Genomic DNA, 243,990 nt, shown 5'->3' with positions numbered 1-243,990 from the left:
GCAGAAACAGTGCAATTACCACATTCGGACACTTGAGAGGTGGAAAGTGTCAGGACCCGGTGTGAGAAACAGTCACTGATAGTCGGCAGAACCCAGAAGATGAGGCAGACACAGCAGTACTAGAGACGGTGGTTTAATCAAGGTAAAAGATCTTCAGGCTAAAATAAAAATCCACAACGTCAAAAGTAAAGCCAAGAGAAAAAAATAAATATCCTCCAAAATACAATGAAAATCCACAAAGTGGTAAGAACAGCAGGGAAAAAACAAACCTTAAAAAGAATAATCAAAAATAAACAAGAACAAAAACCAGAGTACCTCAGGAAAATCCAACTAGAGAAATAAATGTTCACAGCATGGCTGGGGCTGGGTGCTAACATACAAACACAGAGCAAAGAACTGAGGAACACTAAGGGTTTAAATACCTACAAGGAAATGAGGCACAGGTGCAATTAATAACTATAACAAGGGAAAAACAAAAGGTTCAAAAAGGCGCAATGGGGGCATCTAGTGACCAAAACCTGAATAGTCCTGGCCAAAACCTGACAGAAAGGACACTTGAATGTACCCTGGACACCCCATAACACCATCACAATGTTAGAGTGAGGTTGATATGGTAGACATTGTGTTTTTATACTGAACATATAGCATTTAGGGATTGCACATATGTAATAGCACTGGAACTATCTAATTTACAGACATACAGTATGTCACTTTGGAGAGGTTTAGGGACACTTGGAAATGTCCCGTGACCACACCTGACACCACTTACTAAACTATCTGCCCATTTCTAGTTGTTAGGTCTATCAATCCCATTTTTTGGTGATATTGTTCACATGTTGTTGAAGCCATCTGATGTGTTTCCAGCTCTAGTCATCAATAATTAACTTACAGCTTGTCAATGAAAGATTACTTTCAAAATAAAAATCTATTTTTAAAAAGTTATTTTGTGTGTGCTTGATCTTGTGTATTCTGAACTATGTACCTCCTATCTATTTTCTGATCGCTTCCCCATAATCTCCCAGATGTCTTCTTTCCAAATATATATATATATAATACGTTTTTGCATGTCAGAATCATGTAATTACACATGAATAGTAGTTACTTATGGGTATGTCTACTTAGGCAGAAATCTACTTTTTGCAATTACATTTAAGAGGTTTTTAATTCACTTGCAACCTGCATTCAGAATGACTGCAAGGGTATGGCAAATGAAATACTGAGACTACCTCAATCATGTAACTGGAACAGCCATCTCAGTAACGGGTGCAATAAATTCAATTACTAACAGATTTGACTCGTTTGAAAGAAAACTGTATGCTAATTATCTTTGTGTACCATTAAATGAATCAACCAAGCAAGGTACATGCAAAAACACAGATAATACAGTAAAACAAACAATTCTGAAAATCTCCCTGCAATAAAGCATGCTGAGAAATGTAGAACCCTTCTTGCCTCCCAAATAATCCTTCCTGACTTCCAAAGAATCATAAAATAACCCTTCCTCCAAAATAGTTTCTTAGGATGGTAAAGGTTCCCTTTGCCTTACAAAGAGCCCCTTTGGAACACTTTTTTCTAATATTGTACACCTGTAGAAATGTCAAGTTACTTATTTCTTGGATGAGAGATTTGCTGGTGCCTCTGAGGAGGTCGATCTCTTGGATACGGCTCTCCATGCTCTACCTCTTGGACTCCAGCCACTGTGTGATATACAGGACCAGTCACAAGTTTGGACACACTCATTCAAGGATTTTTCTTTATTTTTATTATTTTCTACATTGTAGAAAAATAGTGAAGACATCAAAACTATAAAATAACACAGACGGAATCATGTAGTAACCAACAAAGTGTTAAACAAATCAAAATGTATTTTATATTTGAGATTCTTCAAAGTAGCCACCCTTTGCCTTGATGAGAGCTTTGCACACTCTTGGCATTCTCTCAACCAGCTTCACCTGGAATGCTTTTCCAACAGTCTTGAAGGAGTTCCCACATATGCTGAGCACTTGTTGGCTGCTTTTCCTTCACTCTGCGGTCCAACTCATCCCAAACCATCTCAATTGGGTTGAGGTCGGGTGATTGTGGAGGCCAGGTCATCTGATGCAGCACTCCCTCACTTTCCTTCTCGGTCAAATAGCCCTTACACAGCCTGGAGGTGTGTTGGGTCATTGTCCTGTTGAAAAACAAATGATAGTCCCACTAAGCGCAAACCAGATGGGATGGCGTATCGCTGCAGAATGCTGTGGTAGTCATGCTGGTTAAGTGTGCCTTGAATTCTAAATAAATCACCGACAGTGTCACCAGCAAAGCACCCCCCACACCATCACACCTCCTCCTCCATGCTTCACGGTGAGAACCACACATGCGGAGATCATCCGTTCACCTACTCTGTCTCACAAAGACACGGCAGTTGGAACCAAAAATCTCAAATTTGGACTCATAAGACAAAAGGACAGATTTCCATCGGTCTAATTGTCACATCTGCTCCTGCTACGCCCTCTAGTGTTCACCCGGTGTCTTCTTGACCTGCAGTTACTCCCCTGTACACTCTCTCTCTCTTCCTCTTCCTCTCTGTGTGATTGTGTGGTTGGAGACAGGTGTGCTGGAGTCAGAGCAGATTCCTATCAGCTGCAACTCGTTCCATAATCAAGACCTCTACAAATACTCAGTCCTGCCACTTCCACTCTACCAGATCGTAATCTCTGCACAGTCAGTTCATGATTCTAGCCATTTATGATTATTCAAGATCCTGTTACTCTGCTGTGCCTGTTTTCCTGCCTGACACTGTTTATCCTCTCATTGCAGTTACCGCTCTGTCTCTGGCTCCTGTCTCCTGTTCCACATCTCACCACCCAACCACCTTACTCTGGATTTTCTCACCACCACTACCTTGGATTCCCCTCAGGACCTGTTTACCCTGTTCTACTCAGCTAACTCCAACCTCAGTCTCCACATCTGTTTTTTCTGCAAATCATCCAAACTTCCCCAGATCTGCACTCCATATCTCCCTGTGTAACAATAAATATGTTGGTTCATTTATCCCTGTTTCCTGATCTGTCTGCTCTTGGGTTCCCGTGTCGCTCTGCTTAACACTAATTTCCATTGCTTGTTTCTTGGCCCAAACAAGTATTTTCTTCTTATTGGTGTCCTTTAGTAGTGGTTTCTTTGCAGCAATTCGACCATAAAGGACTGATTCACGCAGTCTCCTCTGAACAGTTGACGTTGAGATGTCTCTGCTACTTGAACATTGTGAAGCATTTATTTGGAATGCAATTTCTGAGGCTTGTGACTCTAATGAACATCCTTTGCAGCAGAGGTAACTCTGGGTATTCCTTTCCTGTGGCAGTCGTCATGAGAGACAGTTTCGTCATAGCACTTGATGGTTTTTGCGACTGCACTTGAAGAAACTTTCAAAGTTCTTGACATTTTCCGTATTGACTGACCTTTGTCTTAAAGTAATGATGGATTGTTTCTCTTTGCTTATTTTAGTTGTTCTTGCCATAATGTGGACTTGGTCTTTTACCAAATAGGGACATCTTCTGTATACCACCCCTACCTTGTCACAACACAACTGATTGGCTCAAACGCAGTAAGGAGGAAAGAAATTCCACATTAACAAGGCACACCTCTTAATTTAAATGCATTCCAGGTGACTACCTCATGAAGCTGGTTGAGAAAATGCCAAGTGTGCAAAGCTGTCGTCAAGGCAAAGGTTGACTACTTTGAAGAATCTCAAATATAAAATATATTTTGATTTGTTTAACACTTTTTTGGTTACTACATGATTCCATATGTGTTATTTCATAATTTTGATGTCTTCACTATTATTCTGCAATGTAGAAAATAATTAAAAATAAAGAAAAATCCTGGAATGAGTAGGTGTCCAAACTTTTGACTTTACTGTACATCTCCTCTGTTTCCAGTATCTCCATTATCAGCCACTCATCTTCCTCAATCCCAGCCCTAATCCAGCAGTACTTCTCCGAGATTCAATCCCTGTAGGCTTTAGCAGAGTGCTACAAGAGTGTGACAACAATATGAGAGACTGTGAGAACGTACTGTATTGTATAATATCAAGCTGTGATATTGAAAATGAGAAGGGTTGTGATTATGCATTTACTTCACAGTAATTACAACTGGAGATAGCCATCTTAAGAGGATATTTATTGAAATGGATGCATTGCCATATCTTCATCATGAAGGGGTTTGTCCACAGTATTTACCATAGTCTTTGTGTACAGTCACTCCAAGTCCTTAATTGCATATTTTGCAACTCTCCTCCTCTTCAGCAGCTGGCTCATATTGGCCTCCAACATGTTCTACAGATAGAGATACAACAGACCCATTCAAGAAGGATAGGCCATAGGTACATAACAAAAAAAAACAGATGGTAAGGTTAAAGGTAATATTTTCATGGAGCAAATTCTATTATTGAATGACATCTTTGATAAGCCTGGTCCCAAGTCTGTTGGTGAGGTCTTGCTAACTCCTATGATAATTGTCATGTTTGGCTATAGGCTACTACAGCATGAACAGATCTGAGACCAGGCTAGTCTTTAGGTCTACATCACAGTGTGTTTTCACCTTGTGTTCTGGGTAGGCTTCCTGCAGCTGAACAGCCTGGTGGTTCTTTTACAGGCCGACCAGAACACAGAGGAACACGCAGGCACCCGCTCCTCCATACAGAACAGCTTCAGCTCCAGGGATGGGCAAAAATGACAAAATATAATTACAAAATGCCATAAAGATCAATGTATCAAAATAAAAAATACATGTATTTTTGTATTTTAAAGTACTTCAATACATTTGCAGGTAGCCGGGCTGAACAGCAACAACATTCTCAGTACGACTGTGATATGTTGTTGTTTATCTACCTTATGTAACGGCTGTCTTCGGGTGAAAGAGAGGAGGACCAAAATGCAGCGTGATGATAATCCATATTTTAATTAGGATAATTAAATGACGAACAAAAACAACAAACTGACAGAAGGAACCGAAAACGCTACAGTCCTGAACAGATGAACACACGATGAACACACGAACAGGAACAATCACCCACAAACAAACAGTGTAAACAGGCTACCTTAATATGGTTCCCAATCAGAGACAATGACAAACACCTGCCTCTGATTGAGAACCATATTAGGCCAAACAACAAACACAACATAGAAACACAAAACATAGAATGCCCACCCAGCTCACGTCCTGACCAACTAAACAAAGACTTAACAAAGGAAATAAGGTCAGGAACGTGACAACTTAGTTGAATGCACTGACTTTATGTCACTGGATAAGTGACTGCTAAATTACCTAAATGTAAATGTGAAAATTAACATACAAAAATAAACTGCAAAGCACACTGGGTATTATTATTGGCCTTGTTCTGGGGCGGCGCGTATTAGAATACTACTCAGCATGTTTTGCAATTGTTCATTTTTACATATACATTTAGTTAATTTAGCAGACACTTTTATCACACCATAGTGCCATCATAGTTTTGATACCAATGCAGGTTGAAAGGGGGCCACACAATTTTGAACCAAAAAAGAATTTAAAAAAAATATTGAAAGTATTTTGAAAATACAAAATACATTGGAGTGTAGTTCAGCCCAGTGTAATACAAATTAGAAAATATTCAGAAGTAATTGAAATACATATCTGAAATACATGTTACAAAAATACTGCCCATCTCCGCTCGCAGTGCTCCCAGCCCTTCAGGGAGAGGGGGTCCTCAGTCACCTCCACCAGGTTGTGTCCCCTCAGTGCTGCCCTCTGCTGGTGGAGAAGGGCATGTGCCTCGCACAGGTATGCAGAAGTAAGACAGCCACACTGCCAGTAAGACAGCCACACTGCCATGGCCTTGCTGCTATGCAGTGAACACAGAAGCTGATGATGGCGATTGTGATGTCCCTGCTGGGTTAAAAACAACTAAATTTGGGTAAATATTGGACAGAACTCATGTTGGATTATTTTGACCCAGCTGGGCTGGGTTGTTGATGTTGGGCTATTGAGCTATGATCCACTGGGTCAGACCAGAAGACTTGAGGTGTGGCTTAGTAAGGGCGAGGCATTCAGATAGTTATTCTTTGCCACCCATGAGAGTAAATGTAATTCCGGTTGAACGCTGAGACTTTTGTATCTTAATCCCCTTGTTGGGATAGTTACTACTTTGTTATAACATGTAAATAACATTATTAACTTCTTACGGCTGAGATCCCGTTAACGGGATCGACTTGACAACAGCCAGTGAATGGGGCATGGCGCCAAATTCAAACAGAAATCTCATAATTAAAATTCCTCAAACATACAAGTATTTTACACCATTTTAAAGATAAACTTGTTGTTAATCCCACCACAGTGTCCGATTTCAAAAAGGCTTTACGACGAAAGCAAACCATCTGATTATGTTAGGTCAGTACCTAGTCACAGAAAAACACAGAGGAGTCACAAAAAGCTGAAATAGAGATAAAATGAATCACTTCATGTTACACAATACATGTATGTTTTGTTCGATAAAGTTCATATTTATATCCAAAAATCTTAGTTTACATTGGCACGTAATGTTTTGCCTCCAAAACATCCGGTGATTTTGCAGAGAGCCACATCAATTTACAGAAATACTCATAATACACATTGATAAAAGATACAAGTGTTTTACATGGAACTTTAGATAAACTTCTCCTTAATACAACCGCTGTGTCAGATTTCAAAAAAACTTTACGGAGAAAGCACACTATGCAATAATCTGAGTACAGTGCTCAGACACAAAAACAAGCCATACAGGTACCCGCCATGTTGTGGAGTCAACAGAAGTCAGAAATAGCATTATAAATATTCACTTACCTTTGATGATCTTCATCAGAATGCACTCCCAGGAATCCCAGTTTCACAATAAATGTTTGCTTTGTTCGATAAAGTCCATAATTTATGTCCAAATACCTCCTTTTTGTTAGCGTGTTTAGTTCAAAAATCCAAATTCATGACGCGCAGGCCAGACGAAAAGTCAAAAGATTCCATTACAGTTCGTAGAAACATGTCAAACGATGTATAGAATCAATCTTTAGGATGTTTTTAACATAAATCTTCAATAATGTTTCAACCGAAGAATTCCTTTGTCTTTAGAAACGAAAAGGAACGCAGCTACCTCTCACGGGGGTGCGCCTGAGTGAGCTCATGGCAATCTGCCAGACACCTGGTTGAAACAGCTCTCATTCCCTCATCCTTCACAGTAGAAGCCTGAAACAAGGTTCTAAAGACTGTTGACATTTAGTGGAAGCCTTAGGAAGTGCAATATGACCCCATAGACACTGTATATTGGATAGACAAACCTCAGATTTCCCACTTCCTGGTTGGATTTTTTCTCAGGTTTTTGCCTGCCATATGAGTTCTGTTATACTCACAGACATAATTCAAACAGTTTTAGAAACTTCAGAGTGTTTTCTATCCAAATCTACTAATAATATGCATATCTTAGCTTCTGGGCCTGAGTAGCAGGCAGTTTACTCTGGGCACCTTATTCATCCAAGCTACTCAATACTGCCCCCAGCCGTAAGAAGTTAATTTTATATTAAAATGGGTCATGTGCAAAAATATAGAAGAAAAATCAAAAAATGCAGCGTAAAAATTTAACATGATGAACATGAATTATATTTACTCTCACGGGTGGCCAAAAATAACAATCTGAAAGCCACACCCCCAATAGGCCACGCCTTTGGATTAACCAAACATTAGTTAAATGAACCATCAATTGGGTTTTTATTAATTTTCATGGTGGGTTGACCCAGCAGATGGGTCTTTTTTAAAGGTTTTGAACAGTCATTCTGATTACCATGTAAAATAGCCTTTTGAGTGACTAAAATATCATCCATAATACATTTTGTTGTGTTACAGCTCGAAATTCAAAATAGATAAAAAATCATCTCTCACCATAATGACATGGTGAAAACGTTTTTAGAAATGTTTGAACATTTATTTAAATACAGAAACATTTACATAAGTAAGTATTCACACCCCTGAGTCAATACATGTTAGAATCACCTAAACAGAGATTACAGCTGTAAGTCTTTCTGGGTGTCTCTAAGAGTTTTGCACACATGGATTGTACAATATTTGGACATTATTCTTAAAAAGATTCTTCAAGCTCTGTCAAGTTGATCAGTGCTAGACAGCCATTTTCAAGTCTTGCCATAGATTTTCAAGTCGATAAAGGCAACAAAAATATTCAATGTTGTCATGGTAAGCAACTCCAGGGGTATATTTGGCCTTGTGTTTTAGGTTATTGTCCTGCTGAAAGGTGAATTTGACTCCCAGTGTCTGTTGGAAAGCAGACTGAACCAGGTTTTCCTTTAGGAACGCTTTGTATTCACGACATAAATGTAAATTCTTTGCCACGTAGTTTTACTTTAGTGCCTTATTGCAAACAGGATCCATGTTTAGGAATATTTTTTATCTGTACAGGCTTCTTTCTTTTCACTCTGTCGTTTAGCTTATTATTGTGGAGTCACCACAATGTTGTTGATCCATCCTCAGTTCTCCTATCACAGACATTAAACCCTGTAACTATTTTAATGTCACCATTGACCTCATGGTGAAATCCCCGAGCGGTTTCCTTCCTCTCTGGCAACTGAGCTAGGAAAGACACCTCTATCTTTGTTGTCAGGTGTGCTCCCTCTCCGGCCTCTAGGTCACCAGGCTGCTCGTTAAGGCGCACACCTGTCACCATCGGTACGCGCAATATGACACTCACCTGGACTCCATCACCTCCTTGATTACCTGCCCTATATATATATGTCACTCCCCTTGGTTCCTTCCCCAGGCTTCATTATCTCTATTTCTGTTTCATGTCTGTGCGTCTTTCGTGTTTGGATTGTGGTGCGTTTTTCCATTAAAACACTCACTCCCTGAACTTGCTTCCCGATTCTCAGCGCACAACGTTACATTTGTAGTGACTGGGTGTATTGATACACCATCCGAAAGTGTCATTAATAACTTCACCATGCTCAAAGAGATATTTAATGTCTGCTTTTTTACCCATCTACCAATATGTGCCCTTCTTTGCGAGGCATTGGAAAACCTCCCTGGTCTTTGTGGCTGATTCTGTGTTTGAAATTCACTGCTCGACTGAGGGACCATACAGATAATTGTATATATGTGGGGTACAGAAATGAGGTAAAAAAGGTCATTAAAAAATCATGTTAAACACTATTATTGCAAACAGAGTGAGTCCATGTCACTTATTATGTGACTTGTTAAGCATATTTTAATTCCTGAACTTATTTAGGCTTGCGATAACAAAGGGGTTGAATACTTATTGACTCAAGACATTTCAGCTTTTCATTTTTAATTCATTTGTAAAAATGTCTGGAAACATATGGGGTATTGTGTGTAGGCCAGTTGTCACGTTCCTGACCTGTTTTCTGTTAGTTTTGTATGTGTTAGTTGGTCAGGACGTGAGTTTGGGTGGGCAGTCTATGTTTTCTGTTTCTATGTTGGTTTAAAGGGTGACCTAATATGGCTCTCAATTAGAGGCAGGTGTTTTTCATTTCCTCTGATTGAGAGTCATATTAAGGTAGGTGTTTTCACACTGTTTGTTGTGGGTGGTTGTCTCCTGTGTTAGTGTATGTCTATGTTGCACCATACGGGACTGTTTCGGTTTGTTTGTTCATTTTGTTCGTTCTGTATTTTATGTAGTCATTTCCCTGTTCGTGCGTTCTTCGTGTTTCATGTAAGTTCTTACGTCCAGGTTTGTCTACATTCGTTTTGTTATTTTGTTAGTTAATTCAAGTATAGTTCGTTTTTTGTCTTCGTTGTTTTGTTGTGTCTAAATAAATATCACGTCGAAGTATCACGCTGCGTCTTGGTTCAATCCATGCTCCTCCTCTTCGGATGAAGAGGAAGAGGAGAACCGTTACACCAGTGACATACAATCTCAATTTAATACATTTTAGATTCAGCCTGTAACACAACAAAATGTGGAAAAAGTCAAGGGGTGTGAAGGCTTTATATTTAAATTAGGTCAGAGAATATCTTGTTCCCATTGGTGTACTAAAATGAGCGTTAGAGTGATGTCACCCTATCCTCTTAATAATCCCGCCTCCTGAATCAAAATGTTTGACATGGTGGAGGGGACAAGTAACTTTATGATTCAACTTTATCAATGTAGAAACAACAGCCATTTTTCATACTTTGGTCGTCATACTTTGATCTGGTTTCATCCAAATACTGTATCATCAAATTTCATGAAAAATTATTTTGACTATACCTGAACTTTAACTTAATCCATAGGTTATTTTCAGGAGGCTTGGCTTTCATATAGGTATTTGTTTGACCACCCGTGAGACTAAATTACATTACTATTCATACTGTTATGTTTGTACCCTGCAAATTTAAATTACCCTTCTATATTTTTGCACATTATATTTATTTATATACAAGATGGCCGCCTCGCTTGGCGTTCCTAGGAAACTGTAGTATTTAGTTTTTTTGTGTGTTATTTCTTACATTGTTACCCCAGGAAATCTTAAGTTTTATTACATGCAGTCGGGAGGAACCATTGGATATAAGAGCAACGTCAACTCACCAACATTACGACCAGGAATACGACTTTCCCCAAGCAGATCCTCTGTTTGGCCCACCAACCAGGACAATGGATCGGATCCCAGTAGGCACCCAAAACAACTGCGCCGCAGAAGGGGCAGACGGAGCGGTCTTCTGGTCAGGCTCCGTAGATGCGCACATCGCGCACCGCTCCTGAGCATACTACAATGTCTAGTCTCTTGACAACAAGGTAGACGAAATCCGAGCAAGAGTTGCCTTCCAGAGAGACAGAGACTGTAACGTTCTTTGTTTCACGGAAACATGGCTCACTCGAGACACGCTATCGGAGTCGGTACAGCCACCTGGTTTCTTCACGCATCGCGCCGACAGAAACAAGCATCTCTCTGGTAAGAAGAAGGGCGGGGGTGTATGCCTTATGACTAACGAGACATGGTGTGATCATAACAACATACAGGAACTCAAGTCCTTTTCTTCACCTGACTTAGAATTCCTCACAATCAAATGCCGACCGCATTATCTACCAAGAGAATTCTCTTCGATCATAATCACAGTCGTGTATATTCCCCCCCAAGCAGACACATCAACGGCCCTGAAATAACTTAATTCGACTCTATGTCAACTGGAAACCACATATCCTGAGGCTGCATTTATTGTAGCTGGGGATTTTAACAAGGCTAATCTGAAAACAAGGCTCCCTAAATTCTATCAGCATATGGATTGCGCGACCCGGGCTGGCAAAACCCTAGATCATTGTTATTCCAACTTCCGCGACGAATATAAGGCCCTCCCCCGCCCTCCTTTCGGAAAAGCTGACCACTACTCCATTTTGTTGCTCCCAGCCTATAGACAGAAACTAAAACAGGAAGCACCCGCACTCAGGTCTGTTCAACGCTGGCCCGACCAATCGGATTCCACGCTTCAAGATTGCTTCGATCACGTGGACTGGGATATGTTCCGCATAGCGCGAACAACAACATTGATGAATACGCTGATTCGGTGAGTGAGTTTATTAGCAAGTGCATCGGTGATGTTGTACCCACAGCATCTATTAAAACATTCCCCAACCAGAAACCGTGGAATGATGGCAGCATTCGAGCAAAACTGAAAGCGTGAACCACTGCTTTTAATCAGGGCAAGGTGACCGGAAACATGACTGAATACAAACAGTGTAGCTATTCCCTCTGCAAGGCAATCAAACAAGCTAAGCGTCAGTATAGAGACAAAGTAGAGTCGTAATTCAATGGCTCAGACACGAGAGGTATGTGGCAGGGTCTACAGTCAATCACGGACTACAAAAGAAAAACCAGCCCGTCGCGGACCACGATGTCTTGCTCCCAGACAGACTAAACAAATTCTTTGCTCGCTTTGAGGACAATACAGTGCCATTGACACCGCCCGCTACCAAAACCTGTGGGCTCTCCTTCACTGCAGCCAAGTAAAAGTAAAACATTTAAACGTGTTAACCCTCGCAAGGCTGCAGGCCCAGACGGCATCCCCAGCCGCGTCCTCAGAGCATGCACAGACCAGCTGGCTGGTGTGTTTACGGACATATTCAATCAATCCTTATCCCAGTCTGCTGTTCCCACATGCTTCAAGAGGGCCACCGTTGTTCCTGTTCCCAAGAAAGCTATGGTAACTGAGCTAAATAACTACCGCCCCGTAGCACTCACGTCCGTCATCATGAACTGCTGTGAGAGACTAGTCAAGAACCATATCACCTCCACCCTACCTGACACCCACTCCAATTTGCTTACCGCCCCAATATGTCCACAGACAATGCAATCACACTGCACACTGCCCAAACCCATCTGGACAAGAGGAATACCTATGTAAGAATGCTGTTCATCAACTACAGCTCAGCATTTAACACCATAGACCCTCCAAACTCGTCATTAAGCTCGAGACTCTGGGTCTCGACACCGCTCTGTGCAACTGGGTCCTGGACTTCCTGACGGGCCGCACCCAGGTGGTGAGGGTAGGTAACATCATCTCCACCCCGCTGATCCTCACCACAGGAGCCCCACAAGGGTGCTTCTACACCTGCATTGCTTGCTGTTTGGGGTTTTAGGCTGGGTTTCTGTACAGCACTTCGAGATATTAGCTGATGTACGAAGGGCTATATAAAATAAACTTGATTTGATTTGCGTTCTCAGCCCTCTCCTGTACTCCCTGTTCACCCACGACTGCGTGGCCATGCACACCTCCAACTCAATCATCAAGTTTGCAGACGACACTACAGTGGTAGGCATGATTACCAACAACGACGAGACGGCCTACAGGGAGGAGGTGAGGGCCCTCGGAGTGTGGTGTTAGGAAAGTAACCTCACACTCAATGTCAACAAAACAAAGGAGATGATCGTGGACTTCAGGAAACAGCAGAGGGAGCAGCCCCCTATCCACATCGACGGGACAGTAGTGGAGAGGGTGGAAAGTTTTAAGTTCCTCGGCGTACACATCACGGACAAACTGAAATGGTCCACCCACACAGACAGCGTGGTGAAGAAGGCGCAGCAGCGCCTCTTCAACCTCAGGAGGCTAAAGAAATTCGGCTTGTCACCAAAAACACTCAAACTTTTACAGATGCACAATCGAGAGCATGCTGTCGGGCTGTATCACCGCCTGGTACGGCAACTGCTCTGCCCATAACGGTAAGGCTCTCCAGAGGGTAGTGAGGTCTGCACAACGCATCACCGGGGGCAAACTACCTGCCATCCAAGACACCTACACCACCCGATGTCACAGGAAGGCCAACAAGATCATCAAGGACAACAACCGCCACTGCCTGTTCACCCCGCTATCATCCAGAAGGTGAGGTCAGTACAGGTGCATCAAAGCGGGGACCGAGAGACTGAAAAACAGCTTCTATCTCAAAGCCATCAGACTGTTAAACAGCCATCACTAACATTGAGTGGCTGCTGCCAACATACTGACTCAACTCTAGCCAACACATGCCAGCATAGCTGACCTAAGTTGTAAATATAGAAAAAAGGTTATGCCTGGAAATGTGTGTCTTTCAAATCTTGGAATATTCTCAAAACATTACTGTCCATGATATCGGCAATTTTATGGATCCACATTTGGACCATTGGGGGATGCAAAACGCTGCACTCCAGATCGTAGGGCGTTATTATGAAATATTGGAGTATGGGCATGCCATTTGAATTGCAAGTTACATTGTTTAAAATGTTTGCACCAAATAGAAATAGTGTGAGCAATAATGGGACCAAAGCGTAGTTGACATTGTTTAAGGGATATATCAGTGAAAACCACCTTTTCCAGGGCAATAGGAGACACCATATTTCTCTATACTCAGCCAGGGGGCGGAAGAATCAAATCATGTGTAAACCAATTCAGGATGGGACGAAATGCTAATGCCTGGAAATACAATTAATATTTTGGTACGAATAGTCCTCCTATGTATTTGCCTCTTTGCAAGTTTGTTAATTTTATCCGGGCTCACTTACCTTGCCATATACATTTTTAAACCGTACTATGGATTTTTATCCCAATAGCCAGAAGTAGGATACAAGGGAAGCATTGAACTACAGAAATTCAGCCTTGGCAATATATTCATTTTGACAATACATATTGTGCCAGTTCTAGAAACTGGGATATTAAACCATCTATTGATGTCTGACTGAATTGATTTGAGTGTTCTGTTCAAGTTTCTGGCATAGGTTTTATCTAAGAAAGGAAACATGTATATCCCAAATATTTAAGATGAGAAACAATTGGGATTCCATAAGTCCTCCACCGGTGTCTTGAGATGCAGTAGGACAGATTTGGTTCGATTTATTGGCATATAGTATTTTAATCATATTCATGAAATTGGAGCCAAGTCCCATATGTTCCAAAACTGACCAAAGATATGATCATTCTAGTCTATCAAAAGCTTTTTCCTGCATCGAGAGATAGAACTTCCCAAGCTTCCCAAAACTTCCCAGTTAATTTTAACAATATGCTGTTCAGAGAATCAAAAATATGTACAATCATAAAGCGAGAGACGTTCCAGAGGGGATCATATTCATTTTCTTTCAATTAACGATACATTTAAGGAACGTGATTCTGCCTTCTTGGTCTTCGCCTTTACCAAGGATGGTGTTTGAGTTTCTTATGCATCATTATTATTACACCTTTAGTTCTGTTTGGGGCTGATTAAAAAGAAGCCCGTTTGTACAAATGGTTCTCTATTCTGTGTGTCCTTTTGGAGCAGGTGTGTTTTTTAAGCATTGCTATATCAATATGGTTTCTTGCTAAAATACCAAGACAGCTGGAACGTGTGATAGGAATATTAAGGCTTTTCAAATTACAGAAGATATTGGCTAGTGTTGCCATTGTTTTCCTAAAGTGTAATCTTAAAAAAATAACATCTTTACTGTTGATAAGCCAATGGATGTAGAATAAAAGTAGGGCCCACAGGGAAACCCACACATTGGTCGCTCCCCACTCAGAAGACTCTCTCTATAAATGAATTCCCCCTTCCCTGCTCCCCCTTCCCAAGCCTCCTTCCTCTCTAGCTCCCTATTGTTTACAAATATACATAGACCGTCACCCCTCGTCTTACCACAGGCCGCTGTTCTATTCTGCCGAAAAAGCTTAAAACCCAGCAGCTGTATGGGCTGTATTTTGTCGTTCAGCCACGAATCGGTGAAACATAAGTTATTACAGTTTTTAATATCCCGTTGGTAGGATATACGTGATCGTAGTTCGTCTATTTTATTATCGATTGATTGTACGTTGGCTAATAGGACCGATGGTAAAAGTAGATTACCCTCTCCTTACAAGGCACCCGGACCTTAGTCCCCGATACCTCCGTCTCTTTCTCCTGCGAATGACGGGGATGAGGGCCTTGTCGGGCGTCTGAAGTAAATCCTTCCCTCCCGACTTGAAGAAAAAGTATTCCTCCAGTACGGGGTGAGTAATCACTGTCCCGATATCTTTTTAGGGATAGGGGGCAGTATTCGGAAGTTTGGATGACTGAGGTGCCCAAAGTAAACTGCCTGTTACTCAGGCCCAGAAGCTGTGATATGCATATAATTGGTAGATTCGGATAGAAAACACTCTAACGTTTCCAAAACTGTTACAGTATTGTCTGTGAGTATAACAGAACCGATATGGCAGGCAAAAAGCTGAGGAAAATCCATCCAGGAAGTGGGATATTTTTGATGTGGGTACTTTTCAATGGAATGCCTATACAGTATGTAATGGGTTAGGACCCAGATTGCAGTTCCTGTGGCTTCCACTAGATGTCAACAGTCTTTAGACATTGTTTCAGGCTTGTATTCTGAAAAATGAGGAAGAATGAGACCATTTTGTAAGTGGACTGTAGAATGAAACAGAGCTGGTTTGCGTGCGTGACCGATTGCGCGCCCTTTGTTGTTTTCCTTTCTATAGAATACGCTATTGTCCGGTTGAAATATTATCAATTATTATTTAGAGACTCGTGTGACTGCAAACAGATGAAGATCATCAAAGGTAAGTGATACATTTTATCGCTATTTCTGACTTTCGAGACTCCTCTACTTGGCTTGAAAATGTTTGTATGCTTTTGTAAGCGGGGCGCTGTCCTCAGATAATCGCATGGTATGCTTTCGGCGTCAAGCCTTTTTGAAATCTGACACAGCGGCTGGATTAACAAGAAGTTAATCTTTAAGCTGATGTATAACACTTGTATCTTTTATGATGCTTATTATGAGTATTTCTGTATTTTGAATTTGGCGCTCTGCAATTTCACCGGATGTTGTCGAGGTGGGTTGCTAGCGGAACGCCTATCCCAGACAGGATATCCAGAAGCTCTTTTCAGTCATAAGACACGGTGGCAGAAACATTATGTACAAAATAAGTTACAAATAACGCGAAAAAACATACACAATAGCACAATTGGTTACGGGATCGTAAAACGGCAGCCATCTTCTTCGGCGCCATGTTGGCAGAACTGGAACACGCCGTCGTACAGATCAATACAGAGCATCCCAAACATGCTCAATGGGTGACATGTCTTGTGAGTATGCAGGCCATGGAAGAACTGGGACATTTTCAGCTTCCAGGATTTGTGTACAGATCCTTACGACGTGGGGCGGTGCATTATCATATTGAAACATCATGATGAATGGCACAACAATGGGCCTCAGGATCTCGCCATGGTATCTCTGTACATTCAAATTGCCATCGATTAAATTATGGTTTTGTTCATTGTCCGTAGCTTATGCCTGCCCATACCATAACCCCACCGCCGCCATGGGGCACTCTGTTCACAACATTGACATCAGCTAACTGCTCGCCCACACAACGCCATACACGTACAGTTGAAACTGGGATTCATCCGTGAAGAACGCACTTCTCCAGCGTGCCGGTGGCCATCAAAGGTGAACGTTTGCCAACTGAAGTCGGTTATGACGACGAACTGCAGTCAAGTCAAGATCCTGGTGAAGATGACGAGCACGCAGATGAGCTTCCCTGAGACGGTTTCTGACAGTTTGTGCAGAAATTATTTGGTTGTACAAACCCACAGTTTCATCACCTGTCCGGTTGGCTGGTCTCTGGTGAAGAAGCCGGATGTGGAAGTCATAGGCTGGGCCGTTCAATGATGATCAAAACGTAGACCAATACTCTCTAGAAGATCTGTTAATTAAGAGAAGTACAAAAGCGGCAAAAATTTGACAGCAGAAAAAGATAAGTCGCCATGACTAGGCGTGGATTTGCCAGAGAACAGCTCCGGCGAAATTAACACCATTAGCGAGGACGTAATTACCCCCGCTCTCACTCGAAACCCTGTCCAGGGCCTGCCCGATCAAAAAACAAGCCCCTATTTGACTATAGACCCAGTTACAAATGTTGCGACACACAAGGTAAACCACATCACAATTGCCCATTCCACTCAAACTCCGATAAGTCGATCTCTTTTCACCATGAACACAAATCACACATCACAATGCCGCAAACAATTACTCCACTTTGTGGGGAATATGACTACAAAACACAACTCTGAAAGTCGCTACCTGGAAAGAGTTCTGGAAGACTGCTTAACCTGTGACGCGCTAACTGATTTGGGCTTGACAATATTGCTAATCTCTAAAACATAATTTTTATGATCTCAAAAGTGCTGTGAAACCAGCTAAAAGTTGGTTAAAAACGGAACGACGCAACACTAAACTTCGAGGTTTCACTCAGACTACCTCACCTCTCACAATGCGATTCAGGCTGAAACTACACTTCCAAGACGTATCGCTTCTTCACCCTGTGTATGTTACCAGCCTCGAAACTGAACACCTGCTACTCAGAGCAGACTTGGATCGTTTGGTCCTACTGATGGATTGGGAAAAACAACCAATTGTGGTCACAAGTAACCATGCCGTCTCCACTGACCACACTGTCTTTTCCTAAATCAAATCAAATCAAATCAAATTTTATGCGCCAAATACAACAAGTGCAGACCTTACAGTGAAATGCTTACTTACCGACAGTGCAGTTTCAAAAAATACGGATAAGAATAAGAGATGAAAGTAACAAGTAATTAAAGAGCAGCAGTAAAAAATAACAATAAAGCTGGCTGCAACACAGTTATCCACAAGGAGTATCTGTCAACAGGACCCCTTGGGAAAAAGACGTTTCGATACCTCTTGGTGCAAAATCTGACTCAAGCAGACATTACGATATCTCGTCACAATTCAATCAGCAAACTTGATAGAATATTATTTCCATGATTTCGAGCCAGCAGTCCCTGTGAGTGAGCAAAAGACTCATCCTTGGAGTCATGTCATACTGTACCTAAGATGAACTTCTCTTGTCCTTCAGATACTTCTGCAAGCACCGCGGCCGTATGAGGAAACAAAGCATCACCATTCAGAGTGGACTCTGCTTCCAATGATACATGTTCCGCTTTGAGTGGGACTAAAACACCTTACAATGAAACTAACTTTCCACCTCCACCCCAATAATCATTCCTTGCCATGTGTAGTCTCAACTACAATTCAACTAGTAAAATGCTCTAATCATGTGTTCTGGTAGGATAACATTACGAAAGCAATTGGTAGGGTAGCTGGTCCCCTTGGGTACCAGTACCAATGCCAGCAACAGTCAGTCCAGCCACAGTCAGTAAGAAGGTTAGAGACCTAACAATTCGAATTGCCCTTGATAACAGCAACAGATGAGGTAGTAGTAACTCAGATTGCAACACGTGGAAAGGAATCTCCAAAACACTCTTCTGAAGGTCAACACACATGCTGCTAATAACTAGAACCAACCCTCCATTCAGGAGGAAAATTTCATGAACCATGATCACACCGCGTAACGACTGGTTCAGTGCTTATGGAGTACTTTTGTCGTGAGGTTAGCTCCTCCGTGGATAACATGGCTATGAATAAGAGTCCTTCATACCTATCGCCACTACAATGGTGAAGACACATTGACTTGAAGTAAAACCACCACAGGTCCCCTTGGCATATGACTTGAGGTCGGCACTGACTCTTACTGACACACGGTCATTGACATGGAAATGATCTGATGACGTCAGACTCGTTCTGCCCAGGTTGCAGCCTCACAGGATACTTGGTTTTCTTGCCCTTGGCATGTGCGCTTGTGCAAGCATAAACGCACATGCACAACGGAACATTTAATAAGGATTTATACTAGGATCACTTAACTAAGGGTCCGAGCAAAATACCAGCCTTGGTAAAGTTGTAAATATACCCTGAAGCCCCTTTGACTCTACAGCTACATTTATCACCAGTTTCTCCCCAGAGGTCCGTAGGTCATCCCTGTAGACTGTCCGAAGCTAGTGCCTTACAGCTGTAGCCTTATCATGTAGTTATCAACTTAGGATAGTGCCCTTAGCAACACACCACTAAGTAGGATCACCCTAGATATGACATCAGACAAAATGCCATGATAGAGTCATTTAGCCAAAACCATGGACATATATAGAATAGGGAAAACTGCAAAATATTTTTTTAATACATTTTAGAATAAGGCTGTAGCATAATACAATGTGGAAAAAGTCAAATGGTCTGAATACTTTCCGAATGCACTGTATCTGTAAGGTCCTTCAGTCAAGTAACACATTTCAAACACAGATTCAACCACAAATACCAGGGGTGTTATCCAAAGCCTCGCAAAGAAGGGCACCTATTAGTAGAAGGGGGAAAAAAACAAAAAAAAGCACACATTGAATATGAATTGATAGTTCACCTCTCTGTGTTCTTTTATTTTGTAAAAGGGTATGTTGTAACCATGTGTTCAAGCTAATCAAAGCAACGTTTATTTATGATACAGCGTAGTGTAAGCTACACAACGCAATGAAATGCCTACTCGCAACTAAAGCTCTCTTCGCAAGCAGTGCAATGATACATAATGTATATGTATTTGTATTTACAATAGGCCACTTAGTCGTAGGCCTGTTAGACTACAATGCAAATTGTTGTTTTTTCCTAAACTGGCTGAATGGTTGAGCTATCATTAAGCTATCCTTCAGCATCACAAGTTGGTTCAACTTCTTTCACATTATTGCACGATCCTGGCACTGTCCTTTTATAACCACGAAGAGTGCTCCAATCGTTTAAAATAACACTCACCAAGATCTGTTGCCTACGCCTAATTGTCCTCCTACTCCTCACTTATTATTATTATTATTATTATTATTATTGTTATCATTACAAATAGAAGACGATCACTTCTCACAGTGGTGCTCGTTTAGTAAAGTTAGATCAAAGCTGAATCAATGTCTCGCAAGATGACATAACGATTCATTTGTATTTTACCGAACAGAATATAATAGCATAGCATAGTAGGCCTATAACGTTACTGTCACGTCAAAAACACCTAATTTCTAATGAGATTTTAGGATGGTTAGTTGAAGCTGAATAGTAATAAAAATATATATATATTGGTGTTTGAGCGTATTACCAATATAACATTTTCTTGAGACAATATGTGTGGGCATAGGCAGACATTGCAATTGAAGGATGCATTTTATGCATATTCTATAAGAGGGCTCTCCAACCTTGTTCCTGGAGAGCTACCATCCTGTAGGTTTTCATTCCAACCCTAATCTAGCGCATCTGTTTCTAATAATGAGTTGGTTTATAAAATGAATTAGATTAGTTACAACTGGGGTTGGAGTGGAAACCTACAGGAATTATATAATGATAGTCTATTCAATAGGCTACATCTGTCGGTACAAACTTTGATTGAGGAGATTATGACGTCATTTGCATCGTAATAAAGTATGTTAGTAAATGTGTGTGTTGAAGGTGAATACCCGTTAGGATGTGGAGGACCTGTGTAGACTAGATAAGATGGTAGACCTGATCATCCCTCGAGGGTCGTCCCAGCTGGTCAGAGACATTCAGAGAACTGCCAAGGGCATCCCTGTGCCGGGACACAGTGAGGGCATCTGCCATGTCTGCATCGACTCTGAGGCCTGCATCAAAAAGGCTATCGACATTATTACTCCATTGTTTACAAACAACAACAACATTAACAAACAATGTATAGCTTCACCATATGTGTAAAACTATCTTGTGGATGTCATGAACTGTCAGTCCTTGCATTTAGAGTTTCCATCTATCTGAAAAACGAATCCCAGATTGTAGCTTTTGTTGACATTAGATCATGTACTCATTCATACACCCAGTCCTCAAAGTGAAGGGTAGTCTGATAAATGTTCTCTCTCTGCAGTCAATTGTTGTAAGGACAGACACTTGGAGACGAGAAGCAAGTACACGGAGTGAACATTTAATTAATAAACAGACATGAAACAGGACAGGACAGTGTCTGGACATGAAAAACATAACGACATTAATGCTGACACGGGGAAAACTGAGGAACAGACAGATATAGAGGGGGCAATCAACCAAGTGAAGGAGTCCAGGGGAGTCCAATATTGCTCTGATGTGCGTAATGATGGTGACAGGTGTGTGTAATGATGGGCAGCCTGGCGTCCTCGAGTGCCAGGGAGGGGGAGCGGGAGCAGGCGTGACAATTGTGGGAAACAGCTTACTGTATGTCTTATTTATTTCAATTGGTAAAGCATCTCACTGGCCAATTCAATGGGATATTTCACTTCAAAATGTAAGTTTGTCAGATGTTTTCAGACCTTATGTTGTAGACAACAAAAGAGAAAGTATTCTAATGTTGAGATATGTGCACATCCCTCTTTGATTTTAAATGTAATGTACCTTTAACTATACAGTAGAGCTACAGGTAACTCACAAAATAAAGTAAACACCAACATTAATTATCTTAATAGGGCATTGGGCCACCACGAGCCGGAACGGCGTCAATGCGCATTGGCATAGATTCTACAAGTGTCTGGAACTCTATTTGAGGGATGTGACACCATTCTTCCACAAGAAATTCCATCATTTGATGTTTTGTTGAAAGCCTTCTAAATGCTCTTTGTACAACTACACCAGGATTCCAAGACACTGCTTTCTTACTTCTGCCCAGTCATATTATCATCCAGTGATACTAATTCTTAAAGGACAATCTCCCTATTCCCTGACACCAACCATATGTTGAGATTGGCTCATTTAGTCAACCCCTGTACAGAATTATACAGGCTTTTAGAGAGATCTAGCCTGGCTGGAGAGAGATCTAGAGACTCTGCTTTATTGGTTGGTTTGCTTCAGCTCTATGACGCGACGCACTGAGCCACTGGTGGAGCTCATGCTGCCCCAGTCGCTGTGCTTGTTGTACTCGCCAGGGCGTAGGAAGTACTGACGACCCCTGTAGTTGGGGTGCTCGTGGAGGATCCAGTAGCCCTCCATGACATTGCAGGATGAGATGTCTCTCAGGTGGAAGCGGTCCTGCAGGTTGGGACAGTCGTCGCTCAGCTCCATCATCTTGCCCCCGAAGTCTGATCTCTCAAAGATCTTCATCCTGTAGTTTCCGTTATACTGCGCGAGGAGAAAATGGATTCACTTTACCGAACTGAAATAATGGTTTTCTATATCAGACTTTTAGGTCTGAACACTCAGTATGAAGGCTCCCTAGGTACACACAATATTGTCATAACAATTATGTAAGGTGTTCTAATCAGTCATGACAGCTGATGTACATTTATAGGAATCTTGAATCTGAATCTGACAACAATCTGACAGTTACATTTAAGCCTGTATTGATTCAAACAAAATCGTTGTTTTGGTCAATTTCAATTGGCAAGGCATACCTCGTACAAACATTCCTAAATAATAGTTTGTATTTGTATTTATTATGGATCCCCATCCCCATGCCAAGGCAGCAGCTACTCTTCCTGGGGTCCAGCAAAATTAAGGCAATTTGGAAAACATTACAATACGTTCATAAAAGATTTCCCAATATATTAATTGTGTGCCCTCAGGCCTTTACTCTACTACCACATATGTATAACACAGAATCCATGTGTACATGTGTGTATAGTACATATGTTATCGTATGTTTGTATGCATGTGTCTATTTTTTTGTGTTGCTTCACAGTCCCCGCTGTTCCATAAGGTGTATTTTTATCTGTTTTTTAAATCTTCATGTAGTCATGGCTCTATGTAGTACTGTGCGCCTCCCATAGTCTGTTCTGGACTTGGGGACTGTGAAGAGACCTCTGGTGGTATGTCTTGTGGGGTACGCATGGGTGTTCGAGTTCAAAACAGACAGCTCGGTGCATTCAACATGTCAACACCTCTCATAAATACAAGTTTTTTGTCAAGTCAATTGCCTATGCACCCATGTCTAACTTGTGTCAGCTGTCATAACTGTTTATGAAGGTATAACAGATGCAAGAGCATTTGCTTGTGCTATGTCGTGTCATGTCAGTCAAGGTGAAGTTGTTCTCACAGCAGGGATGACGCGACAGGAGCGGATGCAGTCGTTGAAGCCGGACCAGCGGTGGTGGTCGGGGTACTTCCCCCTTGTCAGCATATACTGGTACCCAGAATAGTTAGACTTCTCATAGGCCACCCAGCACCCACTGTCCACCCGGATGGAGTTACACCGGGAGAAGTGGGAGTGCATGTCAGCGCAGTCCCCACTGCACTCATAGTGGCGTCCCTCAAAGTTCCTGCCCTCGTAGAAGATGATCTGAACAGAGAGCCTCTAAAGTTAATGGGAATACAGGCAGAAGCACATCTCTAGATTTGAATGAAAGCCTCTAAAGTAATGGGAATACAAGCACAAACACATCTCTACATCAAACTAGCTTAGAACCTTCTTTCTGGGTGAAAAACACCTCTTTATGTGGATGTACACATGAAATTGACATTGCAAGTATTTTTGAGAGTGGCACAAAGGATAGGAGAACCCCTCAAGTACTATTTTCCTAGCCTGGTCCCAGATCTGTATGTGCTGACCTATTGCCATGGTCATTGTCAATGCCATGCCAAACAACTGCTACAGGAGTTGGGTATTCAGCACAATCATATCTGGAACCAGGCAACAATTTTCCTGGGATCGTACAACAATTATGATTTCACACAAAACCCTTATGACTAAACCTGAACTTGAATTGCGATAGACTTGAAAGGCAGTCTTGTAATGTTTTTTTTTTAGGTCAATGATATGTTCTGCTTACCTTACCCATCATGACTGTGTAGGTCAACAGGACAGGCCTGTCCTCGTCCCAGAGCCTTTTATGTGTCCGAAAAAAAGGACAGAGCATTGTTAGTAAAATCAGGTGAGTTATCATGTCAGCACAAACTGTTCTATATATCTGCCCCCATGACACTAAGCACATGTCAACCTCATGCTCCCTTTAGATTGAATTCCATTGTCATATAAATCCAGTCAGACTCTTTTCTAGGCCCAGACAATAGAGTTGCACACTGGTTTGGTCCTGAGAAAAACATGACTCGGGAACAGGTTTGAAAAAGGTTAGTTGCAAAACTGGACTTCAATCACAAACATCTTCATCTCACAAACATCTGCCCCCTACCTGCCCTACTCTAACAGCCATATTTAAATCATTCTGAATGATGACTTTGGTGTATAATAATCTTTGTTCATCTATATATTCTCATATAGACTGTAGTGTATTTACATATTTCTATGTGCCTGTACATATCCAACAAACCACTGTACATTCTTCCTCTGTGTGGCAAATGGAAGACTTGAACTTGAACTTCTCTTGACTTAGAACATCTAACAAAAGTAGAGACAGAGTACGATAATTTCTCCATATTGTAATATGTTTATTGTAGTCTTAGCATGCGTCAAAAAGAGGACAGATGTGGTGCATTCCCACTTTAGGAGACAGGGGGAGCCATAGGCCTTTTCCATCTTTGTATTCATATTTTGGTCTTATTCTATGGTGTTCACTCACTGCTCCCTCATAACCTAACGTAGCAGGTGTAAAGGAAACGCCTGAAACTAAATGGTAGAAATAGGCGGGGTTTCTGAGGTTTTATTGCCAGGACCTGCCGGGGGAGTGGGCAGCGTTCGTGCCCTGGGCAGAGATGGCCTAGAACTTGCTCCGCTACTCCTCCACTAACCTCTCTCCTTTCCAGTGTGTATTGGGGTATCAGCCAAATACACACAGCCATAATTATGACTTTGTGGCTCTCGTAACTAGTGACGACTCTTGTTAAAGTCCAAAAGTGGAAGTCCGGGGCCCACAACGATGGCGCCCAGTCCGGGGCCCGCAACGAGGGTCCCCAGTCTGGGGCCCGCTATGAGGGTACCCAGTCCGGGGTCCGCTACGAGGGTCCTCAGTCCGGGGCCCGCAACGAGGGTCCCCAGTCCAGGGTCGGCGACGAGGGTCCCCGCACCAGAGGTGCCACCAAAGTGGGGTGAGCCAGTGGTGGAGCGGGGTCTGCGTCCCGCACCTGAGCCGCCACCGCGGATAGATGCCCACCCAGACCCTCCTCTATAGGTTAAGGTTTTGCGGCTGGAGTCCGCACCTTTGGGGGGAGGGGGGGGGGGGGGGGGGGGGGTACTGTCACGCCCTGACCTTAGAGATCCTTTTTATGTCTCTATTTGGTTTGGTCAGGGTGTGATTTGGGGTGGGTATTCTATGTTCTATTATTTGTATTTCTATGTTTTGGCCGGGTAGGGTTCTCAATCAGGGACAGCTGTCTATTGTTGTCTCTCATTGAGAACCATACTTAGGTATCCCTTTTTCCCACCTGTCTTTGTGGGAAGTTGACTGTGTTTATGGCACATAGCCTTTAGCTTCACTGTTTGTTTTTTGTAGTGTTTATTGTTTTGTCGGCGTATTCACTTAAATAAAGGAATATGTACGCTCACCGCGCTGCACCTTGGTCTACTTCATTCAACAGCCGTGACACATACATTTTAATGACTATCTGTCTGTGTGTATCCCCACCAAGAAGAACAGTGATGGTAACATGTCTTTGAACATGGTGAAGGAGGGAGACATGAACATCCAGGACCACGGGGCTGACGACAACGCTCAGGTCAAAGGAGGCCTCAAAGGAGGCCTCATCTCCCTGCACAACGCAGCCTCATACGGGAGGAAGATGAAAGATTACATTAGGCCTTTGAAGACGTTTCACATGCTGTATGGATTGCCATAAGATTTTTACATAGACATAGACAATGCTTACAAAACACATTGTGTGGCCTATGTAACAGCTTGGATGTCATTAGGCTTTAGAAGGCATTGTATGCATTGTTTAATTTACAAAGCCTTACAGAAAACCTTACATCACATAAAATAACATCACCCACAGTGTGATGAAAGATGCCTGGTGGAAAGTCTACATATGTATTAGCGTGGATGTCATCAGTCTTCTCATTAGGATTTTAAATAATGTTCTCGGTCTCTCTCGCTCCTCTCCTCTCTGTCACTCCTCTCCTGTCTCTTCTGTCCTCTGTCACTTCTCTCTGTCTCTCCTCTACAGCCCTCCTGATAAAGTTCAATGCCATGTGAACGCCACAGACAAGTGAGCCTTCAACCATCTCCACAAGGCAGCTCAGAAGATAAACATAGTGAATGTATACATGTGTTATGCTGTATCTCTCTAATTGCACAAGTGTTTGACTTACAATGACATAGTCTGGTCACAATAATTCCCATCCAATATATTTTGACACACATTGCTAGGGAAACCCCTTATCACCCAGTAACTCTCCCTCGATATTCTCCTCCTTCCTCAGGCTGATGATATCTGTGCCCCGTTGATGGACACCCCAGGCACAGAGAAGAAGGATCACCAGCTCAGTTCATCAAACTGTCCAATCTCTGGAGGGGACAACAGACATTGCTCAATCTGCGCTTCATTTGACCCATGTCCCAGCCAGCCGAACGGACGTTTTAATGCATACATCCTTTAGCTATTGCATTTGAACATTTTCTGTGTATTTCATACAAGCTTTGCAGGTTGTTATGATATTATTGCTTTGTAATTCTCAGCAACGCCAGCACCTTGTGGTTAAAGTTTGGGCTTTAGGGGGTTGAGCTTGACCAGGTGTGGCTGGGGCTTGACGAGACACTCATAAAGGGCCTGGAGACTCCTGATGGTTAACAGAGCTCCCTCATCTGGCTGGAGGTGAGTGGTGCACCGCCCTTCTCTCTCAGGTAAGACACATAACCATACGCTTTCGGACAGGGAGCCCATCATGGAGCTCTCGTTGGCGGGCGTCAACAACGATTTGTAGCTCTACATGTGCACATTTTGGAGACATAGCAGTGTAGCATAATCTATTGTGTGGTGAGAGGTCTTCCTGTAATGCAACGCACACCAAAAAGACCATAAAACAAATATAACATTTAACCCCTGTAAGTCTAAGCGGTTGGATGGGGGGGTGCTAAGCTGAAATATGGAATTGTTTTAAGATGGTCATACTATGGATCATTTAGCTTTGAATTTTAGGACCCCTTTAGGTATCAAAACAAAATATATATTTGTTTTTAATTATAAAATATTGAATTTGGCATTTACTACTATATGAATGTGTTATATGAATAAAAAAAGACAGTCCAAAAATGTATCATAAGAAACAAGGCTTTTAAGTGTCTGAGAGATTCAAGAAAGCTCAACAAATATCTATAAATATTTTACACATATTTAACCCGTTTGTTGGGATAGGCACAAAACTACCTTCATACTTCCATTAATTTTTTTAACAGGTACCGGTAACCTTCAGATGAGTCCTGTGACACGTCTGGTTGTCGACCATCGTGTTTGTGAGAATCTCCCCTTTCCGCAGTGGGGTCACATTTGTTTGTAGACCAAACGGTTTGAACGCTACAAACAGACGGCACTGACTTCAGACGAGTCCCCTGACACTTGTGGGGGGTCGTGGAGCAAAATGGAGAACACCATCATGTTCTTGAGAATCTCCCCTTTCCACCGAGATGTTAGATCAAACTGTTTGGAGGCTACAGGCATTTTCATGAGAAGCCCAATTTTCGGGATGTCTCATGGTCTGACAAACACCGCTCTAGCTCTGCCACCTTTCACCGCAGATGCGGAAGTGCGACACTGGCGGATGCGGTGGATTGAGACGCATCCAATGCGTTGTTATGTAATTTAGATTGACTCACCAGTATGTCAATCGACTCTAGTTTCTTTTAAATGTAACAGGCACAAACTATTATGTAAGACCAACAGCTCCTAAAGATTCAGCCTATATAGTCATGACCATAACTATATAAGCTATTTGCATTGCACACTTCCCTCACTTATGTAAAGAGAAATGTACACTTACTACATGTATTGTAAAGATAAAAGAGTAGTGTAAAGAATATGGTGGAGATTCCTTCTTGGAAAGGTCTACTCACTTTAATCTTTTCATCCTTCCCCAAGGTCCTGTGTTGGGAATGATTGATTCCAGAGATTGACAGTGTGGAAGAGGGACAGCAGTTTGGAAGAAAGAGTAAGTATTAACATATTAACGCAAATAATGTCATAACCTTGATAACTTTATTTTTGATATATTATGAGAAAAACGGCAAGACAGTGTTGTGACAAACAGCTGTCTCAATTTTGTTTGTAAATCTATCTATCTCATGTCTTATTCTCCTGCATCACCCCAAGGTGCCGGTGGATGGGCTGGCAGGCCATCCAAAATAGACAAAGCAAGGACATTTGCAAACAATGTGTTATCACATTTGCTCAGGGTTTGGGAAGGCACTGGGTAAACCATCCTCACATAAAACATAATAGCCCCACCTATTTCTTTGTGACAGAGTTCATTTCACCCCTTGAGGCAATTGCATTTTTTTACATGCCATCCACCATAGCCTTAAAGAGTTCATACAGTATATATAGAGAAGCACATAATAGACTAGGGCTATATGTTTTATGTGAGGATGCTGGATGTTTAGAGATGTTTTTATTTTTTGTATTGAATCATTTCTTACATAGTTGACTTTTAAGATTCATTTTTACATAAATAAATATTATTTGGATAATTCTTACTTTGATTAGGCTAAGCAATAAGTTGATTGTTTTGAATGGCAGGACATAAATAAATTACCTTATGCTGTAGTCGTATTGAAAATAGTGTTTAAAGAGATCCTGCTAGATCTCTAGATCCTAGATGCTAGATCCTGTTAGAGAGAATGGTCCCCCTGTAGTCACAGAATACCGAATATCAGATATCACTCCTAATATTGGTTTGACATCACTCACAATATCAGTGGCTATATATAATGTTATTGTGAACGTGAGTTGATAAACTAATAGTACAAAAAGCTTTCATAAAATAATGCATATATATATACAGTTGAAGTCGGAAGTTTACATACACCTTAGCCAATGTCACGCCCTGGCCTTAGTTATCTTTGTTTTCTTTATTATTTTAGTTAGGTCAGGGTGTGACATGGGGGATGTTTGTGGTTTTTGTCTAGTCTAGGGTGTGTGTATTGTCTAGGGGGTTTTGGTAGAGTTCATGGGGTTGTGTTCAGTGTAGGTGTTTATGTAAGTCTATGGTTGCCTGGATTGGTTCTCAATTAGAGACAGCTGTCTATCGTTGTCTCTGATTGAGAGTCATATTTAGGCAGCCATAGGCATTAGGTAGGATGTGGGTAATTGTCTATGTTTGACGTTAGTAGCTTGTGTCTGCACTTTCGTTTGTTAGCGTCACGGTTGTTTTGTCTAGTTTGTATTAGTGTTCGTTTCATCTTCAAATAAATAGAAGATGTATTTATATCCCGCTGCGCCTTGGTCCTCTCTTTCACCTAAAGACGATCGTGACAGCCAAATACATTTAAACTCAGTTTTTCACAATTCCTGACATTTAATCCTTGTAAAAATTCCCTGTTTTAGGTCAGCGAGGATCACCACTTTATTTTTAAAATGTGAAATGTCAGAATAATAGTAGAGAGAATGATTTATTTCAGCTTTTATTTATTTCATCACATTCCCAGTCGGTCAGAAGTTTACATACACTCAGTTAGTATTTGGTAGCATTGCCTTTCAATTGTTTAACTTGGGTCAAACGTTTCAGTTAACCTTCCACAAGCTTCCCACAATAATTTGGGTGAATTTTGTCCCATTCCTCCTGACAGAGCTGGTGTAACTGAATGAGGTTTGTAAGCCTCCTTGTTCGCACATGCTTTTTCAGTTCTGGCCACACATGTTCCATAAGATTGAGGTCAGGGCTTTGTGATGGCCATTCCAACACCTTGACTTTGTTGTCCTTAAGCCATTTTGCCACAACTTTGGAAGTATGCTTGGGGTCATTGTCCATTTGGAAGACCCATTTGCAACCAAGCTTTAACTTCCTAACTGATGTCTTGAGATGTTGCTTCAATATATCCACATCATTTTCCTGCCTCATGATGCCATCTATTTTGTGAAGTGCACCAGTCCCTCCTGCAGCAAAGCACCCCCCCCCCCCCCCCACAACATGATGCTGCCACCCCCGAGCTTCACGGTTTGGATGGTGTTCTTCGGCTTGTAAATCCCCCTTTTTCCTCCAAACATAACAATGGTCATTATGGCCAAACAGTTCTATTTTTGTTTCATCAGACCAGAGGACATTTCTCCAAAAAGTACGATCTTTGTACCCATGTGCAGTTGCAAACCGTAGTCTGGCTTTTTTATGGCGATTTTGGGGCAGTGGCTTCTTCCTTGCTGAGCGGCCTTTCAGGTTATGTTGATATAGGACTCGATTAGATATAGATACTTTTGTACCTGTTTCCTCCAGCATCTTCACAAGGTCCTTTGCTTTTGTTCTGGGATTGATTTGCACTTTTTGCACCAAAGTACGTTCAGCTCTAGGAGACAGAACGCGTCTCCTTCCTGAGCGGTATGACGGCTGCGTGGTTCCATGGTGTTTATACTTGTGTATTATTGTGTGTACAGATGAACGTGGTACCTTCAGACATTTGGAAATTGCTCCCAAGGATGAACCAGACTTGTGGATGTCTACAATTTTTTTCTGAGGTCTTGGCTGATTTCTTTTCATTTTCCCATGATGTCAAGCAAAGAGGCACTGAGTTTGAAGGTAGACCTTGAAATACATCCACAGGTACACCTCCAATTGACTTATATTATGTCAATTAGCCTATCAGAAGCTTCTAAAGCCATGACATCCTTTTCTGGAATTTTCCAAGCTGTTTAAAGGCACAGTCAACTTAGTGTATGTAAACGTCTGACCCACTGGAGTTGTGATACAGTGAAATAATCTGTCTGTAAACAATTTTTGGAAAAAGTACTTGTGTCATGCACAAAGTAGATGTCCTAACCGACTTGCCAGAAGTATAATTTGTTAACGAGAAATTTGTGGAGCGGTTGAAAAACAAAATTTAATGACTCCAACCTAAGTGTATGTAAACCTATGTAAACTTCCGACTTCAACTCTGCATACATATGTGTGTATATATATATATATATATATATATATATATATATACAGTACTGTCAGAAAGTTTGGACACACCTACTCATTCAAGGGTTTTTCTTTATTTTTACTATTTTCTACATCAAAACTGTGAAATAACACATATGGAATCATGTAATAATCCAAAAAGTGTTAAACAAATCTAAATATATTTGAGGTTCTTTCCATGTAGCCACCCTTTGCCTTGATGACAGTTTTGCACACTCTTGGCATTCTCTCTCCAAAGACTCTCACATTGGATTGTGGACACTTACAACTGCAAATTGGCTGGCCAGCCGGCCTCTGCCGTCTGCTGTAGTGGCGCATTCTACTAGAGTAGTACCTACATCGTGGGCACTGATCCGAGGAGTTCCCCTCAATGACATTTGCACCTCAGCTAGCACCTTTTTCTAGGTACTATTAAGTCATTGTTGCCCCCGCCAATGCGGTCGGAATGGCTGCATTGGGTGTTGCCTCCACTTCCCTGAGTGGGGACAGGGGAACATAGCAACTATGACTGCCCTGAGCTCAGTCCTATGGGACATTGCTCTCTGTCTGGCCTTTACCTAGTTCACCGATTAATCTGGTATTGTGATACCATATTGGAGTGATCCAATATAGTGCTACATAACAAAGGTTATGTATGTAACCACGGTTATTTGAGCTATTGGATCACTCCAATCCTCTTTGTTGGTGATCTACGGGTCCTCGAAAAGGACACGAGATGGAAGTAGTTTGGTGGCAGCTATTTAAGCGGTACACCAGACTAATCTGAAATTCTTACTCGGAATATAACCTTCCACGCGGAAGGATACCATATTGGAGTGATCCAATAGCTCACATAACCGTGGTTACATAGGTAACCTTCTTTCGCATACGCCGATTCATGGACCGTCTATTTCCGGGTTGCATCCGGTTTATATGGACCAACATCATGTGCACTAGCAGTGACGACAGCATCACATCATCCAAAAACTTGGCAGACATTGGATCTTCGGGGCTGTGAGTGTTGTAAATATTATTGGGCCCCATTGACAATTATTAGAATAATTCAATGGATGTTTTGTGCACAGAGGTGATGACTAAAGGGTCTTATTAGGAATGTTCTATTCTGACTTCTCTATATGGCCGTATATGGAAGTTGTCTTTCTGGGCCAGGCATCAGTTAAACTGCAGTACCGAAGCAAAGCTGTTGGCGCAGTCGAAACCGTTCTTCTAGACCAAGTCCCCGCTCCTGCACGCGTTGGCCTCGGCTGGGCTCAAGTGCTAATGTGCTTGTACTAATGGGCTCCTGAAATGGAACTGTGTAGGCCTCCCGGGTGGCGCAGTGGTCTAGGGCACTGCATCGCAGCGCTAGCTGTGCCACCAGAGACTCTGGGTTTGCGCTCTGTCGCAACCGGCCGCGACCGGGAGGTCCGTGGGGCGACGCACAATTGGCCTAGTGTCGTCCGGGTTAGGGAGGGTTTGGCCGGTAGGGATATCCTTGTCTCATCGCGCACCAGCGACTCCTGTGGCGGGCCGGGCGCAGTGCGTGCTAGCCAAGGGGGCCAGGTGCACGGTGTTTCCTCCGACACATTGGTGCGGCTGGCTTCCGGGTTGGAGGCGCACTGTGTTAAGAAGCAGTGCGGCTTGGTTGGGTTGTGCTTCGGAGGACGCATGGCTTTCGACCTTCGTGTCTCCCGAGTCCGTACGGGAGTTGTAGCGATGAGACAAGATAGTAATTAATAGCAATTGGATACCACAAAATTGGGGAGAAAAAAAAATTTAAAGAAAGAAAAAAAAGAAAAGAAATGCAACTGTGTACATTGCGTTCAAAACAATGGTCTGACATCTTGGAGGCTTTCTCTTGTTCTTATTATAGTGGTTTCACCCAGCTTTGCAGCTTGAACCACTAAAAAAAGAGGCTAGCTCGCTCATAACTCATTGTCGAAGATGGCGACGGAGGAAACGGACGTATTGTTTGAAACTGCTGGTGAGTAGGGTGAAGATGAGAGCACAGAGAGTGAGAATGAGTGGGTTAGAGTGTTGAAAAATTAAGTTGTGGTGGAAAATAGGAAACCTGTGGACTAGTTTTTAGTTGGAGTGAGGGTTTTGGACCCTGGGAGATCCTTTTTGAAGTCTCAATAAAAGTCATGGATCCGTTAGGTGAGGTGGCGTCAGTGAGGGTCACAAGAAGTGGGCTTATTTACATTTTTTGTGTGTCCGCAGAAGAAGCGTGCATTGGGCCTCAAGAAGATATATGAGTGGAATGTTTTGTGTATGGATCTTCAAAGCAGAGCACCTATCAAGGGGGTTTTCTCTGGCGTAGCGCATAAAGTGCATGCAGATGTAATACCTGAGGAAGTAGGTGAAGTGGTTGGTCACTTCATTCGTACTTTTGTTCTTTGATGAAGAGTCTCTCCCTTCTCATGTAAAGTTGGGCTATATGAAATACCCTGTAAGAGCCTTCTTGCACAAACCCTTTCAATGCCATAAATGCTGAAGATTTGAACATGTGTCAAGTGTATGCAGATGGGAAGAGTATCAAATGACAGTGGAGGTTAGATGTTGCAATTGTGATGGCGAACATGTGCCCTAATTCCCGGATTGCCCTGTTAGGGTGAAGGAGACAGAGATGACAAGAGTAAGGGCTGTCCAGCATGTTTCCTACCTGGAGGCGGTGAGCGAGCAGAGATGAAGAAGCAATGGTACACCAGTGTATGTTTCTCGGCAACCGAGGCATCATGATAAAGTATATTGCATGTTAAAAAGGTGGCCTTCTAGCATTTACTGCAATGGTCATAAACTGCACAGCACAAACAGAGAATAAATTGATAATTGGAATTATTGGGAGTGCAGCAGAACGCTTTCTGTGACTCAGTGAGTTAACAGCTGAGGCATTGCAAGAAATCCTGTCAAATTATATTTAGCCCTCACAGGCGCCTGAACCTGTGTAGGGATGTGACTTAAATTGGAATGTGACTGAAGTAGTGGGATGTATTTTTTAAGTACATTTTTATTTAACTTTCCTATAATGGATTTAAAATATATATATATAGTTTACCACCCGCACAGTAGGTGGTGGCATGTGTAACAGTTTAGCTTCTGTCCCTCTCCTCGCCCCGAACTCTGCACACATCGACAACAGACACCCACGAAGCATCGTTACCCATCGCGCCACAAAAGCCACGGCCCTTGCAGAGCAAGGGGAACAACTACTTCAAGGTCTCAGAGCGAGTGACGTCACCGATTGAAACGCTATTAGCGCGCACCACCGCTAACTAGCTAGCCATTTCACATCGGTTACACTCACCCCCCTTTTGACCTCCTCCTTTTCCGCAGCAACCAGTGATCCGGGTCAACAGCATCAATGTAACAGTTTAGCTTCCGTCCCTCTCCTCATCCCTACCTGGGCTCGAACCAGGGACCCTCTGCACACATTGACAACAGACACCCACGAAGCATCGTTACCCATCGCGCCACAAAAGCCACGGCCCTTGCAGAGCAAGGGGAACAACTACTTCAAGGTCTCAGAGCGAGTGACGTCACCGATTGAAACGCTATTAGCACGCACCACCGCTAACTAGCTAGCCATTTCACATTGGTTACACATGCACCTCTAACAATTGTTTGCAGACCGCCATAATACCATGGAAGAAGAGGTAGATTCTGTCAGTGACGCCATCCGTTTGGTGCGAAGCAGGCCCGGTGGAGAGCGGGGTGAAAAATATCCACATTATGTCCTGTTGAGTTTTGATGCAGAGACATAACTCGACAAAGTCAAGTTAGTATGTGTCAGTTATGCCTTGAGAACTTCTGTCCCGAACCCATTACGGTGTTTTAAGTGCCAAGCTGATGGTCATGTTGCAGCAGTGTGTAGGTGGGAGATTCCTAGATGTGAGAAGTGTGCAGGAGGGCATAAGACAAAGGAATGTGTAGTATCGGTGGGAAAAGTTATGTGTGTTATCTGTAGGGGTACCCATGCTGCTGTAGATCAGAACTGTCTGGTGAGAGAAAGGCAGGTTGATGTTGCCAGGATCAAAATAGTACAGAAGGTGACGTTTGCGGAGGCAGTGAAGAGAGTATTTCGCTACACCCGCAATAACATCTGCTAAATATGCGTATGCGACCAATACAATTTTATTTGATTTTCTGATTTGATTTGAGTAATAGAGGAAGATGGGTCCAGGGCGAGAGATCCTAAGAGGCTCCATGTGTGCAGGCCGAGGCCAATAGAGAGTGATAGGAATTAACGTTCTCCAGTAAGGTTGGTTTCATAGTGTTCATAGTCATGCTTATCAACTGTACAGCAGAAATTTTACGTAAATCACAGAAAATATAAACTACCGGTCCAAAGTTTTAGAACACCGACTCATTCAAGGATTTTTCTTTATTTGTACAATTTTCTACATTGTAGAATAATAGTGAAGACATCAAAACTATGAAATAACACATATGGAATCATGTAGTAACCAAAAAACTTTTAAACAAATTAAAATATATGTTATATTTGAGATTCTTCAAATAGCCACCCTTTGCCTTGATGACAGCTTTACACACTCTTGGCATTCTCTCAACCAGCTTCATGGGGTAGTCACCTGGAATGCATTTCATTTAACATGTGTGCCTTGTTAAAAGTACATTTGTGGAATTTCTTTCCTTAATGCTTTTGAGCCAATCAGTTGTGTTGTGACAAGGTAGGTGGGATACAGAAGCTAGCCCTATTTGGTAAAAGACCAAGTCCATATTATGGCAAGAACAGCTCAAATAAGCAAAGAGAAAAAACAGTCCATCATTACTTTAAGACATGAAGGTCAGTCAATACGGAAAATGTCAAGAACTTTGAATGTTTTTTCAAGTGCAGTCGCAAAAACCATCAAGTGCTATGATGAAACTGGCTATCACGAGGACCACCACAGGAATGGAGGACCCAGAGTTATCTCTGCTGCAGAGGATAAGTTAATTAGAGTTACCAGCCTCAGAAATTGCAGCCCAAATAAATGCTTCACAAAGTTCAAGTAACAGAGACATCTCAACATCAACTGTTCAGAGGAGACTGTGTGAATCAGTCCTTCATGGTCGAATTGCTGCAAAGAAACCACTACTAAAAGACACCAATAAGAAGAAGAGATTTGCTTGGGCCAAGAAACATGAGCAATGGACATTAGACCGGTGGAAATTTGTCCTTTGGTCTGGAGTCCAAATAGGAGATTTTTGGTTCCAACCGCCATGTCTTTGTGAGACGCGGTGTGGGTGAGCTGATGATCGCCACATGTGTATTACCCACCATAAAGCATGGAGTAGGAGGTGTTATGGTCTGGGTGCTTTGCTGGTGACACTGTCTGTGATTTATTTAGAATTCAAGGCACACTTAACCAGCATGGCTACCACAGCAATCTGCAGTGATACGCCATCCCATCGGGTTTGGGCTTAGTGGGACTATCATTGGTTTTTCAACAGGACAATGACCCAACACACCTCCAGGCGGTGTAAGAGCTATTTTTACAAGAAGAAGATTGATGAAGTGCTGCATCAGATGACCTGGCCTCAACCAACTTGAGATGGTTTGGGATGAGTCGGACCACAGAGTTAAGGAAAAGCAGCCAACAATTGCTCAGCATATGTGGGAACTCCTTCAAGACTGTTGGAAAAGCATTCCATGTGAAGCTGGTTGAGAGAATGCCAAGAGTGTGCAAAGCTGTCATCAAGGCAAAGGGTGGCTATTTGAAGAATCTCAAATATAAAATATATTTGATTTATTTAACACTTTTTTTGGTTACTACATGATTCCATATGTGTTATTTCATAATGTTGATGTCTTCACTATTATTCTACAATGTAGAAAATAGTAAAAATAAAGAAAAACCCCTGAATGAGTCGGTGTTCTAAAACTTTTGACTGGTAGTGTATGTTGTGGTGGCAGCTATAGAAATGTACTTGGGTGTACTAGATTTTACTACAGAAGTGTTACAAGGTGTGTTGAACGATAGTGTCCCGTCTTCCCAGGCTGCAGGACTGGTGTAGGAGAAGATAGGACCAGGTAGTGGAATAGTGGTGAGGTTTTAATAGGTGTAGGGTCAGTTGATAGGGCAATTTTTCTTCCCTTTTCCCCATCTTTTTCTCTTTCCTTTTGGTGTCACAAAGTGTAAGGAATTTACACTCCAGAACAGTAGGCATAAACAAAGGGCTAGATGAGAGAAATAGATGTATAGGGACAGAATGTGGGGGTGTATGCACCTTTAGTTGGTTGCAATCCGCCAATACAAATGTATAGAAAAGTAGTAGTGATGGCCTTATATAGTATTTTTTTGTGGATCCGGCTACTTTGGCTCTGTTCACGTAAAAGAGCCGGTCCATTTGGCTCCCAAACGGCTCTTTGTTGAAAATACTTAAAGGTCGACCTATAACCATAAACAATTATGATCTTCAATGTAAAGGCCGAAATGAATGTAAACGTGAAATCGATATTAAAATAAATTTGTACCTAGGCAAATTATTAGATGGCCTGCAAATTTTGTTTTTTTTTCCCAAAAAAAGTGGACCAGATTGACGCGCTCTTCCCACTATGTATTGTTCACCATCTTTATATACTTATTTAGCAATTTATCTGCAGAAAAACAGCTTTGAGCTCAAAAAGCCGCAGTATGCAAATCAAGGAGCCAGCTCTTTCACGATTCGGTTCCCAACGTTCACCAAAAAGATCCATTCATAAAGAGCCGTTCGTTCGCGAATAATCCATCACTAGGAAGAAGAAAATTAATATGGCAGCAGGTAGCTCCTGCACAATAGTGGAATATTTCGGGGGAGATGACGGCTACCGCTGTGGTTATTGTAAAAATGAGAAGGGGAACTTCTCTCATGGTAAGATTTGATTTGTAAATTCGCTGGGTCAACTTTATTGTGCTGTCCTTCGCTTCGTAAAGGCCTTGTCGTTGACGCTGGCTAACGTTAGCCAGCCATTTTCCAACAGCAGACAGTTTGCTAGTTAGCAAGCCGTCAAATAATTGTTTCTAGCCATACATAGCTAACGTTACCGAGGTTAAATATTTTTGCATGTTATTTGATATCATATTTAATAAACACGTTGTTAACGTTAGCTAGGTAGTCAAGCACACCAAGCTAACCTTGCTAGCTAACCTTGCTAGCTAGCATTAGCTCGCTAGCTAACGGTAACACTGTGATGACTTGGCTGCTTTGACAGCTGACCACTCTTCAACATTATAGCCTATTCGTTAGTTAGGCCTAACTAACGATGTGAAGTCAATGTCTGTATCCAAAAATGAGGAAAAAAAATACATGAGTGGGACTGCACCAGTCCTTAAACGTTATAAACACCACTGCAGCTAACTAGCTAGCTTTAACAGCTTTTCATACAGGTTGCTAACTTGTTAGGCCTAGGTTAGGGAGCCTGTGTTTTTAGTTAATTCTCTATAATCTGAATTTGCCGAACAAGATTGAGGATTTGCTGCTCCTGCCTTTCATGTGTACAGTACAGCATGCAGTTGCTCCATCACATGGCCTGTCAACGCTGCCAGGAAGGAGAGGCGTAGCTAGGTGCCAAATCAGTGGGTGAGCTCTGAGCTGGAAGTGTTTTTAAATCAGGGAGGGTTCAACGGAGTTTTTTCTTTTCTTCCACAGACAGGAATGTTGTGTTGACACCACAAGGGGGGTCTAATATAAGTGTATCTGTTTGTGTCATTTAAATCAGCCGTTTTGCACTTGAGCAAGGCAGCTAACACCCAACAATAACGGCGCCCTGTACCAGATGAGTTCGATGTCAATTAAGGCAGCCCCCCCCCCCCCTCACACACACACACACACACACACACACACACACACACACACACATATTTCAGTTAAATGCATTCAGTTGTGCAATTTACTAGTTATCCCCCTTTCCATTAGTGCCGTGGTGGCACACAACACATTGGGTTACACAAAGGATTCTGAGTTAAAGAGATTTTAGAGGTTTCTCTAAGTATAGCAGGCCGGATCACTAGACAGCGAGCACAAACTGAGATTGTAATAGCAAATTATGTGATTTAACCCCCAAAACGTGGTATCCATTATACTGGGACTAACAGGGTAGGTACTGTTTGGTACGGCACAGAAGATTTTTGACCAACCGTGTCCAGTTGGATTGTGTGTTGAATTTACAAAATGCTCCGTTATAAAAAAAAAAAAGTTTGCTTCATGATGTAATCCAACAATGTGTATGCTGCCATGTGCTTAAAGCTGCAATAAGTAACTTTTTGGACGCCCCAACCAAATTCACATAGAAATGTTAGTTATATTTCTCATTGGAAGCAAGTCTAAGAAGTGGTAGATTAGTTCTATGTGTGCTATTTCGATGCATCCTGTTAAGTTTCGTTTTTGCGTTTTGGTTTTGTACACCAGTGGAAAATACAATATTTTTGGTTGTGGAAAATGTATTTCAGAGCTGTTAAATGGTGCACTGATTCGCTACACCAGTGGTTCCCAAACTTTTTATAGTCCCGTACTCCTTCAAACATTCAACCTCCAGCTGCGTACCCCCTCTAGCACCAAGGTCAGTGCACTCTCAAATGTTGTTTTTTGCCATCATTTTAAGCCTGCTACACACACCCACTATACGATACATTTATTAAACATAAGAATGAGTGTGAGTTTTTGTCACAACTGGGAAGTCACAAAGAGCTCTTACAGAACCAGGGCATAATAATAATAAATAATTTTGCTCTTTATTTAATGATCTTACATATAAAACCTTATTTGTTCATAACTGACCACCAGGTTTAACGAGGAGGGTGTGCTTGAAAGGATGCACATAACTCTGCAATGTTGTATTGGAGAGAGTCTGTCTTAAATCATTTTACACACAGTCTATGCCTGTATTTAATTTATGCTAGTGAGGGCTGAGAATCCACTCTCAAATAGGTACGTGGTTGCAAAGGGCATCAGTGTCATAACAGCTCGATTTGCCAAGGCAGGATACTCTGAGCGCAGCCCAATCCAGAAATCTGGCAGTGGCTTCTGATTTAAATTAAATTTTCACAGAACTGCTTGTTGCAAATTCGACGAGGCTCTCTTGTTCAGATATCGGTAAGTGGACTGGAGGCAGGGCTAAGGGATAACGAATCCAGTTGTTTGTGCGTCCGTTTCAGGAAAGTACCTGCATAATTGCGAACCCAGCTCACTCAGGTGCTTCACTATATCACATTTGACATTGTCCGTAAGTTTGAGTTAATTTGCACACAAAATTATACAATGAAGGAAAGACCTGTCTGTCCTTGTTAATGCAGACATAGAAAAGCTCCATCTTAATCATAGCCTCAATTTTGTCCCGCACATTGAATATAGTTGCGGAGAGTCCCTGTAATCCTAGATTCAGATCATTCAGGCGAAGAAAAAAACATCACCCAGATAGGCCAGTCGTGTGAGAAACTCGTCATCATGCAAGCGGCAGACAAGTGAAAATTATGGTCAGTAAAGAGAATTTTAAGCTCGTCTCTCAATAAAAAAAAAAAAAGTCAATACTTTGCCCCTTAATAACCAGCACACTTCTGTATGTTGTAAAAGTGTTACATGGTCACTGCCCATATCATTGCATAATGCAGAAAATATGAGAGATCAGGGGCCTTGCAGTAGCAAAGTTAACCATTTTCACTGTTTTCACTTTCAAGCTGTCAGACATTCCCTTGGCAGCAAGAGCCTCTTGGTGGATGCTGCAGTGTACCCAAGTAGCCCCCACCCATCTTTTTAAGGGTTGATCGCTCTGGTCAATAGGGTTGTTCCGAAAGCTCTGATCTCACAACGACAGTCAAGCACCAAAGCTAACTAGCTAACATTGGCTAGCTACTCATTATGTGTCTGGAAGAACACCCTGCTCTGACCATTTTACTCGCCCTAGCAGAGTTGGTTAGGCAGTTTTCATGTTATCCAGAGCGTTGGTGACTAAATGTGCTTCTGGCAACAATTGAATTACACTTTGTTGCCAACGTTTACTGACACCGTACATATTCAACGGGGGTTGAGCATTCAAAAATTGTTATTCTGCGCTCTGGCACACTAAGATGAGAATCTTTTGTTAAGAAATGTAGCTAGGTAAATAATGAATCCCAATGAATGACGTTACAGTAATTTGAAATAAAAATACTTTGTCTAATTTAGGAGTCTTTTGTTGAGACAACTAGCTAGCTAAACAATGGACCATAATCACAACTCATGACGTTACTACCCTGCATGAATCTGTAGGTAGCTAACCAACCAGGTTCTATGGCTATAACTAGTCAAGCAAATGTGTCTGAGATATGAAGAATAAGATCATACACAGACTCTCAGTTACACAACAAATTTTATTTTTGTTCGATAAATATTACTTTTATCACAAAAAAACGCCATTTGTGTTGCGCATTATGTTCAGAAAACCAAAGCCGTGTTCCGTTCGACAAATTCCAAAAAGTATCCGTAATGGTCGTAGAAACATGTCAAATGTTTTTTATAATCAATCCTCAGGTTGTTTTTAACAAACATAATCGATAATATTTCAACCGGACCATAACCTATTCATTAAGAGACAAAAGGAAAATGGGGTGCCCCTCTCTCGCGCGCAGGAAACATTCAGAGGACACCGGACTACTTTTGAAAATTCTCGTTCATTTTTCAAAATAAAAGCCTGAAACTATGTCTAAAGCCTGGTCACAGCCTGAGGAGGCCATTGGAAAAGGAATCTGGTTGATACCCCTTTAAATGGAGGATAGACGGGACAGGAAACACAGATAAATAAATATATATATATATATCACTCCCGGGTTACATCTTCTCAGGTTTTCAAATGCAGAATAAGTATTGTTATACTCACAGACAATATTTTGACAGTTTTGGAAACGTTGGAGTGTTTTCTATCATAATCTGTAAATTATATGCATATTCTACAATCTGGGCCAGAGAAAATGTCCGTTTAAGTTGGTCACGTTATTAAAAAAAAAACAAAAAAAAAAACAAGGTTGGAGTCATTAAAACTAAGTTTATGTAAACTTCCGACTTCAACTGTAAATCGGAGATTAAACCTCTCCAAACAGTTAGGATTCGTAAATAGTTTTTTTAACTTCAGTAATTTGAAATCTTAGTTTATCGACTTTCTTCTGACCCTCCATGAAGTGTCTAAATTGTAGGTACTTAAAACCTCTTTGTTGGCTAAATCAAACTCAGTTTTTCTGTTGGAATGATTTAAGTGTCCTGAGTAAATAAAGGCGTAAGGTCAGTAATACCTGAGTTGCGCACCGGTCTAATGCACTGCATCTCTGTGTAAGAGGCGTCACTAAAGTCCCTGGTTCGTATCCAGGCTGTATCACATCCGCCTGTGATTGGGAGTCCCATAGGGCGGCACACAATTTGCCCGGTGTCGTCTGGGTTTGGGCGTCATTGTAACTAAGAATTTGTTTTTATCTGACTTGTCTAGTTAAATAAAGTTTACATAATTTTTAAATACCCAGTCCAGAAGTCCAATACTTGTTTTTCGGGAGGGAAATTCTGGATTAAGTGCAATCGGTGATCAGAGTGATATATGGTCTGGAATCTGCAAGTACCTCCTTGCATCTTATGTACTGTATAATAGTCAGATAAGGTCTGGATCTTTTCAAAGCTATTCTTAAATGGTTAGGAAGCTATTGCTCTTGGATGACATGCTATTGATTTCATCCCAACCCAAATTTGAGTGGCGTCTTTTAGGCACCAACTAATCATATGCTTGATCTGAGAAGACCAGTAATATAGTTGCAGATTTGCAAAGAGCCCTCCTAAACTCTTAGGCTTAATTCATTTTGTAGATTTGGTTCTCGGTTTTCTTATTGTTCCAGATATATTTAGGTTGGCATTAATTTTCGAAAAAAGAACAGATGGCAGGGGATCTTTTGGAATAGCTATTTTAGCAGAGGAAGGATATTCATCCTGATGACATTAATCCTGTCAAAAAGTGTTTGGTAGGGTAGACCAGTTAAAAATAAAGGAGAGCCGCACACTCTAGGAGCTCAGATGCAAAAATGTAATTACCAACGTTTTTCGACAGCCAAGCTGTCTTCATCAGGGTATAATCACAAATTTTATATAGTGTCAAAAGACACAGGTGTCTGTAATCAATATTAAAATGGCATACAAAGAGCAGCATACAAAGGATAGCATACGATCATAGATTCATTTTAGACTACACAAGCTTACAAACAATTACAATGGCAAAGTCACAAGAATGGCTTCAGATCAAAGTCTACGTTGAGACCGAAGGGAGCAAGGGTCTTTAATTCAACCGCTGTGTCAGATTTCAAAAAAGCTTTACGGAAAAAGCAAATCTTGCAATAATCTGAGACGGAGCTCAGAACAATAGCCAAATTAGCCGCCATGTTGGGGTCAACAGAAACCAGAAAATACATGATAAATGTTTCCTTACCTTTGATGAACTTCATCAGAATGCAGTCCTAGGAATCCCAGGTCCACAATAAATGCTTGATTTGTTCGATAATGTCCGTTATTTATGTCCAATTAGCTACTTTGGTAAACAATTCCAAAGTCACAAAGCGCCTCCACTATAACGTGATGAAATGTCCAAAAGTTCCGTACCAGTCAGTAGAAACATGTCAAACGATGTACTGAATCAATCTTTAGAATGTTGTTAACATACATCTTGAATAACGTTCCAACCGGAGAATTAGATTGACTTCAGAAGAGCGATGGAAAGGACGTCCTCATGTGAAGGTGCATGGTGAATGCGTGATCAGCTCGTGGCAGTGATTACTCATTCCTGTCTCCTTTGGCCCCCCTTCACATTAGTCATCAGACAAAGTTCTGTTGACATCTAGTGGAAGCTGTAGGAACTGAAAACTCATCCATATCTCGCTGTAATTTCATTGAGAGCTTGGTTGAAAATCTGCCACCTCAGAAACAATTCAAAATGGAAGTGGAACTTCTCAGGTTTTTGCCTGCCATATGAGTTCTGTTATACTCACAGACGTCATTCAAACAGTTTTAGAAACGTCAGAGTGTTTTCTATCCAATATGAATAATATGCATATATTAGCAACTGGGACTGAGGAGCAGGCTGTTTAAATGGGCACCTCTGTGCACCTTTCATCCAAGCTACTCAATACTGCCCCTGCATCCATAAGAAGTTAAGTTAACCAAGTCTTGTTTAATCTTTGTGAGCAAAGGCATATAATTTGCAGTGAACATGTCTTTATGATTTGGAGTAACATACAGTGCATTCGGTAAAGCATTCAGGTCCCTTGACTTTTTTCACCTTTTGTTACGTTACAGCCTTATTCTAAAATGGATTTAATACTTTTTTTCACCACTCTAATGACAATAACCCATAATGACATAAAGCAAAAAAACTGTTTTTATAATTATTTCAAATGTATTAATAGTAAGAAACAGATCTCTGGAGAGACCTGAAAGTAGCTTTGCAGCAACGCTTCCAACCTGATAGAGCTTGAAAGGATCTGCAGAGAAGAATGGGAGAAATTCCCCAAATACAGGTGTGTCAAGTGTGTAGCAACATAACCAAGAAGACTCGGGGCTGTAATCGCTGCCAAAGGTGCTTCAACAAAGTACTGAGTAAAGGGTCTCAATACTTATGTAAATGTGATATTAAAGTTTTATTTTATTTTTTATTTTGGAAAAAATCTAAACTGTTTTTTGCTTTGTCATTATGGGGTATTGTGTATAGATTGAGCGGGGGGGAAAAACAACATTTTAATCCAAGTCTGTCACGTAATAAAATTTGGAAAAAGTCAAGGGGTTTGAATACTTTTTTTGCGCTGTGTGTGTGTGTGTACAGTACCAGTCAAAGGTTTGGACACACCTACACCATTTTCAGGGTTTTTCTTTCTTTTTTACATTGGTTGTCTTCACTATTATTCTACAAACTAAGAAATAACACATGGAATCATTTGTAGTAACCCAAAAAGTGTTAAACAAATCAATATATATATTTGAGATTCTTCTAAGTACCCACCCTTTGCCTTGATGACAGCTTTGTACACTCTTGGCTTTCTCTCAACACAGCATTTCTCATGAAGCTGCGTAATCTGTAGGCCAGTTATGTAACCTCAGCCTGGGCCAGGCCAGGGTGTGGGGAGGAAAGACATCTGCAGCCTGGGATAATTCCACAGGGAGGTCAGTGTGGAGGAGATGGGACATGCCTCAGGAACTGGGGTTACAGGCCAAGCACTAACGCCACCATAACACTAGTTGCTTCACTCACTGAAAGGACATGACTACAGTAGTAGCCTACCTGCTCCAAATGGTAGCTGGTCCTAGACTACTATATCGTCGCTTTCTGATGAAATCCTCTAACTCCAATTTTCATTTGGAAGCAGTAACTCCCATCCATGTACTCTGAACATTTCAAGACTAGGCAAAGGTATTTAAAAAAGCTTCTGAACTTTCATAATTGTTTATTCATTAATGTGGAAAAATATTATGTTTTGTGACGATATGCACCAGTGGTCTCAAACTGTTGCTGCACATAGAATGGTTTTAACCAGCCCTGTTCTTCTTGATAGGCCTAAACAAACAAGTCTATTTCAATCAGCCGTGATTGATATCTGACTGCGACACAATACACAGCCTATGTGCAAAAACACTCACGTCCTCCGCCTCTGAACATCTCTCTCATAGAAAGCCTTTTGTTACTGTCACACCTGAATAGTGTTGGTGATCATGTGTGCCTGTTGGGTAGGTGATGCTTTCCATGACGACAGTAGCGCTATGACTACTCAGGATAATCTAGCCTAGTCCTTCCAGCTATCAGTTGCAGTGTTTCCCTTAGGATCTCTTTCAGCAGCGTTTTAATAGTTTATGAAAACTAATATGATGAGGTCACTTCTGTTAAGAAAATATTTACTAAATGAAGTACATTTAAAAAATGAACACAATAATATATACAGCTACTGAGTCAATGTGCGGGGGTACAGGTTAGTTGAGGTAATTTATACATGTTGGTAGGGTTAAAATGACTATGCGTAGAGGCAGTGTAAAAACAAATGGAGGGGGGGGTCAATGCAAATATTCCGGGTGGTCATTCTATTAATTGTTCAGTAGTCTTATGGCTTGGGGGTAGAAGCTGTTAAGAAGCCTTTTGGACCTAGACTTAGCTCTCTGGTACAGCTACGACCACTAGGGTGGCTGGACTTTTACAATTTTTAGGGCCTTCGTCTGACACCGCCTGGTGTAGAGGTCCTGGATGGCAGGAAGCTTTGCCCCAGTGATGTACTGGGCCGTACGCACTACCCTCTATACTTTACTGTCGGATGCCGAGCAGCTGACATAATGGGCGGTGATGCAACCAATCAGGATGCTCTTGACGGTGCAACTAACTTTTTGAGGATCTGGGGACCCATGCCAAGTCTTTTCAGTCTTCTTAGGGGGAAGGGTGGTGTCGTGCCCTCTTCACGACTGTCTTGGTGTGTTTCGACCAAGATCCTTCTCCCCAGATTTGCTCAGGCGGCCAGCTCTAGGAAGAGTCTTGGTGGTTTCTAACTTCTTCCATTTAAGAATCATGGAGGCCACTGTGTTCTGGTACCCTTCCCCAGATCTGAGCTCTACGGGCAAGTCCTTTGACCTCGTGGCTTGGTTTTTGCTCTGACATGCTTGGTCAACTGTGGGACCTTTTTATATGACTAGAGGTTGACTGATTTATGATTTTTCAACACCGATACCGATTTATTAGAGGGGCCAATAAAAGCCGATAGCGATTAATCGGCCGAGTGTGTGTGTGTGTGTGTGTGTAATAATTACAACAATACTCAATTAACACTTTTTTAAAAATTTTAACTTAATATAATACATAAAATCTATTTAGTCTCAAATAAATAATGAAAATGCTCAATTTGGTTTAAATAATGCAAAAAGAGTGTTGGAGAAGAAATTAAAAGTACAATATGTGCCATGTAAAAAAAGAACGTTTAAGTTCCTTGCTCAGAACATATGAAAGCTGGTGGTTCAATATTCCCAGTTAAGAAGTTTTAGGTGGTAGTTTATAGTAGGAATTAACGTCGACTTTCTCTCTACCATTTGTATTTGATATACCTTTGACTATTGGATGTTCTAATAGGCACTTTAGGCTGGCAGTACTAATCTCAGGAGTTGATAGGCTTGAAGTCATAAACAGCGCTGTGATTCAAGCATTGCTAAGAGCTGCTGGCAAACGCAGTAAAGTTTGAATGAATGCTTACGAGCCTGCTGCTGCCTACCACCGCTCAGTCAGACTGCTCTATCAAATCATAGACTTAATTATAATATAATAAACACAAATGTGAGCCTTTGGTCATTAATATGGTCAAATCCGGAAACTATAATTGAAATATGGAACCGCTCTGTGTTTTATCGAACGGGTGGCAACCCTAAGTCTAAATATTGCTGTAACATTGCACAACCTTCAATGTTATGTCATAATTATGTAAAAATCTGGCAAATTAGTTTGCAACGAGCCAGGCTGCCCAAACTGTTGCATATACCCTGACTGCATTAGAGAAGTGACACAATTTCTCTAGTTAATATAGCCTGCTATCATGAATTTCTTAACTAAATATGCAGATAAAAAAATATATACTTCTGTGTATTGATTTTAAGAAAGGCATTGATGTTCATGGTTAGGTACATTCGTACAACGATTGTGCTTTTTTCCCGAATGAGCTTCTGTTAAATCATCCCCCGTTTGGCGAACTAGGCTGTGATTCGATGATAAATTGACAGGCACCACATTGATTATATGCAACGCAGGACAAGCTAGGTAACTACATATGGTTGACATTACTAGGTTAACTAGTGTTTATGTAAAGATAGTTTTTTATAAGATAAGTTTAATGCTAGCTAACAATTTACCTTCGCTCCTTGCTGCACTCGCGTAACAGGTGGTCAGCCTGTCAGTTTCCTCGTGGAATGCAATGTAATGTAATACTCACAATACATGTCACCCATTGAGCATGTTTGGGATGCTCTGGATCGAGGTGTACGACTGCGTGTTCGGGTTCCCGCTAATATCCAGCAACTTCGCACAGCCATTGAATACTGGGACAACATTCCACAGGCCACAATGAACAGCCTGATCAACTCTATGCGAAGTAGATGTCACGCTGCATGAGGCAAATGGTAGTCACAACAGATTCCTGACTGGTTTTCTGATCCACGCCACTACCTTTTTTTAAGGTATCTGTGACCAACTGATGCATATCTGTATTCCCAGTCATGTGAAACCCATAGATTTAGGGTGTAATGAATTTATTTCAATTGACTGATTTCTTTATGAGCTGTATGTCCGTAAAGGATTTGAAATTGTTGCATGTTGCGTTTTTATTTTTGTTCAGTAGACGTAGGAAAATAATGATTGATAAATGAATTAATTGAAATGTACCACTAATGTATACGTGTGTGTGTGTGTAGTTTAATATCAGTGTTTGAATAATTGTACTTATTTTCATCATTGGTTTCTATTACAATTATTTGTTTTTCCTACGTTTCTTGTGCTTTGGATTTGTCTGCTCTTTCCCTGTCCATATGGGAGGGTGGGGTTTTGGGTGAGAGGGTAGATGGGGAAATTGGGTGAGCGGTGGCGTTAAGTGGGTGGGTGGGCAAGAAATAACAATTCCTTTAGGATGAATTACTGTTCAATTGTGCAGGAATAATTGTGAACGCGTAATAAACATTATTCCAAGTTATTCCGTGACCGTGAATCCCCTTCCCACTGTAGTTCAATAACCAACATATGTTTCTTCAAACTGAAGGTGTCATGTCATAGCTCAGACCACATTCTTTCTGCAGACATCTTTGAATCTTAATTCGGAGCAGATCTTTTTGGGAGAAAACGTGGTCGTGTTAAGTTTTTTGACCCTAATTCTGTTACCAAACTTTGCATCTGCACAGTTCTTCCAGTAAATGTGTCTTTATGAAATTTGTGTGAATTGTTCAAAGTATGGTTCTTTTTCTGAAATCAATGGTTTTTGTTTGGAAGACATTTTATCATTTTAAAGTGAAAAGTCAGGTCAAAGCGTAAATCCGCTATTGTGGATTTGCCCCATTTCATGTCCGCTCCTCCTGCCTGTGTTTTTATGCAGGGATGTGGTCCCACGCCATGACAGTACAAGACTACCAGGATCTCATAGACAGAGGATGGAGACGGTAAGTCAGACTCAGCTTTATAATCCCACACACACACTTGTCCTCCAGGCCAGTAGTCTCTCTACACGTTTTGACACAGCAGCATAGCCCTCCATGCTTAACATATTTATGGGTGTACAACATTGTCACATTGCTTATCTGTAGTTGTGTATATACATTCCTTATCTGTAGTAGTGTATATACATTCCTTATCTGTAGTAGTCTAAATGCCCACTGCATGTGCTCGTTTGTTATACTTCCTTGTCTGTTACTTCTACAGAAGCGGGAAGTATGTTTACAAGCCCATCATGAACAAGACCTGCTGTCCACAGTACACCATCAGGTAAAGATAGCCTGTTATCAAAAAGACTCACATCAACCTAGCTCAAACTGGTGTCGTATTCATTAGTGCTGATGGCTTCTGACGTGTAAACTTGAAATATCCGTATTCATCTTACCGAGGGAGCGGGAGAGGGGGGAATGCAGAACATGTTATTGTAAGACATCCAGTATCCTATGGATGGAGAAGTGCCACAGTCTGGTTTCAGTTGTTGGGTTGTGATTTTGAAATACTTGCTACACCAGAAGTGAATGGTTATCTGTAGGTATATGGTGAGCCAGCGGCTTGAAATGTTACAAAGTAAGGGAAAGGCAGTCACATGGTTGCGGTTACTGATAAGGGTCGATAGCTGTGGATTAGTGAAGAGTGGGTGCTGAGGTCCGGTCACATTAAGGGAGAAGGAACAGTTTACTCGCATCACTTAACTTCCTGCCTAGCAATAAAGATGTAATGTTTAGAGAAAAGGAGGAGACTCCGCCTAAAGTCGGGTGTAAATGCTTGTGCTAGGGGGAACATGTCTTTGTCTGTTCAGCTGTCTGGCCCACTGGGTGAATAAACGTTGAACTTTTCCTCGTTGTCCATTTTTATTTTTTTCTCTATTTAGAACCTAACAGTGCACACCGTAGCAAAATGCAAAAAAAAATTCCAATGAAAAACGAAAGCAAGTGTTTCTTATTTGACACGTTTGGGTAGTCCCAACCTATTTCAATCTGTTTTCTGTTTGATGCCTAATGAACATGACCCAGATGACCCTTTACTCAGTTGTAAGCCATATACTAATGGTTCACTAACGCACTAATACATGGTTTGTAGGTGTCACGCCTTGAACTTTCAGCCATCTAAAACCCACAAGAAGATCCTGAAGAAGATGAGCAAGTTTCTGTCTAAAGGGGAGATGCCAACGGAACAGGGCGATGGTGAGGAAATTTGCTTTCGTAAAATAATTATGCGAAGCTGTCTTTAGTAAACGACACATCAATTACATGTGGTAGGCTGCTCTGTTCTAGGGATGGGCATGAGCACTCGAACCAAGTACTCCTCAGTGCAGATCGTGGGCAGGGGTCAATGTGTGCAAAGTTAAATGTTTAGATCCTCCCATTGACGTCAGTATTCATTCACTTGCGAGTAATACTTTTTTTTTCAAGTCTAATTTATGCGTTTTGTCTACATTTCTGTAAGAAAAGTGGCGATAATGACTTGTGAAGATATGAAAATATTTGATAAAATATGTGAAAAGTCAACTCGTCTTAATGGGTACTGAGCCTATGAGTCTTCCAAATAAATTAATTTCCAAATGTTCAAAACTGACATTTTATATAAAATTCAATCTCCCTTAAAGTTAAAATAAACTGATCATTACTATTCATCATGAAAATAGCGCTCATAATAGGGGGGGGGGGGGTCCAACCGTATCCACAGATCAATGTGGACTTAGGCTTTAGTACTTGCCAATCAGTACACACCTGATTAAATTAACAAACTTATAGACTTCCTTCAAGACATGATTAGTTGAATCAGGTGTGTTATTGCTTGGTTAGAACGAAAACCTCAACCCACATCGGCCCTCTGTGTATAAGATGCCTAGCACAAAGACCATAAAAAAAAGCTGAATCACATTTGCTGTACTGCTATTCTTGTTAATTAGTTTAACTTGTCTTCCTAAAGCGTTTCTGCAGACTGTTTCAAATCTCCCCCTCTACTGTTGTATTAATAAAGTATAGGTGGTGGACAAAAAACGGAATCGCCTGGATGAAAGAAAGACAAGGGCTGGGTGACATGACATAAATTAATTCAAATGTATGTTTTTGCGCAACATTCCCCAATGTCTGCATCGCAAGAATTGAGGTTTTGCCATTTTGAGTTTTTTGGAGGTTTTGTCTGTTTTTATTCTTGTATTTTTGGTCTTGTCTCTTTCTCTCCTTCTGTACACCGCCCCATTTACACCAGAGATCTGTATATAATGAAAAGATGAATGTCTTCGCCCTAATGGTGGGAGTCGTTGTCCCAAAGGCAGGCGACAAGCTTAGGTCCAAAATAAGCCTGTATAAATGTATTGACCTTATTTTGGACATTTTTGCTTTCGCCTCTTCCTCTATTGTTTACGCACACCAAGTCCTTCTCACGTCAACAAAGTTGATCACATCTTCCTCTCTGACAAGTGATTTCAACTCGCTATTTGAGATTAGGTCCAATGGATTCGGTCATATGGACACAAACACATTGAGACATTATTTTACTGTAATAGAGGAGAAGCTAACTTTTCTCAAGATGGCCTTTTTATTCCTCACCTACTCAAACTGCACTCAGAGCAGACACTACTCAAACGAGACTATCAATGAACATAGATTTTGGAAAATGAATTTTGTCACGCTCTGCATTGGGATACCATGTACCACTAGCAGCATTTTAGCTAAAGACTTATGCTAGCTGTCTAATCTGTGTTTTATAAATGTGCAATAAGCATAAAACACAATTATATGGAACTGGCAATTAGTTCTAATTCTGAGAAATAAAGTAGGCCGCTTGATTTCAACATCTGAACAAAGTTGACAGGCTAACATGCTTTTCAAACAGTTGGAGACAGACAGAAGGGTGTGTTCCTAACAATTCAACTGTTCAACTTTTAACTAGCAAATAGATCCATGTTGGCTAAACTTGAAATATAAATATTAGCTGGGCCATCACTAGCATGTGGGCTTTTTATTAATTTCCCAACTTCGTCATATCCAAATGGTAGTTAGTCTTGTCCCATCTAACTACCGCGCCAAGCCACAATGCTTCTTGACACAATGCGCACTTAACCTGGAAGCCAGCCGCACCAATGTCGGAGGAAACACCGTACACCTGGTGACTGTGTCAGTGATCATTCGCTTGGCCCGCCACAGGAGTCGGTAGAGCGCGATGGGACAAGGACATCCCGGCTGGCCAAACCCTCCCCTAACCCGTACGTCGTTGGGCCAATTGTGCATCGCCTCATGGTTCTCCCGGTCGTAGCTGGCTGCGACACAGCCCGGTATCAAACCAGGATCTATAGTAGTAACGCAGCTAGCACTACGATGCAGTGACTTAGACCGCAGCGCCACTCGAGAGGCCACTAGCACGTGGGCTTGAGATGTTTCTATAGCCTAATGCCTGCTACAAGAAGTTAGTAATTATTTGTGAATGTGCATTATGCATGGTTCCAGGTCCTTTTTTTTTTTAAAGGGAATTTTCATAGACTTGAAAGCCAGGTCAGTGGCTATTGCAAAAATACAATTATTAGTGGGTCTTATGGTTGTGGAAGGCTTATATTTAGCCTATGTATAACATCAAACTCAAATTTTATTGGTCACATACACATTCGGCAGATGTTATTGCGGGTGTAGTGAAACGCTTGTGTTTCTAGCTTCAACAGTGCAGTAATATCTAACAAGTGGTTGTTGTCCTTGATGATCTTTTTGAACTTCCTGTGACATCGGGTGCTCTAGGTGTCCTGGAGGGCAGGTAGTTTGCCCCCGGTGATGCATTGAGCAGACCGCACCACCCTCTGGAGATCCCTGCGGTTGCGGGCGGTGCAGTTGCCATACCAGTCGGTGATACAGCCCGACAGGATGCTCTCAATTGTGCACCTGTAAGGGTTTTAGGTGACACGACACATTTCTTCAGCCTCCTGAGGTTGAAGAGGTGCTGTTGCACCTTCTTCACCACACTGTCTGTGTGGGTGGACTATTTCAGTTTCTCCGTGATGTGTACGCCGAGGAACTTAACTTTCACTGCGGTCTTGTGGATAGTGGGGTGCTCCCTCTGCTGTGTCCTGAAGTCCACGATCAGCTCATTTTGTTTTGTTGAAGTTGAGTGAGGTTAATTTCCTTGTACCACACTTCCAGGGCCCTCACCTCCTCCCTGTAGGCTGTCTCGTCATTTTTGCTAATCAGGCCTACTACTGTTGTCGTCTGCAAACTTGATGGTTTGAGTTGGAGGCGTGCGTGGTCATACAGTCATGGGTGAACAGGGAGTACAGGAGAGGGCTGAGCACGCACCCTTGTGGGGCCCCTGTGTTAAGGATCAGCGACGCGAAGGTGTTTCTTATCTTCACCACCTGGGGACGGCCCATTAGGAAATCCAGGACCCAGTTTTAGACCCAGGGTCCCATGTTTAATGATGAGCTTGGATGGTATTTTGGTGTTGAATGCTGAGCTATAGTCAATGAACAGCGTTCTTACATAGGTATTCCTCTTGTCCATATGGGATAGGGCAGTGCAATTGCATTGTCTGGATCTATTGGGGCTGTAAGTAAATTGAAGTGGATCTAGGGTGTAAGGTAGAGGTGACATGATCCTTGACTAGTCTCTCAAAGCACTTCATGATGACAGAAGTGAGTGCTACGGGGCAATAGTTACCTTTGTTCCTGTACCCAAGAAAGCAATGGTTGCCATCTTGAAGCATGTGGGGACAGCAGACTGGGATAGGGAGAGATTGAATATGTCCGTAAACACACTGGTCTTAGTATGCGGCTAGGGATGACATCTGGGCCGGCAGCCTTGCGATGGTTAACACGCTTAATAAATGTCTTACTCATGTCGGTCACGGAGAATGAGAGCCCACAGTCCTTTGTAGCTGTTAGGTGACACTGTTGTCCTCAAAGCAGGCGAAAAAGGTGTTTAGCTTATCCGGAAGCAAGACATCGGTGTCCGACGTGGCTGGTTTTCCCTTTGTAGTCCTTGATTGTCTGTAGACCCTGCCACAAGTCTTGTCTGAGCCGTAGAATTGCCTGTTTGATTGCCTTGCGGAGGGAATAACTACACTGTTTGTATTTGGCCATATTCCCAGTCACCTTGCCATGGTAAAATGCAGTGGTTCGCGCTTTCAGTTTTGTGCAAATGCTGCCATTTATCCACGGTTTCTGGTTTTGGTAGGTTTTAATAGTCACAGTGGGTACAACATCTCCTATACATTTCCTTATGAACTCAGTCACCATATCCGTGTATTCGGCGATATTATTTTGAGGCTGTCCGGAACATATCCCATTCCGCGTGATCAAAACATTCTTGAAGCATGGATTCTGATTGGTCAGACCAGTGTTGAGTAGTCACTAGCATGGGTACTTCCGGTGTCAGTTTTTGCCTATAGGAAGGGAGGAGCAAAATTGACTCGTGATCACGTTTGCCGAAGGGAGGGTTGGGGTGGGCCTTGTAGGCATTTCGAAAAGTTGAGTAGCTGTGGTCCAATTTTTTTGCCGATATTGCCCAGCCATACATAACAACAATGACAATGTGCATGAGTAGTCACTCAATAGTAATCTTCTTGTCCCTCATTTGTTTGCATTTCTGTCCAGCACTTGGTCTTCTATCCCTCAACCGTGATCCATTATTCTCTGTGCATCGATGCCTACCTGTCCACTCAAAACGTCTTGGAGAGAGTACAGAGGTTTCTAATCTTGGTAAAGACACCATGGCTAGATGCATAATATGCATAGCTGTAACTTGTTTTAATTAACTTAAATCTGAACAAAAAAAGTGTATGCTCGTGTTCATTGAATATCAGGGATACATCAACACTATCCACATGTTTCAATGCAAACCAGGCTTAATAGGAGCCTACTGCGCTTAATTGGAACAACAGTGATTTATGGTGAAAAATAAATATTTTGTGTATAAATATACGCTATAGACTACAATATTATGGAAAGTTAACATTGAACCATATTTATTTATTCCCATTCTGTAGAGTTAGTGATATTTGTGCTGCTGTACCCTTTAAGCTTACGAGAGATGCTATTTTTGTAAATTTGACATTTATGTAACAATATAACAGTAAAATAAGAAAATGCATTTAAACATGTTCCTCAGCTGTCTAACTTTAATAATTAAACATCTGATTGGCTTAGAGTAAAAACTTATCACAACATAACAACCAGATTAATTGTTTGAAACATTTAACCGCAGAAAAGGTTAATTTTTTTTATTTGAATCTAAAGATGGAATTGGGCTTAATGGGTACGTGGGCTTAAAAGGTATGCTTATCCTATTTAATCAAGATATGGCATTATTATTATTTTTCTTCAAATGTTACATTCTTTTACTTTGACATTAGAATATTTTTGTAGATTGTTGTCAAAAAAAGATCATCCATTTTAGTCCCACTTTGTAACACAACAAAATGTGGAAAAAGTCAAGGGATGTGAAGGTTTTCTGAAGGCAAATTGGACTTGTTTTCGTAATTGAAATCATAATGAAATGTAATGATAACAATGGTTTAGAATTGAACATTCTGGCATTTATTCTTTACTCTAACATTATTTAACTGGACTACTCGAACAGTGAAATCATTTCACATGCCCATCCCTACTCTGTATTAGCCTGGTTAAACCAGACTGAACCCTCAGAACAAGTGAAAATGGTGAGTGTTCTGTCTGGTTTAACCAGGCTAACCTTTTACATTCAGACCTCACTGTAGTACAGTATTAATACCTACTGATTGTGTATCAGTACTATCTGACTGGCTTTGTGCTGTTCAGGGGAGCCCATGGACTCGCTGTGTGAGGAGGGAGGACTGCACGGCCCTGCTAAAGTCTGTCACCCTGAGGTGGCGAGTCCTGTGGTCACAGCCATTCTGACTGAGGAGGGAGACACCACCCCAGTCGAGTTTGAAACCGCTAGAAAAGACCCAGTGTCTGTTCCAGACGGGAGAGGACCAGAATCAACCCCCAAACCGGGTAAGTCTAAAGGCAGGAAATTAAGAGGGCATTCAGTGGAGAATGATCTTTGATTGGTTAAATAAGCTGGAATCTCATGTCAGCTGGGTCATTTGCTTGCTTACAATGTGCAAGAATATTGTGTATATTAGGCTACATCTTCACCCCTCAGGATCTAGGTTGCATATGTGTAAGGATGCACAACCTCTGCTCCCAGTCCTTTTCATGAAAGATGATTTATCTAGAAATAATGAATAAATGAAGTTCCCCATATGGGCAGCAGGTGGGAGTAGTCACCTATGAATATAGTCGTTCTCTGTCCTGCTTCTGAATCGTATGAATGGAGCTGACGTTTTTGCTGTAATTTTCATGAATGAGGCTGAATGGAGCCAATTTATCACAAGCTCTCCCTTCAGTTCCACTCAGTTCAATTGCAGGATATCCTGAGACACACCACAGTGATACATGGTAATGAATGAACAACATTGAGTGAGTGGATTAATACATATAAATACTGATCAGGTGAGGGAAGCGCTACGTATAACTGCTCATATTTCAGCTTCTGACGGTCCTTTCTCTCTGGGTATGTCCAAAATGTCTAGCCCCTACATATCAAAATGTATTAAATATATTTCTCACCCATCTATACACAATAACCCATAATGACAGTGAAAACATGTTTTTAGACATTTTGGCTAATTTATTGAAAATTAAATGCATATCTAATTTACATAAGTATTTACACCCCTGAGTCAACTTTGTATAAGCACCTATTGCATTGATTACAGCTGTTTGATTATCTGGGTAAGCCTCTAAGAGCTTTCCACACCTGGATTTTACAACATTTGCCCATTTTTAAATGTTTTTTTTTTTTTTTCAAAGTTCTTCAACCTGAAATTGGTTGTTGATCATTGCTAGACTTCCATTTTCAGGTCTTGCCATATGTTTTCAAATAGACTGAAGTCAAAACTGTAACTCGGCCACTCAGGAACATTCACTGTCTTGGTAAGCAACGCCAGTGTAGATTTGGCCTTGGTTTTTAGGTTATTGTCTCGCTGAAAGGTGAATTAATCTCCTAGTGTCTGGTGAAATGCAGACTGAACCAGGTTTATCTCTAGGATTTTGCCTGTGCTTAGCTCTATTTAATTTTTTTTTTTTTGTCCTGAAAAACTCCTCAGTCCTCAACGATTACATGCATGCATACCCAAAACATGATGAAGCCACTACTATGCTTGAAAATATGGAGAGTGGTACTTAGTAATATGGTGGTTTGCTTTTGCCCCAAACATAACACTTTCTTTTAAGGACAAAAAGTTAATTGCTTTGCCACATTTTTTACAGTATTACTTTAGTGCCTTGTTGCAAACAGGATGCATGTTTTGGAATATTTGTATTCTGTACAGGCTTCCTCCTTTTCCTTCTCAATTCTGTTACTATTGTGGAGTAACTACAATGTTGATCCATCCTCAGTTTTATCCTATCACAGCCATTAAACTCTTAACAGTCATAGTCCTTCCTCTCCGGTAACTTGAGTTAGGAAGGACGCCTGTATCTTCGTAGTGGCTGGGTGTACCATCTAAAGTGGAATTAATAACTTCACCATGCTCAAAGGGATATTCAATGTCTACTTATTTATTTTTACCATCTACCAATAGGTGCCCTTTGCAAGGCACTGGAAAACCTCCCAGGTCTTTGGTTGGATCTGTTTTGAAATTCACTGCTTGAACGAGGGACCTTACAATTATCTGTATGTGTGGGCTGCAGAGATGAGGTAGTCAACATTTTTTAAACCAGGTGAGTCCATGCAACTTTAATATGTGACTTGTTAAGCATTACTCCTGAACTTATTTAGGCTTGCCATAAAGGGTTTGAATGCTTTAATTAATTTGCAAAATGTTCTAAAAGCATAAATCCCCTTTGACGTTATGGGGTATTGTGTGTATGCCTGTGACACAACATAGATTTTAATATTTTTTTTATTCAGGCTGAAACAAAGTCAATAGGTGTTAATAATTTCTGAAGACACTGTACATATATGTACTTTAATGGTACCCTGTGGATATAGCCAATTTGTTACTTATTGTGTATTTATTCCTTGTGCTATTATTTGTATATTTTCTTCCACTCTGCATTGTTGGGAAGGGCCCATAAGTAAACATGCCACTGTTAGTTTACACCTGTTTACGAAGCATGTGACAAATAACATTTGATTTGAAATGGCATCCTGTTCCCTATGTAGTGCACTACTTTTGACCAGGGGCCATAGCTCTGGGCAAAAGAAGTGCACTATATAGGGTGCCATTTGGGACGCAGAAAATAGGCCCACACCCTTGTTCATATAAGCCCGTGGATACACAGTGAACCAGGAAAGCCTGGTAGGGTACTATAAACCTAAACACAGATATACGCACAGACAGGGCATACCTGTTTACAACACCTCTATGTAACGGATACAGTAGAGATGAAGACTTATGCCATGTTCCACTCCGCCTCTCAGAAAAAGCCCCCACTGGAAGTCATGTCGGGGCTGCTTGTGAAATGGCTCCCTATTCCTTACTTAGTGCACTACTTTTGACCAGGGCCCATAGGGTTCTGGTTAGAAAGTAGTGCACTATATAAGGAATAGGGTGACATTTGGGGTGCACGCCCAGGTCTTCTCCATCTCCTCTCCCTCGTCCCGCTGGCCCACCTCTCTGAAATGTTTTCCATCATCGGAGAGGACTCACTTCCTCTGTATGATAGGTGCAGTTTGAGTTAGGCTAGATGGAGAGAGGTGCAGAAGTGTGTGGGAGAGATGGTAAAGCTGTAATTATTTCTAACATGGCTCCCTAAAGTTAGGAGTTGCCACTGTAGGCCTACCTAACTTTTTGTGTGTTAGTGAGCCAGTTCATTCCTGTCTTGATTCCTGTCTTGATAAAATGTGAAATGGTTAAATGCTACATTTAGTTATATATCCAGTGCATTCAGAAAGTATTAAGACCCCTTGATTCCCCCCCCCACATTTTATGTTACAACATTATTCTAAAATTGATTGTTTGTTCCCCTTGTCAATCTACACACACTACCCCATAATGATAAAGAAAAAACAGGTTTTTAGAAATGTTTGCAAATTTGATAAAAACTGAAATAAGTATTCAGTGCCTTTTCTGAGTACTTTGTTGAAGCACCTTTGGCAGCGATTACATTCTTCTTGGGTATGACGATACCAGCTTGGTACACCTGTATTTGGGGAGTTTCTCCCATTCTAATCTGCAGATCCTCTCAAGCTCTGTCCGGTTGGATGGGGAGCGTCTCTGCACAACTATGTTCAGGTCTCTCCAGAGATGTTCGATCGGGTTCAAGTCTGGGCTCTGGCTGGGCCACTCAAGGACATTCTGAGACTAGTCTTGAATGCACTGGAGCAGGTTTTCATCAAGGATCTCAGTACTTTGCTCCGTTCATCTTTCCCTCGATCCTAACTAGTCTCCTGGTCGCTGAAAAACATCATCCCCACAGCACGATGCTGCCACCACCATGCTTCACTGTAGGGATGGTGCCAGTTTCCTCCAGATGTGATGCTTGGAATTCAGTCCAGAGTTCAATCTTGGTTTCATCAGACAAGAGAATCTTGTTTCTCATGGTCTGAGAGTCTTTAGGTGCCTTTTGGCAAACTCCAAGCGGGCTGTCATGTGCCTTTGGCCAGACGGAAGCCACTCCTCAGTAAATCTACCATAAAGGCCTGATTGGTGGAGTGCTGCAGAGATGGTTGTCCTTCTGGAAGGTTCTCCCATCTCCACAGAGGAACTCTGGAGCTCTGTCAGATTGACCACCTCCCTGACCAAGGCCCTTCTCCCCCGATTGCCTAGTTTGGCCAGGCGGCCAGCTCTTGGAAGAGTCTTGGTGGTTACAAAGTTCCATTTAAGAATGATGGAGGTCACTGTGTTCTTGGGGACCTTCAAGGCTGCATAAATGTTTTGGTACCCTTCCCCAGATCTGTGCCTCGACACAATCCTGTCTCTGAGCTCTAGACAATTCCTTTGACCTCATGGCTTTGTTTTTGCTTCGACATGCACTGTCAACTGTGGGACCTTATATAGACAGGTGTGTGCCTTTTCTAAATCATGTCCAATCAATTAATTTGACCACAGGTGGACTCCAATCAAGTTGTGGAAACCTCTAAAGCATGATCAATGGAAACAGGATGCACCTGAGCTCAATTTCGAGTCTCATAGCAAAGGGCCTGAATACTTACGTAAATGTAATATTTTTTATTTTTTTACATTGGCCAAAATTTCTATACCTGTTTTTGCTTTGTCATTGTGGGGTATTGTGTGTAGATTGAGATTTTTATTTATTTAACCCATTTTAGAGTAAGGCTGTAACGTAACAAAATGTGGAAAAAGTCAAGGCGTCTGAATGCACTGTGTGGAGGTGACTTTTTAAAATGTTTTATTCGGATTCCCATTAGCTTTTGCGGAAGCAGCATCTACTCTTCCTGGGGTCCACAAAAAGGTAACAACATGCTGATGGACATGGACAGCCACACATTTTTAAATGTAATAATACAAGTGTTTTTTATTTTATTTTAATTTTTGTAGTGTGCTTGTGTGTCCCCTTACAGTCCCTGCCGGTCCATTAGTTGTTAAGTCCGCTTTGTAAAGGTAATTTTGCTGATTGCTTGAGTAATTGGAGATGGGAGTAACATGCAATCATGGCTCTGTATAGAACTGTGCGTTGCCATGAATTTGTTTTGGACTTGGATTTGCAAGATGGTGCCGACAGAGGGTCACCTTGCTTCTAGTCCTTGGGAAGCTATGCAGTATTTTATTTTATGTATTATTTAATTGTTAGCTCAGTAAACCTTGAAGTGTTATTACATACAGCCGGGAAGAACTATTGGATATCAGAGCGACGCCAACTTACCAACATTACGGCCAGGAATACGACTTTCCTGAAGCGGATCCTTTGTTCGCACCACCACCCAGGGCATTTGATTTGATTCCAGAGGCCGACCCAAAACAACGTCGCCGCAGAAGAGGTAGATGGAGTGGCCTCAAGGTCAGGCTTCGAAGGCATGCACACCACCCACCGCTTTAGAGTATATTACTCGCCAATGTTCAGTCTCTAGACAACAAGGTAGACGAAATGGGGGCAAGGGTTGCTTTCCAGAGCGACATCAGAGATTGTAACAGTCTGTTTCATGGAAACATGGCTCTCTTGGGATATGTTGTCGTGGTCGGTACAGCCACCTGGGTTTATGCGTCGCGTCGACAGAAATAAAAATCTCTCTGGGAAGGAGGAGGGTGGGGGTGTATGCTTCATGATTAATGACTCATGGTGTAATCATAACAACATACAGGAACTCAACTCCTTTTGTTCACCTGACCTAGAATTCCACAATCAAATGCCGACCATATTATCTCCCCAGAGTATTCTCGTCGGTTATTGTCACAGCCGTGTATACCCCCCCCCCCCCCCCCCCCCCCCCCCCCCCCCCCCCTCAAGCCGATACCACAATGGCCCTCAAGGAACTTCACTGGACTTTATGCAAACTGGAAACCATATCCTGAGGCTGCATTTATTGTAGCTGGTGATTTTAACAAGGGGAATTTGTTAGCATATTCAGCATATTGATTGTAGCAGTCGTGCGGGTAATACACTCGATCACTGCTACTCTAACTTCCGCGATGCATACAAGGCCCTCCCCCGCACCCCTTCGGCAAATCTGACCACGACTCCATTTTCCTCATCCTGTCCTATAGGCAGGAACTCAAACAGGATGTACCCGTGATAAGAACTATGGTCAGACCAGCGTTGAAATCTGAATTCACGCTTCAAGATTTTTCTGTTCACGCGAAATATTCCGGGTAGCCTTAGAGAATAATATCGATTTATATGCTGATTCTGTGAGTGAGTTTATAAGGAAGTGCATTGGAGATGTTGTACCCACTGTGACTATTAAAACCTACCCTAATCAGAAACTGTGGATAGATGGTGGCATTATCGCCAAACTGAAAGTGCGAACCACCGCATTTAACCATGGAAAGATGACCGGGAATATGGCTGAATACAAACAGTGTAGTTATTCCCTCCAAGGCAATCAAACAAGTGAAATGTCGGTATAGGGACAAAGTGGATTCGCAATTCAACGGCTATGACACAAGGTGTATGACCCATTCGGCATCCCTAGCAGTGTCCTCAGAGCATGCGCAGTCCAGCTGGTTGGTGTGTTTACGGACATATTCAATCTCTCCCTATATCAGTCCCCACAAGCTTCACCATTGTTCCTGTACCCAAGAAGGCCAAGGTAACGGACGACTATCGCCCCATAGCACTCACTTCTGTCATCATGAAGTGCTTTGAGAGACTAGTCAAGGATCCATACACCACCCTAGACCCACTTCATTTTGCATACTGCCCCAATAGGTCCACAGACGATGCAATCCCCTACACACTGCCCTATCCCATCTGGACAAGAGGAATACCTATGTGAGAATGCTGTTCGTTGACGACAGCTCAGCATTCAACACCATAGTACCATCCAAGCTCATCAATCAAACTTGAGGCCCTGGGTCTCAACCCCGCCCTGTGCAATTGGGTCCTGGACTTCCTGACGTGCAGCCCCCAGGTGGTGAAGGTAGGAAACATCACCCCTTTGCTGATCCTCAACACAGGGGTCCCACAAGGGTGCATGCTCAGCCCCCTCTTGTTCTCCCTGTTTTCCCATGACTGCGTGGCCATGCACACCTCTAACTCAATCAAGTTTGCAGATGACACAACAGTAGTAGGCTTGGTCACCAACAATGACGAGACGGCCTACAGAGAGGAGGTGAGGAGTGTGGTGTCAGGGAAACAACGCCAACAAAACAGATCGTTGACTTCAGGAAACCACAGAGGGAGCACCCCCTTATCCACATCGACGGGACAGCAGTGGGGAAGGTGGAAAGCTTCAAGTTCCTTAGTGTACACATCACGGACAAACTGAAATAGTTCTCCCACACAGACAGTGTGGTGAAGGTGGCGCAATAGCGCCTCTTCAACCTCAGGAGGGTGAAGAACTTTGGCTTGTCACCTAAAACCCTCACACACTTTTACAGATGCACAATTGAGAGAATCCTGTCGAGCTGTATCACCGCCTGGTACGGCAACTGTACTGCCCACAACGGCAGGGCTCTCCAGAGGGTGGTGTGGTCTGCACAACGCATCACTGGGGGCAAACTACCTGCCCTCCAGGACACCTACAGCACCCAATGTCACAGGAAGTTCAAGAACAACAACCACCCGAGCCACTGCCTGTTCACCTCGCTACCATCCAGAAGGCGAGGTCAGTACAGGTGCATCAAAGCTGGGACCGCTATCTCAAGGACATCAGACTGTTAAACAGCCATCACTAGCACAGAGAGGCTGCTGCCTACATACAGACTTGAAATAATTGGCCACTTTATTAAAGTGACTAGTGATCCATTTATTAATGTTTACATATCTTGCCTACCTCATCCCATACCTATATACTAGGGGTGAAACGTACATGTATTCGTATTGAAGCATTCGGTACAGGGTGCACGGTTCGGTACACACTGCGAACCGAACAATACATTAATCATACACTGCTCAAAAAAATAAAGGGAACACAATGTAACTCCAAGTCAATCACACTTCTGGGAAATCAAACTGTCCACTTAGGAAGCAACACTGATTGACAATACATTTCACATGCTGTTGTGCAAATGGAATAGACAACAGGTGGAAATTATAGGCAATTAGCAAGACACCCCCAATAAAGGAGTGGTTCTGTAGGTGGTGACCACAGGCCACTTCTCAGTTCCTATGCTTCCTGGCTGATGTTTTGGTCACTTTTGAATGCTGGCGGTGCTTTCACTCTAGTGGTAGCATGAGACGGAGTCTACAACCCACACAAGTGGCTCAGGTAGTGCAGCTCATCCAGGATGGCACATCAATGCGAGCTGTGAGAAGAAGGTTTGCTGTGTCTGTCAGCGTAGTGTCCAGAGCATGGTGGCGCTACCAGGAGACAGGCCAGTACATCAGGAGACGTGGAGGAGGCCGTAGGAGGGCAACAACCCAGCAGCAGGACCGCTACCTCCGCCTTTGTGCAAGGAGGAGCACTGCCAGAGCCCTGCAAAATGACCTCCAGCAGGCCACAAATGTGCATGTGTATTGCACAAGATTTTCCCAACTCAGGAGCTCATGCTTTCTGAGGATGTAACAGTGATGCTGGCTATTGGGCTTCCTATCAAGCACTTTGAGAGCCTGTTTTGTAGACAGACTGAATAGGTTTTAATGTTGTACAGCAAGCTTGGGCCCAACTAGTCAAGCAGTATGTTAAGTGGGGGAGTATTATAGATTTGAAATACAGTTAGAGGTAGAGAATGAAACATGTTTAGTGGTCGAGCCGCGCTTCACTATTCCTTCCCGTACACAAAACCTTCCTTATACCAAAAAACCTAAAGAACAACTTGAGCGCGAGTTGTCAGAAACGCCGTCTGTTGTCCAACTGTCTGTTAGAGCGTCTAGAGCTACCTTACTGTAACGGCTCATTTCCTTACGGCAGAGTGGGAGATGAAAAGCAATGCCATTCAAACACGTCCCCTTGAGTAGTCACACCAGTGTAAACTTGGGATGAGAGAAGTAGTTGCAGTGTGGAAGTTGGAGAGGGATAACGTAACGATTCCTGTGACCACTGACAACGCTAGAAATATTGTAAATGCAGTTGCACTAGCTGGACTGGGACACCAGATGGGATGCTTTTGCTCACGTTATTAATCTAGCATCTCAAAAAGCAATGTCAGTGAATCCAGTCTCTCGCCTCCTAGCAAAGATCAGGAAGGTGGTATCCTTTCATTAAAGCACAACTGCTGCACATGTTTTCAAGACACAACAGGAGATGTAGGGGCTGCCAAACCACAAACCAATCCAAGATGTCCCTACTAGATAGAATTCAAGCCATGACATGGTTGAGCGATACCTTGAGCAGAAAGTTGTGCGTATTCTACACTGACTGATCAAGCTGTGAGGAAGAATGGCAAAGATATTGTGTCTGTCTGAAAATGACATAAGACTAGCAGAAGAAGTTATCAAAGTGTGCAAACCTCTCAAAACAGTCACAACACTGATATGCACTGAGAGCATTCCATCAGTTTTCATGGTCTTGCTTATGAAAACAATGATCCTGAAATAAATGGTGGCATCTGATGAAGATGAACCCGCAGTAAGGGAGGTCAAGACTGTTATCAGAGTTAACCTGGAGCCTAGATATGCTGACCCTGGTGTCAAAGACTGCTTACACAAGAGCACCGCTTTGGACCCCTGCTACAAGTCCCTGCTGCACCTGGATGCTGCTGCTCGGTTGAGAATCTACAATGAATTCACAGCAGAGATTGTGACCAATATACAACAGGTATTGTATTTTAATTAGTGATTTAACAATTAATTATAAAGTTGAAATTGTCATAGTGTCTGATATATATTTCTAACAAATCATATTTTTAAAGCCTCTTCAGAGATAGTAATTTTAATCTAATTTAATTCTGCAGTGTCAAGCCACAGATGCCACAGGAGCCAACCCCTCTCCAGAGATGGCAGACGACAGGGGTTCTCCTCCAGAAAAGAAGTCTGCCATGGCTGAGCTTTTTGGGGAGTTGTTTCACGACCCAGGAGCAGGGAACCAAGTCAAAGGTCAAGGTCATAGAGGAGGAGGTGGACTGTATTCCCCTGGATGCTGATCCACTTACATGGTGGAAGACCAAAGAGTTAATATACCCTCATGTTGCCATGTTAGCAAGGCGCTACCTGGCTGTGCCTGGGACCTCTGTCCCTAGCGAGAGGGTATTCTCCACAGCGGCTGACATTTTCACAGCAAGCCGATCTGTGCTCACTGCAGATGATGTGGATAGACTAATCTTCTTGAAGGAAACTTAAATCTGATCATGTCTCAAGTGGTGCTATGTGCCTTTAATTTTGATATGCTGCTGGACTATGCACTCTTGTTGAAGTTCTGTTTTAAATGACTATTTTATTTAATGTTATCAGGCAGGCACTGCTGTTTTTTGTTGTCCCTTTGTTTCCATATGTCCTGGGAATTCAAGCTACCTATGTTTACTATTATAATAAATGGAAAATCTATATACAAATTACGTATTTATCAGGCATTTATTTTGTTGATGTACCGAACCATGAGTTTTGTGAACCGTTTCACCCCTAGTATACACTGTATTTTTATACCATCTATTGCCCCTTGGCTATGCTGCTCGGTCATCACTCATCCATATTTTTATATGTATATATTCTTATTCCATCCTTTTAGTTAGATTTGTGTGTATTAGGTAGTTGTTGTGGAATTGTTAGATTACTTGTTAGCTATTACTGCACTGTCGGAACTAGAAGCACAAGCATTTCGCTACACTCGCAATAACAGCTGCTAACCATGTGTATGTGACCAATACTATTTGATTTGAAGAGACCCCTGGTTGCATGTCTTGTAGTAGGGTATGTATGGTGTCTGAGTGAATGTTTTGATTATACAGACAATCTGTAATTTGTTACTTATAATATTTCTCATTACTAGAAGAGAAGCAGTTAATCCCTCGTCAACCCTTAACCAGGAAAGACTGGCATACGTGTTAGTTCTGTATGTGCAGTTAAGGGCATGGCGCGCTGCTCTGTTTTGCTGCACTTGACCATTTTACCGGTCACACCCTTTATGTACAACTCCAGTTGAGGTGGAGGCCTTAGAGGAAGTTTTTAACCAAATACAATGCTTTTAATGTACATGTATTTAAGACCAGTTTGTTAATAATCACCCATTCTGACAAGGGTGCGTGCTCAGCCCCCTCCTGTACTCCCTGTTCACGCATGACTGCGTGGCCATGCACGCCTTCAACTCAATCAAGTTTGCAGACGACAACAGTAGTGGCCTTGATTACCAACAAGGACGAGAGGGAGGAGGTGAGGGCCCTGGGAGAGTGGTGCCAGGAACTGAACCTCAATCAACAAAACAAAGGAGCTGATTGTGGATTTCAGGAAACAGCAGAGGGAGCACAACCCTATCCACATCGACGGGGCCGCAGTGAAGGTGGAAAGCTCCATGTTCCTTGGCGTAAACATCGCTGGCGATTTGAAATGGTCCACCCCACACAGTGTGGTGAAGAAGGCGCAACAGAGCCTTTTCAACCTCAGGAGGCTGAAGAAATTTGTCTCAGCCCCCAAACCCTCAAACTTTTACAGATGCACAATTGAGCGCATCCTGTTGGGCTGTATCACCACCTGGTATGGCAACTGCACCGCTCACAACCGCAGGTCTCCAGAGGGTGGTCCCAATGCATCACTGGGGGCAAGCTACCTGCCCTCCAGGACACCTACAGCACCCAATGACCCAGGAAGGCCAAAAAGAAAAAGGACATCAACCACCCGAGCCACTGCCTGTTCACCTCGCTATCATCCAGAAGGCGAGGTCAGTACAGATGTATCAAAGCTGGAACCGAAAGACTGGAAAACAGCTTCTATCAAGGCCAGCAGACTGTTCAATAGCCATCACTAGCCGGCTTCCACCCGGTTACGCAACCCTGCACCTTAGAGGATGCTGCCCTGTATACATAGACATGGAATCACTGGCCACTTTAATAATGTTTACATACTACTTTACTCATCTCAAATGTGTATATACTGTATTCTGTTTTAGTCAATGCCACTCAGAGCAATGTCAATCTAATATTTCTTAATTGCTTTCTTTTAGATTTGTGTGTATTGTTGTGAATTGTTTTTAGATACTACTACACTGTTGGAGCTAAGATAACAAGCATTTCGCTACACTTGCAATAACATCTGCTAAATATGTGTATGTGACCAATACAATTATATTTGAGACTCTCTCCTTATTCAGTGAGCTCACTGGCTTTGGGTGCTGACATGTAGATTGTGGAACATGCCCTGAGGGACACCGCACTGTACATATCTGATGTTAGAGAAGCTTCCATTTGAAGAACACTGGGTTGTATTGGATAAATAACTCCAACCATGGGATGGCAGGTGACGTAAAGCCATAGCAAGTCACTTTTTTTCAATAGCAATTTATGATCAGGTTGTGATGGTAAGGACAGGTTGTTAAACCCCCAGTGCTCTCTCTGCTTCCTACGCCCCTGCCATAAATATACATGCCAACACCGCTGCAAGGCTAGAGGCTAGCACAGAGGGATGACGCAGCAACAAAACGACCTCTTCTACTGGGAAACATTAAATTGTGTGTGGGTGGTACGAGAGAAAATCAGTATCAGTTTTCCTGTGCTTGTATTACTAGGCTACTTAATGAAAAGTGTTTGTGTGGCAGGGGGGGCAGGGCGAGTGCTCTAGATTTGATGAAGTGTTAACTGCTGGAGTGGGAGACTCGGTCTTCCACAGGAATAGATCTGTCATTTTCTTTACCAAGGCTGCGTGCTCTGTCCTCGTACCTCTTTTGTGTGTGTGACAGAGAGAATGCCCGTGTGTGTGTTTGCTAAAGAGAAGGGGTAAATTGTCTAGCAACATGTCATGTGACAGAGGGAAAGTACAGTTGAAATTGGAAGTTTACATACGCCTTAGCCAAATACATTTAAACTCAGTTTTTCACAATTCCTGACATTTAATCCTAGTAAAAATTCCCTGTCAGTCAGGATCACCACTTTTATTTTAAGAATGTGAAATGTCAGAATAATAGTAGAGATTTATTTCAGCTTTTTTTTCATCACATTCCCAGTGGGTAGGAAGTTTACATACACTCAATTAGTATTTGGTAGCATTGCCTTTCAATTGTTTAACTTGGGTCAAAAGTTTCGGGTAGGCTTCCACAAGCTTCCCACAATAAGTTGGGTGAATTTTTTTCCCATTCCTCCTGACAGAGCTGGTGTAACTGAGTCAGTTTTGTAGGCCTCCTTGCTCGCACACGCTTTTTCAGTTCTGCCCACACATTTTCTACAGGATTGAGGTCAGGGCTTTGTGATGGCCACTCCAATATCTTGACTTTGATGTCCTTAAGCCATTTTGCCACAACTTTGGAAGTATGCTTGGGGTCATTGTCCATTTGGAAGACCCGTTTGCGACCAAGCTTTAACTTCCTGACTCATGTCTTGAGGTGTTGCTTCAATATATCCACATACATTTCCTGCCTCATGATGTCTTCTATTTTGTGAAGTGCACCAGTCCCTCCTGCAGCAAAGCACCCCCCCCACAACATGATGCTGCCACCACCGTGCTTCACAGTTGGGATGGTGTTCTTCAGCTTGCAAGCGTCCCCCTTTTTCCTCCAAACATAATGATGGTCATTATGGCCAAACAGTTCCATTTTTGTTTCATCAGACCAGAGGACATTTCTCTAAAAAGTACGATATTTGTCCCCATGTGCAGTTGCAAACCGTAGTCTGGCTTTTTATGGCGGTTTTGGAGCAATGGCTTCTTCCTTGCTGAGCGGCCTTTCAGGTTATGTCAATATAGGACTTGTTTTACTGTGGATATAGATACTTTTGTACCTGTTTCCTCCAGTATCTTCACAAGGTCCTTTTGCTTTTGTTCTGGGATTGATTTGCACTTTTCTCACCAAAGTACGTTCATCTCCAGGAGACAGAACGCGTCTCCTTCCTGAGCGGTATAACGGCTGCGTGGTCCCATGGTGTTTATACTTGCGTACTATTGTTTGTACAGATGAACATGGTACCTTCAGACATTTGGAAATTGCTCCCAAGGATGAACCAGACTTGTGGAGGTCTACCATTTTTTTTCTTGAGGTCTTGGCTAATTTCTTTTGATTTTGCTTTGATGTCAAGCAAAGAGGCACTGAGTTTGAAGGTAGGCCTTGAAATACATCCACAGGTACACCTCCAATTGACTCATGATGTCAATTAACCTATCAGAAGCTTCTAAAGCCATGACATCATTCATTTTCTGGAATTTTCCAAGCTGTTTAACTTCTCTAGGATAGGGGGCAGCATTTTCACGTTTGGAAGAAAAGCATACCCAAATTCAACTGCCAGCTACTCATCCCCAGAAGATAAGATATGCATATTATTAGTAGATTTGTAGAGAAAACACTCTGAAGTTTCTAGAACTGTTTGAATCATGTCTGAGTATAACAACTTATTTAGCAGGCGAAACCCCGAGGACAAACCATTCAGAGTTTTTTTTTGAGGTCACTCTTTTCAATGGGGTTCATTGGGAATCCAGATTTCTAATTGACCTTCTTGCAGTCCCTGCCGCTTCCACTGGATGGCAACAGTCTTTAGAAATTGTTTGAGGTTTTTTCCTTTGTGTAATGAAGTACGGCCATTTTGAACGAGGGTCACTCGAAGTGTCCTGTTTGTTAGAGGCGCGTGACCAGAAAGCTAGCTACAGTTTGGTTTAATCCTGTATTGAACACAGATCATCCCGTCTTCAATTTTATCGATTATTTACGTAAAAAAATACCTAAAGTTGTATTACAAAAGTAGTTTGAAATGTTTTGGCAAAGTTTACAGGTAACTTTTGAGATTTTGTAGTCACGTTGCACAAGTTGGAAGCGGTGTTTTTCTGGATCAAACGCGCCAAATGAATGGACATATTGGATATATCGACGGAATTAATCGAACAAAAGGGCCATTTGTGACGTTTATGGGACATATTGGAGTGCCAACAACAGAAGCTCGTCAAAGGTAAGGCATGAATTATATTTTTATTTCTGCGTTTTGTGTCGCGCCTGCAGGGTTGAAATATGCTTCTCTCTCTTTGTTTACTCTGTTGCTATCCTCAGAGAATAGCATCGTTTGCTTTCGCCGAAAAGCCTATTTGAATTCTGACATGTTGGCTGGATTCACAACCAGTGTAGTTTTTAATTTGGTATCTTTCATGTGTGATTTCATGAGAGTTTGATTTTTATAGTAATTTGTTTGAATTTGGCGCTCTGCATTTTTACTGGCTTTGGGCCAAGTGGGACGTTAGTGTCCCACATATCCCAGAGAAGTTAAAGGCACAGTCAACTTAGTGTATGTAAAGTTCTGACCCACTGGAATTGTGATACAGTGAAATAATCTGTAAACAATTGTTGGAAAAATGACTTGTCATGCGCAAAGTAAATGTCCTAACGGACTCCTCAAAACTACAGTTTGTTAACAAGAAATTTGTGGAGTAGTTGAAAAACGAGTTTTAATGACTCCAATCTAAGTGTATGTAAACTTTCGACTTCAACTGTAGGTCCTTGAAATAAAAATGTAAGTTAAGTCTGAGTTTGACTTGCCAATGTCTGTATGAACCCTGTATAGGCTACTTGCTCGGTTCGCAAATGAAAGATAAAATCACCAGATATTGAAATTATGCACGCGTCATTCGCTTTCCTGTCAGATCTTGTCCCAGGCTGGTATTTTTTTTCATTTGGACCAGTAGCTTTCAGTTGGCTCTGGCAAATTTACCTGAATGTCATGCCCTGCGGTGCTCTTAGGGCCTATATGTCTACCACGTTGTGTAGCCGTTAGCGACTCTAATGATGACCTATCGGGTAGAATCTACCCGGTAGATGGAAAGGCAATTAAAAATTAACTACAAAGCTGCCTATGCCTTCCTGGAAGAATCATGCTTATTTGCAGTAATCCAGTGGCCATTAGTTTTGAAAACTATCACAAGTTCGGTACAGAAACACCGCTAGCCAAACACAACTGAATAAAGGGTAACCAAAACATTTTTTTTTTTTTAAATGGGGAAATTCAGTCCAAGAATTTGTTTTTTTCAGATTCTCCCCTCTAGAGGATTTTGCCGAAATTAAAACCATGGTAATTTGAAATCTGCAACAAATAGATTTTGTACTTTTGAAGTCTCTTGTCTTTGCTGATACAGTAAATCTATCCAAATCATATATATAAATTATTAAAAAATGTAATGGAGTGCCTTTGTTACAACTATGAAACAGAAAGCATATGGGTTGGAACATGGTAACAGCTTATTTTTATAACACTAACATAAAAAAATACCCCAACCACTATGACACAAAGTCAGAAGACGAGCGGTCAAATGATAAAAACAAAAGTATCATAAACATAAGCGACAAGTGGCCTTGATAAGTAGTGAAACTGCACAAAAGCAATAATGGTATTATAATGAATATAAGTGCTGATATGACAGCAGTCAGTCAATTATTGTCAGCTCGTGCTTGTGTGCATCGTCATGCAATGGCATCAGTTGGATTTCCTTCAGCTGTTATCCCTTGACAAAACTTTCAGAACTTTCACTTGCTTTACACACTACATACCTTTTTGTTTGTTGTGCTTAATAGTATCAGGTTTTCTTTTGTCCCTGTGTTTTGTCATTTTTCAACACCGTTGCTGTGCAGGTGCCTTATTTTGGGCAGAGGGTGGGAGCTCCCGTCTCACTTTGTTCATGGTGCCGGTCAGACTTGTTTTCTTTGCAACCAACTTGTTCGCCAATGACGGTGAAGTGAAGAAATTGTCCATGGTGACATTGCTCCCCTTGCCAACATAAGGTTCCACAAGCCTCATCACCTCATTCTCAGACACTCGCACCTGCTGCCTGATGTGGGTATTTTCCCAGATATTGAAAGCCTTTCAGCATGTAAGATTATGCACGCTCTCGCTGTGAAGCCTACTCCAAGTAGGACGGAGTACTCCAAGTAGAGTAGAGCTGATAAGACTGCTTTGATTCGGTGAACTGATTTAGGGTGCAAACCATTTTAAGATTAGGCCTATAATTAGAATGGATAAATACAGTTATGGCCAAAAGTTGAGAATGACACAAATATTAATTTTCACAAAGTCTGAAACAGCAGTTTGTATGATGGCAATTTGCATATACTCTAGAATGTTATGAAGAGTGATCAGATGAATTGCAATTAATTGCAAACTCTCTCTTTGCCATGCAAATGAACTGAATCCCCAAAAAACATTTCCACTGCATTTCAGCCCTGCCACAAAAGGAACAGCTGACATCAAGTCAGTGATTCTCTAGTTAACACAGGTGTGAGTGTTGACGAGGACAAGGCTGGAGATCACTCTGTCATGCTAACAGACTGAAAGCTTCAAAAGGAGGGTGGTGCTTGGAATCATTGTTCTTCCTCTGTCAACCACGTTTACCTGCAAGGAAACACGTGCCGTCATCATTGCTTTGCACAAAAAGGGCTTCACAGGCAAGGATATTGCAGCCAGTAAGATTGCACCTAAATCAACCATTTATCTGATCTTCAAGGAGAGTGGTTCAATTGTTGTGAAGAAGGCTTCAGGGCGCCCAAGAAAGTCCAGCAAGCGCCAGGACCGTCTCCTAAAGTTGATTCAGCTGCGGGATCGGGGCACCACCAGTACAGAGCTTGCTCAGGAATGGCAGCAGGCAGGTGTGAGTGCATCTACACGCACAGTGAGGTGAAGACTTTTGGAGGATGGCCTGGTGTCAAGAAGGGCAGCAAAGAAGCCACTTCTCTCCAGGAAAAACATCAGGGACAGACTGATCTTCTGCAAAAGGTACAGGGATTGGACTGCTGAGGACTGGGGTAAAGTCATTTTCTCTGAATCCCCTTCCCAATTTGTTCGGAGAAGACAAGGTGAGCGCTAACATTTGTCCTGTGTCATGCCAACAGTAAAGCATCATCAGACCATTCATGTGTGGGGTTGCTTCTCAGCCAAGGGAGTGGGCTCACTCACAATTTTGCCTAAGATCACATCCATGAATAAAGAATGGTACCAACACATCCTCCGATAGCAACTTCTCCCAACCATACAGGAACAGTTTGGTGACAAACAATGCCTTTTCCAGCATGATGGAGCACCTTGCCATAAGGCAACAGTGATAACTAAGTGGCTCGGGGAACAAAACATTGATATTTTGGGTCCATGGCCAGGAAACTCCCCAGACCTTAATCCCATTGAGAACTTGTGGTCAATCCTCAAGAGGCGGTTGGACAACCAAAAACCCACAAACTCTGACAAACTCCAAGCATTGATTATGCAAGAATGGGCTGCCATCAGTCAGGATGTGGCCCAGAAGTTAATTGACAGCATGCCAGGGAGGATTGCAGAGGTCTTGAAAAAGAAGGGTCAACACTGCAAATATTGACTCTTTGCATCAACTTCATGTAATTGTCAATAAAAGCCTTTGACACTTATGAAATGCTTGTAATTATACTTCAGTATTCCATAGTAACATCTGACAAATATCTAAAGACACTGAAGCAGCAAACTTTGTGGAAATTAATATTTGTCATTCTCAATTTTTGGCCACGACTACAATGGAATGACTCGCCTTGTTCTTGATTCATAATTGGTGAACATAATTATGCATTCTTCCCTCCCCCGCGCTCAATTCTCCCCATCATACTTTACTTATTTATTTAATCTAACGTGTGAAATTAGTTCCGTACGGTTTGAGGCAATTGTCTGGGTAATTATCAACTGGGCACTGCACTCTCATCTGTCGGAAGAGGGAGCAGTGTAGGCCTTACTGTTTCGGAGGAGAGGCAATGGGAAAACCATTCAAGATGATCACATGCCCTCCTTAAACTGGTTATTACTCCAGTTCTGTGTGTGATATTAAGATTCTAACAACGGCAGTGTGTTACATAGTCGTATTTAGGAAAAGTCAAGGAAAGCATTACTGGTTCTAGTTTTGTTTTAATTATTTTTATTTCTTTATCTTTGTACTTTTATTTAATACTAGAACCGTCATAGGCCAACGGCCACTGACGCTTCATTTTCCCCCCCCAAACGAATAAACGATGTCCTGCTCATTCCCTGGCTTTTCCTAAATGGTTGTATTTTACATTGCTCATTTGTCAGAATTTTGAAATCACAAACAGTGAAGTATTTTGAACATTTTACCAGTGTTTTTTTTTTCTTTTCTTTTTTTTCTCACACATATTCCTAACTTAACCCACCAAGACAATATGCTGTAGGACGTTGGTACCCAGCCGGGCGCTAATTCGTCCCTCTCTCTCCTCACTGAATGAATGACAAATAGATGAATGGGCAACAATCATTCACCTTCACAATTTCATTTAAAGATAGGCTGTTATGGGACTGTTTTATTTACTGTAATTCTATTACTAATCAACTTTATTTTAAGGGAAATTAAAATATGCTAAATGTTGCACTAGGCCTTTAATGCAAAACATATCCTTGACTCTATCGAACTTTATGAGCAGGGAGAAAAAATTATGCCTGCCCATCAACTATATCCAAACTAATTTCACGCATAATAAGAGTTAGCCTATAGACAAGATTTAAGTTGTAAATAATCTGACGGACAATATTGTCAGTTGTAAAATTGTATATGAAGAGATCATCTTCAAGAGGGCTCATTTTGTAATTTACAGGGAAAGGATAATCACTTTATCAAACCCTCCCTCAGTCACATGCAGGTAAACATTTTGAACTCTATATACAATGTATTTGGAAAGTATTCAGACCCCTTGATTTCCATTTATTTATTTTTTTACGCTACAGGCTTTTTCTAAAATGTATAAAAAAAACAATCCTCAATCTACACACAATACCCCGTATTGACAAAGCAGAAACTGATTTTTTTTAAATGTTTGCAAATGTATTAATAAAAAATATACCTTATTTACCTAAGTATTCAGACCCTTTGCTATGAGACTTGAAATTGAGCACACAAAACACACATCTGTCTATATAAGTTCCCACAGTTGACAGTGCGTGTCAGAGCAAAACCCAAGCCATGAGGTCTAAGGATTTGCTGCAGCATTGAAGTGGCCTCCATCCTTCTTTAATTGGAAGCAGTTTGGAACCACCAAGACTCTTCCTAGAGCTGTCCGCCCAGCCAAACTGAGCAATCGGGGGAGAAGGGCCTTGGTCAGGGAGGTGATCAAGAACCCGATGGTCACTCTGACAGAGCTCCAGAGTTCCTCTGGAGATGGGAGAACCTTCCAGATAGGTGGAGTGCTGCAGAGATAGTTGTATATCGGGCCTTTATGGTAGTGGCCAGACGGAAGCCACTCCTCAGACAGCCGATTTGGAGTTTGCCAAAGGCACCTAAAGGACTCTCAGACCATGAGAAACAAGATTCTCTGGTCTGATGAAACTAAGATTGAACTCTTTGGCCTGAATACCAATCATCACGTCTGGAGGAAACCAGTCACCATCCCTTCCAACAGGGCAACGACCCTAAGCACACAGCCAAGACAACGCAAGAGTGGCTTCGGGACAAGTCTCTAAATGTCCTTGAGTGGCCCAGCCAGAGCCCGGACTTTAACTCGATTGAACATCTCTGGAGAGACCTGAAAATAGCTGTGCAGCGACACTTCCCATCCAACCTGACAGAGCTTGAGAGGATCTGCAGAGAAGAATGGGAAAAACTCCCCAAATACAGGTGTCAAGCTTGTAGCGTCATACCCAAGAAGACTGTATTCACGACCAATTGTGCTTCAACAAAGTTGAGTAAAGGGTCTGAGTACTTATGTAAATGTCTTTCGTTTTATTTGAATACATTTGCTAAATAAAAAAGTTGTGTAGATTGATCTTTTATTTAACCCATTTTAGAATAAGGTTGTGACGTAACAAAATGTGGAAAAAGTCAAGGGGTCTGAATACTTTCCTTTATGCACTGTAGTATCAGAAGGCACATATTCTGCCGTTTCTATTACCTTTTGTCAAATAACACTCATAATTCAAGAGGTGCAGCTCTATTTTCACTTTTTCCAAGAATATCCGTGCTGTCCATGCATTCGGCACATGACACCTCCCGCGGCAGCATTGCTCTGGCTACTAAGCAAAAACTAACATATTACAAGATGCTATTTATTTATGCAATTCATGCACTGGTGCTTTTGTTTAAGAATGCAGCAAATAATTTCACCTGTGCACCTGGCTGACTTATCTTTTTCATTTCTACTTTGTCAAAAGCTGTAACTGGACTTTATTCATGACTAGAACTCTATTACTAATCTAATTCTAAAAATAAAGGTGATCAAATGAATTAGACTGTTTTTATTGTAAGGGAAACAAAACTAGGCTATGGACCTACATTTTTTTTCCTAGGAATTTGTAGGATTATACAAAACATATCCTTTACTCTATCTAAACAAATAACTATACTTTAAAAAATATATAATTACACAGTTATTCATGCAATCCTTTAAAATTGTTTATGCACTATTTATCAAGCGATGGTGCTTATGTTTGCTGGACCTTGCATGTTGATATGCATATGCTTAATACGATTCTTCAAAAATCAAGTTATTTGATTTCTTGGAAATGTTCTTAATTCCAACATGGCTCAACCCTCGTCTTAAACTCAAGGAAGTGAGGAAAATAAGCTAATGAAAGCAATTAAACTTCATCTCAAAGTTTCAGTATTGATTGTTTTTAATCCAAGTATATTTGTTAGATCAGTAAGAAATATGCTAACAGGATTGCCCTTACTAGCTAGCTCATTGCTTAGCAACAATCATGATCTTAAAAATATAGTTAAGAAGTTCATAAGAAAATCCTGCTTTAAGAAGAAATGTTTTAGGAATTGCACTTACAAATTATCTTAAACTTATTTAAAAAAAAATATTTTAAGCTTTTTTTGTGAGTGGGCCCAGGTCATGATCAATTATATATTTATTTTTCATTAATCATTGCTGCGACAAAATCATGTGAACAAATTTGTAGCAGTAAAAAAAAGTGTAGAACCCTGCTATGTGTTTGGATCAGTCAGTGTTCAGTCTGAACAGAGGCCAGAACCTGTTATGTGACCGCTCCATCTTGCCCTGACTGTTTAGTTTATACTTATTTGGAGGGAAACCATTTGACCGTGCTGTCACTCCTGCTCGGGAACATTCTCTCTTTAGTCACAGGATATGGAGAGAATGTGAAGATATACAAGGGAAGGAGGTAATGCTCTCTCCTCAGTCCTCTGACTGAGACACATGTCCTTTTCTGTTTGTCTCTGTGGGAGAATGTGAATTGGATTGGCTACACCATGGTGCTACCCTACAGAGTTCTGTTGAAGCTATTGTAGACTTTCATTGCAAAAGTGTTTTAATCAATTATTTGGTGACGTGAATATATTTAGTATAGTTTCATCTAAAAACTATACATTTGTAAATGTTTTACAATTTGTATGAAATTCACAGTGGATGGTCCTTCCATTCCTCCTCTGAGGAGCCTCCACTGCCTCGCGTCCTCTCGCCACTATCTCCGCCTCCTTCTCAAAACCCATTAGAGGAGAAGGTCAGATGGGATGGACCTCTAGCTTTCTCATCCAATGGGATTTTGAGGAGAGAGGATACGAGGAGTATGCAATTCAGATCTTCCCTCCCTCTTTTTCTTGCTTGCTAGCTTTCTCACGCTCTCTCTCCGTCTCACTTTGTCTATCTATCTCGTAACTTGGTGTCTATTGTCTAGAGTCTAGACACAGAATCACTCAACCTGACCCGTAGCATTAGCACCCAGACAACTGCAAAATCAACCGTGACAAGGATTTATCTATGGTCTCTTGGGGCCCTGATTCAGAGTTCAGATAAGCTCACAACTCTTACCGCAATGAGTGATTTACAGAAAAGTGTGTAGCCCTCATGTCAAAATACCACCCATATAGATATTGACAGGAGTGTACAGTTCATAGTATGTAGAGACATTAGTTAGTATGTGTAGGTCTATGCTGAAGGCTGAGGATCGTTCCGCCCAGTTTTGATACAGGGCCATATTAGTTAGTAAAATGCTTTGCAACAGAAAATAAACTATTTTTCTGATTGGACACGTTTTTAGGTAGTCCTTGTTTGTTGTTTTTCTTCCGTTTGATGACTAGTGAATATGACCCTGGTTCTGGTTCCTGACACTACTCCTTGCCCTCTCCTCCTGCGGGTCTCCGATATGACGTTCGCCAATCAAGAGGGTGGTTTTGGTGGACGCTTGCAGAAGGCCAGGTGGGGAGGGATGGAGTTACTGGAGCTGCATTGCGCAATATATGCGTGCGTCAAGTCAACAGAGTAGTCCGTCTGTTTGTCTCGGTCCTCTGTCATGTAGATGCAACAGACTCCTCTGTAAAGAATGAGGTTTGTGTGTGTATCACCTTTAGTAGTAGGTCTGGAAGAAGATCCATTTTCCTTACAGTACTATGTTCTCCTATCATGTTTAAGCTGTATCAGCCTGGTTTGTATGTTTGTCTCTAAAGACACTGCTCTTGTGATTGTAGTGTGCTCCCTCTGATGTCAGCAACAGACACACACCTCTGCCTAAGGTCCAGTACTCTGATGTGTGGAGCAGCTACTGACATGCTGGAACGCTGACCACTGTTTCCCATCAGAACCTGCAGCTCTGTCCAAACCATCCAGCACATACACACAGTCATATACGGTCATGATCTTCGTCATTCGATTGGGAACTCCCCAGAGGCAGAGGACCTTCCATCTCCTAAGTTGATACGCCTTCATTTGAAACCAAAGGTGTCCACAAAAAGCCAAGAAATCACTTGCAGTCAACAAACACAACCCATGCTGTTTTATAGGTTCTCGTGCGGTGATGTCATGTAAAGAGTATTGAGGAAGGGGGAAAAAATAGAAAACAACATCCATGTAGATCTGTTTTTTTTGTGTGCGTGTGGGCGCATGCGTGTGGAGGCTATGCTAAAGCAAACAAGGCAATCCGACTTCCCCTGACGGGAGCAAAGCCACTGGAAACATGGCCTCTCACCCACAAAATATCCCCAAATGTGGGACTCCTCATCAATGGCAACATCGTTTAAAAGTAACCACATCTTTCTCACTCCCACACTACTGTGTTAATAAACCTCATGCAGAAGTCTTGCACAAAGGGGAAACTTGTTCTCCTGTTCCATAAGGCTGTAATTTAGTACTCTTCCCCCCCCCCCCCCCTCAAGCTCTTTTTCGCATTTCTTTTACATTGAACAGTTTTGGAAATGCCATACCCCAAGGTTGTTTTTGGAGTGAAAAAGGGTTCCGATGTGGTGTCTTAACATCCTGAAGTTCTTGCACCCTTGGAAAGGAAACTTGCGCTCCCATCCATACCATTCTAATTTCTAACAATAGTATTTATTCTCTCCCTCCCACCCTCTCGTTCTCTTCCTATTTTTCTCCCTCTCTCCATCCCCCTCTTCTCCATCTCTCTCCTCCCATTCAGGGGTAGGAGCGGACCCCGGTAGGCCGTTGTGTAGGAAAGCCAAAGAACTGAGGAAGGCGCGCCGGCTGCAGAAGGAGCAGAAGAGACAGGTGGGGGGTGGAGTCCCGGCCTCTGTGACCTCTAACCCCGCCACGCCCGTCCAGCTCAACCAACCCAAAGCCCTGGAGGAGTTCATCAACGAATCTCTGCCCGATAGTCCTCTGCACCACCTCGAGGTAAGCAAGAGAGGGGTTCAGGTTTACAACTACTTCCTAGCCCCTACTCATTCAATGTCTACAGATCTGAAGGAACCGGATGGGTGTAAGTAATACAGTGATGGCGCCACCTAGCCTTCCAGTGGCTTTAGGTGAGTTTCCTCTATTTGCTTTACATCTATCCACTTCCAAAGGATCTATCTTCAGACCCGGCCAGAGAGCGGCCTCTATCTGCTTCCCTAACCCAGTGACTTCACCATGCGTGCCTGTGGGGAGAATGGTACGGCCAGAACTCAAGTGGAAAATCCAGCACTTCACGGCACAAACTCAACCAAATGGTAGCCTGACTACACACACTGGGTCAGGTTACCCCAAGTAATCACATTCAAATGACTGTGCAGAGCTCTGCATTGTTTAAGAGATGTAAATCTACTTTTGGCTCTGGGATGTACTGCAGGCAGGGCTTCATCCCAAATGGCACCCTATTCCCCATAACCTATAGTGTATTACTTTTGACCAAAGCTCTATGGGCCCTGGTCAAAAGTAGTGCACTATGAAGGGAATATAGTGCCATTTGGAGCACAAGCCCAGAGAAAAAAATGTCCCTTTCCAGTATAAGGTGAAGTTTTGGTCCATCCTCTTGACTTTCGCTGAGGTTGGTAGTCTAGAGTGATGTCAGCTTTTGATTAAGCCAGACCTTGAGACGAGCTATTCATTCCCTGACTGGCACTGAGCACCCATCAGACTCCTCTCCCAATCAGCTCATCTTAGCTGATTAGATTACTTCCATTGGCTGTGATGTTTACTCATTCAATTTCCTTAAGTGGATGTACACAAGGTCGAGCCACCCAATTTGAAGGTTAATTTATTGTTTGGCAAGTTAAGATGATTGAATGGCGCATGTGTTTGAAACACGAGTTTGTAGGCCTAAAGCATGCCGATGGGCTGCAATCAATGCTAGGAATTGGGATGTTTAGGATTCTGATGATATGGAGATAATTGAATCTGTTTTTTGCCATCCACACCACTCTTTATGACTTTGGGAGTCTTAGTCTTCAGCAGGACTCTAAGACAGCAGGAGCCTGTTCAGGATGATCAAATATACCAGAACATTCAGAATTAGAAGTGAATTGAGTCGAGCAGATCTGACTGCCTGTCATGTAGAATAGGGATCGTGCAAGTCTGCTCTATTTATTCTATTTCTATCGACAACTTTCTATCAGAACGTTTCATATCACCAAATACACCCCCGTTCAGATTTGTTGAGTAAGCTGTGGAGCTACAGGGGGAAAACTGAAGGTCTTGGACCGCAAGGATATTTTGGGTGTTTACACGAATGCAATTAACAACACTCCAGCTCCACTTCATCACCAGCACAACTGTTAAACATGTCAGACCGCCTGAGTGATGGAGTCAGACGATCATTAGGAAAGGACCGGGAGGAGGAGAGAACCATGTACATATGCCCCCAATGAAAGAGACATTGAGAGGAGAGGTGATCGAGGGTAAGGGGCCCCTGACTATAGGTAAGGCCCCTTTCCTTGTATTGATAGATACATTGAGACTGTGGGAATCGTAGTAAAGCCTTTTCCTTTAACCACAACCCTGTTCTCATCCACAACCCTTAGTGTTTTACAGTAAAACTAGTGGCTTTTAGTGAATGACATAGATGAGATGTCTGGAGGGTCAGGTTGGAACACATGCTTGTGCCCTTGCCACCACCAGGGGTCAGTGTGGCCACACGATTGACAGCCCCCCCTTCCCCAAAGGGAAGCGTATAACACCAACCTGTTTTTCTGTCTCGCTCAATATGCCTTCCTATTATTTATTATCTTTTAGTTAAAACCCACTCTCCTCTCACACGTTGCTCTTGTTTAGCCATTGGCCTTCTCTGTTTATCAGACACATTCTTTAGTCGGCGAGTATCTCTTCTGCTCGTTTTTTTATCAAAGAGAACAGGATTTGGGCTCACACAGAGTTCCACATGTGGGACAGCGTATCGTCTTACAGGGGCTTTTGAAGGCCAATATCTCTCCATTTTAATTAAGTGGCATTATTGGAATGGTTTGGTGTTAGTCTGTCGGTGCCATCTCATTCGATTGTTATGAGAGCGTTGCGTTTTCACCAAACTATCCATTGTGGTGTTGGCTCAATAAAACTATTTCGGCGTATCAAAAGATCTGGAGTTTTAAAAGTAAATTAAAGAGGCCTTACTTACTATTATCTTTTACGTAAAAGGCCCAACATCTTTGTTTGAATATACAATGCGTGTACCAAGCAGTCATATGAGAGCCCTGTGCATGTCCAACTCAAACAAACCTTGGGTTAAATTCCCTCGCAGGCTACTATTCAAATGGCAGGGGCATGTTGGCCAACAAAAGCTTAAAAACAAAGATATTTAATTAAAATGAAGCCGGGGGGATTATGAAAGTTGAATTCTCACATTCTCAACACTAGTGGTTATGCTTTATCCAACGCTCTAAGGCCTGGCTGCCTGACTTTTGGGCCAGTTTAAAACTGGTTCTAATCCTCCCCTACTGTAGCTTGACATGACATGGTGAAGCACTGGAAATGGGGTTTATAAGAGGTACACACACACACACACACACACAGGTCATGTTTGAGTGATCTCTTTGGTTTTTCAGGAGATCAACCCAGGTAAGGTCTTTAAATGATGTTTCTGTTAAACATGATGACAAACACTTGTGGTATTTACCCTATTTGTTCTCTTTTGTCATGCTCTCACCTGTCACTCTGCTTGTCTCCATGGAGATGGACACAAACACGTCCTCCTCCTTAATCAACCTCACTGCTTGGGTGTAGCACCAACACCTGTGGTTGTGGTAATAGAAAACTGCATTGTAAATAACTCCCACCCAATATGACTTCTCAATGCTGTTTTACTGTGTTAATCATTCAGGCAAATACCTTTTTTCAAGATGTATAATAAAGGCTCACCTTGGCGTATCCTGTCCCCACACACGTGGAATATAGAATGCTTAATACAAAACATCTTCTTAAAAGTGTTCACAAGGGCCTACCTTAAAGGAGGAAAACGGCTTAGATGGTTTAAAGCCTGATGTGGCATGCTTGAAAATGAGAAATGTAACACTCAAAGGATTTGCCTTAGTTTGCTAGTACCCGTAAGTGACGGACAGAGTTAGTAGAGGAAGAGACATTCCGTTTACCCTCCATTCTGTTTCTTTCATACTTTTTTTAAATACATTTTTTTCTCCCCCTGATTTACTATGTGAATGTGATGTGTACCCTCTGTGTGGATTTGTCTCCACTTATCGTTCTGTGTCCTATTGAAATGCCTGTCTCTTTATTTTTGTCTTAACCCTTCTCTGCCCGTCCCTCTTTTGAAGGTGAGGCTAGTGCGCTCCAACCCCCCCAGTTCTCAGTTCAAAGCCTCTTTCGACGCCTCCTACCAGGTGTACAAACTCTACCAGATGGCCATTCACCACGACCCTCCAGACAAGCCCACCGAGAGCCAGGTCAGGGGTCAGCAGGTCAACCTGCTCAAGGGGCACAGGGGGAAGTGAGGGTTAAGAGGTGCTTTTGATATCAAAACAGAGTGAACAGTGTTGAGAGTAAATTCAATTGTCTTTATTATAAAACACGATGTGGAAATTTGTCTTTGGCTTCATAACATGATTTCTATGAAAACAAACAACATTAAAACATCATCAGGAGCATCTTGTCAACATTGGGTGAACATCTTGAACCGACAGATGTAATTGTTATCTGGAGTTTGCCAAATAGTATAATCAGTCTCTCTCCAATGTGAGCGAAGTATCTCTGACCAATGTTTGTGTGAAATCTGTCATCAGGCAACTAAGATGATACAGATGAAAGTGAATGGGGTGCTAAGTGAAAGAGAATGGAGACATTTGATAGAGTAGTGGCGGGAAATGGCGAGAACGTGGAATTACGTGACATGAAAGAGCAAGTTACATAATCACTATCTGGCTATGGAAGTGGTTAGTATGGAGAGAAGAAAAAATTGAAAGTGTGACTGTGGGTCAGTGGAGGCTGCTGAGGGGAGGACGGCTCATAATAATGGCTGGAAAGGGGCTAGTGGAAGGGCATCAAACACATGGAATCCATTTATTTAGTATCATTCCACTAATAATGCTCCAGCCATTACCACGAGTCTATCCTACCCAATTAAGGCTTCACCAACCTCCTGTGGTATGGGTATGCATGAAAGGGAGAAAGTGAATGAAGGACTCAGGATTAGGGGAGTGTGTGTGTCTGTGTGCGCACGCTTACATGTTTGTGGATGTCTGAATGTGTGTGCATGTGATCTGTTGTTCGCTCGCAGGGGGAAATGTTCCCATACACGGAGGAGGTTGAAGGCAGTGTTTCTACAGGTGCCTCAGTCTAATTGGGTCTTTAGTTTCTGGTTGTGTCCTAAATAGCACCCTATTCTGTACCTAGTGCACTACTTTTGACCAGAACCAAGTAGTGCACTATGTAGGGAATAGGGTGCCATTTGGGATGCTACCTCTAGCTGTTTGAATACGGTGGCAGTCAGGTATTCATTCCCATCCTCTTCCTCTTTCCTTCATCAGTCTTCCACTCCCTCTGTGCCCATCACTCCTGCTCGTTTGTTTTTATTCCATTCCCCAACCAGTCGCAGTTGTTGAACTGAAGCATCCCCTTAAAATTCAGTGTTAGCATTCGTTTGTCGTTTTTGCCCATGCTGGCACTTGACACACTTGGAGGATTGTCTCCGCTCTGCGGTTCTCACCAGACATTCTGTCTCGAAGGCTGGAGCTATACTATACCTCAGCCTGATTTTTATCTGTGTAAATCTCACACCACTTGGGACATTGCTATTTTCTCATATCTGGATGTATACAAGAGTAAAAGTGAGTGTGTAGATCCCTATCTGAATGTGAGTGTGTGTGGAATGTGGATGCCTGTTGGTCCTTGAATCTCATATCTTAGATCTCCATTCAACCTCTAGTGCCCTGTCTTTCTCGTTGAGGGTTCGTCGTCAACCGTGACGTGGGGGTGGTACACTAGCCTCATCTTCAGGGTCCCTGGATCCCTCATCTCCAGGCAGTAACCACCACTGGACTCACTCTCCCAGAATTCTTAGTTATGGTTTGTTGTTAATTCTATGGTTGGAATCTTGATTGGCCTGACTCATCTCAATTCAGAACCCGAGCAGCAAAAAAAAAAAAAAAAGAATCAAAAAAACTTTGAACTGGGAGTCTGAATTGCTTCAGTAGAACCTTTTTATAGTGCTAAACTGCTTATGCGGCATTGTCTAAACCCTCCCCACTTATTGCTTGGTTCCCCTATTGTCTGTCCACCCCCCCTGCAAACCACTACCATGCCTTCCTCCTCTTCATTCTCCCTCCTAAACCCCAACTCCATTCTGTATGTCCTCATTCTTCTTCGCCGTTTGTCTTTCCCCCTTCGCTGTCCCCACTCTCGACAAACAATGTTGACTTTATCCATCCCTCCACTTCTTCTTTCACCATCCTCTCCGAAGGTGAGGCTAGTGCCCGTCAATGATGATGATCCTCAGTTCATGGCGACCTATGAGCAGTCGGCAGCGCTGTACGCACGCTACCAGATGGCCGTTCACGGCGACACCCCTTCCGAGTGTAACGAGAGTGAGGTACGGTAACGTTTCTGACATCGCACCTACTGTAATGCACCGGGCACAGTGACTGCCACAATGCTACCATGCGCTGTGCTGTACACGTCACCCTGCCACATTTTGCTCCTCCATCACAAACACAGTACCTTCCATAGAAGGTTTGAAGTTATTTTTTGTTACCAATTAACTTGAAATAAATATGAGTATTCATTTAATGTCAGCAGAAAATATGCCTAGATATGAATATTCATGTATTTACATTCTATCTGTCAGCAATCTGTCCTGTTAAGAATTTTCTGCCGGTTTTCTTTTCCATTTTTGAGTACAATGTCAATGTCCTTAACATCACATGATTGCTCTGACCGCCTCGCATGGTGACACAGCAAATCTCCTGCATGCTTGTTTGCAGATAACCTCATACACATACCCATTGTGGTGTGTTAGTTTAACGGTTAGATTACCCTGCATGCCATTATGTAAGTTGATTCCATTGTGTTTGATGGTGATTTATGACTAGGGGAACTCAATGCATGTCATTGCCTGCGTGTTTCATGGGCTGTGTCTCAAGGCATCCTATTCCCTATATAGTGCACTACTTTTTAGCAGAGCCCAGAGCAATTACAGGGAATAGGGTGCCATGTGTGATTCAACCAGGGTTAGATAAGACACACACATGGAACCCCATTGTTATTAATGCCTCTTTTTAAAATCATTTTTATTTCACCTTTATTTAACCAGGTAGGCCAGTTGAGAACAAGTTCTCATTTACAACTGCGACCTGGCCAAGATAACGCAAAGCAGTGCGGCAAAAACAACAGCACAGTTGCACATGGATAAACAAAAGTACAGTCAATAACACAATAGAAAAATCTATATACAGTGTGTGCAAATGGAGTAAGGGAATAAATAGGCCATGGTAGCGAAGTACTTACAATTTAGCAAATTAACACTGGAGTGATAGATGTGCAGATGATGATGTGCAAGTAAAAATATGGTGAGCAAAAAAGTTAATAAAAACAATATGGGGATGAGGTAGGTAGTTGGATGGGCTATTTACAGATGGGCTATGTACAGCTGCAGCGTTCGGTAAGCTGCTCAGATAGCTGATGATTAAAGTTAGTGAGGGAGATATAAGTCTTCAACTTCAGCGATTTTTGCAATTTGTTCCAGTCATTAGCAGCAGAAAACTGGAAGGAAAGGCGGCCAAAGGAGGTGTTGGCTTTGGGGATGACCAGAGAGATATACCTGCTGGAGTGCGTGCTACGGGTGGGTGTTATGGTGACCAGTGAGCTAAGGCGGAGCTTTACCTAGAAAATACTTATAGATGGTGGTCGTCGGGGTAATGTTATAGATTCAAGTTGAATGACTGCAGTGCGATCAGGGAGTTAGTTTCACTCTAATGAACAGGAAGAGGCTGGCCTGAATACTGGATACTCCTCTCAATCAACAACTATTAATCACAACACTAGACTCTAATGAGCCAGTGTGGATCATATGGGTCATTCCACAAATAGTGCATTTTGGGTAGTAGTAAAAAAAAACGGATTTTCAATTAATTTTAAAATTCTGTCATAGTTTGACTTCATAAAAAACATGTTTTCCCATCTCAAGGGGAAAAACAAGACCTATAGTAAGTGCCAATAATGTAACAGAGATTGACTGTAACAGGGTTGAGGTTTTATCTTAAATGAAACATAAATCCCCTTGTGATGGGGAATGGAAACGGAAACCTTTTCTGTGGCAACTATGGCAAATCCAACTAGATGAGGTCCATTCACAGCTGAAATTGAGACCTAGGCTATTGAATGAATACTGCTACACAGGAAATAAAGAAGTGCACTCTTGGAGTCTCGCGCAAGGTTCGGCGTGTGTTTTTACCATCTCGCCATAAATCTTCACCCGCAGTTGAAATATTTTGCTGTGAAACAGGGATGTTTTCAGTGTCTGGGAGCACATATAAACTCACAATTGACTTTTGCAGATGATTGGGGTGGAGGAGGAGACGAGGTTGTTTAGTTAGAATGCGGTTCCTGGACATTCTCTTTTGAAGTGCACTATCTAGGGAATTGGGTGCCATTTGGGACGCAGCGTCTCAAATCAAATTGTATTTGTCACAAGCTTTGTAAACACCAGGCGTAGACTAACAGTGAAATGCTTACTTACGTGCCCTTCCCAACAATGCAGAGAAATATAGAATAATAATATGAGGCATAAATAACACAAGGAATAGTCTCACTCGTACACACCTGTGAGGACCCTTTGTCCCAGAGCTGAAAAAACCTCCACCTGCCTAGCTATCTGCCAACGGCGCACAGCAAATTACCTAATTCTCCAGCTTGTAAAAATTAGTGAAGTCAGTCAAGAGTCCGTCAGTGGTGACGGATTCTTTCCTGGTGCCATAACAACACCAGGACTGTTAATTGTGAAGGTGTGAGTGCATGTATATTTGTGTTCTGCCCAGTTTCACTGCTGTGTTGTGAGACTGGGACAGTAGAGCCTCCCAGGGACAGAAAGGAGGACTAGAGAGGTGTGGACCACAACACTGACATCTGTCTGTTTCGTGCAAGATTTTAGTATACATTTTTTTGTGGATGGGGTTGCCAGGTTTGATGGGGTTGCCAGTTTGGGTTATTGATGGTGGTATGCATGAGGCTACGGGTGAATGTAAGGCTGGTTAGTTATTGTACCATCTGGGTTGTACCAGTTACCCTGTTTCACCTTCATACCAATGGGATTGGGAAGAAAGAGGTTTGTAGGACTATGAACCCTCGATTCGTGTGCTAACAGTAGTATTTTTGATACACAGAAATTGGACATGAGTTTTATGTTTATTTTAGGACTTGTTTGTGTTTCATGACAGGGAAAGTATTCGTGTTTATGTATGTGTGCTTTATAGATCCATTGTAATATAGTGCCTTCGGAAAGTATTCAGACCCCTTGACTTTTTCCACATTTTCTTACATTACAGCAATTTTTCCAAAATGGATTAATTTGTATTTTTTTCCTCATCACTATACACACACAATACCCCATAATGACAAAGCAACAGCAGGTTTTTAGAAATCTTTGCTAGCTTAGTTAAAAAAAATAAGTACTGTATTCAGACCCTTTACTCAGTACTTTGTTGAAGCACCTTTGGCAGCGATTACAGCATAGAATCTTCTTGGGTATGACGGTACAAGCTTGGCAAACCTGTATTTGGGGCGTTTTTCTCATCTCTGCAGATCCTCTCAAGCTCTTGTCAGGTTGGATGGGGAGCGTTGCAACACAGCTATTTTCAGGTCTCTCCAGAGATGTTCAATTGAGTTCAAGTTCGGGCTCTGGCTGGGCACTCAAGGACATTCAGAGACTTGTTCTGAAGCCACTCCTGCATTGTTTTGGCTGTGTGCTTAGGGTTTTTGTCCTGTTGGAAGGTGAACCTTTGCCCCAGCCTGAGGTCTTGAGCGCTCTGGAGCATGTTTTCATCAAGGAACTCTCTGTACTTTGCTCTGTTCATCTTTCCCTCAATCCTGACTAGTCTCCTTGTCCCTGCTGTTGAAAAACATCCCCACAGCATGATGCTGCCACCACCATGCTTCACCGTAGGGATGGTGCCAGGTTTCCTCCAGGTGTGACACTTGGCATTCAGGCCAAAGAGTTCAATATTGGTTACATCAGACCAGAGAATGTTAGTTATCATGGTCTGAGTTTTTAGGTGCCTTTTGACAAACTGGAAGTGGGCTGCCATGTGCTTTTTACTAAGGAGTGACTTCCATCTGGCCACGACCGTAAAGGCCTGATTGGTGGAGTGCTGCATAGATGGTTGTCCTTCTTGAAGGTTCTCCCATCTCCACAGAGGAACTCTAGAGCTCTGTCAGATTGACCATCGGTTTCTTTGTCACCTCCCTGACCAAGGCCCTTCTCCCTCGATTGCTCAGTTTGGCCGGGCAGCCAGCTCTAGGAAGAGTCTCGGTGTAAGAATGATGGAGGTCACTGTGTTCTTGGGGACCTTCAGTTCTGCATAAATTGTTTGGTACCCTTCTACAGATCTGTGCCTTGACACAATCCTGTCTCGTAGCTCTACGGACAATTCCTTCGACCTCGTGGCTTTGGTTTTTGCTCTGACATGACCTGTCAACTGTGGGACTTTTTTTTTTATATAGACAGGTGTGTACCTTTCCAAATCATGTCCAAACAATTGAATTTAACGCAGGTGGACTCCAATCAAGTTGTAGAAACATCTCAAGGATGATCAATGGAAACAGGATGCACCTGAGCTCCATTTCGAGTCTCATAACAAAAGGGCTGAAATACTTATGTAAATAATGTATTTCTGTTGTATTTTTAATACATATAATGTTTTCATTTCGTCATGAGGTAGTGTGTAGATTGCTTCGAGAAAATACATATATAATCCATTTTAGAATAAGGCTGTAACGTAACAAACTGTGGAAAAAGTTAAGGGCTCTGAATACTTGCCAAAGGCATTGTAGTTGTCCAGGGGAAGGGGCTTGACATTTTGGAGTAAATTATTTGGAACTCCAGCCTGCATGGTCTTAAAGCCTGCTTTGACAGACACACACAAGCACCACACCTGCCCCTATGACACTGCTAATTACAACTTCCCCTATTCTACTGGACCTAAGCCACCCACCTCGAATTGATAAATTCTTCCCACCCTTCCTGTTTGACCTTCTGTACACATTAGTTTAGACATGGCCCCCTCTCACTCCTGCTATTCTGTGGCACCATATTCTTTGCTGCTACTGGGTTACTGTCCTTTACACTTAGTCAGTCCAAATTCGCTCCGTACAATATGGTGGACCGTGCAAGCTCCTTCACTACTTATAGGCCCTTCAGATCAGCAAAACTGGAAGGTTTAGTAATAAAGGAAACGGGAAGGAGCACATTGGGACCCTCTCAACCAATTTGACCCTACAGTATATCTTCTCTCTATAGCTAACTCTATCTAGCACTATATCCTCCTCTCCCATTCTCCATCCATTCCCTATTCATTTACAGTTGAAGTCGGAATTTTGCATACACCTTAGCCAAATACATTTAAACTCAGTTTTTCACAATTCCTGACATTTAATCCTAGTAAAAATGCTCTGTCTTAGGTCAGTTAGGATCACCACTTCATTTAAAAAATGTGAAATGTCAGAATAATAGTAGAAAGAATAATTTATTTCAGCTTTTATTTCTTTCATCACATTCCCATTGGGTCAGAAGTTTACATGCACTCAATTAGTATTTGGTACTTGGGTCAAATGTTTCGGGTAGCCTTCCACAAGCTTCCCACAATAAGTTGGGTGAATTTTGGCCCATTCCTCCTGACAGAGCTGGTGTAACCTAGTCAGGTTTGTAGGCCTCCTTGCTCGCACACGCTTTTTCAGTTCTGCCCCCAAATGTTCTATGCGATTGAGGTCAGGGCTTTGTGATGGCCACTCCAATACCTTGACTTTGTTGTCCTTAAGCCATTTTGCCACAACTTTGGAAGTATGCTTGGGGTCATTGTCCATTTGGAAGACCCATTTGCGACCAAGTATATCATCCTGACTGATGTCTTGAGATGCTGCTTCAATATATCCACATAATTTTCCTGCCTCATGACGCCATCTATTTTGTTGGCACCCTCCTGCAGCAAAGCACCCCCACAACATGATGCTGCCACTCTGTGCTTCACGGTTGGGATGGTGTTCTTCGGCTTGCAAGCCTCCCCCTTTTATGGCCAAACAGTTCTATTTCAGTTTTATCAGACCAGAGGACATTTCTCCAAAAAGTACGATCTTTGTCCCCATGTGCAGTTGCAATCCGTAGTCTGGCTTTTTTATGGCGGTTTTGGAGCAGTGGCTTCTTCCTTACTGAGCGGCCTTTCAGGTTATGTTGATATAGGACTCGTTTTATTGTGGATATAGATACTTTTGTACCTGTTTCTTCCAGCATCTTCACAAGGTCCTTTGCTGCTGTTCTGGGATAGATTTGCACCTTTCTAACCAATGTTTGCACATGGTGGTACCTTCAGGTGTTTGGAAATTGCTCCCAAGGATGAACCAGACTTGTGGAGGTCTACAATCTTTTTTCTGAGGTCTTGTCTGATTTCTTTTGATTTTCCCATGATGTCAAGCAAAGAGGCACCGAGTTTGAAGGTAGGCCTTGAAATACATCCACAGGTAGACCTACAATTGACTCATGATGTCAGTTAGCCTATCAGAAGCTTCTAAAGCCACATCATTTTCTGGAATTTTCCAAGCTGTTTAAAGGCACAGTGAACTTAGTGTATGTAAACTTCTGACCCACTGGAATTGTGATACAGTGAAATAATCTGTCTGTAAACAATTGTTGAAAAAATTACTTGTCATGCGCAGAGTAGATGTCCTAACTGACAAAACTATAGTTTATTAACAAGAAATTTGTGGAGTGGTTGACAAACAAGTTTTAATGACTCCAACCTAAGTGTATGTAAACTTCCGACTTCAACTGTACCTACCCCCCCCCCCCGTCTTCCAAAAACTCTCCTTCCCCATTCTTCCTCCTTTCCCCTCCAGGTGAAGTTATTGAGCAATGGAAAGTGTTGTGCATCGTTAAAGTGGTGAGGGCTCGTTAGGGTTGTTGGTGACCTGCCATGCCCGGTGCTGCGTAGGGGGAAGTTGGGTCATATGATGTTTTGGAGGTATTTATTAATCTATTAAGGTATTACCTAGGGACACACTCTGGTAGACTATAAAACAGTGCTGCTTTCTGAGACAGCAGGTTTGGGCAATGTGTGTTCCCGGGTTTCCTCAACTCTGGTGTGGATTTGTTATCCATGAGGGGCCCTTTTCCTCAGGAATGGAGTCTACACCCTTGGGTGGCGTCCCAGATATGGGAGAGGTTCGGTAGGGACGATGTAGATCTTTACTACGGCTGTCTCCCACCCCAAATAATAAATCTTAATTTGACAAATCGATTGGTCAACATTTTTAAGTGTCTTTTTCCATATTTAGACACATCCTATGTGTTTTAATCAGACCAGCTATTTGCACTGAGATTGTCTAATGCTTTAAGCGCGCTGTTTGATTAAATAATTAAGACACACTAGAGGGAGTCCGACCGCAATTGATTTGATTGTGCTGGACCGGGCTCAAACTTAATGGGCTGTGTACAAAAATGACAGCGAGTGCGTGACTAGTACCCATTGTCTCTCTCCTCCCTGCTGCTGCGACCACCACAGAACATCAAGTGTTTATCGCGATGTCCGTGTTGCTGACGCTGAAACATAATTACAGCCATTTCTGACTGAGAAGTTCTGTTTCTCCGAAATCCCTCATTTGTTTAGGAAAAACATTCCTTATTCCCTCAACCATTCCTCTCGTTCGTGACACATTAATGCATCGCATGCACATGACCAATAGAGCCTGACCTATAGCATATCATAATCGTATCAATAAATTGGTTATAACAACCTCCCAACACCATAACACGTGACAGCAAAATGGATGCAGTTGACGTGACAAACTTGAAACAAGGTAATGTTTACTGGGTGGTCTGGAAGTAAAGGGGAAGTCAATAAATTTGATAAAGAAAAATAAGGATAAGGTGCTATTATGTGAGTCGATCGTTGTTTTGTTTTTGTGAAGCCAAAGACTAAGTGGCATGCATTCGTGAATACAATTGCTGAAATAGAATGGTGGATTTGTTTACGCTAATCTTCAAGGGTCGCTTTATTTTATTTTGAAGCTAAAATGTTTGATTTGCATTGCAAATCATGAATGACTCGTATGCTCTGTGATGACATGAACAAATTAATGATTGATTGATTCAGTAGCGTATAGTATATTGAAATATAGGCCTACGGTATTAAGACTGAACAGGATGCGCTCATACAATGTGGACAGCGACCGCTATCAAACTTGGGAGAAAGCGCATTATAAAATGATATCATTTTTATTGTTGCACCATTGTCTTTAACCATGTACAATTTTAGTATAACTTTTTTTGAGTGGAATGTGCCATCCCCACGGCCTCCACAATGGATTTGTCCACTCGGACCCGTGTGGGCATTTAGAATTCAGGCTGTAACACAAATTGTGGAATAAATTAAGGGGTATGAGGGCTTTCTAAAGGCACTGTATGGCTCGGTACATGGGCAGACTGCCCTTGCTCGAATCAGTTGGTTTGCGAGACTAGGGAATGGCAGGCACTGCTCCACCAATAGTCTGCGGTGCAGGTTCACTTGACAATTGTTTAGCGTTCTTTAGGAGGCTTGGTGTTTCTGATAGTCACTTCCTCTCCCGGGTGCTTGTACCTCGGCTGGATCTGAATTGCAGGACGTGGAGATGGATTGGGTTGCTGGTCGAGTTGAATGTCTTCCGGCTCCTGTGCACTCTGTTGCCGGTTACGGGAGGCTATTCGAAAAGAGAGGGCGACCAGGTTCTGTAGGTATCCCCCTGCCGCCTGTGTCTGCCTTGGTTAAGCACCGATTTCCTCTCTTCCCAGAAGGGTCCTGGTCCCACCTCGGTGATCCGGTCCTATGTGAACTTTCGAGACCAGGCTAGCTAAAAAGTAATGCATCACATGCTTGCCACGTTAGCTAACTTGCAGAGGCAAGCTAGCTACTGCTAGTTTTTCCAGCTTCATAATGGTGGAATTTCTTGCCTAACTCTCTTGTTTAGTATACGTAGCGAGCATAAAGTCGCTTGGTTATTCTAAATGGACGTGCTGCAGTCAGAGGCTAGCTAGCTTAGACTAGAAGCCTCATGGCTAACGTCATGCATTACTTCTGGCAAATTAGCTTACTAGCTTTCCCCTGGCGTTATGGCAATCACATTCCCATTTCCAGTTCTTGGAGCTTGAGGGCACCTCTGAGGGCGCAGTCATCGGGCACTTGGCTCAGGAGTGAAGGACCTTAGCACGGGCCTGAGCAACCTGTGAGCCCCTCCCAAAAAACATTACTGTGACTTCAGTACTCCCACGTTTGGTTACGTCCAAACGGAGTGCTACGTCAGCCATTGCCGGAGCCCCCTGTGTCCATAATGGGCCTTGATTCATCCAGGCTACACAGTCTCACAGAAACACAACTTAATTTGGACGCTTGTCCATGTTTAAAGCCCCCTCTGTTACCCTGCGTTCCATAGTGTTCACAGGGTTAAAGGGGTATACACAGTACTACACCGGCTTCGACGCTCTTCGGATGTGGCAGGGCTTGCAACTAGACTACAAAGTGAAGCACAGCCGCGAGCTGCCCAGCTCGCTTCGAGGCAAGCAACACTGAAGCATGCATGAGAGCATCAGCTGTTACGGACGACTGTAATCACGCTCTCCGTAGCTAATGTGAGTAAGACCTTTAAACAGGTCAACATTCACAAGGCCAGATGGATTATCAGGACGTGTACTCCGTGCATGCGCTGACCAACTGGCAAGTGTCTTCACTGACATTTTCAACCTGTCGCAGTCTGTAATACCAACATCTGTCTAGCAGACCACCAAAAGTCCCTAAGGTAACCTGCCTAATTGACTACCGACCCGTAGCACTCACATCTGTAGCCATGTACTGCTTTGCAATGTTGGTCATGGCTCACATCAACACCATTATCCCAGAAACCCTAGACCCACTCCAATTTGCATACCGCCCCAACATATCCACAGATGATGCATCTTCATTGCATTCCACACTGCCCTTTCCCACCTGGACAAAAGGAACACCTACATGAGAATGCTATTCATTGACACAGCGTTCAACACCATAGTGCCCTCAAAGCTCAACACTAAGCTAAGGACCTTGGGACTAAACAACTCCCTCTGCAACTGGATCCTGGACTTCCTGATGGGCCGCCCTCAGGTGGTAAGGGTAGGAAACACATATGCCACGCTGATCCTCAACACGGGGGCCCCTCAGGGGTGCATGCTCAGTCCCCTCCTGTGCTCCCTGTTCACCATCATTAAGTTTGCTGACGACACAACAGTGGTAGGCCTGATCGCTGACAACGATGAGGAGGTCAGAGACCTGGCCGTGTGGTACCAGGATAACAACCTCACCCTCAACATGATCATGACAAAGGAGATGATCGTGGACTACAGGAAAAGGAGCACAGAGCACGCCCCCATTCTCATTGACGGGGCTGTAGGGGATCAGGTTGAGAGCTTCAAGTTTCTTGGTGTCCACATCACCAACAAACGATCATTGTCCAAACACACCAAGACAGTCATGAAAGGGCACAAAAGCACTTTCCCCCTCAGGAGACTGAAACGATTTGGAATGGGTCCTCAGTTCTACAGCTGCGCCATCGAGATTATGCTGACTAGTTGCATCACTGCCTGGTATGGCAACTGCTCGGCCTCCGACCGCAAGACACTACAGAGGGTTCCTACCATCCAGGACCTCTATACCAGGCGGTGTCAGAGGCCCCCAAAAATTGTCAGACTCCAGCCACCCTAGTCATAGACTGTTCTCTCTGCTACCGCATGGCAATCGGTTCCAGACTGCCAAGTCTAGGTCCAAAAGGCATCTTAACAGCTTCTACCCGCAAAATATAAGACTCCTGAACTGCTATCAAGTGGCTACCCAGACTATTTGCACCCCCTCTTTTACGCTGCTGCTACTCTCTGGTTATTATCTATACATTGTCACTTTAACTCTACCCTAAATGTACATATTACCTCAATTACCTCAACTAATCTGTACCCCCGCACATTGACTCTGTACCGGTACACCCTGTATATAGCCCTCGCTACTGTTATTTTACTGCTGCTCTTTTAACCCTGTTAATTTTTTTTGCTTAGCTTCTTAAGGCTGAAATCCCGTTAATGGGATCGATATGACAACAGCCAGTGAAAGTGCAGGGTGCCAAATTCAAACAGAAGTCTAATAATTAAAATTTCTCAAACATACAGTATTATACACCATTTAACGATAAACTTGTTGTTAATCCCACCACAGTGTCCGATTTCAAAAAGGCTTTACGGCGAAAGCATACCATGCGATTATGTTAGGTCAGAACCTAGTCACAGAAAACACAGCCATTTTTCCAGCCAAAGAGAGGAGTCAGAAAAAAAAAATTGTTCGATAAAGTTCATATTTATATCCAAAAATCTCAGTTTACATTGACGCGTTATGTTCAGTAATGTTTTGCTTCCAAAACATCTGGTGATTTTGCAGAGAGCCACATCAATTTACAGAAATACTCATAATAAACATTGATAAAAGATACAAGTGTTACACATGGAACTTTAGATAAACTTCTCCTTAATGCAACCGCTGTGTCAGATTTCAAAAAAGCGTTACGGAAAAAGCACACCATGCAATAATTTGAGTACAGCGCTCAGAGACCAAAACAAGCCATACAGATACCCGCCATGTTGTGATTAAATATTCACTTACCTGTGATCTTCATCAGAATGCACTCCCAGGAATCCCAGTTCCACAATAAATGTTTGTTTTGCTCGATAAAGTCCATAATTTATGTCCAAATACCTCCTTTTTGTTCGCGCGTTTAGTTCACAAATCCAAATTCACACGGCGCAGGCACTTAGTTCAGACGACAGTTCCATTACAGTTCGTAGGAACGCAGTTATCTCTCACGGCTGCGCGCGAGACTGAGCTCATGGCATTCTGCCAGACACCTGACTCAATCAGCTCTTATTCTCTCCCCCTTCACAGTAGAAGCCTGAAACAAGGTTCTAAAGACTGTTGGCATCTAGTGGAAGCCTTAGGAAGTGCAATCAGACCAAATTTTACACTGTATATTGGATAGGCAAAGACTTGAAAACCTACAAACCTCAGATCTCCCTCTTCCTGGTTGGATTTTTTTCTCAGGTCTTTGCTTGCCATATTTGTTCTGTTATACTCACAGACATCATTCAAACAGTTTTAGAAACTTCAGAGTGTTTTCTATCCAAATATACTATTAATATGCACATCTTAGCTTCTGGGCCTGAGTTGCAGGCAGTTTGCTCTGGGCACCTTATTCATCCAAGCTACTCAATACTGCCCCCCAGCCATAATAAATTTACTTACTTTTCTAGACTGCATTGTTGGTTATTGGTTTGTAAGTAAGCATTTCACTAAAGTCTACACCTGTTGTATTCTGTGATTGTGACAAATAACATTTGATTTGGTATATCAGTCTCCTCAGGGTGAGACTAATAAGTTGGGCGATTCACTCTCTGTCCACAAGGGGATACTCCTCTCGCATAGGTGGCTCATTACAGTGATTCATTGCAGATTCCTGCCTATAGCACACTCGTCCCTCTGAATCACTTAGTGATGCAGGTTATGGGTTCTATAGGCGATTGGTTTCATTCCTGTGAATTAGATTAAATTATGAATAGCCCCTGTCAGTTCCCATTGAAGGGGTACGTTTTTTCAGAGCTGTCTGTCCCTGTTTCAGCCTGGTTACAAATTGTGGCACTGGTACCTATGACTGGATGGTATGACAACCTTCATGAGGGTGTTTTTCGCATGGGTTTATTTTTAATCTGTGGGGTCCAGCGCTGAGTACCAGCGTAAACCGAGTGAGGCTCATTGTGACAGAATAACCTTCAAGGGGCACTGCCAATTGGGGTGCGTTACCGATTGCCGGAACCACCGAACCCAGAGTGAACCGGGCTTCAGGCAAACCATGCTGAATAAACACAGTTGTGTCAACCCAAAGTTCCACAGGGTTCAGTTTGGATCCTGCAACGTGGTTGGCATCAGTTGCTAGGACCGATACTATCTGTCCAGGGATCCTGCTGGGTCTGAGGAGTTGTTTTGCATTACAGCTAGCCACCTATCAAGCTAGCTGGGTTTTCTTGAGAGCTTGAACGCTGTTAGTCATTGTGACTGGGAACGTGCATTGTCCCGAGCTTGTGGCTGTCTGGATCCCTGCTGTTTGTTGTTTTCAATCTTCCCTGTGACCTGCCCTGTCTGGAACTGCGAGGAGTAACAGCGTAACCTGCGTTTCTACCATTACAAAGACCAAAGCCGGGGGGAGTACCGTTGAGGACAGTGGTTTATCTCTATCACAGGTGAAGGATCTTTTAAAGAAACAAAAATAGTTCTACAAGCAGTTGTTACAACAACAAGAAAATAGTTAATTGTTTTGTCCAAATACTGGAATCAACTAATAAAAGAATGGACAACCTGACCAGAGAGGTCCAGGACCTGAAGAACAGTGCAGTTCTCCCAGGGTCAGCTTAATGAGTTTAAACAGGTGAATGGGAAGATAACAGTAATCTGTAAGTCATTGAGAGAGGACACCAGTTCTGTATGTGAATCCATGATAACAATGACGGAGAAATCAGATTATCTCGAGGGACTATCAAGGTGGAACAACATGGTTGTGGACTGAATTGCAGAGTCTGAGGACAAAGTGAGAGAAATGATTGAGGTGGAGCGTGCCCACAGGGCTGGGAAAAAACACCACCGGCCCAGGCCGATAGTGGTCAAGTTCCTGAGTTTCATGGACAAGGTAGCAGTTCTAGAAAGAGACAAAAAATGAATTTGAATTTAACCTTTATTTAATTAGGCAAGTCAGTTAAGAACAAATTCTTATTTACAATGACGGCCACACCCGGACGACGCTGGGCCAATTGTGCGCCTCCCTATGGGACTCCCAATCACGGCCGGTTGTGATACAGCCTGGATTCGAATACAGCCTGGATTCAAACCAGGGTGTCTGTAGTGACGCCTCCAGCCCTGAGATGCAGTGCCTTAGACCGCTGCGCCATTCGGGAGCCCTAATGAGGACTATCCTAAAGCTGTGTGCCAGAAGAGGAAAGAACTTATCCCAGCCATTAAAGCGGCCAGAGTGCGTGGAGACATTGCTTACATTCACTATGACGGGCTCATTGTCCACCCTCCCTGCCCAAAGCCTGGAAGGGAAGAGTGAGTGAAGCCAATGGTTCAACCACGCAGCACACACATACTTACACACACACATACTTACACACACACCAACTGATTTAATGGACTGCTGTCGGTATATATATTTTCTCTTGCTTTGTTTGCTTTTGGGGGAGGTGTTGCTGTATATATTCAGAGCCATATCCCTGTAATGCTTAGAGAATACCTTATGTCAAGTGGTATTGAAGTGTTGTGGTTGCAGGTTCACCTGGCACATCTAAAGCCATTTCTTTTGGGGTCTTGCTAAAGGCCACCAAGAGCTATCAGTCAGTATCTAAATAATATGTGGGCAATGCTTGATAGTGTATGTGACGTAAACAGAGGTCTACTTTCTTGGGGACCTGAATATTGACTGGTTTTCATCAAGCTGTCCAATCAAGAGGTACAGTGGAAAGAAAAGGTATGGGAACATTTTGGAAATACCTGGATATCTGCATAAATTGGTCATATAATTCTTCATCTAGGTCACAATAGACAAACATAGTCTCCTTAAACGAATAAAACACAAACAATTATGTTTTCATGTCTTTATTGAACACACCGTGTAAACATTCACAGTGCAGGGTGGGAAAAGTATGTGAACCCTTGGTTTTAATAACTGGTTGACCCTACTTTGGCAGCAATAACCTAAACCAAATGTTTTCTGTAGTTGTGCATCAGACCTGCAGGAGGAATTTTGGACCGTTCCTCTATACAAAACTGTTTCAGTTCAGTTATATTATTGGGATGTCTGGTGTGAACTGCTCTCTTGAGGTCATGCCACAGCATCTCAATCGGGTTGAGGTCAGGACTCTGACCGGGCCACTTCAGAAGGGGTGTTTTCTTATGTTGAAGCCACTCTGTTGATTTACTTCTGTGTTTTGGGTCATTGTACTGTTGCATCACCCAACTTCTGTTGAGCTTCAATTGGCGGACAGATAGCCTAACGTTCTCCTGCAAAATGTCTTAATAAACTTAAGAATGTATTTTTCCGTCGACGATAGCAAGCTGTCCAGGACCTGAGGCAGCAAAGCAGCCCCAAACATGACGCTCCCTCCACCATACTTTACAGTAGGGGTGCGGTTTTGATGTTCCGTGCCATTGTGTTCCTTCCAAACCACTCAACTGTAGTTTCATCTGTCCACAGAATATTTTCCAGTAGTGCTGTGGAACATCTAGTTGGACTTTTGCAAACTTCAGACGTGCAGCAATGGTTACTTCTGTGGTGTCCTCCCATGAACACCATTCTTGTTTGTTTTACGTATCGTAGGCTTGTCAACAGAGATGTTAGCATGTTCCAAAGATTTCTGTAAGTCTTTAGCTGACACTAGGATTGAGCATTCTGCTCTTGCAGTCATCTTTGTTGGACAGCCACTCATAGGGAGAGTAGCAACAGTGCTGAACTTTCTCCATTTATAGACAACTTGTCTTACCGTGGACTGATGAACATCAAGGCTTTTCGAGATACTTTTGTAACCCTTTCCAGCTTTATGCAAGTCAACAAATCTTAATCTTGGGTGTTCTGAGATCTCTTTTGTTCGAGGCATGGTTCACATCAGGCAATGCTTCTTGTGATTAGCGAACTCAAATTTTGTGATTTTATTATAGGGCAAGGCTGCTCTAACCAACATCTCATCTCATTGGACTCCAGGTTAGCTAACTCCTGATTCCAATTAGCTTTTTTATTTATCTGTTATTTTACCAGGCAAGTTGACTGAGAGCACGTTCTCATTTACAGCAAGGACCTGGGGAATAGTTACAGGGAAGAGGAGGATGAATGAGCCAATTGTAAACTGGGGATTATTAGGTGATCGTGATGGTTTGAGGGCCAGATTGGGAATTTAGCCAGGACACCGGGTTTAACACCCCTACTCTTACAATAAGTGCCATGGGATCTTTAATGTCCTCGGAGAGTCAGGACACCCGTTTCACGTCCCATCCGAAAGACAGCACCCTACACAGGGCAGTGTCCCCAATCACTGCCCTGGGGCATTGGAATATTTTTTAGACCAGAGGAAAGAGTGCTTCCTTCTGGCCCTCCAACACCACTTCCAGCAGCATCTGGTCTCCCATCCAGGACCAACCCTGCTTAGCTTCAGAAACAAGCCAGCAGTGTTATGCATGGTGGTATGCTGCTGGCTTGGAGAAGTCATTAGCCTAGGGGTTCACATACTTTTTCCAACCTACACTGTGAATGTTTAAAATATATATTCAATATACACAAGAAAAATACAATAATTTGTGTGTTATTAGTTTAAGCGCAATGTCTATTGTTGTGACTTAGATGAAGAGCAGATCAACTTTGATGACCAATTTATGCGGAAATACAGGTATTTCCAAAGGGTTCACATACTTTTTCTTGCCACTAAGTTATCGCTGTAACCAGTGCCTGTAATCTGGTTCAGGTTATTAATCAACCTGCCAGGGTGTTTACAAACACTACAGGAACAAGGTCACCCACATGTACTGATCACATTTTTACTAATACTGGAGAACTTTGTTCTAAAGTTGTATCTGTACCCATTGGATGCAGTATAGTGGCTATATCCAGGAAAGTCAAAGTTCTAAAATAGTGTGTGAGATCATACAAAATATTTTGATGTGGATGTAAAAAAATATTTGTTCGACTGATGTGATTAAGGAGCATCCGATGCTGCACTTGTTGCAATTATTGATAACCATGCACCTGCTAAGAAACTGACTGTTAGAACTGTTAAGGCTCCGTGGATTGATGGGGAATTGAAAAACTGTATGGTTGAAACAGATGGTCATGAACTTGTCAGCTGTTTGCATGATGCGACTCTAATGATGATTTGAAAAAAGTTGCATGAAAGGCATGAGCTCTGCTTTGTTTTTTTGTGCAGGCTCTACACACTTCATCACTCTCATTCACAATTTGACAAGCACTTTATACTGCCTTGAATTTCCCAGCGGCATCCCCTTTGTTTGGCTGTAATGCCCCCTGAAAAATCCCTGCCTTTTGCGGCCAGTGGCTGTTGTGCCCTTCTCCCGGCTGCATGCTCAATAGTGCCTCTCACTCAAATGGCTCTCTGTCACATGATCGTGTCTTTCTCACAGACTACAAGTAAAGACCAACACGTCGGGGACGCAACTGCACGTCCTTATCCAATTCCGAGGCGCATATTGAAGATATTGGGAAAATGGTCCATTTACTTTTCGTCAGCCAACAAGATTTTTTAATTTTACCTTTATTTTACCAGTTAGGCTAGTTGAGAAAAAGTTCTAATTTACAACTGCGACCTGGCCAAGATAAAGCAAAGCAGTGCAACACAAACAACAACACAGAGTTACACATGGAATAAACAAACATAGTCAATAATACAATAGAAAATGTCTGTGTGCAAATGAGGTAGGATAAGAGAGGTAAGGCAATAAATTGGCCATAGTGGTGAAATAATTACAATATAGCAATTAAACACTGGAGTGATAGATGTGCAGAAGATGAGTGTGCAAGTAGAGATACTGGGGTGCAAAGGAGCAAAATAAATAACAGTATGGGGATAAGGTAGTTGGATGGGCTATTTACAGATGGGCTATGTACAGGTGGAGTGATCTGTGAGCTGCTCTGTCAGCTGGTGCTTAAAGCTAGTGAGGGAGATATGAGTCTCCAGCTTCAGTGATTTTTGCAGTTCGTTCCAGTCGTTGGCAGCAGAGAACTGGAAGGAAAGGCGGCCGAAGGAGGTATTGGCTTTGGGGATGACCAGTGAAATATACCTGCTGGAGCGCGTGCTACGGATGGGTGCCGCTATGGTGACCAGTGAGCTGAGATAAGGCGGGGCTTTACCTAGCAGAGACTTATAGATGACCTGGAGCCAGTGGGTTTGGCGACGAATATGAAGCGAGGGCCAGCCAACGAGAGCATTCAGGTCGCAGTGGTGAGTAATATGTGGGGCTTTGGTGACAAAACGGATGGCACTGTGATAGACTGCATCCAATTTGTTGAGTAGAGTGTTGGAGGCTATTTTGTAAATGACATCGCCGAAGTCAAGGATCGGTAGGATAGTCAGTTTTACGAGGGTATGTTTGGCAGCATGAGTGAAGGATGCTTTGTTGCGAAATAGGAAGCCGATTCTAAATTTAATTTTGGATTGGAGATGCTTAATGTGTTTCTGTTCTCACAGAAAGAGAACTGCTCCTTACGGTAACTTACTTTGGCCTTCCGGATAGCTTGAGTGCACTTATTTCTCATTTGCCTGAACGATAGTCAGTCAGCCGAGCCTTTCTACCAATTGCAATTCTTGAGGTGGAATATCTCTGCAAGATCACGGTCAAACCAGGGGCTGAACCTGTTTTTAATTCTCATTTTCTTTATGGGAACGTATTAACAATAACAGTGATTTTTTTTTGTTCTTCGACAGAGGGGATCAAGCTGATTCTGTACCATTTTACAGAGGCCAGTTCATGAAGGAAGGCTTGCTCATTAAAGTTTTTTAGCAAGTGTCTATGACAAATCAGGACAGGTTGTTTCCCTGAGCAGCCTTTACGAACACAGGCTGGAAAACAGTTATCACTAAGGTCATTACAGAAAACACCAGACTGATACCTGTCAGGATTATTTGTGAGGATAACATCGAGGAGAGTAGCCTTTTCTGGGTGTTTGGAGTCATGCCTTGTGGGATTGGTAATAACCTGAGAAAGATTTAGGGAGTCCTATTGCTATTGTCAAGTGGTTTAGGCATGTCCCAGTTTAGGTCACCTAGCAAGACAAATTCAGACTTAGTGTAAGGGGCCAGGAGAGAGTTTAGGGCAGGTAGGGTACAGGCCGGTGCTGATGGAGGACAATAACACCCAGCAACAGTCAACAAAGAGCTATTTGAAAGTGTAATGCTTAAAACCTGCAAATCAAATTGTTTGGGGACAGAATTGGTGGAGACACCTGAGCACTGAAGATGATCCTTAGTAAAGATTGCCACTCCCCCACCTTTGGAAGATCAGTCGTGCCGAAGAAGGTTATAACCAGAAAGGTTAACATCAGTATTCAAAACACTCTTCCTTAACCACATCTCAGTAATGACCAACACATCTGAATTGGAGCTGTTAACCCACACTTAAAATGTATCCATTTTAGGTAATACACTTCTAGTGTTAACGTGCATAAAACCCAGGCTTTTACGAGAACCAAAATCAGTGAAGCAGATATCAGAGCACAAGTCAGAATTGGGGCTAGCAACAGTAGATGGGCCAGGGTGTACATGCAGGTTTCCAGATATCATCAACAGTAATACAATCAAGGCACGGCATAGGACAGGGAGAGCTCTGCAGTGCTGATTTATGACATCTGAATGTGCATCAGATGGCAACAATATCATATTGTACAGTAATTTCATCAGGTAACATGAATACAAAGCCGGCGAGAGGTGGTTAGAATAGGATGGGAGCCCAAAAGTACATGTAACCAATGGAGTCAGTCCCGAGTGTGGGAACAAACACAGTCTGTCCCACAGTTTGGTAAAGAAAGTTTGTAGTCAACAAAGCATGCAGGAGTCATGAGGAAAAATGCACAATGAAAAAATTTGTTGATAACGACTTTGGGTTAGCCATTGTAAGTTCAGAGTCACTCGCCCCAGCAGTGCATGTGTGCTGGAAGCGAGCGAAAGCTCGGGAGACAGGGGTGAGTGTGGTGGGGGTACCTGTACCAGACGGGGAGACAGGCCAGGGTTGACGGTGAACATATCACCAGATGGAATCCAAGCACACCCCTCCTAAGACAAGCTGGTGGTCCGGGGCTCCACCAGGAACACCATATCGATACCGAACTTAGCGTGGACACCCGTTCGACATAGCGTGCTGCAGCCCAGAGCTCCTCAGCTCACTCGATCCGACAGATTACCTCAACTAGCCTGTACCCCTGCACACTGACTGGGTACCGGTGCCCCCTGTATATAGCCTCGTTTCTCTGATTGTGTTACTTTTTATTATTACTTTTTATTTTTAGCCTACTTGGTAAATATTTTCTTCTTCTTGAACTGCACTGTTGGTTAAGGGCTTGTAAGTAAGCATTTCACGGTAAAGTCTACACTTGTATTTGGCGCATGTGGCAAATAAAGTTTGATTTGAAGCAGCAGGCAACGGGAGTAGGTGTCACACCCACTTGGGAGAAGCTTTTATTTCTGGAAGCAGGTTTCTTGTAGAAAATGCCAGTTAATGGTCTTGGAACTTCAGGAGGGGGCTTCAGAGGATGCTTCAAAGACTCCCGCCACTTGTTGGGCCCAAAGACCTCGACACTTAACTTCACACCTTAGTTCTAATTGAAGTTGTATCTGGTCTGTCCTTGCAAGCCTGGGACCCTTAACTCAGCATTCAGTCCCCATAAAGTAAAATATATCATTGTAATTAAAAAAAAATCTTCTTGGCTTTCAAAATAGCGTCAGACCAAACACTACTCACTCAGTTCCAGGTTGGAATGGTGTCCTCAGGTCTCTGCTGTTTGTTTGCTAGAGCATCCTCTGTATAGCTTGGAAAAAGGATCCCTTGGAAGAAGTAATCTCTCCGGTTAATTTTGGTTTAAAATGAGGTTGTAGGTTTTCAGTTTTGATCTGGAACGAAGGCCATGCTGTGGAGAGTAGCATCCTGCATATGTACCTGCTGAAAAATCCAAGTTTATCTAACTCCAAATCTATCCTTTTGTAAAGAACATGGTGAAAAATGTGAGATCTCCCATGCAGCTGTCTGTCTCTCTCTGAATGGGGCGTGATGTTCGTGTGTGTGTGTGTTTATACAGTTGAAGTCGGAAGTTTACATACACCTTAGCCAAATACATTTAAACTCAGTTTTTCACAACTCCTGACATTTAATCCTAGTATAAATTCCCTGTCTTAGGTCAATTAGGATCACCACTTTATTGTAAATGTGAAATATCAGAATAATAGTAGAGATAATGATTTATTTCAGCTTTTATTTCTTTCATCACATTCCCAGTGGGTCAGAAGTTTACATACACTCAATTAGTATTTGGTACCTTTGCCTTTAAATTGTTTAACTTGGGTCAAATGTTTCGGGTAGCCTTCCACAAGCTTCCCACTAAGTTGGGGGAATTTTGTCCCATTCCTCCTGACAGAGCTGGTGTAACTGAGTCAGGTTTGTAGGCCTCCTTGCTCACACACGCTTTTTCAGTTCTGCCCACACATTTTCTACAGGATTGAGGTCAGGGCTTTGTGATGGCCACTCCAATACCTTGACTTTGTTGTCCTTAAGCCATTTTGCCACAACGTTGGAAGTATGATTGGGGTCATTGTCCATTTGGAAGACCCATTTGCGACCAAGCTTTAACTTCCAGCTGATATCTTGAGATTTCATTTAAATTAATTTTCCTGCCTCATGCCATCTATTTTGTGAAGTGCACCAGTCCCTCCTGCAGCAAAGCACCCCGACAACATGATGCTGCCACCCCCGTGCTTTACGGTTGGGATGGTGTTCTTCGGCTTGCAAGTCTGCCCCTTTTTCCTCCAAAGATAACGATGGTCATTATGGCCAAACAGTTCTATTTTTGTTTCATCAGACCAGAGGACATTTCTCTCAAAAGTACGATCTTTGTCCCCATGTGCAGTTGCAAACCGTAGTCTGGCTTTTTTTATGGCGGTTTTGGAGCAGTGGCTTCTTCCTTGCTGAGCGGCCTTTCAGGTTATGTCGATATAGGGCTCGTTTTACTGTGGCTATAGATATTTTTGTACCTGTTTCCTCCAGCATCTTCACAAGGTCCTTTGCTGTTGTTCTGGGATTGATTTGCACATTTCTCACAAGTTTGTTCATCTCTAGGAGACAGAACGCAACTCCTTCCTGAGCGGTATGACGGCTGTGTGGTCCCATGGTGTTTATACTTGCATACTATTGTTTGTACAGATGAACGTGGTACCTTCAGGCATTTGGAAATTGCTCCCAATGATGAACCAGACTTTTGGAGGTCTTGGTTGATTACTTTTTATTTTCCCACGATGTCAAGCAAAGAGGCACTGAGTAGGGCCCCCCAGAGACAACTGCAGGTCTTGACAGGTGGTCTTGCAGTCAGCAACCATCTTCTGGTAGACAGACCGCTCATTCTGAACAAGCAGGAGATGCTGCTCTTGCTTCTTCAGCTTCTGAAATAATGTGAGATCAATAAAAGTAGTGCCAACCACTGCTGTCACCATTACCTATAGTCTTCCTCAAGAGCACGAGAAAAGCCCAATACACTTTGGTATGGCTGCGTAACTCTGAGATTTGCACTGCTTTTAGAATAATATAAGTTGTGATATGGAAGTTGTTTTCTGTTGGTTGTGAGCAAACTTGTTCAACAAAAATATGGAATATATTTGTGGTCTTACAGGCTTTGGTTATTCTATGTATATTTCAAGGTTGGACGTTAGCAGGTTGGGTGCACCGATTTGGTGCCACCTCGTTAGCCAGTAATTGTTACACCTGTGCTGGCTTGTCATCTTGTTAGTCAGAAGGTGTTTCACCTATGCTGGCACATGTGATATTTAAGAGCGTCTGGCCCAGTGCTCCAGTTGCCCTGAGCGATATGGAGGGTTAACGTCTTTTAGTTGTCTCTCCCTATTTTGATTTCTAATAAACAATCGTTTGTCTGGTTGTTTTGGGTGCTCATGTTGGGTGTCTTTTAGGGCCTAATGAGTGTCTTTCAGAACCAGGGAGTTGGCATCGCCACACACTCTGCTTGGGGCATGATTATATTTCCTCATGGTGTGTTGTACTGAAGTTGGCTGACGAGAAGGGAATGGAACGTAATGACTATAACTACTGTTTCCTGAAGGGGGAAACAAGGTACAACACCTGTTATTAAATTGAAGGAATGAATCCGAGCCTCACGCTTATCACCTGTGGAAGGCGGGACTTCCAGCTAGGCGCGGATTTCATTGGACTTGTCAGGTGTGATTGTAAATCCTTCAACTGAAGTTGTGAGATTGCGACTCCACATAGTGTGTTGTACCTCGTTTCCCTCCTTCAGGGAACAGTAGTCATAGTCATACATTTACGATTTGCAACTCAATAAATCCTGTTTAAATAGTATTTACTCTACCTGACAGCAGACCATGGCACGTGACAGGGGTTCACAGTGGAAAATGAAGGGGAGAAACAGAAAAAAAGGACATACAGTGCCTTCAGAAAGTATTCACAACCCTTTACTTTTTCCACATATTGTGTTACTGCGTGAATGGAATTGGAAAAGTGGAATTATGTTTTTAGAAATGTTTAACAATTTGCTTAACAAGTCACATAAGTTGCATGGACTCACTCTGTGCAATAATAGTGTTTTAACATGATATTTGAAATACTACCTCATCTCTGTACCCCACACATACAATTATCTGTAAGGTCCCTCACTCAAGCAGTGAATTTCAAACACAGATTCAACCGCAAAGATCAGGGAGGTTTTCCAATGCCTCGCAAAGAAGGGTGGCCTAGTTAAAGTTTTGACTTAAATCGTTTTGAAAATATTGTACAATCCAAGTTGTACAAGAAAGACACACAGCTGTAATCGCTGCCAAAGGTGATTCTAACATGCATAGACTCAGGGGTGTGAATACTTATGTAAATTACTATTTCTGTATTTCATTTTCAACAAATTCTCAAATTTCTAAAAACATGTTTTCACTTTGTCGTTATGGGGAATTGTGTGTAGAAAAATAATAAATTATACATTTAGGCTGTAACACAACATGTGGAATAAGTTGAGGGGTATGAATATTTTCTGGAAGGGACTTTCTTTATTCAAAAGAAAGGGAAAGACTTGCTGAAAAAAATAGCTTACGGCCTTGGTTTTACACATTTTCTTAAATGTTTTTCAAAGAGTAACTAGTTGCATCATAGATGCACTCAATTCCGTAAGGTTCATTAAATGCTGCGTCACGTTTCAAAGCTTTCTAGTAGCCGAACTCCATTGAAGTTCTAGGTCCCTACAGAGCCCCTATAACTTCCTTTAAGGCCAGAGGTCAACTCACTCTGTTTGTATTCTCCCAGGCAACCATTTTCACCAGCCTCAACAAACATTTTAGTTTTCCCCAGTTTTTGCCCCAGTCCTTAAAGTAAAATGAAGTGGTCATTGATTTCGAATCGCCAAATGATAGTAGGATGAGGCTCCATGAAAAATAGTGTGGTGAGGGAGGAAAGGAAAGTCTGGGATTCTTTACACCAGAGATCGCATGCCATGTCTCGCAATGCAACAGTGCTGACAAATGAGCAGGCCAACACACTGTGATTGAGTGAGCTCGCTAATGTGGAGAAGAGAGCTTAGTGGCCATTAGACTTTATCGAGACCGGTGACTTTGGTGTGTGTGTGTGAGGGAGAACGTGTCTGTGATAACTATTGTGTGTGTTTGATTGAGAAATATCGTGTATGTCTGAGACGGCTGCTTGCCTTCCTAATGGTACACAGATGAGCGTTTTGTTATAGGAGAGGGAGAGCTGTAGAGGAACTGATGGGCGCCATGTGTGAGAGTGAGGAGGACTAGGAAGTTACTAAATGGAGCAGTACAGTATTTGTATGAGACGCCTGCACGCTCTAGACGTGTGTGTGTGTGTGTCTGTCTCTCTGCCTATGTCATTGGTTTGTGTCTGCAAGCATTACATACAAAAATATGGTGTGTGTGTTTGTGCGTGTGTATTGAGATATGCGTGTGTTTGTGTGTGGTCTGTTTTGTGTGTATGCCTGCTGTACAGTGTGTTTGTGGCCAGACTGGGTTCAGGGCTACCAGACTCCATGAGAGCAGGCTGGTGAGTGACTGAGTGGAGACATACGTGGAAAAACGCTCTGCTGCTCAGCCCTCTGGGGAAGATTACCCAGCAGCCCCCTGCTTATGAGTGCCTGGCATGGTAACAGGAGAGAGGGAGGGATCGTAGTGCCAGCTCTGCCAAACCAGACCTCATAGCCACAGTTTGCCTGCCACTGTTCTTACGACATCTCTCTCTCTTGCACTCACTCTCACTTTCCACCCCCATTTCAATGTCAAATTATGTAATTTGATATCCTTCATGTTCCAGTATAAGATGTTTTTATATTCATTAGCCATGTTTGAGTTAGCTCTGCCACATAGCAAATAAATTAAGTAATCTAATAGTGGGTGATGTTGTTCTGTTCATTAACTCGTTAATTCATTTTTTTGGACAGTTTAGAAAAGTGTTTAATTTGCTGTCCCTTCTGCAATAATGCACTTTGCAAGATTGGGGTCAATTCAGTGCTCTGGTTGAATGGCACGTGGAGTGACCACAGTCCACCTGTGTCTATACTGTGTGTGTGTGTGTGTGTGTTTGCCCATAAACGTGTGTGCGTGTGCCAGTATGTGTGAGCAAGTTTGTAACGTGTTAGTAGTGCTGGAGTACATATTGGTCAGGTGGACGAATAGTAGGAGTACAGTGAGCCACAGTATCCACAGCAGGAGTAGTGGACAGGGAGAGATTAGGAGCAGCATGATAAGATGTGTGGCATTTTGCTCCTGCTGTTAAAGTAATTCTTTCCAGCCTCTCCTCTCCTGATGTGGGTTTTAGTGCCACAGGGAGCACTGTTTGATACTTTTATAGATCACAACCAGACCACACAGTGATAACGGTAATAACACAGATATGGGGTATGTGTTCATTGATTGGTTGTTATTCTGGAATAGAGGAGTGTACAACATTGCTTTTGTACACTCCTCTCTTTATGGATTTCGTGTTTGTGTGTAACCACCTCTGTTTTATGCACAGACTAATGGAGTGTGACTTGTCTCCAGTTTGCAGAGTTACTCTCCCTCTCTCTTTCTCTGCATATACAGTACACTGAGTGTACAAAACTTTGAGATGCACCCCATTTGCCCTCGGAACAGACTCAATTCGTCATGACATGGACTCTACAAGGTGTCAAAAGCGTTAAACAGGGATTCTGGCCCATGTTGACTCCAATGCTTCCCACAGTTTTGTCAAGTTAGCTGTCCTTTTGGTAGTGGACCATTCTTGATGCACGGGTAACTGTTGAGCATGAATAACCCAGCAGCGTTGCAGTTCTTGACACTCAACCTGGTGCACCTGACACCTACTACCATACCCCGTTCAAAAGGCACTTCAATCTTTTGTCTCGCACACATACAGTGCATTCCAAAAGTATTCAGACCCCTTGACTTACCTACATTTTGTTACGTTAGTCTTATTTTAAAATTGATTAAATAAAAATAAAAAATCCTCTGTACCACATAATTACAAAGCGAAAACGGGTATTTAGAAATGTTTTGCAATTGTATTCAGACAATTTGCTATGAGACTCGAAATTGAGCTTAAGTGCATCCTGTTTCCATTGATCATCCTTGATCTGTTTCTACAACTTGATTGGAGTGCACCTGTGGTAAATTCAATTGATGGGACATTTTTTATTTTATTGAATCTTTGTTTAACTAGGCAAGTCAGTTAAGAACAAATTCTTATTTACAATGACTGCCTTGTTCAGGGGCAGAACGACAGATTTTTACCTTGTCAGCTCGGGGATTCGATCTAGCAACCTTTCGGTTACTGGCCCAACGCTCTAACCACTAGGCTACCTGCCGCCCGACATGATTTGGAAAGGCATCTGTGTATATAAGGTCCCACAGTTGACAGTGCAAAAATCAAGCCATGGGGTCGAAGGAATTGTCCCGAGACAGGATTGTGTCGAGGCACAGTTCTGGGGAAGGGTACCAAAACATTTCTGCAGCGTTGAAGGTCCCCAAGTACACAGTGGCCTCCATTCTTAAATGGAACAAGTTTGGAACCACCAAGACTCTTCCTGGAGCTGGCAGCCCGGGAAAACTGAGCAATCGTGGGAGAAGGGCCTTGATCAGGGAGGTGAACAAGAACCCGATGGTCACTCTGACAGAGCTCCAGTTTCTCTGCAGCACTCCACCAATCAGGCCAGATGGAAGCCACTCCTCAGTAAAAGGCACATGACAGCCCGCTTGGCATTTGCCAAAAGGCACCTAAAGGACTCTGACCATGAGAAACAAGATTCTCTGACCTGATGAAACCAAGATTGAACTATTTGGCCTGAATGCCAAGCGTCACGTCTGAAGGAAACCTTGCACTATCCCTACGGTGAAGGATGGTGGTGTCAGCATCATGCTGTGGGGATGTTTTTCAGCGGCAGGGACTGGGAGACCAGTCAGGATCGAAGGGAAAGATGAACGGAGCTAAGTACAGAGATCCTTGATGTTAACCTGCTCCAAAGCGCTCAGGACCTCAGACTGGGTTGAAGGTTCACCTTCCAACAGGACAACGACCCTAAGCACACCGCCAAGACAATGCAGGAGTGACTTTGGGACAAGTCTCAATGTCCTTGAGCAGCCCCCAGCCAGAGCCCGGACTTGAACCCGATCGAATATCTCTGGAGTAGGGTTGCACATTTTGGGGGAATATTCAGAGGTGGAAACATTGCGTGGGAATATATGGGAATTAACGGTAATATATGCAAATTCGTATACCATTTAAATGTTTTTTTACGTAATATATATTTATTTACCATATATGGAGACAGAAACATTAACGTTTTACCTTATCATTAATATACATAAATGCAAATGATTAAATCCTTCCAATAGAAATAAAAAAAACAATTTAGTTACGAATTGAATTTTAATTGAGTTGACTTCATGAGATGATTTCACTGAACAACAAAAGAAAGGGAATATTGAATGATCCAGCGCATCTCCCAAAAACGTTTTCAACATACATCTGTAAAATGATATTCTAGAAACTAATGCTTTGGTTGTCTTCCTCTCAGGCTTCCATGTCATCTCCCTGGACCTCCTCAATGTCCACCTCTTGAACATCAGACTCTGAGGCCTCATCTTCACTGTCACTTTCCAACCTTGTTGAGGATGGCTCGTTGTCAGGCTCAAAAAGCCTCAAATTTACCCGGATGGCCACCAACCCTTGTATTGGTCAGCCTGTTGCGTGCTTTGGTGTGTGTGTTCCCAAACAAGGACCAGTTGCGCTCTGAGGCGGCTGATGTTGGTGGGATTTGGAGGATGATGGAGGCAACAGGGGAAAGAGTCTCAGATCCACAAAGTCCCTTCCACCAGGTGGCTGATGAGATATGTTGGCACGACTGCCATATTGCATCTTTATCCCAAAGCCCTTGCTTGGAAGTGTACTTCGCCAGACTGCCAAGACCCTTGCCCTCATCCAGGCCAAGGTGGCGAGACACGGTAATGATGATACCATAGGCCTTGTTGATCTCTGCACCAGACAGGATGCTCTTGCCAGCATACTTGGGGTCCAACAAGTACTCTGCGGCGTGTATGGGCTTCAGGCACAATGTTTTTTGATGCATTTCAGAATTGCATTTTCCTCTGCTTGGAGCAACAGTGAAGTGGGCAGGGCAGTACAGATTTCTTCTCTTACATCTGCTAGCAGAGTCTGAACATCAGACAGGATGCCATTGTCTCCCTCAATCTGTGCAATGGCTACTGCTATAGGTTTCAGGCTGCATACCACTCTGTCCCAAAATTCATCATCCAGGAGGATCCTCTTGATGGGGCTGTCCATATCGGCAGACTGACTGTGATATGGGCAATTCTTGGAGAGACTCCTTCCCCTCCAGGAGACAGTCAAACATGACAACACCACCCCAACGGGTGTTGCTGGGCTGCTTAAATGTGGTGCTCTTATTCTTCTTCTCACTTTGCTTGGTGAGGTATATTGCTGCTATAACTTGATAACCCTTCACATTACCTAACCATTTATTTTGCACTCTTGTAGAGTGTATCCATTGTTTTCAATGCCATGATGTCCTTGAGGAGCAGATTCAATGCATGCGCAGCACAGCCAATGGGTGTGATGTGAGGGTAGGACTCCTCCACTTTAGACCAAGCAGCCTTCATGGTCGCAGCATTGTCTGTCACCAGTGCAAATACCTTCTGTGGTCCAAGGTCATTGATGACTGCCTTCAGCTCATCTGCAAGGTAGAGACCAGTGTGTCTGTTGTCTGTGCTCTTGTAGAATTCTGGTTGAGGGGTGGAGATGTAGTTTATTCCTTGGCCACGAACATTCGACCACCCATCCTAGATGATTGCAATACAGTTTGCTTTCTCTGTGATTTGCTTGACCTTCACTGGAACTCTGCATCCAGAAAATGAGTAGATAAAGCATGTCTGGTGGAAGCGTGTATGCTGGGCGAAGAATATTCAGAAATCTCTTCCAATGCACATTGCCTGTGAGCATCAGAGGTGAACCAGTTGCATACACAGCTCGAGCAAGACATTCATCAGCATTTCTCTGACTATGTTACTCCATTGAGTCAAAACCTTCTGATTTCAGGAGGACCATGAGCTGTTGCTATCGATAAGGTGTCTGATTCATAGTTTTCAGGGACTTTTGTCAGAGGTTGTGAGTGCTGAGGGAACTTTATGCACTTGGCCAGATGATTCTGCATCTTTGTTGCATTCTTCACATATGATTTGGCACAGTATTTGCAATTGTACACAGCTTTTCCTTCTACATTAGCTGCAGTGAAATCTCTCCACACATCAGATAGTGCCCGTGGCATTTTCCTCTAAAGATTAGATTTAAAAAATAATTGTAAAAAAAAAATATATATATTTACAATTCCATGTACAGATAAATAGTTAAGCAGTTAGATTAAACAACTCCTAAGATAAATGTTTTAAAATGAAACATGTATGGAAACAGGTGAATTAACACTGTTAGCAGGCTCAAGCAAGCTAAAACCTACATGGTAGCAAAAACTAACTATCAGAAATGGTTAACAAGTTAGAAATGATTTCAACACACTTTGCTGTAGGTTACTATTTACTAGTTAACAAAAAGTATTGTAATCAAAACATGCCAGAAAGCATGTAGTCCTTGGCTCAGGCAGTTTAGTAGTGTGGGCTCAATAGCATCTCATTTAGTGTGCAAGATCTTGAGAATCAGCTGTACATGTGATGGAAGAGTACACTGCACATGTGATGGAAGAATGCACAATGCAATTCCATTGAATTGGGGATAGTTTAACCAAAATATGCCACAAGACCTAGGATTGCCTTGTGTATCCCACAAAAAAAGGTTCACTGTTATAAGCTAACTTTTTTTGGATTAATTTAAGCAAAATCCCCAATTCCCGGGCTTAACTTCCCATGGAAAATGTCAGACCCTTTGCAACCCTACTCTGGAGAGACCTGAAAAAGAGGGGAATGAAAGAAACTCCCGAAATACTGGTGTGCTAAGCTTTTAGCGTCATAACCAAGACGACTAGAGGTTGTAATTGCTGCCAAGGTGCTTCAACAAGGTACTGAGTAAAGGGTCTGAAAACTTAGGTAAATGTAATATTTCATTTTTTTATTTTATACAATTTGCTAACATTTCTAAACCTGTTTGCTTTGTCATTATGGGGTATTGTGTGTAGATTGAGGGGGGGAAAAAGACGAACGTAACAATGTGGAAAAAGTCAAGGTGTCTGACTTTACGAATGCACTGTATACATCAGGAAAATATATATACACTGCTCAAAAAAATAAAGGGAACACTTAAACAACACAATGTAACTCCAAGTCAATCACACTTCTGGGAAATCAAACTGTCCACTTAGGAAGCAACACTGATTGACAATACATTTCACATGCTGTTGTGCAAATGGAATAGACAACAGGTGGAAATTATAGGCAATTAGCAAGACACCCCCAATAAAGGAGTGGTTCTGCAGGTGGTGACAACAGACCACTTCTCAGTTCCTATGCTTCCTGGCTGATGTTTTGGTCACTTTTGAATGCTGGCGGTGCTTTCACTCTAGTGGTAGCGTGAGACGGAGTCTACAACCCACACAAGTGGCTCAGGTAGTGCAGCTCATCCAGGATGGCACATCAATGCGAGCTGTGGCAAGAAGGTTTGCTGTGTCTGTCAGCGTAGTGTCCAGAGCATGGAGGCGCTACCAGGAGACAGGCCAGTACATCAGGAGACGTGGAGGAGGCCGTAGGAGGGCAACAACCCAGCAGCAGGACCGCTACCTCCGCCTTTGTGCCAGGAGGTGCACTGCCAGAGCCCTGCAAAATGACCTCCAGCAGGCCACAAATGTGCATGTGTCTGCTCAAACGGTCAGAAACGGAGTCCATGAGGGTGGTATGAGGGCCCGACGTCCACAGGTGGGGGTTGTGCTTACAGCCCAACACCGTGCAGGACGTTTGGCATTTGCCAGAGAACACCAAGATTGGCAAATTCGCCACTGGCGCCCTGTGCTCTTCACAGATGAAAGCAGGTTCACACTGAGCACATGTGACAGAGTTCTCCACACCATGGAGAACGTTCTGCTGCCTGCAACATCCTCCAGCATGACCGGTTTGGCGGTGGGTCAGTCATGGTGTGGGGTGGCATTTCTTTGGGGGGCCGCACAGCCCTCCATGTGCTCGCCAGAGGTAGCTTGACTGCTATTAGGTACCGATATGAGATCCTCAGACCCCTTGTGAGACCATATGCTGGTGCGGTTGGCCCTGGGTTCCTCCTAATGCATGACAATGCTAGACCTCATGTGGCTGGAGTGTGTCAGCAGTTCCTGCAAGAGGAAGGCATTGTTGCTATGGACTGGCCCGCCCGTTCCCCAGACCTGAATCCAATTGAGCACATCTGGGACATCATGTCTCGCTCCATCCACCAAAGCCACGTTGCACCACAGACTGTCCAGGAGTTGGCGAATGCTTTAGTCAAGGTCTGGGAGGAGATCCCTCAGGAGACCATCCGCCACCTCATCAGGAGCATGCCCAGGCGTTGTAGGGAGGTCATACAGGCACGTGGAGGCCACACACACTACTGAGCCTAATTTTGACTTGTTTTAAGGACATTACATCAAAGTTGGATCAGCCTGTAGTGTGGTTTTCCACTTTAATTTTCAGTGTGACTCCAAATCCAGACCTCCATGGGTTGATAAATTTGATTTCCATTGATCATTTTTGTGTGATTTTGTTGTCAGCACATTCAACTATGTAAAGAAAAAAGTATTTAATAAGAATATTTCATTCATTCAGATCTAGGATGTGTTATTTTAGTGTTCCCTTTATTTTTTTGAGCAGTGTTTATTTTTTACTTGTATTTATCCCCATATTTTAATACTGTTTTCTTCATTTTTTGAACTGCTACCGGGGACCTTCAGACGAGTCTTGTGAGGCTTGTGTGTGTCCTAGGCCAAAAAGAACACCATTGTGTTCGTGAGAGTCTTTCCACAGAGAGGTCATAGTTTGTAGGCCAAACCATTCACTGCAGACGTTTCCACGAGAAGTCCGATTTTTGGGAAGTCTCATGGTCTGAGAAACACCGCTGTAGCTTTGCCACCTTTCACCATTGGTATAGAAGGGCGATATCGGCGGATGTGGTCGATTGCAAACAATCTATAGCTTAAACAGACACATTTTTATGTTTAAAAAAATAAATAATTAATTAGATTTCCGCAGGGGCGCGCCCATTGTAGGCCAAGGGTTAAGGAGAGAGCTATATTTCATTGTGTTTTGTTCACTTAGCTTATACAGCTAATTTTGCCTACTGAACAGCCTGACTCAGAGAGGAATGCTACTTATGTTAGCTAGCTGGCTAAGGATATCCAACACTGCAACTATTCCAAGACAAGGTTAGCTTACGGTTTTATTAATTTATTGCCACAAGGCCCGCCGGTCTACCTGTTAAACTGCTTGCTGTACACTGTACTGCGTGATTGTACCCATGGATTGGATTGTGGGCTTATTTTAACGCGCTAGTTCTAGTAGCCATGTTTACTATGATGTTAGCTAATATGTTGACAATGATGTAGGCTCTGTGTAGCGGTTATGGTATGAAGGTTTGGCTTGGAGAGGTTTTTTCACCTGGTCACAGACAACTGTTGTGTTGTGGACTGAAGTCCACAAGCGTAGAGAAAAGATGATTGTGCGTAGATGCGAGAAGGAGTTAAACAACTAGCAAAGTGATGATGCTTCTTGTATGTGTCTGCTATGAAAGTGAACTGTGTGCGCGGGTGATCAGGGTTGTATTCATTCCGCCAATTCAAAACGTTTCTTAAACGGAAGCAAGTGGAACTAAACGGGGATGGACCTACCTGAATTTGTCAAATAGAAACTCTTGTTTTGGACTAATGATTACACCCTAGATCAGCTAGATGCAGGAAACAATGTACAAGGTGGTATTGAATGTGTCAACTTGGTTACTGGGTGAATGGAATATGAATGACAGTCATCCAATATGCTGTAATACTAAGACCATGCTCATTTAAAAAACATTTTTTAAACGGCACCAACCGCCGCTCGTATGATCCTCAAGACAAATGTTTCCTCTTGTGAAAACACGATCTTCCTCTCTATGGCATACTGAATTTACTCTCCATTTGATATATTACATCTAAATAAGCACAGGAATGGGAGGGTTACACCATAAGAGACAGTTACTGGGAAAATGTATGGTTTTCATTTGAAACTCGTGGCCCATAGAGATTAAGTGACCCTCATAACTAACTGTTTATTTTTCTCCCTTTTCTTTCTCTTGGCGCTGGCTGCTCGTCCCCCCTCTACAGTTCAGGAGATTTCTCTGTGACTCACCACTTGAGGTACGTACCCCTGCCCTCCTGTTGACTACATACTTCTACATTTCCAAAGTGTATAAATTACTCCAATGCCTGATTCACACTACTGAGATGTACTGGCCTGTTTACGCATCCACTATAGTTGCTGGAACCGTGCTAGAATGGACAATGTGAAAAGAACATATCTGAGTTAGCAAAGTACAGTTTTGAAAAAGAATGTGCAAATATTGTACAAATTGTATTGGTCACATACACATGGTTAGCAGATGTTATTGCGAGTGTAGCGAAATGCTTATGCTTCTAGATCCGACAGTGCTTTAGTATCTAACAGGTAATATCTAACAATTCCACAACAAAACCTAATACACACAATCTAGTAAAGGAATGGGATAAGAATATATAAATATAAAATATATGGATCAGCAGTGAGAGAGCAGCTTAGATGCAATAGATAGTGTAGTATATACATATGAGATAAGTGATGCGAGGTATGTAAACATTCTTAAAGCGGCATTATTAAAGTGACTAGTGTTCCATTTATTAAAGTGGCCAATGATATCAAGTCTGTAGGTAGGCAGCTGCCTCTGTGTTAGTGGTGGCTGTTTAACAATCTGATGGCCTTGAGATAGAAGCTGTTTTTCAACCTCTTGGTCCCAGATTTGATGCACCTGTACTTACCTCGCCTTCTGGATGGAAGCGGGGTGAACAGGCAGTGGCTCGGGTGGTTATTGTCCTTGATTATCTTTTTTGCCTTCCTGTGACATCAGGTGTTGTAGGTGTCCTGGAGGGCAGGTAGTTTGCCCCCGGTGATGCGTTGTACCCTCTGGAGAGTCCTGCGGTTGTGGGCGGTGCAGTTGCCGTACCAGGCGGTGATACAGCCCGACAGGATGCTCTCAATTGTGCACCTGTAAAAGTTTGAGGGTTTTCGGTGACGAGCCAATTTTTTTCCAGCCCCCTGAGGTTGAAGAGGCGGTGTTGTGCTTTATTCACCACACTGTCTGTGTGGGTGGACCATTTCAGTTTGTCTGTGTGTGTACACCGAGGAACTTAACTTTCCACCGTCTCCACTGCTGTCCCATCGATGTGGATAGGGGGTTGCTTCCTTTGCTGTTTCCTGAAGTCCATGATCATCTATCTTGTTTTTCTGACATTGAGTGAGAGGTTATTTTCCTGACACCACACTCTAAAGGCCCTCACCACCTCCCTGTAGGCTGTCTTGTCGTTGTTGGTAATCAAACCATTGTTGTGTCATCTGCAAACTTGGCGATTTGAGTTGGAGGTGTGCATGGCCACGCAGTCGTGGGTGAACAGGGAGTACAGGAGGGGGCTGAGAACGCACCCTTGTGGGGCCCCAGTGTTGAGGATCAGCAGAGTGGAGATGTTGTTTCCTACCTTCACCTGGGGGCGGCCCGTCAGGAAGTCCAGGACCCAGTTGCACAGGGTGGGGTCAGACCCATGGACACTGAGCTGTAGTCAATGAACAGCATTCTTGCGTAGGTATTCCTCTTGTCCAGATGGGATAGGGCAGTGTGCAGTGTGATGGCGATTGCATCGTCGGTTGACCTATTGGGGAGGTAAGCAAATTGAAGTGGGTCTAGGGTGGCAGGTAAGGTGGAGAAGAAATTATCCCTGACTAGTCTCTCAAAGCACTTCATGATGACAGAAGTGAGTGCTATGGGCCATCTTGAAGCATGTGGGGACAGCAGACTGGGATAGGGATTGGTTTAATATGTCCGTAAACACACCAGCATGCTCTGAGGACGCAGCTAGGGTTTAAATGTTTTACTCACGTCGGCCACGGAGGAGAGCCCACAGTCTTTGGTAGCGGTTCGCATCAGTGGCACTGTTTTGTGCGCAAAGAAGTTGTTTAATTTGTCTGGGAGTAAGACGTCGATGTCTGCGACGGCTGGTTTTCTTTTTGTAGTACGTGATTGTCTGTAGACCCTGCAACATACGTCTCATGTTTGAGCCGTTGTATTGCGACTCCACTTTGTCTCTATACTGACACTTTGCTTGTTTGATTTCCTTGGAGGGAATAACTACACTGTTTGTATTCGGCCATATTCCCAGTTGCCTTGCCATGATTAAATGCGGGGGTACATTCTTTAAGTTTTACGCGAATGCTGCCATCCAATCCACGGTTTCTGTTTAGGGAAGGTTTTTATAGTCACAGCGGGTACGACATCTCCAATGCACCTCCTTTATAAACTCGCTCACCGAGTCAGCGTATTCGTCAATGTTGTTATCTGAGTCTACCCGGAACGTATCCCAGTCCAGGTGATCGAAGCAATCTTGAAGCGTGAAATCCAATTGGTCAGACCAACGTTGGATAGACCTAAGCACGGACACTTCCTGTTTTAGTTTCTGCCTATAGCAGCGGTTCTTAAACTTTTTCAGCCTGGGACCCAAATGAGAAATTCTGTGTTTTCCTGGGACCCAAGCTTATGTAAAACATGCAACTATATGTAAAAAAATATATAATAAAGACAAATAACAAAATATAAATAGCTATTCATGTTTATTCTTCCCAATTAAAAACACTGTCTAGGTTGGAACTGTTGCTGTTAAAATATATAATAAATCATTTTCATTCTGAATAAACTGATTGACCACATCACACAGATGTAAACCAGAAAACAAACACAAAGCCCTAAAGAGAGGTTTGTGGCTGGTTGAAGCTTCAACAAGCACGTCTACTCTGGGCTCAGTTTTTGACAGTGTAACCCTGTACTTGATTTTATGTATGCCAGAGTTGAGAACCCTGACTCATAGATATGTGGTGCCAAACTGGATCAGAACATCTACTGCTTTCTCCGTCAAGCAGGAGACCACTTCCTGCTGTAGATGAGCAATCCAGAACTGTGTGAGTGTGTTTTCCTCAAAAACATTTTGCTTCAATCTGTTTATTCCAGTTCAGAATACATTGTTTTACTTGTATTTTAACAGCAATAGTTCCAACCTATACTTGTTTTCTTCAATCATTTCTATAGTAAGATGTACAGTAGGCCTGCTCATTTTTCATCATATGTACTGTTACTTAGGGTTGTCTGTCAGTAGCTAGCTAGCTTGCTTTGGCTTACTTTACCTAGCTAGCTGTTAGCTATTAGGGGGATTGTTTGAATCAAATAAAATGTATTTATGTAGCCCTTCTTACATCAGCTGATATCTCAAAGTGCTGTACAGAAACCCAGCCTAAAACCCCAAACAGCAACCAATGCAGGTGTAGAAGCACGGTGGCTAGGAAAAACTCCCTAGAAAGGCCAAAACCTAGGAAGAAACCAGGCTATGAGGGGTGGCCAGTCCTCTCCTGGCTGTGCCGGGTGGAGATTATAACAGAACATGGCCAAGATGTTCAAATGTTCATAAATGACCAGCATGGTCAAATAATAATAATCACAGTAGTTGTCGAGGGTGCAGCAAGTCAGCACCTCAGGAGTAAATGTCAGATCATAGAAACACTTTTACTACTATGTTCTAAAATAACAACAATGCCTTGCTTGCTTGCTGACTAACTTTTCCACTGTCAAAGCACTGTTTCCTGAGGCATTCTGCCCTGTTCTGAAATAACTCCCTGTGTTTACTGTCATGCTCAGTGTTGCCAGATCCAGCTAAAATTTCTAGCCCAAAGACCTCTGAAAACAAGGCCTGAAAACTAGTCCCCAAAAATGTTTTCGCAGCAAGAGAGGAGTTGCCACATTTATCCATGAAACCCCTTTTCCATAACGTTATCGAGCGAATTAAGGAATATCTACATAATTTAACGACGTAGGCTAAGAAGCTAAATTCGTTTTTCCATCAAAGTAATAATTCTTGAAAGTTTAAGAATGTCGCCAGACAAAAGATAAATCACCCTTAAACTCTCCAGATCATTTTCTATCAATGGATGTCGATTTAACTGGTTTTGACTGCTATGATTAGACAATAAAGCCCTAGGAGGTGTGGTATATGGCAAATTTACCACGGTTAATGGCTGTACTTTGGACATATTGGCCATACACCACAAAACCATGAGGAGCCTTATTGCTATTATAAACTGGTTAACAATGTTATTAAAGCATACTTCCGAGTGGCACAGCGATCTAAGGCACTGCATCTCAGTGCAAGAGGCGTCACTATTGTACCTGGTTTGAATCCAGGCTGTATCACGTCCGGCCGTGATTGGGAGTCCCATAGGGCGACGCACAATTGGCCCAGCGTCGTCTGGGTTTGGCCCGGAGTAGGCCATTAAAGTAAATATGAATTTGTTCTTAATTGACTTGTCTAGTTAAATATATAAAAAAGATCTATATTCTATATGGTACAATCTAGTTAGCTGACACAAGCACAGGTCTAATAACAGTTCGCTAGGCAGTCAGAGCTTTAGTATTGTTTATAGGCTACCTGCATCTTGTTGAGCTGAAAAGGCCAACATCTAATTTCAGGGAAAAGTCCACAATGAAACTAACATTAAATGTGGAGAATGATACATTCGCGATAGAGCTGTGACCATGATCACAATTGACAACTTCCCATTTTCCCCATAACAGAAGCACTCGCGCAGCTCTCCAGACCCTAGAACTGAGCATGAGTAAAACACTTTGCTTGATACGGTTATCCATTAGAAGTCGACATTTGAATGCCGTTTACTTTAAACCACCTGTGAGCGAATTTATCTAAAGAGCTGTAGTGCGCCAAAAGTCCTTTTCCAATGCCTTGTCGCCGTTATCAGTTCTTGCTCGTTAATGTTTTACGGAAAAGGGGTGTCTTCATAATGACCAATACAAATAGCCTACCTACAAATGGTAAAAGGTTGTCACCATGTGCGCGTGTGCTGCTAGTAACAACCTGCTCACTGCCTGGTAGTCAGCAGCAGCAGGTTATAGTTAAATATATATTATTATTATTTTTAAAGAGTAATACCGTGGCGGGCGCGGTGCAATTTAGAAGTAGGCCCGAAACCCGCCACCAATACATTTTCACCCACAACATCGTTTTCAAAGTTGCCCAATTTTGCGAGAAAACCGCAAACATGGCAACCCTGACGGCCTGTGGATGTTTGGTCAGGACGTGACGTTTGAATTTGTTTGTTTTCAGTGATTCATTACTAAACACTCCTCCACACAACACATTGTGGGCACTCGTCATTATTTCTCAAAGTTTGTATGAAGCAAAGAGAAACTCATCGCTGTATTTGCGTTTTAATGGCGGTTGTCCTCAGTCAGAATTTAGATAGCGGCGAGTGGGAATGACAAGTCATTGGCTGACAGCGCATCTGCTGCTGAACAACAGCGCTGCAGCGTTTAGGTTGCGGAGTGATCTTCAAGAAAACTGCAGAAAAAGATCTGGTAAACCGCGAAGCACACGGGCATCTCCCTCCCTCCCTCTCGCTCAGCTGCCAAACTGACACCGCTGCTAATCAGAGAGCGCTGTTGCACTTGGCCAAACCAATTCCAGTAATTCATTAAATAATTATACATTTACTCTAACATGTCGCAACCCATTAACAGGTCCGCGACCGACACTTTAAGAAAGGTTGGCCTATAGGACAGGAGCAACAAGATGGAGTCATGGTCAGATTTGCCAAAAGGAGGGCGGGGGAGGACCTTGTATGCATCACGGAGGGGTCAATTGTGTTACTCGCTCGTGTACTGCAATGGATATGCTGATAGAATTTAGGTAGCCTTGTTCTCAAATTAGCTTTGTTAAAATCCCCAGCTACAATAAATTCATCCTCAGGATATATGGTTTCCAGTTTACATAGTCCAGTGAAGTTCCTTGATGGCGTCTTGGTATCCGCTTGCGAAGGGATATACACGGCTGTGACAATAATGGAGGAAAGTTCTCTTTGGAGATAATACGGTCGGCATTTGATTGTGAGGAATTCTAGGTCAGGTGAACAGAAGGACTTGAGTTCCTGTATGTTGTTACAATTACACATTCGTTAATCATGAAACATACACCCCCGCCCTTCTTCTTACCGGAGAGATGTTTATTCCGGTAATTTCGTCGACTTTGTTAACTAGGGACTGGACATTAGCGAGTAATATATTTGGAAGCGGTGGGTGGTGTGCGCACATCCGAAGCCTCACTAGAAGACAACTCCTGCACCCTCTCCTCCGGCGGCTTTGTTTTGGGTCGGCCTCTGGAATCAGTTTAAATGCCCTGGGAGGTGCAGACAAAGGATCCGCTTTGGATAAGTCGTATTCCTGGTCGTAGTGCTCGTCGCAGAGAGACGTATGTTGACGTCTCTCTGATATCCAATAGTTCTTCCCGGCTGTATGTAATAACACTTAAGGTTTTCGGGGCTAACAATGTAAGAAATAATACATTTTAAAAATACTGCACAGTTTCCTGAGGACTAGAAGTGAAGCTGTCATCTCTATCGGCACCATTTTCCAATTTACATTTCAGGTTTGCAAAGCTCTTAGACTTACCCAGAAAGACTCATAGCTGTAATCGCTGCCAAAGGTGATTCTAACATGTATTGACTCAAAGGGTTGAATTCTTTTTACCAAGATATATTATTTTTCACTTTTTTGGACTTTGACAGGGTATTTGGTGTAGATCGTTGACAGAAAATGACAATTGAATCAGTTTTAACCCTACCTATCACAACAACAAAATGTGGAAAGGGGTGTGAATATTTTCTGAAGCCAATGTTGTGCGAGTCAGTCACCATTATTCCAAAGTCTCCATGACGAAAGTGATTATCTCAGGTAAAATGGTTTAAATACTGCACACAAATCACTAGAGAACATAAAACCCTTTCTCCATCTTTGCTGGAGTGGGTAGCTGGAATGTTTATCTATATGTACAGTAGTAGCTAACCTTGAATACAAATGAATGTGGGAACTTTCCTGTTTTATAATATACTGAACAAAAATATGAATGTTACAGTTCATAGAAGGAAATAAGTCAATTTAAATCTATGGATTTCACATGGGTGGGCCTGGGAGGGCATAGGCCCACCCACTTGGGAGCCAGTCCCAGCCAATCAGAATGAGTTTTTCTCCACAAAAGGGCTTTATGATAGACAGCAATACTCCTCAGCCCCCGCAGGTGAAGAAGCCGTGTAACGGCTGTCCTCCTCCTCTTCGGAAGAAGAGGAGGAGTAGGGATTGGACCAAAGCGCAGCGTGATAATTTGACATAACGAAGTTTATTAAAGTAAAGACAAAAAAACGAAAACACTTCAACAAACTACAAAATAACAAAACGACGTAGACAGACCTGAACATGGAACTTACATAAATACACGAAGAACTCACGAACAGGAACAGACTACAAACAAACGATACAGTCCCGTGTGGTAACATATACGGACACAGGAGACAATCACCCACAAACAAACAGTGTGAACAGCCTACCTTTATATGGTTCTCAATCAGAGGAAACGTCAAACACCTGTCCCTGATTGAGAACCATATAAGGCTAATTACACCTGACCTAAACATAGAAACACAAAACATAGAATGCCCACCCCAACTCACGCCCTGACCAACTAAACACATACAAAAACAAGAAAAAACAGGTCAGGAACGTGACAAGCCGTATGTGGAGGTCCTGGGCTGGCGTGGTTACACATGGTCTGCAGTTGTGGGTCCGATTGGACGTACTGCCAAATTCTCTAACACAACGTTGGAGACTGTTTGTGGTAGAGAAATTAACATTAAATTCTCTGGTAACAGCTCTGTTGGACATTCCTACAGTCTGCATGCCAATTTCATGCTCCCTCAAAACTTGAGACATCTGTGGCATTGTGTTGTGTGACAAAGATGCACATTTTGGTGGCCTTTTATTGTCATGCTGTTTAATCAGCTTCTTGATATGCTACAACTGTCAGGTGGATGGATTATCTTGGCAAAGGAGAAATGCTCACTAACAGGAATGTAAACAAATGTGTGTGCAAAATTTTAGAGGAATGAGCTTTTTGTGCGTGTGGAACATTTCTGTTATATATTATTTCAGTATATTACACATTCCTGACCTAGTTATTATTAGAAACATCATACATGAATACAGATTCAAACAGGGTTAAATGTAGTAACACACATGTGTGCCGTCTGTTGGGGTACGCGGGGGCGCACACTCCTACACACTCTTAGTCCCTTGTCCTTTCTCTTCTAAAGCCTTCCAGCTGGACTGGGGGATGGACTCAGGAAGCGGGTATTGTTTCTTTTTGGCGGGGTTTTATTTAGCTGCTCATAGGGGCAGAGTTGAAATGTAGAAGAGCGTAATGTGGTGTGACTGTGCTGAACACCAGGCCTTGATCCACTCCTGTGTTCTGGATGGACCAAGGGACAGCCATTCTGTTACTCTACCGTATGTGTGTGCATGTGTTGGGGCTGTTATGTGTAATGTGTTGAGCATCCTTGAGAGAAATAGCTGGTTCTAGTGCCCACTGCCCAAGTCAGGAGAAGGGTAGTCGCACATCAGTAGTCGCACATCAGGCCTCAAGGGTTTCTGAGGCTCCAGCCTCACCCTGCTTGATGATGTGGGTCCTCCGTCCCCAATCTCCAGTCGGTCCTCAAGGAGGCACAGAAATTGCCAGACATTCATGGCACTCATCTTCCTCCAGCCATCATTTGTAGCTCCATGCACATCTCTGTGCCATCGCACGAGCCAGAGATATTTTTTTTTAACCTTTATTTAACTAGTCAAGTCAGTTAAGAACAAATTCTTATTTACAATGATGGCCTACTCTAACCCGGACGACACTGGCACTATTATGCGCCGCCCTATGGGACTCCCGATCATGGCCGGTTGTGATACAGCCTGGAATTGAACCAGGGTCTGTAGTGACACCTCTTGCACTGAGATGCAGTGCTTTAGACCGGTGCACCACTCGGGAGCACAATGCTTCGCCTATTTAGTCATTTCAAATGATAAATTGTACAAATTTAATATCTGGTAAAGCCAATCCTCCTACATCCATTGGTGAGCACATCATATTTATCCTGTTTTTTTTCCTGTCCCCAAAAAAGTTATTTTGTCATATTGTTTAAAATACCGGTCTGGAATATTCATAGGTAACATTGCAGAGATATAATTAAATTGTGGGATCACAACCATTTTAATCATGATCTTTCTCCATTAAAAAAAGTGATTTTCTCCTTTTTCTAAATTGGTCTTAATCTAGACTAGTAGTGGTTTAAAATGTAGTCCCATCACTTCCTCCAATTTTGAACTCAATTCCCAATATTTCATCCCAGTAGGAACCCATTTGAAATTAAATGGGGTAACGGTTCCAGAGTAACATATTGGCATTATTTGGCATTAGGGCTGGGCGATATGACGATATATATCATGTGACGATAGAAAAATGTCTGTCGGTTCATATTATGCTCTATCGTTTATTTGGTTGTGTCGCAAATCGCACTCTTAACGGCAATATTTTTCGTCGTTGGACGACGCTTTGTGTTTGCAACACAAATTAACATGGAGGAGAGTGAATGTGACACAGCACGGAGACACGGAACTCGTAACTAAAAGAGGGGCTACTTCGGTTGCATGGACGTGGTTCGGGTATGGAAAAAAATACCGCAGGCCGGTCCCGACAACAGGCTCAAACACCACTAACCTCTTTTACCACCTACGCAATAAGCATGTGAAACAGTAACGTTACACAGAGAGTCTACGGATGAGACCCAAAAAAGTATAGTCGAGTGCTCAAAACAAACCCCTGACTCAGACGTTGCAAGAGGCTTATGCCCGCGGCACACTATATGGCAAATAATCACAAAGGTGGAAGGAGATAACGGCTGCCGTCTGCAAAGACATGGCCCCAATTTACACGGTCGAGAAACGTGAGTTGGTGCTAACACTCGACCCAAGGTACCAAATGCAAATTGATGTGAGACACGTATTGACGCCAAAATAACATGCAAATTAGGCAACCCCCCAAGAATGTATACAGTTGAAGTCGGAAGTTTACATACACCTGAGCAAAACACATTTAAACTCAGTTTTTCACAATTCCTGACATTTAATCCTAGTAAAAATTCCCTGTCTCAGGTCAGTTAGGATCCCCACTTTATTTTAAGAATGTGAAATGTCAGAATAATAGTAGAGAGAGAATGATTGTGTAGAGTGATTTATTTAAGCTTTTCTTTCATCACATTCCCAGTGGGTCAGAAGTTTACATACACAATTCGTATTTGGTAGCATTGCCTTTCAGTTATTTAACTTGGGTCAAACGTTTTGGGTAGCCTTCCACAAGCTTCCCACAATAAGTTGGGTGAATTTTGTCCCATTCCTCCTGAAAGAGCTGGTGTAACTGAGTCAGGTTTGTAGGCCTCCTTGCTCACACACGCTTTTTCAGTTCTGCCACAAATGTTCTATGCGATTGAGGTCAGGGCTTTGTGATGGCCACTCCAATACCTTGACTTTGTTGTCCTTAAGCCATTTTGCCACGACTTCCCAACTTTCATAGATAAAATGGCGGCTCTAACCTCCTCTTCTGTTACAGTCTAGGTCCTCTACCTAGCTATCTGATCATCTAGGTAATTCTATACCAGACAAAAAAGTATGGGGCCCGCTGAACATTAGGCTGTATATAAATCTTCATAAAAATGCTGAAACACAGTTTCTCTTTGGATAAGGTCACCATCTTATCACCCTTCTTAATTGCTGGGATTACGTTAGAAGGGTTCTGCATTTTTTTGTGTTGCTCGTAGCCTGCCTGTATTCTCACCTCCCTTATGAAAACTCGTTCTAAGCCTAAACGGTCCATATTCTGCCTTTTTTGTTATACATTTCATGCAACTGAAATTTCTGTTTGCAGGCAGTTTGAAATGTGCTATCTGTGAAAAAAGGATCTAAGATCAACTGCTACTGATTTGGCTAAATATCTCATCTTGTAATGGCATGGTGTTTAGTCTAAATCTACCCTTCCTCAGATTTTCAGAGTTTATATCAACATGTAACTACTGTAGCATGATCATGGGCCAAATCTTGCAATCAATCACATTATTAACCATGAAATTAGATATCAAGAAGAAATCTATTCTGGAGTGTGTCTTATGACAGTGGGAGAAAAAAATATTCTCTGTCATTAGGATGGATTAATCTCTCAACCAGCGTCACCTGTATCTCCATGACAAAGGATAGACGTACAATACATATGCTAGCAGAAGATATAGGCCTTGCAGACATACATGTGAAACTGGTTGAGAGAATGCCAAGAGTGTGCAAAGCTGTCAAGGCAAAGGGTGGCTACTTTGAAGAATCTCAAATGTAAACTTTTTTGATTTTCTTAACGCTTTTTTTGGGTTACTACGTGATTCCATATGTGTTATTTCATAGTTTTCTCTCAACTTTTGACTATATAATTTTCTTACTTCATTAAAACGGTTATAACGTTTGTTTTATTTTCATGACGGTGTTCATCCATAATCGTCAGTTACACGATTATACAATTACCGTGCCAGGCCTGACAGCTAAACAACTCTGAGGACTGGTACTGTGTGTTTGCCCAGATTGCTCTTCTCTTCCCCAAACCAGACCATGAGCAGCACCCTAATGAATGTCAATGCCACTCACTAACCTGCTCCATTTTGGCCACAGAGCCTTCTGAAAACTCACGGAGCAGGAATTCAATCAAACCTGCCATAGCAATGTTTATGCAGTGTCTTTGTTTATAGAAACCGCACACAGACTTCTTATTCTGAAAAGTGAAAGCATACCTGTGAGGGGAGTCTACCTGGTAGTAGTTGTAGCTAAGTTTTTATTTGACCATAGGGAAGAATTGCTCCTACTCCAATACTGCAATGTGCGTTTGTTTGAGTTAAGCAATTACACTTTTACTCCCCTGCACTAGACCAGAGAGGAGAGGGGGAGAGTGTGGAGGAGAAGGGGGAAGTAAAGGGGGAGTTTGGCGGGCCCATCAGAGTGATTTGGGCCCCTTTTGAGGCCTCAGCGGCAGTTTCCTGTTTAGCGGTGGAGAATGTTTAGGTTGCTGTCATTGTGGCAAGGACACAGCCATTAGGCTGACCTGGGAGGTGACGCGCAGGTTAGAGTGAGACAAGATCTACCTCTTACACGTGTCTGCTGCATAAACACACACACAAGTGCACACATACACACCCGTGCGCAAACGCACACGCATATGAGTGCACACACACACACCAAAAGTAAATAGACACTCAACCATTCACTGACAGACACTCACGGCCATGCTCAGAGGGGGTAAGAAAAATCACTCTCGCACACATGGAGACCCACGCTCTCACTTCTTACTAAATTCTAAGTGAACCTAGGCTCTGACAAAGACTCCAGTGTTTGCTGCCAGAGCCTGTACCAAGAAATTTACAGGCTGCATGCCTTCCACTGACGGGCATTTTCCCCAGCCCCAGACAGACTGCCACAGCTCAGGGGCCCCACCCAGCCTCCAGATGTTGTGCCCACTAGGAGCCCCAGAGGTACACTACCCGTTTTGTGTTCTAAAAGTTTTAGAACACCTACTCATTCAAGAGTTTTTATTAATTTTTACTATTTTCTACATTGTAGAATAATAGTGAAGACATCAAAACTATGAAATGACACATGGAATCATGTAGTAACCAAAAGTGTTAAACAAATCAAAATATATTTTATATTTGAGATTCTTCAAATAGCCACCCTTTGCCTTGACAGCTTTGCACACTCTTGGCATTCTCTCAACCAGCTTCACCTGGAATGCTTTTCCAACAGTCTTGAAGGAGTTCCCACATATGCTGAGCACTTGTTAGCTGCTTTTCCTTAACTTTGCGGTCTGCCTCATCCCAAACCATCTCAATTTGGATTGAGTTCGGGGGATTGTGGAGGCCAGGTCATATGATGCTGCACTCCATCACTCTCCTTCTTGGTAAAATTACCCCATACACAGCCTCGAGGTGTGTTGGATCAGTGTCCTGTTGAAAGACATATGATAGTCCCACTAAGCCAAAACCCAGAAGAGATGGTGTAGCGCTGCAGAATGCTGTGGTAGTCATGCTGGTGAAGTGTGCCTTGAATTCTAAATAAATCCGTGTCGCCAGCAAAGCAGCCCCACACCATAACACCTTCTCCTCCATGCTTCACGGTGTTAAATACACATGCGGAGATCATCCGTTTACCCATGGTTTTTGCAACCGCACTTGAAGAAACTTTCCAAAGTTCTTGAAATGTTCCGTGTTGACTGACCTTCATATGTTAAAGTAATGATGGACTGTCATTTCTTTGCTGTTCTTGCCATAATATGGACTTGGTCTTTTAACAAATAGGGCTATCTTCTGTATACCACCCCTACCTTGTCACAACACAACTGAATGGCTCAAACGCATTAAGGAAATAAATTCCGCAAATTAACTTTCAAGAAGGCACACCTGAAGTGCATTCCAGGTGACTACCTCATGAAGCTGGTTGAGAGAATGCCAAGAGTGTGCAAAGCTGTCATCCAGGCATATTCTGCAATGTAGAAAATAGAAAACATAAAGAAAAACCCTTGAATGAGTAGTCGTTCTAAACCTTTTGACTGGTAGTGTAGCTAATACAGCCACCAACCAGACCCCCTCCAATTCCACCTCCACTCTCCCAGCTTAACACACTCCATTTTACCCCCAGCCTCCCTCTCACTCACTCCCAACTGCCGGTCATTCAAAATGTTGAAAGCTAAAGTCTGCCCAATGCTAGTCCTCCTCTAGTCTTCTCTCTCTCCTCTAGTCTTCTCTCCTCTAGTCTGCTCACCACACACAAACACGTCACACCCTAGCCCACATAGTGAATGGATACTGTCCCCGTCTCCAATGCTCTGTTGTGTCGCCCAGGTAATCGGTAAGCTTCACTTAACCTAGCTCCGCCAAGGGGGTACAAGGGGAATGTGGAGCCTAGGACCGGTGGAGGTCTTCTGGGACAGATAGCTGTGAGTTTGCAGGGGTCCTGGAGGTCCAATTATAGGTATTGGGGGGGGGGGGGGGGGGGGGGTCATATTTAGACAGGTTTAATTGTGTCAGGGTGGTTGTTGCTGGTCAGTGGCCAAGCAGCATTCTGGGTGTTTTCACACTGTTGGATTAACAACGGCAGCTCTCTCTGTGTTGTGATAACAAGCGGCGTCTGCGCCGGGCCCAGATGGGCCGTGGGGAAGGATCCTGTTTCAACCGTTCTTTCACACATGCACACACACCAGTCCACCTCAGGCTTAATATGCCCCCTAGCCCCACTAGCTGTCTAAAGTATGTGTGATATAAAGCAGTTAAGCCAGTTGATTGAAAAACCCAGCATGCAATCTGTTGGGTACTAAACAGGAGTTGTATTGCACACACGCGCACACATCCAGGAGTAAGCTTGGCCACATTCCACACCCTGCCTGGCGAGATGGATTTCATACAGGGTCTTTTATTAAAAGGCGTCTCCCATGTGTTTCTGTGGCTAGCACACACAGCTCTACCCACGCCCCCAGCCTGATCCCCCTCCACATTTGGGAGCTATTAGCGGGCTGAGTGCGGGCTACTGTACACCCCTGTGCATTTATTTATTTGATTGAACCTTTATTTTGACATGGAGTCAAAGCTGAGACGATGTCTAATTTTCAGATGAGCCCTGTATAAAACAATACACAGCAAAATACGATATACACATCAAGCTTCACATTCATATAGACATTCATATACACAAATCAAAACACAATCAATCTTTTAAAAAAACATTCTCCTTGAGTGAAAAGGTCCCCTAACAGCCGTCTGAAATGCCCACAAATTCCTCCAATTTTAGAGTGCTTTGGAGATCATTCCACACGTTAGGTGCAAAAAAACTAAAAGCAAATCTCCCCAACTCTGGAGATTGAAGAGATCTCCAGAGGTTCACCATCCCTGTGATTGGGTCTGGTGACTCATGTCTGTAATTTAACAATTAAGGAAGGTATGTTGGACGTTTGCACAAGAAGGCCTTATAAACAAAAAGAGAGCAGTGTATTGATCTACGAGACTTGAGAGGACCTGCCTACTTTCTGATACAGAATGCATTGATGTGTAATGAACCTATCATCCAATGGCTTAAATACAGTGGCATCTGCATTCATATAGACTATATCGCCATAGTCTAAAGCCGGAATGAACGTCGACTGGATTATTTGTTTTCTGCTATTTACCGAAAGGCATTCCTGTTTTTAGGAAGCCCATTTTTAGTCTTACCCTCTTAACTAACTCATCAGTATGCTTTTTGAAAGAGCGTTTTTCATCAACCAGATACCCAGATATTTATAAGCAGGGACACGATAAATGTGGGCACCATCCAATGTGCATATGCGTAAATCATCAGGTATATTTTGAAGCGTTTTGGAAAGTAACATGTACTTAGGTTTACCTGCATTAAGTACCAATTTCAGTTGAACAAATGCTTTCGGTAAACTACACGTGTGGGGCCTGGGCTCTAATGAAAAGATAAGTGTGTGTGTGTGAGAGACCTGCTAATGCCAAAGCACTAACAAACAGGGGATTCATATGATTCAGTCACTAGGTCAATTGCATTTTTCCAGTTTGTACTTATGCTACTATTGTGATCTATAACCTCCCCCCCCCCCCCCCCCCACCAGATGGAGATGTCTCCAGATGGTCCAGCGGCGGGCTACGGTTCCTTCCACCAACAGTACTGGCTGGACGGCCGCATCGTGGCAGTGGGAGTAGTGGACGTCCTGCCCACCTGCGTGTCCTCTGTCTACCTGTACTACCACCCCGACTTCGCCTCTCTGTCGCTGGGCTCCTACTCTGCACTCAGGTCAGTAGGACTGGAGAGGCTAAGGATCTAGCTTCGCATTTGGCAGTGTTTCCATTGCTCTTTTCTTTTTTTCTTTTCTTTCTTCCTGATTTGTGTCTCCTCTCCTTGTCTTTGTTTTCTCTGTTATAGACTTGCACTCTCTCTCTCTGCTCTCTTTCTCTCACTCTTTCCAGAGTTCAATAAAATGTATGAACTGGAAAAAGAACTAGGCTTCTTTTCATTTAAACGTTTCAATTCGCTAGTGAGAAAAGTCTGTATATCCTTGTCCCGCTAGAATGAACGATATGTATCTTCTATTGATAGGACAGGTGCCTGTCAGTCACAAAGCGAGCGGCGACAGGGTCACACTGCTCTCTGTCCCGCCTCTCGGTACCTGTGTTATTTTTCTGCGCTGTGGTTGGCTGCAGTAAAGTGTATTTTCACAGTAGGGAGAACATGATGCTTCTTAATCGTTTTCTGTGAGTGAATTAACACGTCCCATGTAATGTAAGTGGTAACGATGAGTTGAAATCCACTTAATTATTGTTTTGTGGCACATCTATTTTCTTTGAAAAACACTGAAGACCTTTATAGCTAGCTACGGAGTCTGGGTACATAGGCTATTTCATGTTTTTGATTGCCGACCGAACCGCTTGTGTAAAAGGTGTCCAACTGACTATGTCAGTCTCTTATATCCCTTTGCTATTCATAAATTATACAACGTAGTTATTCACTGAGTGTACCAAACATTAGGAATACCTGCTATTTCCATGACCTAGACTGACCAGGTGAAAGCTATGATCCCTTATTGATGTCACCTGGTAATGTCACTTCAATCAGTGTAGATGAAGAGGAGACAGGTTAAAGAAGGATTTTTGAAAACAACTTTTTTCTTAGTTTTTTTGCCACAATAAATTAAATTGAAAGAGTAGACTAGTTTTTCTCACTAGATTACTCATCTACCGCCTTCCCTCAAAGTCCCACCCACAATGAATGATTGACAGGTCTGAAACACTACCAACTTTGTACCAAACATCCTTTCCCCTCCCTTGACCATCCCACCCACAGTTATTGATTGACAGGCCAAACTGTTAAATGGATAGTTCACCCAAATTACACATTGTTTTCCTTACCCTAAGTGTCCACAGTAGCAGAGCCAGTAAAATACATCATTTGAAGAACAAACATCATTCTAGAAATTCGTATCTTGCAGTAAAACTGTAAATATGACTTAAATGTTAAAGGTTATCTTACTTAGAAATTTGTCCTGATCTTACAGCACTAGACCAGGGATCATCAACTAGATTCAGCCACGGGCCGCTTTTTGTTGTTGTTGTAGTGCAGAGGTGCACAATTGGCGGACCTCGGGTCCGGGTCCGGACCGAGTAAAGGTTCTATCTGGACCTCGACACATTTCTCATAAATAATTGTTAAGTTAAATACGGATGAAGCAACCGTTTTTTTCAATGTACACATACTGCACTGGCTCAGCACTACTGGGAAGGTCCCAGACAGCGTCCCATACTACTGTGTGTTGTCCAATCACATGCGTTATTTAAATCACTTCACGAAACTCAGCCAATCAAAGCGAATGTTTACAATGCATGTTAGGAGACTGATGTTGTCAGAGAGAGAGACAGCGAGAGAAGCAAAGCCGGAGCGAGAGGAGACATTATAGAATGGCGTGTGCAAAAGTCAGGAAAGTTGATACAGAAAATCGAGCTTTCAAAGAGGAGTGGACAGACAAATATGCCTTTATCCTTCCCGCGGTGAGTGTCAAACCACTCTGCCTGATATGTTCAGAGACCGTGGCTCGAATAAAAAGTGCCAACATGAAGCGCCACTACGAAACAAAGCACATATCTTTTGAGCAAACATATCCACAGCAGTCTGAGGTGAGGGCACGCAAAATAAACAAACTCAAAGCCCAGTATGATCGGTCCACCAGTGTCCTCTCCCATGCATTCACTGCCCAACAATGTGCAAACCAATGTTCATTAAAAAGAGCTTGGATTTTGGGTCAACACCAAAAGCCATTTACTGACGGGGATGGAGTGCATGAATGCTGTTGCTGAAACTTTACTTGGCGGTAAACAAAAAGACGAGCTGTGTGAAAAGATCAAGCAAATCCCAATGTCACATAACACAACTGCAAGATAGAGTAAAATACTAACAGAGGATGTATTAACACAGCTTGATGAAGCTGTACGGAGTGCACCCTGCATAGCACTAGCTGTTGATGAATCTACTGATGTGAGTGATAATGCCCAGCTTCTGGTGTATGTTCGATTTTACCACACAGAGAAGGAATTCTGTGAAGACCTGTTAGGTGTAACACCATTCGAGACACATGCAAGAGGTAAGGACATATACATGGCCATAGAGGAGATGCTGAGAAAGAGGGGGATAGATCTAAAACAAGTGGTCTCTAGAGAGAGAGGAGCTGTGGCACGGTTGAGAGAGGACAACCCTGATCTCACAGCTTACCACTGCATCATTCATCAGTCTGTCCTGTGCGCCAATCTGTCAGAAGAGTATGCTGAAGTGTGAATACAATGATGAAACTTATCAACTTCCTCAGGGCATCCTCATCTCATCAACATCGCCTGCTGAGAGAATTCCTGAAAGAAGTTGAGGCAAATGAAATGACCTACTGCTGCACAACAACGTAAGATGGGTCAGTAAAGGCAGGGTGTTGGACCGCTTTTGGTCCATTCGAAAGGAAATAACAGCTTTCCTAGTACACCTCGAGTCAGAAGGCGACACGGTTTTCAGTTTTTTTGCAAGACGAGAGCAAATTGGATTTGTTGCTTTTTTGGCAGACATCACACCTTAATGATCTCAACGTGAAACTACAGGGCAATTCAGTTTGTGATTTGATGACATCTGTCCGCTCCTTCGAGGAAACTGGAAGTTTTCAAGGAATATCTTCAAGGAGACTGTGCGCACTTCCCGAAAGTGCAGGAACAGATTCAGGGTGAGAGAGATGTTTCTCCTCATGTTGACTTCATAGATAAGCTGAGAAACTAGAAACTTCAGAAATCGCTTTGACAGCTTCAGCCTTGGACAGCAGCTCCTTCTAATTTCAGATCCATTCCTCATCACAGATGTCAGAGGAATTTCAAAAGGAGATGACACAGACCTTCAAGTGGGCCCATGGTGGATCTCTACAGATGGAACTGATTGATCTGCAAGCAAATGTTGCACTAAGAGAGCACTTTCAACTAAACGATCATGACACTTTCTGGCTGCAGACTGTGTCTGAGACTGTTTTCCCTGGTCTAACGAAAGTAGCACTACACACCTTGACCATGTTTGACTCCACATACAGCTGTGAATCTTCATTCTCCACTATGAACATCATTACAAATAAGTACCGTTCTAGACTCACCAATGAGCACCTACATATGTGTATGAGAATGGCGCTGACTCCATTCCAGCCAAGGTGCAAATTACTGGCAGGGCAAGCAAAAGACAATTTCTCTCGCTAAAGAAGAGAGATGGAGAAGTGAAGTGGGGAGAGTAGGACAGATAAATAGTAAACCTGTCGTTTCTTATTTGTTCAAAAATCAAAGCACTTTTTTCAGAAACAGGCACTTGTTATTTTTTTGACGATGCAGTCTTGTTTTGCTTGAAATGAGAACATTTGTGATTGGCCTACTTTTATTTATGATTAGGATGCATATTTATTTTACCTCATGTTTAATGTGTCTGCATTGAAAATGTGCAATAAATATGGTTGAAATGTTATTGAAATGTTGTACTCTGTTTATTAGCTATACATATACAAGAACTACATATGCCCCCAAATCATAGCACACGTTAGACATTTTAATGATTTGGACCTTTTGGGGGGAGAAAATCAGAGTCACTGGACCTCTTTGAATTCTATTTGTAATAGCGGATGTTCATGGGCTGGAACATAATTACAAATAATTTGTAGACTGCAAAAATCCCTTACAAATATGTTTGACTAAAACATAATTTCAAATCTTCCTCACATTTATGTACAATCATGTGTGTCTCTTATGCGTGTGAATAGTTGCGAACAGATTTCTTAAACTAAAATCACCTGGAGCAGATTTCCTGTTGAGTTTTCAGTCTTATGTCAAACGATGAAAATTCCAAACTTTTTAATTTCTTTTGCTCAGAATTTTTTTTTTACCACCAGCCAGTTGGTCGCCTGGCCTAGACGATATCCAAAACAACTAACACACTCAATTCATACATTTTAAGTCATTTTAATTGTGTCATGTCTTTCTACTCGATACCACAAGTAATTTGACCAATCTGGTGAAGTCATATATATAAAAAAAAAAAGAACTATTCAATCATTTAGCTGTGCATTTCAGATGGAAGCAAGGTCTTTAGAATGTTCCAGACGCCACAAAATAGAGCTTGTTCTGAAGAAGAAAAATATATAATTCTCCACAGCCTGGAAACTCCCTGGCTGGTTACTTTTTCTATTTGGCTGGCCACTCAATGTACTTGCAGAAAACAGTCTCTTCACTTTTTGTTCTCTCTTTCGCTCCTATGTTTTTCCTTTACCTCCCTCATCTCTCTCTTCTCTCATTTCTCTTTATTTTTTCCTTCTCCTTTCTGGTTCTTCTTCCATAATTAACCTTTACTCTCTCTCTCTGTTTCTCTCAATCGCTCTTGATTTTCCCACCACACTCCCGCTCTCCCTCCCTCTGTGGGCAGTAGAGGTACAGTATAGGTAATACCTAAGGACTGGGTAGGTAAATACTGCTCTCATCTGTCAGTATTGGATGAGGCAGTGGGGTGTTTGTGGTGCGGCTGACGACAGCACTCTGTCTGCTGGTATGAAATAAGAGATCACACACACGTAGCGCGCACATACACACACATCTGACGCTTCCTGTAAAGTGTAACCCAATAATGTGAGAAAGCGTTTAAGTATTTCTGCACAGATGTTGAAGGACTGGGTGATTTACAGAGTTGGCCGTGTGTGTGCATGCATGTGAGAGACTACAGATTGTGTGTGTGACTAGTAGAGAATGTGTCGTTTGTACATTTATGTGTGTGCGCGCATGCACACGCACAAGCCTGAACAGACCCTGGTCTGCATTTCTTATATTATTATTGCAAGAGTCTGTCTCCAAGAGTAACAGTACTCCCTGTGTAGATATAGCCCAGAGGAGGTTATTTGATTCGGTTTGATTTGATTTCATAAGACTTCCTCTGTCAGATATACAACTTTTCTGCCATACACCTTCAGAAGCGTGTGTGTGAGGGGGTGTTGTGTAAGAGTGAGTGAGCGAGCTAGAGAGAGACTTGGTGTTCCATGGGGAGTGTGTAGGTGTGATTCTGTGTTAAGAACAGGAGAGGGAGATGTTGAGATGTTCTGAAGAGGGGCCCCAATGAGAGGGGGATAAAGAGGGATTGGAGGAATGGACATTGCGCCTGAGGCACTGTTATCCAAAAGGCTGCTGGTGTCCGGCATTGGAGTGGTTTTGTGTGTGCATTAGGGTTGGGTGATATTACGATAGCATCGTCTATCAACAATGATTGACAGCCATCGTCGATGGTGACGACATCGTGATGTGACAGACGATGGTTTAGCCTATTTGAACTTGACTGGCGCCGCGCAGTAAAGAACAGTCTCTCGCAGGGCAGCACAAGTGACATTCCAAGTAATTAGCCTATTCCTATTTGCTAAAGCCTATTTCAATACATACTGTGTTTGATGCAGAACTCGAGAGGAATATTATAGGCCAGAAAGTGGAGAATTCCACCAAAGCAGCACAAAATGTCCAGTCAGAAAATATTGTTTCTTTCTCTGTTTCTGTCGGCTGCATGGGCTTTAGGCTATTCATTTTTTATGTAGTCTATATTTTCCTCTCTCTCTATTCGATAGGCTGTATGTATATGACTGAAGGCATGACTGCATCATTTTATGCAATGGTTTTCTCCTGATCAAACAATGAATGTAACTGAGTTCCATTTCAAAAGGTTATTATGAATAGCCTAAAACTTAAAGTAGCCAGGTGACTAATAATGAGAGAGAACAAACAATACCAATGGTCTATAGAAAAATCTAAAAAATCTAGTTTAAGTTTATTAAGAAAGAAATTAACCATGCGGGCCAAGAAAATCCCAAGATATTTTTTTTTACCCCATTGATACCAGGTTCTCATTCACAATTGTAGCCTGAGTATAAAGATTTTCACAATTAAGAAAATTAACATTCCAAATAAAACAAGGAACAATTTCAATACTACAACTGCGTACTCAATTAATTAATTTAATACCAGAGTCCTAAACTGACCTACCGGCACCAGTGAATCAAGAATCAAGGAATTTTGCACGTTATTCCAACAATAGGGGGGGGGGGGGGGGGGCACTAAAACAAAGAGGATTTACCCTGCAAGTGGGTTTGTTAGCTCATTCTTTTATACTTTAGCAACAAATCAAATCAAAGTTTATTTGTCACGTGCGCTGAATTCACCTTACAGTGAAATGCTTACTTACAGGCTCTAACCAATAGTGCAAAAAAGGTATTAGGTGAACAATAGGTAGGTAAAGAAATAAAACAACAGTAAAAAGACAGGCTATATACAGTAGCGAGGCTATAAAATTAGCGAGGCTACATACAGACACCGGTTAGTCAGGATGATTGAGGTAGTATGTACATGTAGATATGGTTAAAGTGACTATGCATATATGATGAACAGAGTAGCAGTAGCGTAAAAGAGGGATTGGTGGGTGGGACACAATGCAGATAGCCCGGTTAGCCAATGTGCGGGAGCACTGGTTGGTCGGCCCAATTGCGGTAGTATGTACATGAATGTATAGTTAAAGTGACTATGCATGTATGATAAACAGAGAGTAGCAGCAGGAGAAAAAAGGGGGGTGGGGGGGGCACACAATGCAAATAGTCCGGGTAGCCATTTGATTACCTGTTCAGGAGTCTTATGGCTTGGGGGTAAAAACTGTTGAGAAGCCTTTTTGTCCTAGACTTGGCACTCCGATACCGCTTGCCATGCGGTAGTAGAGAGAACCGTCTATGACTGGGGTGGCTGGGGTCTTTGACAATTTTTAGGGCCTTCCTCTGACACCGCCTGGTGTAGAGGTCCTGGATGACAGGCAGCTTAGCCCCAGTGATGTACTGGGCCGTACGCACTACCCTCTGTAGTGCCTTGCGGTCGGAGGCTGAGCAATTGCCGTACCAGGCATTGATGCAACCAGTCAGGATGCTCTCGATGTTGCAGCTGTAGAACCTTTTAAGGATCTCAGGATTCATGCCAAATCTTTTTAGTTTTCTGAGGGGGAATAGGCTTTGTCGTGCCCTCTTCACGACTGTCTTGGTGTGTTTGGACCATTCTAGTTTGTAGCTGTGGACACCAAGAACTTGAAGCTCAACCTGCTCCACTACAGCCCCATCGATGAAAATGGGGACGTGCTCGGTGCTCCTTTTCCTGTAGTCCACAATCATCTCCTTAGTCTTGGTTACGTTGAGGGATAGGTTGTTATTCTGGCACCACCTGGCCAGGTCTCTGACTTCCTCCCTATAGGCTGTCTCGTCGGGGTTGGTGATCAGGCCTACCACTGTTGTCGTCTGCAAACTTAATGATGGTGTTGGAGTCATGCCTGGCCATATAGTCGTGGGTGAACAGGGAGTACAGGACGGGACTGAGCACGCACCCCTGGGGAGCTCCAGTGTTGAGGATCAGCGTGGCAGATGTGTTGCTACCTACCCTCACCACCTGGGGGCGGCCCGTCAGGAAGTCCAGGATCCAGTTGCAGAGGGAGGTGTTTAGTCCCAGGATCCTTAGCTTAGTGATGAGCTTTGAGGGTACTATGGTGTTGAACGCTGAGCTGTAATCAATGAATAGCATTCTCACATAAGTGTTCCTTTTGTCCAGATGGGAATGGGCAGTGTGGAGTGCAATAGGGAAGTTGAAAGCTTGTATAGTAGTGCTTTGTAAACAAAAATGGCACTGTGTTAGACGGCATCCAAAAGTTTAAGAGTAGGGCTGCTGCAATTTGGTAAATGGTGTCCCCATAGTCAAAAACTGGCAGGAAAATTTGTGCTGTACAATCTGCTTCATGCTATTTAGGGAGAGGCAGGATCTTCAACAACAAAAAAAAGCCCACTTTAAATCTTTGCTTTTTTACCAGCTCATTCATATGTGTTTTAAACATTCAAACTTTGTCAGTCCACATGCCCTGATGTTTACAGGCAGGAAACCTATCGATGGGAGAACCATTCAATTAATAAATATGTAGTCCAACAGATTTTAGTTTTTTGAGAATTAGAGATCAACATGTATTTAATCTTGGCCCCATTCATTTTTAAACCAACCAGGGCTTTCTGTAATGCAACATGGTCAGATGCAAGCTCTATGTGGCAATGGCATACATGCCAGAATGATTACTGCCCTGTAGCACTCACTTATGTAATCATGAAGTGCTTTGAGAGGCTGGTTATGGCACACATTAACTCCGCCACACTTGACCCACTCCAATTTGCATACCGCCCCAACAGATCCATAGACGACGCAATCTCAATTGCTTTCCGCACTGCACCAATCTAGATAAGAGGAATACCTATGTAAGAATGCTGTTCATTGACTACAGCGCAACGTTCAACACCATTGTCCCCTTCAAGCTTGTCACCAAGCTGGATCCTGGACTTCCTAACGGTCTGGCTTCCTTCTGGAAGGTTCTCCCATCGCCACAGAGGAACTCTGCAGCTCTGTCAGTGACCATCGGGTTCTTGGTCATCTCCCTGACCAAGGCCCTTCTCCCCCGATTGCTCAGTTTGGCCGGGCGTTCAGCTCTAGGAAGAGTCTTGGTGGTTCCAAACTTCCATTTAAGAAGGATTGGGGACTTTCAATGCCCCTTTATTTTAAGAATGTGAAATGTCAGAATAATAGTAGAGAATGATTTATTTCAGCTTTTATTTCTTTCATCACATTCCCAGTGGGTCAGAAGTTTACATACACTCAATTAGTATTTGGTAGCATTGCCTTTAAATTGTTGAACTTGGGTCAAATGTTTTGGGTAGCCTTCCACAAGCTTCCCACAATAAGTTGGGTGAATTTTGGCCCATTCCTCCTGACAGAGCTGGTGTAACTGAGTCAGGTTTGTAGGCCTCCTTGCTCACACACGCTTTTTCAGCTCTGCCCACAAATGTTCTATGGGATTGAGGTCAGAGCTTTGTGATGGCCACTCCAATACCTTGACTTTGTTGTCCTTAAGCCATTTTGCCACAACTTTGGAAGTATGCTTGGGGTCATTGTCCATTTGGAAGACTCATTTGCGACCAAGCTTTAACGTCCTGACTGATGTCTTGAGATGTTGCTTCAATACATCCACATAATTTTTCTGCCTCATGATGCCATCTATTTTGTGAAGTGCACCAGTCCCTCCTGCAGCAAAGCACGCCCACAACATGATGCTTCCGCCCCCATGCTTCACGGTTGGGATGGGGTTCTTCGGCTTGCAAGCCTCCCCCTTTTTCTTCCAAACATAACGATGGTCATCATGGCCAAACAGTTCTATTTTTGTTTCATCGGACCAGAGAACATTTCTCTCAAAAGTACGATCTTTGTCCCCATGTGCAGTTGCAAACCGTAGTCTGGCTTTTTTATGGCGATTTTGGAGCAGTGGCTTCTTCCTTGCTGAGCGGCCTTTCAGGTTATGTCGATATAGGACTCGATTTACTGTGGATATAGATACTTTTGTACCTGTTTCCTCCAGCATCTTCACAAGGTCCTTTGCTGTTGTTCTGAGATTGATTTGCACTTTTCGCACAAAAGTACGTTCATCTCTAGGAGACAGAATGCGTCTCCTTCCTCTGCGGTATGACGGTTGCATGGTTCCATGGTGTTTATACTTGCGTAGTCTTGTTTGTACAGATGAACGTGGTACCTTCAGGCATTTGGAAATTCCTCCCAATGATGAACCAGACTTGTGGAGGTCTACAATTTTTTCCTGAGGTCTTGGCTGATATCTTTAGATGTTTTTTTGCCATGATGTCAAGCAAAGAGGCACTGAGTTTGAAGTTAAGCCTTGAAATACATCCACAGGTACAACTCCAATTGACTCAAATGATGTCAATTAGCCTATCAGAAGTTTCTAAAGCCATAACATAATTTTCTGGAATTTTCCAAGCTGTTTAAAGGCACAGTCAACTTAGTGTATATAAACTTCTGACCCACAGGATTTGTGATACACTGAATTATAAGTGAAATAATCTGTCTGTAAACAATTGTTGGAAAAATTTCTTGTCATTCACAAAGTATGTCCTAACCGACTTTTCAAAAATATAGTTTGTTAACAAGAAATGTGTGGAGCGGTTGAAATACGAGTTTTAATGACTCCAACCTAAGTGTATGTAAACTTCTGACTTCAACTGTAAGTAAATAAGGTTTTTCTCCTTTATATTTTGAATAATTAGCAAAAATGTCTACACCTGTTTTTTTTCTTTGTCCATTATGTGGTATTGTGTTTAGATTGATGAAGAAAAATGATTTAATCAATTTTGTAGTAAGGCTGTAACGTAAAATGTGGAAAAAATCAAGGGGTCTGAATACTTTCCGAATGCACCGTAGATGCAGGTGCGCACACGTGCATGTGTAGCATGTGACAACAACAAGATCATATCAAGGATAGCATCACAAATTAATACATAAAGACCAATTGAATCTTGACAATGAGTTGATCATTTGAATCAGCTGTGTAGTTCTAAGGCAAAAACAAAAATGTGCACCCCTTTGAGTCAGGACCGAGAGCCACTGCTCTTTATTGTGACCTCTTCATTTGCAGACAGGCTCACAGCTCTCTGTATCTGAGGACAGAAAAAGGCAAAATTATACTCAAATACTGAATATTATGTTACTATTATCTCTGTGCTCACTTCTAGGGACTTGAACTACACAAAAGTACCTGCCTTATACAGATTAGCCTACTCTCTCACTTTGACAGTTGGGGCTGCTATCCTTTCACCCTCTTCCATGGCTGTTAGCTAGCTACCTACAATTGCATTTGGAGTTAGTTTTTACAATGATGTATCAATATAGATAGCTAATATGCACTTAGATAGCTGGGGATATATGTAAAGTAGTCTGGTTAGCTACGTTAGCAGCTCATTTGATTTAGCCTGTACGTTATCTAGTTAGCTACTATTATATATATATATATATTTTTTTTACATTTTCAAAATATATTTACTTACTTGAATAAGTTCTCCCAGCCATGTGGACGATTGGAAACAAGGCAGCAAAGGTTGTCACCAGAGCGGTTGAGAGCATTTTACTATTTACCTGTGAATAATTTGTGAAATGGAGAATGGATTAAACTATTAACCCATTTAATAACCAGAGCTGTGCTGGGCAAAACCTGCTGTGCTGAATTCCTGATGCACAATCTAACTTGCTGCTGTATGTGACAGACCGGCTCAAAATGGACTTATGTATCAAAATTAGAAATTGTGTTTTTTACGTTGGATAAAAGTAGAGACTCAGAGCTACAAAATGGTATATCATACACTACATTTGAGGAACATTGGGAAAATAATTTTGCTTTGAAAGTAAACTTGTAAACTCACTTTTGAAAAAATGGCCTTGAATGTTTTGGCACTACTATTGGAGAGCCCTTCTTTGTCTACACCCATTCAGCATTGTTCACACCCTCTTAAGCTTTAGCCCCACCCATCTCTTTAAGGGTTGATCCGAATGTACTAACAGCAGTCAAGCACCAAAGCTAACTTGCTAGCTACTTCCAGACACATCTGAGCGAGAATAGCTCACTTAACATTACTCGCCCTAGCAGAGCTGGTTAGGCTGTTATGTTATTTAGAGCGTTGGTGACTGCAACTGTGCAGTCAGATTGTCTGTTTGTAAATTCAGAGCGTTTCGCATTCAGAGCGCACACTGGACGCTCTGGCCGGTTTAGTAGGGTTGATCCGAACGTTCTGACAACGGCAGTCAAGCACCCAAGCTAACTGGCTAACATTGGCTAGCTTGCTATCTACTTCCATACACATAATGAGAGAACACCCCACTCTGATCATTTTACTCGCCCTAGCAGAGCTGGTTAGGCAGTTTTCACGTTATCCAGAGCGTTGGTGACTGTAACTGTGCTGCCGGCAACAATTTTTTATTACCCTTTTTGCTGACGTTTACTGACACCGGCCGTATTCAACGGGTGTTGAGCGTTCGTAAATTCATCAGTTGTTCTGCGCTCTCTGGCACACAGACGAGAGTGCTCTGAAATCGGTGTAGATGGCCAGACTGAATTTACGAACGCACCCGAAATGGTTACTTGCATAGTGGAGTATTTTTATAAGACATGTAGCTAGCTCTGCAGGTAGCTAACCAACAAGGCTCAATGTTAGCTAGCTAACATTAGGCTATAGCTAGCCAAGCAAATAGCTCTGAGATACGAATAGTAAGGTCATACACGTAATGTTAGCAAGCGAGCCAATGTTAGCTAGCTAGGTAAACATTTAACCATAATCACAACTCATGACGTTACTATCCTGCAGGTAGCTAACCAACCAGGTTCAATGTTAGCTGGAGAGCAACACTTACACAATTTTAATACACAATAAAACAAAAATGAAAGCCGCGCTAGACAGGATTACCTAGACATACTGACCATATCAAGTAGAAAGAAACGTGCTATATGGCAGACCAATCCAAACTCATCTCTCGGCATGTCCAGCCCACTCATTATCTCAGCCAATCATGGCTAGCGGGAAGATTGCGGTCTATCTGCGGCTAAACCAACTATGCTCGTAATTTAACAATAGTTTTTGTGTTTACAGATGGCATACACGTTTTGTTATTAAGGCACATGAAAGTAAAAAAAAAAAAATGGCACATGAAAGTAAAAAAAACAACAAAAAAACGCATTTTGATAAAAAAAAATGTTTTACTATCAAATGGCTCTCCTGTGAAGTGGTGACCCACGACATATGCCTAGTTTCCTGAAACGGGTTACATAGGCTGCCAGCATAGCCGCAAGCGAGCCACTGGTAGGCCTGAGTGGCACGCGGCAATTTACTTCTTACTAATGTACACAAGCCGTAAGGGTGGGTATTGGGATTAAGCCTTTATTTTATGCACTCCTTAGCCTTATTGTCTACCTCCCCTCTCTGCTCAACATTTCAATGTTTTTATCCAATGTAATGTGAACACTGGGGAAACGAACTGCGTACTATAATGTAGTTGTTGGTTGCTTCCTAAATGGCACTCTATTCCCTACAGTACATAGTGCACTATATATAGTGAATACAGTGCCATTTGACATCTAGATGTTTACTTCCTTGTTTTATAAATGCCAGCTGGTTTACTACTCTGAAATAGTCAGCTATAATTATAGGGCCTATGTGATTATAGAATCTTATGATTATGCTATGATAAGTGATTGGCTAAAATTAATCTTCTTTGCAGCAGATTTCTAAAACATTTATACAATTTTACAGATGAGACTCATGTTCTGTGTAGTACAGCTGTTTATTCAAACCTTTTCGGTCAAACAATACATATTTAATTAATATAGTGTTCTATATCATTATTATATGGGTAAAGGACTTTGCTGAAGGGTTCATACTATAAGATGGGTCTTGAACCAGCAACCTGCTCAGGGATCCGTCATACCACTCCACTGTCCTCAGACCCTCAAGGGCCCTGTCCATTCTGACTACCTGTACTAAACTCACAGAATTAAATCCAATTGATACTACTTCATTGTAAATCTTTGTGAGAAACAGACAGTTTTCTGCCTATTTCAAGAAAACTATTATACTGTGTCTGCATTACTGCCTGGACTAAACTCACATAATTAAATAGGACAAAATAGATACTTTTGGTCACATAGTGTATGTGGACACCTGCTTGTCGAACGTCTTATTCCAAAATTATGGGCGTTCATTTGGAGTTGGTCCCCTCTTTGCTGCTGTAACAGCAATTAGGCCTGGCTCACAGTCAGCGTTCGAATTCATCCCAAAGATGTTTGATGGAGTTGAGGTCAGGGCTTTGTGCAGGCCAGTCAAGTTTTTCCACGCCGATCTCGACAAACCATTTCTGTATGGACCTCGCTTTGTACACTGGGGCATTGTCATGCTGAAACAGGAAAAAGGACCTTCCACCAAACCGTTGGCACAAAATTGGAAGCACAGAATTGTCTAGAATGTCATTTGTATGCTGTAGCGTTAAGATTTCCCTTCACTGGAACTAAGGGGCCTAGCCTGACCCATGAAAACAGCCCAGACCATTATTCCACCTCCACTAAACTTTACAGTTGGCACTATGCATTCGAGCAGGTAGCGTTCTCCTGGCCAAACCCAGATTTGTCCGTCGGAATAACAGATGGTGAAGCGTGATTCATCACTCCAAATAAAGCGTTTCCACTTCTCCAGAGTCCAATGGCGGCGAGCTTTACACCAAACCAGCCGACACTTGGCATTGCGCATGGTGGTCTTAGGCTTGTTTGCGGCTGCTCGGACATGGAAACCCATTTCATGAAGCTCCCGACTAGCAGTTCTTGTGCTGACGTTGCTTCCAAAGGCCGTATGGAACTCGGTAGTGTGTGTTGCAACCTAGGACAGACCATTTTTACGTGCTTCAGCACTCGCCGTTATTGCTCCTAGACGTTCCCACTTCACATTATAACAGTCCTTACAGTTGACCGGGGCAGCTCTAGCAGGGCAGAAATTTGACGAACTGACTTGTTGGAAAGGTGGCATCCTATGACGGTGCCAGGTTACAAGTCACTGTTCTACTGCCAATGTTTGTCTGTGGAGATTACATGGCTGTGTCCTCAACGGGTGTGGCTGAAATAGCCGAATGCACTAAATTGAAGGGGTGCCACATACTTTTGTATAAATAGTGTACTTTATTATATTGTCTGTCTGACTAAATCCTCTATCTCTTTTCTCCAGGGAGGTTGCCTTCACCAGGCAGCTGCAGAAACAGTCCCCCAAGCTATGCTTCTACTACCTGGGCTTCTACATCCACTCCTGCAACAAGATGCGATACAAGGTACGATAATGACACTTTTACTTTGTTCTGTTTATACTCTGCTCTACTTGACGACTCTACTGTACTCTGCTCAATTGTATTCCGTTGTACTCTACCCAACTATATTCACCCTAGTAGGATGCCAATAACTTCTTCAAAGTAGTAGAGAATATTTCACGACACTATTTCTATTATTCTGTATGATATCAAACAGAGAAGGGGGGGGTTTGCCCCGCTCCCTAACATGTCAGTGTGATTAATAGCTGAGGCTTTGATGTGAGCGCAGTGTTTTCCCTATTCTATGTGTTTGTTATTTTAATCTCCGTGCCTCGCCTCCATAAAGACATTTATGTGTGCAGTGCACTTGGTGGAGGGACAGAGGATTGGAATGGATGTCTCATCTACGTTCCAAATTGCACCCTGTTCCCTATAGTGCACTACTTTTGACCAGGGCTCTGGGCTTCGGTCAAAAGTAGGGCACGATGTACAAAATAGGGTGTCATTTGGGTTGCAGCCCTTTTCTCTTACGGAGAATAGGGTGAGAAATGATTTAGAGAAAATATATATATTATCATTTGGAACAGTGTAAACGGTTTTGATGCCCCCCCCCCCTAGACTCCACTTCACCCCCGCCTAACCTCTCCGACTGGTGGCTACGGCGATGTCTCTCTCATTGAAACCCCAGTACATTCAGAGCATCCCGTTCCATCTGGCCCTCATGGAGAGCTCTCCCTCCTCTCCTTTTTCCCCCTCTCCCTCTTTTCCTGTCTTTCCCTCTGTGTTATTCTAGGTGCAAGGGTCTCAACAGGGAGACCAGTCTGAACTAGTGCTCTGGCTCTCTCCTCATTTTCACTCATTAGCCCCTACTCCTCTGTCTCTGTGGGCCCCTGTACTGAGGAGCAAGGCTCTGGTCCAGAGCCATAGCTTTGCTCTAGTCTATACATTATGTAACAACAGCCCACTGAGAGCTGTGTTCTCTTACTCAATGTGCTGTTACTGTTCTCACTCAGTGTGCAGAGTTGCTACTGCACTGTAGCTTCAGACAGCCAGTGTAGAACCCCTATGCCCCAACAACTCCTAGTTGAGGTAGAATCATTGACGTCCAGGCCTAGGTTGGCATTCAACTCAAACCCATAATCAGTCTATTTTGAACTGGGCAACGGAGAGATCAGAGGGTTGTGGGTGTGAGACCAGGGCCAGGGCATCTTAGGGACATAAACAGACATCATGTCAGCCATTCCATTGGTAAAGGGTGTGCGCGTTAAGATATATGTTTAGTTAAAATGAAGCCGGGGGGATTCTGAAAGGTGAATTCTCACATTCTCAACACTAGTGGTTATGCTTTATCCAACGCTCTACGGCCTGGCTGCCTGACATTTGGGCCTGTTTAAAGCGGGTTCTAATCCTCCCCTATGGTAGCCTGCTATGACATGGTGAAGCACTGGAAAGGAGGTTTATAAGAGATGGAGCACACACACACACACTGTTCTGCTCTTAGAGCAGAACAGCTGATTCATATACAGTAAAACTGTAGGGAGGGGAAGAATGTAAATAAAAGTGATGGACTCGCCGACAGCAGATAGGAGGAATGGATAGACTGATGGAGAGAAAGAGTAAGGGAGAGCAGACTGGGCTGCTAGAACCATTAGCGGTTGAGGATAGGTCACAGTGGAGATGGCCACTGTAAATCAGCAACACTAGGAGTGTGTGTGACACACACACCCGCTAACACATGGAAAAATACACACAATCATCTCGCACACACAGAACCATCTCTGTCTTTCCCGCACGCACGCACGCACGCACGCACACACGCACGCACGCACGCACACACACACACACACAGGGGACATCCACATAACATTGACTGAGACGGGATGGTTTTGAGGAGGTTGGGTGAAAGTAAGCACCCTTTCCAAGTCTATTAGATTGGGCCAGAAATGTCTCATTAATCCCCCCTTTCTCTCATTCATTTCTTCATTGCCCCCTATTTCATTATCTAATTCCTCTATTCCCTCATTGGTTCATTCATCCGTGTGTTATTTCATTCAGGTATTCCTCCCAACTTTTCCCTTTCTGTCGAAGACATTGTGATGTCTTGTTGAGGATTATGGCAACATGCCATTTTCACACTCCTTCCTCCCCCCCAGCATTTATTATGGGTCCGCTTGATGGATCTCCCATTTTCGGTGTGTGTGTGTGTGTGTGTCTGTGTGTGTGTGTGTGCCTCTGTGATGTTGTATATACGTAGAATCCTAAACACACTGGTGTCAGTCGTGTCTGTTGCCACAGTTTCCTGCCCCTTCACCATTGGTATTTATCCCCCCAACCCCCCCTATATCTGATGGGGGGATACCCATTCACTACCTTATTTACCTCGCCCTATTTTATCCCAGGGAGAGACGGAGCTGGGGTGAGAAGGTTGCCCAGTTCCCACCTTCTCGCTCTCTCTCACTCACACACACACACACACACACACACACACACACAGACCCATGCTCTCACACATACACGAAACACATGCCCACAGTGTCCCATTACGAGCTTATTTGCATATGTGACCAAACTAGCTAATTAATGCCTAGACGCGCTGTGCGTTTGTTCTGGTCACAAAATGTCCCCGTTTGGAGTCCCAGCAGGACAATGATGTGTTGGAGGTCCCCTGGGTTCTGGGACTTAGTGAGGGCCTCTCAGTCCTAACCCTCTCTCACAACATGACCACTTGAACTCTGCTGGACACCTCTCACACCTCTCCCTCTCGCTCTTTCTCTCTCTCCTTTTTTATTGAGTCTACGAGTGTCAGTGAAAAGAAATCTAGAATACCTCGTTCTAGAACACGTTATAACACTGATGAAGTCCCTCGTGGAATTTAATTTTTTTAGCACAGTTAATGTAATTCCAGCAGTAGTCCCTGTGAACTTTTTTGAAGCATTTTGTTTTTCGCTAATTGTTTGTTTTGACTTCCGGAAATGGATGGTATCTCGGTGGAGTCTAGAACATAGCCTCATCAAATGTTATTTGTCACATGTGCCGAATACAACAGGTGTAGACTTGACCTTGAAATGCTTACTTACAAATGTTCTCCAGCAATGCAGAGTGAAAAAGTAAGATCATTTGCAAAAAAATAAATAAAAAATGGTATCACAATAAATTACAATTACAAGACTATATACAGTGGTGACTCATTTAAAAGGTGCAAGCTTACGCCGCGGGATTTAGAGGTACCCAGCGTCATGGCTTCATCGCTCCAGACCACCGCAGGGGGGGGAGTTAGAGCACTCATGATGCATTTGGGTCCCAAGGTCTTTATATTACCAATCATATCGAGTGGTTCCAATGAAGAATTTGACATTATGCCACCCGTCGCTGGTGACTTTCTTCAGCAAAGATGTCTGACAAAAACATAAGTTGGAAGCAAATGTAAGTAATTATAACGTCATAACGAGTCAAGCAAAACATTTACAATTGAGAGGAATGTGTTCGTTAATGTAGAGACGAACGATTGTGCATGTTTTTTTGTCATGAAGTTCATTTACGAAAATCGCTATTTAGCAAGTTTTTTTTCCCAGTCATATCCAATGCCAGGTGTATCAAACTCCATTCTTTGAATGATGCTGTGTCTGCATGTATGTATTACAATTATACACTTCAACAGTGTTTACTGCTCCAGGAACATCAATGATTACACATTGTAACTATGCAATAGACTAGAAACATGATTACGTAAAGACTGATTTGTAATTCATATGTACAGAAAAAAAACAGTACACTAAACTTCCTATGCATATCTAACTCCCTTTGTCTGCATTCATCTGAGGAGGTTCTCCCTGCCATGTGGATGATTGAAAACAGGGCAGCAAAGTTTGTCACCAGAGTGGTTTAGAGCATATTACTATAAGCCCGTGAATAACCAGACCTTCATACAAACTTGCTATGGTGAATTCTTGAAGCACAACCAAAGGTACTGCCATATCCTGCCAGCACGCCCACAAGCGAGCCACTCAGGCGGAGAATGACACATGGAAGAGTGCGAGGAACGAGATGAGAGGGCATAATAATGTAATGAAACAAGCAGGGAGCAGGTTTCGAACCCTCAACATTCTAGCCCAAAGTCCAGCACGCTATCGACTGTGCCCAAATGTATTAATTTTGGGGTTGGGACCGATTGTGGCTAAAAACACTATCAATTGGAATCTTTAACAAGGGGAAAAATTATTATTATTCGTTTTTCAGAAGCGTAGCAGGCTGTGAATTCAGCTAACAACGTTTCTAGGATGGGCTATTAGCTGAACAATAGACTATTCAACCTTTACTTAAGAATTGTCTAATAGCCAAGCTAGGTGTGAAACCCCCCCTCACCAACTTGCAACAAATCATTTATCTACCTTTCCACATCTAACTACACACGTATCTACCTACACACGGTTAATGTTCTGAAAAAAATGAATATATAATTATATATATATATACAGTTGAAGTCAGAAGTTTACATACACTTAAATTAAAACTCGTTTATCAACCACTCCACACATTTCTTGTAAACAAACTATAGTTTTGGCAAGTCGGTTAGAACATCTTCTTTGCGCATGACACAAGTAATTTTTCCAACAATTGTTTACAGACAGATTATTTCACTTATAATTCAGTGTATCACAATTCCAGTGGGTCAGAAGTTTACATACACTAAGTTGACTGTGCCTTTAAACAGCTTGGAAAATTCCAGCAAATTATGTAATGGCTTTAGAAGCTTCTGATAGGCTAATTGTCATAATTTGAGTAAATTGGAGTTGTACCTGTGGATGTATTTCAAGGCCTACCTTCAAGCTCAGTGCCTCTTTGCTTGACAAAATGGGTAAATCAAAAGAAATCAGCCGAGACCTCAGGAAAAAGTTGTAGACCTCCACAAGTCTGGTTCATCGTTGGAAGCAATTTCCAAACACCTGAAGATACCACGTTCATCTGTACAAACAATAGTATGCAAGTATAAACACCATGGGCCCACACAGCCGTCATACTGCTCAGGAAGGTGACGAGTTCTGTCTCCTAGAGATGCACATACTTTGGTGCTAAAAGTGCAAATGAATCCCAGAACAACAGCAAAGGACCTTGTGAAGACGCTGGAGGAAACAGGTAAAAAAGTATCTATATCCACAGTAAAACGAGTCCTATATCGACATAACATGAAAGGCCGCTCAGCAAGGAAGAAGCCACTGCTCCAAAACCGCCATAAAAAAGCCAGATTACGGTTTGCAACTGCACAAGGGGACAAAAATTTTACTTTTGAGAGAAATGTCCTCTGGTCTGATGAAACAAAAATAGAACTGTTTGGCCATAATGACCATCATTATCTTTGGAGGAAAAAGGGGCAGACTTGCAAGCCGAAGAACACCATCCCAACCGTGAAGCACGGGGGTGGCAGCATCATGTTGTCGGGGTGCTTTGCTGCAGAAGGGACTGGTGCACTTCACAAAATAGATGGCATCATGGGGATGGAAAATTATGTGGATATATTGAAGCAACATCTCAAGACATCAGTCAGAAAGTTAAAGCTTGGTCGCAAATGGGTCTTCCAAATGGACAATGACCCCAAGCATACTAACAAATTCGTGGCAAAATGGCTTAAGGAAAACCTAGTCACGGTATTGGAGTGGCCATCACAAAACCCTGACCTCAATCCTATAGAACATTTGTGGGCAGAACTGAAAAAGAATGTGCGAGCAAGGAGGCCTGCAAACCTGACTCAGTTACACCAGTTCTGTCAGGAGAAATGGGCCAAAATGCACCCAACTTATTGTGGGAGCTTGTGGAAGGCTACCCAAAATGTTTGACGCAAGTTCAACAATTTAAAGGCCATGCTACCAAATACTAATTGAGTGTATGTAAACTTCTGACCCACTGGGAATGTGATGAAAGAAATTAAAGCTGAAATAAATCATTCCCTCTACTATTATTCTGACATTTGACATTCTTAAAATAAAGTGGTGATCCTAACTGACCTAAGACAGGGAATTTTTACTTGGATTAACTGTCAGGAATTGTGAAAAACTGAATTTAAATGTATTTGGCTAAGGTGTATGTAAACTTCCGACTTCAACTGTATGTACCGGTATGTTAGCTATCTACCTAACGTTAGTAGTTACACATCAAACTTGACAGTATATTAACTATAGGCTATCTAACTACCCAATGTTTATTGACTTGTTTTTCCCCATCATTCTTAGCATAGCTAAATGATATAGTCGTTTTGTGTTCTCAATGGACATTTGGTTGCTTTCGTAGATTCGCTCTAGCTATCTACATCGATTTCAGAGCTCTCTCGTCTGAGTAGTGTACCAGAGTGCAGAATGATTTTACGAGCGCTCAACACCCGTTGAATATGGCCGGTGTCAGCAACAAAGCACAATTAATTTGTTTCCAGCAGCACATTTACAGTCACCAACACTCTGGTTAACACAAACTGCCTAACCAGCTATGCCAGGGCGAGTAAAATGGTCAGAGTGGTCTCATTTGTTTCTGGAAGTAGCTAGCAAGCTAGCCAACGTTAGCTGAGGTGCTTGACTGCCATTGCAAGGCCAAAATGCTCAAATCAGCCCTACAACGTGAGAGCGAAACGGTCAGAATTTACAAACTGACAATGCTCTGAATTTATGAGCATCACATTGTACAGAGCCGTTCCATCCAATCAGAAACACAGAGGGTTTTTAGTTTTTCATGGAATAGAAACACCATAATATTAACTAAACAAGTACCAGTCAAAAGTTTGGACACACCTACTCATTCCAGAATTTTCCTATATTTGTACTATTTTCTACATTGTAGAATCATAGTGAAGACATCACAACTATGAAATAACACATATACAGTGGGGCAAAAAAGTATTTAGTCAGCCACCAATTGTGCAAGTTCTCCCACTTAAAAAGATGAGAGGCCTGTAATTTTCATCATAGAGACACTTCAACTATGACAGTCAAAATTAGAGAAAAAAATCCAGAAAATCACATTGTAGGATTTTTAATGAATTTATTTGCAAATTATGGTGGAAAATAAGTATTTGGTCACCTACAAACAAGCAAGATATCTGGCTCTCACAGACCTGTAACTTCTTCTTTAAGAGGCTCCTCTGTCCTCCACTCGTTACCTGTATTAATGGCACCTGTTTGAACTTGTAAATGTAATTATTGGCGGAGAGTCACGTCATTGAAAACAAATATTTTTTGATATACTGTAGGCCTTACCATAGGCAAAATTAGTCTCACTAGTGTTAATTAATGTGCTGTAAAAAAGTGGTGTAGGTCTTATTTATTTAAAAAGCATATTGTAGTTAGAAGCAATAGGATTTGAAGCAATACGATTTCAGCATCGTTTCGCACTGTTTTGAGACAAGCATGGTGACTGGTCTTGATAAATCAATGAGATTTTTTTCACTGAATCTCCGTTTGGGTATTGGTTATATTAGAATAAAATAATTAGGGTGCATAAATGTTATGCTCTTAGTTTAACCTTTTTATAACTGGGCAAGTCACAAGGACACCACCTCCTCCTTCCTCTACGTCGGGGAATTGAACCCCGGTCTCCCGCGTGCCCTGCCCGCACGTCACTGGGATTCTTTAGCTAAATAGCCCAGTACTGTACTGCCGACCGTCACGTTGTACAGCGCCATATATTCCGTTCCATCCTAACGGAAACCTAGAGGGTTTTTTGTTTTTCTTGGAATAGAAAAAACATAATATTAATCAAATTAATTAAGCAAGTACCAGTCAAAAGTTTGGACACCTACTCATTCCAGGATTTTTTTTTAAATATTTACTTTCTACATTGTAGAATAATAGTGAAGACATCACAACTATGAAATAACACATGGAATCGGTTAAGAACAAATTCTTATTTACATGGACAGCCTACTCCTTCCTCCACTTCGGGGAATTGAACCTCGGTCTCCCGCATGACCGCATTCTCTAGTACAAACATGGCCTGCTCTCCCTTATGTAAGGAATTAGGCACTTTCCCATGTTTACTACAGTATGTATTGTAGGCTATGTTTACTTGTCAGACTGCACAGTAGCCTAATAAACAAATTCAGATGGCTTATCTTCAAAATGCTTTAAATGCTTATTATCCAAATGTAAAAGCATGTACTATATTTCTTCATCAGCATCTTTATGCTTTCATTTATCAAAATGCAGATGTTGATTTAGTTATAGATCCGTAACGAATTATGGGAATAAATATCACTGAATTTTTGAAATATTGGATTAAAGTTGTGTAATGAAGGCAAACAATTTAGAATCCTCCAATCCTCTTATGCTGTGGCCTAGCCCCGATCGGCACGTTGTACAGCGCCATATTTTCCATTCCATCCTTACGGAAACACTGAGGTTTATTTTTCTTCGAATAGAAATACCATAATATTAATCAAATTAAGCCAAATTTCTTTAAATAAATCCCACATACCATGTTATTACAAAAAAGGTTTTAAATTGTCTAGTAATGGCAATTTTGAAGACTATCAAATGCTTATCTTTGAGAAGCCCTCTGGCGGTCAAACTAGCACTAACTTGCATTAACAGAACAAATGGCTGACAATTAAATAACGTGCCACAGAATGCTGCAGCAGCCCGCAATGTGTGCTGCAGTATGACGCAACATAAAGGAGGAACCACTCTACAAGGAGTACCGGTACCCAGTCAATATGCAGGGGTACAAGGTAGTTGAATTAGTATGTACATGTAGGTAGGGGTAAAAGTAACTAGGCAATCAGGATAGCATGTAAACAGAGTAGTGGCAGCACAGTGTGAAATTGTGTGTTTTTGTGTGGAGTCAATGTACATGTGTGTTGGTGTAAGTGTGTTTGTAGTCCAGTGAGTGTGCATAGTCAGTGCAAAAAAAAGGGTAATTGTAATAGTCAGGGTAGCCATTTGATTAACTGTTCAGCAGTCTTATGGCTTGGAGGTAGAAGCTGTTCAGGTGCCTTTTAGGTCCCAGACTTTGCGCTCCGGTACCACTTGCTGTGCGGTAGCAGAGGAAACAGTCTATGACTTTGGTGACTGGAGTCTCTGACAATTTTATGGGCTTTCCTCTGACACGCCTATTATATAGGTCCTGGATGGCAGGAAGCTTGGCCCCAGTGATGTGCTGGGCTGTACGCACTGCCCTCTGTAGTGCCTTGCGGTCAGAGGCTGAGCAGTTGCCATACCAGGCGGTGATACAACCAGTCAGGATGCTCTCTGATGCAGCTGAATAACTTTTTGTGGATCAGAGGACCCATGCCAAATCTTTCTCCTGAGGGGGAATAGGTGTTGTCATGCCATCTTCACGACTGTCTTGGTGTGTTTGGACCATAATAATTTGTTGATGTGGAACACTAAGGAACTTGAAGCTCTCAGCCTGCTCCACTACAGCCCCGTCGATGAGAATGGGGGGGTGCTCGGTCCTCCTTTTTCTATAATCCACAATCATCTCCTTTGTCTTTATCACGTTGAGGGAAAGGTTGTTATCCTGGCACCACACTGCAAGGTCTCTGACCTCCTCCCTATAGGCTGTCTCATCGTTGTTCATCGGTGATCAGGCCTACCACTGTTGTGTCGTCGGCAAACTTAATGATGGTGTTGGAGTCGCGCTTGGCCATGCAGTCATGGGTGAACAGAGAGTACAGGAGGGGACTGAGCACGCACCCCTGTGGGCCCCCGTGTTGAGGATCAGTGTGGCAGATGTGTTGTTACCTACCCTTACCACCTGGGAGGCTGTCCGTCAGGAAGTCCAGGATCCAGTTGCTGAGGGAGGTGTTTAGTCCCAGGGTCCTTAGCTTAGTGATGAGCTTTGAGGGTGCTATGGTGTTGAACGCTGAGCTGTAGTCAATGAATAGCATTCTCACGTAGGTGTTCCACTTGTCCAGGTGGGAAAGGGCAGTGTGGAGTGCAATAGGGACTGCATCATCTGTGGATCTATTAGGTCGGTATGCAAATTGGAGTGGGTCTCGGGTTTCTGGGATAGTGGTTGTGTTGTGAGCCATGGCCAGCCTTTCAAAGCACTTCATGGCTACAGACGTGAGTGCTTCAGGTCAGTAGTCATTTAGGCAGGTTACCTTAGTGTTCTTGGGCACAGGGACTATGGTGGTCTGCTTGAAACATGTTGGTATCAGACTTGGTCAGGGACAGGTTGAAAATGTCTGAAGACACTTGCCAGTTGGTCAGCGCATGCTCAGAGTGCACTTCCTGGTAATCCTTCTGTGAATGTTGTCCTGTTTAAAGGTCTTACTCACATCGGCTACGGAGAGCGTGATCACACAGTCTTCCGGAACAGCTGATGCTCTCATGCATGCTTCAGTGTTGCTCCCCAAATACAGGTGTGCCAGGCTTGTAGCGTCATACCCAAGAAGACTCGAGGCTGTAATCTCTTCCAAAGGTGCTTCAACAAAGTACTGAGTAAAGGGTCTGAACACTTATGTAAATGTGATTTCAGGTTTTTATCCTTAGTACATTTGCAAAAATGTCTAAACCTGTTTTTGCTTTGTCATTATGGGGTTTTGTGTGTAGATTGATGAGGGGGGGGGGGAATAATTTAATCCATTTTAGAATAAGGCTGTAATGTAACGAAATGTGGAAAAAGTCAAGAGGTCTGAATTCTTTCCGAATGCACTGTATAATCTCAGCATCCTGCCTACACAGCCCATGAGGAGACAGACAGGAGCAAGAGCTTTTGCATTTTCTCTAGTCTCCACTGATGATGAGCAAAAGGACAGATTAGGCAATAAAAAAGTTAGGGAACAAGGGAGTGAGGAAAAGGTGTGTGGTCAAGTGGTGAGATCAGAGCTGAGATGACTGAACACTTCTCTGGCACAGAGCGAGAGAGAGCAAGGGCACAACTTTAGCCTCCCCTGGATTACCCAAGACTCCCTCCCCCCAACCTATCTTGCTACTTCCACTCCATTAGAGCGGTTCCCAAGGCTGTGGGCCACATGGCCAGTCAGTGGGGCTGGCAGAGGATGAACCCTAACCGACCATGGCCAGGCTCGGGCAGGATGTCACATCCAGACTAGCCAAGCAAACAGCCTCTGTGGGACGCTCAGTCCCAGTTCCAAGCCCAGCTCTGCACAATTGAATTGGCTGACACTCAACAGCCAGCTCCTTGGACCAGCTCCAGTCTATAGCTTCTTAGCAGGGCTATTGCAAAGGTCCGTTAGAGGGACTCCGGTCTGGTGTGAGGGTGTGGAAGCTACGGCACATAGAGGCCTTTTGGACAGGCTGAGGTGTGACTTGGCATGGACTGTCTCTCAGACTGGGGACAGGACCTTCTGGCTGCCACCTCACGACTCACGCTGTATCCTTTCACCTTCCACCACCCGCAGAATGAGGTGAGAACACACTCCAGACAGAGATGAGTATTGTAGATATGGTGTTTGATGGTGGTGGATGAGGTGAATTTCCCTTTTACTATGTAAAGCACTTTGAGTTCTGCAAAAGCACTATATGAATTCAATCGATTATTACTATAAGCCCAGATGTTGAAGAGCCTTCTTTCCTCTCACCATCTCTCTTACCAAGAGCAGCACTTTAAGCAATAACCAGAGATGTTAAAGAATTCCATAGACACACTTCATTCCAGATAGCCTTGTCCCAGATCTGTCCATTGGTGCTGTATAGCCAAACACCTACTCTAATACTGAGAAGTCTGTGGAAAGGTACCTCTAGTGGTAATGGAGGGGAATTGCACCCTGTCTGTTTTCTAAAGTATTTGGGTTCAACAAGTTGCCTCAGTACTCTGAGAAAGGTGGAGCCTGAACCACACTGACTGACTGCTCATAGAAGTCTGGCATCGCTAATACTCTTACCACAGAACTCAATGTGGTAATAATAAAGATTCACAACTTCAAGCATTGAATTGATTTGTGCAAACATGTTTTGTCTCTTTAGTTGTAAAACAAACAAGTCTTTCTCCCTGTTTCTCCGCTCTCTTCTCTCGCTCACTCGCACAACCAACCTACGTACAATTTCATTTACTACTGTTGTTTTTAGAATTTTGTACAGACAGGAGAGCTAAAAATACTGGTCTGTGTTTCTGTAACTTTCCATTTCTTTTGAAGAGGTGTGGAGGTTATTTTTAAAGATTGACTAAGCAAGCAGACATTTGAAGGTGGTGATGATAATAAAGTTAAAGTACATAAATGAGGCAGTTGGTTACTTGGCTTGAGTTAATTTCCACAAGACCTGGGCTTGTAGGACCTGACAGAGAGCGCTTGTTTTCAAGGCCCCTTAATTCAGCAAACTAACACACAAATGTATGCACGCGCGCATAGACGGGGAAAGACAAACATACACACACACCGGTTCACAGTGGAGAGGGAGGTAGTGAGAGTTGCTTAAAGTGGCACTTACTTTTGTTGTTATTGTTCCCTCTGAAATAATGTCTCGAACTGAGCCCAGGAAACCATTAAAGTTCCACAGAAAGGAAGAAAGAGCGAGTGAGCGAAATGAGTGAAATAGGAAGGGACAGATGGAGAGCAAAGCAGAGGGTGACAAAACGGTTGCCAATGACAAAAGAAGGGAAGGCGATAAAAAGAAGTAAGGAATATTTGTTGCTTGGGCTGGTAGTTGACAGCCTTTTTAAGGACTTTTTAGTAGCAGCTGTAGTTACCTACCTCCCCTCAGTCTCATTCAGCTCAGTTCTTAGTCTTGAAATACAAAAGCACACAGTCCCGAGAGCAAGCCATCATCCATCACTAGTCAATAACAATCAATCTTCCACGTTGCCTTGGTGTGTGTGCATGTTAAGTAGGCATTTAAGTAGAAAGCTGAACACTGTTGAATTAAGTATAGAAAGTTGTTATATCTCTGACTTGCAGAAGTTGAGAACATAAAAATGATCAGACATTTAACCAAACATGGGTTATAATACAGGACATATGGAGAAAGTACATGATACAGTATGTCTTTGTGAGTAAGTAGAGTAGAATCTAAACTCAGCAAAAAAAGGAACATCTCTATTTCAGGACCCTGTCTTTCAAAAATAATTTGTAAAAATCCAAATAACTTCACAGATCTTCATTGTAAAGGGTTGAAACACTGTTTCCCATGCTTGTTCAATGAACCATAAACAATTAATGAACATGCACCTGTGGAACGGTCGTTAAGACACTAACAGCTTACAGACGGGTAGGCAATTAAGGTCACAGTTATGAACACTTAGGACACTAAAGAGGCCTTTCTACTGACTCTGAAAAACTCCAAAAGAAAGATGCCCAGGGTCCCTGCTCATCTGCGTGAACGTGCCTTAGGCATGCTACAAGGAGGCATGAGGACTGCAGATGTGGCCAGGGCAATAAATTGCAATGTCCGTACTGTGAGACGCCTAAGACAGGGAGACAGGACGGACAGCTGATCGTCCTCGCAGTGGCAGACCACGTGTAACAACACCTGCACAGGATCGGTACATCCGAACATCACACCTGCGGGACAGGTACAGGATGGCAACAACAATTGCCCGAGTTACACCAGGAACGCACAATCCCTCCATCAGTGCTCAGACTGTCCGCAATAGGCTGAGAGAGGCTGGACTGAGGGCTTGTAGGCCTGTTGTAAGGCAGGTCCTCACCAGACATCACCGGCAACAACGTTGCCTATGTGCACAAACCCACTGTCGCAGGACCAGACAGGAGTGGCAAAAAGTGCTCTTCACTGACGAGTCACGGTGGTGTCTCACCAAGAGTTTATCGTTTATCGTCGAAGGAATGAGCGTTACACCAAGGCCTGTACTCTGAAGCGTGATCGATTTGGAGGTGGAGGGTCCATCATGGTCTGGGGCGGTGTGTCACAGCATCATCGGACTGAGCTTGTTTTCATTGCTGGCAATCTCAACGCTGTGTGTTACAGGGAAGACATCCACCTCCCTCGTGGTACCCTTCCTGCAGGCTCATCCTGACATGACCCTTCAGCATGACAATACCACCAGCCGTACTGCTCATTCTGTGCGAGATTTTCTGCAAGAAAGGAATGTCAGTATGCTGCCATGGCCAGTGAAGAGCCCGGATCTCAATCCCATTGAGCACGTCTTGGACCTGTTGGATCGGAGGGTGAGGGCTAGGGCCATTCCCCCCCCCAGAAATGTCAGGGAAATTGCAGGTGCCTTGGTGGAAGAGTGGGGTAACATCTCACAACGAGAACAGGCAAATCTGGTGCTGTCCATGAGGAGGAGATGCACTGCAGTACTTAATGCAGCTGGTGGCCACACCAGATACTGACTTACTTTTGATTTTGACCCCTCCTTTGTTCAGGGACACATTCCATTTCTGTTAGTCACATGTCTGTGGAACTTGTTCAGTTTGTGTCTCAGTTGCTGAATCTTATGTTCATACAAATATTTACATGTTAAGTTTGCTGAAAGTAAAAGCAGTTGACAGTGAGAGGACATTTCTTTTTTGCTGAGTTTATAAAACTGATGCATTCCTGTGTGATGGAGAGCCCTGCTCTAATCCCTCTGACTACCTCTAAGGTTTCGGTAATGTAGGTCATTTTGTTCACTCTGAGATTCTTAAGAGGACAACAGAACAGAGGGTGAGAGCAGCAATACCCTCTCTCCGAGGAGACTAGCGAGCACACATACTATGCAGCCATAGTATGTAACTGCCCGCTCTTTTACTCCACTACCCCTCCCCACCATCCGTGTGCTAGACCCATCCACCTCATCAGTACAGGCTGGGGGTGGAGGTGCCGGGAGGTGGGTGACAGTTGTTTTCATAGGGCTGACAGGGTCCATAATGCAGTGATTAAGGTACAGGAGGCGCCTGGACATGGCAAAGCCTCTCATTGTGCTTTCACTCACTGATAGAGCGGTTGAGAGAGAGGGAGGTGGGGACAAGCCCAGCACCATTAGATAGTTCAGAGTGTTCCATTATGAATTGAAACTATCCAGGATTTTTTTTTTCTCCATGCAATTTATTAATTTGCTGTACATGAAAATGTTTTGTTACATTTTCGATGGAAATCAATTGAAGTATTTCATTGTCTTTGTTTGCGGGACTTTACAAATGTTTAAGGGACAGTATCTCCCAACTCTAGAAGGAGCAGTCCAGTCTTTTTTCAGTTCTTCCCTATCCTCTACTGTGTGTGTGTGTTCCTCCCTTTCCATCTCTCTGTGTAAAACTCAAGGTATGCAGTGGCAGGTAGAAACATGCTCAGCTTAGCAGTGCAACTCTCACGACTCAGCTTGTCCCACTCTTTCATTGTTTTTCACTCTCTCTAGCCATGTGTGTGTACATATGACTTCACACTGTGTCACTTAGATGTGCATCTCTCTGCTCAGATTAAGTGACAGTGTGTGAGTTTGAGGTATTCGTAGGCAGTCAAAGGCTTTTTATGGTGGGGGGGGGGGGGGTGGGGGGGGGGGGTGGTGTAGTGTTTGAGCATTGGATATGGTCCAATTGGCTTGTAGCCTGTATTGCTTATCAGGACTAAGTTTATTGCTGGTGTTGTAATTCAAAGCATTAACTAGCCCAACTATATGGCCCATCTACATTACCATCCATGTTGTATTCTAGCGCTCAGGAACTTGTTTGATCTCAGACCTGCTCTATAGCATCTATTTACCATAAACAGAAGTATACCTGATCCCAGACCTGCTGTTTAAAGTGGACGTGTCCCCACGTATCCAAAGTGACCTACAGTCATGCGTGCATACAGTTTGCATGTATAGGTAGCCCCGGCGATCAAACCCACTATCCTGGTGTTGCAAGAGCCTTGCTCTATCAACTGAGCTCTATGCTAGCTCTATGCTATTTACCATAAACAACTGTAGATATTATGTAGCAGCACTATGTGCTTATGTCTCATCAGCTCAACAGGTCTGGGCACAGCAACGTGTCCTTTCTTTTTCTCCCTCCTTTCTTTCTTTGTACTATGACCAACTGTGCAAAGAAAGCAGCCACCATGCAGGTTTGGATTAAAGGATGGATGGAGGGGGTGGGGAAAGAAGCTATTCAATTAATTTGATAACTTTAAGGAGAGATAAACTAGGGCCTTATAAAATCTGTGATATAGACGCAATCACGGAATCCAGACATTAAAACGGATTTCAATTCAACAATATACAACATTTTATTGAGCTTAGTAGGGAATTGCTGGGCTATATTATTCTGTTGTGTGTTGATGACAGGGTTTCTTATTGAGAGGGCTATCTGTTCTTTCTCAAATCTTTTATTCTCTCCCCAATGCTCTGCCTTAGTTGGCTCATTTCTGTACTGGCTAGACTGATTGTTCTGTTATGTGGGTGGAATACTGTGCTGCTGGCCCAGTGGCATACCCCCCAACCCCCCTCCTCTCTTTCAGACGGCCCTGTCAGAGAACCTTTGGCCATCAAAACGAGATCAAACCAGCCCAGACCCATTTTCACCCTCTCTGTGAAGTTTATAAGCTAAACGCTCCCCCCTTCACCCCTTTCCCTTCCCTCTCTCCCCTAAATTGAAGCCTTTCTTTCTGGCAGTTAATTGTTGTTTGATTTAAGCTCAGCGAGAGACCACCAACAGTGTGCCTCACAGTAGAAACATTTGTATAACGTTTTCTGTAATTTCTTTCTCGCTATTATTCCTCACAATCATCCTCTGTTTTCATTTTTTTATTAGTTTGCCCTGCTTGCATTTTTCAACAAATCATTAACAGCCATGGTGTGGTGCCGCAGTCTGGGGCTAATTCATTCTCCCAGCCGCTGACAGGGTTGACGGGTCAGGTGTTAGGGTTCACGTGGTTGGGGTCAGACGATTGGCTCGTTGAGTCTTGCTGGGCGTGGATGAGGGGGGGTGGAGGGAATAGATAGATTGAGACAGAAGGGGTGTGTGGGTTGCGGGGGTGAAAGGAAGGGAATGTTCAAGTTTTATTAGTTGTAAACTCAGCAAAAAAAGAAATGTCCTCTCACTGTCATGCGTTTATTTTCAGCAAACTTAACGTGTAAATATTTATATGAACATAACAAGATTCAACAACTGAGACATGAACTGAACAAGTTCTGCAGACATGCGACTAAAATAAATAGAATAATGTGTCCCTGAACAAAGGGTAAAAATCAAAAGTAACAGTCAGTATCTGGTGTGGCCACCAGCTGCATTAAGTACTGCAGTGCATCTCCTCCTCATGGACTGCACCAGATTTGCCTGTCCTTGCTGTGAGATGTTACCCAACTCTTCCACCAAGGCACCTGCTCAATGGGATTGAGATCCGGGCTCTTCGCTGGCCATGGCAGAACACTGACATTCCTGTCTGGCAGGAAATCACGCACAGAACGAGCAGTATGGCTGGTGGCATTGTTATGCTGGAGGGTCATGTCAGGATGAGCCTGCTGGAAGGGTACCACGAGGGAGGTGGATGCACAGCGTTGATTGCCTGCAATGACAACAACCTCAGTCCGATGATGCTGTGACACACCGCCCCAGACCATGACGAATCCTCCACCTCCAAATCGATCCCGCTCCAGAGTACAGGCCTCGGTGTAACGTTCATTCCTTCAACGATAAACGCGAATCCGACCATCACTCCTGTTGAGACACAACCGTGACTCGTCAGTGAAGAGCACTTTTTGCCAGTCCTATGTGGCCCTGCGACAGTGGGTTTGTGCCCATAGGCAACGTTGTTGCTGGTGTTATCTGGTGAGGACCTACCTTACAACAGGCCTACAAGCCCTCAGTCCAGCCTCTCTCAGCCTGTAGAGGACAGTCTGAGCACTGATGGAGGGATTGTGTGTTTCTGGTGTAACTCGGCAGTTGTTGTTGCCATCATATACCTGTCCCACAGGTGTGATGTTTGGATGTACCGAACCTGTGCAGGTGGTGTTACACGTGGTCTGCCACTGCGAGGACAATCAGCTGTCCGTCCTGTCTCCCTGTAGCGCTCTCTTAGGCTTCTCATAGTACGGACATTGCAATTTATTGCCCTGGCCACATCGGCAGTCCTCATGTCTCCTTGCAGCATGCCTAAGGCACGTTCACGCAGATGAGCAGGGACCCTGGGCATTTTTCTTTTTGTGTTTTTCAGAGTCAGTAGAAAGGCCTCTTTAGTGTCCTAAGTGTTCATAACTGTGACCTTAATTGCCTACCCGTCTGTAAGCTGTTAGTGTCTTAATGACCGTTCCACATGTGCATGTTCATTAATTGTTTACGGTTCATTGAACAATCATGGGAAACAGTGTTTCAACCCTTTACAATGAAGATCTGTGAAGTTATTTGGATTTTATGAATTATCTTTGAAGGACAGGGTCCTGAAAGAGGGCCATTCCTTTTTTTTGCTGAGTTTATGTATGGGATACGCATGGTATACAGTGCTTTCGGGGCTTTTTTCAAAATGTTAAGTTACAGCCTTATTCTAATTTGGATTTGATAAATAAAATCCTCTGCAATCTACACACAACACCCATTATGACAAATCAAAAGAGGTTTTTAGAAATGTTTGCAAATTTATACATTAAAACAGATACTTTATTTGCATAGGTATTCAAACCCTTTGCTCCCGAGTGGCGCAGCGGTTTAAGGCACTGCATCTCGGTGCTAGAGACATCACTACAGACCCTGGTTCGATTCCAGGCTGTATCACAACCGACCGTGATTGGCCCAGCGTCATCCTGGTTAGGGTTTGGCCCAGGTAGGCCGTCATTGTAAATAAGAATTTGTTCTTGACTGAAATATGAGACTCAATATTGAGCTCAGGTGCTTTGTGTTCCCATTGAACATCATGTTTCTACAACTTGATTGGAGTCCATCTGTGGTAAATTCAATTGATTGGACAAAACATTTCTGCAGCTTTGAAGGTCCCCAAGAACACAGTGGCCCCCATCGTTCTTAAATGGAAGAAGTTTGGAACCACCAAGACTCTTCCTAGAGTTTACTGCCCGGCCAAACTGAGCAATTGGGAGAGAAGGGCATTGGTCAGGGAAATGACCAAGAACCTGATGGTCACACTGACAGAGCTCCAGAGTTCCTCTGTGGAAATGGGAGATCCTTCCAGAAGGACAACCATCTCTGCAGCACCCTACCAATCAGCCCTTTATGGTAGAGTGGCCAGACGGTAGCCACTCCTCAGGAAAATGCACATGACAGCCCGCTTGGAGTTTGCCAAAAGGCACATAAAGACTCTCAGACAATGAGATTGAAGTAAATGACTATCGCCCCGTAGCACTCACTTTTGTCATCATGAAGTGCTTTGAGAGACTAGTCAAGGATCTTTTCACCTCCACCTTACCTGCCACCCTAGACCCACTTCAATTTGCATACCGCCCCAATAGGTCCCCAGACAATGCAATCCCCATCACACTGCACACTGCCCTATCCCATCTGGACAAAAGGAATACCTATGTAAGAATGCTATTCATTGACTACAGCTCAGCATTCAAACCATAGTACCCACCAAGCTCATCATTAAGCTTAAGGCCCTGGGTCTCAACCCCGCCCTGTGCAATTGGGTCTTGGACTTCCTGACGGCCCGCACCCAGGTGGGTGAAGGTACGAAACAACATCTCCACTTCGCTGATCCTCAACACACTGGGGCCCCACAAGGGTTCGTACTCAGCCCCCTCCTGTACTCCTGTAGGCCATGCACTCAATCATCAAGTTTTCAGACGACACAACAACAGTAGTGGGCTTGATTACCAACAGCGACGAGACAGCCTACAGGGAGTAGGTGAGGGCACTCGGAGTGTGGTGTCTGGAAAACAACCTCTCACTCAACGTCAACAAAACAAAGGAGATGATCGTGGACTTCAGGAAAAAGCAGAGGGATCACCCCCCTATCCACATCGACGGGACAGCAGTGGAGATGGTGGAAAGCTTCAAGTTCCTCGGCGTACACATCAGACAAACTGAAATAGTCCACCCACACAGACAGTGTGGTGAAGAAAGTGCAACACCGCCTCTTCAACGTCAGGAGACTGAAATTTGGCTTGTCACCTAAAACCCTTACAAACTTTTACAGATGCACAATTGAGAGCATCTTGTCGGGCTGTATCACCGCCTGGTATGGCAACTGCACTGCCCACAACCGCAAAGCTCTCCAGCGGGTGGTGCGGTCTACGCAACGCATCACTGTGGGAAAACTACCTGCCCTCCAGGGCACCTACAGCACCCAATGTCACAAGAAGGCCAAAAAGATCATTGAGGTCAACCACCCAAGCTACTGCCTGTTCACCCCGCTACCATCCAGAAGGCGAGGTCAGTACATGTTCGTCAAATCTGGGATCAAGAGACTGAAAAATAACTTCAATCTCATGGCCATCAGACTGTTGAATATGTCCGTAAACACACCAGCCAGCTGGTCTGCGCATGCTCTGAGGACGCGGCTAGGGACGCCGTCTGGGCCAGCAGCCTTGCAAGGGTTAACACGTTTAAATGTTTTACTCACGTTCGCTGCGGTGAAGGGGAACCCGCAGGTTTTGGTAGCGGGCTGTGTCAGTGGCACTGTATTGTCCTCAAAGCGAGCAAAGAAGTTCTTTAGTTTGTCTGGGAGCAAGACATCATGGTCCGCGACGGGGCTTGTTTTCCTTTTGTAGTCCGTGATTGACTGTAGACCCTGCCACATACCTCTCGTGTCTGAGCCGTTGAATTGCAACTCTACTTTGTCTCTATACTGACGCTTAGCTTGTTTGATTTTCTTGCGGAGGGAATAGCTACACTGTTTGTATTCGGTCATGTTTCCGGTCACCTTGCCCTGATTTAAAAGCAGTGGTTCGCGCTTTCAGTTTTGCACAAATGCTGCTATCAATCCACGGTTTCTGGTTGGGGAATGTTTTAATAGACGCTGTGGGTACAACATCACCGATGCATTTGCTAATAAACTCGCTCACCGAATCAGCGTATTCATCGATGTTATTGTCTGACGCTATGCGGAACATATCCCAGTCCATGTGATCGAAGCAATCTTGAAGAGTGGAATGCCTAGTTAATAAAGGTTCAATAAAACAATGGCATGTGACTAATAAAATTTGGTTTGATTTGAGATTGAACTATTGAACTCTTTGGCCTGAAAGCCAATTGTCACTTCTGGAGGAAACCTGGCACCATCCCTACGGTGAAGCATGGTGGCAGCATCATGCTTTGGGGATGTTTTTCAGAGAATAGGAAGGCCTTCCACTAGATGTTGAAACATTACTGCGAGAACTTGCTTCCATTCAGACACAAGCATTACTGAGGTTGGGCGATTTAAGCCTGGCTTACAGTCGGCGTTCCAATTCATCCCAAAGGTGTACGATGGGGTTGAGGTCAGAGCTCTGTGCAGGCCAGTCAAGTTCTTCCACACTGATCTCAACAAACCATTTCAGTTTGGAACTCACTTTGTGCACGGGGGCATTGTCATGCTGAAACAGGAAAGCCTTGCCCAAACTGAAGCACAGAATCGTATAGAATGTCATTGTGTATGCTGTAGCGTTAAGATTCCCCTTCAGTGGAACTAAGGGGCCTAGCCCGAACCATGAAAACTGCCCCAGACCCTTATTCCTCATCCATCAAACTTTACAGTTGTCACTATGCATTCGGGCTGGTAGTGTCCTCCTGGCATCCGCCTAACCCAGATTTGTCTGTCGGACTCCCAGATAGTGAAGCGGGATTCATCACTCCAGAGAACATACATTTACATTTACATTTAAGTCATTTAGCAGACGCTCTTATCCAGAGCGACTTACAAATTGGTGCATTCACCTTATGATATCCAGTGGAACAACCACTTTACAATAGTGCATCTAACTCTTTTAAGGGGGGGGGGGGGGGGGTTAGAAGGGTTACTTTATCCTATCCTAGGTATTCCTTAAAGAGGTGGGGTTTCAGGTGTCTCCGGAAGGTGGTGATTGACTCCGCTGACCTGGCGTCGTGAGGGAGTTTGTTCCACCATTGGGGTGCCAGAGCAGCGAACAGTTTTGACTGGGCTGAGCGGGAACTGTACTTCCTCAGAGGTAGGGAGGCGAGCAGGCCAGAGGTGGATGAACGCAGTGCCCTTGTTTGGGTGTAGGGCCTGATCAGAGCCTGAAGGTACGGAGGTGCCGTTCCCCTCGCAGCTCCGTAGGCAAGCACCATGGTCTTGTAGCGGATGCGAGCTTCAACTGGAAGCCAGTGGAGAGAGCGGAGGAGCGGGGTGACGTGAGAGAACTTGGGAAGGTTGAACACCAGACGGGCTGCGGCGTTCTGGATGAGTTGTAGGGATTTAATGGCACAGGCAGGGAGCCCAGCCAACAGCGAGTTGCAGTAATCCAGACGGGAGATGACAAGTGCCTGGATTAGGACCTGCGCCGCTTCCTGTGTGAGGCAGGGTCGTACTCTGCGAATGTTGTAGAGCATGAACCTACAGGAACGGGTCACCGCCTTGATGTTAGTTGAGAACGACAGGGTGTTGTCCAGGATCACGCCAAGGTTCTTAGCGCTCTGGGAGGAGGACACAATGGAGTTGTCAACCGTGATGGCGAGATCATGGAACGGGCAGTCCTTCACCGGGAGGAAGAGCAGCTCCGTCTTGCCGAGGTTCAGCTTGAGGTGGTGATCCGTCATCCACACTGATATGTCTGCCAGACATGCAGAGATGCGATTCGCCACCTGGTTATCAGAAGGAGGAAAGGAGAAGATTAATTGTGTGTCGTCTGCATAGCAATGATAGGAGAGACCATGTGAGGATATGACAGAGCCAAGTGACTTGGTGTATAGCGAGAATAGGAGAGGGCCTAGAACAGAGCCCTGGGGGACACCAGTGGTGAGAGCACGTGGTGCGGAGACAGATTCTCGCCACGCCACCTGGTAGGAGCGACCTGTCAGGTAGGACGCAATCCAAGCGTGGGCCGCGCCGGAGATGCCCAACTCGGAGAGGGTGGAGAGGAGGATCTGATGGTTCACAGTATCAAAGGCAGCCGATAGGTCTAGAAGGATGAGAGCAGAGGAGAGAGAGTTAGCTTTAGCAGTGCGGAGCGCCTCCGTGACACAGAGAAGAGCAGTCTCAGTTGAATGACTAGTCTTGAAACCTGACTGATTTGGATCAAGAAGGTCATTCTGAGAGAGATAGCAGGAGAGCTGGCCAAGGACGGCACGTTCAAGAGTTTTGGAGAGAAAAGAAAGAAGGGATACTGGTCTGTAGTTGTTGACATCGGAGGGATCGAGTGTAGGTTTTTTCAGGAGGGGTGCAACTCTCGCTCTCTTGAAGACGGAAGGGACGTAGCCAGCGGTCAAGGATGAGTTGATGAGCGAGGTGAGGTAAGGGAGAAGGTCTCCGGAAATGGTCTGGAGAAGAGAGGAGGGGATGGGGTCAAGCGGGCAGGTTGTTGGGCGGCCGGCCGTCACAAGACGCGAGATTTCATCTGGAGAGAGAGGGGAGAAAGAGGTCAGAGCACAGGGTAGGGCAGTGTGAGCAGAACCAGCGGTGTCGTTTGACTTAGCAAACGAGGATCGGATGTCGTCGACCTTCTTTTCAAAATGGTTGACGAAGTCATCTGCAGAGAGGGAGGAGGGGGGGGGGGAGGGGGAAGAGGATTCAGGAGGGAGGAGAAGGTGGCAAAGAGCTTCCTAGGGTTAGAGGCAGATGCTTGGAATTTAGAGTGGTAGAAAGTGGCTTTAGCAGCGGAGACAGAAGAGGAAAATGTAGAGAGGAGGGAGTGAAAGGATGCCAGGTCCGCAGGGAGGCGAGTTTTCCTCCATTTCCGCTCGGCTGCCCGGAGCCCTGTTCTGTGAGCTCGCAATGAGTCGTCGAGCCACGGAGCAGGAGGGGAGGACCGAGCCGGCCTGGAGGATAGGGGACATAGAGAGTCAAAGGATGCAGAAAGGGAGGAGAGGAGGGTTGAGGAGGCAGAATCAGGAGATAGGTTGGAGAAGGTTTGAGCAGAGGGAAGAGATGATAGGATGGAAGAGGAGAGAGTAGCGGGGGAGAGAGAGCGAAGGTTGGGACGGCGCGATACCATCCGAGTAGGGGCAGTGTGGGAAGTGTTGGATGAGAGCGAGAGGGAAAAGGATACAAGGTAGTGGTCGGAGACTAGGAGGGGAGTTGCAATGAGGTTAGTGGAAGAACAGCATCTAGTAAAGATGAGGTCAAGCGTATTGCCTGCCTTGTGAGTAGGGGGGGAAGGTGAGAGGGTGAGGTCAAAAGAGGAGAGGAGTGGAAAGGAGGCAGAGAGGAATGAGTCAAAGGTAGACGTGACGAGGTTAAAGTCACCCAGAACTGTGAGAGGTGAGCCGTCCTCAGGAAAGGAGCTTATCAAGGCATCAAGCTCATTGATGAACTCTCCAAGGGAACCTGGAGGGCGATAAATGATAAGGATGTTAAGCTTGAAAGGGCTGGTAACTGTGACAGCATGGAATTCAAAGGAGGCGATAGACAGATGGGTAAGGGGAGAAAGAGAGAATGACCACTTGGGAGAGATGAGGATCCCAGTGCCACCACCCCGCTGACCAGAAGCTCTCGGGGTGTGCGAGAACACGTGGGCAGACGAGGAGAGAGCAGTAGGAGTAGCAGTGTTATCTGTGGTAATCCATGTTTCCGTCAGTGCCAAGAAGTCGAGGGACTGGAGGGAAGCATAGGCTGAGATGAACTCTGCCTTGTTGGCCGCAGATCGGCAGTTCCAGAGGCTGCCGGAGACCTGGAACTCCACGTGGGTCGTGCGCGCTGGGACCACCAGGTTAGGGTGGCCGCGGCCACGCGGTGTGAAGCGTTTGTATGGTCTGTGCAGAGAGGAGAGAACAGGGATAGACAGACACATAGTTGACAGGCTACAGAAGAGGCTACGCTAATGCAAAGGAGATTGGAATGATACCACTGCTCTAATGGCTTTACACCACTCCAGCCAACGCTGCTTGGCCAGGGAAACCCATTTCATGAAGCTCCTGACGACTAGTTATTGTGCTGATGTTGCTTCCAGAGGCAGTGTGGAACTCGGTAGTGAGTGTTCCAACCTAGGACAGATCATTTTTACGCTCTATGGCGCTTCAGCACTCGGTGGTCCCTTTCTGTGAGCTTGTGTGGCCTACCACTTCGCGGCTGAGATGTTGTTGGTCCTAGACGTTTCCACTTCACAATATCACCACTTACAGTTGACCGGGGCAGCTCTAGCAGTGCAGAAATTTGATGAACTGACTTATTGGAAAGGTGGTTACCTAGGACGGTGCCACGTTGAAAGTCACTAAGCTCTTCATTAAGGCCATTCTACTGACAGTTTTTGTCTACGGAGATTGTATGGCTGTGTGCTCGATTTTTATACACCTGTCAGTGTGGCTGATGTAGCCGAATGCACTAATTTGAAGGGGTGTCCAGATACCTTTTGTATGTATAGTGTGTGTTCTTGAGTGCGCTCTAAGGTGTGGAGAATCGGAGCAGGTGGTCAGTCCAGTTCAAGTGTACAGCAGTCTGATAACTTGTAGATACCAACCAGCTAAGAGACAGTTTCTATCAGACCTCATGCTCCAATACCGTCTACCCGACGGTAAGGGATAGAACAGTTCATGGCTGGGGTGTATGGGGTCATTGATGATGCTGCTTGCCTTCTTCAGGCACTGTTTCGAGTAGATGTCCTGGATTGGTGGGAGCACAGTCCCAGTCATGTACATGGCTATCTTCTCCCACCTGCTGGATGGCCTTGTGGTCATGAACGGAGAAATTCCCGTACCAGGCCGTGATGCAACCGGTCAGGACGCTCTCGATGGTGCAGCGGTAGTATTTGGATAGGATTCGAGTTGGCATGCCTAATTTCTTCAGCTGTCTTAGGAATGGTGGTGTTGTCAGTCCATGACATGTCCTTCGTGATGTGGACGCAAAGTGACTCTACTGCAGTCCCTCTGATGTGGATCGGGACTTCTGCTTCCTGAAGTCAAAATTAAACTATTTTGTTTTGCTGACATTTGAAGGAGAAATTATTTTCATGACACCATAATGCCAGTTCATTTACCTCCTCCCTAAAGGCTGATGCGTCATTATTAGTTTATCAGGCCTACAACCGCGGTGTCGTCAGAACTTGGGAGTTGGTGTTGCGGAAAGCCATGCAGTCGTGGGTGAACAGGGAATACAGCAGAGGACTGATGACACACCCTTGGGGGAGCCCCTGTGTTATGAGTCAGTGTGGGGGAGGGGTTGTTGCCTATCCTCACAGCCTGTGGTTTGCCTGTCAGGAAGTCCAGGATCGTTGCAGAGGGTGGTGTCCAGAACCAGGGCTCTGAGCTTTGTGCTGAGCTTGAAGGAAACAATAGTATTGAATGTTGAACTGTTGTCAATGAACAGCATTCTCACATAGGTGTTCCTATTGTCCAGATGTGTTACGGTCATGTGACTAGCGATGGAAATGGCGTATTCCGTGGATCTGTTGGAGCGTTAGACAAATTGGAGTGGGTCTAGTGTGCCTGACATGAGTTTGGACGTGTTTGCCTTGCCATTTAACTCAGACTGGTGTATTTTTCTAAACAGTGGCTGCACCACTTGATCTGAATTTTCTGAGACATGCAAGGCTTTTTTAGGGAGAGAAGGGGGATTCCAGAAAACCGATCAGCACTACTGGCAGAAAGAGTTGGGGCCATAACATAAAGGCTAGTCATACTCACTCACGCAGAGCAGGCTGGGGCTCAGGTGGCTGGGACTGGGGCAGTATATGTTTGTGTCTGTACTGTTTTCCTGCCCATAAAAGATCTTGGGCAATATGGAGGCTGGGACTGTATGTTAGTGGCTGGGGTTGGTGCTGTATGTCTGTCTTTAATGGATAACATACAGCCATACTCCCCCAGATGGGCTGGGGCTGGTCCTGTATGTCTGTAGCTGTCTGTGCTGCCTGCCTGCCCATAAAGACCTGGAGAGTTGAGGAGATAAAAGGGCCATGTGAGTCTTGATACCTGTAAAGCTGCTCGCTGCCTTCAGTCTGTCGGGCTCAATCGAAATAAGATCCTGTAAAAATATTTTCTCATCATTAACCTGTCGTCCATGGAGCACTGATGCAGAGCCGTGCAGGGGCGGAAGGGGTGGGGCAAATCCTGGGAGTGGGGGTGAGTGTTTCAATTTGTGTGTGTGTTTCCTTGTGAGAGACAAAACGACTTGGCGTTTAGTTTGTTTACGTTCGTCTTTCATTGGTGCCGTACCCCTCTTTCCACCTCCAACAGCCTTCACAATTCTCACCCTGAACACTGATGTGTAGGTTGATCTGTGTGTTAGTGTGACCCAGTCTGTTTACATGTCATTCAGCAATGCATGGCAGGGACCCCCCAGTTCTGTCTGTCTGTGGATAATGTGAATGTGTGTGTTTTTAAGACAGACTCAGAATGAGAGTGGAGGTCATTGTGAACTGTGTGTGTTAGAATTGGGAGGGACAGATAGGGTGTTTATTTGTCTTTGGCTGTGAGTGACACACACACACATCCAATTGGCTAGGTGAATGTGACCCTGGGTCAGAGCTGGCCTGGGTCTGGGTCATACTAAGCCCTCTGTGTCCAGTGTCAGTTCAGACACACCTGGGTTGTGTTAATTTGGGCATAATGTAGCAAAGCACTTTGTAATGGAGAACTGGTGTTTCTTATTGGATAAATTCCAGCAGTCCCTCCTTGTCAAATTAAATTATATTTTATTTTTATTGGTCCCATACTCAAATTTAGCATGTGGGTGTTGCGAAATGTATTCCTAGCTCCGACACTGCAGTAATATCTTAACAATACACACATCTAAAAAGTAAAATAATGGAATTAAGAAATATGGAAATATTAGGACAAGCAATGTTGGAATCTGGAGTGTGTGTACAGTGTATTCAGACACCTTGACTCAAGGATGATCAATGGAAACAGAATGGATGGAGAACCATCTCTGCAGCACTCCACCAATCAGGCCTTTATGGTGGAGCGGCCAGACGGAAACCACCTCTCAGTAAAAGGCACATGACGGCCCGCTTGGACTTTTCCAAAAGACACCGAAAGACTCTCTGACCATGATAAACAAGATTCTCTGGTCTGATGAAACCAAGATTGAACTCCTTGGCCTGAGTGCCAAGCGTCACGTCTGGAGGAAACCTGGCACCGTCCCTACGGTGAAGTGTGGTGGTGGCAGCATCATGCTGTGGGGATGTTGTGGCTCAGGTCCCGTTGTGGATGTAGGTCCCGTGTGGCTCAGTTGGTAGAGCATGGCGCTTGCAACGCCAGGGTTGTGGGTTCGATTCCCACGGGGGACCAGTACAAAAAAAAAAAGTATGAATGTATGTACTTGTAAGTCGCTCTGGATAAGAGCGTCTGCTAAATGACTTAAAAAAAAAAAAAAAAAAAAAATGTTTTTCAGTGGCTTGGACTGGGAGACTAGTCAGGATCGAGGGAAAGATGATCAGAGAAAAGTACAGAGAGATCCTTGATGATAACCTGCTCGGGACCTCAGACTGAGGTGAAGGTTCACCTTCCAGCAGGACAACAACCCTAAGCACACAGTCCGGACAAGTCCCAATGTCCTTGAGTGGCCCAGCCAGACCCTGGACTTGAACCTGAACAGACATCTCTGGAGAAACATGAAAATATCTGTGCATTGATGCTCCCCATCCAACAGAGCTTGAGAGGATCTGCAGAGAAGAATGGAAGAAACTCCCGAAATACAGGTGTGCCAAGCTTGTAGCGTCTTACCCAAGAAGTCTCAAGGCTGTAAACGCTGCCAAAGGTGCTTAAACAAAGTACTGAGTAAAGGGTCTGAATACTTATGTGAATGTGATATTATGTTGTTTTTTTTGCTTTGTCATAATGGGGTATTGTGTTGGAATGATGTTTGGAATTGATGTTGAAAAAATAACAATTTAATCAATTTTAGAAGAAGGCTGTAATGTAACAAAATGTGTGGGAAAAAGTAGGCACCCTTTAATTGATGACAGCTTTGCACACCCTTGGCATTCTCTCAACCAGCTTCATGATGAATGCTTTTCCAACAGTCTTGAAGGAGTTCCCACATATGCTGAGCACTTGTTGGCTGCTTTTTCTTTACTCTGTGGTCCAACTCATTGGTCATATAGTCATTGGCGAATAGAGAGTGCAGGAAGGGGCTGAGTACGCACCCTTGTGGATCCCCTGTGTTGAGGATCAGGGAAGTGGAAATGTTGTTGCCTACCTTTACCACCTGGGGGCGGCCACTCAGGAAGTCCAGTACCCAGTTGGGCGTTGTTCAAACCCTGATCCCGAGCTTAATGATGAGCTTGGAGGGTACTCTATTGTTGAAGGCTGAGCTGTATTCAATGAACAGCTTTCTGAGATAGGTGTTCCTTTTGTCCAGGTGGGATCGGGCAATGTGCATTGCGATGTAGATTGCCTCATTCGTGTGTCTATTGGGGTGACATGCTAATTGCAGTGGGTCTAGTGTGTCGGGTAAGGTGGAGGTGATATGATCCTTAACTAGCCTCTCAAAGCACTTCATGATGACAGGAGTGCTGCGGAGCGGTAGTCATTTAGTTCAGTTACCTTCACTTTTTTGGGTACATGAAGCAACTGGGGACAACAGACTGGAATAGGGAGAGATTGAAAATGTCCGTAAACACTCCAGCCAGCTGGTCTGCGCATGCTCTCAGGACGCGGCTAGGGATGGCATCTGGGCCGGGAGCCTTACAAGGATTAACACGCTTAAATGTCTTACTCACGACGGCCACGGAGAACGAGAGCTCGCAGTCCACGTAGCATGTGGTGGCCAGCGTTGGTGGTCGACATGGCTGGTTTTCCCTTTATAATCCGATTGTCTGGAATCCCTGCTACATGCATCTCATGTCTGAGCAGTTGATTTGTGACACCACTTTGTCTCTCTACTGAGGTTTTGCCTTTTTGATTGCCTTACGGAGGGCATAACTGGACTGTTTGTACTGAATCATATTCCCAGTAACCTTGCTGTGGTTAAATGCAGTTGTTCGCATTTTCAGTTTTGCGTGAATGCTGCCATCTATCCACGGTTTTTGGTTTGGATAGGTTTTCATTGTCAAAGTGGGAACAACATCCCCTATACATTTCCTGATTAAGTCACTATGCCAGTGTATACGTCAATGTTATTCTCAATCTGGAACATATCCCATTTCGCGTGATCAAAACAATCTTGAAGATTCAGATTGGTCAGGCCAGCGTTGACCAGTCCTTACCACGGGTACTTCCTGTTTGCATTTCTGCCTACAGTTGGGCAAAAAGTATTTAGTCAGCCATCAATTGTGCAAGTTCTCCCACTTAAAAAGATGAGAGAGGCCTGTAATTTTCATCATAGGTACACTTCAACTATGACAGACAAAATGAGAAAAAAAAATCCAGATTTTTTTTTTTGGGCATCGTAACCGACTTCAGTGGGAAAATGCTCACCTTCAATGGCACGCTGAAGTGTGCTCTTCACGGATGAATCCCGGTTTCAACTGTACCAGGTAGATGGCGTCGTGTGGACGATCTGTTTGCTGATGTCAACATTGTGAACAGAGTGCCCCATGGTGGGGTTATGGTGTGGGCAGGCATAAGCTACGAACAATGAAAAAAAATTCATTTTATCGATGGCAATATGAATGCATAGAGATGACGAAATCTTGAGGCCCATTTTCGTGCCATTAATCCGCCCGCCATCACCTTATGTTTCAGCATGATAATGCGCAGCTCTATGTCGCAAGGATCTGTACATAATTCCTAGAAGCTGAAAATGTCCCAGTTCTTCCATGGCCTGCACACTCACCAGACATGTCACCCATTGAGCATGTTTGGGATGCTCTGAGTCGATGTGTACGACAGCGTGTTCCAGGTCCCGCCAATATCCAGCAACTTCACACAGCCATTGAAGAGTGGGACAACATTCCACAGGCCACAATCATCAGCCTGATCAACTCAATGCGAATGAGATGTCACACTGCATGAGGCAAATAGTGGTCACACCAATGCATCCCTAGCATATCTGCTGGCCAGGTAAAGTCTGTAGAAGTAATTGTGGAACTGAGAAGGGAGAGCCTTAAAGCCAACCTAGGAAAGCTGGAGAGGAGAGAGAGGACACTGAGGATGGAGGGAAAGAGTGACAGTGAAAAAGAGTGAGGGTTAGATAAGAGGGAGTGAGGAAAGAGAAGAGAAACACCTTGTGGTGGTGAGCTCAGGCCAACACTCCAGTCCAATAAGGAAAGGGAACAGACTCACAGATAGTTGCCAGACTCCTCTCTCTCTCTCGCTCATAGCCACTGTTTGCCTGCCACTGCTTTTACTACCTCTCTTCTACTCTTTCTCTCTTCTCCCAGCTCTCTCGCTCCAGACCACTAATACCTGTGTCCTCTCATATTTTGGTGTTCTATTCCTCCTTTTCTCCTGCTCCCTTTTTCCTTTTTGGATAAGTGCTGAGTTCTCTGACTGGGCTATGAGCCTCCTGTCTCTTATTTGTGGTTATATAGGCCCTCTCTCTACATCTTCACTTTTTTTCATCACACAAATCTTTAAAGGCACAGACATGTTATTCTGGGTTAAGGTCTGGACTGGAACATAGAAATAGGCCTAAAATACTCCAGTATGGTCTGCTTTCCAAATGGCACCCTATTCCCTATATAGTCCACTATATAGGAAACATATGGTGTCATTTGGGACATAGACATGGACTTTTTATATTGCCCTGCATAAAATTCCATGTCGTCCTGTGCCTGTTTCTTGTCATGGTATAGGAGAGTACAGAGAGAGGCCTGTCCTTACACGTTGGTTCACTCTCTCTCTGATTAGAAAGTATTCTGGTGCTACCAGAGTGTAACTGTGGCTTACTCACTCCATCTACGCCTCACTCCATCCCATCCCTCTCTCCTCGTGTCCCTTCACTCATCCGTGCCCACGGATGTTTTCAAGAGGTCCAGTGTTGGGATGAAGGTGTGTGTGTGTGCATGTGAGAGAAACATGTGGATGTGTGCTTTTGGTGTGCTTTTGCTGAGCGATGATGAGGGAACCCATAGAGTAGTTGTGGTGAAGTGTAAGAATGTCTGTGACTGTTGGCAGTCAGAGAATGTCAGTGGGTGTGTAGCGTGTCCACTGCAACGCCACTACCACTCTATTCATCTGTTGGCACCAGGATAAGTTAACTCACTAACACATCCCCTTCAGCTGGCCCTGGTGACCCTGTTTGTCCCCATCGTGGGTTACGTGTCCAGGGTTATATTCATTAGGCAACAAATGGAGGCTGTGACCTCACTGTGTGTGAACGTGTGTGTGTGAACGTGTGTGTGTGTGAACGTGTGTGTGTGAACGTGTGTGTGAACGTGTGTGAATGTGTGTGTGTGAGTGTGGGTGAACGTGCGTGAATGTGTGGGTGTGTGTGAATGTGTGGGTGTGTGTGAATGTGTGTGTGAATGTGTGTGGGTGTACGTACGTGTGTGTGTGAACGTGCGTGTGTGTGAACGTGCGTGTGTGTGAACGTGCGTGTGTGTGAACGTGGGTGTGTGAACGTGGGTGTGTGAACGTGGGTGTGTGAACGTGGGTGTGTGAACGTGGGTGTGTACGTACGTTTGTGTACGTGGGTGTGTGTGAGTACGTGTGTGTGAACGTGTGTGTGTGTGAACGTGTGTGTGTGTGAACGTGTGTGTGTGTGTGAACGTGCGTGAACGTGCGTGTGTGTGTGAACGTGCGTGCGTGTGTGTGTACGTACGTGGGTGTGTGTGTACGTACGTGTGTGGGTGTGTACGTGTGTGGGTGTGTACGTACGTACGTGTGTGGGTGTGTGTTTGTGGGTGTGTGTGTGTGTGTGTGAACGTGTGTGTGTGTGTGTGTGTGTGAACGTGTGTGTGTGTGTGTGTGTGAACGTGTGTGTGTGAACGTGTGTGTGTGTGTGTGTGTGTGAACGTGTGTGTGTGTGTGTGTGTGAACGTGTGTGTGTGTGTGTGAACGTGTGTGTGTGTGTGTGTGTGTGAACGTGTGTGTGTGTGTGAACGTGTGTGTGTGTGTGTGTGTGTGTGTGTGTGTGCGTGCGTGTGAACGTGCGTGTGAACGTGCGTGTGTGTGTGAACATACGTGCGTGTGTGTGTGTGTGAGAGAACGTGTGAGAGAAAGTGTGTCTGTGTGAGAGAACGTGTTTGTGTGTGTGAGAGAACGTGTGTGTGTGCGAGAGAGAAAGTGTGTGCGAGAGAGAAAGTGTGTGCGTGAGAGAAAGTGTGTGTGTGAGAGAATGTGCATGTGTGTGTGAGAGAGAGAATGTGTGTGTGTGTGAGAGAGAGAGAGAGAACGTGCACGTGTGTGTGAGAGAACGTGCGCGCGTGTGTGCGCGTCCGTGTTTTGAGATGTGGCAGAAGGCCTCGTGGAGGCGCTTGCTTTTTTATTGCATAATCTCTTGGTTGTGTTTATCAATATACGTGTGTGTTTGGTTGGAGCATGTGTGTGTATAATGTGGCTGTTTGTGAGACAGTGCAGCATGACTGTTGGAGGCGCCTTCTTGTTTACAGTGTAATCTGTGTGTTTGTTTGGGGCCATGTGATCAATTCAAGGCCTTTGATAACAGGCCAAAGGGCCAAGGTTCTGCTGCACTCTCCTCTTTCCCCCTGTTCCCGATTTTTCTTTCTCTTCAGCCTTTTCCTCTACATCTGTCTTTCCCCATGATCTCTGTCTAGCTCAGTTTATAAGTATGTCTAACACTCGAAATATTGTGGCAACCTCATCAAGATGTTCAGATCTCTTGTAGTAAGGTGTTGGGTAGATATTTGCTGCACCCTGGTTCCAGTCCCGGTTGGGACAACCCCCCCAAATTTGCCGCAATATTATGTTTGTTTGTATCTTTTGGCGTAACGGCTAAGGCTAACATTTTCTGGACCAGGGTTTGAGTCCCGGTCGGGACCCCCAAAATGTTGCTGCAATGTTATGTATGGTAAAGTAACAACCACTTTCTCTGTCGCCTCTCTCTAGGGGCAGTACCAGCCTTCAGACCTCCTGTGCCCAGAGACATATGTCTTTGTGCCCATAGAACGCTGCATCCCCAGCCTGGAGCAGACCCACTACGCACGCTTCAACCAGGACCCCGACGCAGGTACTGAAAACAACACAGCAACCTACAGTACACTATGAACGCTATCCTACGGCACACTGACCTATATTAGTCATTATTGTGGTTGGCAGTAGCCTCAAGGTTACAGAATTGGGCCAGTAGGGGGGTTGCTGCTTCCAATCCTCGGGGGAAATGTGGCTGCAGTGAGACGGCAACCGGAGGGTTTCTGTCATCAAAATCTCAACTACCATTTACTGCCGTTGTGCCTGTGTGCGAGGCACGTAACCGCTACAACTGGTTCGGTTTGGGGAATAACATGAAGCACAAAAAAAAACTAATTTCCAATTGACATTGGACAATAACATTTCGATTGTATTCACAAGCTGTTATGGATGCGTGTGTGCTCAGATGAACCTGTGTGTGTGTGAGCCCGAACCAAACTAATCCGAGTCTGATCGTGCAGTATGTTGAAACCTCTGGCTTAGCTCCAGACACTGAGCTTTCCCTGAACCCAGGTCAGTTTGTGTGCTGGCTCCACTGTGGTCAGACACTGTCATTATGGAAGACTCAGGGCTGCATCCCAAATGGCACCCTGTTCCCTACATAATGCACTAACTGGGCCCTGGTCAGAAGTAGTGCACTATGTAGGGAAAATGGTGCCATTTGCGATGCAGATGCTGTTATTATTACCAGAATAATGATATCAGTGATAATAGCCGGGCCGACTAGCAGACGCCACAGCCGGGAGGGAGAGAGTGGAGAGGAGGACAAGGAGGAGAGGGAGAGAAAGAGGTTTCGTTGCGGATAACTGCTGAGTGGGGTACTTGAAAGTACTCTCTCGCTCTTACTCACACATAATGATACACACACACACACACTCCCCTCCCTCTCCCTGTTCTATCTATGTCCCGCTCTGCTGACTGTTCAGTTCTCGGTTGTTAGAGTCCTATATCAGCACACACACTCCTTTAAACTGTTTCTACCTCACCCCACACTTCTACCCCCACTGCCGGGTCTATAGTAATCCTCTAAGCTATTTAGCTCTTCCAAGATGAGCCTGGCTCCGTTTAGGCGAGCCCCACCTCTACTCACTGATCTGGCTACGTAAACAACAGGCTAATATGTACAACGACCAGATCTTGAGATGGAGAGAAAATCCTCTAGAAACCATTCAGAAGAGTTGAAGTATTTGTCTCCAGTGTGTATGGCAGCCTGCAAGGGAGAGAAAGAGAATCGCTGCATTTTCACACACACAAACACACACAGTTGCTTTGGCTGTTTCCAGTGTCTAACACACTAATAGTGTGGCGCAAGCGGTCACGTTGGTCTTGGCAGGCAGAGGTGTGCGTACTTTCAGGTGTTTGGCGTGTGTGCGTGTGCGCAGTGCGCACGCAACTGCCTCATTCATTCATTTTTATTTAGCTACTCTGTTACATTTGCCACTGTTTTCCAGGGAGTTGTGTGACTGTGTGCCAGTGTTTCCGTTAACTGGTAATTGCCGCTCCCGTGAGAGTTAGCTGCGTTCCTTTTCGTTTCTAAAGACAAAGGAATTCTCCGGTTGAAACATTATTGAAGATTTATGATAAAAACATCCTAAAGATTGATTCTATACTTCGTTTGACATGTTTCTACGAACTGTAATATGACTTTTCGTCTGAACTTTCGTCGGAACTTTCGCCTGGACTTGCCCGCGCCTCCTGAGTTTGGATTTGTGTACTAAACGCGCGAACAAAAAGGAGGTATTTGGACATCAATTATGGACTTTATCGAACAAAACAAACTTTTATTATGGAACTGGGATTCCTGGGAGTGCATTCCGATGAAGATCATCAAAGGTAAGTGAATATTTATAATGCTATTTCTGACTTCTGTGGACTCCACAACATGGCGGGTATCTGTATGGCTTGTTTTTGTGTCTGAGCGCCGTACTCAGATTATTACATGGTGTGTTTTTTCCGAAAAGTTTTTTGAAATCTGACACAGCAGTTGCATTAAGGAGATGTTTATCTATAATTCCATGCATAACAATTGTGTCTTTTAGCAATGTTTATTATGAGTATTTCTGTAAATTGATGTGGCTCTCTGCAAAATCACCGGAGGTTTTGGAGGCAAAACATTACTGAACATACCGCACCAATGTAAACTAAGATTTTTGGATATAAATATGAACTTTATCGAGCAAAACATACATGTATTGTGTAACATGAAGTCCTATGAGTGTCATCTGATGAAGATCATCAAAGGTTAGTGATTCATTTTATCTCTTCTGCTTTTTGTGACTCTTTGGCTGGAAAAATGGCTGTTTTTCTGTGACTAGGTGCTGACCTAACATAATCGTTTGGTGTGCTTTCGTTGTAAAGCCTTTTTGAAATCGGACACTGTGGCTGGATTTACAACAAGTTTATCTTTAAAATGGTGTAAAATACTTGTATGTTTGAGGAACTTTAATTATGGGATTTCTGTTGTTTTGAATTTGGCGCCGTGCAATTTCACTGGCTGTTGTTGAGGCGGGACGCTAGCGTCCCGAATATCCCAGAGAGGTTGACAAACTGTGGTTTTGGCAAGTCGGTTACGACATCTACATTCGTGGCCAAAAGTTTGGAGAATGACACAAATATTAATTTTCACAATCTGCTGCCTTAGTTTGTATGATTGCAATTTGCATATACACCAGAATGTTATGAAGAGTGATCAGATGAATTGCAATTAATTGCAAATTCCCTCTTTGCCATGCAAATTAACTGAATCCCCCAAAAACATTTCCACTGCATTTCAGCCCTGCCACAAAAGGACCAGCTGACATCATGCCAGTGATTCTCTCGTTAACACAGGTGAGTGTTGACGAGGACAAGGCTGGAGATCACTCTGTCATGCTGATTGAGTTTGAATAACAGACTGGAAGCTTCAAAAGGAGGGTGGTGCTTGGAATCATTGTTCTTCCTCTGTCAACCATGGTTACCTGCAAGGAAAAACGTGCCGTCATCATTGCTTTGCACGAAAAGGGCTTCACAGGCAAGAATATTGCTGCCAGTAAGATTGCACCTAAATCAACCATTTATCGGATCATCAAGAACTTCAAGGAGAGCGGTTCAATTGTTGTGAAGAAGGCTTCAGGGCACCCAAGAAAGTCCAGCAAGCGCCAGGACCGTCTCCTAAAGTTGATTCAGCTGCGGGATCGGGGCACCACCAGTACAGAGCTTGCTCAGGAATGGCAGCAGGCAGGTGTGAGTGCATCTGCATGCACAGTGAGGTGAAGACTTTTGGAGGATGGCCTGGTGTCAAGAAGGGCAGCAAAGAAGCCACTTCTCTCCAGGAAAAACATCAGGGACAGACTGATATTCTGCAAAAAGTACAGGGATTGGACTGCTGAGGATTGGGGTAAAGTAATTTTCTCTGAATCCCCTATGCGATTGTTTGGGGCATCTGAAAAAAAGCTTGAGCGCTACCATCAGTCCTGTGTCATGCCAACAGTAAAGCATCCTGAGACCATTCATGTGTGGGGTTGCTTCTCAGCCAAGGGAGTGGGCTCACTCACAATTTTGCCTAAGAACACAGCCATGAATAAAGAATGGTACCAACACATCCTCCGATAGCAACTTCTCCATCCAGGAACAGTTTGGTGATGAACAATGCCTTGTCCAGCATGATGGAGCACCTTGCCATAAGGCTCGGGGAACAAAACATCGATATTTTGGGTCCATGGCCAGGACATTCCCCAGACCTTAGAGAGCTTGAGAGCTTGTGGTCAATCCTCAAGAGGCAGGTGGACAAACAAAAACTCACAAATTCTGAACAACTCCAAGCATTGATTATGCAAGAATGGGCTGCTATCAGTCAGGATGTGGCCCAGAAGTTATTTGACAGCATGCCAGGGCGGATTGCAGAGGTCTTGAAAAAGAAGGGTCAACACTGCAAATATTGACTCTTTGCATCAACTTAATGTAATTGGCATTAAAAGCCTTTGACACTTATGAAAAGCTTGTAATTATACTTCAGTATTCCTTAGTAACATCTGACAAAAATATCTAAAGACCCTGAAGCAGCAAACTTTGGAAATTCATATTTATGTCATTCTCAATACTCAATTGGCCCAGCGTCGTCCGGGTTACGGTTTGGCCGGGGTAGGCCGTTATTGTGAATTCTCATTTGTTTTTAACTGACTTGCCTAGTTAAATAAAACAATATTGAGAATATTACACTAATTGGAGCCAATTACACTCACTGGAGTATCTGACATAGGATTTGAAAAATCACTCATGAATACGTTACCAGTGCAGCAAGTGCAACTTGCTTACTGCTGCTGGTAAGCTTTCTTGACTTAGTTTTATTTTGGGGAGTCTTTGTTTGGGTAGTCGATCTGTAGTATGACCATCTGTAGTCCATCTATCTGTTGATAAGCAAGGTGTAGGGTTAGTAGATAGTCTGTAGAGCATCTACCAATGGACTATCCAAATAAAGTGTTACCATTCATTTTTGCTAACCTTAAAAACAAAGGTCCAATGCAGCCACTTTTATCTCAATATCAAATCATTTCTTGGTAAATAATAGTTTATTGGTCGCGTACACAGTTTAGCAGGTGGTATAGCGGGTGCAGCGAAATGCTTGTTACTAGCTCCTTACAAAGCAGTAAAATGTCAAACAAGTACACAAATAATTAAAATGTAAAAAAATATATATAAAGTACAGAAGAACGTCAGGACAAATCCAATTAACAACCCAAATTGCATTTTGATTACTGTTACAGTGCTATCTATACGTATGTACACCGAAAGAATTTGCACAAGATACCAAGGTTATTATAGCTTGTTCAACACTATCACTACCTAACAGGGGGCGGGGGCGATCACGGCGCTTGACTGGGCCAAGCTAGAATACCTTGAAGTTTCTGGAGCCATTCGCAATCCACGCCGACCAACTTGCGGACCAGTGACTGAGCCAATCTAGAGCAGATTGATAATGGGGGTCGCCAATTTGCTTGGGAGGGGGTCCCTGGGCAAGAAAAGATTTTAAGACCCTTGCACCGAATTACACTGAACAAACATGACCGACTGCCTCGATTTGGTATTATGTAGCAACATTTGAAATTGTGTTTTTTTACGTTGGATAAAAGTAGTCTCCGAGCTAGAAAATGGTATATCATATACTGCAGTTGAGGAACATTGGGAAAGTAATGTTGCTTTTAAAATTGATAAACTTGTAACCCCACTTTTGAGAAAATGGCCCTTGAATGTTTTGGTACACCTACTGGAGAGCTCTTATTTGTCCACACCCATTCAGCATGGTTCACAGCCTCTTAAGCCTTAGTCCAAGCCATCTCTTTAAGGAATCACATGTAAGACCATGTGGTAAACACATGCTTTATCAAATCAAATCTATCTTTATTTGTCACATGCACAGTATACAGGTAACATACAGGTGTCCAGATAAAAATGTTTTATATTTTATTGTTATTAGATGACACTTACCCAGACACACTTGTCTAAATTGATGGGTCATGTGAAGGAAATGCTATAACCATCCCTCACTGTCTGGGTCCCTATTGTCTAGACATGTACACATGTTCATGAAATACAATCGATGGCCGTAATCACCCCCAGAGACACCTGCTAATTTGATGGATCATGTAATAATCCGGCCGAAGTGGAGTCTTTTGTTTAGATATGCTAGCTAAACAATGAACCGGCATAACCCCAACTCATACTACTACCAATACAAACATTGTCATAGCTGTATGACAGTATGTAACGCCAGTATGTAACTATCTCTTGACATTTTTAGTAGCCTACAGCAACTCTTATAGACAGACATGACTTGTTTCACCCGTCCACATTACCATTAATCCCTTCATTATAGTGGCGATGAAATGTTCGCCAAACGTTACCCCAATCCGTTAAGCAGTTCTTTCATATAAATAGGATAAATCATTTGCAAATTTGTCAACCGTGACACTCGAATCACAGAGACAGATTCATTATGACCTTGAACTCCCATTTGAATACTCAAGAAAAGTGTTGATATAATTAAAACCAGTAGCAGGTAATAAGCTGAGTTTGCTCTAAAACTTCATGCATATATCAAATTTAGGGTAGGGCTGCTCATTTGAATTTCCTGTCTTTTTTTGTCTATTGCCAACACAAAACATGTCACTTAAAATGTTTTTGTATTTAGTACACAGTAGCTATATGTCCTCCCTTGTAGAGCAGTCCAGTGGACTATTTAGGGGCACTGGCCTCACCTTGGGGGTTAGAGGATAGCTGCTGGGGGCGGTCTCTGGTTGTCAGGATGAGGAGGCTGGAGGCCCTGTCTTTATGAGGTGTGTGTGGTGTGCTAATCTATACATTTATGCTGACGTGTCGAAAAACAGGGCGCACACGGGTTACATGCCTCCCGCTGATAGCCTAGGCCTCTCTCTGACCTCGGGCATGTTTTAAACACGGGCTCATTCACGCACATGCCCACACACATACACTTTGTCACAATCTCTGTTTGATTGACATAGACATAGGAGCATTGCCCTCTCCACAGGGTAAATGCTTATGCTGCAGCCAGGCGCCAACACACTCCTCTCTACCTACACACAAATACACGCACACACTTCTCTCTCTCCCCACCCAGCCAAGTGTATGTGGTCTTGCTGTGCTTTAACTGGTGCTGTTTATTGAAAGTGTGTGTTTGGGTAGTAAAGCCAGGCGATATGGTGCCAAGTCGCTAGGAGAGACTGTGGCCTTCTATTCTCTTCCATCTTTACAAGTCCCAGGCTGACAGCACCCATAATAACAGATTCCCTCTGGAATAACACATACACACATTTGCGCGCACACGCACAGAACTACACTCATGTAAGGGATAGTTGATTGGTGTCGTGATTAATGCGATAACGATTATTTTTATCAAATCAATTAACTATGTTTAACTATTATGATGATTAAATGAATCATATAACAATTAGTTAAGTAGTAATCTGGGGCACCATTGGAGAAGTTTATTTAACGAGTCACTGTTTCCCAAATGAACTCAAAAATATCAGAATATCTTGATATACTATCTGTCATCCATCAATCATTTGCTCCTATTTCAGTCTCATTCCGAACGTCGTAATATCCTATAAATCTGCACGAACCCTAGTCTCCATGATGAATCAGCAATACACAAATTGGCTTATTTATTTACTAACTAAATAATCACACAGAATTACATAAACACACACACAGGATAGATTATACATTGGTTACTAACATGATGCAATGAAAAGTCCCTAGTGGACTAACCCGATATGACTGCTTGTTACACAATGAAAAGGGGGGTGTGGGGTGGGGGCGGGAGAAGGAAAGGGACCAAGGAATTCAACTATCGTACATACAGTTGAATAATACGCTCAACGTAAATATGGATATATAGCACCCTATCAACCACTCATTCGGATTTAGAAATGCAATGTACATATTTATGCTTGTATGTCTTTGTCGTCTCCCTCTGGTGAAATCACTCGATCCATCTACTGGGAGTAATTTGACAAAGTCTCTGATTGTGTAATTCTCTGTTTTGTTCACCAGAGGTCACCATGTCCTTTGTAGTCATAGCTTCTTGATCTCGGAGTGTCTGTTAGAGTGAATCTTCATTCTGGAAGTGTTCTTTAGAATGGATTCTTCAAAGTACTACCCGGTGGTTCTCGGTCGAGTTTACTAGACTAAAGTACTTAGCTGCACACTGATGTTCCTGTGTAGTCTTCTTTGAGAGAGAGTTTGAGTTTCTAACCATTTCGTATCTTTCAGCTCATGCTGTCAGTCACACTGGTCTTTAGTTTTAAACCATTGCTCAGCCGTGTAGCCACCGCTTCACGCTGTCTTATCTCTAGAGATTTAAATTCCTACCATTTCAACGTGCAGCCACCGCTCCACGTTTTTCTGGTCTCTATTGTCTAACCATTCGTGACGTCCTGCTTATCGTCCGCTTACTTGGTTTAATGTAATTCTTCAGCGAGTCCTTTTAAACACTCGGGAAAAGGGCATTCCCTCCTTTTGCCAAAATGTCTGTGCTCACATGGGCATGGTTACTGACTTACAGTGGCTTGCGAAAGTATTCACCCCTCTTGGCATTTTTCCTATTTTGTTGCCTTACAACCTGGAATTAAAATATATTTTGGGGGGGGTTGTATCATTTGATTTACACAACATGCCTACCACTTTGAAGATTTTATTGTGAAACAAACAATGAATAAGACAAAAAAACAGAACTTGAGTCAATACTTTGGAGACCTTTTTCAGCAATTACAGCTGCAAGTCTCTTGGGGTATGTCTCTAAGCTTGGCACATCCAGCCACTGGGATTTTTGCCCATTCTTCAAGGCAAAACTGCTCCAGCTCCTTCAAGTTGGAAGGGTTCCGCTGGTGTACAGCAATCTTTAAATCATACCACAGATTCTCAATTGGATTGAGGTCTGGGCTTTGACTAGGCCATTCCAAGACATTTAAATGTTTCCCCTTACACCACTCGAGTGTTGCTTTAGCAGTATACTTAGGGTCATTGTCCTGCTGGAAGGTGAACCTCTGTCCCAGTCTCAAATCTCTGGAAGACTGAAACAGGTTTCCCTGAAGAATCTCCCTGTATTTAGCGCCATCCATCATTCCTTCAATTCTGACCAGTTTCCCAGTCCCTGCCGATGAAAAACATCCACAAAACATGATGCTGCCACCACCATGCTTCACTGTGGGGATGGTGTTCTCAGGGTGATGAGAGGTGTTGGGTTCGCGCCAGACATAGCTTTTTCCTTGATGGCCAAAAAGCTCGATTTTAGTCTCATCTGACCAGAATACCTTCTTCCATATGTTTGGGAAGTCTCCGCCTTTTGGCGAACAACAAACATGTTTGCTTATTTTTTTCTGGCCACTCTTTCGTAAAGCCCAGCTCTGTGGAGTGTAAGGCTTAAAGTGGTCTTATGAACAGATTCTCCAATCTCCGCTGTGGATCTTTGCAGCTCCTTCAGAGTTATCTGTGGTCTCTTTGTTGCCTCTCTGATTAATGCCCTCTTTGCATTGTCCATGAGTTTTGGTGGGCGGCCCTTTCGTGGCAGGTTTGTTGTGGTGCCATATTCTTTCCATTTTTTAATAATGGATTTAATGGTGCTCCGTGGGATGTTCAAAGTTTCTGATATTTTTTTATAACCCAACCCTGATCTGTACTTCTCCACAACTTTGTCCCTGACCTGTTTGGAGAGCTCCTTGTTCTTCATTGTGCCGCTTTCTTGGTGGTGCCCCTTGCTTAGTGGTGTTGCAAACTCTGGGGGCTTTCAGAACAGGTGTATATATACTGAGATCATGTGACACTTAGATTGCACACAGGTGGACTTTATTTAATTATGTGACTTCTGAAGGTAATTGGTTGCACCAGATCTTATTTAGTGGCTTCATAGCAAAGGGGGTGAAAACATATGCACGCACCACTTTTCCGTTTTTTTATTTTTTAGAATTTGAAACGTAAAAGTAATAAAAAAAAAAAAAAAATTAACTTCACCATTTTGGACAATTGTGTATGTCCATTACATGAAATAAAAATAAAAATCTATTTAAATTACAGGTTGTAATGCAACAAAATAGGAAAAATGCCAAGGGGGTGATTACTTTTGCAAGGCACTGTATCAAATGTCTATATGAAAACCCATTATCTCATTTAGAAGGCTAAAAATCACATTTCATCTTCTCACAAATCGTTTTAATTTTTAACCGTATAAGAGCCACAACATTTAGATGTAAATCTGATAACTGGGAAATATACACATTCAGAGATACAGTTGATGTTCTTCCGTCCTTAGTTCCATTACAAATTAGTAACTTATTTGACATTGTTTTGAGCCCCACGAACCATTTACCATATTATTTATGTTAGAAATGTCCAAACTTTTGATGTTACAGTACTGCAAAGTCTCTCTCTGTGGTAACAAAGGGATTTTTAACTTCCATTTCTGAAGAGTGGGAGAGGAGTTCCTGCAAGGTATTTACGACCCGGTTGTTAAGTCATAAAACTCTGTGCTCGGCGAGAGAGAGAGAAGGGGGGCTGATCTGCCACCTATGATCCTCACCCAAGAGGGCAAGTCATGACATTGGTCAAGATCACTGTCTCTCCGCTGACCCAGTCAATCAGTAAACAGACCAAAGATGTTCTAAGGTTCAATTAACCTCCTTGTTATTCAGAAGAGGCAGGACTAACAACCACATTCTACACGATGCAGAAGAAAATACAGAAATAAACTGCCTGTTGAATATAGAGCAATAAGTACAGGAAGGTGTGCTCGCCACCTCTGCTAGGCAATTAGTGTTAGCTCTTCAGTCTCCCCTGGTTTCTCAGTGGCAGCTGTTTATCGGCGGTCGTGTTGGTGACGGTTTGTCGCAAAACAAAGACTGTTCTGCCGAGTTGTTCGAGGAAGGAAAGAGAGGAGGGCTTCACACCACTCTCTCACTTGAGTATCTTACCTAGTTATTTACAGTTGAACTAATTTTGCTATTTTGTTGCTTTGTCAACTGTGTGTTTTCTTTACCTGTTTGCACCTCTCCCTGTAGGCTTTACAGACGCTCCCCAACCCTTGGCTGCAACCCTTCTAATTTAGTGTAGCCTGCATGCACAACCCATGTAGAATTCCAGGTCTCTGGCAGCGTTTGGAACTGCCGATCTGCGGTCAAGAACGCTGAGTTCATTTCAGCCGATGCTACCCTTCAGTCCCTTGACTTTTTGGCCCTGACGAGCACTGCTACTCCAGCTGCTCTTCATCTGACAGCATCTGGTTGTCGTGGTGGTGGCACAGGTCTACTCATTTCTCCTAAATGGAGATTTTCACCCTCACCTGTCCATCTACTCATTTAAATTCCATACTGTCACTTGTCCACTCAAGCTTAACATTGTCATCTATCACCCACCAGGTACCCCTGGAGAATTCCTCAATGAGCTTGACACCTTGATAAGCTAATTTCCTGATGATGGCTCACCGCTCTTCGTACTTGGCGACTTCAACTTCCCGACGTCTGCCTTCGATTCATTTCTTTCCAATTCTCTTTCTCCTCCTTCCCGCTTTTGACCTCACCCTTTCCCAATCCCTTCCAACTCACAAGGCAGGCAATACGCTTGACCTCATCTTTACCAAGAGGCTGCTCGCCTACTAATCTCACTGCAACACCCCTCCTGGTCTCTGATCACTACTTAGTTTCCTTCGGTCTCCCTTTCCCCCAACCCTAACCACTCAGCCCCTATCCAGATGATCACCCACTGTCACAATCTTCGCCCTTCTCCTCTTCTATCCTATAATCTCTCCCTTCTGCTAAATCCTTCTCCTTTCTGTCTTCTGATTCTGCCTCTTTGACCCTACTCTCCTCCCTTTCCGCATCCTATGACTCTCACTGTCTCCTTTCTTCCAGGCCGGATCGGCCTTCCACTCCTGCTCCGTGGCTGAGTGACTCATTGCGAGCCTACAGAACAGGGTTGTGGGCAGCTGAGCGAAAATGGAGGAAAACTAAACTTTTAAAGGACCTATCATCCTTTCACTCCCTTCTCTCCACCTTCTCTTCCTCTATCAGCTGCTAAAGCCACTTTCTACCACGCTAAATTTCAAGCTTCTGCCTAACCCTAGGAAACGCATTTCCACCTTCTCCTCTCTCCTTAATCATCCACCCCTTCCCTCCTCCCTCTCTGCGGACGACTTTGTCAACCACTTTGGAAAAAATGTTGACGACATCCGCTACTCATTCACTCAGCCTATTGAGTCCACTTGTCTCACTCACACAGAACTACCCTACGCCTTGACTTCTTTCTCCCCACTCCAGATGACATGCTGCGACTAGTGAGGTCTGGCCACCCGACAACTTGCCCGCTCAACCCCATCCCCTCCTCTTCTCCAGATTATCTCTGGAGACCTTCTCCCATTCCTCACTTCCCTTATCAACTCCTCCCTGACCACTGGCTGCGTCCCCTCTGACTTTAATTTATTTTATTTCCAAAACACTTGAGCGTGCCGTCTCTGATCAACTTTCTCGTTATCTTTCTCAGAACGATCTTCTTGACCCTAACCAGTCAGGCTTCAAGACGGGTCACTCAACCGAGACTGCTCTTCTCTGTGTCACGGAGGCTCTCCGCACTGACAAAGCTTACTCTCTCTCCTCTGTTCTCATCCTCCTAGATCTATCTGCTGCCTTTGACACCGTGAACCATCAGATCCTCCTCTCCACCCTCTCAGGGCTGGGCGTCTCAGGCTATGCACACTCTTGGATTGCATCCTACCAGGCAGGCCGCACCTGCAGATATCTGGCAGATATCAACTTGGATGTCGGCCTACCACTTCAAGCTAAACCTCGACAAGATGGAATTGCTCTTCCTCCCGGGGAAGGCCTATCTGCTCAAAGACCTCCATCACGGTTGACAACTCCAGTGTCAGCCTCCCAGAGTTCAAAGAACCTTGGCGTGACCCTGGACAACACTGTCGTTCTCTGCAGACATTAAAGCAGTGACCCGCTCCTGTAGGTTCATGCTCTACAAAGTCTGTAGAGTACGACACTACCTCACACAGGAAGTGCCACAGGTTCTAATCCAGGCACTTGTCCTCTCCCGTCTGGCCTACTGCAACTCGCTGTTGGCTCCAGAACGCAGCAGCACGCCTGGTTTTCAACTTTCCCAAGTTCTCTCATGTCACCCCGCTCCTCCGCACACTCCACTAGCTGAAGCCCGCATCCACAACAAGACCACGGTGCTTACCTACGGAACAGCAAGAGGAACTGCCCCTCCCTACCTTCAGCTATGCTCAAACCCTACACCCCAATCCAAGTACTCCAATCTGCCACCTCAGGTCTCTTGGCCCTCCCACCCCTAAGGGAGGGCAGCTCCCACTCAGCCAAGTCCAAGCTGTTCTCTGTCCTGGCACCCCAATTGTGGAACCATCTTCCCCCTGAAGCTAGGACAGCAGAGTCCCTGCCCGTCATCCAAAAACATCTGAAGCCCTACCTCTTCAAACAATATCTTAAATAATCCTCCTCGTCACCTCGACCCACCCCCAAAAATACAAATAAAATAAACACAACCTGCACTTGCACTTGACCCCCCACCCCCCTTCTAGGTCTGACTCTACTGACAGCTACATTGAGGAACAGTTTACTTTCTATGTCTGTGATATGTGGTTGCACCACCTAGCTATCAATTTTAAGATGAATGCACTTAACTAAGTCGCTCTGGATAAGTGGCTAAATGCCTCTGGATACGTCTGCTAAATGGCTCAAATGCAGCAATAACAAGTAGCCACCGTAGCAGACAGCATAGTTTACGCAAATACCGCTATTCTGGAAATTCATGAGCTGGAGCACATCGCTAGCTCTGACTATAGAAGCAGATTACGAACTCATTCTAGCTTAAGATCACGGATATGAGAGAAGTGAACTTGTGATTGTTTCTCGGTGACTCTAAAAGAAAGAACGTTATTCTCTCTCTCGTGGGATAAAAGAGTTCCATGAAGAGAGCGGAAAGACATTGTCATTGAAGACAGTTTAGTGCTCGAGTCGCTGGTTTATTTAGTTAAACGCGACTGAATTGAACACAACTTTTCTTTTGACAATTTCATTCGTGACCTAGTTGCAGGTTATCTGATAATCAAAGGTTGATTATCCACAAGGTCAATCCACACGGTGAGTCCAGATAAACATTTAGGATTGTTTGATTTAATTCCATCAATTCACATGAAGTGTACCAGTTTCTTTAATTATTATTTTATAATTATATAATTAAATATTTGATTATTTCACCAACTTGTATTGAATTATTCTGGTATTTAGTTATTGAAGGTCAGTGTGAGAAATACTTTGTTACACCTTGCTGAGTACTGCATGTGGTTTTGAGAAGGCTACTGTTGTATTTGAGTGTTATAATGCTGATTGTTTGGGAAACCAATCCACTGCTCTTTATTATTTTCATTGAGTGTTATCAGTCTGAAGCTATATCACAGTGAGTGATTGTATAGATTGACTATTGAGACACCATGCTGTTGCTTTTTTGTTTTGCTGTGTTGACTGTCGAGACTCAACCATACCACTGCTCCTAGTGGATGCATATTGTTCATGTGACACATTCTATAATTATACAAATAATAATTAAAGAAACTGGTACACTTCATGTGAATTGATGGAATTAAATCAAACAATCCTACATTTTTATCTTGACTCACCGTGTGGATTGATTTAATAGAGAACATACCATTATATTCTTACACACAGACACACACACCCTCCTCTCTCTCTCCATGTGTCTGACTTGCTATGTGTCTGGCGCACGTCCTCTTATCAGTCTCTCTGTCTCTGACTGGTTGTCAGAGGTACTTTAGTTGTGCTCATCACAAGTGCCACTAACTAGGTCTGGCTCTAACACTAATGCTCTCATCCTGAGTGGATCATTAAATCCTTCTGTTCTGAGAGAGGTCACCCCACCTCTTCTTTCCTCTTCTCTCCAAGTCCCCTGTTAGAGCTGAGATGAGAGGGATGGAGAGGAAAGATGGAAGTAGTTAGTGAATTAGGCTTAGAGCTGTTTTAATGAGTGAGACATTTGGTGTTTGTCTGAATCTGTGGCACCTCTGCCTTATTAACATCCCTGTAGCTACATCATGTTGTATTGTATCAATGTTGATGAAACATGAAACAGACCACACTGGATCTACAAATCCATTCTGTATGCCGCTTTCTCGGCCAGGGCTCACCTGAAAGAGATGTCAGTCTCAATGTGACTTCCCTGGTTAAATAAAGAACACGTGAATAAAAAGGGTTGTCAAAGCCCCGGAGCCCCTCGTCTCGGTCCTGACCCTCTCACTCCAGAGACACTACCCAATGTACCCCTGACCTCTGACCTGGAAGAAGTTTGCCCTCTCCGCAGACCCGTGTCGGTGGACGTCCGGTGGTCCTGACGGACCGTGGGGGTCTGGAGCCGCTCACCAGGCAGGAGCCCTGGAGGAGAGAGGGATGTATGTAGGGAATGAGTGAGCAAACGTGGGAAGGAGGACGGGGGAAGGATTTGTTTATAAGGGGAGCGGATGTTTGGATTGTCTGACGGAGGAAGGGAGAGAAGGAGAGACCTGGTCTCCTCTCTTGTGACAGCTCTGCTCAGTGTTATTGGCAAGGTTAATTGGGCAGCTAAAAGCCTCAGCCTCTCTGTCCTCCAGCTCTGTTTGACTGTCTGGATGCGTCCCAAATGGCACCATATTCCCTACAGTGCACTATATAGGGAATAGCGTACCATTTGGGATGCAAATAGTCCCCTGTTTTTGCTCTCCACTGGGGGAAATAGCCTGTAGGCTCCATTATGCTGTCAGCTCTGTGATGGACATGCTCAGGAATGTCTGTGTCCTTGCTAAGAGAGCTCCATTCTGCTTTTCACTGCCAGATAGCATGATGCTAACAGAGCTCCATTCTGCTTTTCACTGCCAGATAGCATGATGCTAACAGAGCTCCATTCCGCTTTTCACTGCCAGATAGCATGATGCTAACAGAGCTCCATTCTGCTTTTCACTGCCAGATAGCATGATGCTAACAGAGCTCCATTCCGCTTTTCACTGCCATATAGCATCATGCTAACAGAGCTCCATTCTGCTTTTCACTGCCAGATAGCATGATGCTAACAGAGCTCCATTCCGCTTTTCACTGCCATATAGCATGATGCTAACAGAGCTCCATTCTGCTTTTCACTGCCAGATAGCATGATGCTAACAGAGCTCCATTCCGCTTTTCACTGCCATATAGCATGATGCTAACAGAGCTCCATTCCGCTTTTCACTGCCAGATAGCATGATGCTAACAGAGCTCTATTCCGCTTTTCACTGCCAGATAACATGATGCTAACAGAGCTCCATTCCGCTTTTCACTGCCAGATAGCCTGATGCTAACAGAGCTCCATTCCGCTTTTCACTGCCAGATAGCCTGATGCTAACAGAGCTCCATTCCGCTTTTCACTGCCAGATAGCATGATGCTAACAGAGCTCCAACCTGTCCTCAAGACCAAAAAGGAGTGCTCATTTAGGATCAGCCCCCCCCCCCCCCCCCCCCACACACACAGTGTTATGTTTGGGGCAAATCCAACACAACGCATCACTGAATACCAGTCTTCATATCTTTGATGTATGGTGGTGGCTGTATGCCAAGTGTGTGCTAAGCTGTCTTCAAGGCAATGGGTGGCTCCTTTGAAGTATCTAAATATGAAATATATTTTGATTTGTTTAACACTTCTTTTTGGTCACTACATGATTCCATATGTGTTATTTCATAGCTTTGATGTCTTCACTATTATTCTACAATGTAGAGAATAGTAAAAATAAAGAAAAGCCCTTAAATGAGTAGGTGTGTCCAAACTTTTGACTGGTACTGTATGTCAGCTTAAATCTATGGCAAGACTTGAAAATGGCTGTGTAGCAATGATCAATAACCAACTTGACAGAGCTTGAAGAATTTTTAAAGGAAACATTTGCAAATATTGTACAATCCAGGTGTGCAATGCTTTTAGACTTACCCAGTAATCACTGCCAAGGTGATGCTATCATGTATTGACTCAGGGTTGTGAATACTTATGTAAGTGAGATATTTCTGTATTTCTAAACATTTCTAAAACCCTGTTTTCACTTTGTCGTTATGGGGAATTGTGTGTAGATGGGTGAAGAAAATACATCTATTTAATACATTTTGAATTCAGGCTGTAACAGAAAACATGGAAGTCAAGTGTTATGAATACTTGTTTACTCTTGTGAAGCCACAGGCGTAAATATTCAAGTTGTGAGATATTGCTGATTAGTTTTTCGTTTCAAAAGATGAAGCTGATATGTAATAGATTTCACAAATCAGCATTTTTAGAAGCGATGAAAACAACTGAGTGTTTAAATAAAACATGATGCAAAACTGTGGATTCAATAATATCTCACTCAAAATATAAATATCCTCCTGTAGTAGAGGAAAAGAGTGAGGGAGAGGGAAAGAGAGAAGTTGGGGAGCCCAAGGGCATTTTCCAATGCCTCCCTTTTTCTCATTAAACCCACGTGGAAATATTATTTAATAGCATGTTGTGCTGAGCTGTGGAAGAAACAAATCTTGACTAAAGTCAGAAACCATCCAGAGTGGGTCATTATTGGCCACACTGTATTCGGTTCCCTCTACTCCTCATCTTCCTCTTCTCCGCGCCTTTAATAATTAACACGAAGACTGGATTTGAAGCATTAACTATATCATATTGGTTGACATATTATATCCTTCTCCTCGTCCTCCTTAGCTCCGCTTCTTTATCATTTTCATCATGGAGTTTGAATGGATCTGAAGCATTGTTAGGATTCTCTGTGTCTGGATCACGTTGGTACACTAATGCCCTACTAGTGAAGTGGGCAGTTTATCTCCAGTCGTCGTCGTCGAACAGAGCAACAGAATGTAGAAAGTAAAAGTCGAGAGGCAGAAGTGCCACGATGCATGGTCATGTCAACACTATATAATAGTAGTATTGTCCGTCTGTTTGTCTCTCGCCCTCTGTCTCGTCTCGTAACTCTTCAGCTGGAGAGCAGAGACGGGCTTAGTTGGGTGACTATTTTTATGAATTCATTTAAAATTGGAACAATAAGAGGAAACACACAGTCCATACACCACCGTCAGCTGGGTACCACATGTGCCTAGCTCTAGTTTGGAGAGTAAAGTAATGAAGAGTGGGCGGGAGCCTTTTTTGTCTATTAATAACAATCATAACTCTCCTTCTGTTTCACTCATTTGTCGCCACGTGGCTGCACTGCCTGTGTGGAATCACCATGTTTATTTTCTCCCTCCTGGCTGACCCTACAGTGCGTGGCTGGACGGTCAGTCTACTTCACATCCTGATAGGGAAACGGCCATTGGTGTTCTACTGATTGATAGACAGATGTGGGCCCTCAAAGTGTACGGGTTGTACTGTATTGACCTGATTCCTAGTAGAAATACAGTAAGCGTGCACAATTCAGACTTTCACGTTCATTGATGTCAAAGGGAGACATGCACAGGTGTAAAAACAAGTTGGGTTTTTAAGTCAGAGTATGGCCCTTAATGTGTATGTAGAAAGGTAAACCCAGGTGACATGATATTCCCCAATGCCCTGTGCCGCGTCTCTGACTGTTGGCACTATTGTGTGCTAGCTGGCACAGCTCTTCACCACTGGAGAATGGATTGTGCCTCGAGGTGTGTGGACCAGGGGTTACCTACCTTTTTCACCCTTTTTTCCACCCAAATCTGCGAGGACCATTTTTAGTGCTTTTTTCAGTGCTCTTCGGGAACTCACTGTCAGCCTTTATGACTGAGCAACTAGTTCCGCAAGCCGGGCCAGGAGTGAAGCCTTGTAAACAACCCAAAGTCAGACGAACACACCTCAATTGCTCTAGGTTAGGGGAATTGGGGCTGGGGAGATGATGATGATAATACATGGGATTTTTAAAAAGCACACTACAGCCAGAGTAAAAAAACAAGAATAACAACAGAAAATCCACATTTTCTTTACGTTACAGCCTTATTCTATAATGTATTAAATCTTTTTTTCCCCTAATCAATCTACACACACTACTCCATAATGACAAAGGAAAAACAGGTTTGTTGAAGCACCTTTGGCAGTGATTACAGCCTCAAGTCTTTTTTGGTATGAAGCTACACGCTTGGCACACCTGTATTTGGGGAGTTTCTCCAATTTCTTCTCTGCAGATCCTCTCAAGCTCTGTCAGGTTGGATGGGGAGCGTTGCTGCACATCTATTTTCAGGTCTCTCCAATGATGTTCGGGCTCTGGCTAAGACACTCAGGGACATTCAGAGACTTGTCCCGAAGCCACTACTGCGTTTTCTTGGCTGTGTGCTTAGGGTTGTTGTCCTGTTGTGGAAGGTGAATCTTCACCCCAGTCTGAGGTCCTGAGCAGGTTTTTATCAAGGATCTCTGTACTTTGCTCTGTTCATCTTTGCCTCAATCCTGACTAGTCTCCCTGTCCCTGCCGCTGAAAACCATCCCCACAGCATGATGCTGCCACCACCATGCTTCACTGTAGGGATGGTGCTAGGTTTCCTCCAGACGTGACGCTTGGCATTCAGTTCAAAGAGTTCAATATTGGTTACATCAGACCAGATCATGCTTTTTATCATGGTCTTAGGTGCCTTTTGACAACCTGGAAGCGGGCTGCCATGTGCCTTTTTACTGAGGATTGGCTTCCATCTGACCACTCTAAAGGCCTGATTGGTGGAGTGCTACATAGATGGTTGTCCTTCTTGAAGGTTCTCCCATCTCCACAGAGGAACTCTAGAGCTCTGTCAGATTGACCATCGGGTTCTTTGTCACCTCCCTGACCAAGGCTCTTCTCTGGGCAGCCAATTCTCGGATGAGTATTGGTGGTTCCAAACTTCTTCCATTTAAGAATGATGGCCAGTGTGTTCTTGGGGACCTTCAACCTTCAACTTTTGTAAATAAGGTATTTGTGTAGATTGAGGATAAAAAAATAAAAAAAATGTTTTACTTAATCCGGTTTTGAATAAGGCTGTAACATCACAAAATGTTGAAAAGGTAAGGGTTTCTGAATACTTCCCAAATGCACTGTAGTTAAGCTAATTAGCTTTTATTTCTTTTTAAATAACTAGAGCTGAGTAAGGCTAAGCTGAGGGGAAAGCCAGACGGTACCAGTGGTATTTGAGTCTGTTTTTGAAAGTTGCTATAGAGTCAGAGTTGTGGGTGACTGGGGGGGAGAGAGTTCAAGAGTTTGGGGGCAGGGGTGTTTTGTTTTTGGGATGGTGAGTCTTGTTTTTGGGATGGTTAGTAATTCAGAGTCGGAGTAGAGACAGCGGGAGGGTGTGTGTGTGTATGTGGAGGATGTCTGAGTGGTATGAGGGGGTAAGGCCATGGAGGGTGAGGAGTAGGATCTTATAGGTGACGTGGAATTTGACTGGGAGCCAGTGAAGGTGGTGCAGAGTGGAGGTGATGTGTTCTCAGTGAGTGAGGACACTGGCAGTGGTGTACTGGAGCTCTGCCGCAGCCGGCCGCGACCGGGAGGCTCATGGGGCGACACACAATTGGCTCAGCGTCGTCCGGGTTAGGGAGGGTTTTCACATGGAGTTGATCAGGCTGTTGATTGTGGCCTGTGGAATGCTGTCCCACTCCTCTTTAATGGCTCGAACTAGAACAAACTGTCGCACACATCAATCCAGAGCATCCCAAACATGCTCAATTTGTGACATGTCTGGTGAGTATGCAGGCCATGGAAGAACTGGGACATTTTCAGCTTCCAGGAATTATGTACAGATCTTTGTGACATGGGGTCGAGCATTATCGTGCTGAAACATGGGGTAGTGGCGGTAGATGAATGGCACGACAATGGTCCTCAGTATCTTGTCACGGTATCGCTGCATTCAAATTGCCATCGATAAAATAGATGTGTTCGTTGGCCGTAGCTTATTCCTGCCCATACCATAACCCCACCGCCACCATGGGGCAATCTGTTCGCACCATTGGCATCAGCCAACCGCTGGCCCACACAACGCCATACACGTACGCCATCTGCCTGGCACAGTTGAAACTGGGATTAATCCGCGAAGAGCACGGTTCTCCAGCGTGCCGGTGGTCATCGAGGGTGAACATTTGCCCACTGAAGTGGGTTACGATGCCGAACTAAAGTCAGATCAAGACCCTGGTGAGGACAAAGATCATGCAGATGAACTTCCCTGAGACGGTTTCTGACAGTTTGTGCAGAAAGTCTTTGGTTGTGAAAACCCACAGTTTCATCAGCTGTCTGGGTGGCTGGTCTCAGACAGTCCCGCAGGTGAAGAATCCGCATGTGGCGGTCCTGGGCTGGCGTGGTTGCACGTGGTCTGAGGTTGTGTTGCTCGTTGAACGTACTGCCAGATTCTTTAAAATTATGTTGGAGGCGGTTTTTTGAAGAGAAGTTAACATTCAGTTATCTGGCAACAGCTCTGGTGGACATTCTTGCAGTCAGCATGCCAATTGCACGCTTCCTCAACTTCAGACATCTTTGGCATTGTGGTGTGTGACAAAATGGCACACTTTAGAGTGGCCTTTCATTGTCCCCAGCACAAGGAACACCTGAAATAAGCTTTTTATGCGTATGGACAATTTCTGGGATCTTTTATTTCAGCTCAAACATGGGACCAACACTTTACATGTTGTGTTTATATACACTGCTCAAAAATAAAGGGAACACTTAAACAACACAATGTAACTCCAAGTCAATCACACTTCTGTGAAATCAAACTGTCCACTTAGGAACCAACACTGATTGACAATAAATTTCACATGCTGTTGTGCAAATGGAATAGACAACAGGTGGAAATTATAGGCAATTAGCAAGACACCCCCAATAAAGGAGTGGTTCTGCAGGTGGTGACCACAGACCACTTCTCAGTTCCTATGCTTCCTGGCTGATGTTTTGGTCACTTTTGAATGCTGGCGGTGCTTTCACTCTAGTGGTAGCGTGAGACGGAGTCTACAACCCACACAAGTGGCTCAGGTAGTGCAGCTCATCCAGGATGGCACATCAATGCGAGCTGTGGCAAGAAGGTTTGCTGTTTCTGTCAGCGTAGTGTCCAGAGCATGGAGGCGCTACCAGGAGACAGGCCAGTACATCAGGAGACGTGGAGGAGGCCGTAGGAGGGCAACAACCCAGCAGCAGGACCGCTACCTCCGCCTTTGTGCAAGGAGGAGCACTGCCAGAGCCCTGCAGGGCCCGACGTCCACAGGTGGGGGTTGTGCTTACAGCCCAACACCGTGCAGGACGTTTGGCATTTGCCAGAGAACACCAAGATTGGCAAATTCGCCACTGGCGCCCTGTGCTCTTCACAGATGAAAGCAGGTTCACACTGAGCACATGTGACAGACGTGACAGAGTCTGGAGACGCCGTGGAGAACGTTCTGCTGCCTGCAACATCCTCCAGCATGACCGGTTTGGCGGTGGGTCAGTCATGGTGTGGGGTGGCATTTCTTTGGGGGGCCGCACAGCCCTCCATGTGCTCACAACATGGTTATTCCAGTCCATATAATACAGTATAATACAATACAGTAGGCCTACAGTAATAGTCCACACTCAAAAAGATTACTGAAGCTTGTTTAATTTATTTTTCCCGAAGAGAGCATAGGCTACATCTATGTGCTTTTGTGTTTTTCTGTTGTGCGGTATAGCTGCCTATTAGATGATGGCGCAATCATTTGGGATATTTTGGGCTAGGGCTCGCTCAGGTAGCATCATGCTTGAATTTGCATGCCTTTCAAAGCGCATATTCAGACATATTTCAAATGTCCTGCCCACGGGCCCTGCTTCTTTCTCCTGGCGCTATCAGGACCACATCAGACTATGATTTGCTAGTTGGGCCATGGGGTGGGGGCTTTTCAATGGGTTGGTTCTGGTGGTGTTGGAACCGAATCTGATGGTTGTCTGACTCTGCGGTATATAATTTGAGCTTTAGAATGGCACACGATTCTGTCCGATGGTTTTATATGCTTTAGAATGACACTTCCGGTTTTGGGTGGAAAGTGATTGATTTATTCTCTGGATGAAACAATTGTAAAATAGCGGGAAAATCTTCAACCTGTAGTCAGATAGAATATGGAATCAATCATCTCGGCTCAATTCAGTCTCTTTCTATCTGCAATGTTCAGAACGTTTCACATCACTGAATTCACCACTGGTCTGTCTTTCTGTCCAGGTGATACACACGTACTGAAGGACCTGGGTCGTGCTCTGGTGCTGTACAGACGGACGGTCATGCCCTACGCCGCCTACGCCCGCAAACGCAAGGGCTCCAACGACGAGATGGAGGTGGCGCAGTACGCTGGCCTGGTGGGCCAGGTCTGCGCTGAGAGGATCCTGCTATACCGGGCGTAACCCACTGGGGGCGCCACCCTGCACCTTGATCCGCTCATGTGTCTCTGTCTATCCCGCTGTCTTTGTAAGTGCTTTCCACTGCTTCACTCTACAATAGCCTCACCAAGTTTAGCTCTACTACACATAGGCCGAACCAACACATTCAAGTATGTACCTGCTTTCAGAAAGGATTCAGACCCCTGGACTTTTTCCACATTTTGTTGTTACAGCCTGAATTTTAAATGGATTCAATTGAGATTGTGTCACTGGCCTACACAATACCCCAGAAAGGAATTATGTTTTTAGAAATGTTTACAAATTAATTAAAAATGAAAAGCTGAAATGTCTTGAGTATTCAACCCCTTTGTTATAGCAAGCCTAAATAAGTTTAGAAGTAGAAATGTGCATGATAAGTCACATACTAATTTGCATGGACTCTGTGTGCAATAATAGTGTTTAACACTAGAACCGCTGGGCCTGGAGGGACCAATTTTCAAGCTAATGAGCAGTCATTCTGACTGCAACATTCTAACATTTCATATACAGTATGCTATCGCAAAAATAATAATTTTGGTTGCGTTTATGAAGGCTTTGGGTAAAAAGAAATCTAACACAATAGCATTTTGATTCGTTTGTTACTGTAGGCCAGTCAAGATCACTGCTCAGAATTTTCTTAAAACATAACTTAAAACATGAACCTAATAAAAACAGTTATGTAGGAATGAAGTCTGTGCAGTAGGCCTAGTACATTATCAAAGCATGTTGTCTTGAACATGGTATTAGTCTCAGCGGAGGGAGGGAGAGAGCAGCAGAGGGTCCGCCTCTCACGGTCCCTCTTTCTTTGCTTTCCTCCGATGAGACTGACCATATAGAGGGGACACAGTCTTCCACCTGATTGTGCCTCGGGCATAAATTCAAATTCCAGAAAAAGTGAAATACTCTGCGATATTAAAATAGACAACGAGCTGCCAATAATCTAACAGTCTCTCTAATGGTAATGGCTTTAAAAGTTATGAAATCTCACCTAAGCTAGTATCAAACTTTGCTGTGGCTGGGGTCGTGGAAGCTGTAGGTAGGCACAGTGATTTAAGCTATCTGATTGGCCAGCGCAGTAGGCGCACTCGATTTAGCCACAGATCTCCAGGTCCGCCGGCTAGGCAAAGTTTGTCTTTTCAGACAAATTCAATGATTTCAAATGGGAACACTTTGCCTACCCGGTGCGTAGGGCTTCTGAAGAAAAAGATGCATCTACCGCCAACAGCACACACAAAAAAAAACATATGCCTCTGACTTTATCGTTGGCTTCTACAGAAATGTTTGGTGATCGACTAAGAATGCCTTGAAGATAGACCAGTAGATCGCGATCGACCGGTTGGTAGGCTATATGTAAAAAAATATATAAATTAATTCAAATGTTCAATACATTTAATTCACGGAATGCCCTTGTTACAACTATGAAACAGAAAGAATAGGTGTTGGAACACGATAAAAGCGTATTGTTTTTTAAGAAGAAAAAAATAACTCAAACACGAAGGCACACAGTCAAATGATGAAAACATCAATAGCGTAAACATAAGCGCCAAGTGTGCTTGATAAATAGTGAAAATCAGCACAAAAGCTATAATGGCATTATAATTATACGGTAAGTGTTGGTATGACAGCAGTCAAAAATAGTGAATTATTGTCAGCTCTTGCTTACATTGTGTGCGTCTTCACTCAATGGCATCAGTTGGATTTCATTTAGCTGTTATCCCTTGTCCTAACTGTTGACACACCTTAGTAACTTTCACTTTCTTGACACACTTTGACATACCATTGTTTGGTTGTAGTGCGTAATAGTCTCCGGTTTTCTGTGTCCCCCGTCGTCTTGTCATTCTTCAGCAACTTTTAAGGAGTACAACGGCAGTACAGGTGCTTTATTTTGCGCAGGGGGAGTTCCCGTCTCACTTTGTTCATGGTGCCAGCCAGGCTTGTTTTCTTTGCAAGAAACTTTTTCGCCTGCAGCTAGGTTTCCTTCCAATTGGCGACAGATTTTCTTACGAATATTCTAAAATCTGCATAAAAACCATATGCACATTTTCCCACCAGAGATGTTTCTGTCAAATTGGCTTGTCGCAGATAAAAGGCTGCGTGATGACGTAGTACACATACAATACCTTTTGCGGTAAATATAAAATACAAGTCAAATGGGTTTCCATTGCGTTTTCAACTCTACTGATGGTTTTCTCACCAAAAATCTTCCGTTATATAGCAAGTGTGCCCACTCCGATATTGGCATGTGTGCTCTAGGCAACAGCTCACAGGTATAGCCCACATGATGAGATTATTATGGACAGAAGAGAGCGATTAGCCAAGCATTGATGATCATGTCACCAGAATAAGACCCTCAATATTTATTGCACTTTTACCACGCTGGGAAGTTAAACATCATTTATTTCTGTAGCCTAATAAACGACATGCTATCCCGATGAATCATAGTGGGAGGACCACACATGTCATCGTGTGACTCCCAAGTTTACTTCGATATGATGGTTATTATATCAATATTTGCGCTTAAAAGATGTTTCCACTGACATTCCTCGGCATAATGAATTTTAGACACAAAAAGATCCCACCTTGTCGACATTTGGAAAGTTTACTGGAAAATGTTGCTTGGATCAGGCCTGTCATGACATTTTATTTGTCAGATGTACTTTATTCGCATAAAAAGGCTGGATGAAAACCTGGTTAATGACCATGACGTGAAGAAATTCTCCATAGTGACATTTCTCCCCTTGCCAACGTAAGGTTCCACAAACCTCATCACCACATTCTCCGACACTCGCTCACCTGCTGCCTCCTTTCGCAGATATTGAAAGCGGTTCAACATGTACAATTACGCACGCTCTCACTGTGTAGCCTACTTCAAGTAGGCCAGAGTAGACTGATAAGACTGCTTTGATTCGGTGGACTGTTATAGGGTACATACCATTTTAAGATTAGAATTAGAATGGATCAATACAATAGAATGGCCTGACATGTTCTTAACAATTGGTGATTACATAATTATGCATCGTTCGCTTTCCCCTCTCGTCAACTCACCCATTCTCCTCTATCCCCATAGTACTTTACTTCATTTATTTAATCTGTTATGTGTGAAATTGGTTTCGTTATACACTGAGTATACCAAAGATTAGGAGCACCTTCCTAATATTGAGTTCCCTCAATTCATCAGGGAATGGACTCTACAAGGTGTCGAAAGTGTCCACAGGAATGCTTCCCACAGTTGTCCTTTGGGTGGTGGACCATTCTTGATACACATGGGAAACTGTTGAGCATGAAAAACCCAGCAGCGTTGCAGTTCTTGACACAAACTGGTTATAACTCCAGTTCTGTTTGTGATATTAAGATTTAAAACACTGACAGTGTGTTATATAGACTTATTTAGGAAAAGTCAAGGACGTAGGCGGGAATAACTTTAAAAAATGTAGAATGTTTTTTTTAATATTCATGAGCAGTCAAAATGACTGCTTTAGCAGTTCTAGTGTTAACATTATTTTTTTTTACCCCGCACATACAATTAATTATCTGTAAGGTCCCTCAGTCGAGCAGTGAATTTCAAACACAGTTTCAACCGCGAAGACCAGGGAGGTTTTCCAATGCCTCGCAAAGAAGGGCACCTATTGGTAGATGAGGGGGGGAATAAACCAGCCACCATTAAACATGGTGAAGTTATTAATTACACTTTGGATGGTGTATCAATACACACAGTCCCTACAAAAATACAGGCCTCCTTCCTAACTTAGTTGCCGGAAAGGAAAGTAAGGCGAATGGTGACTTAAACTAATTGTTTTAAAGACCTGTGATAGAAGACTGAGGATGGATCAGCAACGTAGTTTCTGCACAATACTAACCTAAATGAAGGAAGCCTGTACAGAATAAAAAATATTCCAAAACATGCATTCTGTTTGCAATAAGGCACTAAAGTAAAACTGCAAAGAATGTGGCACAGAAATTTACTTAATGTTCTGAATACAAAGTGTCATGTTTGGAACAAATCCAACACAACACATCACTAAGTACCACTTCATATTTCCAAGCATGGTGGTGGCTGCATCATGTTATGGGTATGCTTGTCATCGGCAAGGACTAGGGATTTTTTTTTAGGATGAAAAGAAATGGAATAGAGCTAAGCACAGGCAAAATCCTAGAGGAAAACCTGGTTTAGTGTGCTTTCCAACAGACACTGGGAGACACTCACCTTTCAGCAGGACAATATCAAATCAAATTGTATTAGTCACATGCGCCGAATACAACAGGTGTAGACCTTAACATTAAACACAAGGTCAAACATAAACTGGAGGTGCTTACCAAGACTACATTGAATATTCCTGAGTGGCTTAGTTACAGTTTTGACTTAAATTGTCTTGAAAACCTTGAAAATGGCTGTCTAGCAATGATCAACAACCAACTTGACAGAGCTTGAAGAATTTGAAAAATAATATGCAAATATTGTACAATCCAGTGTGCAAAGCTCTTAGACTTACCCAGAAATACTTACAACCTTAATAGCTGCCAAGGGTGATTCTAAACATGTATTGACTCGGGTGTGAATAATTATGTAAATGAGACATTTCTGTGTTTCATTTTCATTACATTTGCAAAAATGTCTAAAAACATGTTTATACTTTGTCGTTATGGGTTATTGTGTGTAGATGGATGAGAGAAAAACATATTTAATCCATTTTGAATTCCAGCTGTAACGCAATAAAATGTGAAATAAATCTAAGAGTATGAATGCTTCCTGAAGGCATATTGCACTCACGAATCACGTTTGATAGATGTCAGTTTTATCCATAATACGCAAGGTTTCAGTTTAACAAAGTTAGTTGTCTATTTAGTTGTGAACTATCAATCCAGTTGATTAAGACTCAGAAATCTTGGTTACAGGGAACATTCATTTCAGTGTCGTTTTGATTTCATAATGTTTGACTTTCACCCCACGGAAAGCAGCAGTAGCCATCACCTTCACCCGAACCCAGCACAAGGCATGGTTCTCCTCTGTACTGATATGGGATCAGACTATTCACTGATCTAGAATCAGTGACGTTGAGGAGAATCTGAAAGTTGCTGCTTCACTCTGAGGATTGGGCTCATACACGCCACACCCACAAACCACACTGAAGTTAACATGATCTGGTTGTGTGTGTGTACTGTATGCTTGTTTGTCTGTCACTGATATTTATAGCTTTATTTGCTCTTTTATTATTGATACTATTATTTTGTTTCAAACGAATAAAGGGATGAAATATCCAATTACTTATTTATGTTTGTGGTTTTCTCTCTATGCAAATCATGTACAGGCCAGCCTGCAAGGAACCGTGAGAATGTGGTTTTAGAGGTATTTCCTTGAATGGACGGACAGGCACACGCACGAGGACAGGCGCACGCACGCACATGATCCATTCCAAAGCGCACACAAGCACAAATAAAAGTGTACATTTGCACAGACAGACACTGTATAAAACTAACACACACACTGATGTGGTCGAGGCTTGTTTGAGTTGGGCAAGGCGACAGGTGTCATATGTGAGCTGGCAGAACATGAATGCAATTGGCCTCTGTGCTTCCAAAAGAGTGTCAACGGCAGGCAGCTCCAGAGCAGAGCCAGGCCAGACCCACGTCAACAGGCTAGCCTCCAGCTCTGAGCTAGGCGCTAGGCTAACACTGGGTCAGGCTTGTTTTCGTTAAGGCACATTAAAAAACATTGCAACGTAAAATTACAAATTAGGTACCTCTTATTGGAAGAATCCAGATAGTCTCCCCCAGAATCAGTCCGTTTTTTTCTCTTAATTTGGTGCCTAATGAACACTACCCAAGTCTGAGCTATCCCACGATACACAGGCAGGGCCAACACACTCCGCCTGAAGGTCTAATCGAAGTGAACATTCAATTAGAAGGCAGATGTGTTAAAGCCATTCCTAATGCTGGGACAGTTGGTCATTTATGTTGTGCCTTTAACCCAGAGCAACGGCTGTGTGGCCCTCCTATTCACCAAGGAGCTTCAGCTAGCCTTGGGTTAAACTAATACACACTCGCAAACACATACACACACTCTTAGTACAGTTGTGTTTTAACCACAGACAGAGCTTCAGCCAGCCTCGGGTTAGAGCAACACACAAAGAACAGTTGTGTTTTAACCACAGACTCTGGGAGTGAGTCAGTGAGTTTGACCCTGGACAGTATCTATCTGTCTAGCAGGCCTGCTCAGCGCTCTGCTGTTTTCCAGAGGCTGTTTCTGCAGCCAAGTTTGAAAAGCAACCAGCTCACTGAAAGTAAAAGGAACAAACCTATCCTGGTTCCAGGTCTATTTGTGTTGTCTTGCCAACTTCTATGGCCATTGCAATGAAATGACTAAGGAGTTGTCAAGACGGCACAAACATATCTGGAACTAGGCTAGAACAAACCCATCACTCTTGGGGGGGGGGGGGAAACACTTTCTTTTAAGATCTGTTTGTGGTCTGTTTGTGTCCCAAATGGCACCCTATCCCTATAGTGCACTAATCTTGACCAGAGCCCTATGGGGCCTGGTCAAAAGTAGTGCACTATAAAGGGATACGGGTTCCATTTGTGGCTAAGCCACAGACTGTCCTTGGGAAATGGTTTAGAGTGACAGGCGAATTATCCAGGAAGAAAACACTGGCGCTGACTGGAGCTATATTGGACCCAGTGTTCCTCTCCCACATTAGCCACGCTTTCCCCCGGACCTCAGTCGCACAATCGTCCATCCCCTGTGTGTGTGGTTTTTGGAGTAAAGGCAGTTTTTGTTATATTTGGACCACTTACATTTTATCTTGTCTTACCATAGGCTACACTATAGATATCCTCCGTCTATAGATATATGGTCAATAAAACATATCTATAACTACCTGTGTCAATAACCTCCAATTTGGATCTCATTTACATGATACATTTTATCACGTAACGAAATCGTTCCATCCGACAGACCTGGGTTTTTCCCCCTATTCCAAGTTTATATTTATTTGATACTGTATGTCAGTGTTACACGCCTGTCTACTTTTGTTTCTCTCCGTAGAATCAAAAAGACGATACCGAGCCAGCATACTTTTTGTCATAGTTGTAGTTTAGAATACGGGTTCACATCTTTTCAAAATAAAAGTACATTTGAGTGGTCACAAGTGTCTGAGGTCAGAACTGGGATTGTAGGATACTGCGTCGTCAACCAGTATGGTCCTATGACACGTGCATCTACCCACAAACTGTGTACACAGTATGAAAGTCAACCTGGAAATTCCATGGAACATCTGAATAATCTGCTAAATAAAGGCTTTCTTTTCACTGTTTATGTTGCAAATTACACCCTTTTCTCTACATAGTGCATTACTTTTGACCAGAACGCAATACTTTTATCCAGAGCCCTATGGGACCTAGTCAGAAGTAGTGCACTATATTGGGAATAGGGTGCCATTTGGGACGCATACACTGTCTTCCTGTTTGTTAATGGTATGTCTCTGTCACAATACTGTTTGATCTCTTTCTTTTTCTGTCCTCTGAGTTTATTTTTACTCTATTCAGACTTTCAGTCACTGACTGCGGGGACAGTGAGTGTGTGTGTTGTGTTTACTCTCTCTGGCCCTTGTGTAAATGGTAAAAGCTTGTAGCTTGTTTTGATTGGCCACATTAGGACACTGAATACACAAGTGTTTGTGTGTCTGTCTGCGTGTTTGTGTGTGTGCCTGTGTATGCCTGCCTGTGCATTTGCACGTACACACATGTGCATGAGTATGTGTATGTATACAGTGTTTGTTCAATCTCGGCCTCTGTGGACGTGTTGTTCATGGTTGTAGCATGTTTGTACTGGCAACCCATGCCAGCCCCCAGCCACCCAGCGGAAGTTCCCAGGCCAGAGGAAGTGCTGGGCTCCTTTGTGAACAAGGCCCCCGGATTAAGCGTATCGCAGCCTAAATGCAGGCCTTTTCTGCTGAGGATTAACAGAGGGACAGAGGGGCGCCCACTCCCACTGGGTACTGTCACACAGATTCAACACACCACTACCAGCAGCCCCGGAGCCCGCGGACTACGGAGCTTGCTGCCTCTATCTCTCACTCCAGGGCACAGGACATGATGAGTGGCCGTATTGTACAGAGCGAGACAGTGTTTAGTCAAAGTGATTACGGAAGCATGGCGAATGCGCTTTGACATGGTGGAGACTATATATGCAAAAGTATGTGGACACCCCTTCAAATTAGTGGATTTGTCTATTTCAGCCACACTCGTTGCTGACAGGTGTGTAAAATCAAGCACACAGCCATGCAATCTCCATAGACACATTGGCAGAAGAATGGCCTTACTGAAGAGCTCAGTGACTGTCAACGTGGCACCGTCATAGGATGCCACCTTTCCAACAAGTCAGTTCGTCAGATTTCTGTCCCTGGTCAACTGTAAGTGCTGTTATTGTGAAGTGAAAGGTCTAGGAGCAATAACGGCTCAACCACCTGAGTGGTAGGCCACACAAGCTCACAGAACAGGACCGCTGAAGCTGCCTCTGGGAGCAACGTCAGCACAAGAACTGTTCGTCGGAAGCTTCATGAAATGGGTTTCCATGGCCGAGCAGCCACACACAAGCCTAAGATCACCATGCGCAATGCCAAGCGTCGGCTGGAATGGTGTAAAGCTCGCCGCCAATGGACTCTGGAGCAGCGGAAACGCGTTCTCTGGAGTGATGAATCATGCTTTACCAGTCCGAGGGACAAATCTGGGTTTGGTGGTTGCCATGAGAATGCTACCTGCTCCAATGCATAGTGCTAACTGTAGGAGGAATAATAATCTGTGGCTGTTTTTCATGGTTCGGCCTAAGCCCCTTAGTTCCAGTGAAGGGAAATCTTAACGCTACACCATACAATGACATTCTAGACAATTCTGTGCTTCCAACTTTGTGGCAACAGTTTGGGGAAGGCCCTTTCCTGTTTCAGCATGACAGTGCCCCTGTGCACAAAGTGAGGTCCATACAGAAATGGTTTGTTGAGTTTGGTCTGGAAGAACTTGACTGGCCTGCACAGAGCCCTAACCTGAACCCTGTCGAACAATTTTGGGATGAATTGTAACGCCGACTGCGAGCCAGTCCTGATCGCCCAACATCAGTGCCCGACCTCACTAATGCTCTTGTGGCTGAATGGAAGCAAGTCCCCGCAGCAATGTTCCAACATCTAGTGGAAAGCCTTCCCAGAAGAGTGGAGGCTGTTATAGCAGCAAAGGGGGGGACCAACTCCATATTAATGTCCATGATTTTGGAATGAGATGTTCGACAAGCAGATCTCCACATACTTTTGGTAATGTAGTGTATCTAGCTATCGCAGTTATCAATATCAGTTTTAGACTTATTTAGAAAAGGAAAAGATTTGGCCTCCATGATTTGACCCACACCACATCCTCAACTCTCTAACCAAACTACCAAACATGCTCCACCTTCAATTCCTACTGGAATTTCACCTCTTTTTTCTTCTCATCTACAGTACCTTTCAAAAGTTTGGGGTCACTTAGAAATGTCCTTGTTTTTTGTTTGTTCATTAAAATAACATCAAATTGCTCAGAAATACAGTGTCGACATTGTTAATGTTGTAAATGACTATTTTCGCCGGAAACGGCAGATTTTTTATGGAATATCTACATAGGTGTACAGAGGCCCATCACTCCTGTGTTACAATGGCACGTTGTTAGCTAATCCAAGTTTATCATTTTAAAAGGCTAATTGATCATTAGAAAACCCTTTTGCAATTATGTTAGCACAGCTGGAAACTGTTCTTCTGATTAAAGAAGCAATAAAACTGGCCTTCTTTAGACTAGTTGAGTATCTGGAAGAGTGCTTGACACCATCTGTCAAGCATGGTGGAGGCAATGTGATGGTCTGGGGGTGCTTTGGTGGTGGTACAGGGGGAGATGTGTACAGGGTAAAAGGGATCTTTAAGTAGGGCTATCACTCCATTTTGCAACGCCATACCCTGTGGACGGCGCAAAATTGGAGTCCATTTCCTCTTGCAACAGGACAATGACCCCAAGCACAGCTCCAAACTTTGAAGAACTATTTAGGGAAGAAGCAGTCAGCTGGTATTCTGTCTATAATGGAGTAGCCAGCACAGTCACCGGATCTGGCCTGCACAGAATCCAAGTTGGCGTAGCAGTCAGACGTCTTTGTCCTTCGTCTTGTCGTGTCCCATGTATATATCTTTTTATATCTTTTTCTTCGCATATCTTTTTTATATTTTTGTAAACCGCAACTTCAAAATACTCTCCTGCAACCCGCCTCACCCAATGTGGTGTAGATCTGTTTTTTTTTTCAAAAGTATTTTTATTTACCTCGGAACCGGAATCCCCCAACAGAAGATAGCCAGCTTACTAGCTAGTAGTCAGCTAGCCACTGCTAGCGTTCATCAGCTAACCTTTAGCTCGGAAAGCTCTCGCCAGTTTGTACAACGCGACTCAAACCGGACCCATTTTCTCTCCATATCCCCGGATTCCTACCGCAAGCTCTGGACCTTTTCACCTGGATCATCGCAGCTAGCTAGCTGCTATCCAAGTGACTACTCCTGGCTAACATCTGTCCCGAAACAAGCACTAATTAGCCTGGAGATAGCCCATGCTAGGCCCATTCTCTCGGCTAGCTGAAGAGGCCCATCAGCCACTCCTGGGCTACAATACCCGGACCCCTTCTACTGCCGGTATGGGGCCCCGCCGATCCTTCACGACTGGACTACGACGTAATCTGCTCAAGGGGGTACTCAACTGGCCCCTACATCGCGACGTCCCCTGAATGCCCATCTGCTGGCCGCGGCCTGCTAGCCGCGGCCCGCTAGCTGCCTAGAGCATATTGGACTGTTAGCTGAATAGATCCATCGGCCAATTTCTTGGGCCACTATACCTATTTTGCCAATTGGACTTGGACCCCTCTGCTACTCGGAACCCTACTAATTCATCACGACTGGTCTATCGACGTCACAGCACGCGGAGGCTAAAACAGACTGTGCTCCATTGAGACGGCCCTCTAAGGCCCTTCTGCTAGCTTGCCTGCCTCGGCCTGCTAACTGTCTGAATCGCCGTGTCTCCAGCCAGCACAACCACTCACTGGACCTCTATGATCACCCGGCTACGCATGCCTCGCCCTAATATCAATATGCCTTGTCCATTACTGTCCTGGTTAGTGATTCTCTTATTTCACTGTAGAGCCTCTAGCCCTGCTCAATATGCCTTAACCAACCATTTAGTTCCATCCGCCACATATGCGGTGACATCACCTGGTTTAAACGTCTCTAGAGACAATATCTCTCTCATCATTACTCAATGCCTAGGTTTACCTCCAATGTACTCGAATCCTACCATAACTTTGTCTGTACATTATGCCTTGAATCTATTCTATCGCGCTCAGAAATCTGCTCCTTTTACTCTCTGTTCCGAACGTACTAGACGACCAGTACTGATAGCCGTTAGCCGTACCCTTATCCTACTCCTCCTCTGTTCCTCTGGTGATGTAGAGGTTAATCCAGGCCTTGTAGTGCCTAGCTCCACTCCCATTCCCCAGGCGCTCTCATTTGTTGACTTCTGTAACCATAAAAGCCTTGGTTTTATGCATGTTAACATTAGAAGCCTCCTCCCTACGTTCGTTTTATTCACTGCTTTAGCACGCTCTGCCAACCCGGATGTCCTAGCCGTGTCTGAATCCTGGTTTAGGAAGACCATCAAAAACCCTGAAATTTCCATCCCTAACTATAACATTTTCCGACAAGATAGAACTGCCAAAGGGGGCGGAGTTGCAATCTACTGCAGAGATAGACAGAACCCTGCAGGCTAACTATCCATGTCTGTACCCGAACAATTCGAGATTCTACTTTTAAAAATCCACCTTTCCAGAAACACCGTTGCCGCTTGCTATAGACCACCCTCTGCCCCCATCTCTGCCCTGGACACCATATGTGAATTGATTGCCCCCCATCTATCTTCAGAGCTCGTGCTGCTAGGTGACCTAAACTGGGACATGTTTAACACCCCGGCCATCCTACAATCTAAGCTTGATGCCCTCAATCTCACACAAATGATCAATGAACCCACCAGGTACAACCCCAAATCCGTAAACACGGGCACCCTCATAGATATTATCCTAACCAACTTGCCCTCCAAATACACCTCTGCTGTTTTCAACTGCCTCATTGCCTGCATCCGTAATGGGTCTGCGGTCAAACAACCACCCCTCATCACTGTCAAATGCTCCCTAAAACACTTCAGCGAGCAGGCCTTTCTAATCGACCTGGCCCGGCTATCCTGGAAGGATATTGACCTCATCCCGTCAGTAGAGGATGCCTGGTTATTCTTTAAAAGTGCCTTCCTCACCATCTTAAATAAGCATGCCCCATTCAAAACATTTAGAACCAGGAACAGATATAGCCCTTGGTTCTCTCTCCAGACCTGACTGCCCTTGACCAGCACAAAAAAATCCGGTGGCGTTCTGCATTAGCATTGAATAGCCCCCGTGATATGCAACTTTTCAGGAAAGTTAGGAACCAATATACACAGGCAGTTAGGAAAGCTAAGGCTAGCTTTTTCAAGCAGAAATTTGCATCCTGTAGCACAAACTCCAAAAAGTTCTGGGACACTGTAAAGTCCATGGAGAATAAGAGCACCTCCTCCTAGCTGCCCACTGCACTGCCCACTGCACAGGAAACACTGTCACCACCGATAAATCCATTATAATTAAGAATTTCATAAAGCATTTTTCTACGGCTGGCCATGCTTTCCATCTGGCTAACCCTACCCTGATCAACAGCCCTCCACCCCCCACAGCAACTCGCCCAAGCCTCCCCCATTTCTCCTTCACCCAAATCCAGATAGCTGATGTTCTGAAAGAGCTGCAAAATCTGGACCCCTACAAATCAACCGGGCTAGACAATCTGGACCCTCTCTTTCTAAAATGATCTGTCAATTTTTGCAACCTCTATTACTAGCCTGTTCAACCTCTCTTTGCATCGTCTGAGATTCCCAAAGATTGGAAAGCTGCCGCGGTCATCCCCCTCTTCAAAGGGGGAGACACTCTAGACCCAAACTGCTACAGACCTATATCTATCCTACCCTGCCTTTCTAAGGTCTTCAAAAGCCAAGTTAACAAACAGATTTCCGATACTTTCGAATCACCCCGTACCTTATCCGCTATGCAATCTAGTTTCAGAGCTGGTCATGGGTGTACATCAGCCACGCTCAAGGTCCTAAATTATATCATAACCGCCATCAATACTGTGCAGCCGTATTCATCGACCTGGCCAAGGCTTTCGACTCTGTCAATCACCACATTCTTATTGGCAGACTAGACAGCCTTGGTTTCTCAAATGATTGCCTCGCCTGGTTCACCAACTACTTCTCTGATAGAGTTCAGTGTGTCAAATCGGAAGGCCTGTTGTCCGGACCTCTGGCAGTGTCTATGGGGGTGCCACAGGGTTCAATTCTCGGGCCGACTCTTCTCTGTATACATCAATGATGTCGCTCTTGCTGCTGGTGATTCTCTGATACACCGCTACGCAGACGACACCATTCTATATACTTCTGGCCCTTCTTTGGACATTCTTTGGAATTGCGTGCCCATAGTGAACTGCCTCCTACTCTGTCCCAGATGCTAATATATGCATATTATTATTACTATTGGATAGAAAACACTCTGAAGTTTCTAAAACTGTTTGAATTATGTCTGTGAGTATAACAGAACTCATATGGCAGGCAAACTTCCAAACAGGAAGTGGAAATTCTGAGGCTGGTGTTTTTCTACTCATCGTCTATTCAAATCCCAGGAAGATATGGATTTGTTTGCACTTCCTACGCCTTCCACTAGATGTCAACAGTAGGTAGAACGTTGAATGAAGTGTATACTGTGATGTGGGACCGGATGGGAGGTGTTTCAGTCAGTGGTCTGGCAGATTGCCAGTTCCTGGTCACGCGCATTTCTCATGATATCGCCTTGCTTTCCATAACTTTTACAGACATGAAGGAATGCTCCGGTTGGAACGTTATTGGATATATATGATAACAACATCCTGAAGATTGATTATCTACTTAGTTTGACAAGTTTATTCGACCTGTGATATAACTTTTTGAAGTTTTCGTCCGACGTTATGCGTGAGTTGCACGAGCGTTTGGATATGTGTACTGAACGCGCTAGCAAAAGTAGCTATTTGGACATAAATAATTGACATTATCGAACAAAACAACAATTTATTGTCGAACTAGGATTCCTCGGAATGCATTCTGATGAAGATAATCAAAGGGAATATTTATGATGTAATTTCGTATTTCTGTTACTCCAACATGGCGGAGAATTGTTATTTATATTTGAGCGCCGTCTCAGATTATTGCATGTTGTGCTTTTTCCGTAAAGTTTTTTTGAAATCTGACACAGCGGTTGCATTAAGAACAAGTGTATTTTTAATTATATGTAAAACATGTATCTTTCATCAAAGTGTATGATGAGTATTTCTGTTATTTGACGTGGCCCTCTGCAATTTCTCCGGATATTTTGGAGGCATTTCTGAACATGGCGCCAATGTAAACTAAGATTTTTGGATATAAATATGTACATTATCGAACAGAAAATACATGTATTGTGTAACATGATGTCCTATGAGTGTCATCTGATGAAGAGTCTGATGTTAGTGATTCATTTTATCTTTATTTCTGTTTTTGTGACTCTTATCTTTGGCTGGGAAAATGGCTGTGTGTTTTTTGAACTTGGTGGTGATCTAACATAATCATATGTTGTGTTTTCGCTGTAAAGCATTTTTTAAATCGGACACGATGGGTAGATTAACAAGATGTTTCTTTCATTTGCTGTATTGGACTTGTTAATGTGTGAAAGTTACATATTTCGAAGAAAAATAAATTGAATCTCCCGCGCTGCCTTTTCAGCGGAATGTTGTGGGGGGGTTGTCCTAGAAAGGTTAAATGCAAGTAAAACTAAATGCATGCTCTTCAACCGAACGCTGCCCGCACCCACCCACAAATCCAGCATCACTACTCTGGACGGTTCTGACTTAGAATATGTGGACAACTACAAATATCTAGGTGTCTGGTTAGACTGTAAACTCTCCTTCCAGACTCACATTAAGCTTCTCCAATCCAAAATTAAATCTAGAATCGGCTTCCTATTTCGCAACAAAGCATCCTTCACTCATGCTGCCAAACATACCCTTGTAAAACTGACCATCCTTCCGTTCCTCGACTTCGGCGATGTCATTTACAAAAAATACTCTACTCAACAAATTGGATGTAGTCTATCACAGTGCCATCCGTTTTGTCACCAAAGCTCCATATACTACCCACCACTGCGACCTGTACAGTCGTGGCCAAAAGTTTTGAGAATGACACAAATATTAATTTTCACAAAGTTTGCTACTTCAGTGTGTTTAGATATTTTGGTCAGATGTTACTATGGAATACTGAAGTATAATTGCAAGCATTTCAAAAGTGTCAAAGGCTTTTATTGACAATTACATGAAGTTGATGCAAAGAGTCAATATTTGCAGTGTTGACCCTTCTTTTTCAAGACCTCTGCAATCCGCCCTGGCATGCTGTCAATTAACTTCTGGGCCACATCCTGACTGATGGCAGCCCATTCTTGCATAATCAATGCTTGGAGTTTGTCAGAATTTGTGGGTTTTTGGTTGTCCACCGGCCTCTTGAGGATTGACCACAAGTTCTCAATGGGATTAAGGTCTGGGGAGTTTCCTGGCCATGGACCCAAAATATCGATGTTTTGTTCCCCGAGCCACTTAGTTATCACTGTTGCCTTATGGCAAGGTGCTCCATCATGCTGGAAAAGGCATTGTTCGTCACTAAACTGTTCCTGGATTATTGGGAGAAGTTGCTATCGGAGGATGTGTTGGTACCATTCTTTATTCATGGCTGTGTTCTTAGGCAAAATTGTGAGTGAGCCCACTCCCTTGGCTGAGAAGCAACCCCACACATGAATGGTCTCAGGATGCTTTACTGTTGGCATGACACAGGACTGATGGTAGCGCTCACCTTGTCTTCTCCGGACAAGCTTATTTTCCAAATGCCCCAAACAATCGGAAAGGGGATTCATCAGAGAAAATGACTTTACCCCAGTCCTCAGCAGTCCAATCCCTGTACCTTTTGCAGAATATCAGTCTGTCCCTGATGTTTTTCCTGGAGAGAAGTGGCTTCTTTGCTGCCCTTCTTGACACCAGGCCTCCAAAAGTCTTCACCTCACTGTGCGTGCAGATGCACTCACACCTGCCTGCTGCCATTCCTGTGCAAGCTCTGTACTGGTGGTGCCCCGATCCTGCAGCTGAATCAACTTTAGGAGATGGTCCTGGCGCTTGCTGGACTTTCTTGGGCACCCTGAAGCCTTCTTCACAACAATTGAAACACTCTCCTTGAAGTTCTTGATGATCCGATAAATGGTTGATTTAGGTGCAATCTTACTGGCAGCAATATCCTTGCCTGTGAAGCCCTTTTTGTGCAAAGCAATGATGACGGCTCGAGTTTCCTTGCAGGTAACCATGGTTGACAGAGGAAGAACAATGATTCCAAGCACCACCCTCCTTTTGAAGCTTCCAGTCTTTTATTCTAACTCAATCAGCATGACAGAGTGATCTCCAGCCTTGTCCTCATCAACACTCACACCTGTGTTAACGAGAGAATCACTGACTTGATGTCAGCTGGTCCTTTTGTGGCAGGGCTGAAATGCAGTGGAAATGTTTTTGGGGGATTCAGTTCATTTGCATGGCAAAGAGGGACTTTGCAATTAATTTCAATTCATCTGATCACTCTTCATAACATTCTGGAGTATATGCAAATTGCCATCATACAAACTGAGGCAGCAGACTGTGAAAACTAATATTTGTGTCATTCTCCAAACTTTTGGCCACGACTGTACGCTCTCGTTGGCTGGCCCTCGCTTCATACTCGTCATACTCGCTTCATACTCGCCAAACACACTGGCTCCAGGTCATCTACAAGTCTCTGCTAGGTAAAGCCCCGCCTTAGCTCACTGGTCACCATAGCAGCACCCACCCGTAGCACGCGCTCCAGCAGGTATATCTCACTGGTCACCCCCAAAGCCAATTCTTCCTTTGGCTGCCTTTCCTTCCAGTTCTCTGCTGCCAATGTCTGGAACGAACTGCAAAAACACTGAGGCTGGAGACTCATATCTCCCTCACTAGCTTTAAGCACCAGCTGTCAGAGCAGCTCACAGATCACTGCACCTGTACATAGGCCATCTGTAAATAGCCCATCCAACTACCTCATCCCCATACTGTATTTATTTATTTATCTTGCTCCTTTGCACCCCAGTATCTCTACTCTCTACATTCATCTTCTGCACATCTACCATTCCAGTGTTAAATTGCTATATTGTAATTACTTCGCCACCATGGCCTATTTATTGCCTTACCCCCCTTATCCTACCTAATTTGCACATACTGTATATAGACATTTGCTAATGTATTATTGACTGTATGTTTGTTTATTCCATTTGTAACTCTGTGTTGTTATGTGTCGAACTGCTTTTCTTTGTCTTGGCCAAGTCGCAGTTGTAAATGAGAACTTGTTCTCAACTAGCCTACCTGGTTAAATAAAGGTGAAATAAAATAAAATAAAAAAATCTCAACCGTATTGAGCTGTTGTGGGAGCAGCTTGACCGTATGATACGTAAGAAGTGCCCTTCAAGCCAATCCAACTTGTGGGAGGTGCTTCAGGAAGCGTGGGGTGAAATCTCTTCAGATTACCTCAACAAAGGCAACTAGAATGCCAAAGGTCTGCAAGGCTGTAATTGCTGCAAATGGAGGATTCTTTGACGAAAGCAAAGTTTGAAGGACACAATTATTATTTATAACCTTGTCAACATCGTAACTGTATTTCCTATTCATTTTGCAACTCATTTCATGTACGTTGTCATGGAAAACAAGGACATTTCTAAGTGACCCCAACCTTTTGAACGGTATTGTATATTTCCTGGATTGCCTTTTTAAGAACCTCAGGTAGAGGTGAAGCTATCCTCCCAGCCTCTCCCTCTCCTTCTCATCCCCCCTGAACCCATGAAATGGAGCTCCTAAATCTTGGCCTAGTGAATGATGCTGTTGTTGTAGAGGGAGTGCTTGGCATTTCAACGGTAACCTGCTGGGTCTGAGGGGGAGCTGGGCCAGGGAAGAGAACACTAAAATGTCTGTATACTAAAATGTCTGTATATATTAAAAAAATATGCCGATATTTACAGCTTGCCCAGGCTTACACGGGCTCGGTGGGGCCGGTTAACTTTTAGCAACACACAGTGATTCAGATGACTGTTTTTCTATGAGTGTTTTTTTTTCACGGTACCGCATTCGTCGAGTTTTATCAGAAAATAGAAAGTGACATAATTTGTCTTTTTGGAAATCACTAAAATCTAAAATCTTAGTGCTGGCATTATCATAAAAAAAATATATCTTTAGGAACAGCAATATTTACATTTTATTTGAAACCTGGACTTTCAAATCTTGTATTCCCCAATATGAAACATGGTCATACACAGGTAGGCAAACAGGCAGGTGAATCAAAACTAGGATTGAAGGCTATAACTGGTTCTCACAAACGAGCTAGGAAACGGCTTAGTAGAGTCAAAACGAACAATACCTCACAAAGGCGCAAACAGAATGAACTGAACTAAATAAGGAGCTGATGAGACCAGGTGAGTAACTAACACAGGTGAAATCAATGAACAAAAATGAAACACGGCTACTTTCAAGAACACAAGGTTGACTAAGAAAATAAATACAGAACCTTACGTATGACTTGTAATTTTGAAATGTACTTTATGAGGGTAGTATACAACATTTTGCGTTGTTTGGTGCCACGTTGCCACCAAAGGGTGTCAGGTAGAGGTGACTGGTGTTTTTCTTTGTCTCAGAAAAAAACGCCTGACCCAATCTTACTGTGTAATCTCCTTTTTAAGGCAACAAACATTTCCGTCTCAATGACTGTTTGTAATGTATTTTTGTGTGGTTTTGCAAGGTCCTGTGGATGTTTACATTTATATAATTGCCTTCATTGTAAAAAGCAACAAGCGTACAACTGTTCACTTCTATAAATTTCCTTTGTCTACGAAAGACTTACCTCAGCCCTCACTCTCTCAATTTTCTCCCATATTCACACTTCATTTAATGTTGTAAATTCAGCTGGCTCTCATATCTATCCAATAAAGTGTAGATTTTCCCCACTAATAGCCTATAATAACTTAATAAACAGTTTTTCCTAAAGGCAGCTATTGTTCTACGGATTATGTTTCACTTAAGTCGTTTTACAGTATGTACCTTTGTAAATGTAATCCCCAAAAAAAGAATCTGGAAAGGCAACTGGAAATCACCAGAAAAGTAATAGTTATATACAATATTTTTTATCATTATCATTGTATCATATCTGCCTTCATCATAGAGGAACTATAATCATTTGTACAGTATGCAGGCCAAGAAAGGGAATGAGAATATAATGCATCTAGAGTGGCCAAATGACACATGTCATTGGTGCTTATGGTTTTTGGAATATTTTGTTCAACAAAATTCATAATCATGAATGTTCTGAAAGTGTTGAGTTTACTAACCACTAATATACCCATCAAAAGACATGTTGGCCTATTTAATGATATAAACATATTTATTCTGTAGTAAACCTTTAAGATACCCTCCTCTCTCTATCACTCTCTCCCTCTCGCCCCCTCTTTCTTTCCCACTTAGAGAATCCCACAGGTAAAAATTGTCATTCCTGATTAACCACACATTTGAGAAATGTTTCATGCACTGTGTCTCGGCTCTAGGCCTCTAGTCCGACATTTATAGGAGTGAGAAAGGCCAGTGATCATTGGCTTAGAGTTCACAGAGGAGTGTGTGCATGACATGGGCATTGTTTGTTTAGCATGTGGATCTAAGCTTAGACCCATAAATATACATTCATATACAGTGGGGAGAACAAGTATTTGATACACTGCCGATTTTGCAGGTTTTCCTACTTACAAAGCATGTAGAGGTCTGTATTTTTTTATCATAGGTACACTTCAACTGTGAGAGACAGAATCTAAAACAAAAATCCAGAAAATCACATTGTATGATTTTTAAGTAATTAATTTGCATTTTATTGCATGACATAAGTATTTGATACATCAGAAAAGCAGAACTTAATATTTGGTACAGAAACCTTTGTTTGCAATTACAGAGATCATATGTTTCCTGTAGTTCTTGACCAGGTTTACACACACTGCAGCAGGGATTTTGGCCCACTCCTCCGTACAGACCTTCTCCAGATCCTTCAGGTTTCGGGGCTGTCGCTGGGCAATACGGACTTTCAGCTCCCTCAAAGATTTTCTATTGGGTTCAGGTCTGGAGACTGGCTAGGCCACTCCAGGACCTTGAGATGCTTCTTACGGAGCCACTCCTTAGTTGCCCTGGCTGTGTGTTTCAGGTTGTTGTCATGCTGGAAGACCCAGCCATGACCCATCTTCAATGCTCTTACTGAGGGAAGGAGGTTGTTGGCCAAGATCTCGCGATACATGGCCCCATTCATCCTCCCCTCAATACGGTGTAGTCGTCCTGTCCCCTTTGCAGAAAAGCATCCCCAAAGAATGATGTTTCCACCTCCATGCTTCACGGTTGGGATGGTGTTCTTGTGGTTGTACTCATCCTTCTTCTTCCTCCAAACACGGCGAGTGGAGTTTAGACCAAAAAGCTCTATTTTTGTCTCATCAGACCACATGACCTTCTCCCATTCCTCCTCTGGATCATCCAGATGGTCATTGGCAAACTTCAGACGGGCCTGGACATGCACTGGCTTGAGCAGGGGTCCTTGCGTGCGCTGCAGGATTTTAATCCATGACGGCGTAGTGTGTTACTAATGGTTTTCTTTGAGACTGTGGTCCCAGTTCTCTTCAGGTCATTGACCAGGTCCTGCCGTGTAGTTATGGGCTGATCCCTCACCTTCCTCATGATCATTGATGCCCCACGAGGTGAGATCTTGCATGGAGCCCCAGACCGAGGGTGGTTGACCGTCATCTTGAACTTCTTCCATTTTCTAATAATTGCGCCAACAGTTGTTGCCTTCTCACCAAGCTGCTTGCCTATTGTCCTGTAGCCCATCCCAGCCTTGTGCAGGTCTACAATTTTATCCCTGATGTCCTTACACAGCTCTCTGGTCTTGGCCATTGTGGAGAGGTTGGAGTCTGTTTGATTGAGTGTGTGGACAGGTGTCTTTTATACAGGTAACGAGTTCAAACAGGTGCAGTTAATACAGGTAATGAGTGGAGAACAGGTGGGCTTCTTAAAGAAAAACTAACAGGTCTGTGAGAGCCGGAATTCTTAGTGGTTGGCAGGTGATCAAATACTTATGTCATGCAATAAAATGCTAATTAATTACTTAAAAATCATACAATGTGATTTTCTGGATTTAAAAGAAAATTACAGACCTCTACATGCTTTGTAAGTAGGAAAACCTGCAAAATCGGCAGTGTATCAAATACTTGTTCTCCCCACTGTATGCTTGTGCCCACCTTTTCACTTACTTTGCTCTGTATTGACTAGACCACCTGCACCCCAGTTGATTAACACCCAGCGATGGTCCTATGAGCAATTTGCAGAAACGCTTAGCAAGATAAATATTTTCATTTCTGGCTAACGCCCGCTAGGCGCCCCAATGCCCCGGCTCTCAGCAACAGAAGAGGGTGTGGTTATGGCCAGTCTGCCTGGCATGTGCGAGTGGGGGGGCAGCTGGGATGGCACCACGCCCTCATCCAAGGGCCTCATCCAAGACCACCACAAAATGGACGCCAATGGAAGCCAGTTCACTTTGGGCAGTGAATAGTACCATCATCACTCCTTGTTTGTATACCATGAATTCAGTTCATTACTGACTGAGCCGGGAGGGAAACATGGTCCAAAGGAGCCTGGCCACCTCAAGTGTTTAGGAATTAGTGCGCTATGTTACGATTGCTGGTATAGTAACGCCCAATAAGCACACTGATTACACCTCAAATGGGTTCCTAGGTGTGGTTCACTTGAGGAGGGAAAGAGTTCACATCTGTTTTATGAGTTCTGTGGTTACCACTCTGCGCCCATAAATCCAACCAAATAAGGAGCACCAAACCACATTTCAGATATAAGGGGAGATTCAGTGAACCCAGAAACCCTAGTCGGCATGCAGCTTAGCCTGCCCTGCTTTCCCCTCTGTCTCTCCTTCAGCCTCCAGCTAGTGTGGCTCTTGGATCAAGGCCCATCAGTGGCTATGAGACCCGATTAGGTGGAGACGAGACTACTTTCTCTCCCCCGCCCGTTCTGGGTTCGCAGTGTGTGCATGAGCTGACAGGTTTAATGCCACTTCCAGAAGCGTATTACTATGTATTCCAAAACAAATCCCTTGGCTCACCACTCACTGCCCTACCTGCTTTGATTCCACCTCCTTTGTTGTCTTTTTCTACTCCCTTGCCCATATAAGATTTCCAATGACGTTGCAAAAACAAATGTAGGATTGACAGCTACTTTAGTCCAATAGTGTGGGTGGTAGCCATTTGCAAAATAATCAATATTTGCTTTCACTGAGTTGTGAAGGCCCTCTGAGTACAGAGGGCCTTCACTACAGTGGCTGCATTCCTAAATGCTTTCAGGCAGCCATATTTGTTACGAGGGGTCGCTGCAAGACAGACGGCAGCAAGTGAGTGAGTAGGTTGAGCAACCGATTGCTTAGGTCAGTATACGAGACCGCAGCAACGCAGAAAGCTGTTGGCAAGAGCATTTTCTCTGAAAATATTCCCATCCGCTGGTGAGCAAGCAACACCAGCCAAAAATCCCTGCCTTGGACAGAGAACGTTCTGAATGTGCAAAAAAAAAAAAAAAAAAAAGGGGAGCAGACAAAAAAAATTAGAAAAAATATAGTTGGCTGCCATGTGAATTAAATGCAGATTCTGTATATATTACTTTTTTTCATGTCACAAGTCAAAAAAAGGGAAAGATTAAAAATGGAGAGCAATAAAGTGGGGCTGGCAGGGGCCCTTGTTTCGTTTGGCGGAAATTAGCCCAGTACGGTTACAGCCCGATCATTATCCAGGAATCCAGGGAAACACAGAAACAACCCCATCGCCTTTCTCTCCTTCTCCTCCTTCACTCTTATTTATCTTCCTCATTATTTTTCTCTCTTCTCCTTCTCACTCTGTCATTCTCTCTCCCTCCCTCTCTTTATCCCCCTCTCTCATTCTCGCTCTCCCCTCTCTAACTCAAATCACATTGTATTTGTCACATGCGCCGAATACAACAGGTGTAGACTTTACTGTGAAATGATGCTTGCTTAAGAGCCCGTCCCAACAATGAAGAGTAAAAAAAATAACAAATATTGTAACACAAGGGATAAAAGACTCAAGAATGAAGCTGTATACAAGGAGTACCAGTGACAGATCTATCTGCAGGGGTATGATGTGTTTGAGGTAGATACAGTGCCTTCAGAAAGTATTCACACGCCTTGACTTTTTCCACATAATACCCCATAATGTCAAAGTGGATTTGTGTTTTTCAAAATTTCTACAAATTAATTAACAATGAGACGCTGAAATGTCTTGAGTCAATGAGTATTCAACTTCTTTGTTATGGCAAGCCTAAATAAGTTTGGGAGTAAACATTTGCTCAACAAGTCACATAATAAGTTGCATGGACTGTGTGCAATAAGTGTTTTTAACATGATTTTTTAATGACTACCTCATCTCTGTACCCCACACATACAATTATCTGTAAGGTCCCTCACTTTCAGAAGACCTTAATTGGTAGATGGGTACAAATCTTAAAAAAACAGATATTGAATATCCCTTTGAGTATGGTGAAGTTATTAATTACACATTGGATGGTGTACTGTATCAATACAAACAGTCACTACAAAGACACAGGCATCCTTCCTTACTCAGTTGCCAGAGAGGAAGGAAACCGCTCAGGGATTTCACCATGAGGCCAATGGTGACTTTAAAACAGTTATAGAGTTTAATAGCTGTGGTAGAAGAAAACTGAGGACGGATCAACAGCATTGTAGTTACTCCACAATACTAACCTAATTGAAATGAAGGAAACATTCAAAATAATGCATCCTGTTTGCAATAAGTCACAAAAGTAATACTGCAAAAAAACGTGTCAAAGCAATTCACTTTTTGTCCTGAATACAAAGTGTTATGTTTGGGGCAAATCCAATACAACACATTACAGAGTACCACTCTCCATATATTCAAGCACAGTGGTGGCTGCATCATGTTATGGGTATGCTTGTAAGTGTTCAGGACTGGGGCGATAAAAAATAAACGGAGTAGAGCTAAGGACAGGCAAAATCCTAGAGGAAAACCCGGTTCAGTCTGCTTTTCACCAGACACTGGGAGATAAATTCACCTTTCAGCAGGACAATAACCTAACACACAAGGTCAAATCTACATTGGAGTTGCTTACCAAGAGACCGTGAATGTTCCTGAGTGGCCGAGTTACAGTTTTGACTTTAATCTACTTGAAAATCCATGGCAAGACCTGAAAATGGTTGTATATCAATGATCAACAACCAATTTGACAGAAATTGAATAATTTTTTTAAAAGAATAATGGACAACTGTTGCGCAATCCAGGTGTGAAAAGCTCTTAGAGACTTACCCAGAAATACTCACAGCTGTAATGGCTGCCAAATGCTTCTACAAAGTATTGACTCAGGGGTGTGAATACTTGTATAATTAGACATTTCTGTATTTCATTTTCAATAATTTTGCTAACATTTCTGTTTTCACGGTCATTATGGGGTATTGTATGTAGATGGGTGAGAAAAAAAGTTATTTAATTCATTTTGAATTCAAGCTGTAACACAACAAAATCTGGAATAAGACAAGGGGAATGAATAGTTTCTGAAGGCACTGTATGTACAGTACCAGTCAAAAGTTTGGAGACACCTACTCATTCAAGGGTTTTTCTTAATGTTTTACTATTTTCTACATTGTACAATAATAGTGAAGACATCAAAACTATGAAATAACACATATGGAATCACGTAGTAACCAAAAAAGAGTTAAACAAATCAAAATATATTTTCTATTTGAGATTCTTCAAAGTAGCCACCCTTTGCCTTGATGACAGCTTTGCACACTCTTGGCATTCTCTCAAGGCACACACCTGTCTATATAATGTCCCTCAGTTGACAGTGCATGTCAGAGCAAAAACCAAGGCATGAGGTTGAAGGAATGTGTCGAGGCACAGATCCAGTGAAGAATAAAAAAACATTTCGGCAGCATTGAAGGTCCCCAAGAACACAGTGGCCTCCATCATTCTTAAATGTAAGAAGTTTGGAACCACCAAGACTCTCCCTTGAGCTGGCTGCCCGGCCAAACTGAGCAATCGTGGGGAGAAGGGCCTTGGTCAGGGAGGTGACCAAGAACCCAATAGTCACTCTGACAGAGCTCCAGAGTTCATCTGAGGAGATAGGAGAACCTTCCAGAAGGACAACCATCTCTGCAGCACTCCACAAATCTGGCCTTTATGGTAGAGTGGCCACTCCTGACTAAAAGGCACATGACAGCCCGCTTGGAGTTTGCCAAAAGACACCTAAAGGACTCAGACCATGAGAAACAAGAATCTCTGGTCTGATGAAACCAAGATTGAACTCTTTGGCCTGAATGCAAAGCATCACGTCTGGAGGAAACCAGGCTCCGTTCATCACCTGGCCAATACCATTGCTACGGTGAAGCATGGTGGTGGCAGCATCATAATGCGGGGATGTTTTTCAGCAGCAGGGACTGGTAGACTAGTAAAATCAAATGTTATCACATGTGCCAAATTCAACAGGTTGTAGACCTTACCTTGAAATATTTACTTACAAACCCTTAACCAACAATGCAGTTCAATAAATAGAGTTAAGAAAATATTTACAAAATAAAAAGTACCAAAATAATAACAATGCAAGCCTATATACAAGGGTACCGGTACCGAGTCAATGTGCGGGGGTACAGGTTAGTCAAGGTAATGTGTACATGTAGGTAGGGGTAAAGTGACTATGCATACATAATAAACAGCGAGTAGCATCAGTGTAAAAACACTGGGCTGTACGCATACCAGGCGGTGATGCAACCGGTTAGGATGCTCTCAGTGGTACAGCTGTAGAACTTTTTGAGGATCTGGGGACCCATGCCAAATCTTTTCAGTCTCCTGAGTAGGAAAATGTTTTGTCATGCCCTCTTCACGATTGTGTGTTTGGACCATGATAGTTTGTTAGTGATGTGGACACCAAGAACTCAACTCTCGACTCGCTCAACTACAGACCCGTCGATGTGAATGGGGGCGTGTTCGGCCCTCCTTTTCCTGTAACTCACGATTAGCTCCTTTGTCTTGCTTACGTTGAAGGAGAGGTTATTGGTCCTGGCACCACACTGCCAGGTCTCTGACCTCCCTATAGACTGTCTCATCGTTGTCTGTGATCAGGCCTACCACTGTTGTGTCATCAGCAAACTGGTGTTGGAGTCGTGTTTGACTAAGCAGTCGTGGGTGAACAGGGAGTAAAGGAGGGGATAAAGCACGCAACCCTGAGGGGCCCTGGTGTTGAGGATCAGCCTGGCAGATGTGTTGTTACCTACCCTTACCACCTGGGGCTGGCCCGTCAGGAAGTCCAGGATCCTGTTGCAGAGGTAGGGTTTAGTCCCAGGGTCCTTAGCTTAGTGATGAGCTTTGTGGGCACTGTGGTGTTGAACGCTGAACTGTAGTCAATGAACAGCATTCTCACGTAGGCGTTCCTTTTGTCCAGGTGGGAAAGGGCAGTGTGGAGTGCGATTAAGTTTGCAGCATCTGTGAATCTGTTGGGGCGGTATGCGAATTGGAGTGGGTCTAGGGTTTCCGGGATTATGGTGTTGACATGAGCCATGACCAGCCTTTCAGGATTGAGGGAAAGATGAACGGTGCAAAGTACAGAGAGATCCTTGACGAAAGTCTGAGCACTCTGGAGCAGGTTATGTTGAAGGTTCATTTTCCAACAGGACAACAACCCTAAGCACACAGCCAAGACAACGCAGGAGTGGCTTTGGGACAGGTCTCTGAACGTCATTGAGTGGCCCAGCCAGAGCCGGAGAAGAACCCAATCAAACATCTCTGGAGAGAGCTGAAAATAGCTGTGCAGCGACGCTCCCCATCCAACCTGACAGAGCTTGAGAGGATCTTCATAGAAGAATGGGAGAAACTCCCCATATACAGGTGTGCCAAGCATAGCGTCATACGCAAGAAGACTCGAGGCTGTAATCGCTGCCAAAGGTACTTCAACAAAGTACTGAGTAAAGGAATTGAATAATTATTTAAATTATTTACACTACCGATCAAAAGTTTCAGAACACATACTCATTCAAGGGTTTTTCTTTATTTTGTACTATTTTCTACATTGTAGAATAATAGTGAAGACATCAAAACTATGAAATAATACACATGGAATCACGTAGTAACCAAAAAAGTGTTAAACAAATCAAAATATATTTGAGATTTTAGATTCTTCAAATAGCCACCCTTTGCCTTGATGTCAGCGTTGCAAACGCTTGCCATTCTCTCAACCAGCTTCACCTGGAATGCTTTTGCAGGTAATAAGTACGCTGAGCACTTGTTGGCTGCTTTTCCTTCACTCTGCGGTCCGACTCATCACAAACCATCTCAATTTGGTTGAGGTTGGGGGATTGTGGAGCCCAGGTCATCTGATGCAGCACTTCATTACTCTCCTTCTTGGTAAAATAGCCCTTACACAGCCTGGAGGTGTGTTTTGGGTCATTGTCCTGTTGAAAAACCAATGATAGTCCCATTAAGCCCAAACCAGATGGGATGGCGTATCGCTGCAGAATGCTGTGGTAGCCATGCTGGTGAAGTGTGCCTTGAATTATAAATAAAGCAGACAGTGTCACCAGCAAAGCACCCCCGCACCACAACACCACCTCCTCCATGTTTTACGGTGGAAAATACACATGCAGAGATCATCCGTTCTCCCACAACGCGTCTCACAAAGACACGGCAGTTGGAACCAAAAATCTCAAATTTGGACTCCAGACCAAAGGACAAATTCCCACTGGTCTAATGTCCATTGCTCGTGTTTCTTGGCCCAAGCAAGTCTCTTCTTCTTATTGGTGTCCTTTAGTAGATGTTTCTTTGCAGCAATTTGACCATGAAGGCCTGATTCACGCAGTCTCCTCTGAACAGTTAATGTTGAGATGTGTCTGTTATTTGAACTCTGTGAAGGATTTATTAGGGCTGCAATTTCTGAGCTTGGTGTCTAATGAACCTATCCTCTGCAGCAGAAGTAACTCTGGGTCTTGCATTCATGTGGCGATCCTCATGAGAGCCAGTTTCATCATAGCGCTTGATGGTTTTTGCGACTGCACTTGAAGAAACTTTCAAAGTTCTTGAAATGTTCATATTGACTGACCTTCATGTCTTAAAGTAATGATGTACTGTCGTTTCTCTTTGCTTATTTGAGCTGTTCTTGCCATAATATGGACTTGGTCTTTTACCAAATATGGCTATCTTCTGTATACCACCCCTACCTTGTCACAACACAACTGATTGGCTCAAACACATTAAGAAGGAAATAAATTCTACAAATGGACTTTTAAGGCTGCACACCTGTTCATTGAAATGCATTCCAGGTGACTACCTCATGAAGCTGGTTGAGAGAATGCCAAGTGTGTGCAAAGCTGTCATCAAGGCAAAGGGTGGCTATTTGATGAATCTCAAATAGAACATATATTTTGATAGGTTTAACACGTTTTTGGTTACTACGTGACTTTCATATGTGTTATTTCATAGTTTTGATGTCATCACTATTATTTTACAATGTAGAAAATAGTAAAAATAAAGAAAAACCCTTGAATGAGTAGGTGTTCTAAAACCTTTGACTTTTGACCGTGTACATTTGCAAAAAAAATTAATTAACCCGTTTTTGCTTTGTCATTATTGTGTGTAGCTTGATCTGTGTGTAGATTGTTGAGGGAAAAAACGATTAATCAATTTTAGAATAAGGCTGTGCATAGAGTCAGTGTAAGATTTGGTCAATGCAGATAGTCCGGGTAACCATTTAATAATCTATTTTGCAGTCTTATGGATATTTAGCAGTCTTGGGGGTAGAAGCCTGTTGGTCCGAGAGCTCTTGCTCTGGTCCTGTTTTCAGGACGGCAGCAGAGCGAACACTATGGCTTGGATGGCTGAAGTCTTTGCCAATTTTTGGGGCGTCCTCTGATACTCTCGCTCTCCCACTCTCTTTTTCTGGGGTAGTTTAAAGGCAATTCGAATTCACTTACAAGTCTCTAAAAGAACCACGGCGTGGTGCAGAGGGGGACATGTTTGGCGGTTTGAGTAAAGCTGCTGGTGTGAGGTAAGACGCTAAGAGTTTTTAAATGCGACCCCCGGAAAAAAATAACGAGCATATGTTGGGTTAACATCTATGAGGCACTCTGTTGTCTTAAAGCTGATCTGCATTATTGCGGGAAAGGAAGCTCTTTCAGTTCTGGTCGCTTATTGTTATGATTTGTAGATGAACAGGGGGAATTCTGAGGGAATGTGGTGCTTTAGTATGGCCCCATGATGGTCTGGGGCTTTAGAGTAAACAGGAAAGGGGAGATGGGCTCTTACTGCACAAACCACATATGAATCGAACCAAAACCCATGTGGTTGAATTAAAACAGGAAAAGTCCCCAAGTACAGTACTCGCTTTACCACTTTATTTAATCTAGATTGTAGTAGCCGTGTAGACTGTAGAGTAGTCAAAACTGTAGGGTAATCAGAATGTAAAATCAATGGGGTGTCTCGAGAAAGACTGGTTGTTCTGTGCAACCAAGTCCACACAGCGAGAGTTTGGGTGTATCTGTAAAAATAACAAGTGGGTCTGGTCCCTTTTTTTCCTGTGGCATAACATGGACACACACACACACACACCAGAGGAAGGCGTATCTCCACCCCCAGTAGTGTGTGAGGTAATGTCTCCACTGCCTGCCTGGCCCAGTGCTGCCTGAAGGGCACTGGCTGAATCCCAAATGGAACCCTATTCTCTATATCCTGCACTACTTTAAACTGGGCCCATATAAGACTCTGGTCAAAAGTAGTGCACTATGTAGGGAATATGGTGGGATCCACTGAGACATTTGGTTCCTTTTTCCAACACGTGCTTCCTGCATTATAACTGCATCTATTATCTTTCATTCGTAACACTGGAATCCATCTATCATTACTGATGAGGGCAAACTAGTTCTAACTACTGATATTCATATTAGCCTGTCATGGCAAAAAAAACATAAATCATAAGATAATAAAAACCCTAAGTGGCTTATATCCAAAATAACCAAAACATTGCATGATGATTTTTTTTTTTTTTTTTTTTTTTTTACCCAGTGAACCTGAGTTTGTGTTTTTAAAGCTGTCCCCCTCCTTTATATTATCTAATCTCCTGTCAAAGAGCCTTCTCTCTTCTCCTAAGTCTCCTCCTCAGTCTACTCTTAATTTTTTCTCAGCTCTTTAATGCATCTGGACTTAGAAAGAGAGCTGAGGTTCTGGCCTCTGCTGTAGCGTCAGTCCATCACCCTGATGGCTGTCTGGAGCCGGGCCCTGGCTCAGCTCGCTGGGAGGCCCAGAACTAGGCCTGATCTTTGTGCTGGGAGATGGGGCTGAAATGCCATTGGCCTGGAGGTGGGGATTGGTTTCTGGAGCCAGACCCTGCCTCTTCTAGCTGTGAGGCCCAGGACCAGACCTCATCTTAGGGATGAGAGCCGCGGTTGTGGTGCCATGGTCCTGGAGGTGAGGATAGGAAGTGGGGAGGAGTTGGAAATGGCCTTGATAAGTAGTGCTACTCTTACGGAAAAACCACATGATTTCACGTGCAAAATCATGTTTTGCACATGTAAAATTGTATTTCACGTGAAATTTCACACAAGACATTATTTAAAACCATGTGGTTTTGAAACACTTCAATCTGATGATATTTCACATGACGTTTCACATGTGGATTTTCACGTGATCACATAACCTTTCACATGTGAAACCATGTGGTTTTGGAAGACTTCACGTGATGATATTTCACATTTTCACATGTGAATATCTTTCACATGAGATTTCACAGGTGATGTCCTGCAAACAAAAATGGGTCGTTTAGGATGTCCCCTGTAATGGTTTTCTTCCTGGGATGAAGGAGAGGACCAAAATGCAGCGCGGCTAGTGTTCAGCATAATTTAATAAAGAATATGTGAACACTACAAACAACAACACAATAAATGTGAAAACCGAAAACAGTCCTATCTGGTGCAGAACACAAGACAGAAGACAAGAAACAATCACCCACAAAATCCCAACACAAAACAAGCCTCCTATATATGATTCTCAATCAGGGACAACGAATGACAGCTGCCTCTGATTGAGAACCATATTAGGCTGGACACAGAAACAGACAAACTAGACACACAACATAGAATTCCCACCCAGCTCACGTCCTGACCAACACTAAACAAGCAAAACACATAAGAACTCTGGTCAGGACGTTACAGTACCCCCCTCCTGAGGTGCGGACTCCGAACGCACCCCTAAAACTCAAGGAGGGTCTGGGTGGGCATCTGTCCGCGGTGGCGGCTCCGGCGCAGGACGAGGACACCACTCTACCACTGTCTTTGTCCCCCTCCTTAGCGTCCTTTGAGTGGCGACCCTCGCCCCCGACCTTAGTCTAGGAACCTTCACCAAGGCCCCCCCTAGATAGAGGAGATAGCTCAGGACAGAGAGGTAGCTCAGGACAGAGAGGTAGCTCAGGACAGAGAGGTAGCTCAGGACAGAGAGGTAGCTCAGGACAGAGAGGTAGCTCAGGACAGAGAGGCAGCTCCGGACTGAAGGGCAGCTCCGGACTGAAGGGCAGCTCCGGACTGAAGGGCAGCTCCGGACTAATGGCAGCTCCGGACTAATGGCAGCTCATGACTGGAGGACAGCTCATGACTGGAGGGCAGCTCATGACTGGAAGGCAGCTCATGACTGGAAGGCAGCTCATGACTGGAAGGCAGCTCATGACTGGAAGGCAGCTCATGACTGGAAGGCAGCTCATGACTGGAAGGCAGCTCATGACTAGGACCAAGCAGCGTTGCCACGCTGCTTGGTCCTAGTTTGTTGGGTGATTCTGTAACGGCAGCCTTCCCTCTCTTCACTAGAAGAGGGGGTGAAACAGGGATCGGACCAACACGCAGCGTAGCCAGTGCTCAACATGTTTAATTAAACAAAAACAGTGAACACTTACAACGAACAAAATAACAAAGTGTGGCAAACCGAAACAGTCCTATCTGGTGCAAAACACAAAGACAGAAGACAAGAAACAATCACCCACAAAATCCCAACACAAAACAAGCCTCCTATATATGATTCTCAATCAGGGACAACGAATGACAGCTGCCTCTGATTGAGAACCATATTAGGCTGGACACAGAAACAGACAAACTAGACACACAACATAGAATTCCCACCCAGCTCACGTCCTGACCAACACTAAACAAGCAAAACACATAAAAACTCTGGTCAGGACGTTACATCCCCTTACATGTTGTCAAGTTACATTAACTTAAGATCACATGTGAATCACTTGAAAAACATGATCAAGTGTGATGTGGCTTTTTCCATAAGGTTATAATGACCTTCAACCTCGAGGAGGAAGGGGATGTGAAGCTTGAACAATGGCTGTTTCTCAACTAATCATTACTCAATTCCTGGAGGCTCCTCAGAGGAGGAAGGGGAGACCCATCCTCCACAGTGAATTTCCTAAAAATGTCAATTGTAAAACAGTAACAGTTATCCTTTTTAGACAAAAATATACTAAATATATTCACAATACCAAATAATTGATTTAAAACACACTGTTTTGCAATGGAAGTCTACAGTAGCCTCAACAGAACTCTATAGCGTAGCACCACGGTGTAGCCAGAGGACAGCTAGCTTCCGTCCTCCTCTGGGTACATTGACTTCAATACAAAACCAATCATACACCCGCAATAACAAATGCTAAACATGTGTATGTGACCAATAAACATTTATTTAGGAGGCTCGTGGTTCTCACCCCCTTCCATAGACTTACACAGTAATTTTGAGAACAAAAATGGAGAAGTGAGAGAGATTTCGTAATTTTTTTTCAGTTTCACTTACTTAGCTAGCAAATGAAGCTAGCTAGTTTAGCCTACTCAAACAGAGGGATGCTATGTTAGCTACAGTAGCTGGCTATGACTATCCAACACAACACTGGAACTTCCAATATATATATTTTTATTTAACCTTTATTTAACTAGGCAAGTCAGTTAAGAACAAATTCTTATTTTACAATGACGGCCTACCCCAGCCAAACCCTCCCCTAATCTGGACGAAGCTGGGCCAATTGTGTGCCGCCCTATGGGACTCCCGATCACGGCCGGTTGTGATACAGCCCGGGATCGAACGAGGGTCTGTTGTGACGCCTCTAGCACTGAGATGCAGTGCCTTAGACTGCTGCGCTACTCGGGAGCCACTTACAAGGTAAGCTTTTGGTTTAACTAATTTATTGCCACTGGGGCCAGCCGGTGTAACTGCTAAACTGCTTACTGACTATACACTGTAACGTTACTGCATGATTGTCCACAAACGAAGGGAAAAGGGGAGAGAACATAGATGCGAGAAGGAATACGACATGGCTGCTATGAGAGTAAACTGTGTTTACGCGTGACACGGTGTGTATTCATTCTGCCGATTCTGTTGAAAAAGGTTTCTTAAACAGAAGCGGAACGAAACAGGGATAAACATTTTTCCAATAGCAACTCTTGTTTGTAACTGTTGGACTAATGATTACACCTTAGGTCAGCTAGATGCAGGCAATAGTGTCTATCCATGTATCACTGTCTGTCACCTCACATTTTTCTCTTGACCTGTGTTGTAAACTTTCATTCATAGGCAAGGTTGTAGCAACCTCATGATGGGTATAGGGAAAATTACAGTATCATGTAGTAGCCTAAACCTATCGATGTTACATTGAACTGGGTGAATGGAATATGAATGACAGTCATCCAATATGCTATAATAGAAATAAGGCCATGCTCATGAAAAAAAAAAAGTGTCCTCATCTTAAACGGCACGCCTGCCACTGAATTCCTTGTATCCTCTGTCCTCGCCTCCTTGGACCTTCTGATAAGGAGGCGAGGAGATAGGATGTGAAGAATTGCAGAAAGATAAATTGAGAAACAGCCCCTGACCTTGTGTGACTAAATAAGTTTCCCTTCTGCTGGGAAGTGAGTGACACACAGAGGGTTGACAGATAGTTTGAGAGAGATACATTAATTGTTTTTCTATACCCAGGATGTCACCCAAACAGAGTTTTCAATGGTCCACCATACTGGGTGGACCTTGCCAGGCTTGCCAGGAGCATCTGTGTTATTGTGCCAGGGGGAGGGTGATATCTGGGTGGCATTAGTGTTGCCCCTTTCAGACTGTCTGCCAGCCTCTATGGGCAGATTTTACATGGTGCATTCTTCTGTTTCAAAGAGTGTCTGCACAGAGAGAGAGAGAGGGAGAGACCCTGGTTCTGATGGGACAGACAGGGTGGGATCACTGGGCTCCACGCCCATCCCCTCTCCCTCCACTGACAGCCTGTCAACTGTGCAGGGTGGGGGGGGGCAGGGTGGGGGGACTACAGGGTTTGGGGTTGGAGGTTTTGTTAGTCAAGAAGAGAATGACAGGGCAGTGTGAGGGTGGGCTGATTAGTGTGTGCGTGCGTGCACACTTTCTTGCTTGCGGATGCTTTTGCCTGCCTGCGTGCGTGCATGAGAGGGGTGTTTAGAGGGGTCAGGGAAAGGGTGACTGTTGTCAGTTAGTAAGAGTGACAGACAGACGGGCTGTGGGAACCAGTGACAGGGGCCATCAGGGGCCTTCATGGTGTAACGTGGCTGCTTTATGTGTTTATCAAACTGCTGACCTCATCCGCCCCATAGACAGGAGGAGGGGGAAGCAGGGGTGTAGAAGGATGGGTGGAAAGGATGGGGTACAGCATGGCTTTGGGGTGAAGGCGGAAAGGGGAATGAAGGGTTGGGAGTCTGGAGTCTAGCTAGTGGAGGGGGAGGCCAGGGGCCCGTCTGGGTTAGGCGTCCTCCCCTATCTGGGCCCAGGCTTATTTACGACCTGAACAGGCCCAGTCCAAGAAAAGGGAGAGATGGAGGAGAGATGGAGAGTACATACCGGTCTAGTGTATTCCTACACACTCACACAAATGCTGCTGATAAGGCAGAGATGAAAAGATCTCTCATGATCTCATATCACAAGCCCATGCTGAGCGTAGGCTGCGTCATTTTCCCCCTGACTGCTACTCGCTCCTCATCTTGCTCTCTCCCTCTCTCTCCCTCATTCTCTCTCACTCTCTACAGCACTGTAACCCTAGCCTTCTGTAACAGGCTTATTACAGCTCTCTGTTATATAAGACCCTTCTTTTATGACTGAAAATCCCTCTTTTATTTCCATAATAACTCTGCCCCTAAACCTCTATGACCGACCTCTGCATAGAACTGAGGAATCATAAGCTGTCAATCATATAGGAAGTTAAATAGAGTTATAGAGAATATCATATAATGTCAGCGATCCTTAGCTGAAATAGGGGAAGCTGGCGCTTGCTGCCATGACATTGTGTAGGTTCAAAATGGATGCTGTTTGTTGAGTGTAGTCATGTGTGATTGTGGAGTGTGTCTGTGTGTGTGTGTGTCTTTTCATCTTTCTTCACATATGGAGAAGGGAAGTCCTATCTATCTTCTTACATCACTGTTCAGGTATCTCTGTATTGCTAGGGAATAGGTTACAGTAGGTCGTTTAGACAGCACACTACCAATTTCACACTCCATTCCCCCAGGGGGCAGCAGCAACCTTGTCCAGGTGCTAAGCCTGATTGATAAGCACATCAGGTGCTGCCAATTGGGACCGTCAGTCAGTGTCCCAGCTTGCAAGCCGTGAGGGGGCTGGGTTTGTTTGGTGGCCATGAGGCCTTTTGATTGTTTTTGAGACTTTAGTTTGGGCATGCTTTTGGTGTTTTTCCTTTTTGTACATATTTATGTTTAGTCACACTCTGAACAAATAATAGTCCGCTTGGACTATCCGACCAAGAGGTCAAGATAGCCATACATGCAGCTAGCCCTGTACCAAGGTAAGGTTGTTGTCTCCCTGGGCACATGTACATTCAACACCTAGGCGCATGCGCTGATTTCTCACATACAGTAGATGCATGTCTTAAATCAGGTTACATACCAGTTAACTAGGCCTACAACCCCTAGACTTAGTGAGTGCAACAATATTAGTAGGCCAGTTAATCAGTTATGCATGTGAATTCTCAAATACCATTGTGGCTCTATGCTAGTGACAAAAAGGCCCGTATGCCTGCCTCAGTGCCTCCACTGTGTCAGCCAGGCCAAAGAATCACAACAACAGTTTGAGTGGGAGAAAGTGAGTGCAATCTTTTTACCTTTTTAAACTTTGGCCTTTTTGGACATGTTAAAGAGAAGGGGATGAGTAAGAGGGACGGAAGGCCACTGTTGCAACTCGCTTTTCATTCAGTCATTTGACCCCCTTGTTTGTGGTTAAATTCCATGGAAAATTGGATGGCTAGGCATAATCGAGGTGGATGTTTTCCCCGGAATGGAGCGGAGTGCAGATGAAGCACATTCCTTGGGAAAGCTGTTTAAATCCCTCCATTGATTTGGGGGGAGAACCTCCTGACCTCTGGAATACATTATCAGATTAGCAGGGGAGCCCATGAGCAAACACACACATGGGTCTGCGAACATAGACGTATATAGGAGCGCATAGAAGCACACATACACAAACACACACACGCACCAATGACTTTTAGCTCAGCCACTTGCTATTCACACACCACACCAGGAGCACTCACATCACAGGCCACAAATCCAGCGCCCAAC

At 43.4% G+C, this 243,990-nt stretch overlaps 2 protein-coding genes across 4 annotated transcripts; one reads left to right on the top strand and one right to left on the bottom strand.

The window, feature by feature from the left end:
* Nucleotides 1-22,160: 22,160 nt before the first annotated feature.
* LOC120017359 (gamma-crystallin S-1-like) lies at nt 22,161-24,103 on the bottom strand. The gene is made up of 3 exons (XM_038960109.1): nt 24,095-24,103; nt 23,362-23,604; nt 22,161-22,448 (listed from the first exon to the last, which is right to left on the bottom strand). Exons 1-3 carry the CDS (start codon nt 24,101-24,103, stop codon nt 22,161-22,163), a joined length of 540 nt encoding a protein of 179 aa, XP_038816037.1.
* A 13,899-nt stretch (nt 24,104-38,002) lies between these two features.
* On the top strand, nt 38,003-212,334 carry LOC120017473 (arginyl-tRNA--protein transferase 1). 3 transcript variants are annotated; one of them, XM_038960241.1, is made up of 13 exons: nt 38,003-38,151; nt 49,374-49,437; nt 49,697-49,759; nt 50,570-50,673; nt 56,253-56,450; nt 80,501-80,715; nt 86,204-86,332; nt 119,635-119,667; nt 135,169-135,350; nt 150,244-150,343; nt 184,107-184,227; nt 206,873-207,115; nt 211,960-212,334. In XM_038960241.1, the coding sequence occupies exons 1-12, from the start codon at nt 38,052-38,054 to the stop codon at nt 207,049-207,051; spliced, it is 1,488 nt and encodes a 495-aa protein (XP_038816169.1). In that variant the 5' UTR covers nt 38,003-38,051; the 3' UTR covers nt 207,052-207,115; nt 211,960-212,334. The 3 variants fall into 3 exon arrangements, with proteins under 3 accessions (XP_038816169.1, XP_038816168.1, XP_038816170.1); XM_038960240.1 differs by lacking the exon at nt 86,204-86,332 and adding an exon at nt 84,063-84,191; XM_038960242.1 differs by lacking the exon at nt 86,204-86,332.
* Nucleotides 212,335-243,990: the final 31,656 nt, after the last annotated feature.

Source organism: Salvelinus namaycush, chromosome 22 (assembly GCF_016432855.1).
Source record: "Salvelinus namaycush isolate Seneca chromosome 22, SaNama_1.0, whole genome shotgun sequence".
In the NCBI taxonomy this organism is placed as follows: Eukaryota; Metazoa; Chordata; class Actinopteri; order Salmoniformes; family Salmonidae; genus Salvelinus; species Salvelinus namaycush.
The sequence above is the reverse complement of the archived record's forward strand: the minus strand, read 5'-3'. Positions and strand labels throughout refer to the sequence as shown.

What these genes read in the sequence shown, in the direction of transcription:
- LOC120017359 (XM_038960109.1), bottom strand. An exon ending in CCTGTCGCGTCATCCCTGCT is followed by an intron (nt 22,449 to 23,361) that starts GTGAGAACAACT and finishes CTCCTCGCGCAG; the next exon opens with TATAACGGAAACTACAGGAT.
- LOC120017473 (XM_038960241.1), top strand. Translation starts at nt 38,052, where the DNA reads ATGGCAGCAGGTAGCTCCTGCACAATAGTGGAATATTTCGGGGGAGAT. An exon ending in AGAATCAACCCCCAAACCGG is followed by an intron (nt 56,451 to 80,500) that starts GTAAGTCTAAAG and finishes CCTCCCATTCAG; the next exon opens with GGGTAGGAGCGGACCCCGGT. An exon ending in GTCCTCTGCACCACCTCGAG is followed by an intron (nt 80,716 to 86,203) that starts GTAAGCAAGAGA and finishes TCCTCTCCGAAG; the next exon opens with GTGAGGCTAGTGCCCGTCAA.